We start from the raw sequence: 220,961 nt of genomic DNA, 5'->3' as shown, positions 1-220,961 counted from the left end.
TATTATTAATAATGACAATATATGGACTAAACCAAAACTGTGTATATTTAACAAAAAAATCATTTTTTTAAAGAATTATGTCTTTGATTTGTCTAAAGAACAAAAATCTCACACCGAGCAGACCTGCGGCTCTGTCTGTGAGCTGAAGTGTTACCTGGTAAGAGCTGCAGCTGGTTCCCCATGATGTCGTTGATGTTGTCTTCACCTCCTCCCCTCTCGTCAGCCATATCCTTGTGTTTACTATACTAACTCTTCTTCTACTGTGTCTTCAATGTACTGCAGCCACACGGCTCCTGAGCGCCTCCTGCCGACCGGCTGAAAGAAACTTGGTTTAATCACCTAAATGTGGAATAAAATGATCAATTTCATTAAAGGGGAGTATATAACAAGCATTTATGTTACCTGAGCATCTTAAGCTTCGGCTATTAATAACCTTTGTATGAAGTATTATTATTAATAATGACAATATATGGACTAAACCAAAACTGTGTATATTTAACAAAAAAATCATTTTTTTAAAGAATTATGTCTTTGATTTGTCTAAAGAACAAAAATCTCACACACTTACACATATTTTTCTGTTTTTATTTTGTTACTCTTATTATATATATATATATATTAATTATTTGGTTTGTTGGTTTGTTCTCACTTTTATGTGGTCATATTATTTTCTGTAATATTGTGAAATTTGAACATGTTTTAGAGGGTGCTTTAAATAAGCTCATTTGGGTTTTCTGCCTCTCCCTGCATTGTATATTGCATTATGCATTATCATTGTTTCATTTTTTGGTGTAAATTTTAATTTGCGCAAAATAAACTAAAAGTAAACTAAACTAATGTCTATGTGCCCGGCTGAGATCTGGTATGTTAGCACTGACTGCTGAAACTGCTGTCCTTACTGTTTAATCCCAGGAACATTTCACACATGTATTTAGTATAAGACTTTATGTATATTGTAGATTTATATAATTAGTTTATTTTAGAGATTGTTTATTGTATATAGTATTTTATTTTATCTTATTTTTTCTTTTAATTTAATTTTTTTTAGCACTTCACTATTACAAGGTTATTGTTTGTCAATTTTGAATTTCCCCCTAGGGTGATCAATAAAGTGTACCTTACTTTACCTTGAAGTAAATGAGTTACAATGCTCTTTTATCTGATATTAGCGACCCTGTTTGCAGCGTAAATTGTATCTAAAAATGTCGTTCATTTGAGATATTTTTATCTCAAGTGGGTCTTATCATTCTTGACATTTTCCGCACACACATGAAGCTGTTTTTGTTGAGGAATTTGGTTTTAAATGGCATGTTTGTGCCTGTGCATGAGTTGAATCTGTTTTCAACTTCAGTGTGAGGGGAGGTTGAAGAATGTTTTGCATCCAGAATTACCTGTTGAGGCTGACTGATTGTAGGGTGTGTGTGCGTGTGCGACCATAGACCGCAAAATCAAGTGTTGTGTTTGTGCAGAGCAACAGATTACTGATGCGATAGTGTCTGCCTCAAAAAAGGGTATTTGTCAAATTTGATAATTTCTCTAGTTGCAGGATGATCGTAAGGAGGTTGGTAAACTTGAACCCATCACCTCTTCTAATTACTCAAGTACAGACAGTTGGTTCTGAACTAAAAATTGTCATTTTGCAAAGTTTAATTTACAAACTGGCAAAATAATGTTTTCTTTAACGGTCACATTTTAGGTTACTCTGAGTCACTGTAAAAGTGAAGGTCAAGTTTTAATATTCATTAGTGAATCCTTAGTCTTCAACCCATAAGCAGACTTCAGCATCTATATATAGATGCAGTCATCCTCATTTCTTTACTTGTTTGGGTATCTTTCACCCACATTTTTTGTAGTTTGAACCTCTTCACTAAGATTAAGGGTTGATAAGCTTGCAACTAAATTCCCATTTTCAACAAGTGGGTGTCACCACCCATATCAAGGTGGAGCATCCAACATGCTGAGTAGAGAAAGTCAGTTCCAATTCTCTGTGCATTATATTTCATGTTCTGCACAGTAAAGTGGCCGTTCCTGATGCATCAATGCACACTTTCATAGTGTCTCATGACTATCCTCCATTTATGTAAAATAGGTTACAAAAACTTTATGAAATGACTAATCAAGAGGCTGAAACTTGTGGCAAACTTTTAAACATTTATTGTTCAAAACACCACAACAGTTGATAACAAGATGTTCTGTATGGTCCATGAACTAAACAGCTGTAGTTGTGATGTTGACAGATCTGTCCAGCATCGTTGCTTCCTTCGTCAGACTTTCACAGCTGGCGCCGTGAGAAAGGTGGTCGTCTTAAGTCACGGTGTCATCTTCGTTTTGCTGATGCAGGCTCCACGTGATCCACTTCAGCTACATGTGTCAGTCATCTGAAGAAGCTCTGACGGGATCACAGCTGGCGGGGATGAGGGCTTACTTTGACCTCTGCCTCATCTTTCTCCTTTTACGCTTCAGCCTGTTAAAAATAAACAGCAGCTGTCAGGAAAACACACTTTGCTGCTCAATGTTCATTCAGTAGTGCACACTATACATAAGTCATAAATAGAATAACTTCCACTGGCAGCTCTGATCCCTGAGCTCACCAATTTGGGTAACAAAAGGTATCAATATACACTAAATCTAAAATATATTGAATGTTCTTTGTACAGTATAATCTTTCAGTAGAAATGCAATGATTCAGAAGCCACCTACTGAGAACTGCTGACGTTCAGCCTATTGGCCCTGACGACTATGAGTCCCTCATCTGTTTTTTTTTTTAACTGTCAAATTTCATGTCTGTCCTGCAATGTTCATGTTGTGCACACAGAACCCAGTAATATCACAGTAGGGCATGGGCACAATGATTTATACAGTTAACAATTGACATTACAATATTTTAACACTATTCATCTAAATATTTTGAAATCTCTACTAAATTAACTGTTAGAATACAAATAAAATATTGTTAGTTTAGGTTCGTTTCATAACATGCAATTAAGTCAGAAACGTCAAAAATGCTTGTGTGATGTCAATTATCGTTAAAAAAAAATTAGTGGAACAGGTCAGATATTGGCCAAGAAAGTTACAGTAAGTTCTGTCTATATAAGTTCTATCAACTTATTTGCCCCATTTCCTTGGAAAATTGAAAAGTTTAAAACCCTTTCTCCTCAAAAGTCACAAGTGGTTTAAGTTCAAAGCCATGTCAGGGAAACCAGTTGCAATAAAATTTAAGTCGTGCAGTGTTAACCACACATTGCTCCTATAAAGTTGCCAGTGTGCCATTCATTTGGACTCAGACATGGAGCCATTATTATTCATGCCATGTGCACACTTCAGTGACAGGCTCCTGTTCTGTACTGCCTTAACTAGACAAGACTTTAATAGAGCGGATCAGGGTAATGTGGGACACTTTATACAATTCTGATTTGTTCACCATATTTACATATGAATCAAATACATTATATCAACTAGCATTATGAAATCCCTGAGATGTTTTGTTAAAATCAGAAGAGTTTTTAGATATTGTTCTGAAAAGGAAAATGTTCCGTGTCAAATCATCAGAATTAGTATTTTATAACCAGGGACACTATTTTAGTCTTAAATACTTTATTTATACAAAGCAGACTTATCTGCAAAAACATTTGACCTATGTTTTTTTTTTTTGCTTTCAGGAAAGTTACTAGTAGCCTATAATAATAATCACTTGAATTACCAAATGTCCAACATAATGGTTTATCACATCTGTCCTGCCTTTTCACATCAAAATTATAAACACTTCACCGTGGATACAGTGTATAAGACACTGCTGATATAAGACTTGATCAATATGAAAACAATGTATGTCGGGTTGGACTGGTCCTCATTGATTTAGCTAATGTGGCATTCCAAACTGATCCAAGTGCTGCAGTATAATGAGTCGTTTGTGCACTTATACATAAAGACAGATTAGATATCTGGCTGGCATTTCTGTCATACGTCACTTCTTTCAATTAAACACTAAATAAAAATAAATAAATTGAACCAGTAGTTTGAACTGAAAGTGTATCATTGATGCTCACCTGCGCATACGCTTCTTCCTCCACTGAAAGACAAAAGGGAGATTTATTAGAGAAACATCAGGTGCAGATAAATCTGCTGTGTGCATCTCTGCTTATTGACATGTGACAGCATGCTGCTTGTTGGGATGCAACAGACACAGTAAGGCGTTACTGCAGACTACACTGATGTTCAGAATATTAAAAAAAAGGTGTACCATCTGATTTAAGTAACCCTTTCCCAATTAACAGCCGCAGGTTTAGAAGTTTCCTACTGCTAACATCCCAGCATGCACCACTGCAGGCCTTGCATTAGCATCAGCTCTACTTTGAACAAATATTCAAACAGTTATTGTACTCTAGGGTACAGACATTAGCAATGTCAGCATGAGTGAATAATAAATATACAGGTGATAGAGAAATGATAATTAACTACCAGACAGGGTTAACAGAAAATAGAGTGGAGGTGTTATACAGATGCTAGCTAGCAGCATTGACTTGACAGGAAGACGATACAAAACAGTAAAATAAAGACTTCTTACCTTGGCTCTCATCGTGTGGAGAAGTTTCTGTTAAAATGAAACAAACACAGATGTCAGTGGCTGCAGATGATAAATAAAAAGTAATGATTTAGTTTGGATTGTGTCAGCAGCGGTGTAGCTTTTTTTCTTACCTCGAAGCGAGAGGAGCAATGGAAAGAGGATGTGACGGAGGAGGAGGGATGTATTTATACACTACGTGACGTCATGATGCAGCGCCAAACGCCCTCTGACTGCGCATGCTCAAAGGTAAATTTATATTGGGCATAATAAGGCATACGTTTAATATAATATTCACCCTTTCAAGACGATATAGTTACAGGTTTGATATTTTGTAAAGAAAGACAAGATTTTTCAATCAAATCTAAAAAAAAATAGTCCACAAAAAACATACAACAATACACAATTCACACAACAGACAATAAATAAGTATTGTGTTTATTTGAACTTTTATTTTTCAAATAGAAAACATTCAGTCTACTGTATAAAATGAAAGCTTCAAATCTGATGTCACGTTGAAAAATGATGCATGTATAATTTGTCTTAGTAACAGAAAGAAGAAGGTGCTGGCTTCACACCCATGTAGGGGAGACTGGGGTAAGATGAGCCATTTTTCATATTTAGGATCACTACATCAAGGCAATAATAGTTCTGTTGCTAACTTATATATCTGCATATATTTCAGGATGTTGTGCATCCCTTCAAACAAACAGAATGCGTGTAAACATAACTGTTTCGATAATATAGCATGTCCAAAAAAAGTGGTCTCATGGCACAAGGAGCGGGGTAAATTGAGCCGTATCCCTACTCCCCCCCACCCTCCTCCCCACCTTCTCCCTCCTTAAATAACAGTCACTTCTTCACATTCATGTGTATTTTTATTTATTATACACAATTCAACAGGTACCATAACCTTTTTTTAAATTATTAGTGCATATGACTGCTCAACAGCTGTTTTGTAAAAAAAACAAAAAAAACATTTAAACATGATAATGCCTTAAAGTGCGCTTAGGAATAGAACACGTGAGAATGCCTTAAAGTGCGCTTGGGAAGAGAACATTAACAGCTGTGGTCAGTTATGGACACATTTGAACAATCTGAACTGAAACTCTCATCCTCCCATCATCCTTCCCTTCTTCCTTTATCTATCCTCTCTTCTATCCATCTTTGTTAAACTCCTCCCTCCATCTTCCTCTCGCTAGGTTTATGACCTCATGTTGTAGCTCATAGATACCACCATTGATTTATAAAACAAATTTAAAATGATCTATTTTGGTCTAAACACAATTCTCATGAAACTTATGATAGATTAATTTCACTTTCAACAGTGAAAAATGTTTTTTTGGAAATAAAGATCTAACCACTTTACCCATGTGGTTCTTACCTTCACAGACTCCATGAAATGATGCCTTCCTCCTAAATATTTGGTCACATGAACAATGTTTTTTACCCTTTCCTAGCAACAAGGGGTGGCTCAACTTACCCTTTGGATCAACTTACCCCAGTCTCCCTACCATTAATGCATGTTACTAACTTCACTTCTTCCCTGGAGTTTTTCTGCTCTCTCTTCTCACAGGTTGATGTCGACTCTGTCCTGCTTGACATCCATCTACTTCCTCCTGTTTGACATCCATATACGATGCTGTTATTATTATCTTTAGTCATTCTATTATTATTATTGTTGTTGTTACTGTGCACTTTTAGAAAGGGAAGATGAGCATTGGGTTGACTTTGAAGCTTTGAAGACAGTATAAAGGGATCTGCAAAATACAGCTACTCAGTATAACAGTATATGAAGTAATTTAGAAGAACTCCCCCTATACCAGCAAAGACATTAAAATGTTGCTTAAAGATGAATGCATAAGTATAACAAGTCAGTCATATAATATATTAAATACTGTCTGCATAATTAATACTGCGCTTTGGACTTTACTTTTCTATATCTCAGGACATGCAACCAAAAATATAAGAACATATCTACATAACTTGTCTGTGGTTCATTGGAAACTGGTTTGACCACCAGCGACATGTTGACACAGTTAGACTGTAGCTACATCCAGTGTCAGACTGAAGTACACACACAGGTTATTCAGACCCTCAGTTTCTCTACAAGATATCTTCAAATTTCTTATTTTGTCCAACTAATTAAATTTACAGTAATGTAGACCAAGAAGAGCAACACATTCTCTGAGAGCCTTAAACAGGCAAATATTTGGCACTTTTGCTTGAAAAATTACCTAAAGGGTAATTCAATTATCAAAATAGTTGCTGATTAATTCTCCATCAGTCAATCAAGTAATCGATTAATTGACTCATCAATTCACCAACTAATCAATTAAATAATCTACTGACCTACAAAAGATAAAGTTTCATGGAAACTGAGCAAACTCAACCTGCTCATGAGAACCACAAGATTCAGTTAAAAGCTCAGGAAGAGTTACTAAATGGTACTTGAAGCACGACAGTTTTTTGTTTATCAAAAGTTCGTTTTGTTTCTACTTAATCACCAAATTATAATATTTGGTTAGTGGCAATTCTTCAGCGGGGTGATACAGATAAAATTCTTATAAAAATATATATATGTAATTGAATGCAGTGATATTTATATCAATCTTGATCATGTTTAACATATTAGAAAATCAATCAAATAAACAGACAGGAATGTCTGTTTGTGTCAGTGCATCTGATTAAAGTTACTTCATCACATTCATTCAAAAGTCAGTAATATTTAATATTGCCATAAAACATTTCTGCACATTGATTTGTAACATAGCCCACAACAGTTGAATACACCCAGAAATATTAAAGGGAAAGCTAAACGGTGTAGTAAAATCTCTGATGGCTGACAAAGTGTTGCCCAACAGCTGCTGATGCTGCTTTACTCCTTTACATCAAAAACTCCCCACATACAATATAACTGTGTGGATATTAATGAGCAGTCTTCAAATGTATGTAAATACCGAACTTTGACAAGGTCCTTTCAAGAAAACAGAAACGTACAAAAGTGTTTTTATTTCATTAGATGTAAAGATCCTTAGCCCACCGACTGAGCTACAAAGCATGATTTTACTTCTACTCTACTCTCACTGAAATGAAACTCAGACCTGAGGTGAGCTCTGACTGGTCTGGCTCCACTTAAGACAACCATAAAACTTGCTCAGCTTCAGCTTTCATGCTTCACAAAACTAATGATGTAGTAAAGCAAGTTAACAGGTGTCACTAATAGAAAAAAGTTATTCAAAATTGGAACGTATAGACTTCCTTGTTTTAATACAATTTAAGGGGAATGGCAGTAAATTTAGCAGTTTGTTCCCCAAAGACAAGTGGACTACAGCAGTGTTTTTTTTCTTCTGTTCAGGTTACTGTGTTAAAAAAAACCCTGGTGTGGATAAAAAGTTGAAGCTTCGGAAGCACCCCGGTAGCCGAATAGTTACTGCACATACCACATAACTGCAACATCCCTAGTTCAATTATGACCTTTGTTGCATATCGTACCCATATCTCTCCCTTTGTTGCCTGTCAGTCTCTACCCAATTCAAAAAACACAGTTTCAGCCAAAGAGTGGTCAGGATGGAAAAGTAACTTCTGCTTTCCTCACTACTTTAACTAACAAAAAAAAGCCATCTATTATATTACAAACCTTTAAATTACTCTCATCCACTGTCGTTTTTTTTTCTACATTTACGCAATTATTGAAACAGTTTATAGTTATTATTTCATGGATGACAATTTGACAATTTAACCCTTTACTGCATGGTGAGGTTCAGAAAATATGTTTGGTGAAATATTTTAAATGCTAAAAGGTCTGTTGTTTAATAGTGGACAACTAAAATCATCATTCCTAAAGATTTACACACTTGCAGAATGACAGAGTAATCCTAGACCAATAATACATCTGGATATTGTTCTAACCATACATTTGGTTACATAAACAGGTTTGGATTTATTATAACTTTGTTGCCAAAGGGAACAACATGTGACAATTAAATACAAACAGTGGCCTAAAAAATGACGCCTTTCTGATGAGATCAACGTTTCCGTCATTATCTACTCAATGACCCTTTTACTGATATTTAGATGTCGATACAACCTGGTTCACTTGTATTAATGCTGAAAGTGAACTTCACATTTACTTTAAAAAGGACATTTTCAGCCGCAAAGAATATAAGCATGAAAGGAATAGTGCTTTTTTTCCCCCAGACAGCAGTTGCACACACATTTGGCAACAAATCTTTTCAAAAATTTAAAACTATTTGCAAATATTCTTTATTTCCTGCTAAAGTTCAGGAAGAGCAGCATTCAATCCATATTCCTGTCAATTAATGCAGTAAAGGGTTAAGCATCCATGTCAAGTTCAACAATTACCAAAAAATCTTTAAATATTCAGTTGATTCCAGTGTTTTTATGAATTTGCCAGTTTAATTTGTGAAATCAGCTCTGCTGAATGACGGGCTGAGAGTGGGGGGAAACTTGTCGTGTTTTCTCTTGGTTCTCTTTGGGGTCTTGCGTGTGTGGAAAGGCAGTATTTATTCTGCTGCTTCTGTTTCTTCAGTTGGCTGTCCAGTCGCATTTTCTGCTGTCTTTGAGGCCTGTAGGATGTGAAAAAGGGAGGTAAAGATCAGTAAACGATGGCTACAATAAACATTTATTTAACAACAATTAAAGGTGAAATGAAAAACAGGGTCAATAGTAGGACAGTGTGAGGAGTCAAACTTTGAGGAGTTACCTTCTTTTTCTTTTTCTTCTGTGTTTTACGGCTTGCGGAGCTCTGTAGTAAAGTCTGTAGAAGAGAAGAGACATTTTGGTATAATTACATGGTTGTGGTTTGGGCCTGAGATGATCAATGTGAGTCCAGTGATATCACAATCTTACCCTTAGCTCTGGGTCCTGGACTTCATGCTCTGACTTGTAGAGCTCTGGATCAAAGGGTCCGTTGGTGATTCTGTGAGGCCCGTTGGCCATCAGCAGCACTGTGAATTTAAACTGAGCTACAAACTCTCCTGAGAACAAAGAGACAGAGAGGGGGAGTAATGAGTGAAAAGTAGAAATGTGACGAGATCTGGTGCTGCGAGATCTTGCGAGATTAAAACGTGATGATATTTCTCGTCAGGGTGAATGCTGTCTCGCGAAGCTGCAACCAGCTTAAGTGGCGGATTTAGGTATGTGCGATATGGGCATCATGCCGGATGTGGGACGGGGCGCGAATACTAAACTTTTTTTTTTTTTTTAAAGACCGGTTTTCTATCACTCATTTGCACTTCATCTATTCTTTTTATAATGTCAGCATGTGGATCATTGACCTGCTGCAGCTTCTACCTGGTGAGAAGATCTCACAGTCAGCAAGAGGCGATGGCGATGAAACCTTACTTATTGCTTACATATTGCATACTGCATGATAATTCATACTTAGAAAGTAGAACTGAAGTCACATTTATTAAAAGATGATTAGTTAAAGCATTTCAAAATGCATTGTTTTACATTTTGTGAGTTTCAGTGAAATAAAAACTATTTTCCTGTCATATATTTCATCACTGAAGTTTTCTTAAAAAAAAAAAAAAAATGTTAAAATCTTATATATCTTATCGTCTCATCTCGTGAGCTGAGTGTTTTGTCACACCCCTAATGAAAAGTGAAAGCAACTGTTGAAAATAACATGCATGTTTAAAAGGAGAGGTAAATTGCTCACCCTCTTTCTCCTGTAGCACGCTGAAGGGCTGTAGCAACTCGTGTTTGGCACACTCCACCACACCCAGACGGGCTTTGGCCTCATCCTCAAACGCCCTAATGAAAAATGGAAGGTGGTATTAAGTAAGCGTTAAAGCCAAATGCATCACTATTCAGTTTGGTGTTAAAGTTGATACAATTTCTGCAGGTGACGGACTCAATTACCTAAGAGTGAAAGGCATGGCATCAAAGCGTCGCTCAACCTCGCTGAAGAAAGTACGAGATGTCTTCATCTTCAAGCCATACTGCTTACTGGGGTCCCTCTTATAAATGGTGGTCCTCAGACCTCCATCTCTGGCCTGAAAGTAGATCAGAGAAGATGAATTCCTCTGACTTTATTCTTCAGTGCTGATTAGCTGCAGAATCATACTATTTGACAGCTTCAGTGATGAATAAATGAAGATGACAGGGCACTGACCTTCCCTTCTCCGGTGCTAATCAAGACGTCCACGGCATAAACTTCATGTACCTCAAATTCAGCCTTCTCGTGGTCTTTCCTATAAAAGAGTGTCAACAGAAGCCAGTCAAAACAGAGGAGCAAAATCTTTCATGCTGTACTCATTCTCAAGGTGCATACAGTCACTGAAAATATGACCCAGTTACTCAGGATAATCCACAGATCTCACTGTAAATACTTTGGAATAAAATAGTTCTCAATTACTATTGTTCATAGTCACTTTGGTCGATTATCCCAAGTTACCCGAACAGCACTTCTGGTTTTGATAACTTTCTCAAATGTTATATTTGGTTGTTAACATTACAAACTATTTTCATTCATCTCCATTTCATCAGGGTAGTGGCAGAATTTCCAAAACCCATCAAGTTAAACTGAAACTTACAGTGCGATAACTGTGAAAATGTGTTTTTTGTCTTCTTTCTAGGAGTAAAAAAGACAAATGTGTACCTTTGCTGGTCTGTAGGGTTCTGAATGATGGTCTTCTCTCCATCTATGATATGTTGCTTTAGCTGATGGGACAGCATACCTTCAAACCACAGAAACAGACATGAGAACTAAGTTTATTCAACAAGGAAAAATGCATCATCCATGAAAACATGAATTACAGTTATTATCTTCCTATTACAAGAACAAAACTGAAGAGAGTTAAAGAGGGAATTTAAGGACATATCTTTTCTACAACACACTAAGACCACAAACTTTCAAACACTCACCCTCAATAGGTGAGCATTTGAACGACTGGGCGATCTTGTTCCAGGCCTCCGTCACCTGAGTGTTCTGATGACAGAAAGAAAAAATACATCATTTTCTGGAGCCCAACCGATAAATCAGACAGACTGATATTTGCTCTGTGCAAATAAATCAGTACTTGCATAAATATCAGCTGATAAACGACGACAAATTTAAGCACAGAACAGTCCAAATATATTTCGAAACTTTGTCACTATTCTTCAGTTTTAATTCAGTCATTTTTCTACAGTACAACAAAGTAGTGACAAGGTTATTTTTTCAACTGTAAAATGTCCTGACCTGGAGATTTCCAGGCCACAATTGTTAAAAAATTAACTAAAGGGAACCTTCTAAAAATGTATTTGTGTGATGGGGTATGTAAACATTATACATCAGCCAATATATCATTATCAGATTTTTTAATCTCTCAAATATCAATTTCAAAAATCCTGTCAGGTAATATTATTTCCACATGCAAAATACAATTTTGCAGTAACAGCTGAAATGACATAATTTTGGATTGTATTTCAAACCACTGCTGATAACATCATCTCTTTTTTAATCTGGAGTAAAAGAGGGAGGGAAGAGGAGGAATAAAAAGTCTAGCAAAAAAAATGTAAGACTATTAGGGGATTTGCAGTGAATATATCCTACGAGAAAAGACAGCCCCAAAAAGAGGAATTTCATACAGTCACACATACAACCAGAAGAATTGTAAGACCCCTCTAAACCTTTTCATGATGAGAAAGTAATTTATGACAACAAAGGCTGTGAGGATGAGGTTAAATGTACCTGGTTACCAGGTTTAACAAGGCGAAGTGCTGCTTCTGCACACAGATGAGCTGCTTTGACTACATCAGCTTTCCGGCCTGTGATGGGGTTCTCCTGCAGAAATAAAACGCAGTGACAAAGAGGACTTCAAGGTGCGCTCTAGAGAGGACATGAAACTGTGGCATTTAAAAAAAAAAGGCTCTTACCTTAGAGGCTCCCACCACAAAGCTGTGAGCGACATTTGCAATGAAGCCGTCAACATGAACCCCTAGATCTCTACAGAAGAAAAGAAGAGAAGAGAAGAAGGTTTTATTAACAAGAAATGAAATTGATGTGTGTAATTCCCTGCAAGTTTTAACTGCAACCCAACTCTCAAGATCACTAATGTTGATGCAGTAAGCAATCAATCAAATTTACTCTGGAGGGACAGAATGTCAACTATGTTGCACTTTGGGAAATGAGACTCATAAAGACTAAACAATAAGGTCAGATAGAAATAAAAAAATGTAATTCGTTATGGCCGTTAAACAAAAGATATATTCCAAGGTGAATTTTCTTTTTGGCTGTACATCAGCTCAGCTACTGTGAAGGACTTATTGTGAATGCAAAGGAGTGGCACTATGGTATAAATTGGACAGTCATGCCAAGCCAGAAGGTCAGGCTGTGAGTGTATGTGTGTGTGTGTGTGTGTGTGTGTGTGTGTGTGTGTGTGTGTGTGTGTGTGTGTGTGTGTGTGTGTGTGTGTGTGTGTGTGTGTGAAAATTGAGAAACATACAAACCTAAGGTGTATAACACATCACCATGAGCTATTACAAACATCTTTAAAGCACTGAAAATGTAACACGCAGCACAGAAGACGTTACAGAGGACAAAGACAGAAGTGGCAACACAACAAATAAGATGAGCTTTCTTCCTTTTTCAAAGCACAACATTGCATTAGAAAAGAATGATAAATGGGATTTAGCAGATGGGTGGCCATCAAGGCTAAAGTCCATTATATCTTTTTTTTTTTTTAAAAGACACTTCCTGCTCTAAAAATGTTCGACCTTACTTGTCGTTTGCCACACAGGACAGACACGAAGACAAGACCTGAAGCAGACAGCAAAGAGAAAACCCTTACATACAAGCTGAGATATCACAAACAAAGAGGGGAGGACAACACACTGGGAGACTCAAGACACACGGGGGAAGGAGGGGTGACATTGTTGCAGAGCGTGGTGCCTACATTTTGACCAGATCCCCATCTTTAAGTGTGTGGTCAGGGTCACTCTTCAGGGGAGAGAAGTGGCAAACACAGTTATTGACTGAGACGCTGGTGGGAAAGGCAATGCCTAGAAGAGGGAAAAGAGAACCACCAAGTCTTCATTTGGAAATCATCCACAACTTTAGCAAAATAAAAAACAAAACAAGGATGGAGGGAGTGACACTTGGATGACATAATGAAAATATACTGTCATCCTCAGCCACCATACTAGAAGATTTAAAAACCCCTGCAGACTCGCACACTAACAACAGCTTGTATGATTTGTCTTGGCTCCTTTTGATCGGTCCAACCTCAAATATATACCATCCTGGCCTCACCTTTCTTCATGTCCTTCTCCTTTTTGAAGACCTTTCCGGTTTCAGCCATGATGTAGAGGTCCCCTTTCTCACAGAGGCTGAGCACAGACGCCCCGGGCTTGGCAGCCTCCACAACCAAACGAAGAGCCTCTGGATGACAGAGTAAAACAAACAGTAAAGGATTAAGAGGAGGGCAGAAGGAAAGTAGAGCAGATAGATCAAAGATTATATTGACATCACATTATTGGATACTGCGATATGAGACCAAATATGATCTATGACTACCTGAAAGCAATGTATTCAAGTTATTTGACACCATCCACGTAACTTCTGATATTGATCACCCACCTCCAATCTAAGTCCATCAGGTGTCTGGGTACTGACTCAAAAATATTGTGAATATCTGTTTCTAAAATTACACTCACTAAGCACTTTATTGAGAACACTTTTGTGATCTAATACAATCCAACACAACAACTCAGCCATTAATTCTAATTTTCAAAGCTTACACATTTTCAGTTTTCATTGAGATTGTCAGAAAGGTGATAATGCTGATTTATATTTATTATGGAGGTCGTATCGGGTGATGGAGGTGGTGTACTGGAATGCATTATACTGAAAAGTGTTCCTACTATTTAGCCACACTCGTGTGTTTGCACGTGTGTGAAAGAGGATCTTATCCACATCTCCCACTTGTAATTTCATATAATGTATTAACATTATTTATATGTATTAACATTAGTATTTCAAGTATACTACTAATTTCAGTTCACCTATGCGATATATATAAATATATATAATTTGACTTCAAATCTGTGCAATAATAATAACGATAATATCAAGCTCAGGTGCATTATCACTAAACACCAATATTACTCTTACATAATGTTATGATTATTTTGTTATATATTTACTGCTATTGTTTTTGTACTTATTTATTGTTCTTTATTCATTTTTTATTGACGCTCTTCTATTTTTACTGTCCACTTTGCTGCTGCAATAATGTAAATTCGTCGTGGGACTAATAAAAGCAATATCTTATCTTAATGCAGTCATCCTTAATTTCCATCGATTGACTGTTTTTTCATCATGCTGTATCCTTAATAAATAAGCCAGAAATGTCAAAATACTGGGTCTACATATGCAATCAAGTTTGAGAAGCGTACAAGTCGATGCTCTTAAATTACGCCTCTCCAACAGCAGAAATATCAACATGTTAGTTAATTATATGTAAATAACTATAATAAAAAATACAGATATCATGAACATTTGTGGAGAAGCTAAAACAAAGAGTTCATCTTGGTAATTTAAGCAAGGAAAACCTGTTGCTAAGTACGATCAAAGTGGCTTCATATCTGTGGTTTATCTTCCAGCCTGTTAACCGACTGCACCATGCAACAGGCGGAGCTAGCTTTGTTAGCATCCCCCGGTACTTTAACGGACACCGGGGAAAGCGTAACGTAACGTCAACGTTGAGCAGCTGAGCTAACATTAGCTGACCCAACTGCACCTGCTGGTTATTTATCCAGCCTGTTAAAGTAGCATTTGTGTGGATGGCATGTAAACCACATGGCTGCTGCTGCTGCTGCTGCTGCTGCTGTGGAGGAGCTGACGGTAGCTCCACAGGCCGAGCGGAGCCGATCACCCGTTAACGGCTACTTACGGTTGGCGATGTCACCCCCCATCTTGTATTTGGTGACTACCAAATCCTCGGCGATGGTCTGTTCTTGCTCATCGTCGGACATGTTGGCAGTGAAGTTTCAGTCGCTAGTTGGTCCTAAGAAAAGCAGCCGCAGTAGTTCCTCACAGCTCGGCTCAACCGCTACAGTTACAACAGCCTCCCGCTGCCCTCAGAAGCCCCGCCCCCTCTACACGCGTCACAGCCACGCCAACCCGCCAAACTACTGGGAGTGTGTAGGTGTCTGTTACCCCGTCGATATGTTTTACCCTTACCTTTAACTACACCCAGTCTTACCCCCAACTGGTCGCCTTATGATGTGCCGCTTAACCTAACCCCAAATTTACCTCAAACCCAACCAGTAACCATAACGTCCTAAACCCAACCGATGTGTATTTTTTTTCCTAGAATGGAGAGATCATGACCCGCCCTACTCTGCCTCTGATTGGCAAATACTCGTGGGCTTCGTCGGTTGGGTTAGGGCATGAGGAGTGGCATTGGTTAGAGTCACCAGGGTAAACCAATCAGAGGCAGAGTAGAGCGGGTCATGACTTCGCCGTCTTAGGGGAAAAATTGAAGTGGGAACTGGGTACAGACCTTTTATATGCAGTCTATGGAACAGACTTAAACACAACACCTCCTATAATACAAGCATGGCTGTCTTAAGTATGGAGGACCACAAGGGTCACGGACAGAGGAATAAAGCATTTCATTAATTAATAACTAATTGTAGAATTAAAAAGAGGAATTAGAAAAAGGGACTTACAAAAACAATTTTAAAAACATCATTTAGAAAATACATTAATCAATTCCTAAATAAATAATTTCAAAATCAATTTCAAAATGCAGTTTTAAAAAACATAAACAAATAACTGAATGTGCAAACCGAACTAAGAATACAACTTTTAATCAGGCATTTAAAAGGGTCTCTGATCTGACTCTGAGATGATCAACTGGCCACCTGAAGGAGAAAATGACCCAATAAACTGATCTGTGCCGCTTTTTGGTGATTTGCGCTATAGCTCTAATGTGTAGCATTGTGATATATGATATTATTCCCTTTGGTCTCACAGATTAACTCTAAAAGTTGTAGCTGCCTGCCACATATGTTTGTCTGAATGTAAAGTGAAGCTTCACGTTTTTACTGGAAAGAACAACAGCGGCCTCCAGGCTCTATATGTACAGATATCACCAGCTTTTTCAAATGTATTAATTTATTAAGCATCCTCGTGCTCTCTGGCCTAATTTTCTGGACTCAATATATACAATAATCACCACATTTCAATAAATATGAATGTAATGGGAGACCTGTTTCTCTGGGGGGAACTTGTTCTCGCGCCGTAGTCAGTGTGTGCAAAATAACATAAATTCCTCTGAGCCACTAATTTAGCGGTTTCGGGACCTGGGCAGTAGGTTTACTTCACAAATTTGATATGAGCTGAGTGAGGTTGGTGTACAAGTTTTCACAAGAGTATGCTGCAGGTTTTGTGAGTGAAGTTTTACTCAGGTAAGCAAAATTAATTTTACTTTGTGTAGCCGGACATTGGAGTCTGCTTTTCAGAGTAAAGATTCCTATCTGTAGAGTCCCCAACAGATGAAAGGGACTTTCTCACCACAGGACTGAATCAACATCTGGTAAGCGTCTGCAGGCCCAACTCAGAAGATTAAAAATGTCACACCCCCATAAAAGACGAAGATTGATTGATTGAGATATTAATTTGTTTATTAACTTTGTTTTGTCCATTATTCACAATTTGCTTTTATTGTATGTTTATCACTGTTAGTTAATAAAACCCTTATAATCATAGTCAATCGTGTGTGTATTGTTTTGGAGTGAACATCAAGACGGTCCCTGACGCCGAAGAATTCATAACTTTAGATATTTGACTGAAATTTATGATTACATATTTCCTTCGGACGAAGGTGGTGCCCCTGATTACGAGAGCTATTTTTTTGAATATCTTTAACGTCTTATTATAATCCATATTTTCGCTACATATGTTTTGCTTTTCATGTTTGTGGTGATATACATCTATTGCTGCTTGTACTGTGTGGATGGATAATCTTAGTTTAGTACTAGTCTGCTACCTACCACCTTCCTTAACACGTGTGATAAAAGAACACTGCGCTGCCTACTTGTGGTTCCTAGTATCTCTAAAAGCAGAATTGGAGGCAGAGCCTTCAGTTATCAGGCTCCCCTCCTGTAGAACCATCTTCCAGATTTGGTCCAGGGGGGCAGACACCCTGTCTATGTTCAAGAGTAGGCTTCAAACTTTCCTTTTTGACAAAGCTTATAGTAAGGGTCGGTCAGGCTTGCCTCGGACCAGCTCCTAGTGTATGATGCTATAGGCTTAGACTGGTTGGGGACTTCCCATGATTCACTGAGCTGCTCTCTCCTCCTCCCTCTCTCTATCCATTTACATTCATGTAATATTAATGCTTTCACTAACTTCAACTTCTTCCCCGGAGTTCTCTGTGCTCTCTCGTCTCACTGGTAGCCTGGAGTTGTAGATGTCGGGATGACCCCTTCCTGTCCTGGACCTACTATTTTCAATATTGATTTTGAATGTGCTTTTCTCTCTCTCTCTCTCTCTCTCTCTCTCTCTCTCTCTCTCTCTCTCTCTCTCTCTCTCTCTCTCTCTCTCTCCTCTTCATTAACGTTGAAGGCTTTATGGTGAGTATAATGGCATTTCCTAGGGTTAGGGTTAGGCAGTGTACATCACAGCTGGCCCTGATCCCTGCGGTAGCCGGGAAGGCAGGCTTCCAGGGTGGGTTATCCGGGTTATGCCTGGCATAGGGTCTTTCCAAATGGCAAGAAGGAGCAGTGAATCAGAATCATCTTCTATGAGGGATAGCCTCACATCAACAGCCCATGGTGCACTACACATGAACAACATGACAATCAAATCTGAAATCTGTGCTTTCAACTATAAATATAATACTTACCCAATACTTATATTAATATTTAGGCTACAACAAATCCATAATACTTACTTTCAGACCCTAATACTTAATTTTTTTACTTACTTCAACACTAGTCTTATAACTTACCTAATACCTTTTATACTTAACGTTTACTGATCAGAAAATACTTAATGTGTACTTGCCTTGATGCCTTGAACACTTTAATCTACCTTTAGATCCACCTTAATACTTACTTCAGAACAGATTCTTATACTCCTCCCTATTTAACATGTAATACCTACCATATACTTCAAAACCTAATAATGCTTGATACAGGACATATTCTAAATAATGCCTATTTGTCCATCAATCAATCAAATTTTATCTTTATAGCACCTTTCATACAGGTTAGTGCAATTCAAAGTGCTTTCCAATTAGTTGATTGACAAGCTGATAATAAGACAGAACAAGTGACAACATAAAGAAAAGGAATAAATTAAATTAAAAGACAAAAATTGAGACCAATGCACGCAAGACAAAATAAGAATGATTACAAAAAAAAGTTTAGATTTAAATAATTAAATAAGTAAAATAAGAGAAAAGAAAATGGGTTTATTAAAAGTTAGAATAAAAATTAGGTTAAAATAGATTAAAAAAAGACAAAAGAAAAGTAATATAAGAGATTAAGTTTAATAAACGCTGGCCTAAAACCAGGTTAAAAAAGATATTAAAAGACAGAAGTAACAGACAAATCAAATAAGATAAGAAGATAAAACTATAGAATGATAATAATAATAAAACAATGTAAGGTAAAGGAGAAGAAATACAAAGATTTTTCTTAAATAAATAAAACAGCAAAAAAAATACAATAAAATAGAATAAAAAGACAATAAATCAATTCAGTTCTTAATCAAAAGCCAGGCTGTACAGGTAGGTTTGAGTTTCCTTTTAAAAATTTTGACACTTCCAGCTGTTCTCAGGTCCTCAGGTAGTCTGTTTCAATGACTCACATAATAACTAAACGCCTTCTCACCGTACATTTTTGTTTTGAACTTTGGAACAGATACCAGTTTATATCTTTTAATTACTAATTCCAGGTTTCTTTGTGTAACTTTTAGAGGTGACTTTATTAGGGTCAGTCTAAGTTCCTATTCAACAACAACAACAGACTGTGCAGCCTGTAGCAACGCGAAAGTAGAAAAAACAAAGTTCTGATACACAAATCTGTTATTGGTATTTATACTTTTTCTCTATTTTGATTTCTGCTGAAATATTGGGTCATTTGAACATTTATTGCAAATAACATTTATATATAAATACTTGGAGAATTTGTCTAACCATTTCACAGTATATGACCTTCTGTTTTAATGTTTGTTTAGCTTTGTTATGGCAATGACAACAGAGGAGATCATAAAAATAGAATCATTTTAAATCTTCAACTACAACAATAAATTGACTTGATGTCATTTTTTTAGTTACTATGGTCAGTATATTGTAAAGTTTTTTGGGAAATCACAAGCTTTTTCTGGACCTTTCAACCATATCTCAGGGTCTCTCTCAGTGGATGAAGTATGCTCAGCTTCCACTCCATTTTATTTTATTTTTATGTTGCCTTTTTAAAATCGGGCCGGGGGTAACAGATGATAAGTAGCATTTTAGGCTCAGAGTGAAAACCACTGATTTATACAGTAAGTGGTACTAGTGTTTAAGATTAAATGAAGAACAGTTACCAAGGTCAAGAATAAGTTTTCAAGCTCATTAATAGATCTAAAAAATAAAAGGAGAATATAGCATTCATTTCACAGATTGCACACACTAACATTTCACTCACAAGTTAGGACCTGCACGCCCACACAGGAGTTTTAACTTATTACTGCTAAACTTCTGCTGAGATCGAAGCTGGGTGCAGCTATAATTATGTAAGGTCACCAAATGTCATGCACCAATAAGAATGGGAGGCTTACTTGGGAGGTATACTTACTGTAATACAGTCGTCAGAGGAGGTTCAATCAAGCATGACAAGTCCACAGGTGTGTGTGGCTGCACGACCTCTAAAGGTCATGTCTATCTTGAAATAAAAGTCAGGTACCAAAATAAACACTGAAATGTTTTTTTCCCCCCATAATCATTCTTCCAGTACATACAGACCATTAGCAGATCCCCTTCATAATGAATTTACAAGAAAGTGATGGGAGACAAAATCCTCAATCCTCCTGTACAAAATGTATTTATTTAAGTTAATCTGAGGCAAATACGGAACTTCAGGCACCCAATTAGTCAAATCAAGTAGATATCTTTCAATGTTAGTCTTTTCTTTAGTAGTTTAGTAGTCCCTCTTTTTGTTACCATACTTCCACCACAGCTCAACAGGGAAACACTGTCCGAGGAAAGACAAAGAGGGAATTTGATGTTAAAAAGACTGTAAAGATGGCAGATATCCACTTGATATCACTAACACAGACTGCTGAAGCCTCATATAAGCTTCAGGTGAACTTTTAAATACGTTTTGAACAAAATGACTGTGTGGGCACACTGTGGATTTTGACCCCGATCACTTACATTGAAAACATTGATTTGAAGGGAATCTTTTAATGGTCACTATGAACAGAAGGAATGATTATAGCGAGGAAAACCTCTTTCATTGATCATATACCTGACTGTTATTTTAAAACAGACTGGACCTATCCTTTAAATAAAAAAAAAATGCTGCTTCAAAATAGATATTAAAAATAGTTTTATTTTTTGAGTAGAACATTTACATATTTTATATATTGTCATGAAAAGAGGTCTCAAAACATAAATGCCCAAACTCATAACATATGCATTTGTTCTCAAAGACATGGTTTGTTCATTTTGAAATGTAAACAGAAAAATAGCTTGTAATCTGTTTGTTTCAGTTAGTGTTTTCAACCTATAAAAGACAAAAGCTGTGGAAAAAGTTTTTTTTTTTTTTTTAGTTTTTTTTTTTACCTGTGTCATAGGCTACATTTTTACCATGGCTTTTTGATTGCATTTCCTGTTTCAGGTCCTTCATGAATACAAGTCAGAGTTTGTGAAATTTAAAGTGTTCTTCATGTGGGAACCGCATTGGGCTTCAGGAACATCCTGCTGTGCCAGTAGTCTGGATTGTCAAAGGATCTGTCAACAGCTGCAGGTTCCCCGACCCCAACTCCGGCTCGCACTTTTACATAGGGCTCAAACGCAGATGTGTGTGCCTTTGAGCCCCCCACTGCGCCTTCCACTTGCCTTCGCATGTTCTGATACACCACTTCATCTCCAGGCCGCACGGAAGCAAAGCAGTCCATGTCCTCGTACTCATAGGCCTCGCCCTCGTCCCTTCCCTGCATCTTCAGCTCCTTCTTGTCTTGAAGAGCCTGTCGTAGCTTTGGTTGTCTGTTTGTGTAATGATAGTTACTGTCCTCTGCCTCCACATACTCATCCTCTTCCTCATGCTCCACCTCCCCTCCCATCCCTGTTTGTGTAGGAGGAGGAGGAGGAGGAGGGGGGAGAAGAGGTTCATGTTCTGGAGAGCTTTCCTCTTTATCACTCACCCTGATGTCCATGTATTCATATTCCACTTCTTGAGATCCCTGCTGCTCTGAATCTGAGCTGTGATTGTTCCTTGTATGTCCTCCCATGACCTCCACAGATGGTGTGACTTCACCGGAGCACACTGTCACTTGTGACGATATGGAGGAGGTTTGTTTCTTGTTCATCTTCATCCGGTGGGTGTTATCTTTGGGATGGCGGCTGTACCTCAGTGAGACAGGTGTTACACACGTCTGCTTGTTCATGTACTCATAATTTTCATCATCTGGGTCATCCAAGAGGCCTGACGAATGAGACTTGCTCATCCTGCCATGAGTGACTCGAGATGAGGAAAGTATGGTTTCTGAAATGTAAAAAAAAGTAAGGTAGAGTCAGTTTTTCTATTCCGTTTTATCTTTTCCAATGGCTGATGAGGATGTATTCTCAAAATGTTGCTATAATGTTGCTGTAAAATGTGACTACATTCAATAACACTAAAACTATTTCAGTGTTCTGGCTTTGTTTTTGCCAATACACGTGATATAATATTAGGATGTGCATACACTAGCTTCTCTTTTTTTTTTAAATAACATCTTACTTAGCATTCTTAGTTTAGCTTTTTTTTTATTATGTAGGTGATAATAAGCCTTTTCAACATGTTTGTATACTTTCTTCTTTCTTTTCAAATAAAATTACAACATTTTAACTTAAAGAAATGTATCTATACTGAACTTACATTTGTTACATTTGCATCTAAATGTAACATGGGTAGGGCTATTATGTATATATGACAAAGAAAATCATCAATTCCACACATTTGCATTGCTAGAATAATTAAACAATGATCAAAATTGATCCACTAATGAATTCATTGAGTAATTTCTCTTTCTAACCCTCTTTCTGGTTATCACCTCTCTCTGGGCTGTCTCCAGGAAGCACATATCCATTTTGGTCTTCCTCCTCTATCTCTGGGGACGGTGTCTCTGGTGGCCCGCAAGACATGCTATCTCTCTGTGACACATAGGCGCTGTCCTCGCGATGGCGTCTTCGTTTCAGGCTCCCTGCCAGAGACAAGTCCTCGATCATCTCCAGTTCAACTGCTGTCCCGCATCCCTCCGAGCTCTCAGACATAGTGCGGGCAGAGTTAAGTCGAGAGCGTGACTGCCACATGGTCTAAGAGAATATGAACAGCACTATATTAGAAAAATGTCCACAGTAGGATTGTCCAAGACAATAATATTGATGTCGATATCTTAATCTAATCAGTCACCAAAATAAACCAACAAATTTTAGCTACCTGTCCTGGGTTGTCAAAACCTGGCGTCATAGGCAGGTATTCAGCCCCGCTAGGTACACTCAGGACCACCTTAACAAGTAAAGACAGAAGTGAGATTTTTAGATACAAGACAGAAAATGACTTGCTCTCTGAATGACTAAACCATCCACAAAGTTGACAGTTAGTGGTGTCTCCTACTCTGTGAGTGTCCAGCCTGGAGAGGCGACTGAGGCTCCTGGACTGAGTCTGGTAGTGGGGGGCTGGAAGCATGCCATCCACCACCCCTTCCTCCCCCCTGTCCCCCAGTTCATTGTTTAGGTCATCCAGGTCATCCAGGTCATCCAGGTCTGCACTCCGCTGGGCAACTTCATCTGCAGCGTCTTGTTGGCTGCAGTCCTCCTGGTGGATAAAGAATAATTAAATTGTATGTGAGCTTATACTGAAGCTCCAAAATACTATACATATTGAGTGGCTACTGATATAGTATGTGTCTTACTTTTATCACCAAGTAGCGAGGCGGATCTCTGGCCATTCTGGTGAACTCATTGGCGAGCTCTTTGAATGTTGGGCGAACATTCTCATCAATCATCCAACCTGGAAATGAAGGACAAGAGTCACAGTTTGCTACTCATTTCTATGCTGTTCTGATGCAAAATATTGTGCTACATGTTTATTACTGCTGTTATTTTGTAGGGCAGAATAAGAAGAAGAGACTTACACTTGACCATAACCATGTAAACATCAATGGTGCAAATTTGAGGCTGGGACAAACGCTCCCCCTTTTCCAGCAGATCAGGAACTTCCTGTGGACGCATCGTTGTGTATGGCTCGGCCCCATAAGACATCATCTCCCATATTGTCACGCCTACATGAATGTGAAGGATTTAGTGTGGTGTGAAACAGCACTGATAGTGATAGTAGCTCAAACATCTACAACTACAACTGTTTACATTAACACTCAATATTAGCATAATTGGTACTTGTAAGGTGGTTTAAATCTCACCATAGCTCCAGACATCGCTCTGGTGTGTGTATCTGCGAAACAAAATGCTCTCCAAGGCCATCCACTTGATTGATGTCTGAACGGGTAAACAGAAAAGGACAAGTATTTATTTTAAATGCTTAAAAGGAAAAGGCAGGATGAGGCCCTTTTCTGACAATGTACAGATAAAAGTGAAGGCTTCTGTTAATGAACTTTGATCATGTGTCTGAAAATCTGTTGTCTACCATATCTTTTCTTCTAGGCTATACACACCTTGACCTCATTGTAAAAGTATTTCTTGTCATCAGGGTAAAGTAGGTCTGCAATGCCGTAGTCTGAGATATGGACAGTGTAATTATCCTTCAGGAGCACATTTCTGGCGGCCAGGTTCCTGTGGACCATCCTGTTCTCCTCCAGGTAATACATACCCTGTCAGGAAATAAACAAAAAAGGATTTAAAGACTTAACCTGTCAGTGAAATCCACCAATGTGCATATATGAAAAAAAAAAAAAAAAAAAAAAGATTACACAGACGAAAAACATTGAACCTGTTTGTTTTTTACCTTTGCAATTTGAACACACCAGTTGAGCAGCCTCTGTGGATTGAGCTTGTTCTTGTGGTTCCTGACGTGTTCTAGCAGGGAGCCCTGGCTGCTGAGCTGGGTGACAAGTTGCAGGCTGGCACCGGGACAGATACCCAGGATCCTGACAACATTAATGTGGTCCAAGCTTCCCATTGTCATCATGTGCTGCAGTGAGATAAAGCAATGCTCAGTGATTATTAAAGGAAAATGTCATTGGAAATTAATTTGGAGTATTGAATACTCACTGCCTGTAAGTCTGAAGAGTTTACGGTTTGCTTCTTTGTGGATGAAGGCAACTAAATTCAGAAGCAGGGACAATGGACTCACTACTCCACTGTTTGTGTGTTCAGTATGTTCCAAACCATCATTACTTTGTCAATAAATCATCAAACATGCTACTTTTGGTAGATTATCGGAAGCAATACTTTCACAGGAAAGTATTGCATGTTTTGCAGGAAGCATGAGTGGTTGAAAAACACTGAGTTTCATTTTGACACGTGTGACTCTGGTTTGCCAGAGGAATCCATTGCACTTGCTGCGAATCCAAGTTGACTCCACAAAGAAGAAAGCGACAAATCTTTCAGAGCCACCTTTCAATCATTTAGTGTATTTCACACAGAAAAGATGAGATCTCATTTAAATAATGTTTTCTCACATCTGTCAGCTCGTGGAAGGCCTGCCGGCCAGTGCGATCGTTAATCGTCTTTATGGCAACAGGAAGCTTTACTGTATCACCTTCAGGAATCCAAATGCCCTGAAATACAGAAAGCAGAGAAACACAGAGAGCCTTTATTTTTAAGTAAGCAACAAACATGCAAAAGGTGGATTGTAAAGGTTACTGTGACAATCAGCTTTACCTTATGGACTGATCCAAACACTCCGTTACCCAGCAGCTTGATCTTACGCAGGTCTGTGGGCTTTAGGATCCGAGCATGGACTTTGGGCCCTTTCTCTCCAGGATCTAGAGGCTCAAAACTCTGTGGGCACATGAAGTATATGTTAGCACAAACCCAAATGAAGAAATCAACATTGTGACACCCAATCTACAGACTCTGACTCACCTCCCCACTCTCCATATATCTTCTCATAGCTCGCTTGCGCCGGATGGCAAGACCTCGGCGGTAGAGAACACTCAGCACGAAAATAGAGAAACAAGCAAATAGAAGGGCAATCACTCCCAGTACGATGGCCGTGGTTGCTTGTCTAGTGACACAGAGAAAAAAGGATATAGAGATGTCACGTTGCTGGCACTTGACAGAGAAGCCAAATGTCAAAAGTTATAGGGTTAGGGTTAGGGTTAGTAAGAGGAGAAACTTACCCAGACATGTATCGGGCAGCCCCCACACAGTCCCTGATTCCTGGGCCCAAGCACCTACACAGAAGAGGGGTGAATTAAAAACAGAAAAACGTGCATATTTGTACATTCACACAGACCTGTACTCATCACTCACCCTTGGGTACAATTAAGGTGGCACGATTCACAGCGGCCTTGTTTGTTGGCATATTTAAAGATGATCTCCTCCCCTCCCATCACGCCCTCTGGACACATGGACACGCAGTGCGGACCATCCTGCAGACTGGCACATGCTACACACTCATCTGCCCCCTGGAGAAAAAGAGGGACAGACGAAAGCAAAGCAGACAAAAATGAGCAAAGTGAAGAAATGATTAAAAGTCAGCAGTGATATGGAGTATGCCACTAGGTGGCAGCAACACACCCACAGTAATTCTGACACAATTGTTGAGCTTGAGGAACTTTATTGTTGTGTTCATATTACTGATATAACTGAAAAGGGAAAAAGCATACTGGGCCTTTGCAGGTCTCCTTCCCCTCCTGGACCTTACACTCAGAGTCACAGGGCATACACTCGTCTGACTCAGTAGCAAACTCCCGCCTCACCCTGCATTAGGGGCAAAAAGTCATTCTCTTTCAAAATCTTTCAAAAGATTGCAGATAACATTGAAAGACTAGGGGCAGCTACGCCATAGCAAATATTACTCATATAATGCAAACAGGTTGGATATTATTATTCATTGTTATTATCTATTTTATGAACACTTACCCAGTTAAGAACATGCAGTCTGGCACGCAAGTTCCTCCTCTGCTGTATTGCTTGCAGGACACACACTGGTCTGGCCCTGGACCCCAGCAGCCATCAGAGGAGCACAGGGGGTCACACACATGACCCTCAGAAACTGCACACATACACACAGAACAAAAAGGACTGAGTCATCATCTACACTGTGACACAGACAAGGGAGCTGGTTCAAACTGACCCAACCTCACTCACCACACTGAGTTTCCTGTCGGTTCTCTTTGACATCAATGTGCTTCTGGCGTTTTGGGCGCTGCGGGCGGGAGCTGCTGGTTAAGATGGATGCCCACTTGACAGTGTTGTAGTAGCAGAGCTTCTTGTTTCCTGTGATGTAGACACCGCCGTCGTTTATCCGTCGCAGAGAGCGTAACCCCAGTGAGGTCAAAGAAGAGATCTTCATCACCAGCAGGGAGTAGCCCCTGAAATTGGAGATAAGGAATGAATAAATGCTGTGTTAGAAATGATAGTTGCCAGTATTGTGATTGTGTTTAAAATTCAGCGAGACTCCCTGATTTTGCAGCCAAGTTCTGTGTCCATTTTCATCAGAAAGAGCATACAAGAAAACCATGTGAACTCATGAAAGGGTTGAACCCACCACCAAATCAATTACAACGTCCCAGTACTGAATAAGCCCTTAAGGAGAAACACCACCAACCTATAATAATAACCAAGAAAAATATGTTGTGAAATGAAAAATCATAAAAGATCGAAGAGCGACGGTCATTTAAAATATGTACTGTACCTTCTCGAGCTCACTCCTCTAAATGTGGTAAAAAGGATTTATACCAAGGGGATACAAAAATACAAGACACAAATCAGATCTTTGTCAAGTGAATCTCAAATGCAGTTAAAGATACAGAAACATGATAACATCATGACCTCAGTCAGAGGGAAACAAAAACAATCTCAACACAAAGGGAAAAACAACAGCAGCTGTTCACCTGTAAAGTGTTCTGCCTTGTATTGTTTGGAGGTTGGAGAAGACTGACAGGTCGGACATGTTTTCAGGCCACGACTGGATACTGAGGATATCTAAAAAGGAAGACATTGCATTTCAGTGGCTTTAACCAGACTGCAAACACTGTGAAGTGTCTGAAAGTTTAAAAATCAACACACACATATGCAAACACACACCTGTAATCTCCCGCACAGTGTTGAAGATTTTCAGTTTCTCTGGATTGAGGGCTGGTACGCCATTGTATGGGTCACTTTGAACAGAAAAAAGGAGACAAAAACTAAACTAAAAGCACAAAAGGAAATGCGTATTAACCTGCTGAAAACAGCAGATATCTCTGGTGATTATAAAAACTAATGACAACTATTATAACCGAAAGTCTCATTACCCTTTGATCCCAGTCACCAGGAAGTGAAGACTGCCCTGGATCTTAGTGCAGTTTATAAAACTGTCGATGTTAAGAGCATCGACAGTCTGTCGGTTTTGACTTCCTGTGCCAAGACAAGCTGAGAGGAAAATAAAGGAGGTTGTTAGAAGAGATTAAATGAAAGTACAATTAATTAAACATCAATTAGATATGAGCAGTAGTTTAACCTAATACACATCATTGCAAGGAAATACTGCTGACCAGAGTGGGAGAGTTAGTTAGTTTGCTGTTTTTGCGCACCTTTTGGGCAGAGGCCTCCACAGGGCTTGCATATTTTTGTTCCATTTTTCTCCACCTCCATTTTATTAGGAGGACAATTGCTCACGCATGAGCTGCCATCCACCACAAAATTTGCTAAAAAAAACACAGAGAATTGCAGGAATAAGGGACTCAAGCAGTATCAAAACATGATCACATTAAGAGAGAAAAAGTGCAGAAGGAGCTTTTGGAGAAACTCTGAATGAGCGTCACAATGTTAAACACAATAACTGCATTGATAATATGGGGATAACAACAACTCTATGTCAACTGTAAGTCTGTGTGAATTATTTCTGAGTAATGCAGGCTGTATATGTGGACTTACTGGGACACTGGGCAACACAGATGGAGCCAAACTGGTACTTTGCATTAGGGTTACGCTCAAGTTTGAATGTGAGCTTATTGTAGATCAGAGTCTGGGGACACTGAGGCAAGCAAGCGCCTGAGTTGTTGAAGTTCCTGCAAGCCTGCAAAACAAGATAAACAGCCCGATGAGTAAGCATTAAGATTTGTTTTGTGTTTGTGTTTATCTTTCATGGCAGACATTTTTGCTTCTCATTGTAGGCAAAGCACAGGTGTTTGTAATAACATTAACGTGTCCCAAGCCATGACAGTGTGACAGTGATCCTGACACTGAAGCAGCTAAATGGAATCCAGCCATGATTAGTTTCATTATTTGCACCTGTTTTTCCTACAGTGATGTGTCTGTGACTGTGACTGTGTGCTCATTAAAAAAAAGGCCTTGGACTCACAAAGCAGTTTGTATTCAGATTTCCAGTGCAGCCTCCAGCACACTCAATGTGACAACATTCGCCCGGTGTTCTACCAAAGCATCGGCCGTTACACTGAGGGGCGCATACGCTCTTTGTCACTGAAAGAAAGTTGAGTAGTATGTTAATTTGTCAAAAGATAGATTCACATTTTTTCAAGTCAGCTACCTAACCCTAAGCCTTTCGATGTAAGTGATGGGTAGTTGATATGAGGCTTCAGCAGTCTGAGTTAGTCAAATAAAGTAGATATCTTCAACAGTCTTCAAGAGTCTTTTTAGGATCAAATTCTCTTTTTATGTTTCCTTGGAAAGTGTTTCCCTGTTGAGGTGTGATGGAAGTAACAAAAATAGGAATTGGGCACTAAAAACACTCAAACTCTGCAGAATATCCACACAATATGGCTAATTTGGACAGCTGTAGCTTCATATTAGCTTCAGATAAACTCAAATACATTTTTGCACAGGACTGTGGATTTTGTCCCCCATCACATACACTGTAAGTGCATTATGAAGGGATCTTCTAATGGCCAGTATGAACAGTAAGTTACATCAAGAAAAAAAGCAATCTCAATGTTTATTTGGGTATCAAATTATTGTTTTAAGACAGACTAGAAAAATTGTGAACCTGTCCATAATCCATTTAAGGATTGACGTGACACATGAGAAATAAAGAGATGTTGATGTCACTTACAGCTCTGGCATGTGTCATTTCCAGGACTCCAACATGGCACCTCTCCACATGCTTCGTTACAAGGCTCTGAGATATAATTTTATCATCAGTGGATACATTTTTACATTTTAAAGCAAAGATAGGAGATTATTGGTGCTTACATGTGTAATTATAATCACTTTTCACTCACTTTTAGGCCCATTGTCCTCTATCATGATAGGTGCTGTTCCATCCTTCACTATGTCCATCCAGTTCACCTGCGGGGCGTAGCTCAGGTACTTATTCTGGATGATCTTGACTCCTCCCTCCAGTATCTCTGTGGGCGGCACACATGCATGTAAATGTGAAGGACAATTAGCAAAGCAAGCCCAAACAGGCCCATGACTCATCCCATTGAACTCTGGGATTTTCTGTTTACTACTGCATATACAAACTCAGGATAATGTGCGAGGGCTCATGTTACACTGGCAGTTGAGCATATGAGACATTCCTGGGGCTTCACATCACTGCAGCTACACACACCACTGCTCTCCAACTACCGGTACTCCGAAGGTGTGGCTGCACTGAGTGGGTGTGTGAGCTCCAACAGTTAACCGAGTGTCACCTCCAACCTGTCGCTTATCTGCTCCAGGCAGCCCAGCCACCCACAGTTAAACACACTAATTCACGCTAATTAATGTGACTGCCTGAGTACCTGTGAGGTTTTTCAGGCCCAGCTCTTGGAGGCCATGCTGCCCATCCTTCTGATAGTTGACCATCACAGCCAAGGCGTACTGATCTTCATACAGTGTGGTGCCTCTGATGACGCGCAGGTGGTCCAGAGGCAGGCGGCTGAACTCGTTGACGGCAAACAGGATGTAACCTGTCACCTCCCTGATAGACTGCAGGGGTTAAAAATACACAAATTATAAGAAGGAGTATTTTTTAGAAGTACAGGTGTTTAGAAAAAGCTCTGCTGCCTTTTTATTTTTTGCCTCTGTTCATTTTATTCGTTATCAGAGTCACAATCTGCCAGCACAGGTGTGTTTTGCTTGTACTGTTAGTCACCATGACATGTAGTGCAGTGATTGATTCATAAAATCTCTTGGAAGGAGACATAAAAATGAGCTCATTGTACAACAGAGACACTGACATCAGCGAATCTGCTTTGATTGTCAGTAAAGCCTGTTTCTGGGATCGCAGACTGAAATCAGTTGATCCATCTCCTTGCCTAGACTGGTTAACAGTGGTTCTTCTCAGGGATTCATGCAGTGACACATACTGTATATTGTAGTTCAGTGAAAGGAATAATCTGCTCTCTGTGATGCCACTATTTATTTAACACCTCACCTTCAGGAAGGAGAAGTCTCTTGTGTGCTCCATCATGGTAATCTCAAGGTTGCCCATAACAATCTCACAGCCGGTGTACATCTCTTTCATCATGTTGTACTGGATCTCTGAATTTCCCGTTGTGCTCAGAACATTCTGGGTGCCGAAACAAACTATAAATGTAAAGAAAGAACAAGTTCCTGTTAATGTATTTACTGACAGTATGTTAGATAAGAAATGTACATTTATTTTATTGTTTATTGTTTATTGTTGAGTTTTATCTCGAACAATAATAAATCCATCGAAAACCCTCAAAATAAAATATCCGAACACAAAATAATAATGTTCGAGAGGGAACAGGAGGAAGCAAAAAGCTTATCTAGTCCTGTCCCCTCTTCAAATCATCATAAAATAAAATACAACAAAAAATAAAATAAAATACAAAACAATGAAAAAATAAAAATAAACATAAATAAACACAACAAAACAATCAACAAAAATCAAGGCATACTCAAACTAGCCTCTTAGAACATCCAAAACTAAAAAAAAACTAACTCCCCAGTCACTCCCCATATACCACCAAAGCAACGCACTCAATGATCCACAAATACAATAGAAGAAATACATACATACAGAAAATACATCTAGATTTGTCTAGAGTTCCCTATTCCTTATACATGTCAAGAAGTGTTTTCTTATATCTGTTTTTAAACTGTGTAGAGTTAGTGATTTGTTTGATTTCTTCGTCAAAACTATTCCACAATGTTACCCCACAGACTGATATGCACATGCTTTTAAGAGCAGTACGTACACAAGTTTGTTTAAAATTTAGTTTTCCTCTTAGTTGATATTTACCTTCTCTATCTTGAAACATTTTTTGTATTTTTTCAGGCAGTGCATTATTTCTTGCTTTAAACATTATTATTGCTGTTCTAATTTTCACTAAGTCCATAAACTTCAAAGTGTGTAATTTAACAAATAGAGGATTCGTATGATCAAGATACCCCGCATGAGTTATTATCCTTACTGCTCTTTTTTGCAATGTGCATATCCTTTGTAAGGTACTCTTGTAAGTATTACCCCAGATTTCAACACAATAGATTAGGTATGGTAATATGAGTGCACAGTACAGAGAGTGTAGTGTTGCTTGATTCAAAATGTGTCTACATTTACTCAGCACTCCAATGCTCTTTGCCATCTTAGAACACAGATACTTAATGTGGGCCTTCCAGAAGAACTTGTAGTCTATTAAAACACCCAAAAATTTGTTTTCATAAACTCTTTCAACTCTATTATTAATTTCTACGTGAACATCCTCATTCATTTTACGCTGTCCAAATAACATTAATTTAGTTTTGTTCAGGTTCAATGATAATTTATTTGTATCAAACCAACTTTTTAATTTATACATTTCTTCAGTGACCACTTCCAAGAGCTGCTGCAAGTCTTCCCCAGGACAAAAAAATATTCGTGTCATCCGCAAAGACAACAAACTTAAGTACATTTGAAACTCTACAAATATCATTAATGTACAAAATAAATAGCTTCGGGCCCAAGACTGACCCCTGTGGGACCCCACAGGTAATGTTAAGACTCTTTGACTTGTAATGACCCATCTGCACAAATTTGCAGCCTGTTTTTAATGTAGCTCTTAATCCAATCCAATGCAACCCCTCTGATGCCATACCTCTCCAGTTTTTTAAGTAGTATCTCATGAACAATTGTGTCGAATGCTATAAAGATAAGTCTGGTGATACTGTCATTTTCTTTTGGTCAACCATATCTGATTTTATTCCTCTGTGCCACACACCTCCAGTGCTGTACAAAAACTATTAAACACACATAAATGAGCCACATTGTCGCTGAAGGACGTGTTTCTTTATTATGATGAACGTGGGCATTGTAATTTATTTTGAATCAATTCCATGTACAGTCCTGCTGCCAGTAATACTCAATAGAGCGCAAATTGTATAATCATTTGCAGCTGAAAATAGCCTCCAACACTGTTTACTCCTGTTTGAGTGAGATTTACTAAAAACTACAGTGACCAACTGTTTCATAAAAATGAAACTAGGGGTCCCATATTTTTGACCCATTTTTAAAGATTTGTGTGTCAGTAGGAACCAGTGGTCTTGTGGCGTAACTGTTGGTTTTCATGGGATTTTGAAATTGGGAAAAACATTGAATAACACCATCTTTATCCTTTAAGTAACACAATTCCACTTGTTATAACAATTTTGCAAATTTCACAGGCTTATGTATTATGTGAATTATCATACTAGTCTCAGCATCTTTGTACAGTGGGAAGAAAGGAGTAAAGTCTGGCAAAAGTTAAATTCGCTTATGTTGAATACATTTATGTGATATCACAATACAAGTAAAATCATGGATCTTTCTATTAAATCATTAAACAGCACAAGTTTTGTAAAGAGTGTTTTATGCCTTTTACTACAAGCCTCTGTGTTCAATATCAATGGATGTACTGTGAGTGTGAAACAAGCTGAGGATTGTACACAGGGCTTGTCCTTTTTATGAAACAAATATACAAGGCCTTGTTTATGGTCTGTGGGAGTTCAGCCATTCAGCGTCACTCGGGGGCTGCTTTGCTATTCAAATGTCAGAAAGGACAAAAGCAACAGAGAGAAAATGGAAGAACTGAGGAAGAGAGAAATTAAACATGATAGTGAAACTGGATGTCATTTAGATACAAGGCCGTAGCCAGGATTTGTCAAATACCGAGGTCAAAAATAAGACCAAGAAATGTATTTTAATTGGCTTTAATCCATGATGTATTTATACCACTTTCTTGCTGTGTATTTCTCAGTCATGGTCACTCTTGTGGTCCGGTTCTTTCTTATCATTTCCAATTTTGCAACTTAAATCAACTCCTATTTCAGTATTCTACAACTTCCATGGTTGTATATTTAAAAATTATAACTGTAATATATTATTTTCTTTGTTTGTTCTTAAAATGTGGAATGGAGCACGGCCTGTTGGGAAAGGGAGAAAAGGGCTCATCCAATGAATGAACAGTTTGCAAAATCGGGTCATGTCCAATTCACAAATGTAGACAACATATTTCTGGCGATTTCAAGGCTTCACTCCACCGCTGGCTATAGCCGGATACTTTAGTTTTGACATGGCAGCGGAATCTTCAAGTACGTGTCACATGACGGTCCGTTGATGCAAGGATAATTGTCTCGTCGGCTATTTTCACTTCACAATTAAACAAAACTTCAAGAAAAAAATACCGAGGACATGACCTCGGTGTCCTCAATGGTAGCTACGGCCATGTTTAGATATCAATACTTTGAACAAACATACACACACAAACTTGTGTACTGCAAAAGAATGTCCCATCCCTGTCCATGTATATTTTCCAGGCGCTTGTTTTTCATAGAAGGAAATCACCAATGAAGGGAAATCTTAAAGGAAATTTCAGATAATAACGACCTTCCAACTTTGTGGCAACAGCACAGTTCATTAAGCAAGACCCATAAAAATGGTTTGGTGTGTAAGAACTCCTCTGACCTGCACAGAGGCCTGATCTGATTCTATTCTATTGTATTCTATTGTATTCTATTCTATTCTATTCTATTCTATTCTAAACTGCAGGATCAACAAAGGCATAAAAAAGCTAATGATTATTAACCTCCAAGCACTTACAGCACAGTGTGTGTGTGTGTGTGTGTGTGTGTGTGTGTGTGTGTGTGTGTGTGTGTGTGTGTGTGTGTGTGTGTGTGTGTGTGTGTGTGTGTGTGTGTGTGTGTGTGTGTGCCTATGTGTGTGTGCCTATGTGTGCCTGTCCTATCTGTCCATAAAGTTCTGATAAGAGTCACTTTATTGTTATGTTTCTGAGAACATTGGGTTCACAGGAACTGGCTCAGTACCAAGTATTATTAAAGGCTCAGTTCAATCAAATCACAAAAACACAATTATCCCCAATTGGCAAATGGCCATGCAGAAAGTTTTGTTTTCAATTTGACATCTCTAGCTCTAAAAGTCCCACTGCCACCGCAATACAGCAGAGGTGAATGGAATTTTGTTTATCTTACTCGAGGCTTTCTTACCAGAAATAACTTCTCACTCAGGGTTGCAAGGTCTGTATATTATCATGACTAACCAGGTCTTTGTTTCTGGGAAGGGATTTATTTTTTCAAATGTTATTTTTAATGTGTTGAGCAACTCAGACACAATTCACCTCCATTTTCATTGAAGTGGAGACATCTTAATACCTAAACAGGTAAAACCAAAACTGTCAGCATGGCTACACCACACCACCAATGGGCAGTGGACAATATGAGTTTGTTTTTTTAAAATTTGGGTCAGCTGACAACACTGATTTTTACACATGAAGATCAGTTTTCTTTGGGAGTGGGGCTAATGATATCATCAGGGTTATCATATCTGTTAACAAATTAAACCAGATACAAAGAAAAAAAATTCTAACTAGTTGCATGATTGTATCAGTAATATAAAATTGTATTCACATGCAACTGCAACTATTTTCTCTACCTCTAGTGAGGGATCATAGCTGTACAACTACAAGGCGGACATGAATGTTCTTCCATTTGACTCCTCATTATAATTGTATAGAATTAAATACATATAATTACAGTCATTAATTATATAATATTAATAATGCTGAAATTAATGCAGCATAACAAAAGACGGATCAGTTGCATTAAGAGATGTGTAGGATCCAAAGCTGCAACAATTAGTCAATGAACTGATAGTAAGATCAAGAGTTAATGGTTTTTGGCCCATCTAAGGACTAAATGTTGCGATATCTCGGTCTCTATTGGATCAGTTTTGACACACAATCTATTTCCTGCAAGTCTATCAACTTTATGTAAGTTCAATTCTATGGAAATCACCAGAGTTCCCTTCAATGAACACAAGGCATGAACTGTTTAACATTTACTGCTGTCACAGTGATTTGACATTGAGATTGAGATTTGAGATTTAAGCCTCCAGAAACTTTTGCTCACAAGAAGCCACCTAATTGAAATACTGTCAGTTTATGAGCTGCTCAAGGGTGAAGAATCTTATCTAACTCCACCTTAGTTAAGCCCTGAAATCAGCTCAGTGCTATCAGTGGATGACTCTAACTGTTGACTCTACACTGTTTGAATTGCCTGTTGGGAAATACTCACAGATACCTGCGCGCGGACGTTTCAGAAACTTCCACAAAGCACAGTATGTAGAGAATGCATACAGAACAAGCACAACCCACTCTATGGGAGGGGGTGGGTGACAAACCAGTGTGTACACATACAGTACAGTATGTGAGAAAACGGTATGTCCGCCATACAGACAATGCACAAGCTGCAGCTGTGGAAGCCAAAAATCTCAACAGGCTGAGTGGGTTTTCTCTGTCAAAGGAGGACTTTCAGTGTTGGCAGATGGATCGTGGAGAAAACAAGGAATGGGGTGGAGGGTTTAGAGTCAACACACTCATGTCGAACACACATGCATATACACAATGGACCAATTTTAAAAGACTGCAAAACAAGTGTTGTAGTTCATAAAGATGCGAAGCCAAGCCTCTGTGACACTTTACTCTGTGTGTGTCTCCTCACTCTTTACAAACACTGCAGTATGTCTTCCTTCCTACTTACTCCATCACTGACTATCATGTACAGTACATGAACTCACTGTAAAAAGGTGTCATTGTCCTCGGGACTAAAGTGTAACCTAACACATGACGAAAACATTACACAGCCCAAGTGAGCGAAGATCAGGTTTAGCTGTTATTTTCATTCGGCTGTTACCAAGGTTTCAATACTCATAAAGAAGAGAGGCAGAGAAAGAAAAGAATAGAGGGAGGAGGAGATAAACAAGCTCAATAAAGCAGTTGAGACGATGACTGAAAACAGAAAACAGAAACTTGGCACAGGATGGCAAGAGATTAATGCATACCTCACACAAGTGAGCGCACACACACACATGCACAAAAACACAAAGACGGACACCAGAGTGCAAGAACTACTTCATGGTGCGTTCACTGGTTCTCAGCCAGAAAGTTGTGTACAAATGACCTGAAGTAATTTATCTGTTCCCCACAGTGTGTGCAGGCCAGCTCCCTTAAATGCCTGAGCAAACTGAGGCAGACGCACAGAGTTGCTCAACATCATGTTACATGTTTTGGCAACAGGAGCAACAACATATTTGCTTTTTAACGCATCACTGATTTGGTTAAGTGACTCTTGTAAGAGTTCAGAAGCTTTTTAAAATGGTTCCACCTACTGTTGTTTACCTGAAAGAGATTAAATCTTAATTTAATTAAATCTTACACTACGGCAACATTTGTGATATCACATGACATCATCTGAGAAATGAAACTGACATGCACGGCTTATTTTATACTGTACTATTTTATCATGTTGACTATTTTTTAAATAAAAATCATGCCTGCAGCAGAAAATGCAACCAGATTGGCCACATCTGTGTTGTTTACTGACAATGTTACATGTTTGTGTGATTTCTGTGACTCTGGTGCTTATGAATATACACATACAGTATGTGTGTATGCACATTTTCACTTTCATGTGTTTTCATGTAGAGAAGTGCAGCACATATTTTTAAAAAATCATATTTAAGTGTTACAGAGGAAAACAGAAGTGAACTTGAATGATCATATATTGAACTTATTGAACTCGTACAAAAGTACATTAGTGGCTCTATTATGACTGGCCAGGTATGCATAAAAATTGCTGTTGATATGTTCATAAGGTCAGTGCAAAGATCCACTTGCGTCAAAACAACAGCAACCTCTTTTACAATTGCACAACAAAATCCTGTTGACAACTGTGTCTCCATTTGTAAATTTAGTTGAATTTTTTTAAATTTTGCAGCACTTAACCAATAGAAGTAACAAACAGGTGCTTCAATGTGAACAACTTCTGTATCGTTTATGAAACATAAAGTCCAGGGTAAGATTCATTATTGATCAATCAAGTGGTCCTCCTCATTGGATGAAGGGTTTTATATTTGTTTTTTGTTGTGCTTGTAGTTTTTGTTCAGATGCCTGAGGATTCGTCACGTGAGCATCAACGGCCTCAGATTGATGATCTCATGCTCACATTGTGCTGCTCATCTACAGAGCGCCGTTTGAAAGCAGGGTCGGAGTCTCACTGAGATTCAAATCACAACACCTAACTCAGTATTTCCTCAAGTACTGTACCGGAGTAACTTTACTTGTACTGAGTATTTCTATGCTATACTACCCTCTATTTGTACTCCACAATATTTTAAAGTGAAATATTACACTTTTTACTCAAATTTGAGTCATAGTTAGCCTTTAGCTGCTTTTAGAGCTGAAACAATTGGTTGATTAATCGATTAGTCTATTGACAGAAAATTAATTGGCTAAAATTTAAAATTTATCAATTTCAATCAAAGTTATGAAACATTCCCTGGCTACAGCTTCTCAGGTGTGACAATGTGTTGCTTTTCTTTGTCTAAGGTCATAACAAATTGAATATTGTTTTGGATTTTGAGTTTTAGACTGTGATGGACATTTACTACTATTTTCTTTCTAATTTTAGACCACTTGATTAGATTTTTAGATACATTTTCCAACTCAATAATAAAAAACTGTGAAAATAAGCTTGATCTCACCAGCTTCAAAAGAATGCTGCTCACATTGTAACACATCAATAATTTGATCATAACTATTAATATCCTGTTAGGAGCCATTCTGCTCTCTAATAAGTAGCCTACTCTTTAATAATTTTGTATCGGTACTGACTATATACTGAATTTATGTAAACATATCAGAGGTAAGTTTTTCCATTTAAAGGAGCTTTTGGGCTGACTGGTTTTGAACTTGCGGTGAAAGGTTGGGCCACTCTGTCACAAAACCCTGAAACAGTCAGACAATTGAGACAAACACGTAAAGCACACATAGTCCTGGGAGAGGTGCAGATGACTCACAGCAAACAAGTTTTACGTGTCCGGAACAGGTTCTGTGTCTGGGGTTTGTGAGGTAGAAGGGTTTTTTTTCCTACATCAAAGCTCCTATTGGAGTAATCTGCTCAAATCCATGTGTTCATATGGATATATCAAAGTAAATGTAAGTGAATATGGATAGGTGATTCTGGCCAGTGTGTGTGTGTGTGTGTGTGTGTGTGTGTGTGTGTGTGTGTGTGTGTGTGTGTGTGTGTGTGTGTGTGTGTGTGTGTGTGTGCGTGTGTGCGTGCGTGTGTGTGAGCCCACCTCTTTCTGTCTGAGCGCTGCAGAGTTGGAGAGCGCAAGGCAGCAGGACGCACAGCACCTGTTGCACCTTCCACATGAGCGCGGTCATCCTCATTCAAATTTTCAGGCTGGTGACGTTTTCAATAAATATTACCATCCTAAAAAGAAGAAGAAATTCGTCCTTTTCACGTCCAAAAACGTTCTTAGTCGTTTCAATCCGAGAGAGTCCATTTAGACCTGAAAACTGAACCAATCCAGATTGACTTTTCGTATTCCTCTATTTCCTTGAACACCCAAATGAAAGAGTAAATCCGCTCTGAGGTGAAAACCTGTTTGTGTTTTCTCAGTTTGACATTAAACTGAGCCTGTCGCTCCGGTCAGTGTGTGAGGAATCACTACAGCTCAGTGATTGGAGCGTAGCGGGGAGCCAATCAGCGGACGGAGCGTCTTTTTCTTTGGCACTGATTTAACTGCGGGGGCCCCGCCTACAGCCATACACCTTACTACTTCCAACACCTGGAAAACCTTTAAAACGCATTGAAACGTGCTTAGATTTAGATAAACAATATAAGACGCATGTTTCTCGATGACTATGACGACGATGAAAAACATGGATGCGTTCACGGACACAAGTCACAGTGTTTCCAGTGATCACTACCATCATAATCATCATTAAAATGCTTTCCCTATGCTTGATTTAGATTTTTTTTAATGGATATGATAAGAGGGATTCATTTATTAATTAAAACGTGAATAATGCTTACATGCAAGGCCAACTGGTTTTTAATTAATTGTCAAACAGGCAGGAAGTCAACAAACTCCAAATCAATAAATTAGCTTTTATGCAACTGAAATAACATTTAAAAACCTGACAAGACACAAAAACAACAAGAGAAATGAATACTTTTTAAAATTCCAGTTGAACTGAATGATATGCCAGAACAGTAGGAGGTGAATTATTCAAAGGTTTAGTGGCAAATAATTTCAAGTCAAGCTCAGGGGGGGGAAAAAGGAGAATAAAAAATAAATCATACATTTGTGCTATAATTTAAAATTCATTAAAAATCTATTTTAAGATGTACAGGAATGAAAGGAAAATGTTTCCAGAGCCCAGCAAAACAAAAATACAAGTTGCTCTGATTGTGTGTGTGTGTGCGTGTGTGTGTGTGTGTGTTTATTCAGCTCTTACAAAATCTTGCTTAACACAGCTATTCACATAACAGCCATTAATCATTCTGTCTATTTAACAGAGCTTTAACAACAGTATTCTCAAAAACCTTCAAACATGGAGATGACATTGTAGTTAGACGTTATGTACCATAAGCCACAGGACTGACCTTTAAGCCACTTTGTCTCCTGTGCTTATGAAACTATTGTTTTCAGTATTAAAAGGCTTTATATTTGCTGCACAGCAATCTGGGTAGAGCCATGCAAGGATGAATTTATTTCACTGTTATTTGTCACATATTTCATGAATATTTCACAAGTCACTCTAAATGTTCACATTTTTGTGCTCAACCACCATGAAAATACAAATACAGAGTGGACCTGCTTCACTCATGACTTATATTGCATACAATAGTAACTTATTAATAATTAAGTTGAATTAATAAAGTTACATTTTCCACAGCTCAGTACACTTAAGAGCCATTTGGACAATTTGCATGGACTGTTCATTTTGATAATGCCAGCCTAGACTTGTCTCCCCTGTGGTTGCTTCATGTTAAAGTTACTTTATCATTGCAGTCCAGACAAGTGAGTCACTTCCTCTTTCCCTTCATAAACTGAAAAGATGTCTCCTCAACAAAGAGCAGAATACCTTAAAAAGTCACAATCCATCTAATACTGTCTACTACTAGCACTAAAACAACAATAAGAGACAAACAAACAAACAAACAAAAAAAGCTGAGAAAAACTCCTGTTTTCTCACTTCATCTCTGTACGTGTCACTCTGTTCCCTCGTGAACTTCAGGAACATTTCTTACATCTGATTTCTTAACAATGGGACTTTGGACTCTCCACTCCTTTATATTGATGGCTTGAATTGTAAGATTATTTTATTGCTGCGTGATTATAGTGCTGTACTCTGCACCATTCTCTCTGTGTTAATTGGCCTGTAATAGTCGAAGAGAAATGCAGATCTTTCGCTTACGTTAAAATACTCGGATAAAAAAAGAGCCCTTCATTTAAAATCACACTTAAGTAAAAGTATTAAAGTATAATTACTTGCAAAGTGCAGCAAAATGTCTTCCAATTATCAAAAGTTATTGGATTCATTCTGCAGAAAAATTAAACTTTAAAGATATATCATTATATTTGACATTTGACTGTTAACACAGCAGCATATGGCTGTTGAAGCTGCTGAAGGTGGAGCTCACGACTTCACATACAATTAGTAGGTTAGTCCATATGTTCCCAACCTAACCTCTTTCCTGAGGGTCACCAGGTAAATCTGGGCTGTCATGAGAAGAGATGATAAGATTAATAGGAGAGGAAAGAAGTATAAAGGAACGTTATGTGACACAAATCTGTAGAAAATGATTTGACCTTTTTCTTTTTTGTTAAATGAATAAATAATTGTTTTTTTGGGCCTCAAACAATTATTCAGGCGAAACCAGTTAGTAGAGGAACATTAAGAGGGAAATGTCAGAAACATCTGAATCGTGACACGGGGCCCCAACTGAACACTGCTTTTTATATAAAGGGTCACAAGCCACTGATTTAATCTTTAACACTGCATGTCTTTTCATACACTTATCATGTGTTTAATGTCAAATATGAATCAGATATAATATAAATATCAATCAGTTAATGAGTAACTATAGCCGCAGTGCAGTGAAAAGGAAAAGATTTTGAAATATACAGTTGCATGAAATTAAATTAAATAACAACATTGTACTTCAGTATACATGTTTTTTCCACCAGTTTTCATCTTGAACTCAGACTAATATCTGGTTTGACTAGAAAATGTCATATCTTGTCATCATGTTAGTTTGTCACTTAAGCTTCAGGCACACGTGAAGCCTGTAATAGTGGGCGAGCCAGTTGCGGTGGAAACTGGCTCAGCCTGCAGCTCCAGTCTGTCGCATTTTGTAAGACACACAAACACAGACACACAAAAACAACTCTCCTTTGTTTCTATATCTGGAAAAGTCTAATTATGCAACAGACAGAAAGCTGTCTCCAGTTCAGCATCATCATCTTCCTCCTTTCTCGAAAGAGTCACCTGAAATGTAAGAGAGTTGTTCAAAACAAATGGTTAATATTTCACTACTACCAGGAAGTTATTTTCAAAAAGTCTTTCTTTCCTGTCATCCCTCACAGGAACAACTTGCTGCATAGAACAAGTTCAGGGAAACTCAACTGAAAAATACAACAGAGCACAACTGACCTGCTTGCAACTGGCTCAAAACAAAACTGCAACGGAACAATAACTATAGTGTATGAAAAGAAATTTAAAAAAAACATATTTTTAATAAAGTGTACTTATGGTTGCCATTTTTCAAAACTCTTTACATAGAAGTCAGCATGGACTAACTGTGGAAGACTTTACATTACTTCGATTAAAAATGTGTTGAATATTTTCATCATCTTATTTAAAAAATCATAAACTGCCTAATCACTCACCAAAACTCTGTATATTCACTGTTCATTGTGCACCTGCTTACATACTGTTGTCATAGCTGTAACGTAACACAAGATTGCTATAAATTAGACAGCAAATAACTACATTCTGCTACATCTAAAAAAGAAACAGAAAAATAAAAAATACACAAAGTCCAAAATGAGACATATGACACCAAGTGCCTCATTTCATTCCTTGATTATTGCAATGAAAGACTTGTGGACAAATATGGATTTCCCCCCATGTTTAGAAAGTTTAATCTAATTAATTTTAAAATGTTATTTATTAATTTATATATTTCTTGATGTTTCTCTACCCGAAAATGATCACATTTAAGCACAGTAAGTCAAATGATATTGGTATTTCTCTTTGAAAAACCCACAATGTGGAAATTTAAATTATAAAATGTAAACTGTACTTCTGGTCCAGATGACATGACCTCTGTGTCTTCCTCAGCAGCCCTGCAGAAACAACTTTTTACACTTTGAATGACATGGATTCAACACTGAGCTGCTACTGTTGCCAAATACTGTCCTCTTCTGGTTGAAGTTTATGACTGCAAGACCTCCTGTGCTGTGTGTCAGTCATCTATCACTTAAACATGAATATAGAATATGAATATTTGCAAATATGTAAATATAAATTCCATTAGTAACATCACTCACAGCTGACGAGACAGGTCATACAGAAAATGGGTTTATTTGTAATACAGCAGGATTTTGTTGTCTTACATCACATACAGATGTCTCCGTGCATTCAGCATTGAAACATGGTCTTCACTGTTTCCAGATCTACTTGTGTAACTATAACGGTACAGAATGACTCATCAGAACTATTTTTTTGGTTTTGTTTCCGCACTGATTATCATTGTTTCACAGACACAGTCTACATCAAAGTTTTTACACCCCCCTCCCCCCAATAAACCAAATACATGTATCACCAAATATGTATCAAGTATACTGGCAAAACAAAAGATACTAAAGGACAAAACTTTTGCCTAATCATCTCGAACTGTGGTGCAAAAACCTGCATTTTGAGGGCAAAGAGAAATAAATCTGTAAATAATTCTTTATAGATAAATATATGTCACTCAAAATCAGAAGCAAACGAGCCGAGAGTAAATCACATCACTGAATATAAGGCCACAAAACCCAACTGATCAAACTCATGGTTTAATAATACAATAGATGCTGAATATGAAGAATACACTGATAAGTAGGTGGATTGGATAAACACACGGTTGTACTGTTACTGGTGTTGTACTATGTGAGTAATAGTACCAATGTATGGCACAAAGAAAGAGTTTCATTGACAGTAGTCTGTGGGCTCTGCTGGTATCGGTGGCGATGCGGTAACTACTCTGCTGTTCAGAGGTGAGTTGTGGATGCGCTGATGAACTTCTGCTAATTACAACACGGACATATTGATCTGCTTACCCTGCTTTCATTCAAACACTACACTGAAATAAAGGATCGTGTGTGTCAAATAAATATAATTACAGCCATTTGTAGATTCATCAACAATATTCACATTCAGAAACACAAAGTTATCAGGCTGGAGCAACATAATCATCCCCTGAAATGCAAGTAGAGACAAAAAACACACAAGCGAGAGCAACCTAATACAGTTTGAGAACTCATACGGACACACAGGAAGGCAGATGAGCAGCAGCTGTGCGGATTCTGTGTGTGTGTGTGTGTGTTGTGTTAACCTATATGCTGCTTTAACATCGAAGACCATGTAACACAAAGCTGATTATATTGCACTGTAATTAGCACATGTTGACGTCGACAGAAGTTGGTGGTTTGGTTAAGTTTCTGCATTCTACAGTTAAAAGCACCAGAGCACGATCAGGGCAGTTAGTGTAAAATCGACAAACAGCATCCATGCAGCTCGGAGGATGGAGAAGAATGCGAGAACAGTCAGCAAGATCTACCAGGATGCATGCAGTTCAGGCGGTTAAGTATGTGTTGTGGGCTTTAAAATATTTTAAAAAGGGCAGCTCGGGCACTTCAGGGTGCCGTGGGAGGAGTGGAAACACACGACAGATATCAAAAGATTTCCTAAATGCGGCAGTAAGAGGATGTGCAATGGGGGAAATTCCAGTCCTGATTTCTACTTCTGGTTCACAGAGTTATTGATTAATACTGTCTCGGCCGCTCGCACAAACACATACAGCATGCACGCACACACGTATACACACTTTATCTGAGTATCAAATTGCCTCAGCATTGCTCACAAATTAAAAAAGGGAGACTGAATCAAGTCTATGGTGACATGAATCTGCCGGCTGTGATTGTTCTCAAACATGGCTCTGTTACCCCCGCAGGGAACAGAAAAAACAGGAAGTGCGACTGACACAGAAAAGTTATTTTGCATGGACGACAGTTAAAAAACAAACATCAATAAAAAGTCAAGTTGGACTCTTTGCTGACACGGTGGAGTCACACACGATCCGGTACAGCACCTACAGACTAACGTACAGTACAATGCACCTTAGGACAAGAGGTGGACACAGGAAAAGCAAGAGTCTGCTGTGATTGCTTACAGTTAGTGTGCATTTGTGTGTGTTAGTGTGGTTAAATGTGGACATGAGAATCTGTTTTCAATAAGCACTGAAAACGAACAGGAGACCTTAAACAGACTGAAACGGAAAAGCTTAAAATCTCCCCCAAACCCTGAATCTTGCTTTGTACCGTTCAACCAAATCCCATGTTCCTATCCCACACCCCCCATTCCCAAAAAAAAATAAAAAGCTGGGCGGTTGTGGCTGCTGGTTTTTTACCGATTCTCTTCTTATTTCTTGTTCTTGAGTTGATTTGCCAGCCAATCAAGGCCCTCATAGAGGCCGTCGCCGCTGGTGGCGCAGGTGGCCTGGATGTACCAGTTGCGGTGGCGCAGGGAGTGTAAGCCCAACTTGTCTGTGATCTCGGCGGCGTTCATGGCGTTCGGTAAGTCCTGTCAAAGAGGCGAGAGTTCAATAGTAAAAGATACTGTCCTGCAGTATATAAAAGTCAAAGATTAGTGATGAAGCATATGTGTGTCCCTGTAGACAGGACAGTTGATGGTTTGTTTTATGGTTTGGATTTAAGTGTGTATGTATGCATTTACTTTGGATGTGTGTGCTTACTTACCATATATACAGCATACTGTATGTGAAGCTAATTCATCGATCGACTGGCACCACCCTATTTATCTGAGTTGTTGCACATGTTCCAGTCAGAGCACTGAGGTCAACCGAATAGATGCTTCTGCATGCTCCTAGGTCAAGGCTCAAAACCAGAGGTGGCAGAGCCTTTGCGGTGGCGGCCCCAAACTAGTGGAGTGCATTGGCTTTTAAACCTAATGGAGCTTGACATCCTGAATTTTATTGTGTAACTATCTTTGCTTTTATCCATTGTGTTTTTATAGTTTTATTTATTGTGTTTTTATAGTTTATTTTACTCATAATTGTTCTTTTATTTTATCTAGTGTCTTCATCTTGTAAAGCACTTTGGTCAACTGAGGTTGTTTTAAATGTGCTTTATAAATAAACTTTGACTTGACTTGATTGATGGAATTGTTTTATATTAATATTCAGTTAATGGTTTCACCTTCCAAGGAAAAACACCAAATCAGTCTCAGGGTGCACTTTTTTAAATGTAAAGCCAACTTTTCTTTGACATATTTGACAGTATATTAAATTCTAATTTTGGGGTTTTCAATTATTGGTCTAAAAAAGCAATTTCAAGACATGACCTTCAAATTGTTGGGCTCTGGGAAACTGTGAATGCTATTTTGAACTATTTTTGACATTTCATAGACCAACAGTTAATCTATTAAGATTAATCCTGAAAATAATTGGCATATTAAATAACAGTGAAGGTAATCATTGGTTACAATCCTAGTAAATTAAAAAACATAAACATTAGAGGAGCAGATTATTTTGGGCAAATGTGCTTATTGGCTTTCTTACCGAGATTTATCACATCTCACATCAGCTTGTTTTCATCATTTACCGTAACAGTTAATATAATTACTACACTTAGATTACAAATAATTACATCAGTTTGAAGTAGAGGTTGAGTTTTTAGATACAATGGGAGTGTGGGTTATGTAGGTTTCTGTGATTTCATGTATGTGTACTGTGTATTCACTGGGTATGCACAGGTGTGCAGAACAGTGATGGTTTCTTGCCTGCTTATTGGCGAACACGAGGAGCACTGCATCCCTCAGTTCATCCTCAGCCAGCATCCTCATCAGCTCTTCTCGTGCTTCGTTCACACGCTCTCTGTCATTACTGTCCACCACGAAGATTAGACCTGAAACAGTGAGAAGAGCACAAGGTGAAGGAATAATTACGCCAATTGTTTTTTGAACAAGAGGAGGGAAGTATTCCTCCATTAGTGTTGATGTTACCCTCTGATTAGCTCAGCTCACCCTGTGTGTTTTGAAAGTAGTGTCTCCAGAGGGGGCGAATCTTGTCCTGTCCACCCACGTCCCACACAGTGAAGCTGATGTTCTTGTACTCCACCGTCTCAACATTAAACCCTGACAACAAGAGCGAAGGTCATCCAACATGTGAAATAAACACGATGGTACATCATAGGTGTACACAGCGACATAACTCATGTTTCTTTGACAATGTACGTACCAATGGTTGGGATTGTGGTGACTATTTCCCCCAGTTTAAGCTTGTAGAGGATTGTAGTTTTTCCTGCAGCATCAAGGCCAACCATCAAGATCCTCATCTCCTTCTTTCCTATAAGGCTCTTCAGCAAATTACCGAAGATGTTCCCCATGATTCAGATAAGCCTTCTCAAGCTTTGGTGTGCAGTTACAGTTACGGTTTTAGGCGCCTTTCTGAGAAGTTTCAGTATTTCAGCAGGGATAGATTCTGACGGAGGGCTGAAAAGAAGCAGAACAAATAACCATTTAGTGATGATTTTATATGGTTTGACATATACAGTATGAGGTAAACAGCCAATGAATGATGCCGGTCTAAATAATTAACATGTGTGAATAATGAGAGAATTACTAATGAGCCAAACTGTCCCACTGGTCTTTGTTAAATTACAATGAAGGGAAATGTTCCAGCTCACCTTCTCTCACCTTTCTAAAAAAATACACGACACCACCATGCCAGAATATCTCACTTCAACATGCACACCTTGTGACAGGTGCAAGCTATGCTAATCGCCCACAGTCATCATCACAGAGAGAGGGTGAAAGAGATGCATGTCAGAGCCATGTCTCCAGGCTGCAGCACAAGCTGTTCAGACCTTCTTGCTGTCTTTTTCTCCTTCAAACGTTAGCCTGCAACAATGCCAAGGCCTCAGAGCAACATGCAAAATGTCCTACATTACCAGGCCTGGCCTGAAGCCCACCACTAAGCCACCTGATTTAAAACAAAGACAGAGACATAAGGAGGGACCATGTCTCCTATAGGTCGGATCATACCGAGAGTTACCTCTGTAGATGACAATTATTCTAAACATAGATCTTCAGATAAGTAAAAAAGCTGTTTTTTTAAAGGGAGAAACCTCGGGAAGATTGGGGACAGATCGCTCTTCCATGATCAGGATGGATACACAACATATAGTATATATGTGTAATAACAGTAAATATACAATGCAGAGAAACAGACTGACAATATTAAGTAAATTAACTGCAAATATAATTAATATGGATTAGAGAGAACGTCAAGAAACGTCCAGGTCTTGCATTTCAATGGTCGGACAGACAAATGGCCAAAAAAGTTTTTAAAAAAAGAACACAGGGTTGGAGTAAAATATATTTCCAATATCCAAATTTCGCTCTTAGAATAAGAACTGCAAATGTTCCCACTTTTTCAACACAATCAGTACAATCCACTGTGTATAAAGTGAGATGCTATGTTATTTTAATGCAACTTGTGTCTTCTAGATGTACAACCACATTTGTAACATACTGGTGCACCCTGGTGAAGATCCCACAGTGATCACACATACACAGTCTGAATCTGAATGAGGTTTTTTCCCCCCCAGTTTGAAGAAGAGAGAAAAGGGTGGTTCGGTTAATATCTTTCACATACCTCAAAGCATCTTCATCATTTGAGTAGCACTGAGTTAACCATTCTACATGAATTGTGAGGGATGCAGAGGAGAAACGGTGAAATGATAATAAGGAATAAAAACAAATAAAGTAGATGTGAGGCTCACTGCAGCCCTGTCCATGGTGCTGAAGAGGACCACCACACTGTCCCTGCCTTGCACCAGCCCCTTTCTCCACCCAGCTGTGTGTAATGATTACACAATATCATACACTCATGTAGAAATACACGATGGTTTAAGGCTGTCTGGGAGCAGGGCCGGTGTGATAATGTTAATTCATCTGCGGGTGACTCAGGTTAGCTGCGTTAGCCAGGGGATGCTAGGTAGGTGATAGGTGACGTTACAGCTGTCGGCCCCGCACATTTCTCCGCTTTAGTCAGCACAATACACTTCATTTTACCACCCAAGCTCACCAATTTCCTCATTATCGCATCTATCAGGAACCAATTTATCAATGTAGTTCAGCTTTGATGGCGGAATCGATGAGACAGTCATCCATCCATCCATCCATCCGCTCCTCACCTCAGCGGGCATCCTGCTGTCAGCGAGCCGCCCGGACAACACTGAGGCCACACACCCGCCCCAAGAACAGTCAGCACAACAACGCTAGTAATTCATCCACTGCCGAGACCTTCACATTTATGTTATATAGTTGATGGTGGTGTCAGTATCCTCACTTACCTTCAGCTGAGGAGTCGTCAGGCTCACTACACGTTTCACGAGATTTTCCGGGGGACAACTCAGCAGTACACGAAGTACCGCGAGAGTAGGATGTCAAACCCAGACCTAAATGTTGCACAGCCTGTTTTATGTGAGTTTTTTTTTAAGGATTTGGCACATTTCTGTTAATTTTTTTTGGAATATTGTCACTTCAGTCTTGCTTTTGTTTTAGAAAATGCACAGCAGTATTTTATGAACAGTGATGAACTGGGGCTGCAAAATGAATGGAAAGTGACTCTCTTACTATTATTTTATTACTCATTATTTCATGTGATATCTGTCTACCCCAATTCAAATACCCCTTCAGACATCAGTTTTTACTGATTAGCTATGGACACATGTACACAAACATTACACGTTTTATGCATCTGATTGTGATTATTATTATTTTATTTTTTTGTCCATCCACACAGGTGATTCAACTTATTTTGGCTGCTCAGCGTTCTTCTACAGACTTTGACTGACGTCTACCTCAAACTTTAATACACCTCCCAAGGTGGGACAAATTTCCTTTATAATTCTTATTTATAATGGAATCCAGTGGCCTCTTATAATTTCCAGCATAGCTCTGCCCACCTACAACCACATGAACAGAGGTCGAATCTGCCAGAAGCACTGTGTTGCTTGTGTGGGGGCTTAAAGTCTCTATAGGAAAACTTGGCAGCAGTACTTGGCAGCTTGATATCATTTTTAAAAAAAATAAAAGCCAACCAGTACTCTTGTACTGGAAAACAGTTTTTCTCCAGGCCTGCTGTGAGTCAGTTAGTTTGTGTGATTTGATTAAAAATAAATGTGTTCAGGAAAAAGCAACAAATGAAATAATACTGTTTTAAAACTCAATGTTCACACCTGAGCCCCTCTACAAGACAGGATGCCAAGGTTAGGTGAAAATGTAGCATCTGCGTATATTATATTGTGCTTGCACTGGATCAAATGAAAACAGACTCATTCCCACACAGTCAATCTGGGGTCACTGTGGCCCCTGAGGGTCTATGGCCTTAGGGCAGCTGCCCTCTTTGCTCTGTTGCCCTGACCAGTCTGAAGTGTTTCTATATAGTCTGCAGATTAACTAACATATGTACTGTGTTCAAATGGCTGGGGTTAGTGCATATTAAATTGCCTATGTTGGTGTCACATGTATTTCTGTACAAAAATCTGAGTTTAGCCACATTTGAATCTGAATCACTGAATGTGATGGTCGTTAAACAGCACCTACACAGTCCTGATGATGAAGCGGATCAGCTTCAGAGTCTTTGCTTGTTAAACACATAAAATATGTTTTTTTGTCTAAGCTTCAACTTGAATTGTTGCATTTTAGCAATGAATGTTAATTGTTCAAGAGAAATCATTTTTTTTGAAAATGTGCTTTTATGGGATTTATTTTTGTTAAAGGACCAGTGTAGAATTGTGTGGCCTCTAGTGGTGAGGTGGTGAGGAACCAAGTGAATACCGGGCATCTGGGCAGCACTGTGTGTGCCGCTTCCACTCAGCGGAGCACCGGGGCTGAGGAGAGGCTGCACAACAGCGCCCTCCAGCGCCTGAAGAGCACCATTTCCGCTTTCCCAACCCGGCAGCCTTGATGTGATGCTGGCGGAATGTTTGAGGCGGGCTCTTTACAAAGACCCAGGTGTTGGGACAACGTCCACTGGCAGCTAGTCCTTATCGCTTCAGTATTATAACACATCAGCATTACCTGGTCCTGAGCCATTTTGGACACAGGAGTCGACTGACAGACTGTGCAGCTCGTCTCTCTCTCTCTTTCTCCCTCTTCCTCTCTCCTTCTCTCTCTCTCTCTCTCTCTCTCGCCGCTGCAGTGTGGAAGGAGCCCACACGGTAGAAGCGGGATGGCAGCTCTCTTCCAGAAGTTCACAATGAAGACCAGCGTCTGTCTGCTGCTGCTTGCCGCTTTTCTCTGCGGAGTCGTGCAGGGCGAAGAAAAGGCAGCCGAGGAGGTGCAGGTGGAGGTGTTGGTGAGTGTGACAGATGTGTTACAATGTCATTCAAACACACAACACAGTAACAGCAGCTGTAACACACTGACAAAATACGCGCAACAGTGTTAACACTTTCACTCTTCTGACCCAAGGTGAAACCCGAAACTTGCTCCACACTTTCCAGTATGGGAGACACGCTGCAAATCCACTACACGGTAAGACAAAGAGACGGGACTTTAGTGTCTGCTGAAACATAGACAGACAGTTATGCGTGCATTGTTACTAGGGATTGTAGTGAAACCGGCCCAGCTGATGACGAACGCAGTTGTTGTCTATGTGGCACCGTCTGCATGAACCATATGGGCACCGCTGTGTTTGTACGTTTTTTGACCCTGGACACGGATAACAATCAGCTCAGCAGGCCAGCAGCTGATTCAAAATGCCCCTCTGATTGAACATGGGACAGACTGTGGTTTTCAGCCTGCCAGTGTGATTTCTTTGGCTTTATCTCGTGTATCGCTTCTGCTTTTACTATGGAGTGATGGGGCGGTGCAACACGTCAGCAATAACAGCTCTGTCACTGGGGCAGAAGCACAACCAGTTCACCCAGGCACACTGTTTTATCAGCCCTCACACGTGTTAATCTGCAGGATCTGAAAAACTCCGTTTTATGATTTGAATTTCAGCTGTAAGGTGCAACAAACATGTGAGACACAGTGGACAAGTATGAACAATAGAAGATAAATAGTGAAATAGGCTTAAATATACACTGTAATGAAGTTAAGGTTCGCATAGAGACTACATAAAGTGGAGTACACAGTTACAATATCACTATTATAACCAACATAATAAAATAGTGAACTCGGAAAAGTTTGTTACATCTTATTTTATTAGAAATCATTTAAATCCAGATGGAAATGTCCTCGATCTTGATACCTTCTGATAGGCACATGTAGCTGAAAACATACCATACATTGTACTGGCATGGACACTGGAATTTTTTGATTCTTTGGTTTAGTTTTTATTTTTATTTTCAACATATTTGACAACTGTGTGTCCTTTCAAAGCATCAATTAAGAGTCTAGTTTTGACTCTTTGAATTTTGATTAATTAACCCTTAATGATTAAGGCCTTTGGTTAAACAAAGGACACATGTAAGATTATTGCTGCTTTGTTTATTCTCTGTTCATTTATTGCTTTACTTAACAGGGATAGTGCACATTCATGAATATTGCTGTAAATACGCCTGATTTAGCCAAGAGGTTATTTTTCAACTGTAGTCTCAGAACAGATGTAACAAAGTCAACCTGAAAAAGATTTAAAATAATAAGTCATTGAGATGATTTATAAGCCTGCAGAGTAATAGAGAAAAGAGAATGTTAATGTTAGGACATTATTATTCATTGTCAGGTACTAATTGAAAGATAAGCAATAATACAAAGCATGCAAAGCAATGAACATTGAGCTGCATTTTTGGACACTAATAATGCAGCTCAATGAAATATGGTGTTATAGAAGTTGCCAATCTTTGAGCACTGTGACTTACAGAAACAAAAAGCAACTATAAAGTGAGAACAGTTTTTATTTAAAACAGATCTGGAAGACACAAATAATGTGTTGTCTACTATAAGTGCTTAATTCCTCAAGATCTTGGCCATTCATATTATGTACATTACATGGTGTAACTCCAAGGCTATGTCAAAAACACTATATTCTCATCCTTACTTTAAAAAAAGAAGAAGCATGCAGCAAGTTACTGGAAACACATTGAGTTCATGTCTTCATTTCTCGCCTTTTGTTGATTTTTTTTTTTACTGACCAGGGTAAACTGATGGATGGAAAAGTGATCGACTCATCACTATCGCGGGACCCTCTTGTTGTTGAGCTGGGAAAGAGGACAGTTATTGCCGGTAAATGGGTTAGACAAATGGGTTTGCGGTGCAGGCTGTGCTACTCAATCAGTGACACTCTGATTTGGTTACATTGAGGAGATGACTGCAGCTTGTTTTGTGGTGGGGAATGTGCTTGCTTTGCTGATTAACTCTCTCTCTCTTTGTTACTTTCTTATCAGGTCTGGAGCAAAGCTTGATTGGCGTGTGTGAAGGGTAAGTGAAAAGTAAAGGTCCATTATGAGTAAAAGGGCTTAAAGATTCTTTGAATGGCTGCATGCACTCATGAATTGACTTCAAAACATACCACGGTTAATGGTTTTATGATGGGATGTGAGAAACACTTTCTTAGTAAATGTGTTTTGTATTTCTCATTCTCATTCAGGCAAAAAATCAAAGCCACTATTCCATCTCACCTCGCATATGGAAAGAAAGGTTACCCCCCTACGATTCCAGGTACTGAACACATGCACACAGAGTTGGATCAAGGATTTCTCCTGTTCAAACCACATTAACTGTAAACCACAGCCAAAGAAAGGGTGATATGCTTTAAACCAACATCACAGTATTAATAAGAATTGTTTTATATCCATACATATATATAATATTAATGAATAAAAGGACATAAAATAGTCAAATTGGTGTTGAATGCAGTGACCTCTGTTCTACTACAGTATACATTTACAGAAGCTCTGCAGATAATGAAAGTTAATGTTTGCACAAGTCTGCACATTGCAGCTCTACACTACTACACCAGTATGATCACATGCATTTAACATCTGCACAGTCACAGGTCGACGTGGTAGCCTGGGTAAGACACATATCACGTAGCCACAGAGTCTAGGGTTTGGTTCCAGGCGTGAAGCAAGTCAAACCTCTATCTCTGCCTCATCATGTTTCCTGTCCCTCGCTGCACTTTCACCTGGCAAAGAAAGGCAAATATGCCAAACAAGCAACAGCAACAACATTAACGCAGTCACACTGAGCATTTGTTTAAGGATGAGGCTGGTGTTATTTTACATTTTTCTAACTATCCACAAACTACATGAACAAAACGAAACAAGACCAACAAATACATTACGCAACCTCTCTGTACTTTCTAACTTTCGTCCCCTGTCTGTGGCTCTCTGCTCCATTTTTCTCCTGTTGATCTTGAATAATGCAGAAATACTGAACAGTTAAAACAACAAAAAATAAACCCCAGGCTCAGTATTTTATAAAAACCACCTGCACCACAGTTTAGTCTGTGTCGCTACAGGCGTAGCGACACAGACTAAACTTCTTAACACGATCACTTTATAGTTTTTTATTCATATAGAATATCATCAGTCTTGTCCTTCAAAAATATGCCAGTGACTGTTTTTTCTCTTTTTTTAGATGTTAAGTTATATTTTCTATCCATATTTATTCACAAAGAATACAACAGATATACAGACAAGTGGCAAATTAAAGGAAAAAAACTAATGAATACCTGATGTGACAAATGCTGAATGTGTTCTTGATCTGTCTCAGGTGATGCAGTTCTTGAGTTTGAGGTGGAGGTGATCTCACTGACGCAGCAGACGCCCTGGCAGAAAGTCATCAATGATGTGTTGCCCCTCGTATGTTTGGCCCTGGTGCCCACTCTGCTTGGCTTGGTGGGACTTTACCTCTACAACAAGGCCAACGCCCAAAAGTCTAACAAAAAGAAAGCAAAGGACAAGAAGAGCAAGAAGAAATAAGGACAAGGCAAATAACTATTTAAATAAAAAAATGTTTAAATGTATTTTGTTTTCCCTCATGTTTATTTATTACAAAATGTGCTTTTGACAAGCATAGTAAGACCTGGAATTTAGGTCACTTGAAAATCTAGCAGCTGTCTTTAAAGTTCAGTGTGTGTTGTAACAGCCTCGGTAAGAGTGATGTTTGTACTGTCTGTACGGTAGTGTGAGAAATCATGCACAGGTGTTTGCCAAGAGTTTCAACACTGACAGAAAAGACAGAAACAGAGAAGTTGCTGCTTCATGAACAGACAGATCTACAGTGTAGAAACAGCAGCTGCAGCAGAGCCTTATAATAGTGCTGTACAGTTCATCACTGAAAGAGATTAGACAAGCACAATTGAAGCAACAGTTATGCAGCATAATACAGGATTGCAGTATTATAAATTGCACAAGTACAAGTAAGAAGATGTTACTTAATCTCAACAAGACATTATGTCGAAGTGCAAGGACGTTTTACTGCTTCACAGAGAGCTCACAGCAGCTCATATTAGCCTTTGTCAGAGTCTTTTCTTTGGATGTTTTGTAACTGTATTGAATAGCTTCTTGTGTAAAAGCCTGCTTCATCATAACCAGGTAAAGGGCAGACCATTTAGAAAACGCACAACTGACGAACAGCATGACCAATCAGGAAGAAAGTGAAGTGTTACTAAGAGATCTCCTTGGAGATGATAGGAGTATCATCTCTGCTTGATATTTTTAATTGGACCAGCAGGAGACAATAACAAAAATGATCAGAGTAATGCTAAGTGTTAACAGATTTGTCTGAAATAAAACATCAGCGTATCTGTAGCTTTCCCCCCCCAATATGTTTTAGTCTCTTGAACACAACATTATCATGGGAGGAAAGGGACCACTCAGCAATCTGATTACCTCCTGTGGCTGTTTAGAACTGTACAAGAGGAAGTTGCATCTACTTGAAGGTCTAGCCAAAGATGAGAGGGAAATATCTGAATTGTGTAAGAAGGGATGGAAAACTGTTTTAACCATGTCGTGAAGATCTTGTCAAATTGAATGAAATGAAATCTTTATTCTTAAGAGATCCTCTGCTTTGATATCATCATGAGTACCAGTATCTCTACCGAGCTCTTAATAAATAAACTCTCTACTGCACTGTCATCTGACGGCCTCTCATTGGATTTAGATTTGCAGTTGCAGGTTGAGGAAACTGCACACACATCAACTTTAGACAAACTATTGATCAATACTATACAGGAAATGTTAGATGCAAAAGATATAATACTATACTGGTGGGGTTGTTTAGTTTTTTTTTACTTGTTTCATCCTGTTGCTTGGTTTCCACTTGGCTATCTACAGATCTTATGTTTTTTGGGTTGTTTTTTTTTGCACCATGTCATCCACATCACCAACAGTGTATATTATGGACAGCAAGTCTTAATGCAGCTCTATATAATATGTATGTAATTATCCATGACAAATCAAGTAAATTATATTTTTAAGTGAGATTATTGAGTGATATAATGAGAGGGGAAAACCACCTGTCATGTTCTTTATTTCCAACAAATACACAATCCATGTTGTCCATCTTGCAGTGCATAAATAATTTCTCAATCTTAGAATGAAAGTCAGTCTGTCCATCTAATTAATCTATTAATTTGGTTTCAAGCCAGTTATCTACTGTTGGTAGCTCCACCATGTGTGTTTTATCCTGTTAACTATAAAATCACTTACATTACTGCCAATATTCTCCCATGCATACCACTGAATTTTAGATTTACAGCTTTTCTCTGCCTTTGGTTTCATTTCCACAAGTTATGAAAATTAACTTGCAGGCCCAAGACTTGCTTGAGTTATTTTATCCATGGCAGTGAAGACTGTGTTATTATCTTTTCCGTTCAGAGTTACATCAATGTTGTGTGGTAATGCAGTGCAGATTTTTGCAATCTGCCCTCACATTACCACCAAGACCAACCAACTTTCAATAATAGCAGACATGATGTTCCTTGAAGCAGGTCATCAACTCAGTTTCAAGTTGCAAGTTGTTTGTTATTACTGTAACTACTTTACACATTTAAAGTAATGTGTATGACATTGTACCCATTGACTGTATATAGTTATCTCCACCGCAACTAATGACAAGCCAAGTATAAATAAATAAATAAATAAATAAAGCAGTTTCTGAGCGAAAAAGTGTAGGCTGAAATTCTATTCAATAAATACCAATGTACACAATGAACACAAAACCTCCACAACAATTGGCTACATACATAATGCACACACACAACAATACAGTGTAACTACACACATGCATACACACACACTCTTCCTTATATAGGCCTATGCACGGTTATCACCAAAAGTACCAGGGCTCCCATGAACAATACAATCCACCACAAAGTTCATATACAATAATATTTGTGCCTCAGTTTTATATTAGTTAATTATCTTAATTTTTTTTTGTAGAGAGTTACGTATTTTCAATTATTTTTCAAGCATGTTCCACAATTTGACTTCCTCGACTGATACACATATTTGCTTTGAATTTGTTCAAATCTTTGTTTTTGTAAAGCAAAAAAAATGCAAATTCCTCAAAATTCATAATGACCGATATTAATATCTTGTATACAGTCAATGAGTGTCACAAAAATACAAAACAGGTAGGTTTGCTTCAATACACGGCGTCGCACAAAGGCACTATATTCTCTCGGGCTCGGGTGACGCCTGCCTGCTCGAGTGTCTACCTAAGCACACTAGTATCCTTCCGCGATTAAAAAATATAATAAATGTATTGTACAAAAAACATGTACATTATTTACATTTTATATTCTTTCAAATAAAAGTATTAAAAATAAATAAATCTAAAACCTTTTTATTATTATTATAAAAATAAATTAAAAAGTCAAAGGGCGGAGCGGAGTTGCACTACTTCTCGCGGTGCAACCTCTTCCGGTCCTCTTTCCAGCTTCCCGTGCAACATGGTGAGTTCGTGACTGTGATGGCCGCTCGGCAAAAACAGAAAAAACTGTAATTTTATTCGAATAATCTCACATAATCGGGCCTTCTCCTGTATTTTAATCACATAGGTCAACCACAATGTAGGAATCTGCTCTCAGATATCGCTCTAAATGATTAAATAATGAGTCGGGGCCTAATGCTAGCTGTTAGCAGGCTAACCGTTCTGTGCATGTGTTCATGTGGTAACGCTTCTGTTAATGTGCAGACAAGTGAGCGGAGAAATATAGGTTAATATAAGCAGATTATTAGTCTCAAGATGTTAACTAACACGCCATTTAAAATAAACCAGCGGAAAACATGATATTATATTTTCTATAATGGCTGTTGTAATGTCATCCTGTGCTGTTGATACTCCTCTACGGTCTAAATATAATACATTAGACACAAATGAATGGATTATAATTATTCTACAACATTGTGATTGCAGAGCCTCTTTGAAATGAAAGCATGGTTATTTTTTTAGTGATATGCTGAATTGGACCTCCAAATGTTTTGAGTTCTTTTCCTGCAAATGTTTGAAAGGCTTACATGAAAATGTACTGATACAAATTATTAAAAGTAACTGAATGTGTTAAGTTTTGAACGTTGAATTGACAAGCAAAGAAAAGAAAATAATAAAAATAGAAGACATTTTAGTCTTTTAAATAATCTGCTATGTGGCAATTAATAATTTGTCATTGGGCTGTGGGTATTGTTGGATAAATATGAAAAGTTGAAAGCAATACATGTTTTGTTTTTTTAAATACAATATAAGGTTTTTCTTCAACCAGCCATAACTAGATAATTTAAATCAAACTTTAAAGGATTCTAGCTTATATGGCAGTTTTTGATGAAAAAGACACCTTAAATGATAGTTCAAAAAGAAAGTGTGGTTCATTACTGTAGTCATTTGTAGCTCTTTCTAAGTGTGGCCTTTGTTTTACAGACCAAGAAGAGGAGGAATAACGGTCGCGCAAAGAAGGGCCGTGGGCATGTGCAGCCCATCCGCTGCACCAACTGTGCCCGTTGTGTCCCTAAGGACAAGGCCATCAAGAAGTTTGTCATCAGGAACATTGTGGAGGCTGCAGCCGTGAGAGACATCACAGAGGCCAGCGTCTTTGACTGTGAGTGTTATTTGATTTTTTTTTTCACATCAATAACGGTCTGTTGTGCATTTTCGTCTCTTGTTGCTTGTACTCATCTGTACCTTTCTCCCCCGTGTCCCCTCTGCAGCATACGTTCTGCCCAAGCTTTACGTGAAACTGCACTACTGTGTCAGCTGTGCCATCCACAGTAAGGTGGTGAGGAACCGTTCCTGTGAGGCCAGAAAAGACCGCACCCCACCACCCAGATTCAGGCCAGCTGTGAGTTACATCCACTTTGCTATCCTCTGTTAACTGTCACATCTGCTCAGACAAGATCACCATTTAGTTTATAATATACTTATTTCACAGTAGATGATTAGTTACAGCTTTGCTTAATGAGTTGTTGACAAGCAGTGAGACCTGACATCAATCTTCTGTTTTTGTGTTTTTCAGGCTGGTGCACCAAGAGCTCCTCCAAAGCCCATGTAAAGCAGTATTTGAACATGCTGTACTCCTGGCAAATAAATTGAAAAGTCTTTACAAAAACTTTGAAAGTGTAAGGCTCATTGTTCTTTGCTATCGTGTGTTTGTAGTTGTAGGAAAAACAGGCCTGTCAAATATTTTATTTGGAATAGATTTTCTTACAGTACAAAACTTACAGTAGTTTTAAGATCGAATTACGCAAATGCATAATTACATGATACACTTAAAAAGGCTCTGCAGTTACTTAAAGCGATAGACCATTTACAGTCGGGAGGTGAACGAAGAGTGAAACTGAAGGAAACAGTGCAACAAGGGAAACTTCAGAAGTTAAACATTTGAACACAAGATTTCACAAAGGTTTTTTTTTTTTTTTTAAGGTAAAGTCAAGACCAAGTCTTCATTTGGTTATCCTTAAGATTAAAATGGAAAGATGGGTTGAGGAGCAAACGGCATTGGTACCACATGCATCAGGTTTAGAAGCACATTACTGTCAGTAGCACAATAAAAGAAAAACACCTACACCCACATTCTCAACGTGTGAAGGGGACAGAAGGCGAAACCTTTTCAGATGAGTTTTCCTCCAAAATTTGCAACTTAAATACAACTTCAGCAGAGGATTACCTACAACATGAACTGTCCTAGCTGTTACTGTTTTTGTACAATTTTGGTGACAAAAGGTCTGAGGGATCAGGTCAATAGAAGTTTTCTTTGGCTTTAGCGGTCAGCATCAAAGTCCTTTCCTCTTGATGGATCTATAGTCAACTGATTGCAAAAATGATAAATTAATTCTGCCTACTAGTAGGTTTTAGGTCCACAGCTGTAAAGATTTATAAAATATGGCCGTAATGTGCAGCATTTGCACCACAGGATTAACAGTTATGGGGAAAAGCTTAACACTTAAAAATGTAAAAATTTCAACTGTAGGGGAAAACAATGTAGAGAAGACCTCAGGCCAAAGGCACAATAGCAAAGTACTACACAGAAATCACACCAACTGATGAAGTATCACACCCGGGTGTCTGTAGTTGCTAATTGTTGCTTAAATAAAGAATATACAGTGAATATTAGTGTAAGAAATCAGTTGGGGTTATTTTGGCAAACTTATATGACAATTTCAGTGATGTGCAACAACTACGATGTCAAATGATAATTTATGTCAGATTTTAAAGAGCAGGGAACAGAATTTTTGGAGTCTTTGCTGGATGTTAAGCACTCAATTTACAAGCAGTTCTTTCTCAACATGACCACAGAATTAATTGTTGGTATTAAGGCAAAATAATTGGACTATTAAATGAAACAATTACTTTGGAAGAGAAACTTTTAGCATTGCCTACTTAGGTTTGTGTTTCTGTACTTGTGAAAAAAATCACCATAGTGCATTGTGCCTTTTTAAGAATCACAACAATGTGCACTAAAGCCAACTTTCTGATCAGGTAATTGTGGTTTCACTTAAGAAAAAATCTAAAAACATAAGTAAATTTAGGTAAACATTTACATTTATTTAAAAAATGAAACCCCAAATGATATTTTCTAAGAGTCTCCTTCAAAACGGAATGGAGATAACTGAATAATAGACATTTTTACCATCTACAAGGTTCAACGGACAGCAATTAAAAGAGGAATTTAACCTTTTGCGGTTTTCTTCCTAAGTCACACTGTATATACAAATCTCGTCATATACTTTGACTAACTTTCCATTTTTACAACTGTAATAGCAAAAAGTGCTAAAGAGCAGGAATTGGTGGTTCTTTGGCTCAGTCATGGAGAAACTGTATTTGGTGCCATAGAGAACCACACTCATGATGAGCTAAATTTAACTGAAAAACCAAATGCTTTCTAAATTCCTCTTCATAAAAACATCATAAATGTTTCTGCACATTTAGTTCAATTTAATAATGATGGAACGGAGGAATTGTTCAATCACTAAAATGATAATTTAGAGTATGGACTGGTTCTGTGGCTTCCGTGTAGCCTGCAAAAGACCCCTGAAAAGCAGCATTTCTTGAAGCCATGGGGATATAAACTTTGAGACTTTATGAAATTAAATCAAAATATTACTTTTGATAAACATATGGGGAAGATCTTGCTAATCTACACATTTTTCAAGTCAAGTTGGAGGATCTACGAAAATTCAGTTATTCAGTCTGTCAGTGTCTTTCCCAAAGTTAATTTCTGACCACTTTTAGAAGATGTTTATTCACACAAGTTCTGTGATTATTTTTTAGCCCAATTCTGTTGTCTAGATTCAATAGGTTTGCTTATTGGACAGCACCAACAGGAAAAATATCAGGTTTAAGACATTGATCTTTCTTTTACACGTGTAAAGTATGATTATTAATTGGTTGTCATCAATCTACTGCAGAGCTTTTTTTTTAAGCAGTGCTATCAAGCATAAAGTAAAGCTGATAGTTCATGAAACTCCTTATTGTGCTCAATGTGTGCAAAATCAAATTGTAGCCTGACACATTTCAGATGCCTCTGCACTGTGTTAACAAGACAGGACAATTTATTGTAGAAAACCACTGATTCTGAGAAACACCCGATCCACTCTCCATGACCAGAGACTTTCTAAAACTAACGTGTTTTCCAGGAAAAATTAAACATTTTTTGGATTAAACCCGTGAGGACGGTAGTAAACTGCCACTCAACACTGCACTCATTCAGTCATAGCAGCATGTGTCAAATGCCAAGCACATTAGTCTTTGATACATTAGCAGAATCGGTTCTTTGCTAACAATTCAATGAAAAATCAACACTATGTTTCTGTTGAGCAGGATGAAGTAAATATTTTGCAAACCTTTAAGCCAGTGTATTGGATACAACTTCAGTACTTAAATTATTGATCTCAAAAGATGATTAAAATCAACCACAAAGATCCATTGTTTGAAGACATGTCAGCTGGTAGTTCATGTCTTCAAGTCTGGTCAATAAGGTTTGATCAGGGTGAAGAAAGGCACAATACAATGAGATAATAACAACAAAATCATTTAAAAATAACTTAAATGAAAAAAAAAAGTTTGTTTGCAGTTTTATGTAGTTATGAAGAGGAATCTCAGAGATACTAAACTCTTCACTAATCTCTAAAATTGTGGCAGTGATGCTCCGTTACCAGTGAGAAAAACGCATTGTGATGTTTTCTCACCTTGAGAGAAATGTGCAGGTCATTAATGTATTCTATAAAATAGTTTAATATAATCATAGTATTCTGGCAGGTATCAGTGCAACAAAAGCAGTCATAGAAAAGAAAAACAAACATATCATACTGGCATTCACACAAATAAAAAGGCCTTCATTTTTCACTTTACTTCCAAAAACGCAGGGTCTGTCATGTTCACACACACACACACACACACACACACACACACACACACACACACACACACACACACAAATTCCCCCCCCCCCAACTTACAAACAAAAAGTGCGTTTCTAATTCACGGACAACCCCTCAAACACATCTATTCGACTACGACCTGGTTCTTGAGTTTGGTCTGCACTTCATGTAGCGTTAAAAAAAACCACACTGTACGCAATCTACTCTTAGTTGGAAAAAACTTGAACATAATGTTTGTTAGGGAATCAATTAGTTGAAAAAAGTGCTTTTTAGAAGGAGGCATTACAATCTCTATAGATGCTATCGACTTCACAGTTGACTTTTTAATGTTATATCTGTTAAAGAGCACAAGGGGAATGTTTTCAGGTTATGGGCTGCAGTCAGATTTGTCTACCGTAATTTGTGCGTCAGGTTTGAATCCTGAATTTTGGAGCAAGGCACGTCTGCAGATGAAAAAGTGCATTGGCTCTTCATCTGCATTAGAAAACATTTGATTAATAGTGCATTTAAAATTGATTCATCGTTCAAAGTGCATTAAAATTTTCAGGAACACATCTGTAAGCCTTCCATTCATAGTACATGTCATATACATAAATACAAATATCAGTGCCTGTTTGAGATACTTCCAAGCCTTCACTGCCCGTTTAATCCCCCTGTGCAGACCAAACCCAACCAGGTCCTTGTCTCAGTGTAAAAATAGCTCTAGGTGAAGCAGGTTGTCCACCCTTTATCCTCAGTCAAGGATGTGCTCTCCGCGAACGATGTGTGAAGAAAATTCATAGCGGTCCTGGCTCCGGTGGCCACAGATGTTGCACTCAAAAGGCTGGCGAAAACCGTGGCAGCCCATGTGGATGGTAAACATGACGTGGTCCAGGAAAAGCACACGACAGTGCTCGCATCGAAAAGTGCGCACGGCTCGGCCATCCCCATCTACAACCCGATAAGCCTCCCTGCAGGTGGAGGAGGGTGCTGTAGGTGAGCTGGGAGTTGGAGCAAGAGCAGGAGGTGGGGGTACCGAGTGACCTCCATCTTCTCTTTCCACCTCCCTTTCTTTGGCATGGATGGGGCCGTGTCTGTCCCTACTCCTGTGGTGTACAATCAGAGGAGGCGCTGGGTTATGGTTGTGGGAGTGGAGGAGATGATGGCCGTTGTTGCTGTTCAGAGTCGGAGTCAGAGCAGTATTGTTGCACGGCTCATCTGGCATGCTTTCTGTGTCCGTAGAGTCCTGGCAACCGTTGCTTGGTGAGGACGCGTGACTTCGACCCACAGGAAGGTCCTCGTGACCTTCTGCTGCCTCCCTTCCCCCGACACCTGCACCTCCCAGCCCAGCTCCCGTCCCTGTACAATCCAGGCGCGGGCCGAGAGCAACAGGAGTGTGAGCGGAGCTGTGCATCGGCCCAAGTTCTGATAAACATGAAGGGTGAGTAGTGGGATGGTGTAGAAGCCTCAGTGTGTCTGATACCCCTCCTCCTCCGTTACCTGCTAGACCTGCATACTCTCCTCCCAGGCCAGTAAAGTGTGGAGCTTCGAGGTCCCCTGGGTGCATCTCCCCATCTTTATCCAGACCAGCACTGAGCTCATAAGGTGCATCTCCAAGGTTGAGACGTATGTGCTTCTGTCCTGCAATAAAGAACCACAATCTTTTGATATCGTACTGTGGAAACCTCTCACAGAAGCATTTCCCTAAAAATATTTGGGCTCGGCCAAATTTTTGATTCATTGTGGATCTGGTAGTTAGCATCTCTTAGTTATGTTGATTGATTTTTAATTCAAAATCATTTTCTTATTAAATTTAGCCCCTAAAAACATTTTAGTTAAGATGACTAGTATGGATTCTGTTATTAGGTGGTCAAACCTGTTATCCCAGAGGGGTTACACAGTGCAGGACAAACAAAGATCCTACAGTCAAGGGAGAGACTCTGAGAGGCTGTACTAGGCACAACAGGGCTGAGGCTCATGGGAATGAAAGATTGGAGTTTTGCAGGTACTTGGTTATTAACTGAAGTTTCTTTTCAGAGGTTCATCAAAGTCATTGCAATTCATCCTGAGCAGGGGCGTGAATAGCTGTAAAAAATCTCATGGCAATCCATCCCAAGTGGTGGACCAACAGACCAACCATGTAAAAATAAAACTTTGAATTATGGTGTATAATAAAGTTTATGAATGGTCACTATTCACTTGTCAGCTATTTAATTGAAATGCCTGTCTTAAGTCAGTATTCACAACTCCCTGGGACAGCCACGTGCAACAATAAATGTCAAAGCAAAGCACAGAATAAACTGATCTGATTCACATCGATATTTGGTTTGAAGTTATGGTGAATCATACAGCTTGTGATATAGCTACATAAAATCCAGAAACCTGGATCTCATACCACTAAGACCAAAAGATAAATCCTAATACACATGGTGCCCAATTCGAGCAGTGATTGTGGCTTTCTCAGTTTCCTCAACCTGTCCGCTCTGAGACCAAATGCTCACCTACAAATTTTTGTGGTGTGGATCTCTTGCGTTTGGTGATGCTGTTAGCGAGCCGATCGATAAATGCCATCTTGTCTGAGGAGGGTTGCAGTAGAGAGTCTGGTATAAACTCTAGCTCCCTCATCTCCTCTCCTGCACAAGATACAAACAAACTGTTGTATTTTTTAGGTTTTCAGAAATCCTAAAAGTTGTAAGCTGGTTTTCATTAGACTCTAAACCAACACTGGATATAAAAGTTACTGAAACTGAGGGATTGTGTGCATTATCCTGTTATGGGGGTAGATTACATTTCTACATTAGATGCTGTTACAATCCCTTTAGAAACACAACATATTGTGATTTACCTGAGAAAATGTTTTGTCCCTCTGACATGTTATCTCCATTAATGTCACACAACACACACCTGGATTCTGAGCGCTGGTTGGCTGCTTTGACTCCAGGCTCTGTAAGTAGCTGTGGCAACGCTCACGGTGCTCCTCCAAGGTGCTCTGCTGCTTGTAACTACGGCCGCAGTAACTGCACTTATAGGGCTTCCCTACAGTTGGAGAGGACACTGACGACAAAGTAGGAAGATTATCATTATTATTGTTTTTGTTCACTATTACACAAAAAAGTCACATATCAGGGTTGAATCTTCCCTACCTGCATGGGTACGAAGGTGGCCAGTAAGCGCATCTCGTCTTCGACAAGCATAGCTGCAGAAGGGACATTTAAAGGGCTTCTCCCCTGAGTGAAGCTTGATGTGACGGAGCAGGTTACCCTTTTGAGTGAAGGAGGCACCACACTGATTACACTGGAATGGTCGCTCACCTGTGGAAAGATCAAACCTGTTAACACAACTTCTCTAACTTCATCTATGGTGTCTGGCACACTGCCTCACATACAGATCCATCTATTAAACTGCAAGAACACACAGCTTTTAAAATGTCATCCATCATCCGATTAGTTTCCCCCCCTGCCAAGTAGGTTAAAATAAGGTGTCAGCTCTCCACATTTAACTTTAAAAAAAAAACGTATGAAGAAAGGGTTAGTCTGTCAAGCTCTTTAAATGTTCATGTGCATTGATATTTCTTATTCAGCAAATCAATGCAGAGTATTTTCAACAAATATTCCACCCCATTACATGTTAAAGCTCAAAATCTTTTGTTCTTCTTTTCTTAATCCATTTTACAAAAATGAAACTAATTTTATGCTTTCTCACAGAGAAGGCTTATCTGAACTAAATGGATCAGTTACCTGTGTGACTGCGTTTGTGCACCATGAGAACATTCGGCCCAATGCAGATCATTCCACAAATGTCACACTTGAGCTTCCCATTTGGCAGTCTAATGGCTCCAGTTGGCATGGTTTCAGGATTGGTGAGCTCCCTGTAGCCTCCAACTGCCTCAGTTCCTTGTTCTGCACCTCCTTCCTCTACCCGCTCCCCTCTTTCATCCTCAGTACTGCGACCTGGGTCTTCATCACTGTACAACTCCACTTTTATGGAGTTGGCTACGGAGGCACAAGGCAAAAATAAAAAAGGGGCTTGAGAGAGATAAACTGTTGACCAATATGTTTAAGGACAAATTAAGTGGCACAGAAGGGTTAAAACAGGTTTACAGCACGTGAATTACGTGATTAGAGTAAGGCTGGCCCAGAAGTGGCAATTTATTTTCATTATTTATCAAGTTGATGCTAATATGCTTTACGATATTATCGTTTGTGTTTGTACCTTTGTATTTCTTCATGAACCAGTAAATCTTTTAGAAGTTTGCATACATTCAGAAAACAATGTTTTACAATATTTACTGTGGACAAACCAATTTCAGCCTTTATTCTGGGTATTTGAAGCTACTGATAGCTGTCTTATATGTCTTATATTCTTTAGGCAATAAACAGATATTGCTATTAGTCTAATTTTTATTCAGTCATGACAGCTCTAGTTTGAGGAATGTTGTCATGTAATTAAACAAGAAAAACAATCGACTGATTGATAGATAACAATGATTTGACATAATACAACCTCCATATTTTCTGCACCAGCCGTGATACTTTTGCAAGAAAGTCTTTTAACCTTTACACAAAACTGTGGGATTCACACAAAGTTTCTCACTGACCACTGAGGGAGCGACTAGGAGAGGTCTCCTTGCTGTTGGGAGTGCTCACTGTTGGACCTCCAAGGGCCCCAGAAAACTCCCTCTCCATTGAAGAGTCTCCACTAGCTGCAACCAAAAATAAAACAAAAGAAAAACTTGTCATTTAAATATGGTGAGAGCTGTGGTTAATAATGCAGTATGTGTGGTAAAATAAGGAAACCTACCTGATATGTAAGACCGGCCATTGCAGTCATCACCATCCATACTAGTTCAAACTTATTACTGAAATGACAGTTATGTCAGAGGTAAATTATCTCTCTCACGCACTGATTCACTCCTTCATACTTAAACACATTCATAACTTAACATAACATAACACCTCAGCAATCCCCATTAATATCCAGGAAATCAGAGAGTAGTTATCAGTAGAGGTCCAATGTGATTGAGTTAAATTGGTACTGCAAGGACATTCACGAGTTAGACGTTTTCAAAAATTTCCATTGACAAATAATAATAAAATATTGAAAGCTAGCATAAATATCAGCTGTCTACCATTAATTGTTTAAATATATGGGTATATTTTGACTGCAACATGTATTTGTAAAATTAGCTCCTAACAATAAATACGCTGAAGATGACGCTAGCTGGTGTAGCTAGGTTAAGTAATCGCTACAGAAAATAGTTTACAAGCTGCTAACTTAGCCTCAACTTTAACCTTAGCGGCCACACATCAGCTGATTGACTCTTATAATCTGTTTGACTCATGACAACACTGATAAACTAACTCAATATTAAAACTATCTATAATTACGGAGACAGATTGGTCTCAAGTCCAGATTATAAAAGAGAAAGATAGCGTTTACGTTGCCGACGCTTAAATATCGGTAAATTTACGAGTCGGCCTCGGTGGCTAACACGTTAGCTTACTGCATGTGATGGACATTACCGTTAGCCGAGTTAGCTAAAGTCAACACTACAGCGTTACAACAGTTTGCCATCCTCGACAGCTTCCTAAACAGCATGAAACAAACTAACAGCTATCTCATATGGGCGATCACGCAATGCAGATAACGTTGAGTAATGCTACTAGTTGACTGTCTGTCGCTATATTGGACATTCAAGTCTATGCGGCGCTTTGTTTAACGCTAGCATAACAAACCAGCGTTAGCCTGAGCTAGCTTAGCAACCACAGCCAATGTTTCCTAAACGGTTGCTATGGCAGCCACCGCCTCCCTAAATGCTACAGCTAGCTGCTGGTTAGCTCCACCTCACTCTCCCCGGCCTCAAAACCGTGAAGCTTAACGGAGGCAGTCGACTTTTAAGATGCTTTTTTAGAAGATGTCCAGTCCTTTTGTCACTTGTGCATTACCTGTCCCTGTCAGGGCCGTTTCAGTGAGGTTATTCTGTTGTTGCATCTGCCTGTTTATAACGGCAGCATCTCCGGCAGCGTTTTACCCAGGCTCCAAACAACTTCCGGTTACATCCCAACTGTTACTGCCAAATAAAATAACAAATAAAAATAACAACATGAATAGATGTTTTATTATTATTATCTTTTTTTTAAATTTTTTTTTATTTTTTTAAAAAAACTTTTTACTAATTTCTTATGTTGTAAGATTCATATCAATCATTCAACATTGTGTACATAATGCAAACTATTGCGACAATTCACATGAATATTTTACAAAACATGCGTCTTCCAGTAATACATGTATAAATCATATACAGAGGCAAGTGGAAAAAGAAAAGAAACAGAAGCAAAACAAAAAATAAAACAATACAAAAGTCCCAAATGAGAGTATAAATAACTTTCTGTAACTTTTCTTTCTCTTCAGAATAACTGTATTGTGTTCAGATAAACATAGCTCGGGGTATTACTTGAATTTTTTGATGCTGGTGTCAAATAATGCATGCCAAACTAATATATTTTTGACACCATAAAGTGAGGAATATAAAAGTATTTCCTATTCAACTTTTTTTCAGATACATAAACCAGGAATAAATCAGGGAATAAGGAAATAAGTCAGGAAATATCTGATCAAAGACTTGGTAGCATAGTTGCTGACATTAGAGTGAATGTCCAAGCATAATGATGGTGCCTCAAAATGCAGCCTCACAAATCTCTGAACGATACAAAAGCTGATAAAACAAGTGTGATGCAGACATCAAAGCATTTAGTGTTTTAAGCAGTACACCCTTATTTTCACAAGTACAAGAATGTATTTACTGTTCGCATGTGTACTCTTAGTTTAACCAAAACACACTCAAGTCGCCATATATGTGTCTGATGTCTTTACCATCTGAATATTTTTGCTATAGTCATTAACCCCCTTAGGAAAACCTTAAGATTTGTAACAAAAAGGCCCAGACGGTCTCCATTGCTTTATTTGATATTTTTCATTCACTGACACATTTCCTTTACATTTATCTTATAATGCGATAGCAAAAACAAATAAACAAATAAAAAACATAAAAAACATTCCACAATTAATAGTCAAGACTCATATTGAGTAAACGTGTGATTATCTAGTGAGACAGGACAGACAGACAGTGAGAGAGAGTGGCAAAAAAGTGAGAGAGAGTGGCAAAAAAGGATTGAGAAAACTAAAAAGACAGATTTTTTGTGAGAGGATAATTATTCCCCCACCCAACAAAATATGACAGGTGAACTGACAGCACTGCCTTATTCAATCAGGATTCAGACATTAGAAAAACCTGTAAAGGTAGTAAGATAAGTCATTTTTGTGCCCATGGCCCATTAGCTTTAATGAAAAAACTGTATTTTGTGGATAGATAAGCATGCAATTTTCGATTTCATTATCATAGAGGGTAAGATACATTCTGTTACTAAACCTCATATATAGGGGTTATTATAGTTAACGAAAACTAAGACTAAAACTAACAGTGAAAAAATAATTTCATTAACTGAAATAAGAATAAAAATGATAGTTAAAAAAAAAAAAAAACTAAACAAAAACTACAATGAACATTGCAAAATGAACTAAAACTAAACAGAATTGCAGATAAAATCAGATTAGTTTTCGTTGTCACCGACCATATAACATTTTGCTTTTGATTTAGCTCCAGATTACTGAGCACTGCTGTGGGTTGAGCATCATTAATGGTTAAAGAATAAAATAATAAAATGGCTTTCCACAATATAAATTGTTTAATAAACAATGACTTGGTAAACCATATTTGGTGTCATGCATTCTTTCATCCTTTTCAGCTTCTACAAATCAAAGCTTTCCTCCTAATATCCACTAAGACACTAAGACTAAAACTGAACTAAAAACAAACTGAAAAACTAAATAAAAATAAAAACTAATGAAAATTTAAAAACTATAATAACCCTCCTCTGTACAAGCTCTTAAAATGTTATAGAGGTCAGTGACAAAAAAAGATTGGCAAAAAAAACATCTTAAAAATTGTCTTAAAAGCAGCATCAGGTTTGTTAAAATGTGCATTTTGTATTTTTTATTTTAATGATATTTGCAACATTTTCTTTTACCAAACGCAAGACTGAATGTTCCAGAAAATGCCAAATGATGTAAACACAAAAGAATGATTATTATATTATATAAATAAAAAAATATATAATGTATTTTATCCACCTACAGTGCATTTAAGTGTACTTAAACAAGTAATTACTTAATTAAAAAAGAAATGGTTCCTGATTTTGAATTGAATTTAATATTTAGAACAATTGTACTCCATTACCTTTATTTAATATGAAAAAAGTTATAATCTAAAATTGTGTCATACTAGGTGTTGTGTTTTTTTATTGAAAATGTAGCGTTTATAAGCAAGTTTAATTTTTGGTAAAAAAAAGTTTTTATGGTTACACCACTTAAACATTTTTGCCATAATCCTGTAAGTGTATTAAAAGCACACATTTTATGCTGGGTCCACAAAAAAAGAATGTGTACAACATATTCATACCCCTTTAAATTTGACTAAAACCACACGGACACAAAAACACGTCATTGACCCATAGGTGAGGATCCCATGTTGTTGGGTCAGGGTTAAACTTTCAGTGATCATTGTGGCCTGAACCTCAGTCTGGAAAAGTCCACAGGATGGCTGTCAGAAACATGCTGGGACGCACAAAGAGTGACCTCTACTGTACAAATTGGACAGAAAACACGTCCATGTCAGCCCTGACGTATGAGCTGGTTTTACGACGGTGTGCTTACACAATGACAGTTTCCGTCACTTTGACTGGCGAATCGTAACCGCGTTGAACGAGCGTTTTTCCGTTGCCAAAATCAGCTGCGACGACAATTTCGTCCTTTCAAACTATTGATCGACACAGATTCACACAGCAGATAAAGAGAACAGTCCAGCTTTGGGATAAGTACACGCTGTACTTGCTGCAGTGAAACTCTGAAGTTGAGCTCGAGGCCCAGCGGAGAGCTCGAGCAGCGGCTCCCAAAAAGTTTGTTGTTGTCACGTGACGCGAGACGAATGTGGCGATAAAAGTTTGTTTAGATAGTAAAACTAGGTGGCGTACTTCATTATTAAACCCCGTTCAACATCGTTGCACCACAATGCCTCAACCAAAATACCGAAAGATCGCAGTGATAGGTTACAGGTCTGTAGGTGAGTAAAGTGTGCTAACAGGCTAACAGGCTAACGTCCTGGCTTTGTTTTCCGTGTATCGGGTTGACTCCACTCACGATAGCTTACCCATGTTAATGTTGATTTTGTTACACGTGGTTGCGCAGACGCTGGTTATTAAGCCACACGGGACGCAAATCAGCCATATGTTGTTGTGTAGTCGTAGCCATATGTTAGTTGTTGCAACCTGGTCTGCGACAACAAAGTTTCCTCAGCCGGTGAGGTCCTGACATGGTGCCAAGTGTTTGGGTCTTTTCAGTCTAGCGTGACAAACATAAGTAGTAGGTTATATAATGTTCAAAAATGAGAGAAAATTAGCTTTTAACGACATGTGCCAAAGTTAACACGAGTCTAATATAGTCCAAAACCTACAAAGTATGCGACCCATGAGGATTTAGGTAATATCACAGTCATATATTTGGTCATATTTCCATTGTAAACGTATTTATTATACTTTATCGCATACTGTACTCAGTTAGCAGCTGTAATTGTAAAATGGTGATTCCATAGTATCTAGATACGGTCACAGAATTTGAGAGAGACAGATACAGAGGGGGTCAAAACTGTGTTAAATGTTATTGTTAAATTGTTAAATGAAATTTTCGACCTATGTACACACTGCAGAGGCACCATTTTTGGCAGCCATCAAATAAAGTACTCAGCAAAGTCATCAGGTCTGAATGGGTCACAGAATTTAGTGTGATAATTTTAACTGATAATATAATGTGTTTAAATGTTTTGTCCTGTGTAGGTTTTCATATGACGGCATAAACTGTTTGTGTTGCACTTATGTATTGTAATGACGAGGCCTATTGCTAAAAAAATGTTGTGTTAAAATGGTAGTATGTCATAACAGTCATGTTATGTTAATTTACTTCGCACAGGAAAGTCATCTCTTACAATACAGTTTGTGGAAGGACAGTTTGTTGACTCCTATGATCCCACCATTGAAAACAGTAAGTGTCATTATAAGAAGTTTGTAAGGCAATGCAGATCAAAAATGTTGCTGAATGTTAAGAAATGTTCTTTAAAACTTGTTCATTCCCCTCCCCAGCCTTTAATAAAATGGTCAGCGTTAATGGTCAAGACTTCAATCTTCAGCTGGTTGATACAGCTGGACAGGTGAGTTGTTTATCCGATCCAGATTGACAAATTGCCCACTTAAAGTGTCTATTTTTCTAGAAGTTATGTTCTTCTTTGTCTGACTCTGTTTGATGATGTGTTACATTTGGTAAATGTCATACCCAATGCGATAATAATAAACCTCCCCTGTCTGTAGGACGAGTACTCAATTTTTCCACAATCCCACTCATTTGACATCCATGGCTATGTCCTTGTCTATTCAGTGACTTCCATGAAAAGGTGAGTAGATGGTTATGTTTTCACATCTGTATGAATAATGTTGCATGCACAGTCAAAAGTCTCAGGTATCACAATGTTTGTGTTTTCTGTACTCATGAAGTTACTTTCAAGTCAATTTCACTTAATTTGGTAATTTCCAATGGAATATAGTTGTTTTTTTTATAGTAGTGGAATAATTAGTTGATAAATTAGTGAATTGGCAGAAAAATGGATACATTTAATGTATTGATATTTTAAGTTATTTGTCAAGTGATGTTTCAATTATTCTCGGGTTCAAGGTTATTGAAGGATTTTTTTTCTGCGTTTATTTGTTTTATTTTTGGTCAGAAATTTAAAAATGTCATCAAGAGATTAATCAAAATAATATTTAGATTTAGTCATTAATCAAATATACTAAAGTATAGGTTATTTGGACTGTATATGTATTATTCAAAGTTTCCAACATACAAACGTGATGTACTGATGTACTGCCTTCTCTCAGATAAATATTTAAAAGTACTTTAATGTCCGTCTCTGTTCAGTTTTGAAGTTGTTCAGGTTCTACACGACAAGCTGCTAGACATGGTTGGAAAGATTCAGTAAGTTTACTCGGATCCTTTAATTTTTTGTATGTCCACAATTATATTATTTGTTTTTCCAAATTATTTTCTTTATTTCAACCATAATATATTCTTTTTAGGGTTCCAACTGTTCTCGTTGGGAACAAAAAAGATCTCCACATGGAAAGGTAATAAAACTAACACTGATAATGTCAGACTTTTTGCTTTTAAAATATACATTAACGCTCAATATTAAACATTCAACATTTTCATGGAAAGTGCAGACCTCTGTTGTTATCGTAGTTAAAGGAGACGACTGGTAATATTTTCTATGTTCTGTAGTGTCAACAAATGAAATTGTAACCATGAAATTAAAAATGTATTAATATTATCAAGAAGTACTGCCTGTACAGCCATGTCTTATTCCTCTGTGCCATAAAGCTCCAAACACATCAGCGGAACACATTGTTGTGCTATGTTTTTTTTCTCTTTTTGAGTCAGTCCTTCATACTCTGTCCTGCTGCCATAAATACTCATGAGCACACCAAATCTGCAGCTAAACATAGACCCCAAATATACACTTTAGACCTGTTTGAGTAATGTTTGGTAGAAACGAAAGAAACGCATTGTAGGTTTTGGTCTTTTCATGTATCAAAAAAAAAATTGAATAACACCAGCCCTCTGCTTTAAAAGGAAAATATTACTTACTTGCCTTTAATATTTCTGTCACCATCCACCTAAACAAAAAGAATGCTCTAAGTCACTCTGTGAGTGTCGTGAAGTTTTATTAAGTGATAGTTAAGTGATATTTCCATTTCATTTTTCTCAGGGTTATCAAGCCAGAGGAAGGAAAGAAACTTGCTGATTCGTGGGGTGCTGCTTTCATGGAGTCCTCAGCCAAGGAGAATGAGGTAATGATATATATTTCTTTGCATACCTCGTCGATGCAGTCAACATTATTATGTCCTGACACACACTCACACACTGCTGACAATATTCTTGTAATACAGACTGCTGTGGAGGTTTTCAAGCGAATCATATTGGAGATGGAGAAAGCCGACGGAAACGCGCCGTCAGAGGAGAAGAAGTGTGCTGTGATGTAGAAGTGTACCCAGGACATCAGTAAGCTCGTTTGCTGAAGACAGGAGGCACAACTTCACCAGCTTTCCAGTCGTGACCTCACAGACACCAAGATGCTGCAGCGGAAATCTGCTGCTGCTCCATTGTGATACCAGATTGATTTAGACAGCATGGCACCTGCCCAGACAGTGATAAACTATTACACTAATTATAACCATATGGAGAAGTTTGAAAGAGCAAGGATTGGTCTTTGTTTAAGACAGAGAAGCACATTCATTGAACACTTGCCTTAAAATATTGAGATGTAATTTCTCACTGGGCATAATCTTGATTTTTGAGTTTAAAACAAATGCTCAGAAAACAAAATAATATTGCCAAACATTTTAGTCCTAGGTAATTATATTAAATGTTTCATGAATATATAATAACTAGATGTAAATCTTATATTGAGACATCATTGGCTTATGTCTCATAACTTTGAGTAGTTGAATTCATATCCAGTGAGGGCTGGTTAATAACCTTTTGGAAGACTGGTGTATTATTTCATCAGGTAATTTTTGACAATGATGGAGAGTCACAGTTCATTGCTTTAAATGTGGTGTTAATATGTCACTATTTCTCACAAAAGGTGGATTTCCTCAAACACCCCAGAATGAGATTTCGCACAAGAAATTTCACTGTAGTTTCTCAGTTCTTTTCACTGTAATTTTGATGAACTCATCTTCAGGTACCTCTCACCAACGAACTCTCGAGCTGTGTCTTCATGATGGATGAATCTATTTGTGCATTCAATGACTCACATTTTGGGCTCTTCTGCTAAGCGGATTAGTCTACTTCCATCGCTTCTACAGTTTTAATTTCTCTGTTTTGCCTGTAATAAAGCCGTTATCTTATGGAAGCCTCAGAGAAATTTAGTATAGATTAGAAAAGATCTTTGATATTATGTTATGGCCCTTTTATACATTATAAATAGTCTTAGAAATGGGTTTGGTACTATTGGTTAAATTTTGAGTGATGCAAGTTTGCGCTCCCCTTCAACACAGAGTATGTGCTCACAAGTGCATTATTATTATTATGAACATAGTTGACTTGCAATTTTTTTTTAAAAATTGCATTTTAACTGTGTTTAAGAAAATGGCTGAGGGCCACTGGGTTAGCTCAGTAATTTTTGAACTCATGGTTTTGATGTGATGGTTCATGCAGGCTTGAGAAAGACAAGCCAGGATGTCACGCAATGCATTTAATTCATATTGTGGACCTATGATCACTGTCAGACACTTGAGATCCTTAATGACTTGTTGTTCTTAGCTCCTGTAGCCTTAAAAAGACATGATAGACTGTGGATTATTTCACCTTAATTCTCATGTTATTCCTCTAGTAGGTTATTGTAACATTTTAGTGCTTTGCTGAGTAAGTAGTTGATTGATGGATGATTGATGATGGTTGAACAGAAGCTGGTGATGCTGTGTCTTGTGCCTTACAGATCTTCAAACTCCCTCATCTGCTTCCCGTCATGACTAAAGGTGCTCTTAAAGGGTTTTTTTTTTCCTTCTGTTGACTTGATCCCATGGTTGCAGGTGCACCTAAACACCAATATTTCCATGTTGGTCAATGTTAATTCAGAAATCTTGCTGTAAACAGTTTTGTATATAAATAAATCTGTTACTCATTTGATATGTGGATGTTTGGCTGCATTATTATTTAGGTAGCTAAAAAAAAAAAGTCCCCCATTCAAAAATGTATTTTGTAGTTTAGTTTAGTAGCTTTATTGTCATTATATTGAGGGTCAGACAACAATATAAAGAAAATTTAGATAGCACTCCCTGAGCCATAACAACATTTAAGACAATTAAAAACAACTTAAGACATAAATACAACATTAACAATCTATAAGAGCAACAAAGTGCAATATGCAATATAAAAAGGTGCAAAAAGTAGCAATTCTCATTGTAACAGTAGGCCACAATCAATGAGTGTGAGTGGGATGAGGGGATCAGGCCGTGTTCATTAGTTTAACAGCTTGGGGGAAGAAGCTGTTTTTCAGTCTTGTAGTGTGCGACTGAATTGTCCTGTATCGCCTGCCAGAGGGAAGTAGTTGGAAGTGGTGGTGGCCAGGATGTGTTGGGTCACGAATGATTTTTAAGGCCCTGCCCTGACAGCGGGCCTGGTAAATGTCCCAATTGTCCCTGCTAAATGGAAGCTGGGTCCCAGTGATGTATTGTGCCGTCTTGATGAGTCGTTGCGGAGCCCTCTGGTCCTTCTTGGTGCAGCTGGTAAACCACGCTGTGATGCGGATGATACTTTCCACAGTGCACCGGTAGAAGTTAACCAGCAGGTTCTGTGGCAGACTGGCTCGGTCTCCTCAGCTTCCGCAGGAAGAAGAGACGCTGTTGTGCCTTCCCAATGATGGTGAATGTATGTGCAGCCCAGGAGAGGTCCTAAGTGATGGTTACCCCCAGAAATTTAAAACTGGAGACACTCTCCACTGCTTCACCATCAATGAACAATTTACCTTGTCACAACTAGTTTGAAACCAATCGTAGTCCAACATACACCTTACAGTAGTGTGATGTGGAAACTTGAAGCCTCCAGTGCACAAACCCTGAATAAACTTAGTGAAGTGTTATTGAAACCTGTTCTCTTTTTACGTTGTATTTTTAAAAAAAAATACACTTTTTTAAAAAATAGCACCACAACACCAAGGCAAATACCTTTTATGTGCAATCCTACTCAGCAATAATCCTGTTTCTGATTCTGGAGGGGACCTCTTAAAAAAAAATAGAAAGAAGCAAGGTCGCATATACTGTGTGCCACTGCATAGCTCACAGTGGACGTGCGTAGGTTAATGTACTGCAGCAACAGGTCATTTTTTTATAAATGAACATGCACGTTAAATAGGCAGCATCACATATAACAATGTACTGCATGTCATCCAGTACTATAAATCCAAGAGAAGCAGCAGCAGATTTGGGTTAACCTTTTCAGACCGGACAGCGTGCTGCGGTGAAAGTGTTATTTCTTTTCCTAGGATGGAAGAAATCATGACCCGCCCCCACTGTACGTCTTGATTGGCTTACCCTGATAATCTTACTTTACCCTAACCAATCTTACTCCTCATGTCTTTAACCTAACCAACCCAATTAACGAAAGCAATAACACACACTAGCCAATCGGAGGTAGAGTAGGCCGGGTCATGACCTCGCTGTCCTAGGGGAAAAATTAGTTACTGTATCGACTGCTCGCTGCTCAGACACAAGTTGTGGCGGAAGTATTTGGTCGGATAGTTTGTAAGATCCTGCTCACTGTAAACGAGCCCGGCTACAGGAAGGCAACACAGCGAATGGGATATGGAGTGTGTAAGTTATCTAACTCACATAAGCTTTTATGGCTCTGTAACTTTCTAGTAAAAAGAGTACATTTGCATCTAAAGTTACCTGACGTGACTTTCGGAAGCATGCTAATGGTAGAAGCTACGCTAACCTTATATGTTGTATTCGCTGTTATACAACAGAAGTGAGACTGTGATTGTGTCCGGTAGCAAAAACGGACACACTGTCATCGCCACTGTTAATGTGTAATCTGAAAAAACTAATTTACTGCATACGACAACCACAACAGTAGCGTTAGCGAAGCGTTAGCATTAGCAAGCGTCCCAGTCTGTTGACATTAAGGAGCCAGTCTAGGTGACTCTTTCATTTCAGCTTCAGCTTTTCCGTCTGAGACATTATGTGGTTTACTGACTTGTTTCTGAGGTTAATTCACACTGGAAATGGGCTGAAACCATAGTCACATTAACGCCTGACTATCATCGATACAGGTTGAAGCATTAGCCATGTTTATGTTTAACTAGCGGACTGCAGTAATTTATTATGGGTGTAACGACAACCCTTAACTAAAGTCACCAACAATGAAGCAATACTTAACCTTATATGTGTCATACATGCCTGTCCTGGGTTATAACACAATGGACCTGTTGTTAATGAGACTTGATTGAATAACACCTTAATAAAACAACATTAAGCCCGACTTCAGCATGAACAGATAATTCTTACAGTTAACTTTCCGTAATCCCAACTATCATAATCTTTATCTGTGCATGACTGTTTACAACCATAGACTGGAGTGTAACCTCTAGTATTATACCTTATCGTACAGTTATTATAAACATATCAGCTTCATTTGTCGGGACAAACCTGTTGAGATCAAACATAAGATAAAATACATTTTACAGTGTGCTGTGGAGATATTTGGTTTTTTGTGTAATAACAATGGGTGTAACACTTAATTTGTTCTGCAAGTTGGTAGGAAGTTGCATAAACAAATTATGATCTTTATCTTTAAGCTTCCTGTAAGTCTTGATGATCTTGAGTGCAAGAAGGAGCCAGTCATAGAGGGTAAGGGACTAGTAGAAATCACATTGAAACCAAATTGAGAATCTGTAACATTTAAAAAAACTGAACAGCTGTCCTCAATAGTCTCTGTCTCATCCTGTCAGACCCAGAGCACAATGTGTACACCAGGTTTATGAAGTCCCATCGGTGTTATGACCTCGTACCTACCAGCTCCAAATTGGTTGTGTTTGATACATCGCTTCAGGTAAAACAAAAGTTTAAAATCTAAAAAAAATGGAGTCTCTTCTCATACGCCTATTAAGATTGGAACTTTTCACGTCATTAATTTTACAGGTCAAGAAGGCATTTTTTGCACTCGTTTCCAATGGGGTGAGAGCAGCGCCGCTGTGGGACAGTAAGAAGCAGTGCTTTGTTGGTAAGCACAATTATGAGATGGCTCCATTTCACTCTGCATAAAACAAAATTAAATAAAGGTCTGACATAATGTTTCTCATGCATCTCCACAGGTATGCTAACCATCACAGATTTTATTAACATCCTTCATCGCTACTACAAATCTCCATTGGTAAGATGGTGGACGTCTAAGAGTATATATGTAACTTATTTAATGTCAAACTTGAACAGCAAGGTTGTTTTTTAGGTTTATAACTATTATGATGCTGCTATGTGCTATTGCTGTCTTTTCCCTTTCTATTAAGAACTTGCCTTGATTTCTTTGAAAGCCCCACCTAAAGAAGACAACATTTTCTCTTGTAATATTTCAGGTTCAGATATACGAGTTGGAAGAGCACAAAATTGAAACATGGAGAGGTGAGAATGTTTGCTGAGTTTGTCATGTATTTCTTATCATTTACTCTGATAATCTAGAAGGTTAACTACAGTGTTTGTTCTTGTTTTCTAACAGAGTTGTACCTTCAAGACTCTTTCAAGCCGTTGGTTAGCATATCACCCAATGCAAGGTGAGTTTTTATAATTAATGATTAGTCGTACTTTTAAGAACCTACATTTTGTTGGTGTCAAACATCACTTTTGATCCCTGCATGCTGGGGTATACAGCAAGGAGGCATCTGATGGTTAATCCTGTAGCAGTAGCTTTTTAAAGCGGGTGTTGTTCCTCTATAGTGTATTTTGTGGGTCTCTGTAAATATAGCGAGGCATACACAAAACACCTCATGAAAATGAGCTATGGCTACAACTAGTATTTCTCTAATGTTGTCATTGATAAAGACTAATTATTAACTCAATGAATTTATCAATATTTCATCAAACCTTTTGTTGTCTAGTTAAAAATAAAGTGTCTAAAAATCACGCTTTAGGTTATTACATATTATAAAAAACAATAATTGACAAACTAACATTCGTACTAAGCTTGTTTTCCTTTTAACTGTCTTATATCAAAACATACTACGTCCAAGTAACATGACTGATTTAATCCTCTTTTTACTTCTGTTAGTTTGTATGATGCAGTGTCATCTCTGCTGAAGAACAAGATCCACAGACTGCCTGTGATTGACCCCCTGACAGGAAACACACTCTATATTCTCACGCACAAAAGGATTCTCAAGTTCCTGAAGCTTTTTGTATGTCTCCTTGAGTTCTCTCTCACATTAAATACTGTAAATTATTGGCTACATCTTTATTATGATAGTAAAATTTCCAGCTACAGTTAACAAAACAGAGTATCCCACTATTGGTGTGCAAGTACATTCAGTCCCCTGCAAGTTCATCTAAGTATTCTCTTGTTATTGTTTTCAGATATCAGAGATGCCCAAACCCTCGTTCTTGGGTCAAACTTTAGAGGAACTGAACATAGGAACATTCCGGAACATCGCAGTGGTGCGTGCAGATACACCGCTGTACACGGCACTGGGTATTTTTGTTGAGCAGCGAGTGTCAGCGCTCCCTGTTGTGGACGACAAAGGTGGGTGGGCTGGTTGTAATGACATCCTTGTTTTGCACGAATGTGTGCTTATGTATTGATGTTCTCTCTCTTTCTCTCTCTCTCATGCAGGTCGAGTGGTGGACATTTACTCAAAATTTGATGTCATAGTAAGTTGCAAGCAGTCCATCTGTACTGACTTTTTTTTTTGCTGCTGTTGTTATTTTTATACAACTTTTTTGCTGATAAGCTATATTGGAGAGCAAGTAGAGATCTTACCCGTACTCGTTAAGATGAGAGTATGTTCAGCTTATATACAAATGGTAGAAATTTTGATATACTGATTCAAACTAGATTAAAAATCTTTCTCTATTTTGGCCTGTTGTCTGGATAAATTCAGTATAATATTCACTGCACAAACTCCATCAGTGCAACAAGAGTTATGTCAGACGTTCCACTTTGACTTTTTCCCTCCAAACAATTTTAAGCTACTATGAAAGAAACTTTCACAGTCGTGCATCCTGCCCTTTTCATTGGTAAGCTGAGGAGGGCTCAAAGAAGAAACATCTGTTATTAATTAGAATTTGAAAAGAAAATGCCCCTTAGCGCAGCAGTGAGTATAACACAGCTCTGTAATTGTTGTACTGATGGAATTAGTGTTTGTACTGGAAATAGACATTGTACTCTATTATTTGAGACTTGGCCATCATTTGAATATAATTTTTATATGAGAGTTTACAGCATCCCTTTAATATCTGATTTGTATTGGGTAAATGTGGAAAGCTTTTCAAATCATGAGCAGGGCTAGTTAATGACAGTATTGAATTTACAGGACTTTTGCTTCGATGTGATGAATGACCTCAAGTTGTGAAATATTTAATTTAGTAGATTACCCAGGAACAGACAGTCCAGTGTGGTTTTTTAAATCTATATGTTAATGTATAGAAATTGAAATTATAAAATGATTTCTTTGGTGATTTCCCACATGAATCTCTGGGTTATAACTTTAACTTATTTGCTTTGAACAGTGCAAGTGAAGACGGAGAAACATATTTGACCTCAGGCTCTGTGTTTATGTAGAACCTGGCAGCAGAGAAGACGTACAACAACCTGGATGTGACTGTGACCAAAGCCTTGCAGCACCGCTCTCAGTACTTTGAAGGAGTACTGACCTGCAATAGGCACGAGACCTTGGAAGCCATCATCAACAGACTGGTGGAGGCCGAGGTGAGAGTCTGATCAAGTCACGCTAACAATCTTGTCATTATGTGTCACAGAACAGCTGTTTGTTGTAGCCAGTGTGATACAGACAGCAGCATGAAGATGCTGCCTTCATGCTGCTGTCTGCCGCTCAAAATAAAACATTCTTACTGCTTATGTCACGTTGCCACTGTTGATATAAACATACACTTACATTAGATTGGGATGCATGAGTTTCTTTACATATTCTTTTGGTTGTAGTAGAAATTAGGATTAATTTGCACACATACTAATGGTCCTCCTGTATGTTCCTCAGGTGCACAGGCTGGTGGTGGTGGATGAACAGGAAGTGGTGAAGGGAATCGTCTCACTTTCAGATATCCTCCTGGCACTAGTGCTTACAGATGGGGACGAGGGTAAGTGGAGTGAACATAGTAGGAATATAGTAGTATAGTATTAAAAGTAGTGCAATTCATATATTTTCCTAAATATATTAATAGTAAACCAAGTGACAGTTTGACGTTTCTGTCTACAGGCACTGCTTGAGGAAGTATTCAAACAAGGAAAAGCTATGAAGTGTTAAGTGGAGACCAGAGCAAAGGGAGAAAGAACAGGCGTGTGAGAGGGAAATTATGACATTACACTGATCATCATCATCCATCTCACTGTAAACATTGCTAACATATATTCACAATTCTCCCTCTCTGCAAAAATATGAAGTTCACTAAGTTTCAGCAACTCAGCAATAAATATTGTAGTACAGGACATATCAGACTTCAAATTCCACAACATCCGAGTGAGCCAATAAAGACATAAAAGCACAAGAAACTTCTGAAGAGGAGCTGCAGCCGCTCAGGATGACCAGCATCATTCCTCATCTGTGGCTGCTGTACTGATCAGCAAAGAGGACCATCACGTATGACTTATGAAGGTATTCCATATAATATAAATGAATTGCTAGAAAAAACAAGTGGTCAGTTACTAGCTAAAGGAAAACTGATTGTAAAACCTGTATTGCCTTTTGTTGGCAGCATTTCTTCTATTTGGATCAAGGCAGATCTGGATGCAAATTATTCTAAGTGTAATTTTAAACACTGCATAACTTTCTCAGATCAACATTTTGTGTTTGTTGTTGTTCTGGCATGTTAAGACATTTGCCTCAGCCCTGTTCTTTATTAACGTTATACAAGTAGTGAGATGTTATCCAGCTCAAACGATCTTATTCCCCTTCCAGATCGCTTGATTCTTTAAATTCAGGTGCAGTTTTTTTGTTTTGTTTTGTTTTGTTTTGTTTTGTTTTGTTTTGTTTGACATTAAACAACTACAATTTGCACAACCTTTGTGTGAAACTTGTACAAATGATATAGTTTATCATTCAAACACTAGGCACACCTTGAAGACTGTCAATAATCTGCACCTCAGTTTGATTTGAAAATTATGTAATCAATGTTAAAATAATCAGTCATCAGTTAACATGATTTAACTCATTTAGTCTAAGTCCAGACTTTTCATGCTCATTTTTTGTTTCAAATCCTCCTTCAACATTAGGACTGGATCAATTTAAGGCCACCTCCAATTAACCGTAAAAATAGGATTTTATGTTCAGTTAACACAGTTAGCAGTGTGGAAATAATTCAGTGGCTCAGGTTGTAATCTGTTGTGTAGCCAGACAGCAAAGTAGCAAACCTGGAACCTAGCACTTCAGGCTCCCAAGGCCACCTCACTGGTTTAAGTCCAGAGCAGTATCAGCAAATCTGCTGTTAGATGACTGTTAATTGTGCTGTGTTCTGTTTGAATGCATAACGCCAACATATTTATTGGTTTTCTGTTATGCCATTTTGTTTGTTATGTATAACGAAGTATATAGGATTATACAACTTACTTTAGAGAGACATTCTTCTGCTTGTTTTGTTACCCACACTTTGGGGTTTTGGCATTATTAGCAGTAAAGGGATTTGCTTATTGCTTCAGTGCTACTCACATTTTATTTGGAAAAGTGATCCTTCACTTGAGTACTAATGGTCAAATTACCAATCTTTGATATTACTCATTTGCAGCAAACCTGGTTTGTGATTATTGTTATGCTATGTTGATGTCAGTAACAACATGTTGTGCGTTCATCAGTTTTCTTCTCATTGTCTTTATCAAAAATCTCTAAATGCCAGCATTTCCCTTCCATTTCCTTCAGAGGATAAGCAAAGGAACATTTCACACTTCCTGTTTTGGTATACATGAAATGGAATATGTACAACTGTATGTAATTGCACAGTTTTTGTACTAATCTGCATCGAGATTTAATTTAAAGGATGGGGAATAAAGGTTCTTTGACAGTTTGTGTAGTGAAGTGGAGTTAATTGTTAGATGCCTGTATATCATATGAAACTGTCTAAACATGTTTAGTGGTAAACCGTGCCACCTATAACTCATTTACACTTTATCATCGACAAACGTATTTAAAAAGGTGAAATGAAGAAAAACAAATAGACACCATATAGGAAAACAATTGTATTTCTTAATCTATGTATATTAGAAGTTACATGATTGAAGTCCTGAAGGGGTTTTTACATGGATGTGGTTGTGTCTTTGCCACGACTGGACAGAGACCTCAGATCTGTTACAACCTGATGTATAATACCTAATTTCTTTGACACAGAGAGATACTTGAAGCAGGGTACTTAACACCTTAAATATGCTATACATCTTTAACATTGTAAGGCAAATACTATTTGACAAAATTCCCCCTTTAGTATACAAATGTGGTTGCCATCCAACCACCTATCAAACTGCCCTCATCTGCAGCCAAAAGCAAACATCAACAAAGTGCAGTCAAGCTCTTATTACGAACACACCATGAGACTTAAAACAATTCAGTGCATGTGAGCAAGTGATTTGAAAATAAAAGTATTGGTCAACGACAGCGTGGAGACATTTCAGTAGTATTTAGTGTCAACATTTCTTTTAAAAAAAAAAGTCAGATTATCAGTTTCCAGTCATAGTGTACTGAAGTGGATTGGCATGATTTGTCAAAACACGCTCGTTTTTTGTGGTGTGATCTTAAATAAACACCGGAGGCCATGAGCGGAGATGTTTCTGAGAACAATTTGGTTGTAGTGCTGTGAGGTCAGTAGTCATGCACACGTGGCCTTTCAGGCTTTCATATAGGGACTCACAGCGAACAAATATAAATAACACGGGAGAAGCTATTCACAAACAGTACCTGTTGTATTTGCATACAACAAAAGACAAAAGTGCACCAATTTCCTGAAACATAAAAATGTAGACAGTGATTTGTGACAATGTTAGCTTAAGGGGAACAATCCACATACATTTGCACATTGAGGAGGTTTGGTGAACAAAAGAAACTGAGGGGAAACACTTCTTATAAATCAAATACTGCTCAGCAGTAATAGAGGGCTGTAAGAGAAAGTCTGACACATACAGTTATGTTACTTCAGAAGTCAGGAGAGATTATTCTGTTTACCAACAGCGAGACAAAAGTCCTTAATTTTTTCCCACCAGCATAAAATCAGATATAAAAGAGCATCACCTAAATATGAAAAGAAAAATCACATGAAACTTCCATACTGACACAAAATGAACATAAAAACAAACAATCATTTAGTCTCCTGGATTTAGTGTATTTAAAAAGGATTAAAAATAGAACTTTTTTGCCCCGTATTTAAGGTACAGTGTAAATAGTGGTGGCTGAATGTCTTGAAGGACTGGAGCAACATTCACTCGTGGCAGCTTACGCTCAATCAACAGACAGCAGCTGCATTAAGAACAGGACACTACAGTATAAATATACTACATGTGCCATGGTGCTAAATGCTGCATGTAGTATTTTGTGAGAGTAATGTTCCTATTTGAGGCCGACGAGTGTGTCCCTGGCACCTGCAACACTCTACATCTAACCCTCCATCCTAATGATATACATTTATCTTAAATTATTGAGAAGTGATTATTTTGCTAAAGCTGGTTTTAACAGACAGACAAAAAAAGCTTGTTTATTGGTAAGCACACTGAGGACCTGAGGTTTACATCAGCTTATGGGAAGCGCTCCAGGCAAGCGGTCCAAAGGCTAAATCATGTTTGGCAACGTGCCCTAAAGCTCCAGCGACTCTGAATTCTCAATACACCTTATTGAAAGTCAATAGGCTGCGTTTATGCCAACTGTCTCAACTACTACATGCTTACATGGTAATCGGCACACAGCTAAACAACACTGTTTTGGCAGAACTAGATGGGTTACTTGCCTTAAAGTATTTCTAAGCAGTTTTAGATGTGCCTGTTTGGTGTCGGTGTGGCACGGAGAAACCTACACAATAACCTCACAAAAACGCATACTATAAGCAACATCTGGTCATTTCAGAATAAGTAGAAATAAGTAAAATACACCCCTAACCCTCCCGGGTTGCCCCATTACAAAGACGGTAAGAGCGAATGCTGTTTGTTCACTATTAAACAACTTTGATCAAAGAGACTTAAAGGAAATATCAGCAACTGAGTTTTTAAAATGTTAACTGGTAACTGGTTAATTACATGTCCTGCTATTGATTGCATACAAGTACAGAAAATCCAAGGATCCTTGTTAGTACGTATAGAGTATAGAGAGGAGAAAACGGTTCAGGTAGGGCAGCAGTAGCTGAGGACAAGACAGGAAAGGTGTTCTTGGTAGTTTGGCTGGGTAAGCGAGGTAGGGTTTGTCGGAAATCAAGTGGCTTCACAAACTGGCAGGAGTGTTGATGGAATAATATTTTACAAAGTGCCACTCTCCATCATATCCTCTTTCTTTGTGCGTTCTTGAAAGAAGGCCTGGTGCCTTCCTCTCTGTGTGCTACAGTCTTGAACCGGGTCCTCCCAAGTACCTTTACTCAGTGCTCTTCGGACTTGGCTCAGACTTTAATGTCCTCCTGGATGCTGAGCTGGGACAGGGTCTTTTTGATCCGCAGGGCCGTCAAGCGGGCAGCTCCATTAGCATACCAACACTCCCTCATAATCTTGCCCATAACCCGCAAAGCCTGGAACAACAGGAAGACAAAAGCAAGTAAGGATCAAGAGCTTACAATACCATATAAATTCAGCTGAGGATACCAATGTAGTTCAGGTAACTCGATGTATTGCATTTGAAGGCTTTTGTGGAATGTCTTGTAAATGTCAATAAAGAGAAAGTTGTAAACAAAAAAAGAGACAAGAAGCAGCTTTAAAAGGACATCTCTGGTCTTATTTACATGGCTGTGGCCAGTGTTTCTAGCAGTTGGGATCACATCAGAGATTTGGGAACAAATCAACATCACAACAATAAAAATCCAATGGGACAAAAACACACTCAAGAACAATCAGATCAACTACAGCTTGAACAATACAGGATTTAAAAAAATCAAATTATGCACTGGACAAGACTTTTTCAAGTTAAAAAATTAATTTATAAGTGCTCTCTGGTGGAGAAACTCTGTAACAGAAACACTGTTACCAAATGGCCTTAAACATACTTTTGCCATTTCTGTACAGCAATTTATAGTTGCACGTTAGCCAACATATTCAATGAAACCATATTTCTGCTTTAAGATAATACCAAATTGACTTTACTACATCAAAACCACTTATTTGAGGTAAAATCAAGAGTGAGCACACTTGAAATATGCATCTCTCATGGAACACGGAAGGTATGGAGGGTGGTCTTTAAACTGCATGATGCATGTTTGGATGATCAGTTTAACCTGGGGGTCCTATTTGGTAATGCCACAGCATTCCTAGACTTCCTTGTACTCTGGTGAGTAAAATGTTATTATGCCAGATATGAATGATGGCACAAAAAATGTAATTAAGATCCTGGACTTTGATTCAAGCATAAAACAGTGCAGACCTTGAAAAATGTACATAGACAAGAATGTAGTTTCAATTCAGTTAACTGCATTTCATTACCTCGTAGCTCTGCCACCAATTTGGGATGTTGGGTCTAAGCTTTTGGTCACAAACCACCTTCCTCATCTCCTCTATGGAAGGGTCAGAAGGTACCAGGTCATAGTAGGGCAACTGGTACTCTTCATGGATACCTGATAGCACAAGACAACGTCATGGTCAGATCAGTGCTGTGATCTCAGTTGTTACTATTGAGCAAAAAACCAAACAAACACAGGTTGAGTAACCAGAGTGAAACATAAGAGTCTGACCTCCACTGTTACAGCGGCGTGCAATCTCCCAGTAGACCAGACCAAGGGCGTAGATATCAGCACATTTGAATGAGTCAAAGTGACTCATGTTGATAGTCTCATCCAGCACCTCTGGAGCCATGTACCTGTGAGATGTACAAAACAATCCCAGTTGGTAATCATGTACAGAATGAAAAGGACATGCTGGAAAAGATATGGGTGGGAAAAGACTGTCAGTGTTAGGTAAGGAAATGTAGGCGGGTGTGTTGACACAGACCTCTTGGTGCCCACCCTTTGATTAGGGGCGATGTCGATGGTGTCTGTGGCAGAATCGTGACGGACAGCCAAACCCAGGTCGGCGATTGCACAGCTGCAGTTCTTCTTCACAAGGATGTTCTTGGACTTCAGGTCTCGGTGGGCGATGCCTGGCTTTCCTACCAAGATATAAATGAATATGACAATCACTTGTGGATTTTTATTTCCACAAAACAGTACAAAAACCCACACAGAAACACTACCTTGTGTTCCAAGAATTTCCATGTGCAGATGTGCCAGGCCACTGGCAGCTGACAAGGCCAGTTTGATCATTCCTTCAGTAGTGACAGAGTAGCGGTTCAGGTAGTCAAACAGAGAGCCGTGTTCATGGTAGTCTGACACCAACCACAGCTGGGTCCATGTGCCGTTGTCTGAGCATGAGGTATAGAGTTAAAAAAGAAATTCTATTTTTACTTGAAGTGATGAACTGATTTAGATGAGATATACACAAGAAATAAAACACAAGCATCAAAAACCCTAAGCTATACATTTTTCATCCATTCTTTGCACCTTTGTTGTCAGCAGCTATAAAACCCAGGATGTTCTCATGGCGGAGCATGATGGTCTGATAGATTTCAGCCTCACGGAACCAAGAGCGCTCTTCTCTGGATGAGAAGATCTTCACTGCCACGTCACCGCCCCTCCAACGTCCTCGCCACACCTCCCCGAAACGCCCCTTACCAATGATCTCTTGGAGGACGATTGTCCTGGCCACAGTCCGCTGGACAAACAGAGGCAGACCTGTTCAGAACAGAAGAGAATGAAGACCAGTTATCAGCAGTCAGTCCAGTGATACAAACGTCATCTAAACATAACAAAACCATTGTGAACTACAACATGAATGTTGCCCCGCAGCTACATTATAACGATGTGTACTGACCTGAGCCTGAACCAGATGTGGACAGGTCATAAATGAGGTCCTGCAGGGTCCTGTCTTTGGACAGGTAGAGGTGGTCACAGGAGGGGTCTTCAACCTCCAGCCTCTGCCTGTGGCTGTAGGCCCTCTGGTGGTACTGATACATGATCACGCCTACCAGCAGCAGCAGACACAGCAGAAAGAGTGGCCCTGCAATCACAGCAACTAGTTCCACCAGCCCCCATGTCCCACCTGGACCGTAGCCTCCCCCCACGCCTGACTGGGTTGTCACTAAAAAGGAAAGACAAGTGAATTAATATGTGACTGCCATCCAATACAAATATGAAACTGACTTTTTTCCATGGTATGAACTGCTTTGTGTTCTTGAAGGATGACAGTGAAAAGCTTTCAGTTGGGCAGACAGTTAGAAAACTGAGTCAACAGACTGTTGCATTCATTTAAATTGATTATTTTCAGTTATTTCATAAAGAAATACTCAAATCTGCACACTGAAAGTGAAAAGATGTTGTAACTAGGTATAATTATACTGTAAAAAGTCAGCTTATTCCCATATTAATCAGCAATGCTTTTCAACTCTGCCCTTGATTTAGACCAATTAATTATTTTCTGGATTCTTCAAGTTTGCAATATTCTGGTGGGATTTGATGAGAACATATTAATTCAATGAATATGAGAGCCAGTGAACCAGGCAGACCTGCTTTGGGTTCAAATATCAGTCACTTTGTTTATACCAGATGCTGCTTTTTGTTAACAAACCTCACATAAAACTGTTTTTTATGTTCATACTGCCTATCCTTCCTGTCACAATATTCTACCCTGACACTCTTATTCACATACACTATGCCAAACATCTAACCACACTGCACAAACCACCAAGGGAAATTGTCATATTCTAACAAAAAGAGTGTATGACACTCACAGGAACTGAGATGCTTTAGATAACATCTCAATGTTAGCTGTGACTGAATGCGTGCTATAACTAGGCCACAGAGTCATTTTCAGGGCTAAAGTTGAAGACTGGGAGTTGACTCGCTCTGAATTAGGAGCAGGGGTGATAAATGAAAAACTGATCATCTGTCTTGTGCAATGCTTCACATTTCTTACCGGAGGGCACTTTGAGGTCAATGCTGTTGCAGTAGTCAGTGTAGCAGCAGTGGATGTTGAGTAAGCCTTCTGCTCCAAGGCAGTAGAACGGCTGTCCAGGTGGCACAAGTTTGTCCCGTGTGATGCAAATCCGAATGTGCTGCTCTTGGCCATCGATGAAGGAGGTGGAGGCCATGCAGGCCCCATCGGTCTCGCACTGGGAGCCAGTCTTGTCGCACTGGGCTGTTGTGCAGTTACACCAAAGAGCTGCAGAGATTTAGAAGAGAAAAAGAAGCAACACAGTGAGAAATATGATAATTTATATGATTTAGAATAAGACTGGACAATATATAGGTATTATATCAATATTGAGATATAATACTAGATATCGTCTTAGATTTTGGATATCTTAATATGGCATAAGTCTTCACTCTTTCTGGTTTTAAAGGCTGCATTAGAGTAAAATGATGTAGTTTTCTGGACTTACCAGACTGTTCTAGCTGTTCTATTATTTGCTTTTACGCACTTAGTCATTATATCAACATTTTTATTGATTATTTATCAAACATCTCATTGTGTAAATATTTTGTGAAAGCACCCCAATATTGTCGAAATATCGATATTGAGGTAATTGGTCAAAAAATTTGGTATTTGGTTTTGTCAATATCACCCAGCCTAAATTCATAGTGTTAGAGTTTGGTCTGCAAGCACTGCAGATTAATACTGTGTCTACAGGCTGTGAAATAACTGCTGACACACGTTGGCAGTCAGTCCAAACTATTAGCAAAGTATTTTATTCCAAGCTGTGCAGTAATGGACATTACGCATTAAGAGGACAGTGACAGCCAGTCGTGACTGTTGGCTAAACACCAAGAGGAACTTCGACTCTGGTTTCTTTAGCTTGTAAAACTTCAGTATTCAGTCATCAAAGATAATAGCAAAAGAATCAATATGCTTTGTAAAAGGTGCCAGTGATGTTGAAGAATAAATCAGTACAACCCCTTTAATATTTTAGGGATTCAAGGCAAGATTTTCAGATGTTTTCAGTGTTGCAAAGATGACAGAGAAGGAGGATGCTACTGGCATGGTCAGGAAGCAGAGGAAGTGCTGGGGGTGCGGTGTGTTCGAGTGGCATGGACTTTAGGACAATGGGTGGAGGGTTTATGTGAGGGCATGTAGGAGCAGAGAGTAAATGACCAGCTGTGACTGTCATTAGACTAACAAGAGAACGAGACTTCCTCTGTGAATGTCATGTTATTAAGACACAGACATGATGTGACATTCCAGTAAGTCTGAAAAAGCTCTCAGTGGATTTTCAGCAGAATATCGTCACGCTAGAGCCCGTCCTGGATGTGTCTGTCAGACAAACCCACACCCACGTCCATGTCAAATATGGGAAATATGCTGTTAATGTGTTTCAACATCTTTTGACTCACACAAAAACAACACCTACGTGGCAGATGCTGGTGGTTAAAAAACGAGAAACAAAGTATGTGTGAGGGGAGAGGAAATAAGGAAGATTAATGCTGACTAAACATGAATCAAGATTTTCCATGGCTATAGATGTCACAATTTTAATCTATATTGGGCTAATTGTTTTCAGCCACAAAGAAGAACTTGAAGAAGAAATAATGACGTATTTCAGAACATGCCGAGACCACTGTGGTTAAAACGCAACAGACAAAAGACAAAAATATTTTAGGTGGTTAAAACAAACCACAATGTATATAATGTTTCCTTGTGAAATATAACAATATCACCACTGCAACTCAGCTGCATTAGAGCGAGATCATTTTTGCTACATCTTTTCAGATTTCAGCCAGAACAGAGCAGGACAGAGATGTCATACTTACAACATCATGTCTTACAGCCTGTTCCCCGCTATTACAGACAACAATGGGAACGAGAAATAAGACATCTCAATGTGCACAATACAAGACACAGAGTGGGGATTCAATGACATGTGCAATATAATTACAATTTTTTCCTGACACTATTTAACAGATAGTTAAGACAGAGGGACGGAGAAGGAACTTTTCTTTGTTGTAGGGGGTAGGTGATTGGGTGATATGTACCCGAAAATGAAAGAAATATGTCAACCATTTATATTGTGGCAACTGTTGCTGTAATATGTCATTGTGGACAATATTGTAAATCATTATGAGGACTGCTTTATGCAAAACGAAAGGTAACGGACAAAACAGCATGGAACAGGATACAACATTTGGGTAAACGCAGGGCTAGGATAGCCTTATAGTAATGTTGAATTTACAGGATTTCTGCAGGATTTTTCAGATATGAAATTCACCAGGTAAACTCAAGACAGACATCTCCCAATTTCCCATCTGGCTATTTTATCTAAATGATTTCTCAGTTCTAGGGTAATCGACAGTATCACATTATTACAACATAAACACTGATTCATGTTATGGGTTGAATAGGGAAAATGAATATCAGCTGAAATATCATTATCAGATTTATAGAAAACTTTCAATCAATCGATATCAGTATCGGCCTCCAAACTCTTGTATAGGTCAGGCTGTATAATACTCCTGCTGCTAAACACATCTTAATTATCTATACATTAAAGCAAGAGCAGACTACTGATGAAAACTACTGAAGATTAACTAATAACCAGACCTCTTACCAAGTGAGACATATACAGAGATTAGTCTCAGCAATAGTGAGTATTATCACCTTTATCATCCGTCTCTGTAGCTGCACAGTCACAAGAGTTTGTACTTGTTTGATCCTGGATGCTGCACACTTGAGATTATTATCATCTGACCACATGCCATCATTACTTCACTGCCTGCCAATATAATATTAGTCATGTTTTAAAAGGCAGAGAAACGCAAAGAAAAGACAAGACAAGACAAGAAAAGGAAGGTTTGTAATTTGAATGCACATCCTCACTCACGCATTTATTAGGACTACAAATAAAAGCAGCCTGGCATCAAATCTGAGCAGGACTGTTTGTGTTTACAGCAGAGCTCACATTATAAACGCTGCTTCAGACTAGCATCAGTAACCAACAGCGGAAGACATACCATAAGACAAGTTTTAGTTGCATTTATACGACAGCCATTCATAATACCCGTGCAATTAAATAACAGGCAGCTGTCCTGTTTTCCTTTCGACGGGTCAATACAGTGTGTTGTCTGGCTCAGCGAGCTAACCTAGCTAACATTAGCTGGCAGCTAACTCCACATTCGTCCGCCGTGATGATGATGAGGATGATGATGATGATGGTGACAGCGGTCCTGAGCTTATGAACGAAACAAAACAAGTTACTCACCCTCGCTGGTACCGCACAAGACAGCCTGAACGACCACCACTAACGACACCCGTAAATTAGCCATGATCACCGGACTCCCGGTGCATGGTCGCATCACCGCGCATTAAGCTAACTTGTTAGCTCCGATAGATGTGGAGAGAGGCGTGATGATGATGACAGCTAACCTGTCAGTGCTGCTCACTAACATGATCCACCAGCAGGCAGCAGTACACATTCACAGTACACAGGTCAGTATCTATCTATCTATCTATCTATCTATCTATCTATCTATCTATCTATCTATCTATCTATCTATCTATCTATCTATCTATCTATCTATCTATCCATCCGTCTATCTATCTAAAATAACCATGGCCATGTCGTTGACAATTTCTTGAAGTGGTGTGAGGACACCTTCAGCTCAACCTATCCAAGACCAAAGATATGGCCATCAACTTAAGGAAAAATGCCAATACGCCTGAACCCACCATTATCAACTGACAAACTATAAGTGCAATCTTACAAATACCTTGGGACTATTATTGATTCTAAATTGAATCTTAAAGAAAATTGTAAAGTTATGAGCAGGAAGGGACACCAAAGGTTTTTTTTTGTTTGAGGAAGCTGTCCCGTTTCCACATTGATAAAACCATGATGACACTTTTTTATTACTTTTTTTTTCTTTTATTGAGTCGGTTTTATCTTTTTATCTTGTGTCATGGTTTGGAAACCTGCCCCTGAAAGAAAGGAACTCACTGAATCACATTATTAAATGGTCAGGTCGGCTGATCGGGGAGCCACAGCTGTGACTAGAATCACTGTACACCAGACAGTTACAGCGGATAGCCAGCTCCATTTCAAGTGATAAATCCCATCCCCTATCTTGTTTGTTCCAGCCTCTGCCGTCTGGACGGAGATTCAAAGTCCCAAGGTCTAAGACTACACGTCATAGGAACAGCTTCGTTCCTGCTGCTGTCTCCATTTCAAACATGTCTTAGTGCACTTTTCTACTTTTAAGGTCTACCTTATTTATTTCTATTTATTGGAAATTGGACCTAACTTTAATGAATTAATTAATTCATCATCCATGTCCTTTGAATAATGCTCTTAACAGGTTTTTTCATTTGCATTTTAGTGGTCTTTTTTAAAAATCTTGTTTTCCTTTTCTAATCCTGATCAGTTAGCCTTGCGAGCACTTGCCCAGGTCTGTTTTCGTGTATGTATGTACGTATCTGTTTGTATGTTGAGATGCCCTCTCCTGAAACTGTAACCAAATCTACCTTGACCTTGATTTAACTATCCATCTATCCATCTATCCATCTATCCATCTATCCGTCTGTCTGTCTGTCTGTCTGTCTGTCTGTCTGTCTGTCTGTCTGTCTGTCTGTCTGTCTGTCTGTCTGTCTGTCTGTCTATTTATCTACACTATATTACCAAAAGTATTCACTCACCCATCCAAATAATTGAAATCAAATGTTCCAATCACTTCCATGGCCACAGGTGTATAATCAAGCATCAAGGCATGCAGACTGTTTCTACAAACATTTGTGAAAGAATGGGTCACTCTCAGGAGCTCAGTGAATTCCAGCATGGTACTGTGATAGGATGCCATCTGTGCAACAAGTCCAGTCGTGAAATTTCCTCGCTCCTAAATATTCCACAGTCAACTGTCAGTGGTATTATAACAAAGTGGAAGTGATTGGGAACAACAGAAACTCAGCCACGAAGTGGTAGGCCACATGAAATGACGGTGCGGGGTCAGTGGATGCTGAGGCGCATAGTGCGCAGAGGTCGCCAACTTTCTGCAGAGTCAATCGCTACAGACCTCCAAACTTGATGTGGCCTTCAGACTAGCTCAAGAACAGTGCGTAGAGAGCTTCATGGAATGGGTTTCCATGGCTGAGCAGCTGCATCCAAGCCATACATCACCAAGTGCAATGCAAAGTGCTGGATGCAGTGGTGTAAAGCATGCCGTCACTGGACTCTAGAGCAGTGGAGACGAGTTCTCTGGAGTGACGAATCGCGCTTCACCATCTGGCGATCTGATGGACGAGTCTGGGTTTGGCGGTTGCCAAGAGAACAGTACTTGTCTGACTGCATTGTGCCAAGTGTAAAGTTTGGTGGAGGGGGGATTATGGTGTGGGGTTGTTTTTCAGGAGCTGGGCTTGGCCCCTTAGTTCCAGTGAAAGGAACTCTGAATGCTTCAGCATACAAAGAGATTTTGGACAATTCCATGCTCCCAACTTTGTGGGAACAGTTTGGGGATGGCCTCTTCCTGTTCCAACATGACTGTGCACCAGTGCACAAAGCAAGGTCCATAAAGACATGGATGAGAGAGTTTGGTGTGGATGAACTTGACTGGCCTGCACAGAGTCCTGACCTCAACCCGATAAAACACCTTTGGGATGAATTAGAGCGGAGACTGAGAGCCAAGCCTTCTCGTCCAACATCAGTGTGTGACCTCACAAATGTGCTTCTGGAAGAATGGTCAAAAATTCCCATAAATACACTCCTAAACCTTGTGGAAAGCCTTCCCAGAAGAGTTGAAGCTGTAATAGAGTTTAAAATTTCAATTTAATTTTATTATTACTTTGTTTTACGCCAAGACATATTCTTTGTATGCTTGCTTGGCCAATAAATACATTCAGATTCTGATACATACACATAGCATAAATATTGAAATTTGAGGTCACTCGTAGATTTGGGGACTCTTGTCAACAGGTTCTTCCTGCAGAGCTACATTTCCTTTTCAATGGCAGAATTAGCCTCCAATTGCTGTGAGATTGTTCCCCAAATGATTAGAGAGATTAGGAAAGGCTTCATTTACCATGTTGTCAGCGTGTGCTGTTACAGAGAATCGGCGTCTTAAATTGTTGTCTTTGAGTAGTCTTGCCTCCCATCAGCCTTCAGAGATTAAAGTTATATTGACTGATTTTATCTCATTTTATTTGTCACTTATGGGCACCAGAACAATATGAAAACACTACATTGACATACAAGTTTGTCACCTGATAAAGCTGCAGCCTATTTTTCCATCCTGCAGATACGAAGGAACATTAGCATTCACTGGAGAAGTCCATTATTCACTCCTATCTCCTTCAACTCCTGAGGGAAATATCTGGCTATTTAGCAACTAAATGGTCTTGTTCACCAGCTAGTTACTAAATTTGTCAGTCTACATGTTGGTAGTGTAGAGTTGGTTTCTGAGCATTTCTGCTGAAAACTGCTGATGAGAGGGGAGTTTTGGGCAGAAAACCAAAACAATGAGCTGAAACACAGCGCACAGTTGATGGTAACTCCTTGTTGGTTCATCACTACAAACATCGTCTTTTACATTACACATAGTCATTTGATCCATTAGCTAGTGCAGCTTTAACACCAATAATGAATGAATGAAGTAATACTCCTTTACTGTCTTATATTTATTTACAATTTCAAGCAAAGTGAATCCATGCTCTCAAAGAGTTCATAAAAGCAGGAAATAAAATGTTATTGGCAAGATCAGAAAATGGCAATCAAACTTAAAAGTTGAACTAGAGGATTTCACAGATCCTCCATTTTAATGTATGTTAGGGCTACATATTGTACAATATTTACATGTGGTTACATCATTAAATACATACATTAGCTTTTTTTAAGCTAGCTATTTACAGAAAAAAAATCTCATTTAGTTTTTTTTGTTTCTCTAAATCATAAATAAGTTCATAGAAAATAAACTAACCCTAACCCTAACCCTAACTCAAAATATTTACATATATATATATATGACTATTTTTTAGGCATTAGAAGCTGGATGCTTTAAACAGCTGCTGAAGAGTCTCTGCAGGGAAAAAAGAATCCTATGGGTTTTAGGTTGTTAAATATTTCCAAGATATTTGATAGCTTGAAGCCCTGAGTTGAACACATTTTTAAAAACACATTATTCTGAGAAGTTACAGAGGAGCAGCCCTTTTTTGAAACTTTATTTTTTGCTCTTCTTGTTTTCTTTTTCTTTTTTCTTCTCCTTTTTCTCTTTCTCTGCCTTTTCCTTCTCAGCTTTCTCCCTCTTTCTCTCCTCCTTGGCCTCCTTATACTTCCAAATGGGTGGTTCCAGGTAGCCCTTTTCCTTCTTCTTCTTCTTCTTCTTCTTTTCTTTCTTTGGCGTTACCTCTGAAGACCTGTTGATGTTGATCTGGGGAATGCAGCCAGAAGGGAACACGCTGTTCCTCCTCGCCATACTGCGAGGAATAAACGCTGTAGCTTTGGCGGAGGCCAATGAGAGGATGCTCTCTCTCCGCTCAGTCTGAGCACAGCACGCTGTAGTGACAGTCTCTGCAGAGTGGATTGAGGGGATGATGTGTGATACCGAGCCATTGCTGTGACACACTGAATTTTCTTCTAAATCCTTCTCCGGGTGTTTCTTCACCAGCTCCGGCACAGCCAGGCGTCTTTTCCCAACCTCAGGAGGACTGGTAGGGCAGAGTGGACGACATCCAGTTGTAATGAGTGGACTGTGGACACTGGTGGTGATGCGCACCATATGGTCCAAGACCCCATTGTCCTGGGGGTCACGAGGTAATCTGAATCCGAATGTGGATTTGATCCGTTGGGTAACTTTTTCCCTGGCATTTTTCTCAGCTGTGGCCTTGGCTACCAGCTCCTTGAGCTCAGGCCACTCAGGGAGGTAACTTTCACAGAACTGCTCAGCTTTGGGACGCAATTTAAGGCGGCGGAGACGCTGCAAGGTGTCATAGCGACCTGTTTTCAGAGCCCAGTCCTGAGCACATTTTCCTTTGGTGGAGTCTACTGCGTTGAGGTCAGCCCCTGGAAAGAAAGACAGAAGAGCAGAGGAATGAGAAGAGCAAGGGTTAATTTTATTCTAAAATTTATTTGAATATTTTTATGTTTTTAACAGAAGGGCTTAGGCCTTTTTTCATGCCTGACATTTAGACTTGTCACAGCAGGAAAAGCACAGGTGCCATTAACAATACTAATGATGGCTCCAGTTTAGAAGTAAATGCCCCACTAAACCATACCAGTGAGTAAAGCATACAGAATTCAGGACCCAGAAAATGGAAGAACTAAACTTAATGTGACTATCAGTAATGATTTATTACACTTGTGCATTTTCTGCTATAACACCTCTGCTGATAAAAATGTTGACAGTTGAGACAAACATTTGACAATATATAGTCCAATTTGGAGAGATTGCAGCAATTCTGGTCAATCAAATTCATATTATATCATAAAGCGTAGGCCAAATATTTAATAACATAAAACCAGAAGACCAAATCCGAAAGTAAGAAAATTGCAACCTCTGTGGGAATTTTGTTATATCAGATTATCTTTAACTTTGTTTTAGTCAAAAAAAAATGTTTCCATGAAATTGAATAAAGTTTACATATTAACACGATTCTACGGGGGGTTAATGTCAATTATTACCTTTCTTTTCAACTTAAATTTACTGATATGAAATTTAAATGTGATATAACTAAGAATATCCACAAAACCACACTGGCACATTGTGAACATGTCTTACTGTGATTATTATCAGGACAAACATATCAACGGTGGATTAAAAAGGTAAAAAGAAATCACAGATATATGCAGTATATAAAAAACTGACACACATATCATCAGCAGGTAAATGTGACAGTTAACTGTGGTATACATCAACTTATGGAGCCCAGCTGTAACTTTAAACAATACATTTTCACTAGCAGAGATTTTAAGAAACGCATGCCACCTTAAAAATAGCAGTGCAAGCAGCTAATCTACAACCATCGTGCAAGACTAGTAAATCACAGATTACTGGAGGGTGTGTTTAGGAGTAATAATGTCTAAGAATGATCTCTTAAACCGGTCTGGCGTCACTGGCTCATTCACTCACAAATAGAGTTAGTGGGCTTCAAATATAGACAGATAAACCGTGGGGTGAGCTATTCTGACCACTAGTGCTATAAGTATTCATTTGTAAGAGTCTTGGATAATGACATAATGTCAAGGTTTCAAAAAACATCTATTAATATCAGAAGCTCCTGTATGAGTTCAGCAGTACCGCAGGTGGATGAATATGCCAGAATAGTGTTTGTCAGATCTTTGAATGTCTGCAAACAGTAGTTTAAATTTAGACACAAACATCACTCTATATGTGCATGTAAATGTGCTTTATATGCATTTTGTTACTCATGAAAAGGTTAGAGAGGAGACTGTGCTGTTTAACCTAAGACTCTGAGGACCATAAATGAGAGATGATACACTGTGCTATTTAATAATCAATGCATCCAAATAAAAAAGTAATCAATCATTCAAATCATTTGTGCCAGAAAGTTCATAGCTGTGTCCTGCTTGTACGTACCGGCCATAATAAGGGAAGACATCACATCAGTGCGTCCGGTCATAGCAGCTTTGATGAGGGCAGTGAAACCACGACAGTCCCTTACTTCAGTGTCTATTCCAGGATAGTAGTTCAGGAGATACATGACTGTGTTGACATGACCTGCGGAGAAATACACAAAATTCAGAGGTCGGATCAGCATTATTTCACTAAACATTTGAAAGGGGATTTTGTTGCAAACCCAAACAAAACTTTGAATTTAATTGCCTCAGGTGAAGGCGATTGTTGGGGTTAGTTAGATATATATCAAATGAAAATGTTACAGTCTCCCTGTTTCTAGTTTATAAGGGTTATATTTATATTTGCTGCTGTGAAATGACAATCTCATTGCTGGTTTTGTACCTTACTGGTTTATTTACTGAACTTGATATTTACTGTATCAAGAAATTAACATTTATATTACACTTTGCTTGTCAGTGTTAATAACTAACTTTTCTGTTAATGTTCGGTGTGTAGGTGTGACTTACCTGCTTGGGATGCAATCATCAGTGCAGTGTTTCCTTCATTGTCCTGGTGATTTACATCTATAAAGGGACAGCTGTAAAGCCCGTATACAATGTCCACGAAACCTTTGCAGCAAGCCAACATCAGGCCATTCTGTTGGAAACAGTCAACAACAAATAAGGATCAATGATACAGTTTAACTTTAGGAGTCTTTGGGAAATCTCAGAAGGCCAAACCTATGATTTAAAAGTTTGTTTATTATTGCCATTATGAACAAGACTCACCCAGCCATTGATGTCCACCTCCATAACCTCCTCTTTTGTGACCCCTCTCTCCAGGACCTTTCGTAGAGAGACAATATCATTACGGGCACACGCTTGATACAGTGTTGATGCTGAGCCTTCATTTGCTTTGTCCTGTGTGTAGTCAGGAAGCACGGAGTCATCAGACAAGATGCTGTCTGAATCAGACTCACTCCCTGACAGAGATACGTCTTCTTCATCAGGGCCTGAGCCCAGGTGGGGGTCCTCTGCTGCAGTGGCCATCTTCCAACAGCAGAACAGGTGGGATGGTACTGTATCCTTTGGCTACATCTACAAGAAAATCAAAAATAGAAACTGGTTGGGCAGAAACTGCTGGATGTTGTCTATAGCAACAAAGGTGCAATCAGGTGCGCTCTAGAGATGAAAACTCGTAGAGGATGAATTTTTCTTCCTTGGAAAGCTCTCCATAATTTCACATGATGCCAGGTTAAAATCATCTCCTTGTTGCAGGCACAACGTTGTTAGCGAATCACAACATTGCTGTATGAAAGGCCTCAGAGAACTGGAGATCAACACCATGACAGATCAAAAGTTTTCCTATTGACAGACTGACAAAGCACAACATGAGACTGTCAGTCAGGGATTATGAGTGTGTCAACTGTGTGTCATGGTGTGGGTGTGGCTGTGTGAGCTCAGTGTGCCTTTACGGTTGAGTAACTGGATCAGCATCTAAAACCCCTGCTGAACGTACAAGATGGCTAAAAGAGGAACAACCCACCTCAGAATAACCTCAGTCACATGTGGCCCTCACCAACTCATGTTTTGGCTCTGCCACTGCTTCTTGAAGCCAACATGGTCATCAAAACTAAAGACTACCGGCTTTTTGTTTTCAAACTTCAATGTTATATGTACATGCAAATTTCTATACTCTCAAGTGTTCCTAATATTGTGAAAACAAAGAGATATTCCATGTCTATAAAAAGGAACAATTGACTGTTTTTCAACTTATTTCAATGTTAATTACTATAATCTATAACAAGGATCAAATTAACTGACACAGAAACATGTGAAGATAAAGGAAATACACTTACCGTAAAGGGTAGTCAATAGCAAATGTATCCAGGTGTCAGTCACACTTGTACGACTTCTTCTTGTGAACGACTCCTGACTTCCTCCAATTTTTCAACTGTGTTGTCAGAGCAGAGGAACGGTAACAGTTTCCTGCGAGGCCTGTAAATAGAGGTACTCTACTCATTTCCACCCTACATGTTGTCTTGATGACATAAAACTGAGAGGAGGAGTCTTCACAGACTCTTCTGAGTTCAGCTTTTGCGCTTAGCTCATCCCACTTACAACAGCTTTATGGAGAGGATTATTTACTGCTTTGGCCATTTTCATCTTTCAACACAACACATATGACCAAGTGGTTTTATACACCTGGTCGTTAATTATGCCTGCTGTTAACTAGACTAAACTAAAAGTTTCTTGAAGTTCAAAGCCATTTTCTTCTGTCATGTCTTTATTTTTTGGGACATTTACTCCCCATGTTTACACTTTCTGATATACGCTCACAGGCTTATTTAACCCTCAAAAAATGTCACTTATCTAATGGGATACTTACTACTACTATCTGAAATATAAAAAAAGGGAAAATAAGACAAGGCAAGACAAACATTGTGGAAGGTAAACAATCACACTTCAACAATATCATCTTCTGTCAAATATGAATACATGTAAGTTTATTAAAAAACCTCACAGAAACCACATAAAGCCATTGCCTCTGTCCTCAAACAAGTCATTAATCTAATTGTAAATGTATGACAACTTACAACTGTAAGCTGCTTAAACTAGAGGAATCTCATTAATTGTTAAGACAGACTATCAGGTGGCTATCAAATCCCATCAGAGATGACCAACATGCTCTGAACTGATGGGCCAGACTCCAAATTCAGAAGAACATATACTCATTTGATTGAGCAGCAGTGGCAAGAGGCAGAGGAAAGATGTTTCTCACATTTACCACAGGATGGTGATCTCTCACACAGTTGACCAGCACCAATCTCAGCCTGCAGCCTTTGGTCATAACAGAGTGAAACTGATGAAAACTCATATTTGTGCCCTAAATATCAGAAATGTATAAACTGTATTAACACGATTAAGTCTGAAAAGCCTCTGTGTTCTATAAAATGAAGTCTCAAAGGATTTAGATATATTTGGTACCACTACAGGACTTACAAACTAGTATAAAAGTTATACGCTAGGTGCAAAAATATATAATGAAATTGGGTAATTAAAATCATATATGCAGTGCAGTTTAACTCTATGATAACTACAAATACAAATACAAATACAACTATGATGATAATAAAGCACATTAAGTTTCTATGAGTCTGTTTTGAATTAGTTGAAACTCCTGCTCTAGGAACAGTCGCTTGACTGAAATGAGCGTGTGGGACGTGGCTGGACCTGCCTGGACCTGCTTGGACAGAATGACCCCGTCTTGACCACAGATCCCACTGCAATTGACCAGCTGTCCTCATCTGCCTAGAGGAGAAAACTATCTGGTACAAAGCAAATACTCCCAGGCAGGATGGTAGAAATATTTGTCTGAAGCCTTTTAACTTTTTGTCTCTCTGTCAATTGAACAAAACACAGGATTGGGCATGGATTCTTAAAAGTATGAGACTGAGTTTAAGGTGAAGAAAAAGGACGCCACACTGGGATCATTTAAAGAGGAATGCAAAATGAAGACTTTGGCAAAAGTTCAAGGGAAGACTGGACAACTTCTGGGACACAGGGTTGATAAAGTAAGTGTCTTTGGTCTACGTAGCCAAAACTTAAGGTGGTGGTCAGGTGATGAAAATAATGATATTCAATGCTATAAATCTTACACATGTACTGATACTGTGTGAATGTAATCAAGTACAATCACACATTTTGACTAACATGAAACAAGGAGACCACACCTGAAAGTAAGAATATGCCTGCTACAATCATCTTTACCATGTTTTAGTTCAATTTTGTCCCCGTGAAATATAAAAAATCATCAGAACTCTTTGAGAGCTCCATACGAAACAGGAATGGATGATTTTCATTTTGTAAACACCAAGACATTGATGCTGCTTATCAAACTCGTTTGTCTTAAAAATTAGGGTGGTTTTAAGTTCATTTTTTCACATATTAAGATATCTTAACATATGATTTATATTCATGTAGCCTATGTGCTAAATAGTTTAGCTTCTCTACATGTGGCATTACTTCCTAATATGATAACAGACACACAACAAAGAGGAAAGTGTGAGACTGTGTGACCCTTCTCCAATATACAATGCGTCATGCCTTAATCAAGGTGATAAATCTTATATCCTTAAAAATTAAATTAGCCTGATTTATTCTTTAGCATCTAACTTCTTGGATTTGATGTGCTTTGCTGATCAGTTTAGTCCTCTCAGAGAATTCCACAGATAAGATAAGAAACCACTTAAGCTGAAGCAAAAATAGGAGTGGGGGAAGGGTGGAGAGAGGTGAAACAGAGTGGAAAAGTGTTATAATTAGCTCAATCTCTCAATCACGTTTTCATTTTTTGCCAGGGCCTCCTTTACCCTAAATCTATCACACATATTCATTAAAATAATTTAAAATAGAGGAAAGGTATTTTTTCATTTTTATTTTCTCTTGGACACCCTCTCGCTCACATGTCTGTCCTGTGTGTAAGATTTCAGACACCAGCAAGGACAAACTGTTGGCGAATGAGAACAATCAGGACATCAAGATGGGCTTCAAATGGGCCAGGAAGTCCAGTGTGGCCACAGGGTGCAAAGGTAACACTTATGTGCTTTAGTTCATTTAGAGGGACATTATGGTTTACTGCTGTGTGCACTTCTCATGTCACCCATAATGGGGAGCCATCTGACAGAAAGAAAGTGCTGCAGACAGAATGGCAGCATTCACATCAGAGATTTTAGTATAAAGGTGTTCAATTTGGACTCAAACTGTGGTTACATTTAAGATTTGAATGACCGAAAGCAACACTGAATGCAAAAGGCACACATGACTAATCCTAATGATTAAATATTGTCTTATTAGGTTTGAACACACACACACACACACACACACACACACACACACACACACACACACACACACACACACACACACACACACACACACACACACACACACACACACAATAATCCTACAGTGGGGAAAGATCAGTGCTTTTCAGCTCACAAGGATCATCATTTCAGTGGAGTTTTTAAAAGCTTAACTCGATGGCAAAGAGAGCAAGAGTATTTTGATATTTTTATAGCCGTAATCTCTCCCCAGTGGATTGAGATTCCTGCATGTGTGTCTGTGCGTGTGTTTGTGTGTGTGTGTCATACATGTGTGTTACATAGAAGCAGCAGCTGTATCAGAGACAAATTTTGCTCTATTTGGTTTTTTTTTTCTTCTTCTTTTTCACTGACTTTGTCCATGTTTGGGTTCGTATGAGTTTATGCATAAATCTCCTTGAATCACACTGCCGGCTGCCGTGAGCCTGGACAGCTGTGCTCAGAAGGTCATGTAGTCATGAATACTTAATCTTGGTTTTGAGATTAAATCTGCCTGCCTTCGTCCTGCCAGCTCAGTTCACCGTGTGTGGGATATTTCCACATGAGGAAATGCGTTTGTACCTGTGGTGATAAAGGAGAGTGGGAAGCTGCTTTATTGATTAGAGAAGGGGGAGGTCAGTTAGCAGCTTTATAGATCATGTTTGTTGGATTAGTTTTGATTTACATTCAATCTGCAAATGCCAGTAAGTCTGGGAAACTGGGGCTGCTTTTACTGAGTTTTAGTGCAATTGTGACACATTCAGTGACCACAGTGGGATTGTCATGGTATTTTTTCTTATACTTCAGATTTCTGGTGACTATAGAATCAACAGGTCAAGTAGATTTTCCAGATTTAAAAAAAATTCTCAATAGAGCAAGAGGAAGAAGACCACAATGGAATAGGTTTTTTTTTTTAAACTGTATTTTGTTATGCACAACATTCCAACAAAATATGAATTTATCACAGTGTATGACATTTTTATATATATTTGTTTTAATGTGTCAATTAAATAAAATCAAAGCAAAACAAAACCAATGGAAATACATGAATTTCAGTGTGTGCATGTTCGATGTGTCCTGTGTTTGCACATCTGCAGCCAGTTGTGATACTGAGTCTCTTGATTTATACACAGTGCATAAATCTATGCTATTACATTTCCTTCAAGTGTGACATATTTTGTTAACTTAATTTGCTGTGTGGTTGGACAACAGTACACAGATGTACGATGGCCCTGAGGTGCAAAAAACACATTTCACAATCCATGTTTTCCGAAATTTGTTTTTTGTTTTGTTGTTGTGTTTCCTCTAATGTTGTTTGGAGTCATTTAACATATTTAATGGAAAAAATCATGACAGTGCCGAAGGTGCCACAACCACAGAGCAAAAACTGAGAGGGGAAGCTGAGGAGGGAGGTATGATGAGGGAAGGAGGAGGAAACAGAAGGGGAGGGGAGAGAACGAGAGGAGGTGGGACTGGGAAGCAGATGCTGACACGGCCGTGCAGCATGTTAGCTACCATCCCCTCCCTCACCGCAGCCACTCCCCTTCCCTGCCTCTGTGTTGCTCCCTCACTTACTTTTGGTCCCTCTCATAATCTCTACCCACTATCTGGCCACACAGAGTGAAGGGAGGAGAGTATCCTACTGTCTCGCTGCTTGTCTTCAAATCATGGGATAGTTGCAGCATTTTTGCTTACGTCTCAGGGGCTTCTACTCAAATTTGGAGGATGACCGTGGAGCTCGTTGTACACGTTTCCTCCCACAACCTCTTGGGATTACCACAGGAATAGCGTGTGTGTATGTGTGCACTTGTGTGTGTGTATCTGTGTCTGTACAGCGCTATGCCTACATCTGATATTCTTGAGTCTAGCAGCAGTAGTGGATCATCATGAGAGGGGGTCACCACCAGCGAGGGTGTGGGTGTCAGCACCTGTTCAGAAAACTGCTCAGCAAATGTGGCTGCTGCTTTGTCCGAGTCAGAGGTACGTGGATGCTCTGCTCATCAGGAGGACGTTAACTGTCGCTGTTGTATTACTGTTGAGTAAACACACCAACTTTATCTTTATTTATGATATACCTCTATTAGGTTGTTTCTCCAACCTCCCATAGTTGTTGCAATACATTAATATTTTTTCTTGTGCACAATGATTTGCAAAGTTTGGAGATGCACCCCGGTGCCACTTTCTCATTTAACCTTTTGTTAAATTCACTTTACCTTTCTTTACAAATACGTTTTTGACTATTTTATTATTTTAAATATTTTTTTATCCATTCACATCCCAGTCGTATTGCATGTCACTGTAATACTGAAAGGGCAGCCACATTATATATATACCCCAAAAACAAATGATGGGGCTGTTTAGACAAAATCTTCTGTGTATCCTTCATATTCACTGCAGAATTCAAGAAAAACTGAGAGAAAAAAAGCAATTATGTTTCTCTTGTTTCATTTCACTTTTACAGGATTCATAAACAAAATACTGCAAAGGTGGAGATCAGACTATTTGAAAGAACACTGAAAATAGAATTATTTTGTGGATATTACAACAATTTCTAATTTTACCTGCATTTATAGATGCAAAAAAATATAAATTGATTGCTGAAAAGAACATTACTTTTGGCTAATATGTATCAACTTTTATTGTACTAGATAGCCCCTTTCTCACACCATCTACACTAGCTTTCAGAAAGTAGTCACTAGTCGTCCTCACATCCAAACTAATATTAGCATTCTTATGCTAGCCATAATACTATAATGTTGCTTGTACCGTAAAGCACAAGAGCTACTTCTTTGAAACTGAATAATTAGCTAAAATTGTGAACTGCCCCATATTCATTTTGCTAACTAGCTACCTGACCAAAGTTTTAGTTTTGCTAAAATGTTAATGGTAATTCCTTGGGGTTACAGGTCAGATGACAATTGCCCCTGGATTGAAGACAGAAAAAGTGTTGGTGAATTTTGCACTGTATGATGATAATATTCTATTACTTAAGAGATAGGACTGAAAACGGTGTAATATACCTTTAAATATATACTTTGGCTTTGAGAAACTTACATCTGCTCCAAAATGACACAGTGGCAGTGTTGTTTGTGGATTTGTACACCTTCAAAAGAGACTGTTCCATTCTTTCGATTACATTAACAGTAAATTTGTGGTCTGTGTTTGGAAATAACACGATACAGATATAGCAAGAGCAGCCAGTGATTCATGTTCCACACGGACAAAAAGTCAGTGATAGAGACACATCTGGATCTCTGCAGTCAGGGTAGCCGCAGATCACTGAATCACGGAAGCACGAGACTTAATGAGTCACTGTCCTAAAATTCCTTTCCACAAAAATCTTGGCTTCAGATTTAGGCACAAAATGGTAACGTCATTGTACCATTATTGTCTCTGCATCACTGACATTAATACTATAAATGATGAAAGCATTACATAGTTTAAGATTCTAACTCTTGCAGTTTCTATGCTGTTGGTTTAGATGCATTTTTGACTCCTTGGCTGTTCTGTAGATATATATACTATGTGTGTGGCAGTGTAAGTTTGTGGCTATGTATACCACAACGTTGGAGGCTATGTGATGAGAGCATTACCTTTGTCTTTACATCAGTGCATTTTTGACTGATTTTTAACTGCTGTTCTGTTTAGACACAGTATACACTGTGTGTGTGGCAGTGGACAAAAACAGAATTTCTTAATCCAAATCGCTGCAATATTGTGACACTGCTTCAGAGCAAAGGCAGCTGTATGCACACAAACACAAACACACACATAGACACACAAATATGTCCCATTACTGCCCCGATCCTTAAATCCTCTGTTGTTCCAGTTCCTCGGGGAGTGATTACAGAGCAGCTCTTCTCTTCTCTGCACCGCACTGATGGACGCTGCAAATAGATGTGTGAAATGTGAAAATTAAAAAGAGCCTTGTGTCGAGATGCCTTGCTTTCTCACCTTTGTTTGCAAAGCTTAATAGACCATCTCGGACAGTTTTCTTTGGGATACACATCGCCTATGTGATGTGAGTATTGTTATACAAGGTTTTTTTCCTCCCTGACTCTAAAAATACACTTTTTGTGACTGTTTTTAGTAGTCGCAGTCAAGACAGCATCAGCTCTCTTTTTCAAACTGTTAAAAAAAGGTCTGTTTATCTCTTCTTTTGTACCTCTGTGGTCGCAAAAAAATACTTTTCTTCATTTTCAAAGGTCATCCCCCTGTGGTTTGGGGCCTTCTCTTCTGTTTTTAGAGCTTTCTGATCTCCCTCTACCTCCCCTGAAGACTTCCTTCTTATCCTTCATTTCTTTTCATTTAGCATTATGTCCAACAGCTATTTATAAAGACAGAGAAACACCTCCAGATAAAGCATGTTTGGGTAACTTGCTTGGAAATCTACTTAAAAGTCCTGCCAGCAGTCTCAATGTCTCATTACACATACGTCAGTCTGGCTTAGAAACTGCCTTGACTAATAGTCCATTAGCCTACCAGTGTGTGTGAGGTCATTGCTGCCAGTATGTGAAGAAGTAAACATGATGACTAACAAGCACAAAACTGTTTTTTTCCACAGTGCAACTACATGTGCAGCAGCCTTCATAAAAACTCTGCCATTTTTGCACTTTCGTTTTTGGTGGTTGTGTGATGATCTGGTCTCCATTTTAACTTGCACTTTCAATCGCTCCTTTCCCCCCAAAAGTTCTGGGTCCGTAGGAACCAGAGGAACTAATCTCAGGAACTAAACTTGGAACTAAAAGTCCCTGTTATGCAATCCTGTTTGTGTTTCCACTGTCTGAGGATCTGGTACATCATGCAAATTAGACCCATGATGACTTAAAAAAATGACAGTGTTTCAAATGCAGTATTCACACAGGAGGAAAAACAACACAGATTGGTCCTGTTTTTGTTTGTATTTACTGTTGTGGCTGATGTTTGAGATGGATCACGCTCTCTTTTGAAATTAGTTGATGATCTGACAACGTCGTCTTACTTTACTTGCTTACTTCCTTTACAATGAGACATGTCCACCCCTCTTCCTAAAATCGATACCGTACACTTTGTTTTCTGAATGAAGTGGTACACAACATCTAGAAGCCATAGTTTCTACTCCTACACACCACGTCTTCAAAGTTACTGTACTTTTGAAATGTTCTACCCTCTGAGCAGGGACTTTTGGGGGTTAAAACAACCTCCCTGAAACCTCATTTAGACCCTGGACAGGTTCTTTCTTCCTTTGGAAAGTTGCTGCAGCTAATCAGACATGGTCCTATGTCCCTATAGGAGCAGGGTCCAACAGACACAGAAAACTCAGCCTCGTATTTGCAGAGCAAAGGCAATTCAAAGTACTTTACATAATGCATTAAAAAAAATCAAGCTATAAATACATCTTAAAATATTACATAATTTAAAAAGATGATAATTAAAACAAGATAGTATTAAATACAAGATGGAAATAAGGTTCAGTTAAAGGTTAAATTTAGTCAGAGTCGGGGGAAGTCTTATCTTCTAGAAGTTTAATCCAACTCTGTGGTGCACAGTTAATAAATGGTGCTTCCATGTGTTTATCTTGGACTGCTACCTGATGAGGGAGGGAGATTTTGGTACTAAACCACTGAGAGATAGGCCGTAATTTAAATTATATTCTACAACACAGTGGAAGCCAGTGCAGAGAGCTCTTACTCCACCATCACTGAGAGGACATGTTGTAGATAAGGACATTTTTGGGCGGCAGACAAAAACTATGACATGTGACCACAGTATACGAGTGAGAGCATACACAAGCAGCTTGCAGCGTCATGGGAAAAAGGAAATGGTGGCGTGAGGAATTGGAGGAGATGGCCAGCTACACTGTAAAAAAAAAAACTGTAACTGGGTCAGTTGTCAGCGCACAGGATGTAATAGCATGTGATGATGACGGGATATTGATCAGAATCATTCTTGTCATAGTTACTTGAAAATACAATTGACCCACTGTAACTAAAAAATAAAAAAAAAGGTCTTTTGAAAGCAGCTTTCTTGCCTGATCAGAAAGAACCACCATAGGGATACAACTGTTTAGACATACTTTCTCATTCAAGGGAATGTGAACTGGTCCAAACTCCAAACTTTTGACTGTACTATATCTAGTGAAATGTACATTCACGTCTGTTAATGCTTATTGAATTAGTGCCTGTAACTGCCACATCCTACCCATGGATAAAAGCAGAGTTTTACCTTTTTAAAATTGCTTAATGAATCACCTTGCAATGTAGCAGTGCCCACTGATCAGTGGATAACAGATAGCATTAGCAGCAGTTAGCAATGTCAGTAGCAATGTCTCAAAATGAATTAGACCAGTGAAGGCTGGACTGGTTCGAGGTGTTTAATTGCAAGTCAAAGCCAAGTAAAAGGTGTAAGCAGCAGCACTGTTTAAATTTAGGATAGATAGTGAGATCAGCTAGTCCTGGTTTTACCTTAAGCTCCATTCTGCACTGAAGCTTTTCAACGTGACAGCAACTGTAGTGTAACTCAATTAACATTTCATAGCTACATTTCGAAAGTCTTCAATTTAATGTGGCGCAATGAAGATGACACGTTTATGTGTGTGTGTTTTTAATTCTTTAATTCTGTGAATCTCTCATTCTCGCAAATTATGTCTCAACTCTGCTCAGAAGTGACTGGATGCAGATCACTTGAGAGTCACAAATTTGTATTTTTGGTGATGACAGCGGTGTGGACTGGGAGGTATTTTGCCTCGGCAGTATTTCAACAGGAAGGGAAGCGGGCTGTTTGGGCCCAAAAAGGCTGGGTTTGATTGCAATAATGATGATTGCATCCATCAGCATGAACAAAATATGAAGCAGCAGCAGCAGCAATCAGCTCCAGCACACGTGACACGCAATTGAAGGCTTGGCACGTAACATGTGCAAAGCTTTAGTCATGCTTAGACTTGGTAAAGTGTCATGCTGTTTAAAGCAGCGCTCCAGCAGCATCTCAATAATTCCTGCTGTTGCTAACCATGACCATTTATGGGGTGGGGGATAACATACCCGACGTAGTTAACTGTCTCCCACCCATCTGCTTTAAGAGAGAGCGAGGGATCACATCATCAACACTTCCATGATGTTAAGTGGATCATTGGAGCAGATAAACTTATCTCTCTAAAATCAAAGCCAGATAAGCACAAATTAACGCTACTTCTCACAGTCAAAAGTCCAGTATCAGTATGATAATTTTTACACCTAAAATTATAAAATCTTTATAATTTAGTTATATGGAGGGATTTTATAATTGAACTATAACTCTAGTAGTCTATCTAAACCAGTATTACTAAACTGTTTCATAATACTGAAATATTTACATTTAAAAGAAGCATTTATGTGGTTGATGTTGATTCATTACATCTACCCATTGTGATTCAGAGATGGCTACTAATTACCCATTAAGTCATAGCACACCATGCAGCTGATGATAGACTACTACAAAGTCTCACTCAAATATACCAACTGATAAAGTACTTTAAAGGATGAGGCTGGCGATTCTCTATATTTTTCTCATAGCCAGCAAATCTCATGCACAGAGCTAAACACAATGAACTGAGCCTACTCTCTGTAGAAGTGTTTGTGTATCCAAAGCCTGATATATCGTATTCCTCTATGCCGTAGACCTCCACTGTTGTCCCAAAACTATTAAAATCATGTCAATGAGCCACACTTCTGCACTGGGTGACATATTCCTTCACCGCAAAGATTATGGGCATGTTAGTTAGTTAACAAACGGCTCCAAAGACCAATAACAGTTATCATGTTTTCAGTCTCTTGAGAGTAGTCCGTTTACAGAGCTTCACAAGCTTTTTGTACAACCTCTTGACTTTGTACTGAAGTTCTTTGAGAAATATAATGTGCAGTACAAAATCAAGAGGTTTTTATATGAAGCACAACAAGCTAGCCAAGCTCTGTGTTCCCACAGCTGCTTAGATGGAAACACTCTCCGGAGACTAAAAATGCAATAATAATGTACCGCAGTGAGAGTTAAAATTATCTACCCCAACAGAGAAGAATTTACAAAGTTACATTTTGTTGGATTTGGTTTTGACAGCTTTAGAAAAGTTGAGGACCAAGGTTTAACAGGATTGTTTTAACAGAAAAGGTTAAAATATACTCTTTGCACACCTGCATTTATAGGACAGGTGTGTCAGAAGAGCTACTTTTTGGTAGAAGTAAACTATGGCACATAGCCTTTATATTCACAGCCTTTTTTTGGTCAGTAGTAACTGCAGAAGTAAAGTCATTGTGAGGAACATGACCAAAGAAAATACAACCCAACCTGGGGGTCAGGACACTCACAAGAGGTCACTAGATCATAGGACAGGGTAGGACAACAGTAAAAACAAGGTTTTTGACAACATATTTTTTTAAGTTTCCTCTATTTAAAAAAAAAAAAAAAAAATCTCCACAAGCCTTTAAAAGCTATTCAAATAAAACAAAATTAGGCCTCTTTCATTTAACTGGTAGACAATGCAATGTGTGATGAGAGGTCCCAGGTGGACTTTGCTTTATTTTAAGGGGTCACAAGCCAAAAATGTTGTGAACCACTCTCACAGCAATGAGGGTGATGAGTAATTATTACTGTATTGAAGAATACTGCTTCAGTAAAAATTACATACAGCATTAGAGACATGATTGCTGCCAGCGTTCGAGCTGCCAGTGTCCTGTCTGCAATAGACAGGATTACTATCATAGAGACTGACCTCTGACCAATGTTTTGGTCCCGTTTGCTGCCATCTCTCTGGGTGTGTTGTTTCAACCAATGGGGTTGCAGGAAGAATACATCCTCATCCAGCCTTAATCCATCTGTCAATCTGAATGCAAGAGAGAATTTGTGTTGCACATTAAACCATGTCCTTAACTGACATGTCACAAAAATCAGCATCAGTAGTGTGTAAAAATGCACTTAAGATTAGTGTTTTAACATTATTCATCAAAAATCTGACAATTTTCGATTTTGTGTAGAATTGTTTAGTATTATTCAGTTGTCTGTAATGTCTGCTTGCAAGGACGCATTCACAGCATACATGCTTGCACGCTCTGCTGACACTCCCTGCTGTGCGGAAGGTGGCCCAGCTGTTGCTCTGTGGGAAAGTGATTCATTACATAAGCGTCTCAAACAAACATGACGAGCTGAGTCGCTCAGTTCAGCCGTGATTTGGATGTCACTGTGACCATCACACACCATTAAGGGTCAGTTCAGAGAAAATGTTGATGAGTTTGTAGAAAAACCTGTATCTCAGCTGCAGTAAGGTGTGCTTATTGTTTCAACAGATGGTCAGATGTGAGAGGTCCTGTGTGACCAGACCTTGAAAGCACTATCACAGATAAAAAACAAGGAGACCAGATGGCTGTCAACGCTCCCGGTGATAATATACAGTGTGTGTGTGCAGGGGCATTTGTGTGTTTGCACCAACTGATTTTGGTAATTTCGTTCTTTTTTTCCAATTTGGGTCCCATATTTAGAAGAAAGACATTTTTGTGAAATGTGAGGAGAGAAAAAATGCGTTAGAATTAAAGTATCAGTTTGTGCTGGTGCTTTTTCTTTTTTTTCTTTCTTTTTTGTTGGCATGCTAGCAGCGTGGCTGTAAGGTTAACATGTCTAGCGTCCAGTTGGTCCATGACTCTGGTCCAGACTGAATCTCTCATCACCTTTTTGATGGATCAGGTTAGAAATTTCAGAGAGGATGAATCCTCTGATCTGAAATAACTAAATATAACTGATTCCCTGATGTGAATTTTAAACCTTTAAAACCTTTAAATGACATTCCCATCAGCCCTGTGCTTTGTGCTAATTAGCACGTTAGCATGGTAACACCCGCACTAAGACAGCGTATATGATAATCATTATACCTGCTAAGCATCAGCATGTTAATTGTTGTTGTTGTGAGCACTTTAGCGTTTAGCATAAATCAGAATCATGTTTGTCACTTTGATGGTAAACACTCAGCATACATGGGAGCAAAATACCATTCTCCACAATTCAATATGTACAACAAACAAAACACAACTAAAAGTCATTAATAATCATTAAGAAGACAAATGTACACTCCATTAAAAACAGATAACAGACAATAATAATCGCTAGTGTTGCTGTAGACTTAAAGCCTTGTTTTGCAACAAATTACTTGCAGCTGTGTTACTTTCACCTCTTTCTCCTTCTCTATCAATTATTTTTCGTTTATCATTTAAATTCCACATTTTTCAAATTATTTTTCTGTCCTAAACTAGTTTGTTATTTTTGGTCAGCATGACTTTTGATAAGATTCATTTGGAAAATAAGCAAACTGTCTTAACTGTCCACTGGTTCAACTCTCCCTCCCCCAAAGAACCGCCAGACACACAATAACACACTCTTTGTCTCCATCACTCACTCACACACACACACACACACACACACACACACACACACACACACACACACACACACACACACACACACACACACACACACACACACACACACACACACACACACACACACACACACTTCTCTCTAAATCATCCCATTACAGAAATTAGTTTTTTGTCATTCAGTGTATGACACTGAAGCAGCAGATGATGAATTTGTTTTATCACAGCCTTTTTTGATTGTTTTGCAAGAGAGTGACTGTTTGCCTCACGGTCACATCAAGGTATCAGCACAGTGACATGATGAGTATGCATGTATTGAGTATGCATGTGTGGACTGGATATATGTGTATTATACTGCTTTTAGGGATTTTGCTGGACACCACTTTTGCACCGTGGGATAAAATAAAAGGTCTGGAGTGGAGCAAGAAGAAAAACACATTATTTAGTATTTTACTGTCAGTATGGTGTCTTTTTTAATGGCTGTATCAGACAATGTTGGCAAATGCCTGACCCAGATTCTCACTGGCTTCTTGAAAGCTTGTTATTATGATTACAGCTTACATAAATGTGCTGACAGGGAATAGTGGCTTCTGGGAAGAGTCCAAAACGACAAAATGGGGCTCCTAAAAGATTCCACTTTGCTACGATCAGCAGAACAGAGTGAAATGTTAATGTTAGGGTGCTTGATTGAAACAGTGTGGTTGAAGATTAGGTACCAGTTTCCACAGTCAAGAGACTTCAAGCTGGAAACAAAATCCAGCTGTGGCATGAAAGGGTGTCAGCTTCAGTGTTGGTTCAGCCTGAGAATGAGGGCAGTTCAGTACAGACACGATGAGCTCAGTCATCATCACTGACTTTAGGTCACACAGAGGACTGGAAAAATCAATCCAGTTTTTATCCGTTAAATATATCATTCAGTAATCAAATTATATGTGAAAATTCAGTCAGTGCTTACAAAATTGACTGCTTTTACTGAAGTAATACTTCCTTATTCACTGTAGATAACAAAATTAAATTAAATGATTGAAAAAAGAGTTTTATTAAATTCTTACGGAAAGTTATTTTTCACAAGAAAGCACCAGTTTTCACTCCGTGAGTCCGCTCTGGTCACTGGCACAACCTCCCTCTTAACAAATATGTCAGTATGGCAATATGTCAAATCAGTTTGTGCTGTTATTTAAATGTTCCATATTTTATCTCCCTTTAGATGCCAGGATTAAACAATCAAAATACCTGAGCACTAATGTCTTACTCTGTTGTGTTTGTGCACTCAACTGACCTACACAGCAAATGCAATTAATGCAATTGATGTGTCAGTACCTCCAAAAGGAGACTTTCCATACTCAGTTGTGCTTGATTTGAACTGCCTTAAAAAAACGCAAAAAAAATGTTACTCATACATTTTGAACTGGACAGTTATGTAAATTGTGTGACCTGTTGTTTTCTTTGTACAGTGTAACACATGCATGAAGTCAAAATAAAGTAATTTCCACCTATATTCTTAAGAACTTTTTCGTGAGAGCTGATCTGTTTTTGTGTTTATAGTAATTTAGGGGCGGCGGATACAGTAGCTGCAGCTACTAAAGTTACAGTTAGGGCTTAACGCAGGAAATTGAACATTTTTGTGTAGAAATCTGTCTGCAGTATCTGACCTGAGAGGATATACCCCACAATTAGCTGCTGTACTTTAACCCAATCCTCCTCTCCCCCCACCTCCCACCTCTCTCTCTGTAGCAGAGTCGTACTCCGTGGCGTGCAGTGACGGCAGTATTACCCCATCAGTGGGCCCTGTACCCCACCAGGCCTCAGGCAGCTCCAGCCCTTGCTCACACACCTCGTCTGGAGGATCACGGCACCCGGTCAGTGCCCTGAAGAAATGGCTCACCAATCCTGTCCGCAAGCTGAGCTCTGATGCCAGAGGAGGAGCGGGGAAAGTGGAGAAGCAGATGTACAGGTCAGACAGGAGGCAGCCACCATCGCTCTGTTCCCACGGTGAAGCTCAGCCAAGGCCCCTGGAACAGCACGACAACTATACCATCCTCCCCTCTGTAGACCAAGACATGGTGAGACCCCGAGATTTCAATTTAATGTATACATTTAATCTTTTCTGAGGAAACATTTTTTATGCTTGTTTGTGACACCCTTTTTAAAAAAATTGCACAGGTGTGGAAAGACAGTTTGCCGAGTCCAGCATCTCCTTCTCCTGCACAGCCCTCCGGTCAGAGCTACTTATCCGACCTCCTGCAAGGCAGAGACACACAGAGTCTAGTAATGTCTTGATTCTGTATTATTTCTTTACTAGTTTTCTCTGATTTTAAAGTGATTGTGGTTGCTGTTCATTAATATGAGTTAAAAACAAAACCAATAGAGTATTTCTTTGGAGGTTGTGGGGGAGATAAAAGGCACAATTTGTGTTATAAAATCCATATTTAGACAGTTACTTAGTTCATCTAGCTGACAAGAATATTTTCAATATTAAAATAATCTGCAGTGCAGAAACAGTTGGGGAACGATGTGTAATATATTAAAATTATTGTTGCAATAATATGAAATGATGCATTGTTTGAAACTGTACTTTTTACTGATGAGAACATATAATTAGATTAGATAACCAATCAAAGTAGGTAAGAAAAACACAAAAGAACTGTTTGAATTATGCAAAGTCAAATGTGCTCTCAACACTAAATCATTTGCTCCCCTCACAGTTATTTTAACTCTTTCAGCAAAGCCTCTCTTATCAACAAACACTTGGGTAACACAGCTCTCATGAGCTAATGATCTCTAAATGATTGAAAAAAGGGGACTCACACTCAAACTATGACTCACAAACATGCACATGTTCCTCTACATCCTGTTCAGTTGTATCAGCACGTCATATATGCACACACATCATTTGACTTCCACCAATTGTGTCGGATAAATAGAGAATATTCTCACATTTTGCTGCATGTTTGGTGAGCGTGCTAACACACAAACACACACTTCTCTCTGGTAACCCTACACTGTACTGAAAGGCTTTGTAGAGTGGAATCAATCCTGTGGGCTTTTCTAGACGGCATCTGGAAGTAATCAACTAGCCAAGCAGCCTGTAACAGGCTGAAATGGGGTCAGGGTTGGGGGTGAGCCAAAATTAGAGAGGCCTACAGGCAAGGTGAGAAGCCTGTGGATGTTGGACAGTGCTTCTCCAAAGATGACAGGGTCGGGTTTCATAAGCTTTACATAAGAGATCAATGAGGCCCTCTAAAAGTTTACCCTGACGCAGTGCAGGACAAGCAATAAATGAGCCTAAGTAAGCATAAAGCTGCAGGTTTCTTTGAATAATATTATCTTTTGGGACAATATTATTCAAAAGACACCTGCAGCTTTATGATTACTTTGGCTCTTTATTGTTGTCCTGCCTGCGTCAGGGTAAATTAGAGGGCCTCATTGTCTCTTGAAATCAATCATTCGACATTTTGGAAAACATACTTACTTGCTCTCTTATCTGTAGGATCAATTTGAAGCAGCTACTTAGGATAGATCAGCAGAAAGACTAGAAACAAATTGTTTCACGGTAACACACAATTGTAAATCTCCACCTACCAAAGTCTGGGGATTTCTGAATGCAAGGTAGCTGCTTGAATGGTGTTGACAATGGCCGCTAACAAACCTACACCTCTTACATTTTGTCAAGGACACACCTTACCAGAAATGATTCCCCCAGTGAGCTTTTGAGATTTTTTTTTACCTTTGAAAGAGCCAGTCCAGCTGTTTTCCCCTGTTTCCAGGCTTTGTGCTAAGGGAAGCTTATCGGCTGCTGGCTACAGCTGCATATTTGCCAGAAAGACGTTAGATCAGTTTCTTAAAGCAAATAAGCAAATTTCCTAATGTATTCCTTTCACTTCCTTGTAATTTTGGAGGAGCTAATGGACCTTTATTTGTTATAAGGGGGACATTTAGGGCAAAAACCAAGCTAAACTGTGCAGTTTTAATTGCTCCTGACGAGCAGATCAGAGCCAGAGTGGAGATGGAGTTTGAATCAACCTCAGATGGCTTTCATAGTCAGGATGTCTGCTCATTGGGGATGTCAACAGTTGAGAGAGAGAGAGAGAGAGAGAGAGAGAGAGAGAGAGAGAGAGAGAGAGAGAGAGAGAGAGAGAGAGAGAGAGAGAGAGAGAGAGAGAGAGAGAGAGAGAGAGAGAGAGAGAGAGAGAGAGAGAGAGAGAGAGAGAGAGAGAGAGAGAGAGAAAAAGTCAAATAACTGACCCTGAAAAAAAGATAAAATCAACAGAAAGTGCATATTTGACCTACAAACTGACTCATACTGAAGGATTATCATCCAGAGCACTGAGACTGAGAACAAAATGTGGTGAGACTACAGTATGTCAAGAGGATTACAGTCAAATTCACATTAGATTATACTGCTTTTAGGTGAGGAGTGATATTAGTTATATAACAGCACACCATTTAGTTACCCCAATCTCTGTTATATGACCTAAATTTTACACATTTTGCTCTTAATTCATCTTCATCCGTGGGGCTCAATTCTACTTTTCTAATGTCTTTGCTCCACAAATCTCCTCAGCAGCAGCAGCAGCAGTAAGGAGAGACATTAAAAAGTGCTTATTACTATCAGGTTACTACTCAGGGATTTGGGGTGGCACGACTTTCCAAAAGAGGATCAGCAAAATTGCCTTACTGATGAGTTCCCCAGGATAAGACACAAGTCTGCATCCAAGCTCGTCTTGTAATTTTTCCACGGATGTGTGCTGGCAGGTCAGAGGACGCTCTAGAGAGCGTTTAACGATTTAAATGTGTGTGTCTGATGTCCAGTGGTCAGACTTCATGACATCATAGTGTTTCACCAGTGGTACAAGAAGTACTCAGATCCCTTATTTAAGCAAAAGTAAAACAATGTATGTAAAATACTCCATTATAAGTAAAAGTACTGTATCAAGTAAAGGCGTAAAAGTATTGTCAGCAAAATGTGCTTGTGGTATCAAAAGTAAAAGTGTTATTATTCTGCATAAAAATGGCTTCTGTGACTTAAATATTACTTTATACTACCTCATTAGATATCATGTTAATATTGATGCATCGATGCTTAAGTAGCATTTGGTTCCTAAAAAAAGGAAAAATAGTTCTGCCACAAAAAATGCTATTCGTTTTTTGACTTTTGTCAAATATTTTCTTTTTATGAAATACTGGATAGTTTTACCTATTTAAATGAATTCTGCTCATTGTAAGAAGCCAAAAAGTTTGTAAATGTCCAAAAATAACTACATTATAGCTGTAAAATAAATATGGCGGAGTAAAAAAGTGCTGTATGTCTCTGAACTGTATTATAGTTGAAAGTAGCAGAAAATGGAAATATTCAAATGAAGTATAACCTGAGTAAATGTACTTGGATGACTCACTGACTGTCTCCTCTTACATAATATGTTTTGATGATTCTTAACAAAAGCTGTACTTTCTTTTTTTCAATGTAATCTTAGAGCCACAAATCCAGCATCAACACTCTCCAAGGGGACGACATCTGCACTGTGACTGATGATTCAGGGAGCCAGTGGTCCGCTGTAGTGGACAGCGAGGAGGAGAGAAACATTGCCTTAGAGAAGAGCATGTAGGTGTTGACCTCTGCATTAAAATCCTTTACCACACATGTACTTTTCTGATTTTATTAAAATGATCATTTCTTTTTCTGATTATGCTTTATCTGCTGTCTTAATCTCTCTCTCGCTCAGATATGTGCTGACAGAGCTAATAGAGACTGAAAGGTTGTATGTGGAAGATCTTGGACTCATAGTGCAGGTGTGTGTCTGACTTCAAAGCTTTAAAAAATCTGCTCATACAAGAAATAATTCATTCTGCAACACTCATCTCTTAAACAGAGAGAGAAGTTGTCTTTTTTCATTCAGAAACGAGCATCCTTTGATATGATAGACGTGTGTGTGTGTGTGTGTGTGTGTGTGTGTGTGTGTGTGTGTGTGTGTGCAGGGCTACATGGCGTCCATGGTCAGTCAGGGAGTCCCAGAGGATATGAAGGGGAAGGACAGGATTGTGTTTGGAAACATCCACCAGATCTACGACTGGCATAAGGAGTGAGTCAGAAATGTCTCTTTTGTCTTTTTTTCCCTCTTGAATTTGAACAATTTTTAACAGTTTATTTTTTCTGAGCTTCTTATGTTTCATGATGGTCCAGCGTGTGTCATGTCCCCTGTGGCTGTGTGTTTCCTGCGCCTGTGTGTGTGTGTGTGTGTGTGTGTGTGTGTGTGTGTGTGTGTGTGTGTGTGTGTGTGTGTGTGTGTGTGTGTGTGTGTGTGTGTGTGTGTGTTTATTTGGCTGGATGACTGTTCTTGCCTGACCTTTTCTGCTTCGTGTCAAACAGCTATTTCCTGGGTGAGCTGGAGAAATGTGTGGGGGATCCAGACAGCTTGGCTCAGCTCTTCATCAAACATGTGAGTCTATAGATCAGTGAGTAACAAGTGCTAATGAGAAGTTCCTTTTTTAGTCCCTCTGCGTGTTTTGAGTTTGTCTGAAGGTTGCGGCTGTCTCACAGAGAGCTCCAGCTTTGCGTAAAAGTCTTTGGTCCCCTGCCATCCAGATGTTTCTCCATCTTGCAGATCAGTTGTCTGCAGGTGCAGCTGCACAATAAAAGCTCTTGTAATCACTCTGGTTTGACTAAAGAACTCTCAAAGCCAACAATCAGTGTTAAAGATGCTCCGTAGAGACCACGCTGTGTGTGGAAATGAGCTGGAATGACATTAAAAGTATTCACCGTCACGCTTTTATCGTTTTACACAGAGCACTGAAAAAGCAGATTATGTAACGTCAAAGTGAAAACAGATCTCTATAAATAAAGAAAGTACAAACATAAAACACAGAATAACAGATGAGTTAGCAGGAGGATAAACAATTGCTGTTTTGATTGGTTGCAACTTTTTTCTGCTTGGTTCCTCTATCCTACTTCAGTCAGAGTGGTGCAGCAAACATAATTAAGAAATAACAAATTAAACTGTTCTCTGTCAGGCACAGGAACTATTTAATGAGGGAACATTTCTGCACTGATTTAACAAAACTTCCCAAAATCGTTTGAAGGGAATGTGAACACAACAAAATTTGATATGGGACAGCTCAGAAGTTTAATTGCTTCTCTTTCCATCTCTGTCATCACACATATGCATCATTTGCAGTTACAGTCATATGATCTCTCTCTCTCTCTCTCTCTCTCTCTCTCTCTCTCTCTCTCTCTCTCTCTCTCTCTCTCTCTCTCTCTCTCTCTCTCTCTCTCTCTCTCTCTCTCTCTCTCTCTTTTCAGGAGCGACGACTTCACATGTATGTTGTTTACTGTCAGAACAAACCCAAGTCAGAACACATTGTCTCTGAGTACATTGAGACCTACTTTGAGGTGAGAACTTAAAACTTTTTTACTACAGTATAACATTCATCTTTCTCCTATCACATGTGTTGCTTTGAATTTGTTACAGCATTTTCTCTCTTTTCTGTCACCTGACAGGATCTCAGGCAGCAGCTGGGTCACCGGTTGCAGCTCAACGACCTGCTCATCAAACCTGTTCAGCGGATCATGAAGTATCAGCTGCTGCTGAAGGTTTGCTTTTTAACACGACTACACATGCATGACACTGTTACATGTTACTATTCATTCTACATTAGTTGTTTTGTTTCCTAAAACTTCATTCATTGAGTTTCAAAACAAATAACAGATATCAAGTTCAGTTCAGATTTTAATTATAAAACAAAACAATTAAAAGAGAAGTTAAATAAATACACCAAAAAAGAGCTATAAAAGTAGTATTATATAGTGCATTAGTGTGTTTAACAAAGTAGGAAATGTCTTAAAAAAAAGTTTTGTTGATGTAACAGAATTTAACATTATTTGTTACACAATTTTGATGTCATGCAATCCAAAAACTGCATAATATCAAATAACAAAACTCAGATTATGCATCAAATTTATTATTTATTTTAGCTCTAAAATAATGCTAATTTTTTAATGCTTCTTCTTTGTTTAAAATCACAACGACTTTACATAAACTTGTGTTTGGCATCCTCAGGACTTCCTGAAGTACTACAGCAAAGCAGGAAGGGATGTTGAGGAGCTGCAGGTATGAGCTCATTACAGAATGTATAAAAAAATGTAAAAAAATATTCTGAATCTGTCTGAATCTGTAAACATTTATTTGTGCAACTTGTTACGACTTTCTGAGCTTTATCCATTCATTTTGCTCTATCAGAGGGCGGTGGAGGTGATGTGTTTTGTGCCAAAACGCTGCAATGATATGATGAATGTGGGCAGGCTCCAAGGTTTTGAGGTGAGATTCCTTATTATCTGTCATAGCAGAAGAAACACATACATGTGACTTGGACACTATCACAATGATTGTGACGAACATACTGTTTCAGGGGAAAATTACAGCTCAGGGGAAGCTGCTCCAGCAGGATACCTTCTCTGTCAGCGAGCAGGAAGGTGGCTTCCTGTCCAGAGCCAAGGAGAGGCGGGTCTTCCTGTTTGAGCAGCTGGTTATCTTCAGTGAGCCAATTGATAAGAAAAAAGGCTTCTCTTTGCCAGGGTACACCTTTAAAAACAGCATAAAGGTAAGAGTATCTCTGTGTTTGAAGTGTTTTTCAGGTCTGGTTTTGTGGCTTTTTCTCAATGTCCAACATGACGGCTGCGTGCTCTGCAGGTCAGCTGCTTGGGTGTCGAGGAACATGCTGAGGAAGATCCATGCTGTCTGGTCCTGACCTCCCGTGGGACTGACAGCAGTGTGACGCGCTTCATCATGCAGGCATCATCTCCGGAAAAACAGCAGGCTTGGATCGATGATGTGGTCCAAATCTTAGAGACACAGAGGAACTTCCTTAATGGTACCACAGCTTAATGTTTCCTCAATAAATCTACAGATTTAAGAGTTTCGTGTGGTGCTTCTGAGTAATTTGGCATTTCTTCCTGTGCACTGCAGCCCTTCAGTCTCCAATAGAGTACCAACGCAGGGAAAGCAAGTCAAACAGCCTGGGCAGGAACATAAAGTCTCCAACTGGCCTGCGACCTCACTCCTCTGCATCCATGGACCGACGTCAGCAGCCCTGCCTGCTGACTTACAACACCTCCCTGCCCTCGTTGCATCCGCCCCAACACAGCCTGGCCTCGAAAGTGGTGAGTTTATATCAATGCTCCCTTCCATCATCCATACTTTTCTCTGACATCATAAACACTCCATCCTTGATTTCTTTTTTAAATCTTAAGGTTTCCAGCCCTTGTGCGGCGTCACATCAAAACACTCAACTTCCACTCTCCTCCAACCAGCAGCCCAGTTTGTCCCCCAAGGTAAAACATGGACATGGGACGTCCAATGGCCTGCCGCCCCGCAGCCAGCACAGCATGCAGGTACGTCAGTCCCGCCTCACACAACTGTAAAACAAAATATCCAATTCTTTCTTTAAGTAGAAGAAACAACATATTATTATAAAAGGTTGGTTCACTCAAATTACAAAAAAAAAAAAAAAAAAAAATCCATGCAGACAGTTTTTATTTGTATGTGTGCTGGTTTAGAGCTGTCCATGTCTGAGGTGAATTAATCTTAAATTCAACAGCAAGATGTTTTAACAGAAGTCGAAAATCTTTCTTTCTGCTGATTAAATTCTCACCTGCAGTGACAGTGTACTGCAGGGTGTGTTTCAGTCCCTTTGGTCAGTACACTGTGACATCACTTTCGGCTGTGGTCGATGGTGCAACTGATTTAAACTTTCACCCTGAGAGGAGCAGGGAAATGCTGCTTTTCAGTCTGATACCTAATTATTCTCTTAAAGGTCAAAGTTGTGTGGTTTAATGGAGCTTTGTTGCATGTAGGACTTGGATGGTGTGGATTTTTTCTTACTGTGGTGAAAAAGCAACATATCGCTGGAGTTTGTCAGTTTACGTAACCCACCCCCCAGCCAACTCATCCACTTTTACCATCCCCCTTTAATTCTCATGGGGCAATGCTAATGTCTTGCGGCCGTGTATTACCAAGGTATGTCAGAGTATATGGGCAAGCACATTAGACTACTGTACATTACAGTTGTGGTTAACATTTTTTTTTTAATACGGTGAAGACGGAATGAGCTTAACCATGCATTAGGCATCATATGACCAAAGTATTGCAGTAATATAGTTATCATCACAGCTCCTCTCTCCGCATGTTTCTCATCCATATCTCAACTGCTGCTGTCCAATAAAGGCGAGATACACACATTTATTACGTAAGGTGGTCTGTGATCATTATTGGTAAACACCCCATTAGGCCTTTATTGTGAGTACAGATAAATATACCGAGTTTTAAATGGTGTAGATGATATCGGTGGAGCTGCTATCTCTTGTAGCAGCTTGATGTTGTCATGATCACCGATGATGAGAGGAAATGACTCTCTAGTCACCTTTGTCAAATATCCTGTTGTTGTTTCTGCATGGATTTACAAACCTGGTCGACCTTATCTGTTGCCAGAGTCATTCAACCATCCAGTTTATGGAAAGCTGGCTGACCTGCTGTTTTATCTTATTCACTCAGACTTCCACCGAGAGGAGGAAGTAGCTTGATCACAGTGCTCTTATTAGACGTGCATATCTGGCCTGATTCCACCATGGCTCTCGTCCTCTTATTCTCTCTTTGTGTTTTTGGATCCGCACTGTTTCCATCCTGCTCTACGTGCCCAGTAGTACATACAGGTTTCCTATGCGAACGTGACATTTTATGCAACAACTCCATAATCACGTTTATGTGAAAGTAAAATCCAATGTTTAAAGCTGGACTAATCAAAGTTTACCAGTGACTCAAATGCCTATGTGTAATGTGACTGGGGTCAGTACCAAATACTTGAGGGACAAAGTTTTTGTAATCAGTAATCCCAACGCTGAGAAATCTTTGACAGTCATCAGGTGATGTGCACCCAAAGGTCTTTCTGTAACTGTTTGACCAAACTGAATTTTTGTGCAACAATAGAAATATTAAAGGTGCAATTTGTAGTGGCATCTAGTATTAATAAGTATGTTTTCATTAGTGTATAATTACCTGAAAATAAGAATGGTTTTGTTTTCATTACCTGGGAATGAGCCCTTCATATCTACATAGGGAGCAGGTCCTCTTCACTAGAATAGAACAGAATGCCACTAAATCCTACACACTAATCTTTTAAGTAGTGGTTCTTTATACCATTTTGAGATGTACAGTTAATCCATACATTTTTGTCCTCTTAGGATGTGACTGGCAGTGTCCAGGAGAGCGAGCAGTAATGACCTCCGATGACACATGAACTCACTTTCCCCCTCTGGAGTTGGAGTGCCTCGAGTGAGTCTGCGAGCTCTGTCAGCATGTTTGCTTCACTCCTGTACAGAAGTGATCAAAGACTCACTGTCTCTGTCTTCACATTGTCCTAGATTTCCTTTTGAATTTCCTTCAAATACCACTATGGTGCAGGCTAATCTGGATTTCATCTTATATAATCATATTGGTTTGATTGTGCCCATTTCACAAGATAGTGATAACAGAGAGGAGAGAAATGTATGAAAATATGGATTTTAAGTACTACAGAGACTGTACTTCATATTGTATATGTATAGATTTCTTACTTTTTCCACTGAAAATTCCTTGATGGATATTTTTGTAATGCATACTATTTTCATAAGGGACCAATTCCACATTATTCCCCCAGAGAACTGGGAACTCAAATCCCTTTACACAGTCATACTCTTGTCCTTAAAAGACATAAATGTACTGTTGAGTTCACTGGATGACTGCAGAGTCCAGCTTCACTGTGGGATCTGAATCTATATGAGCTGTGTATATCTGTGCATACCCTACAGATTTGCAAATAGCTGTGTTTTCCCTTTGGTGGGCTATTTTAACCCTGCCATTGTTAGAGTGTTATCTGAATGAAACACATTAGCAAACCCACACAAAGCCCACGTCATTATCAAGCAGAAAGAGGAAAAAGGGAACAAAGATAAAACAGAGGTGCTCATCTGTAACTGTCATCTTGAATGTAAATAATCTCATGTGGGATCATATCAGTGTAACTCTGTACTGTGATGTGCTGATACACACACAGAATTAAAGAGAAATGCTGTTCAAATGCTGGTTATCATTTTTCTGACAAATACATTTCAGCACTACAAATGCAGCATAAAACGTCATGACCATGTTTGTGTATTGTAAATATAAATAGACTCATGAGAACACACTGAAGGAAATGAAGGACTGATCATGCAGTTTTTGCAGCTTATGACCACAAAACAATTTCACAACTCCCTAATCGCAGGAAACATTTTACATTTTACTTAAAATCCCTTAAACTATCAATCCATAATGCCTTAGTGAAAAGATTCAGGTCTGAACTTGCAGATAAGTTTATGTTATAATATGCAGTGTGTACTCATGGCTTTCTTTGCCTCCACTGTGTTAATGAAGCAGAAGCTTTTTACACTGAAAATCTGATTTTTGTACTAAATCTACTGTATGTCAGAACAGAGAAGCTGTTGGTATCTAGTTGAGCGGTTAAAGAAGATCATGCTCATAATTATGAATTTGTGAATCACATTATCAATTTGAAATTCCCTAATTGAACAATATAAATATCTATAACAATATAACGATATATATATATCTCTATATCTATCTTTATATTGTAATTGTAAATAATGTATTTGTATTTGCCGACAAATTTAGTGAAATTAAAGGTGAGCTGAGGAAATAACAGGAGCACAAAAAGAACATTTTTAAACAGGAAGCCCTGCTGATGTTTCCTCACACCAGACTAACTTATATTAAAATCTGTTTTGCTGCTCACATCACAGGAAACAAAAACAAAACTCTTGTCAGTATCTTCATATTGTGTGTGCCACTGTGCTCCCACATGGATTTCCAAAAGGCCTGCAGCACCTTACCACTCCAGCTGAAAGACTTCCTGGATCTCATTCAAATTCCCTTTAACACAGCAAACATCTTAACTGCTTGTTTTGGCTCGAAGCGATCTGTTTCTATGACACATCAGGTCCCAGAGGCCTTTTGTTCATTTGCACTGTTCCAGTAGTGCAAGTGAGATCGGAGACGTACACGATGTATTCACACTGCTGCTATTGACAACTACGCCTGCATCTTTTACAACATTTCTGCTCTCCTTAACACTTTATATGTGTTTCCCTCTGAGTTGCACGCAACATGGATACCAAGCAAACCTTTACAGATCTTGTAAATATGCTGCGTTTGAACTTTGATCCTGGTCTTTATTCATTTTTAAAGATCCCTTCCAGTCATGTTTTAAGACATTTAAAATCCTCTGCTTGGAATAATAAATTGTTTGGCTGTTTTCCCCCCACAAAAACATTCAATTGCTGTGTAAAAAATCTTTAAAATTACATCGTCTTTCTCTTCCATTGAAAAATCCAGAATCTGTGAATATGTTATGTGTTATGTGTTATAAAAAGGTTTTAGCCTACTGCTAGATGCAAGATGTCTCCCATTTCTTCTCTGGAAGTTGCAGACAGGGCCACAATTGGCTCCAAATGACTAACTGAGCACAGAGAAACTTTCCACTTTCAGCAGATGAATGTCAAAACAGCCTTCCAGTGTAAAACTCTGAATCTACATCTTTCTGCTCAGTGAAGCTCAAACATCCAGCTGAAAGGACCAGAAGAAAAACACATTTCTGGCTAGAGGGAAATGTACTATAATTAGTTTGCAACTAAAATACAAACAGAATTCAGTGCGGGGAATGACTTGCAACAGAAGTTCTTCACTGGAATGAAAGTGGGGACGTTGTGGTTTTAAAGTACGCATTTTAAACCACTGAGTCAGCTGGATGCCTCTTGGCCATGATCCTTTGTTTGCATGTTTCCTCCCAAGACAGAGTGATCTGGAGTGATCTGGAGACTCTAAATTGACCATATATGTGAGTATGAATGTGTCTGTCTGGCTGACTGATGACCAGTTTAAGGTGTGTTTCATTTTGAGTCTGGTACACAGTGGCAGTGTGTGTGTGTGTGTGTGTGTGTGTGAGAATACAGTGTCGTATTAAATGTCTAACCAGGTTCAGAGGGAATGTTTTTGTTTTTTAATTTTGTATCTGTCCCAGTAACATCTCACCCTTCACCTCCCTGATGAGCTGAGAGGTTTTCTCCTCACAGTTTGCACATTCATTTCTAGTTAGCAGATGTTTCTCATGTGAAGACAAGCTTTTGTTTTCCATAGTGTACTTTTCATCCTATCAGTGTCAACCCGCAAAATAAACATTATACTGTAGCTCAGCCTTTATTTTCCTTTTCTTTTTTTCCCATTTCACATCTTAAGATTTTTTTTTTTGCTTTAATTTGCTTAATCTTCGTCATCCTTTGAAAATGACTTAATCTTGGACTTCGTTTGGCAAGTGTTTGACTGTAATGAGGTGAACTGATATGAAAAAAAGATCACATGAAGACTTCAAGACACAGGTGCAAACTATTGTTTGACTCTTTTAAAGACAACAACAAAAAAACAGACATCAAATGATATTCACATCACACAGTAAACATGAAGTATGAGTATGAAATATGAGTCCTGTGGTTGAAGATGTAACAGTCCAACGTTTAGTCGAGCACTGATGGAAACTGCTGAAGGAAACAGCAACAACAATGCAAACATTAGTGCTTGATTACATATTAAATATAACCTTTAAATACATTTAGTTTTATAATGAGTGTCTGGACAGCGATGTCTTAGAGGACACTTGATGATAATGTAGACTGAACCTGTGGCTGTTTTCACAATGCCATTTCCCTTATTTTTTCTGTTTCGCACTCCAAGTAATTCAAAGTAATTAATTGTTTCCACAGACATTTTAATATGTCAACATTATAAACTAAAAAAAATTCTCATAATGCATCAAACTGAAACAAATCTGCTGTGAACAGCAGGCTCACGCTAGTGGTTTTTGGGTGAAGCAAAGCAAGATAAATGTCAGTGCCAACACAATTAATACAGTATGACTGTTAAAAATAGTTTTCAGCTCAGCGATAGATCTGTCAACAGTTACAAATCCTGACGTGAGACAAGTTTTTGAACACCTACTACACAACAGCCTTTTTATGATAGTTTCACTGATGTAGTCATAAATTCTGATCCCTGTCCACGTTTGGTGACGAAAAAGAAAAAGCAGGCAGAAACATGACACAAAATAAGAACAAAAGGCTCTGTAAATCTGCTGTGAGCTTAAATAAGCAGGTGAATGTTAATATTTTGTCCTCCTTTTGGGTTTAGCACTCCACTGACAATCGCATTGTTTAAGTGCGACCTCCTTTCCCAGTTTTGCCATCACACGAAATAGTTCTAAATATTCCTCTGGAAATAAATAAATAACTAAAAAAATAAAAATAACTGCTGGTAAAATTTCCGGCACCTCTTTTCTAATAACAAATGACACTTAAAAACAAAGTAGTAATTTGACTTTTCAGAAACAATGGAGTGAAAGGCGCCATCTAAAGGCCATGGTATAAAAGAACATCATCATCACTTCAGGCAGTGTGTATCACAGTCTTTGACATACAGTTACTCTTTGAAAAAGGAGCCATCAGTATAAAAAGAGGATTTTCGAGCCTTGGTGCTTCATCCTTACACCTTGTTTCATTGACATTGTCTCACAAGGCGTCACTGAGAGTTTTCCTCTCATGCTCTGACTACTCATTTCATACCAAGATGTCAACTAAGCTCATCAATTCTGTCTCATCGTGCTTGTTTTTTCCTTCTCTTTTCTTCTTTTATAATGAGACAAATTAAACACGCATTTTGGTTAATCCGACTTTTCTTTTAGGCAGCAGTTAAAGATGCAATCACTTTTATTCTAATTCACCAGCGTGCTCACCTCGTCTTAAAATGCTTGCTGAAGAAACCAGAGTGGCAGGCAAAAGACAAGGACAAAATGAAACAAAACAAGGCTGCTCCCAGATCAAGTAACACCAGCTATGACTCCAGGTGGATGGGACCAAAAGTTTCTCCTCCTCACTCACAAATGACACAAAGAATTCTGGGTGACGGGGTAGCAAAATCATAACACATCATGTTAAAAACACCCCAAAGCCATCAGCTGAACCTTTGGCTCGGCCAGTCACAGAGCGCAGGTACCACAGGTGAAAAGTTTTCAATGTGTTCTTCATGTGGCATTGGTAAGGGCACCTATGCTCTGTGCCTACAGGATTGTCACTCTCTAGGAAGTGTCCCTTTGTCCTCGTTAACGGTGAGTCCTCGTCATGCTCTCAGACGTCACTATTGCTTTTCCGTCTTTTTGAATAGTGCAAATTGAAGGAGGACACACATACCTCTATTCATATTAGAATAAAATAACAATGAATCTAGTTGCTACCTGTTGGTTTTAAACTTTTCCCAAAGCTCTCAAGGATGTAAAGCCAGATAAGATTTGACAAACACATAACGTAATCCCTTCGTAACCTTGAATCAATCACAATGATGCTGTCATTTGCAATTAACTAGGTAAACAAGACGACATACTACAGCTTACTTTTCTATATTTCCATTCCTGAACTGTTTCCACTCCAGAAGGGAGCCTGAACTTTCATATCAGGCTTCTGGATATTGACTTTTTAGCTCACCATGGAGCTGTGCACTGACAGAATAAACATGCTAAATGTGCCCTAATGGCAAAATTACTTTTTACTACAGTGAAGCCTGAAAACCGCTGTCAAGGTGTTCAAGGGAAGGCAAACATAAGAGTTTGTCTAAAATCTTATCTGACGGGGCGCAGCGGAGGAGAACTTCTTTGGCAACTCAGGAAGAGCAGAGTAACCTTCAGGGTAACGAGGTGAGTGGGGGCTAATTACGAGTCAAACACTGAAATCTGTTCTTGAAGAACAGGAGGCCATTTTTCGTGTGTGTGGCATCAGAGGAGGCCGGCGGGTAACGAAATTTGGCGTAAATCTTGTCGCTCTCTGATTCGCTGACCCAGGGAAGTTTGATTTTTGTTGCGTGGTTGACAATGACATCATCACAAGAGCCCACATGGAGAGATCCCAGGCCGTCGATGAAGAACTCTGAAAAACAAACAAAAACAAAATATTTCAAACACATACTTGCAAAACCTGGTAAAAGTCTTTGTGAAATTTAGTTCAAACTCACAGATCTTTATTTTAAATTCTGGTGGAGATCTCAAAGTTTCCTAAGATATGAAATATGTCAAGCTGATTATTGGGGGAAATAAAATGAAATAATTATGCACATACCTAAATGAAGACAATGTGCAATGACTCGATTTTTATCAACTATAAAGCCGAGAGGGAAAATGTGAAAATTGGACATTAGGGGATTGGAGTGATACAATCTCCTAATTGAATTTAATTCATTTTGATGCACGCATTTAGTTAAATTATTTCAGTATAGTGACTCTGTGATGTAGGCATGTGCTGATAAGAAAATTTCATAACACAATTCTCCTCGCAAGAGCGATTTTATTTTTGGATACCATCTCAATTTTTGCTGCAATTCTTTAGCGTTTAAACACAATTTCAAATTCAAATTTAAATTCAAAATTACTTTATTAATCCCCGAGGGGAAATTCAATTAGTCGGTTAGCTCTTTTCTCTTAAATTATTAAAGAATTAGACAGCCTGATGGCTGTAGGAGCGAAAGATCTTTTAAATCTCTCCGTCCTGCAACGAAGAGAGAGGAGCCGTCCACTGCTGTTTTTTTGGTCCATAAAGGTGTTGTGTAGCGGATGATCCGGGTATTTCAAGATGGCCTCGAACATCTTCACAGTGCATCGCTCCACCACATCCTCCAGTGTGTCCAACCTGGCTCCAATCACAGAGCCAGCTCTTTTGACTAGTTTGTCCAACCGCCTTGCATGTCTGTGTCTGATGCTGCCTCCCCAGCAGACTGCAGCATAAAACAACACACTTGCGACCACAGACTGATAAAACATCTGCAGCATCTTACTACAGATGTCAAAAGATCTGAGCTTCCTTAAGAAAAAGAGGCGGCTCTGCCCCTTTTTGTAGAGAGCGTCTGTGTTTAGGGACCAGTCCAACTTATTATCCAGGTATACACCTAGATACTTATAACTTGGCACCACCTCGATGTCCACCCCACAGGTATTCCCTGGCTGAAGAGGGGGCTTGAACCTGCGGAAATCTATGATCGTTTCCTTAGTCTTTGAGGTGTTCAGTAGGAGATAGTTCTTGTGACTCCCGTCACTGAAGGCTTTTATCAGATCCCTATATTCAGATCCCTGTCCATTCCTGATACGCCACAATAGCAGTGTTGTGATATATTTAACTAAACAGTGCGACCTGGTGGTCAAACAGTGTTAAGTGTGCTGTTTTGCTGCCTTTAGAGCCCACATGTTTAGCCTTGCCAGGGTCAAGGTTGACATTTTAGCTTTTTTTGTGAAATATCTCAACAGATATTTGATTGATTGCCATAGAAACTGCTTCATGCTTCCCTCAGGATGAATTGTAAAAAATGTGGTGATCCTTAAACTTTCCCTCTAGCACCATCATCATGTCAACATTTTAACGTGTTTAATACTTTTTTTGGTTCATGACCAAATTCCGGTAAAACTAATGATATTCCCAACATCCTGAGCTGTTTGTGTTAAATGCTAATGAGCATTGCCATCATGCTAACACAACAAGATAAGATGGTGAACATGGTGAACATTATACCTGTATACCATGTTAGCATGTTAACGTTAGTTTCCTTCAGCTCACTCTACGATAAGGGCAAAAGTTTCTGCGTCTCTGTCTCATTCTATGCTTGTTGCCGGGCCCCGACTGCATACTACACACACATAAGTAGTGGTCATACTGGGATAAGAACAGATAAGCAATTATGCACACCAAATTGAACTGAGATGTTTATCCCATGAGTTGTGTCCACACCACTGTGACAAAAACGCAGGCTGCAAATTTTGCTATTTTCTCAGGCTTATGACTTGTTACTATGTGTGTGTGTGTGTGGGTGCGCGCGCATTTTTTTGTAAAGCACATTGAGTTCACTTGTAACTAAATGTGTTACGCATGCAGTTTGTGGCAATACACAGAGAATACAAAATAAGTGAATAAATCTCTTGTTATGTTCAACAAGCAGAAACTTTCCTTCATGGGCATCTTTCACATATTTTCTATATTTTCCTGTTGGTATATAAAGTAAACACAGTTCTAACAGCTAAATTGTACTAAGTTGGAGATTATTGTCTGTTGTGTTATAGTGTATAAAACGAGCACACAGTTTAGAATAGGGATATTTTCTTTACACACTAAATGTGTATTTACCAGCATGTTGCCATGTAGCATATATAAAGAGCTACCTTTAGTATTTATTGAGTATTGACAATATTGTAATAATGATAGTAAAAGCAGTTAAAACTATACAGGGAAGATTTGTATATTTTATTGGAAAAAAATCTGATCGATCTTACAAAGATAGAACTTTTATGGTTGCGTTTTTTTCGAATCTTTGATATATTTTTTATATTTTCTTTGTGTTTCTTTCTTGACACTTTCAATTATAATCTATTATCTATATTTGGCTCGTTTGATCAATATGATTTTAAATCACTGTTTGTTTTATTGCTGGTCATGTAGTGTGGAACCGAGGAAGACAAGCAATCACTTGGTGGAAGCTAACTAAAGGATAAAGAATATTGCGCAATACAGTAATATCAGATGTCCAATCTTCTCTGTGTTTTTAATATGAAAGTAATTCTGCTGAAGTGTTTGTACTGTACTCACCCAGGTGAGCGACTCTGGCGAGGCGTGGGTCAAAGCCGACCTGCTGGACTTTGTCGGTGCGAGCCAGGAAGAAATTAATGACCCCATCAGTCACAACACAGTTGGGGAAGCCTTGGATGACATGATGAAACCCTCTCCTCATGTGTAAGCAGTCACCATCCTCTTCCCCAGGCTCAATGGATATAGTCTGTCTGTAGGTGGCAGTATAGCCTGTGGCCTCCCGCACTGCACCACCCACCTGGACACACACACACACACACACACACACACACACACACACACACACACACACACACACACACACACACACACACACACACACACACACACACACACTCTGACGTCAGTGCCTGGCATCTCAGTGAAAAACAGCAGTTATTTCGCCTGTCACTCACCAGATCCAGAGTGGTCCTCTCCAAAACATCCACAAGCTTCTCCAGCTTGGTGTTGGCTGTGAAGATGAAGTCATCATCCACCCACAGCACGTACTTTGTGGTCACCTGGGAAACTGCCAGGTTTCGTCCAGCAAACCAGCCCTACAGTACGACACACAGCACTTAGCTTGAGATCCAGACAGCACCAACAGCAACAACAGGAACGTGTATTTTGTGAATCTTCTAACATATTTGCCATCCACACTTCCCTACCTTTCCAAAAGGCATGATGTAATGCTCGATGTAAGGCCCAGAGATGGTTTTGGGATTTTCACTGTCATCAGCTATTACTATGGTGACAGTGGGATAGTATCTTCTCACGCTGTCGATAAGATCTTGAAGCTTATCATAACGCAGGAAAGTCTTGGTAGCTATGGTAACGAGGGCGCTGACATTGTAGTCTGCAGAGAAGAAGGATCAGACAGGAGTTACGGAAAATTCACCTGCAAATACATCAGTTCAGTTTTTACATAATGGAATATTTGACTGTGGTTATGGATGCAGTTTACATGCAGTAGGTGTGTTTGTACCTCCTTTGGATCCTGTGTTGTACAGTTTCGGTGTTACACCATGACGGATCTTTATACTGAAGGCGGCTTGATGCCCCTCTGTCTCAAACTGCACTGAAATATACAACAAAAATGACTTCTAATTGACTGAATTAGCGTAATAGGATCAAACCTGTGTCGTACTACTGTTGTCATATTGAATCTCAATAGTTGTTTCTGTTGAGCTGTTATTTTTGCACACAGAGAAAAAAAATCCCATTGAAACTAACACGCTCCATAGCTGGTAAATGATTGGCAGTCAACCAGAAGAGTAAATCTGATCTTTGGTTTCAGGCTTTTTTCCTGCTTTTGTTCATTCTTTCATTGAACTATTATAGCAAAACAAACAGTCTGTATTTAGCAATAAGGCTGCTTCCTGATTGGCTGCCCACCTTTACACAAAAAGATGGAGTCTAAACTTCTGCAAATATATCCTCCCACCAACCTAGAAGGTTGATCAGTACTGCTTAAAAGATAATTCATCTGAATTATTCCTATGTGGTGACACACAGCAGGTGTGATGCCACTACAATGAAAAAATGAAGACCAGGACAATAAAATATGTGTTTGATATTAGACTAAACCACACAGCACCTTGAAAATGTAGTATGATGCCTCAATTACATTAATGACATACATGTTTTATCCAAAATTTTCTTCCATATATTTTTTAGAAGTAAACACGACATGTTTCGAGGTCTCACCTGTGTCCACTGTGCTGGGGTGGAACAGCGTGTTTGTGTAGGTGACAAACTGCAGCTGTCGGTTCAGGTTCAGCAGGACGCTGCTGGACAGCGACATGTGCATCTCACCGTCACCTTTGACTTTCACCCCGTCTACCTCTGCCGCCACATTCAGCGTTCCCAGCGTGGCAGTGATGTTTACCTGCAGCAAGATGTACAGAGAGTAGGTGAGATGGTGGAAGGACAACAGATATGTAAAATATGTTAAAGAACATACTGGAATACTCACTGAATAATGGTCTCTGGGAAGGTCTTGTAAGGCCAAGCCTGAAAATGTGATTATAATATTAAGGATGATTTGCATCAGCCATAAGACTTTATTTAGTCCACATCCTGAACGGAAATTGAATAAATGTGTGCTCTCTAAGGGGATAGCATACTGCAAATTGTTTTCAGTGCAGACTGTGTGTCAACATGTGTTTATCTGCAGTTTTTTTAATATAATCATATTATACAAGCATTCACCGCATCGCAGCCTATTTTTGATATTATTTGATAGGTGCTTGGTATTTGGGCCTCACATATATATGCATAAATGAAAGACAATGCTCAGTCACACAAACATGAATCAGCTATAGGCTGGTGTTAAAAATTGGTGATAACTTTAGAGTGCATCATTGTATATTATAAGAACAAATTGGGAGGCAATCGATGGCAGTGAGAAGGGAACAACACTATATTCATTTTATTTGCAAAGCACTGTGCAAACCTCTAACACAGGGGTGTCAAACATATGAGCCGCAGCCCAGAACCGGCCCCCCAAGGTTTCGAATCCGGCACACTGGATAACTTTGCACAGTGTGAAAATTGCAAGAAACTAATTCCAATTTTTCCAACTTGATATAATTGTTCTTTAAATCTGAATCAAATTACAAGTAGATTTTTTCCTCAGTGGGCTCGGACACATTTTATCAGTATCTCTTATCAGGATACCCCTAGATGGTTTATTATAGTAAAGTTATTAATAGGTGATTATACAATGGTTATACTGGTCTGGCCCTCTTAAGATGAAATTGGGCTCTATGTGGCCCATGAACTACACCGCGTTCCAAATTATTATGCAAATGATATTTTTCTCTGATTTTCCTAAATAGTCAATGCAAATGACAGTCAGTATAATTATCAAGTCATCAACCGTTAGTGTATAATTCGAATTTCATTGAACAAACCTCCCAATGATAACAGTATTTTTTTCAAAAATAAAAAACTCAAAATCCACTGTTCCAAATTATTATGCACAACACAGTTTCAAAACATTTTAATGGTTGTAAAGAACTGAAAATGGTCATTTGTTGAATTTGGAGCATTAGGAGGTCATATTTACTGAAATCACAATCTATTTCAATAAAAAAAACATCTTAACAGGCCAAGTCACATGTTAACATAGGACCCCTTCTGTGATATCACCTTCACAATTCTTGCATCCATTGAACTTGTGAGTTTCTGGACAGTTTTTGCTTGAATGTCTTTGCAGGATGTCAGAATAGCCTCCCAGAGCTGCTGTTTTGATGTGAACTGCCTCCCACCCTCATAGATCTTTTGCTTGAGGATGCTCCAAAGGTTCTCAATAGGGTTGAGGTCTGGGGAGGATGGGGGCCAGACCATGAGTTTCTCTCCTACTATGCCCATAGCAGCCAATGACACAGAGGTATTCTTTGCAGCATGAGATGGTGCATTGTCATGCATGAAGATGATTTTGCTACGGAAGGCACGGTTCTTATTTTTGTACCATGGAAGAAAGTGGTCAGTCAGAAACTCTATATACTTTTCCAAGGTCATTTTCACACCTTCAGGGACCCTAAAGTGGCCTACCAGCTCTCTCCCCATGATTCCGGCCCAAAACATGACTCCCCCATCTCCTTGTTGACGTCGCAGCCTTGTTGGGACATGGTGGCCATTCACCAATCCACTACTCCATCCATCTGGACCATCCAGGGTTGCACGGCACTCATCAGTAAACAAGACTGTTTGAAAATTAGTCTTCATGTATTTCTGGGCCCACTGCAACCATTTCTGCTTGTGAGCATTGGTTAAGGGTAGCCGAATAGTAGGTTTATGCACAACTGCAGGCCTCTGGAGGATCCTACACCTTGAGGTTCGCGGGACTCCAGAGGCACCAGCAGCTTCAAATACCTGTTTGCTGCTTTGTAATGGCATTTTAGCAGCTGCTCTTTTGATCCGATGACTTTGTCTGGCAGAAATCTTCCTCATTATGCTTTTACCTGCACAAACCCGTCTGTGCTCTGAATCAGCCACAAATCTCTTCACAGTACGATGATCACGCTTAAGTTTTCGTGAAATATCTAATGTTTTCATACCTTGTCCAATGCATTGCACTATTTGATGCTTTTCGGCAGCAGAGAGATCCTTTTTCTTTCCTATATTGCTTGAAACCTGTAGTCTGCTTAATAATGTGGAACGTCCTTCTTAAGTAGTTTTCCTTTAATTGGGCTCACGTGGCAAACTAATTATTACAGGTGTCTGATATTGATTTCAGTGATCCAAAGAGCCCTGAGACACAATACCATCCATGAGTTTAATTGAAAAACGAAAAATTAAATGTTTATGACACTTAAATCCAATTTGCATAATAATTTGGAACGCGGTGTAAAATGAGTCCGACACCCCTGCTCTAACATATATATCTCATGTCTTCACTTCACACTACACTAAATCCTAGGATTATCAGGTTCTTAAAGAATGTCAGGTTAGTATTGAGGTTGGAAAAATGGCTTTTAGATATTTTTTCAATTTGCAAATACTTTCTAAAATAAAAGAGCTGATCCCTTACATTAATTTCAAACAGCAGATTTAGTGAAGTGTGAATGTGTGTGTTTTGATGTCTTGGGTTGAATGTCTCTGTTTTTGTATATTTACTGTAAATCTTGTTTGTTACTTTGGATTTGTACACTGTAAATTTTGTTTTTATTTTCTGTATGTTCTGTATTCAGGGCAGCTGTGGAAAAGACAGCAAACTCTCAATGAACCCGCCCTACAGAAATAAAAGTTAATAATAAATTATAATTTTTAAAAAGTAGCTTTGTTGAACTGTGATCAAGGAATACCACAACATCTGGTTTTAACAGTTGCACAAAAGTCTAATTTAACAAATGAGTCCTGTGTAAATGTGTGTCCTGCTTTATCTGCAGTCATACCTGGGATGATGATTGTTTTCAGGGGTCGTACCTCCACCCCCTGTGTCGGATACTGTAAGGGATTGTTTGCCTCTGCAATAATGAGAACATCTGCCGGTGACTGTGACCTGAGGGGGTGGGGATGGGAGGGTGGGGTGGTGGGGGGGAAATCAACAGCAGCTATTAATAAAAGACTGTATCATTCTTGACTGAAAAAAACTTAAAGGTATTGATGAGCCATTATAGTGAACTGCTTAAAAGTATTGCTGTTGTATTTTGGATCAGTTAGCGGTGGAATAATGAATCCTGAGTGGTTCAGACTAAAAGGCAAACAGGTGCTGTTTATGAGGGTTAGTGTTAATTTCTCCAGGCCAGAGAGAGTGAGTAAATAAGAGAGAGAGAGAGAGAGAGAGAGAGAGAGAGAGAGAGAGAGAGAGAGAGAGAGAGAGAGAGAGAGAGAGAGAGAGAGAGAGAGAGAGAGAGAGAGAGAGAGAGAGAGAGAGAGAGAGAGAGAGAGACAGAGCACCTTTAATTATGACATCTCTATTTTACAGTTTAGTTTACCTCTTCTGGAAACTCTTGTACTCCTTGGCACGTCTCCTCTTCATCTCTTCCAGCTCAGAGGCCTCAAAGGCAGTGTGCAGTGGGTAAGCTGACACCCGTGGGAATAAGAGTTGGGCGAAGGGCAGGTTCACTCCTCCACCCTCACCCTCACATAAGCATCCGTTACGTGCCAACAAGCTGGGGAGCGAATCATCAGAGACACGTATGTGTGTTAGGTAATCAGATTTACGCTGATGTCTGCTGTGCTGAAGCGTTGATAGATGAAAGAAATTAAGTTTTTTTTTTTTTTTTTAAATGCTTCTTACCTCGCCACATTGTCCCTCACATGAAAGGGGATGTTGCTTAATTGGTGGTCTGGTTCTGGGAGCCTCTCCTCCAGATGCCTCTCTACTATAGGCCCTGGTCGCTGCCATACATCCACTGTGGTGTAGCCCCGGGTGGGCCATGAATGGAGGAGGGCCAGTACCAGCACCACTGACACCAGGATGGCGAGCAACAACGTCTTCCTCAGGGAGCGCATCCTAAAACCTGACAAAGGCCGATGAGAATTTTCAGAATAATCATCACATGCTGATATGTGCATTGAAAGAGTTAGTGGTCAATTCATCCATTCATCTCCAGAATAACAGACAGTGGACAAAATCCACAGTCCACAGTTAAAGCAAAAATGCAAATTTCAGTCAGACCTGTTATGTGATTCAGCAGCCTGAGAAAGACAGATTGTGGGAATCTCCCAAATGTATATTTTAAGTACAAGAGTCTCTGAGGTACTGCACCATCTTTCACCCACAGCTTGGCGAGGACACACTGTGCGGAAAATACAAAAAGGGTACTTTGTGCTAAAACGTCTTTGGAAATATGATTTGACAAACTCAGACTTTGAAACCTCATATTAGCTTTACCTAAATGTTTGTCTTCAGTCTCTTAAAAACATCAAGGAGCGACCAGTAAACTATTCAAAACACACACAAGCATGTGAAGTATTGTTTCAAGATGGACTTGTGTAAAACTCATCCTCCAATCATCTTCCTGGCTCCAGATGCCCTGTGGTTACATTTACAGTGGAGCCACAGAAAGAAACAACCCATTCATTTGAATCAGGTGTTGAGAAGCAGGGAAACATATAAAACATGCAGGGTAGGGGTGCCCCAGGACCAGGACTGAAAAACACTGCTCTCAATGGTATCCATGTTGCTGTACAGGGCATCAGAAAAATGCTCTGGCATCAAAATCGTCACATCAACAACAAACAAGTAGCAACATGGACTCTGAAACACATGAAACATGTCACAAAACACCAGACACAGTAACATTCATTCAGCCATGGATCAAACACTGACCTGCTGGATTAGTAGAATGAAGTTCAGATAGCTCAGTATCATCATCAGCTCTAAAGTCAGCATTTCAATAGTTAATCACACACAGAAAACTCACATCTGGGAGTTGTTTTCTCCCTCCTTACCTCTCTTCTCCTTTTGTTAACGTCTATCATATATCCCCTCCTCACTTTGTCTCTGCTATGTCTACCAACAGCAGATGTCTTGCTTTCCAGTAACATGCCAGTTACACAATGAGCCTTTTTGTCCTATCGCCCAGCTGAACAAAACCTCTGTTTCCGCTCAGAGTGTTTATGAGATATTACTGGTATGCTGAACTCCCTCTCTGTGGCTGAAGCCATTTCTCCAGCTAGCAGAACCAGTGGTTCTCAAAGTAGGGTACAGGGGACCCCTAGGGGGCCTTAAGGGTGTTCCAGAGGAATCTTAGTCTACAGACAGAGTGACAGCAGATCTAACAGCTTTGTTTCATGCTAACTGAGAAACAGCAATCCTAATAATTTACAAAATGAACAATATTCATCTTTCACAATCACAATACTATGCTGAGGTCTTATGACTTATGTTGTGGTTATAACTATCCACTTAACAAAGCAAAAGAGAAACATAACTCTGTAGATCAAAACTGTATTTTTCACTCTGCGTCACTAGGTGGCATTATTACACTGAAGAATATGAAATAGATTAATTAAAATTTATTTTTAGGACATGGCAAACGGAGGCCATGACAACTAGTGTGGTCTGATATCCGTATGTATGTGTGTGTGCATGTGTGTTTTGATGTAGGCATAGAAAAGCTGGATGTCCTGCTGCAGCTATTGTACAATAATCTATACTGACTGAGCACAGAATGTCCGTCCAGTGATTTCTCTCTGAACAACCTGCTTTCATCTCATGTTTGCAAATCTGTCAAATACAGTATGTGTCAGTTTCAGCCAATTCATTTGACAACCATTTTGAATTTGATCAGAAAGCCCCCCCGCCCCACCTTTCAATGCTGTTTGTGGAACTGAAATCTCACATATGTACTTTGCAAAACTTAATTTTGTTTCCAGCCCTGCGTGCATGTTTAAAGAGTATTTCTTAAGATAAATATACCCAACTGCCTCTATCCAGTCAGTGAAAGGAGATCCTCTGTAGGCACCTGCATCTCCGGAAACCATGTAGACAGTCACAGAAATGAGTGAGCACCTTCTCCATCTACAGACAAGAAGAAATAAGGGGGGTTTGAGGGGGGGAATCACACAGCACACATACTATTTAACTGCACAAAAAATTACATCATCACATAAAAAACATTTGTGCTATCTGTGCTATATGTTGCTTCATCAGCTGCTTGCATGCTCTCACAGGACCCAGGGGAAATCATGTAGGCTTTGGGTGAGGGGGGGGGGTGACCAATTTACCCTTATTATGGTAAGCTGGAGGAAAATCAATACTATCTTTAATGGGAACTGGTCTGACAAAGTGCTCCCACTAAAAGCTTCTTCTTCCTCCTTCTACTCTTAGCAATAGGCTGCAGTGAGTGTACATTATTTCATTATATCAAACTCACTGGTGGATTCACAGAAAGACCACAGTCACTTCTCTTACAGGTGTAGCAGACTCAAAATAGAGTGACATTTGTATATTTTGTTCTAAAGGCAGCACTTGGCACGTGGTCTCTGAACATAAAATAAGATAAGAAAACAGCATTTTCAGGATGCATTTTAAGTACTCTATTTCCTACAAGAAACCATCAGCTCTCACAACTGCATAGTGGATCCAATAAAGGAGGACTCTACTGTGTTTACTTAACAGCGTTACTGCATATTAGCTGATCCACTAAATGCAGATCTTTACTTTGGTTGATCAAGCTAGGTGTGATAGAGATTTTAATTATGCAGCCCATACATCAATGGAGAGAGTAGACAGGAGTCCAGGATGTCTTGTATTGAAAAGGTTTATTTTCTTGGTCAAGGAGAAGTGAATGTTATGTTCTGATGCTCTCTCCTCCGGGGAAGGACTTTAAACCACACAGATAATGCCACAGGTTGAGCCATGCCCAAATATGGGCAGATCCAACACATCTAGAATATACAGAATTTAGTCTACTGGTCTATAGACAAAACATTGCTTAGACCTCACTCAGGACCTTTGTCCTACATCTAACACTATATCAAACCTCTGACTCCAGTTACCTTTACCCCATTCAGGGAAATCAGTCAAAGACATATCTGACCTCGGCTGCTATAGCAACACTATCAGAATGCCTCCTGTTTTCCCCAAAAGAGGCAGACTCACTGCTTACCACTATCTCAAGGGGAGACAGTGTCTAAACCCAATATTTGGTGTGGGCTTGCTATGACCGCAAGGCCTAGTTTGACCCAGTGCATATTAGTTATGGAAAATTCCCTAACAAGGTGCATATCTTTTTCTCTTCTTTTCCTTCGACGCTCTGCTGGCGCCAACTCAGCACAACCCTCATTCACACCGACACTACAGCTTACATCTCTCTTACCCTCTTTTTATTTTTTGTATGGTCTAAAGGGTAACTGTGTAATCTGAATTAATGCATGCAACTATGTCCTGTTTGACAATTTAGTTCAATTCCACAAGTCTCAAAGACCAATTTACAATTTGAGATTCTCAGGACTTGGGGCCAGGTCACACATTTATTAGATAAAAAAAGATCCCTACCTTTTTGCAGCCACCGTATGAATTTGCCCAATCTCTGCAGTCTTCTCTTCTCGGGCCTGCTTGACAACGCCAATATATGTAGTAGAATTCCACAGGTATATCTATACCATGTCGCGTTCCTGCCAAAGACAACAATTCACAGCTTTGTGATTTCTGGGAAAGGAGTTGTTCAGTTGCATGCCAACACACATTACATTGTTTGCTGTTCACGTGCTTTCTCACTTCTGCAGTGGTAGGCTATAGTAACTGACCTGAGTAGTAGTTTTTAAAAAAGTAGTGCCAATTTTCAGTTCCCAAATACATAACAAATACATCTATAGCAAAAACAGGCATAATCACACAATTCCTCTGTTGTGCATTAAATGTGTAGTTTTGAACAACATTTTACTTTAATCAACACAATTGTAAGAAGATATGATCATATTTCAGACATGTGTCCAGTGAAAGATATATATAGTAAACAAACCAAAGCAGTGTATGAGGAACATGAGGAAATATAGCAGGTATAATTCAAATAATTACCATGAAACACATACAATCACACGTTTAAACAGCGTGATATTAATGAAGCTTGCTAATTAAACCCTACACACAGTCATTGTAATGGCATCACTCGGTCCTGTCTCTGCATATTTTGCATTTTGAATGATAATGAGCTGTTTTGATGTAACCATCGTCAGACATAATTACAAAGAGGTGAGAAACCATCTGTTAGTCACGAGGAAATGTCTGTATCAGAATACGTTTCTGTATCAGAGATTGCTGTAACAGACATACATGCAGCTCTCTGTCCCTCCCAAAGTGCACGTTACACATTTGTTGCCTCAGTTGAATCCATTTATTTCCTCTAATATTAAATCACCGCAGTTTGTATCGTACACCAGCTTCTTCTTAATGCCCGGCATCCTTCAACATATGAAAATGTCAAAGTAATGCAATCATCAGCTCTGCAATCCGAATCAGCGATCATAAAAATCCTGCCTGCAGATATAGCACGCTGTTCAGACGGGCCTATTAGCCTACCTTGTAGGTGAACAATCATGCACACAAAGCTTGATGTGTCTTTACATACCTTACACGCTGGAACACATTTTCCCCTATAGATAGCCTATGGCATCTAGGGCGTATATTTTCTTTCCAAGCAATCTGAACGTCTTTCTCATATTTTTGCCTTGCCCAGCAGACAAATCGTCAAATCTTCGCGCAGAGTTGGAAATACCGTCAAAAATAACGCGCTTCAGACAGAGCTATAGGCCTGTTATTACAGCCAAATCATAAGAAAAGGGAGCTCACCTCAGTCAAAAGATGCGCAGTCTAAGCTGTTTCACCTCCCTTCTGCGCGGAGGGCGCCCCTCTTCATGGGTGTATTCCTCAGTAGTCGTTCAAATGGATTTAGATTAGATATGGAAACAGCAGGGGCCGCATATCGCAGCACTGCAGGCTGTGAACTGACGGACGCTCCCCTGCAGCAGCAGCAGCAGCAGCAGCACAGCGGAGAGCGCACCGCACCTCTACACGGTGCTCAGCGGTCAGCAGACGGGGGAGAGGCATTGTGATGGCAACACATTTCATGAACTGATAGTGGACTGGAAATCAACATATGCAATTTTTTTTTTTGGAAAATGAATGCATCATATTTACTAATACAAACACTTAATCATAATCACAGCAATTAGCCTATGTGCGTGTGTGTATGCATGGGTGGGTGGTTGGGTGGGTGTGGGCGTATGTTCTTGTTGTGTGTGTGTGTGTGTGTGTGTGTGTGTGTGTGTGTGTGTGTGTGTGTGTGTGTGTGTGTGTGTGTGTGTGTGTGTCGTATGTCTGGTATCATGTGTTGGCATATTTGAGTCGCTTTAGGAGATGATGAGTCTCATTTCTACATGAGCATTTATCACTATTTAAATGATTCAGTTTTAACATAAAGAAATACCTCTATTGTATCGCTGTGTGCTCACTGGGCACATAATGAATATGCCTGAACATGTGAGCCTTTAAAATCTTAGAAGACAGAAATCTTGTTTTGCCACATAAGAAAATAATCCACATGATCGTTAAATTGGCCAAACTAGCTTGTGACATGCCTCACTCATCAGGCCAATGGAAGTCTAGCTCCTGTCCCAAAGTGTGAGTTTATTTTATATCAAGAGCAACGGTAACAGCTGACATGTGCGGCGGAGGTACCGCCCACTGCCTGTATGCCGGTGCCGTAAACTAACATACCCTAGAATGAGGAACCCGTTGACGAGCACATATATTAACCAATGAGAGAAGAGCGCCTCTCACATCGACCAATCAGCTGCCACCATGTCAGGCTCTCTATGTTTGTTGGTTTGTTGCTGTCACTATCTGGACTACGGGGAGAGAGTCAATCATGGCTGCTTCCTTGGTACGATGGCTGAAGAGATTGTGCGTTTTCTTGTTTATATGTCCGCCCTGTGTCCTGGCCTTCTTGAATTTGGAAGAGCTGAACGAGATGAAATATGGGATTCAGATTCTTCCCGATCCGGTCATCCTGGGACAGGTGAGCGAAGGTGTTTGTGGAAGCTAACGGGTTAGCATGCTAATGAGAAAGTACCTACTGTTAGCAAGGGATGAATATCTGACTTTAACTCAAAGCAGGTGAAGAGTAACCTGCCTGTTCAGGTAATAGGCAATAAGACTGTTTCTTTGAGGTTTACTTTTTAACTTGCATAGCTACACGAAGACGCGTTAATGCCAGGTTATTCCAGGTGACCTACGCAGCAGCCACAGTTGACAGCTGTCACAACATCCCAAGCTCTCTGACTTTCACTTCACTTTTAAAACTGTACTTTAATACAAGTTATTCAGTATCAAAGCCAGATAGTTAATTAGCTCTCAAAACTCGCTGAGTCGTGCAAATGTGTGCACGGTCACACTTTAAAGACGGGCTCTCAATGTTTCAAGTGTGTCTTAAAACAACAGTCAGGTGCCCAAATGAACATTAAAATAGGTTTTTATTGCTGCAAAATTCCTCTTGTTCATACTGACCATCAGAAAATCCCTTCCTAACGCACTTACAATATAAATGATGGGAGGCAAAATCCATAAGCCTCCTTTTGTGCAAAATATTTAAAAGTATATCTGTGTCAAATCAAGGAGATAGCTTTCAATGCTACAGTCTTTTAGTGCCAAAGTCCCTCTTTTGTTACTACTTCCATCGCAGCTCAGCAGGGAAACACTGTCAGGGTAAACACAAAGAGGGAATTTGTTGCTAAAAAGACTGTAAATGTGGCAGATATCCATTGGATACGATAACTCAGATTGCTGAAGTCTCATATAAGCTTGATAGATATTTGGATGCATTTTTGCTCATAGGGGCTGCAGACACACTGTAGATTTTGTCCTCCATCAGTTACATTAATAACACATTTGAATTGGATCTTTTAATATATACTATGAACTGATTACAACAAGGACAATCTCTTTCAGTGTTCATATTGGCACCTGACTTGAACAATTGTGAACTTATCCTTTAAGAATACTGCAGTTTTCACGACAGTGTTTATTTTACTTTCAGACCAAGACAGAGGAGGTTATGATGGTATCAAGCAAGTACAAGCAGCTGTATGAATGTCGACTTCCAGCACAGGCTGTCCGATTTCACCAGGATCCTGCTTCTGAGCCTGACTCAAAAGGTTACACTGGTCCTGACATCCCAGACCTACTTAGTCCACTGCACACTGCCCCGTGTCTTGTGAAGGTTGGTTCCCAACTGCATATCTACTGCATATACATCTAGCATCTGTCCAGTTTTGAGATGCTTAAAATGTTTAGAAACTGATTTAACATTTGTATTAATATTAATGAGAACAGTTTTTGATGAACATCCAGTGGAAGAAGTACTCAGATATTTCACCTAAGTAAAAGTACCCTTACAACAATGTAAAAACACTATATTACAAGTAAAAGTCCTGCTTGAAAAATCCTACTTCAGTAAAAGTTCATAAATATTATCAGCTTGATGAAGTTAAAGTAATAATGTAAAAGTTGTGGTTTGGTCTGTCTGACTAATTTATTATTATATATGACATCATTCGATTATTAAACACACAATATGTATTTCTGCCGCTGGGGGGTCTTGCCTTGAAAACAATAACAAAAGATGGAGTTTGATGACATGAAGTAGCGTTGGATCATGGGAGTTGTTGTCTTCATGGTTGAACAGCTTCTCCTGGTTAAAACGGGAGCAGCACTAAAGCAGTTTCATGTAAAGAAATCTGTGTTTCTTTGTCACTGTTTGGTAGACACAGGATAAAAAGTGGGGCTGCGAGCCAAGCGGCTGCTAATGTTTTCTCAGCTTGTTTCTCTGACAACTTAAGATCCAGATGTTCAACAGGTTTTAGCAGGAGCTGAATTATCCGCAGAGGTCTCCTCCTCTCCAAAAAATCTGTGTTTATTCGTGGCTGTTTGGCAGACGCAAGAGATCTGGGAGGGGCTGCCAGCCAAGCTGCTGCTAACCTTTGCTCAGCTCGTTTCTCTGATAACTTAAGTACAGACGTCTGATGACTAAAATCCTTCATCTGGTTAAAAGATACACTTAAAAATTACCAAGATCTAAAAAAGTTTATCGAAAAATGTGACTTAAAACTAAATTAATGACCATTTATGACAGAGTCTCTGGTGGACAGCTACAACGCATGCACACAAGATGATCACCGTCTTGTTACATATTGCAGCTGAAGCATCAGTGTTAGAGCAGCATGTTACTGTTGGTACTTTTTATACACTTAGCTAGTTTAGTCCAGTGGTTCCCAGTTTAGGAGGTGGGTCCCTCCAAAGGGTCACCAGATAAATGTGAGGGGCCCTGAGATGATTCATGGGAGCGGAAAGAAGAAAAAAGACAAAAAGGTTGTATACCACTGGTTTCAACTTTAACAATGTGTTGTATTTTAAAAGCACAATATGTAATTTCTGCCACTAGAGGTCTCTCAATCAAAACAGTAACAAAATATGGAGTTTGGTGATGTTTTGAAGTACTGTGGGATCATGGGAATTGTTGTTTTCATTGCTTCTCCTGGTTAGGATTCCTTCAGAGTTCATTGTTGAGGAGTTTTTTACAGGGAACTGAGTCAAAACAAATGTACACAGGGATTAAAACTGGTAAAAACACTGAATAAAGCAGTCACATACAAACTCTTTAGTGGACAAAGGATGTATGGGAGGGGCTACGTGTGAGCCAAGTTGCTACTTACTTTTGCTCAGATTGTTTCTCTAATAACTTATGATCCAGACGTTTGATGACTAAAAACCCTCATCTGGTTAAAAGATATTCTTAAAAACGACCAAGTTATTGTAAAAATGTGGCCTAAAACTGGACAAGAGTCACCTTCAAGCAATTTACTATGTCTACATAAAAACACAAACTCTAAAAAACTATTATATTATAATAGGTTGAACCACAGTCCTGTAATTCAAGACAGTCAGCAGTTTCACTTAAAATGAAGCAGGAAATGGCTGCATTCCTCACACAGATTATTATAACATATATTCACAATATAAAAAAATACATTTTCAACTAACTTGGTCCAAACTCCTGTCAGTTTATAAATGATAAAAAAGACACATTTCTTGTATTGCTGCTTTATATTTTTTACTGGTTTAGCTTGAAGTTAAGTTACAACAAAGAGCTCCCAGCAAAAGAAGAGAAATAGATTGTGTAATATCACAGCGGACTTGGGGAGAGCGTTACTTATTCTTTTCCTCATGGGCATTTTATCACTGTTTTGGAATTCAAACATCTGTCTCTCCTCTGCTTACAAACTTCTCTCTAATGTGGCTGTAGGGAAAATGACCTCTGCTCCAAATTGCCTTGACGTCACACAAACATTTTCCCCCTCTCAACTTTTTCTAACCCTATTGCGTTGTCAAAGAAAAGTTAGGAGAGTGACAGAGGATGTTGACATTATTCCTGTGCCAGATGACACAATTCTCCCTGACCCCCCCCCCAAAATATTTTTGTCTAGTTCCTAAAAACAAGACACGCCCTTTGCTCCACCAGGAAATGATGAACACTGTATAAATCCCTCTTATTTATTAATACTGTAAATACTCATATATCTTGTAGTGATAGATAGATGAACATTTAAGTCAAGTATTGTTTAAGAATCAGGAGATTGCATAGCAGCTCGTTAAGAGTTGGTTTATACTCAGTCAGAACTAGTTAATTTGACATCTTGCCTGATCACATCAGGAAGTGTTTAAAGTTGGCTACGATTGAAAGCAGAGTGAAAAGTCAGTCGTCACAGAGACAGTGGAGATATGCTATAATCTAAAACAGTTACATATTTTCAGTCTCTCTCATTCATGGTGTTGCACAACTATTTCTGTCGCAGTGACAGATCCCTGACCCTGACTCCTTTTTAACACTGCACAGCTGGCCAGGGAGAAGTGGGTGTGAATGCTGAACTTTTGGTTTTAAAAAAGTTACGGAAATAATCCTACATAGACCTCCATAATCTGAAGTCATGAAGGTGTAGAGGTAGGAGGTTTCCAAAGCTATTTGACCATCTGACAAGCAGTTGTGACAGAGTATAATGGCCCCTCAATAGGACAGCTTATTACATTCTTAATGAACAATAATAATTACATCATACAGTATACACCGGCACACGGTCTTCTCTCTCTCGATGCTGGTCTCCTTATTGACATGTTTGCTCTCTGTGCATCCTGCAGACAAAAGACTGGTGGACATATGAGTTCTGTCACGGTCAGCACATCAGACAGTACCACCTTGAAGGTAAGAGCAATCCTGTGTGTTTTAAATCTGTGTTTCATCACGCTTTGATAGCAGTCTCTGACAGATGTTGTTTTTCTCTCCTCAGACACAGAAATCAAAGGAGACATTCTCTTCCTGGGTTATTATGAGTCTGAATTTGATTGGAGCAATGAAACGGCAAAGGTAACATTGCCTCCATTTTTGTTCTTTGGATTGTCTCAGCTTTGTATGATTGTATATATCAACTGAAGCCTTGGGTTGTAAGCATAGATTGTATATAAGATAGTGGCGGAGTGTACTTGACAGTTGAAAGCCTCTGATGTTCTTCCTATTATGAATGAATACATCCCAGGTTAATTTTGTATATACGACAGAAATTGGGTAAATATCTCAACTTGAGTGAAGAGCAGTAACAGAATAAGTTGTAATTGCTACCAGCCCACTTATAACATTTGAGATCCAGCTGCCAGTCTCGAGTGTTATTGTCTTAGCTTTAGATCAGGGGTGTCGGACTCATTTTAGTTCATGCCCAATTTCATCTTAAAAGGGCCAGACCAGTATAACCATTGTATAATCACCTATTAATAACTTTACTATAATAAACCATCTAGGGGTATCCTGATAAGAGATACTGATAAAATGTGTCCGAGCCCACTGAAGACTATTGACTTGTAATTTGATTCAGATTTAAAGAACAATTATATCAAGTTGGAAAAATTGGTATTACTTTTTTTGCAATTTTCACACTGTGCAAAGTTATCCAGTGGGCCGGATTCGAAACCTTGGGGGGCCGGTTCTTGTCCGCGGGGTCATATGTTTGACACCCCTGCTTTAGATGATCAAAGCTCATATAATCGCTGTGGAATAAAATGTGCAGTATGTGTGAGTCCCCAAGACTATTTCATCATAGTGTGATGATCTTGAGTCGTTGCTGTGTCAGCTTCTTGTCTTTCATCTGCTGCTGGTGATGAAGAGCTCATAAATCCTTCAGATAGTGTCTGATTTATTTCAACACACCCAGGGTGATTTGTTATTTTGAGTGTTTGAAAGAACAAATAAAACAGTTTGTTTGATATTCATTTGTTGATATTAGTAAAAACAACAAGAGTGCCACTGGAGCTGGTTCTCCAGTTCAAACATATTTATAATGTAAGTGTTTACTGAGTGGAGATTTACGCACTTGATATGCTGTTAAATGATAATGTTGATTGGGACCGATTTAAATAGCATTTTACAAAAGTAACACAATAGACTTCAAATTATAAAATATTAACATTACACCAAATGACTCAATGGCAACGGTTCAATTAGCAGTCGGACTCTCACTCATTACTACATAAATGATCTGAAACATATTACTCATATATACACTGTGTGTGTGTGTGTGTGTGTGTGTGTGTGTGTGTGTGCGTGTGCGTGTGCGTGTGTGCGTGTGCGTGCGTGTGTGAGACAAACAATTCATCCCTACATCTACATGGTACTGACTAGTGATTTTAATATACTGTTTGGCCTCATTATATTATAGTGCTATGGTTTATATGATTGGTTTTGGCAAGTTTGATAACTTAGAAAAGACATCACACATAAGTTTAGTGTATTTATGAAAGGTTGATGCAACCCAATCTTGCTCTGCTCTGCAAAGCATGTCTGTATTTAGCAGCTGTCATGATGACATCAGACATCAAAACCATCAGATTTGCATTCCAGAAGATGGACTAAAGCAGAGTTGCATTACAATATTGGTTGAATTGAATCTTGTGTAGTAAATCAGTTGAATTAAAACATCTTTTGTGTTGATCTTTCAGGCCTCCAAACAGCACCGACTGAAGCGCTACCACAGTCAGACATATGTAAATGGCTCTAAGTGTGACCTAAATGGAAATCCCAGAGAGACTGAAGTCCGGGTGAGTCATTTGAATAAATTTGTATTCTGCACTGTCTGTGTAGATTTTTCTGTCTTTCTTGATTCATTTAAGTTTTACTACTCTTAACACAGTCATAAAGTCATTGGAAATTTGCATTTGTACCAAAACGATGCTCATTGACACACTTTAATGATTTCCCTCAAAATTTTCCAGTTTGTGTGTGAAGAAGGTTCAGGTGACTACATTGCCCGAGTGGATGAACCCCAGTCTTGCCGCTATGTGCTCACAGTTCACACGAGTCGCACCTGCCAGCATCCATTCCTGCGCCCACCATCCACTGCCAAACCCCAGGGTATCGTGTGCCAGCCAGCACTCAGTGCCCAACAGTACATGGACTACGTCAAAGCTCAAGTCTGTGAGTTAACAAAAATCAAAGTCACAGTGACGCAGCATTTAGAGAGCATCTTGCTTCTATCATAGTCATTTTCTGTTGAAGCAGGGCACTGGAGCATGGCTTAATGTGGGAAATTCTAATTTTAGAAATATGCTCTTTCTGTCTCTCTTTTGTCCTTCCCCCTCCTCCTTCCTTTGTCTGTTCCCAGCGGACACAAAGCGTAAAGTAGAGCAGATCTCAGAGGAGCTTCGGAGTCTTGATGAGATGTTGGCTGGTAATGAAGGAGCAGATGGAGCAGTGGAAGTAACACCAGAAGAGACAACTCCTGCATCTAGTGATGACCAAGACCAGTCAGACAGAAAAGGTGCATTTCTATACGTTAAAGAGCACCATATTTCTCAATACACCACATCATCTAGTCAGTTTGGGGATTTTTTTTTGTTCTTCATATTTCCATCAGCTTAACATTTCTTGTAAACATGAGTGCTTGCCTATTTTGAAACAGAGACTGCTGATGTATCTGAGAATGCTGCATCAGAAGAAGCAGAGGACTCTCACTTCTGGGAGGGAGCTACAAAACCAGAGAGTTCAAAAACATCTGCTTCTCAGCAGGAGAGTGAGGTACTGAAATATATTTAAGAAGAAATGTTCCCTTTTAGTGAGTGGTGCCTCCTCGGAGTCGGTGCAGCCTTTCAGTCAGTTAAATTACTCTGTGAATGTCCACAGTGTTAAAACACATAATTTTTGGCGGAGGAGCTTTATAATGTTTTAAATTTTAGGTTATATTTCCATGTATTCCAGACTAAATAGATATATATTTCATTATTCATTGCTCTTTATCATGGACTCACCAAACTGTCATTCCAATATCTGTGCAACTGTCTATATGTATTTTTTTATATATGTGAAGTTGAAGTGAAGATTCTTTGCTGGTCAGGACCAAACCACTAGAGGGCGTAATCTGATTTTTTCTTTTTCTCCTCACTTAGGCAGACGATGATGGCTATAATTCACTTACAGACAATGAAGTCATAGATGATGGTGATGAAGGTATTGTATTTTGCCACTCTCCCTTTGCATAACACACACACACACACACACACACACACACACACACACACACACACACACACACACACACACACACACTAGGGAGACCAATGCAATTTATGATCATTGTGGTCACCATGTTACAGCACAGCTGATTTAATGTCTGCTGGTTGCAGCTTCAGAGAGCCTCAAACAAGATTAATAATGCCACAGTCTTTTGTTTCTGTGCATTTCTGTTGCCTGGTTTGCAAATTGAACAAGTGTTGTTCCATGGTGAATTTGTAACAAGTTCTCTCTTCAAATTAATCTCTTTTAGTTGGAAAATTCAACTTTAAAATCATCACAGACCCGGCAGACCTGATGAAATTTGTCCAGCACCTCAAGGAGAGTAACAGGAAGGTAAGTGCTTTCCAAGATCATTACAATTCATGTCTGTGCACCTGTCACAGTATATTTTTTTCTTTGCAATGCCTATATATTCCAATTCAGTGTAGTATTTGTTTGTCTTTAGAAAGCACAAAAGCAAGCCACAAGTCAAGCAGAGAAACAAACAGGCGACAGGTTAACGGAGAAGCACGGTGAGGAAGAGAAAAATGAAGATGAACGGCTGCTACAGGAGTTTGAGGATGAGATGGCTGACCTCTCAGTGCCATCTGATCAGATTGAAGAGATAAAGGAGGAAATGCAGAAGGAATTTGACAACATCATAAATGAGGTAACAGCTTTTACATGAATCAAATCATACATATTAAAAGACAGAGACATACGACTGTGCAGTAATGCTTTGACATGTTTGGCTTTTCTCTGTGCTGTAGGCTCAGCAAGAACTGGAGACAGAGGGGCTGAAAGGGGAGTTTGATCGCACTCAGGCGACACAGACACTGGAGACAACACTAGATAAGCTACTTGACCATTTGGAGGAGAAAGATGTCGAGGATGCGGAGCAGCAAACAGCAGGAGTTCAAAGAGCCAGCGACCCAACCAGGGGCAGCCCCAGCCTGGCTCCAAGGCAGCCAGGTAACTGAACAGACTGCCGCTCTGCAGTCATGTGCACTGTTTGTTCACCTCATCTTCTTCATATTTCATCATCATGTACAGTAGATGTTTGTTGTGACATCTTCCATCGCAGTATAGATGCACACATGGGATCTGATGCAGAAAGAAAATGAATCCACAGAGAGCTGGTGTTAGATTGATATGTTCTGTGGTTAGTTAGTCTTCTTTCCTCTGCTGCCATTAATGTGTCTGTGGGTTAATTTATTTTCAGTAATTGAAATCAAAATCAAAGGTTACTGAAATCAGTCACAGTAATTGAACTCTATGACAGCATGTAATGTATACAGAGAGTGTTTTGGATTCTTGCCTCTCACTTCCTCCATCCTGTGGCTGTGCTGATTGGTTTGAGGTCAACTGTGTTGTTTGTCCCTCTTTTGTCTCGTCACCCCAGACCAAGCAGCTGACGACCATGTTAAGATCAAAATTACTAAGTATAAGACGGGCAGCAGCCCTGATGGGGAGGTCAAAGTTCAGGAGATGGGCGAAGGCGACCCCCAGTGGCAGCACATAAAGGACGTGGTTAAAGAACAGCTAGAGAAAGCAGGACTGAAGGCCGAAGGTATGAAGGGAGTGCCCGAAACACTCACGGCCTTTTTTCTCTTCCATCTATTATCTTGAGCATACAGTACTGTACTTCTCTTATAATCTTTGTCAACAAGCATACAATTTCTAGATGTAGGGTATACAGTGCAGAAAGGATTTGGAAAAGCAGTGATGGGACAAAGGGTGCAAACTAGGCAAAATAATTTAGAAATCCACACAGGAACCGAGCAGTCAATTAACATAGTTTAAAATTTTAAAAAACAACTCAATCCATACTATTAGTATTCCTTTATTCACAGGTCTAGTCATTCGAAACAGACTAAATATCAGGATGATTATTAATACTGAAGACCAAAAAGCAGTTTTGCCATTAACTCAAAATTAGAGCTGGGCATTAGGCTAGGAAGCCCGTACTATATTTGATTTTAGAATTGAAACTTTACAGATCACAAAAGCGATCAAGAAATGTCTGACAGCAGTTAGCTGATGCTTATCTCAAAGACAAAAAGAAATAAAAGGTGTGCTTTCCATGTGTGTTCAGTCTCTTTCGTCCACTGTTGTGCATGCACCATTCTTCATTCAAACCATTTGTTGCTTTGACATGTGTTACAGTTTTCTTAATTTGAACCACTCTGAAGTGCATGTATTTAATTGGAAACCCCCCCCCTGTTTTTGCTTCCTTTTTTTAGGTAAAATTGAGGTGAAAATCCTGACGCGAAAGAATGCAGAGGAGGCAGGTGATCAGTGGCTGACTGAAGAAGATACAAAGTCCTTCAGGGAGCTTCTCATAAATCTCCTGGTAATTTAAGTGTTGACAATGCATTTTTATTGGGTTCATTTGGATCCTTCTGGATGTGAGTTTATGCACCATTATTCTGTGTTTGCCAGCAGCTGTGTGCTGTAGAGTTTTCTTAGAAAATAATTTTAGCTTGTATGAAGTTGAATAGAAACAGCTGTTCATATCTATGCAGCTGCTCTTCTTGTATAGCAGATTATTGTCACACCATTAAGCTGTAGTCATGAAACATTTACAGTACGTTTAAAGCTTTAAGGAGTCACTTGAGCTGTTTCTAAGCACAAATTAAGACATTTTGTGGACTTCTCAATATATACATATAAAATATTCAGATACAGAAAGTGTTTTAACATTCATCATTTTCTTTTTGAAATGGTTTGTTCTAGTATGATATAAATAAATGTGCTTGATATTAGATGGCATGAAAATAAGTCACCACTTTTTAAAAATCGTCTACTACTAATCAGTGAAATATGGGTGCAGAGAATAACTAATGAGTTTAGCAGGTCTAATTGTCTTGCCGCCCCTCACGAACGTCATAAAAATGTCTACACTATTTGTGTTTTGTCATTGGTGTTAAACATTATTCCCATGTAGACTGCCACAAGTTGTTATAATCAGTTTTATTTAAATTTTCCAGAAAGTCAAATAAACTTGATCAGAAAGGTCACTGTTGTTTCAAAAATATGTTTTTTTTTTTATCCCAGACTGGAGGCACAGAAGAAGTCTACAAGGAGCAAAAGAGGCAGCAGGAGTTGGAGAACAACTATAGGTTTGTGTGGGGAGAGTCCCAGGAGGAGTCACAGTCATCCAGCACCTCTGACTCTGACGATGTAGACATCTGAGCTCATTCAGTACATCCAGTACACCTTTTGTGATGGTGAACTCCTGTGGAGGCCAGCAGGGAGGAGGGCTCTGAAATGCAGCCGCAAATTTGAAAAAGAGCCCATATGATCCAATTTTTGCTATTAAACCTGGCAGATAATGTCAACTCACCTGTTTGCGCATTCAGAAAATGTGTCTCTGTGTCTTAAATAGGCAATATGTGTCTTTAGTGGGCACCATGTATGTTGCACGATAAAACCGCAGTGTCAGCTGTAATTGTGCAGTTGAATGAAGTTATGCATTTTCCCCTTTTTGATGGGATTCAGTTTTCATAGATGGCTGGAAAATCCAGGTGATGTACAAAATGTACCTTTTTAGAAATATTTCAGTGAGTTTTCCTGAATATGTGCATCCTGTTCTTAAGTTGTTGGCAGCACACTGTGTGTCCACAGTTAACTTACTTTTTACTTTTACCTCTACGTGACACAGCTGGAGGAAATGTGCATGTCTCAGACTGGATGAGTGTTTACACAGGTTGTGTCGTTTATTGTTTCCTGAACAGTATGATTGTCTGGAAATCAAAGGACAAACAGTCAAGGGTTCATTTTAGTTCTTACCTGTCTTTGAAGCCTTCCGATACGCTGCGTTTGTTGATTAAATTACTGGTAAACACAAATGTAGATTACAGACACATGCTGTCGCACTTTATATTTTTAGGAAAAGGTTCTGTAAACGCTGAATTATACATTATTTCTTTTTGGGTTTCCCTTGGTCTGTCATTTGTACTGTTCAAAAGAAAAACACTGAAAGAATGTCAGAAAATGAAACTTTTTAAATGTGTATTTTGTTTTTGTTTCTAATAAGAATTTACCTCGCTTAATTTAGTAAAGGAAAACAAAGAAAGCTATAATGTCAATCAGATTACCAAAATAATGAATCCACACAAAGTGTTTGTAATGATCCTTCAGAGGTGTACTTTAAAGGGCTGAATTTGTATAGTTTGTGAATAATTGTGGCTCTGTGGATCTCAATATGTACATAATTTCTGTGTGAAACTGTTTTTGAATTGAATTGTTGTATGTTAGCACAAATCTAGTGGGGCTTGCGTTACCTGAGTGAATACGTTTGTGACCGTGCAATCTTGTATGTGAAACTTAATTTCAGACTTTTTCAGACACATGATTGGGGCATTTGTTCTTTAAGAAGTCAGCACCAAGAAAATATTAATGTGTTGTTGGTGTTTTCCTATTTGGCCAAATGAATTAATGTTGTTATCTGATCTGGGGTCTGTATCAAAAAGTCAGTTCTGTGGAGCTGTGTTTTGGCTTAATATAGTATTTGCTGTATTGTAAAGCTGGCTCATGGCTACATAGGAAAACCTAGAGGTAGCATTTGAGCCTATTGATAACCAGCTTTACCGGTTATCTACTAACATCAATGTTAGTCTGGCCATCTGAATTTACTGTTAAGCCTGCTTCATGATACAGGCCCCATGTCCATTACGTGGCTTGAATGGAGGAAAAGTCCCCTCCCTTGATCACAGGTGTGCCATCAACCTGTCCTGTGATTAAAAGTGTGCCATAACACTCATTTTTCTCTGCATCACATGTCAAGCCTCACCCCTCAGCTGCACACATTATTTGTAAATGATGACAACTTAATATAGAGGGAAAAAAACAAGATGAGTTTATTACTATGTCCTTTAATACAATGAGTAACAAACACCTCATGACTTCAAGGTCTGAAAAAATCTTAGGTCCATCTGAGCTGCCTTGTAAATAAAAGTCTTTGAGCACTCTTTGCTTGTTCTTTTGAAATAAAACAAACTACCATAAAAGTCTTGTGGATGTGATTCAGCTATTTGTTTATGTTAGATAAGGATGAGTTTATATATTTGTGTTCATCATAGTGCATGCCCTCAGGCCTTTATAAAGGCATTTCATAATTCATATCCTCAGCCCTGGGCTAAGAGGTTGCCCTGGGATAATTTAGCCCCTTTTCACAAACACATTAACCCAGGGTTAACCTAAATCCAGGGCTACAGGATTCAGCTCTGAGCTAAAAGCCCTGTGAAAGACACTACTAATATTTACATCCTACAATAACACGTGACTACTCCCAATGTTTACTTTAGCCCCGTTACACATTGGCACCTTTTAGCCCCTGTGTAGTTAATTTTCAGGGGATAACCCCCAAAACTCTGGTGCAGGGCCAGCAAGCCCGGAGCTAAAGTCGGGGTTAGCCCACTTAGGAATGTGCCATGATTGTGACAGGGTGGAAGCTTTATTGCCCTGAGCTAGGTGTAGTGACAGGAGCCCCTGAGATTGGGTGTGACTGCTTTAAGGTTACTATTCATAGAGCAAATTTGCTCAGCAGTTGGCAAACAGCGTGAGTGTTGTTAAAGCAAACAGCTACTTCAAATCTCATATATCAGCGGAAAAACTGTCACGATGAAACACGACTTTACGCAATGTGATTTCTAATGTGACGTAGGTGTAGATGGTCGCCATGGTGATTTACAGGCAGGGTTCATTTGTTTTTCCTTATTCATGAAATTCATGAAAAAGACCAAAATGTCGACCAAATGTTGTCAGGTGAGATATCTGTGCTCGGACACACCTGTCAGAAGCTGGTATTTCTTTGCAACACGTATCTGTTCCTGCACATTTCTTGTTGAAACACTTGACCGGAATCACATTTTTTTTGGACGGAAGTCAGTCAGCAGTCAGACAACTTAAATGTAGTTTATGCGGCGTTGTGGGACTTTTTTTATTGGCATTTTTCGGTCTTTAGCGTTACTTTTCGTGGCTTGTCATTGTCAGTGTTTGCTTGGTCGGTCAGATAATTAACTCTGTAAGGTTTCCTTCAGCCAGCCTCATGTTGAGGCGACAGGAAGTATCGCTAACTTAACATTAGCACTGAAGTTAGCAGCAGATATCGGCCCAGACAGTTAGCACCTAGGCCAGGAGCCAGGGATCAAACGCTGTCATTTTTTAAATTAGTTTTTACATTCAGAAGGTTATATCCTTGGTGGCGTTTGCTTATCTTTCTCGCTGTTTTGTCAGGGTAGCTGTTTGCTACCTTTGAACTGTTCGTGTAGCTAGCTAGTAGAAAATAACGCGACGTCGCGGTCAAAACTGGCTCAGTTTACGCTTTTCAGAGTTGTCGATGTGTTTCGTTACGATGAAGTAGCTGTCGGATAAACCAGCTGCTATGGTGCCTGTGCCACGGCTGGTGAGTATAACCACACCTTAAAATGGGAGTGACATTACTTCACAGGTGTCACTTCACCCATTTCTTCACACACTCGTCACCGCACCGATGACCTGAACGTTTACGGCTGGATACAGTGGAGTCCATGTAGTGAAACTTGTGTCCATGTTGTCTCTCTTTTTCTCTTATCCAGCACCTGCCACATTGAAAGACTGACAGCGAGACACCTGGTCCAGCATGAAGGCCCTGGGATCTAGATTCTCATTTTATGCTGGTTTTGTGGTGGGGACCTTTACACTGTACGTGTTTTTGCGGCAGGTGTGGTTTGAGAGGACTTTATCAGAGCAACAAACCAGCGGCTTTGAAAAACTTCATGACCACCAGCAACAGCTTGAGGAAGAGAGGAAGATATGGAAGAAGGAGAGGTCTGCTCTTTTCAACCTGAAACACCCTCATCATACAGGTACAGGTGTCTCAGTAGCACACCTCACTCAAAAAGATGTCCACATACAGTAACTTAAAGAAGTATATCAATACCACGTTATTATCCAGACTATTGTATTATTTAAGGAATGGACTTCCTCCATTTTTCACCAGACATCATTGAACAACAGGATCAAGTTTTCGTTTCCTTGTAAATTTATTTATTTCCTACAAGGAAGTCACTGCATTTAGTTTATGGCTGCAACTAACAAGTATTCTTACTATCAATCGTTTGTGGATCTGTTGAGTATTTTTTGATTAATCAATTAATCCAGAAAATAGTGAAACATGTCCATCGCTGTTTCCCAGAGCCCTGTTCAAATATCTTGTGATGACTCAAAACGATATTTAAATTGAATAGTCAGCAACTGAACATTTAATTAACTAATCATTGCTGCTCTCATTTAGTTAGGGTGTGATTGACAGATTTAATTTATGTTTTGTGTGATTTTGCGTGATTTGATAGTCTGTATTGCACTTTACACTTGCATTAGTTGTGAGTTGTTTGGTCTAAGAGTTTTGACAGGAAATATTCAATGTAACACTTTTTATTTTAAATATTAAGACCAAAGTGCTCCAAAACAGGTGATCACCAACTGCAGTAATTAAAAAACAAGTTAACTATTTTTGGCCTTGAACCATGAATGCTGCACACGAAGTGATTAAACGCAGTCAAATTTGACAGGTGTCTGTACTTTCTGGAAGCTGCAAGAAGGCAGATTGGGAGGTGTAGTGCTGTTTAGTAGAACATTCGTTCAGTCATTGCATGATTACAGCTTTAATATTTCAGTGCATTAATATGGTTGATGTGGCGTCCTGTGCATCACATACACATATGGAAACAGGGACACACAGGGAGATGGAAAGAAAAAATTCTGCTTACAAGATAAACACTTATCTGTTTATTGAGTGACAATTAGACACAATTAGAAAATATATCTGGAGACGTAATCTAAAGGGTGTGTATTTGTATATATAATTGAAAAAATTCTCACTTTATCACTAACTTGTTTTTCTATAACAGGTTCTATGATTTTACAATTTTCAAATATTAATAATAATACTTAAGTTTGTTTAGAAATGGAGACACGGTACTCTTTACAGTAAACAATCACCATATTTTCACAAGAACAAGAAGTTTAGCACCCAGCAGAGGAAAACAATGTATCAGGCTTTGGATGGATGCACAATACTTGTTAGTAGGATCAGTTCATTGTTGTTGTAGCTCAGCACATGAGATTTGTTAACAATAAGAAAAACTCCCAAGCCATATCCTTTAAAATCCATTCTACATATTTAGTATTTGTATATGTAAATAGATGTTTTAACAGTCTTCGAAACAAACATGTTGAACAGTTTACACTGAATACTCTCCAGTAATTCAAAATGCGTATCAGCAGTTTATTATGGAGTGTTGTGATTCTAACATTAATGTCCTGTTTCCAGGTGAGGACAGCCGTATGGCTGATGAACTTTACAAAAAGGTGCGTATTCTCTGTTGGGTGATGACGGGACCCAACAACTTGGAGAAGAAGGCTCGGCATGTTAAGTCCACATGGAGTCGCCACTGCAATGTTGTGGTCTTCATGAGCTCTGTGGACGACCCCGACTTCCCAACAGTGGGCCTGGGCACCAAGGAGGGCCGAGACCAACTGTACTGGAAAACCATACGGGCCTTCCATTACGCTTACGAGCATCATATTAACGAAGCCGACTGGTTCTTGAAGGCAGATGACGACACCTACGTAATAGTAGACAACTTGCGTTGGGTTCTTGCAAACCACACCCCAGATGAGCCTATTTATTTTGGCCGCAGGTTCAAGCCCTACACCAAGCAAGGCTACATGAGTGGTGGTGCGGGCTATGTGCTGAGCAAAGAGGCTCTGCGGCGATTTGTAGAAGGATTTAAAAACAAACAGTGCACTCACACTACCTCTGTAGAGGACCTGGCGATGGGGCAGTGCATGGAAAAAGTTGGGGTGCTGGCAGGGGACTCCAGAGACACTGTGCACCGGGAGACATTTCACCCCTTTGTCCCTGAGCAGCATCTCACTTCCAAGTTTCCCAAGAGCTTTTGGTACTGGAGCTACTGCTACTACCCCATCTCAGAGGCAAGTGAAGAAAGCTTTCTTGAATTTCTCCATGTGTCATTTTTGTTGACATAAACCTGACATCTCTATGTGCTGGTCAAACTGGTAGAGCCACAGTAACCATGAATATGGATAGTGGTGACTGATCTATCACATTGATACACTGTTAAATTTAGTGAGAGGTATTTCCTGAATCTATTATCTCACAATAGGCATACAAATGTGTCCACACCTATGCCACCGACCCGTTTTCGATGAGGGTTTCTGCATGTGCAAACTGTGATTCTTTGATCATGTATCTCAACCATTTTCTCTGTTTTCCTTCAGGGTCCAAACTGCTGCTCAGATGTGTCAGTGTCCTTCCACTACGTAGATGCTTCACACATGTATTTATTGGAGTACTACACTTATCACCTGCGTGCCTTTGGCTACAGATACCGTTACCAGCCTACCACCCCACTTGGCTACAATTTTGAGCAGTTGAGCTCCTTGGATGACGCTGAAGGGAAAAAAGAGCGGGCTTCTCAGGAAAAAGGGCAAGTAGAGGGGGACAATCTGTCCAGGACTGACAAGAGAAAGGGTGCAGATCCCCCTCCTGCAGCTGGTGAAGGCCCCCCTGCTGCACCAGCAGGAAAATAAGTTGGACTTATTGGGAGTATTGAGAGAAATGGATCATTAATGAGGGGAGAATGTGTGTTTTGAGTGTTTGCTTATTCATTCTGATAATCCTGGCAAATTGTTCTACACGAGTAGAAGAATGGTCCTCTTTGAGCTTAAGTGTCCCCACAATAGGTGCACTGCTTGAAGATTCTCCAGCTGAAGTACTGCTACTAATTTACTGTGACTGCAAGACTGACCTTGTTTTTTCAGGTTGGTTAGGTGGTTATTACAACAGACTCTTTAAAAGAGTAACCTTACAAGCCAACCTTACCTTTTAAACAGACTTTCTTTTTAAGTGGGGAATACCTTTCTGTACTCCTTTTTTTTTTAAGGTGTACCAAAGTATTCCAGAGCCAGTTAAATTTGGTTTAACTTTTTTTTTGTTTTAATCCTTTTTATGGAGAAAGTAGCCCCACCAAAACTGGATCAACAACTACGCAGTGAAGTGGTGCTTGACTTGATGGAGTTGTTTGACTTGATTCACACGTAGGTAGCTATGTGCCTTGGAGGCCAGGGAGACACAGTAACGCGCCTTGAGCTAATCAGATCATGTGTGAAGTCAACCAAAATGTGCTGCAGCTGATCACAGTCATAGCAAGAGGAGCACAGACATTATTAATAACTAACTTAACCTGTTTTGCATCCAAGTTTGCTTTCTACTACACTTGACTAGAGCTGCGGACAAAGAACCTGGCACAGAGAAAGGTAGTTCTGTGTTTTAATTCAGTCATTATGATGAGAGTCCTGTTTTTACTGTAATAGTAGCTTTAGGTTTATCAAGGATATTGTAACGTGAAAGTGAAGGCAGTTTTCTGGGGTGAAATGCAATTAAATAATTTTGGATAGAATAATCATGACATTAACATTCATTAAAAATAATTGCGATACCATTTCAACCATAAATTTGCAGCTCTAATCAAGTGTCATGGAACAGAAGAATCTTAGTATATAATACACCTTCCAAACATTTCATCTTCAAATGCAGGTCTTAAGTTTCATAGGAAAACTTTGTTTGGGTGCATTCATATTTCTCTGGCTGACAGATGCATTGATGTGACTGTGTCTATCTGAATGATCACACAAGTCAGTACATATGTCAGTATTTGTGTCCATGCGGTCCTTTTAACAAATAGTTGGAGAAAATCGAAGCAGAGCTGTCCTCCTTTCACATTTATACTTGGAGCTGGTTTTTCTAGGTGCTGAATCTTCAGTTGACAAACTCTAAGGATATTGATCTGTCTTTAGTGGTTAGACACCTACAGTCATTGTATTTTTTCTGTAGAGCAAAACGATGTGTACTCTACAGCATGTGTGGCACACTGTTGTGTGTCTACTTCCAGATAGCAGCACTGAATACACACAGTTCAGTTACCCTTGCCCTGCCCCAGTGGACTCGTTAGCTTGTGCCTTTTGTAAATTGAGATTGTATGAGCCATCAGCTGCACACATGACTTTGCACTGTGACATTACCATGATGAGAGTGATGCTTTCAGATGGACTATTATTTAATTGAATCCTTCCAATGTAATGAGTATGGCCTTCGTTCAAGCCAGCAGATGACTTGTTCGTGACAGTGTTTTTCTGAATAAGCAAGATTTTGTTTTGTTTTATACAATTTTAGTTTTTGCAATATTGTGTGATCTTTAAATTCTGGGTGGCTCAGATAGAATTGGACCTTTTTCTTTTGTTGTTAGTAAATATTTGTATATTCAAATTAAAGTATTCATAACAGTTCCTTTACTACTTTGTAACCAAACAAGGATTATTGTTCGCGCTTAATTTTGTTGGAGATACAGTAATGACCAAATACAGAAAACGGCTCCAGGATTTAGTGATGATTTAAATCTGAACAACATTTGTTTTACTTAATTTGTGAAAAGTAAATGTTGAATGCACTTTTGAGTGTTTCAAATTGTTTTGTTTTTTTTCTATTTTAACCACTTAAACCTTTTTAATTCTCGTTGAAGTTTAAACGTATGAGGTAACTAATGCCTGTCAAAATGCCTTTTGTAAGTGTTTACACTCCGTTTCCTTTGGTACGAGCACAGAGCATGTCAAGGTTTTGTTTTGTTTTGTTTGTATTAAAAAATGGGAAAGTCTAGTTTAAACCAAATTAGCATGTTTTACATAATGGTTTCTTTTCAAATATTTGCTTTCAAGTGAATTAACAGTCGTGTGTTATTTCAGTGGGGAAGGGCTGATTACCATTAGTGGGTCAAATTTCTGCTGGACTCAAACACAGTAGTGATACAACACACCCAGTCCTCGACAATCGACGTCATACAACTTTGACATTTTATCAAAGGGAAAGGTGTACAGTACTGTATATTTGAAACGTATTTATGTTGGTATTGACGTCTTAATTGAGTCAATACACTTTAGCGTGTAAATGAGTCTGAGCGCACGTCATTGGTGTGCAAGATTGTTTTCAGTGAATGACTTGAATCACTATAAATAAATGCATATTTTATGTATATCTTGTTTGTTTAACTTTTTTTTTTACATATTTCATTTCAGAACATTTTCCAGAGACAGTAGAAAAGCATTCATGCATTGTTAATATGGCTTTTTCACCTCTGTGGTTAAATAACAAAAACAATGTCCTCTGTTGATACAATAGCTGTGAAGCTTTTTCAGCACTGTGAGAAACTGAAGGACTGGTAGTCTGCGTTGGAGATGAGACGAGGTGTGACATCCCCTCTACAGAAAGCACTAAACCCTGAACAGAGAGAACAAGGTTTGGTCAAAAGATTGCACAACAAAGAACCTTTTTTTTTGACACAGGGTGTCGGTCAAAGTTTCTTACCTCTGCTTGTCGTGATTGATGATGAATCTGCCTCTCCTTGTCTGTAAATACTCCTGCGCACACGGACAAGTCATTCCTGTTTCACGTGAAAAGAAGAGCAGCTCTAAATAACCTGCGCCCTGTTATCATGAAACCAGCTGTTGGTTTTACACCTGGCACTGCTGCTGCCAGTGAGTGTTAACATTAAAAGCACTTCATGTTTAAAATCTTTGACCAAGTTTAATTCAGGTTATTTTTTAACAGAAAGGATCAATAGTTGCCCCATAACTCTGTCCATTCTGATCTTCAGCATTTTCAGCACATAAATCGGCATGTTTATATAAATGTAGTGTAGAGCCCAATCAATAAATCGGCAGAGCTGATACACAGGCTGATATTATCTTTTTACAGATATGCCCTCTACATTAGAAATATTAACAAAATGCAGTACAGAAATGCTTAAAGTATATTCAATTAGGAAATGTGTCCATTATAGTTTGTCAACCCCCAAATTTCAGCTTAACTTATCAAAAATGATCTATATACACTGAAACTACTAACATAATGAGATTTTCTTAAAGTCAGCACATCATTAACTTGAAACTGTTTGAGGACTGTGGGACAACTGGGAGCTTTTTATCTCTGGTGTTGATGAAAACACAGTATGCACTAATGTTTCATTATCTGTCCAAACCAAATATGCGGTGACTTAAAGGAATCAAGAGAAAATTGCACTACTTTTATATTATTTGCTTTCAGTGTCAGTAAGGTGACTCACTCATTTTTCGCCCCATCAAATCAGCAAAGATATGATCCAGGTCTCCTGTTCAAGATAAGCAGCAAGTTTTCAACTGATGCCATAAAAGATAAAATGAGGTCATTACAGAAAAGAGTGATCTTACATAGAATTTAACTTCAAGCTCTTACTTTTTCTTGACCATCGGGTGTTTTTGTTGCCTGTGAAAAGAGTCACAAGTAAGCTGAGCTGACAGGCTTACAGTGCTGCTGGATAAGGCTTTTCTGCAAAAGAGAACTCACTGATTGGTTGAGGAGCATTTCTGCGTCCCATTAGACCCACAAAGTTGTCATAATCATCATCAAATCTTTTCAGCTCTGCATCTTCTCTAACGGCACACTCTGGCTTAGCCTGGAGGAGAAAACAGAGCAAATTCTGTTGAAAGGCTTCAGGATTTGATATGTGAATTCAACTCACATGACTTTGTAATAATCACATAAATTCTGGTCAATCGTACCTCTGTCTGCGGTTTGAAGACGCCCTCCTCACACCATGACCTCACAGGAAATGAGACGAGGATGACTAAAGCAACCAGCGAGGCAAAGCTGCAGCAGTTTGGAATTCTCTCCATCACTCTGAAACGGGAATCACTGGATTTAATGCAGTAAACACCATAACAAGGCTGAGAGAGACATGTGGTGGGTCTGTTTCTGTTGGGTAAAGGAGGTTTTGTTGTTTATGGTTTCAGACACTTAGGTGCTGACTTCTTCTTGCTCATTGAGTCTCAAATTATGACCACTGAAGTACTTTCTATGTCACATAATAATAATAATAATATATGTCGAAAGTTTGAGTAATTATGCCTGTATAAAGGTTGTGTATTGTGTTAGTTGGCTCTTTATGTTTAAAAATGAAAACTATTATTAACTATAAACTATTTTGGCTGACAGATGTTTCCTCTCTCACATAATGTCAATATCATTAACATCAATGTTGACTGAGACCTTCAACAATCATTTAACATACGTTTACATATCAGTGTCTTCATGTTGCATCAGGTCACAAGTTGAAGTCTTTCAGCTGCGCTCATTCATTTGATGGGTGCTGTTACCAAGTCTACCATAAGAAAAGACACAGCTATTTTATTGATTACATTTCTTTTCTTGTCATCTTTATGAGGATCCACCAAGTTTAGTCCCAACTTCCTGTTAAATATTTACCCTCTTATCTTCGTTCACAGCTTTCTCTTCTGTGTGAAGATGTAAAGTATTCCTGGTTAACTTCAGAGTTTAAAGTACAACACATTTGACATCTGTCACTTTTATGGATTAAATAATGCATTAAAGCAAACTAAAACATGCCTTCTTGTTGACTGTGGAGCACTACATCTTTTCATTTTTTGTTAACGTGTAATTTGTAGGCTGCTGTTGTGGTCTTTCACACTGTGACAGACCCTCAGCGCTCATTCTTTCAGCACTTGATGATCACTCCTCTTTTTTAATGTTGTATCCTGCGGCAGTAATATTAACACAGAGTAAAATCTGTATCTGTAGAATCACAATCAGACCCAACATCAGGTTATTTACTGACAAAGACAAGTAACCACAGTTTGGGCTGTAAAGAAAGGTAACACTATCATAAGGGTTATAATAATACAACACACATAACTAATGTATGCAGCAACATGTTTGCATCCGACTATGAGTTTTATGAAAAACAGCTTCATATTTCTCTGAGAGGAGTCACCGATCAGACTTGTGGCTCTCAGATGAGTTTTACTGTATAACTGGATTTCAACTAATTTGGTGGTTTATAGATTAATGTTAAAGTACTCTTCATTGTCCTGATATCTTCATTATTTTCTATTTATATTTTTGTTCTTCACTTTTTGTGTTATTTTTTTAAATTTGAATTTTTTAAATATTCTTTAAAATGTTAATGGTTTATGTTGTTGTACTTTTTTAATGCTCATATATATATATATAAAGCACTTTGAATTTCCCTTGTGTATGACATGCTATAAACATAACTAAAGTAATAACTATTAATAGATGATCCATTAAGTATTAACTGATCACGTAAAGTCACAAGAATTCCTTATACATTCTGCATTGATCAGATTCGTGTTTTGTCCTCATATTATGAAGTCTTACTAATCTTCTAGAAAGGCTCATGGAAAGAATAAAGTTATTTAGCGCTTATTAGAGTTGTAAGTAAAATAGAGACAGTAATTGGAAACCTTCCAGTTAATTAATTCACATTAGGTCAGCTGAACATGAAAACATTTGTAATTAATCTGTGGGCATGCATCAAATATAAAATATATGATCAATAAAGGTTAATAAATTGATGATCAATGTTTACATAGGTTTAAAAAAAAAACATTTAAAACTATCTTAATGAGTTATAAGGCATCAAATTATCATATAATGGACCAATAAAATATAACGTCATTAAAATCACAACCATAATGTTGTAACCTTAAATATTATATTCTAAAGAAAATGTACCCCCTATTCAAGAACAAAGTAACCTATAATACATTCAAAGTGTTGCAAATTACTGTAAATAACTTTCTTAGAGTCTTACCTGTTAAAAGCTGCAAGAAGTCTGATCCCACAGAATAAACCACTGAAATGTTAAACCACTGAAAGCTGTCTCTCCGCTCAGCAGCTTTTCGACCTCAATTATTATAGTCTTCGAGCTCATTTGCAATCCAATTAGAGCTCCACCCGCCACCCAAAACACACACACACACACACACACACACACACACACACACACACATAGAAGTAATGCAGCAGACATAATCTGAATAGGTTGTCTATAGTTGAAAATAATTTGCTTTCAGGTTAAATCAAACAGATTTAGGATTTTTTTTAAAACAGAACAAATAAGACGGACTACACATGAGAATATGAATAAATCTACTGTATGTGTTTATGACTGTATACACTGACATATAGGAACGTGAGTTTGTGTGTGTATATGTAGTTTAAAATGTTTTTAAGTCTGACAATAAATTGTTTCATGATTACAAGCCTTTGACCCTCTGCAGATATGACTCACTCTGGTTTGTGGCTCCTTAGTTATTTTATTTCTTATTAATTGACAGATTATATATGAAAATATTTATTTTGTACTTAAATATGGTTTTGATGAAAGAGAACGTTATGACTGTCTGTAACTTGGTAAACTGTATGTTTGGTCTTGTTTAAATAATGGTATTATAGCCTTCATTGAATAGTTAGAAGGCCTGGCCCCAGATAAACAGGATGATACATGTGATAAAATCATTTGAACTGCCTTGAGAGATGTACATGATCTTATATTCTTAGCAGAGTTTGTGTGTCCCAGCAGATATTGAATTTATTTATAATGTCTACGCCCTGCAGGCGGATATTGCTGTCCTGTCTACACTGTCATTGGTTGGTGCTTCTGAGCCAAATAACTCCCACACTCTCTGAATCGATGAGCAGTTCATTGTGTCTCTTTCCTCCTCAACGCCTTCCGACACCGCTTCCTTCCGCAGACAAAACGCTGGGTGGATTTATTACACCCGCCTGGGGTTCATAATGTCAGATGCGACATTCTGTCTCTCAAAAAAAATTTGACCAGCAAATGATTTCGGGCCTCTCAGACAAACCCATCATGTGTTCATGAAAGCAGTGAACGTGTTTTTTTAAATTGGATGTTATTTTAGAACCAAACTCTTATATGGCCTATTATTAACTATACTAGTCTATAATTGTATATACTTAGATTTAGATCACTTAGAATGTGTAATGTTAAAAATATATAATGAGTTTGTGACTTTTGATGCTGTGTTAAATTTTAAACTAGCCATTTAGTAGCCATAACATTAAACTTACAGGTTAAGGCTGGACATGGCATACATGAATTACTTAAATCCATTATGACTAGAGTGCTGCAGACATCACGAGCCAACCCACAGCCTTGGATCCTCCTGTGAGGCCCCCTCTGGCTGTTCCTAAGTCGAGGCTGAAATCTAAAGGTGGCCCCTTCTTTTAAATCGCTTCTGAAGACTCATGTCTGCAGAATTGCTTTCATGTGTCGTCTGTTTATCATCTCTTTATCATCTTTTAATCTTTCGTCAAGTCTTTGATTATTACTGTCTTCTACTGTCATCTTCTTAATATCAGCCTTGTTATTGCTTTCATGGGTCTTGTGTCTTTGCTTTTTATTGTCCTGCCTTTTCGTTGTCAGTCAAAACACATTGTACTCTATTATAATTATTATTGAATGTTATATGCCGAGCCGACTGATATTAAAGTGAAAATTACTTAATAAATCGGGGGGGGGGGGGGGGGGGGGTGATGTCATTGGGTTTTCTGCTGTGAAGAGCAGATCAGATCAAAACTGCAGCCACTTAAATTATCACTGAATGATGTTTAATAAAGTCAGTATTCATATCACACGCTGCTTGATGATAATGGAATAAAGTGTTGTCTTCTCTGTCCTGACAGAGATTTATGCTGAGTGGAGAAGCTGAAACTCTCCAACATATACATGACTGTGTGGTTTGATTAAAAGCTTTTGAAAAGCTACTAGATGGATTTTGTAGTGAGATTGTTTTACCAACTGCAGTATCCAGGTTGTCTAATATCTAATTATGAATAAATCTGAAAAATGTGACCTATCTAAACTCTTTTCCACATTTCACCCTCTTACAGTTTATGTAAAGTTCTACAATTACAGGTAGATGTTGTGTTTTTTCTGCTCTAAAGTTATTTCTATTTTTATTTGTTGTTTGTTTGTTCAGTTACTTTATTTTCACTGCATTATCACTACACATGGGTGTATTGTTTATTTTTAGATTCCCTATTTTCCATTTGTTAAATCTCATCACTTCTTTAGCTATAATGATTACAGTAAGTTTCATCTTGTCATCTCACTGATTATTATAATTTAGTGGTTGCAGGTTTGCAGTCTAACAGGACTAAAGCGCAAAGCCATACCCATTGAAATGCTGATTACACCCCACAATAAGAAAGTGTTAGACAGGACAAACAACATACTAGCCCCACCTGTTTTAAAGTTCATGGCTGGGAGTGAGTGGTGGAAACCCCTGTTACTGTATGAACATGAATGCTTTCACCAAATTCCACAGCAAATTAGATTATGAAATGTCTTGAGTGCAATGTTTGCAGGGTAAAGACTGGTGAAAGAGAAAATACGTTGATCCAACATGCTTTTGAGGTGTTGATTAAGTGTGATAGATACAGTCTCCTGAGAATAAGGACACTAAACACACACACACTCACACACAGTCGCAGTCACACACAACATTTAGTTATTGATTTTAGTTTTGTGTTACATGTTAGCCCAACTCCAATCCTACTAGACATTCATCCCCCTCAACCAATCAGCTGAGCTGCTGGACCTTCAGGACACTGATTAAAAACCTCCTCTAACTCTTTGTCTCTGCCTTGAGTATTTTATCAAATTTTTAAGGAAAATAATTGTTGTTGTTTTTTCTTTGACTGATGCTGCAATGCAGAGCCATGATGTCTGATGAAAATAAAAGGTAATTGGTACATTGCAGAGTTTTCTTGAGGCATGTGTGAAATTATCCTTCTGCCTCCCAAACAACAAAGATAAGTCACTGTTCCAATAATTTCTGACACACTTAGTAGTACACTAACTTTCATTTATGATAAATGGACTGTACTCATATATTTTATATTATTTTCTAGTTGTTATGACCACTCAAAGTGCCTTTACACTACATGTCTCATTCACCCATTCATACACTGATGGCAGGGGTGACCACGCATGGTGCCAACCTGCTCATCAGGAGGACACTAACCACTCATACACATTCACACACCATTGGCGCAGCAACACGAGCAATTTGGGGTTAAGTACCTTGTCCAATGACACATCGACATTTAGACTGGAGGAGCCAGGAATCGAACTGCCAATCTTCCAATCGGTGGACAACCGTTCTATCCCCTGACACCGCCCATTTAGAGGTTGGACATGTTGCAGTATTTGGTGACGTGTCTAATTTCACATATCCAAGTTCTGAAGTCTAAAATTTAATGTCATGTTTTGTGATATTATTGATCTGATCTATTATTGTAACACCATTATTAAACATAGACTCTAGGACTTTAACCTGAATCCTACTGACCGGGGGACCCACAGACCCCAGAGGTATACTTCTTGTCATATTGGTATGATGAGGGTTAAAGTCAGACATGGTAATTGTACTGGGACGATCAGTGTGATCATGAATCAGAACAGTGATTCATATCCGAAGTTAATACTCTGAAGACACAAGTTGTAATAGCTAATCAAAGTGCAGCTGTGTGTGAAACAGTCAGCTTGCATCGACACGTTGTGATGATTTTTGATTGGACTCTGGGGGGTTTATTTCTCTGCATTAACTAGTATCAAGTATTTTGAATTCCCAGCAGATAAGACAGCATGAACAGCGATCCAATTAATTATCACATTTCACAAGTTGTCAAGTTTCTTAAATTGTTAAGTTGGTGAAACCCAGTGGGCTGCCTCCTTATATCCAGACTCCCTGAATGACTCAAAGGGGAATACGGAGCAAGTTGAGGGCTATATCACCTATTAACTCCACATTTATACAGTATGTCACCATTGCTTCAATCTGTAAATGATTTTAACTTTGTAGCTTTGTTGTTGTAAATAAACAGAAGACTTAACAGTCAGTGAAAGCAATACATTTCCTCCTTTATTTCCTTCTTCATTCAACTGTATGAAACAGGGAAAGTAAAAGAGAAAAGTGATGGGACAATAAGGAGACAAAAGTGAACAGAACTGGAGAACACTAAACACTACAAACAAACAATCAAAGACATTAATCCAATAGCAAATCACAAAAGTTTATAATTTTTTTTTAAATTAGGTGCTACTGAAATAGCACCGAACAAAAAAGACTATTGTTCATTTTTCATTTTAATAAAATAATAGAATAGCATGATATGTTGTTTTCTATTCAGTTTCTGTTTTCCCTCCATTTTTCCTCTTTGCTCATCTGTGTTTAGCATTGAATACTTCATTTATAATTACTGCACTATTCCATCTATTTTATTTCATTTTAAAATAGGTATTTGTGTTTGTGTGGGTGCATCCACACACGTTTGTGCTCAAGTTGGTGCAAAAATGGCAATTTCTCTTCTGATTAAATGGGCAAAAAATAAGCAACTTTTATGGCCCAAAACATCCCTTTCTGACAGAGTCCATCATCATCATCATCATCATCATCATCATCATCATCATCATCATCAAGAGCCATTAAGACATCCACATTTTTTTTCGTGTCTACTTGTGAGGAACTTTCCATGTCCAGGCTGCCCCCGACCACCACCACCACACCCTCTAACAGGCAATCAAGCTTCTGTCTTGCTGTTTTTTTCTCTTGTTGGAGTATTAACTGGAGGACAAACTATCTCTGAGGAATACTGCAGAATTTTCCAGAGCTGGCAAGGAATGACTTCAGTATAAGAGTGTCCTTAGTGGTTATACATCACCATCTAGTGCTGTTGAATCAGCTGAACACACACAGAGACACACACACACGTGCGCGCAGTGACAAACTCAATGACAGCAAGATGATCCCTTGATCAAACATTTATCTTTTCTTCTTCAATTCTGGCAGAGATTATGACAAATGAGTGATTTAAATCCCTGCTATGTAGATCACTAAATGTTAATTACTTAACAGAAGTAGCCCAACAGCAGTGTGCAGGGCACTTACTGTTGAACTTTGTTCTCATGACAATATAAATATAAAATGATAATACTGTATAATGTAACACTACGTTCAAAATGTAGTGCAATGTTGGTCACTTTTACAGTTCACAAAGCTCTCCGGATGTGAGAATAGTTAATAGAATTTTTTTTTTAAAAACGTAACTCTTGGATAAAGTTGAATCCAACACAGAGTTTCATGGTGAAACCTTGATTCTTGTTTTTGTCAGCTGTTCTTTAATGAGCCATGTCCTCTAACTTTAGAAAGAGGGGAAGAGAAAAAAGCCCTGGAGAACTCTCACAGAATTAAGCCATTATTTTCAGAATAAAAGTAAGAGAGAGAGAGAGAGAGAGAGAGAGAGAGAGAGGGAGAGAGAGAGAGAGAGAGAGAGAGAGAGAGAGAGCAAGAAAGAGTAAAGAGTAAAGAGGAAGTAAAAGTGAGTGAGGTATAGTGGAAGTGTGTAGACGAGGGAGGGGAACTAGGCTAAATTCTTTGAATCTCTGTGAAACGAGAGTGGTCTTTTGTACTGAATACTGGTCACGGCACAAATACAACTAGAAAAAGAAAGAAGCATACACACTGCTTGAGGTTCAGTATAAAAATCTTTGGTTCTTCTTTTTTATGACACAATTGCTGTATTTTCTACATTGGTTGCTTCAACTTCAAATTAATTGTGTAATCTTTACCTCAGATAGCCCCTGTGTTCCTCACTTCCATTCTTTGCTGTAAGAGATAAATTTGCTCACGGCATGAGGGAGGATTTCTTTCAAGTATTTGGGTCAAAAACAAAACATACAGACTGGGAGATAGAGCAAGGGTTGAGGGGGGCGGATGAGAGGATAGCAGGGTAGACAAACAAAACTGCTTTAGTACACATGGACTTTCCCCACGTGAATCAATATTCAAGCCCTGGTCTCTCCGTTGAGCAATGAGGCCAAAGAGAACGGAGAGCTGAAAGACAGATGAGACAGAGGGAGGGCTGTGGGATGTCATGTGTAAAGAAGGAGATTCTCATTGGAGGCAAAGAGAAAGAAGATCGCTATGCACGTTCTGTGGAGAAAAAAAAGGGGGAAAAGGACAAACAAAAGCATCCTACAGTACATGGTGAAAACGTATCAGTCGCACTGTTACGCTGTGGACTTGACATCTGATTATTAAGGTAGGTGAATAACTGCCACTGGATCAAAAAAAAAAAGCAACAAAATTATGTCGTGGGTGGAAAAAACATTTCTATTTTTAGTTGTAGTGAGTGGATAAAAAAATAGGGCATGCATTCATTTCGTGAAGGCTCCATAGTAGGATGCAAAAAATCTGAAACATAGTTAAAAATATTTAAAAATATTGATTATTTGTTTGTTTGCAGTGTGGATCATTGTTTAACTTCTATATAAATCTAATATATTGACACTGCTGTTGTCTTTAATAGTTGCTTTTAAAACACATATTCATGTAGCTTGTTTTATTACATTGGGATTTAATTGTGAGACAAAAAACTTTACCAAATACAAATTCTGCCACAAAACTGGCTGGAAACTAGATCATGTGACTGAGTACAGGATAAACACAACAGACTGCAGGATTACAATTGCGTTTTGAATGACATTAAGAAGACACTCTTGTTTAAGAAACTGTTTATTAACTATTTACAATGATGACTAATTTGTTATGTTGCTGGCTTGTATTTCTTTATCCTCCTCTGTTTAGTGTTGTGGTTTCAGAAAAGAGCTCTAACAAGTGGTCGAATGATGTTCTCCAAGTTCAATTGGCTGATTGTGATCCAGCTCCTGCTGAATGAACATGCTCTTTGCAGAGTGCCACCTCCTTTGGCTCGGAGGAAGACTTTGCTCCCAGAAACTGACATCCATGAAGTTGAAGAAAAGACAACCAAACAGGATGATCAGGCTCTCTGGAGTTCCCGACTTCAGCTTGGTCTCTCATCTGCAAAAAAGCCTGGTCCTGTGTCAGTGCTAGCACAACAAGAGGAGAGAGTCCAGTCTGCCAAACATGTCCTATCAGTTCTCAGGGCAAAGCTTCAGGGACAGATTCAAGATCATCTCCACATTCAAAGGAATGTCAGCTGTGGGGAGCTACTGTCTGCCAGCACAATGGACGACCCATTATCTTCTGCGTTCCCACAGGAGCTTCTGGGTCTCTCTTTAGTGCCCGTGTTGGTGGTGGCAGGCTGCCCACAGGAGGCTCAGAGCCTGGTGCTCAAGCTGTATGACCTGATGGGAGTGACTGATACAGAGGAGCTCCTGATGGAGGTGGAGGATCTGATAAAGAGGAGGATGAGCAAGTCAACATCCACGCCAGCACCTGTATCAGCAGCATTCACCTCAGAGAGGGATCAAGCAGGGCGCCACATAGAGGCTTTGATGTTCAACATTCAGCAGCTGGCTGTGGTGGGAGAAGGTATGATGGGACAAGACACCTCTAAGCAGGAGGAGCGTTGTGAGGGTTGGACCAGTGTGAATGGAACCACACTGGTTGGAACAGCTGTGGACGGAGCCACAGGTGGACTGGAGGAGGCTATGAACACCTGTGAGAGACTGGATGTCCTGTGTGCTGGTGTGACCAGCAGTGGACTAAAACCTGGCAAGTATGAGGCAGTGTTGAAGAAAGGCAGTCGCATCCTGCCCTCTGAATCCTCTGAGTCTGAGTGTTGGATCCATCAGTGCAGTACGGAGGATGATGTTTTGATCCCTGCTGCTTCAGGTGGACGAATGAGGCGCAGCACCCAAAGGAACTGTATCAACAAAAGTGAGGAGCGTGTGTACAATGTAATAGAGTGGATCCCTGCAGTCAGTACCCTCTACAACCTCGGCACAGCTGTGTATTACGCTTCAGTCAACTGCTCAGAAACTGCCAAGGAGAGAGCCATACTCACTGCTGTTGACCTCGGCACAGATGCTCTCATGGTTGCCACAGGGGGGACTGCTGGGGTGGCAGGCTATGCCCTGGGTGCAGGGATGAAAAGTGGAGTGAAAGCTGGAGTCAAGTATCTGCTCAACTCCATGAAGGGGGAAGACGATGTGCTGGTGAACCAGTTCAGCTGGGAGGAGGGTGTCATCACTGTACAGTAGACTGATGCTTTGGCAATAAGTATATTTTATGTTTTAAAATAACGAGAGAGGATCAATGTTTGTTCACTGACATGGTTTCAGAGTAACAAAATATTTGACCAGACTTTAAATAATCTAGATAATTTGGAAAATTTTACACAATTTGCACAATAATTATTCTTTCTCAAATGTGACTGTTTAAGACTTTCAGAGAAAAAGAGAGACAATTTAATCTAAAGGCTATTAAAATATAATTTAAGTATAAAGTGATTTACATGACACATTAATTGTAAACAGTCACAATAATCTAACAATAAGTAACCTCAGAAAATAAGCTTTGAATCTTCTGGATACAATAGTTGGACAATTTATCATGTTAAGCAGCAACATTTAAAGAACAGGTCTCAGGAAACTCAGCCCTTAAAACCCTCAATACTTTGATTTTTACCCTCCCTTTTTTCCCCCCTGTGTTCATGTCGTCCACCAGTTTTCTTCCTTCCTATCAAAACCTTCTGTCGGGTCAGAGTCACATTCCCACCTCTGGTGTAATTGCAGGGACAATAGATTGTGAACTGAATTTTGTTGTTTTATATGTTCTCCTTTAAATGTTAATTAAAGTGTTTATTAAATCTGTGTGCGTGCAGTGGCTGTCGGTGTGCAGTTTATATCCTAAAGAGTATTATGCTCTGTAGCTCCCTTCTACAGGTGTAAAGATGAATGAAGGTGCACACGAAACAAATAACACCTTCTTCTCCACCTCTGCCCCAGCACTCAACATCATAGTATAGTGTATGCTCAGCAATTAATCATGACCATGTTCAAGTACAAACACTACAAATTACAAACAACTTCAAGTTAACCACACTGATAAGTGGGTTACACTCCATGATATTTTGATTATTACTATTAAGGCTAATTTATTTTACTATGGGGCAGCAAGGTGTATCAGTGGATAAACGCTGTAATCTTACATAAAGAGAAAGAATAAACCTTTTCAACAGAGGTGTAAATGGCTATGGTTGATTTCTATTTAGCTGCCTCTTTTTCAGGGTCTTGGTATTTTTCATGCTGGCTCACTGTCGCACTGTGCTGGATTAATGGGGCATCTAAATATAATGGTGCCATCGTGAAGGTTATTAGTAACACTGGTGCTCTTCCAAATGTCTTCCGGCAGTCTAACCACATGCATCAGAGGTAAAGTGAAATGTGTTTGTATGCCTGTCCCTGTGATAGACTGGAAACCTGCCCAGAGTGTTTTCTGCTTCTTGCTCAGTGCATGGCTGGAAAGACTCTAGCACCCTGAATAGGACAACCTACAAAGATGGATGCATTGATTTTTTTTAATATAAATTGAAACAGAGCATGTTCAGTAATTATTGATACACATTAGCAAAATATTGTCAAAAACCTGAGTGATTATCCTAAACAGAGCAAAGTTATTTATGATAACTAATGGACAACTAGAAATCTCTCTTCTGATTCTGAGCATTGTCCTGTCAGCTTACCAAAATCTGGTAGTCTCAGTGGCTAACTATAAAACATATGTTTTATAGGCTATATCAGTTTAGCCCTGAATGTACGTGGTGGAAAAAGATAAAGCAGGTTTGGTCAGATAAGTAATAAAGGAAAAATGCAACTGCTTCCTGGTAATGGCAGAAAAGGATTTGATTTAAGTTAAAGAATCACACTAGTATCCCTAAATATGGATCTGATAATGTTATGATAATGTTAGATAACAGGTCTGCTTGGCAAGGAGAAAAATAACTCCTCAGCGCCTCACTTTTGAATATCTCTCTCAGGTTTCACATCTTTCTACAGATTTAACATTATGTATTTCTGATGTCATCAAAGGCAGGTCTGACATCAGGGAGCTGGCTGAGCAGGTTATAACATAAAGTGTGCTGAACCGTAGGCTTACATGTACTCAGATGATTGCAGGTGGTTGAGATCAGAGGTAAAGGTGTTTGTCGGGTGTGTTTGAGAAGGAGTGATTGACTTCCAGCTCCAGCAGAAGTGTGGCTCTGTGGCATAGACTATATAAAAAGACGCGTTTGTACATAGTATATGCTCTGTAGCTGATACTGTGCTGTGACTTCACTGTCAGTTTCTCTAAACCTAGACCAGTCATCTGCAGCAGTGTGCTAAATACTGTTTACACAGTCAGGTTTATAGGGGCATAACTATGGCTAATGTGGAGATCTTTAACTAACCTGACAAGGCATTTACATTCCATAAATAGGCTACACACAAATTACCGACTGGAGTACCTGCAATCCTCAGAGGTATTTTTTCTAATATCTTACAGCTGCTTTATTCTGTCATTCAAACTTTTCATGACTTGTTAATCAATTTGTTCCTAATGACTTCATATCATTGTTTTCTGTTTCTGTTTTAATTATTCCTTTTTAAAAATACCGATGTGGTGGGAACCTTGGGGACACCAGTCAAAAACACCCAATTCTACCTGTGCGAGTTTAAATTTCACTAAGACTGTTACTATTAGAGATGATAAGAACACAGAGGATTTAATTGCATAGTCAATGAATAAAGGTGAATTAAACAACCTGGAAACTGCACAAAATGTACAACTAGTCAATTTAATTCAATCATTTCTACAATCCCATTATGATGAGATTCAGCATGGAACGTTTTTCATTGCCTATCAGTTAATTGACATCTTAACTGGCATCATGGAATGTGTGTCAAGTGTGACATCTGCTGGAGACTGTGGGAATTGTATGGACGAATAGAAGCACTGCTATAGTTATTGTTACAGTGGTAATAGCCAGGAATGACACAAACAGGCTTATTATTTCGAAGATACTCCATACTCTCTGTGTGTACAGAATAAATTATACACATTTAAACAGTAAATAACGAGTTAGCTGATATAAATTGTGAGGACACAAATGGGTACCTTTAACAAAATGTTGATTTTGTGCACAGATCTATAAAGTAAACGAACTTGAGGTACAAGCAGTGGTGTAAACCAGCTAATAATTATATTTACAGGTCTTGGTACTTGTACTTTAGTTGAGTCTCAATATATAATATATATGCTTCATACATATAACTTCACTGCATTCAGAGGGATATAATTATTGCCCCACTACATTTATATATCTTCCAGAATGATTTATTACATATGAACTTAAACCTTTAAAAGACGCATTCTTATAGATCAAATTAATTTCACCTCAAACAAAGCCAAATTCAATCCATCAGTAATAACGATTCAATGGAATTTTTCCTGCATAGCTAATCGGTACTTTCCATCCCATACTGTGAACACTATTTCCTGAACAAACAATTTAAACAATTTGGATGCAATACTACGTGTTTTTTTATTGCGGTATACAGCACTTGCTGTATTGAATAGGCTTATTTCTGATGTCAACAATTTTAAAGGGAAAAGACAAACATTTTGTGGTGAAAGCGTATCAAAGAGACACAACTTGTACTGTGGTTAATACGTTAAAAGACATTCAAATTGTTGCGTCACACGTTCCTATTCTCGATAAATCCGTCTCAAAACGTCATTTCTGGGAAATAACAAAACAAGGCCATAAGTTTCTATTCTGCTCTCTGTTCCTCGTCGGTGAGTGACGTGAGCGTGAACCAATAGCGCGTTCTGCTCTTTGTCCGACTCGACCAATCAACTGTTAGTTCTGAGCTCATCAGGAAACTGCGCGGATGGATTCAGACATTTCGGCTCCTGATGCCGCTTTAACTGCACTACGTCAGAGCCAAAATGGTGCCTTGGGTTAGTAGCTGATGAGGCAGCTGGGAGGAACGAGTAGATATCCAATGAAACAGAGAACTGAGTAAAAAGACAGGAAATAACATGCAGACGCCTGCAACTGGAAGTTGTTTGGCTTTATAAACACCGAACAGCATTTACAGAGACCAAGTAAAGAAGAAAAACAAGCGCTCACTATGCGCCTGTCTTAAATGATCATCTAACGCTCCTAGCTACAACATTTTTTGAGAGAAATCGGACTGACTGCAGCGTATGAAGTAAGGTGAGTAAATGTGTCATTACCGATGCGTCTGTCTGTTTTGAGAAGAGCTAACCTTCACATTAGCATACATAACATACAAATAAATTGCGCTCGGTCGCAGCTTTCAGTAGACTACCAGAAACACAATCACATAATTTGCCTCTATTACAAACCATAAATCATAACAACAGTTTGCACTTTGCTCCCTCGGCTGTCGATTACAAACGTGTATGAAACAGTCATTGTTTGGATTTTGATTGGACTCACAGCACAGTGCAACAGTTTTAGGCACAAAATGTTGTAAATGATTTCGGAAATAATGCCATGAATAGTCTTATTAACTGGTTGACATCAAATTAAGTGCAATAAACAGAAAATAACTTTATATTTGGTGTGACCACACTGTGCCTTTAGAACAGCTCCAGCTCTCCTCGGTATACTTGCACACAGTTTTCGATGCTCTTGGCAGGCAGGTTGTTGAATAGCTTCTTGGAGAACTTTCCAAACTTTCTCTGTAATGTTTCTGATCTTCATGAAACCCCAGACTCACTCCATGATGTTAAGATCAGGTCCATGTGGTTCAAACCATCTATTACAGGACTTATTGTTCTTATTGTTGCTTAAAAATAGTTCTTTATAACCCTGGCTGTATGTTTGGGGTTATTGTCATTCTGCAGAATACATTTAGAGCTGATTAGCCGACTCCTAGGTGGTACTGTATATGATTGTTGATCACTGAATTTAGTCATTAATATGTCATTTGGCTGTTTGTGTGCATATTGGTGTGTTCTCTGTAGAAATCAGCATGACTCAGTGGGAAAGACTGAGGAAACTGCCCGCTGTTTACGCACAGCAGTTACATGAGCTCTATGACAGGGATGCTTTGCCCATGGATGTTCGGCACTACCTGTCTGGTTGGATAGAGAAGCAGGAGTGGTAAGGCAGTATTATCTCTTAAACCGTTAGTATTATCAGAGTCATAAATGTTTGATCCTATGGGTCATGCATTGTGTTTGTATGTTGTATTCTTGTTCTCTAGGCAACGAGCAGCGCGGGACCAAGACTTGGCCATAGTCCTGTTCCAGGTCCTGTTGGAGAACCTGGATATCCAGCACAGTCGCTTTGTACAAGAGGAGTCTTTCTTAATGCAGCACAACATTAGACGCTATAAACATAACTTTCAGGTTTGTCTGTTATTAGAGAGTGCTTAGTCAACAGCCCAGGTAGTTTTCTCTCATTATCCTGCCTGTGCCAATCATTTTACATAATTAACTTGGACTCTGATGACCTTCCTCCATATGACCTCTCTCCTCTCACAGAAGTACCAGGATGACCCGATGACCTTGGCAAGCACAATCTCATGGTTTTTGGAGAAAGAGAAGGAGATCTTGCAGACTGCTGATCTGGATCAACAGGTTGAGCAACACTACATCAAACTATTGACACGTACAATACACCAGAAACATTCCTCTATCCAGGCAGCATACCAAAGAAAATAATACATGCATGCAGCACATTTAAGAAACAGCACTTGTCGAATGATGATACTTTTTCAAGGCAACTTCATACATATGTTTTAGGATTGAAAACCAAGTCTACAAAGACTATTTGTAAGGTGTGAATTCAAATTTGTTCTTTTGTTTTAGTTCATGCACTCCACATATAAACATATAAACTGCAGGACTCAGCATATGGGCTGAAAAGCGAATATTTTCAGCCTAGTAGTGATATTGTTCTAACTTCCAATTTCATCCAAAGATGAGGAGTCTCTCAACAGTCTCTCGTCATCTCTACAGTTTCATCAGTTTGGTTAAAGAATATTTTAGTCTATTTTAATAATGTTCCCTTTAATTACGTACGTTTAGCATCCGTTTTTTTCTCTCTATCTCTATCTCTATCTCTATCTGAATGTTTCCTTATCTGCATGCCTGTTCCTGATTAATCTCAGGTCCAGTTTTTGCATGTGGAAGAGGAAGCCATGGAAACAACCAGCCAGCAGGACCTTGAACGTAAAATGGCCGGCCTCAGGAATGACGTGCAGGTGCAGTTTATTTATTTTTGTTGCTTAATGTTATTATATTGTACTTTGTAAATGAACTATATTACAGTTAATTGATTTTCATTTCTCTGTACTTTTTGGAATATAGTGTATGGAACATACAATGATATGTCTGGAGGAGCAGCAAGATGAGTTTGATTTTAAATACCAAACCCACACGATGGAAGGTAAGTGCATTTAAATGTTCTGATTAATATTTGCATGCTCTGATGATGCTTTCTGAGGATGAGTAATAAGTGGTCTGAATCTCAGATACATGTTGTCTTTTACTTTCCTGTTTGGAAACTGTGATCTCACTCCGGAAACTTTTATTCAGCTAGGGGAGACGAGGCTGATAGGAACCAACAAATGAAAGTTCTTCAATCACTTGTCAACAGACTCAATGACTGTAGAAAGGTAAGAAGTTATTGATATTCTTTAAGAATGCCTTAATCTCACCAGTCCAACTATACTCCTAATTATTTTCATTTTTTTTCCCCAAACCATATAATCACTTCCCTAGAGCACATTGACAGACCTAAACAAGCTCTTGGACAGGATTGAAGACCTGATCAACACTTTGGTGAAGAAAGAGCTGGTGGAGTGGCAGAGGAGGCAACAGAAATCCTGCATTGGAGCTCCAGACAATGTTTGCCTGGATCAGCTAGAGAAATGGTATCTTCATCTCCACAAGCTCCACACTAGTTTTAATCTTGGACATTTACTTAAATAACATAAATAATAAATGTTACATCACAGACTGTTTAAATGAAGTTCTAGGCTGGAGCAAAACCTGCAGTTATCATTTTAATTGTATGAAGCCAATAAGTTAGGGCTGGAATTTAAGACAGCCAATATCATGAGTTCTTTTTTCCATTATCTACATGTAATGCCTGTGTGGACATAATCTATTTAGCTTTTTTCTTCTTGTTTTGCAGGTTCACTTGTGTGGCAGTGTGTCTGTTCCAAGTGCGCGAGTTTATTGGTAAACTGGAGGAGCTGGTAGGAAAAGTGTCTTATGACAACGACCCTGTGAAGGTCCACAGACCAGCTCTGCAGGAGAGAGCAGATACTCTTCTGAAAGACTTAATTAAGAGGTCTATGTCTCTAAGACACTATTCGTCATGCTCTCTCACTCTCTTATGATTTCCTTTTAAAATTTCCTAACACAGGTTTTTTATTGTTTCTTGAAGTGCCTTTGTGGTTGAGACTCAGCCATCCATGCCTCAGGGGAAAGGTCCATTGGTTCTCCGCACAAATGTCCAGTTCTCTGTTAAGACCAGGTCAGTGTGCCACTTCAGGTAATCCCTTTGTTGCCATGTATTTATCTAAATTTACTCTTGGACATGTTTGTAATGTAATCCACATGTATATACATTTGCATACATAAAGTTTGACCATTGCATTGATAGTAATATGGCACTCAGTTTTCATAATTAAATATGTAATAATTAGCATGATGGTTGCTCACATTAGGCCTTTGACTGTTGTTCTAAAGAAGAGGATGCATAGAAGACATTTGAAAGATTGCAAACAAAACCATCTACTGGCTTATAGTGGAGCTTAACCCACTTAATCTCACTTGGACTGCAGTTGATTGCAGTTCACCACAAAAACATTAGCTATTTTGAACTGATGTGAGGATAATAGGGGAAAAAAAAGATAATGTAATGCTATTTTCTAAAGCTGTTACTGTTACTTGCTGTTGTTTTCCCAAATGTGATTTAAGTCTATCAAACTTTAAAAAATCCTTGAGAGTGGTGCTATTTTCCTGTTTCTCCACATTCTGTTATCTTCCTGTATCTTATGCTTGTCATAATGTTTTCAGATTCCTTGTGAAGTTTCTTGAGCTGAACCACTCCATGAAAGTAGATGTATCCATGGACAGGTGAGATTCCCCCTCTTAGTTTGAGTTACTTCCACTTTACTCAGAGCAGCCCTGCTGCCTTTAGTTCTTGGCTTCAAACAATACAGGACAGATGTTGTGTCTCCCCCCTGTGGTCACTTTTGTGTTGTTCTTCCCCCTGAAATTAGGGAGGCACCTCAGCTCAAAGGGTGAGTTTTCTTTTTTTAAAGGTTTATTTAACTTTAGCTTTTATATCAACTGGTATTTCCACAGACATTGTATCAAGCTTGTATTTGTATGTACATTTGTTTGACCAAACCTGTCATGCCTGCAGGTATCGACGTTTTAATGTCCTGGGGACCAAAAGCAAAGCCTTGAACATGGCAGAGAGCCAGAGCGGAGGCATGGTGGCAGACTTCAGACATCTAGTGAGTGAAACTGATTTGGAAGAGGAATTTTCTGTGACAATGACCAAAGAAAAACACAATTACTGTTTACTTGTCTACTTCACTAATTGTGTAACAGATCTGACACCAATATAAACTGTTGATAACACTGAGTTATACAATAAGATCTCTCATAGTGTTCCATATAGTTTATTTGTACCTTACAGCCTGGGCTTGGTAATCCCAGTATTTTTGTATTATATGATTGTTGATGCTATTCTCAAATGCACACGTAAAGGCCTCGAGCCTCATCCAACAGCTAGTTACCATGCAACTCCAGTATTTAAAAGACTTAAAAGCTGAATTTGTTTTGCTCATAGACTTTGAAGGAGCAGAAGTGTGGAGGTGGCGGCAAAGGAGTCAGTGATGTGAGTTGACATTGACAACACTGAAGATGCCATCACTCATTCATGTTATCTCAACCATTAATAATTGAGGAAGAGTGTAAATAACTGTATAATGATCTGTGTGTGTGTGTGTGTGTGGTGTGTTGAAAGATTTCTCTGAGTGTTACAGAGGAGCTGCACATCATCTACTTCAACACTGTGTTTGAGCTGAAAGGCGTGTCAGTTCATCTGCAGGTGGAGTTCTTCTGCATCCTTATATGAAAATGTCATGAAGTATCACCCATAATAACCCATGTTTATTGTTCTGATGTTGCATCTGGGACTTAATAAAAGTTGTTTTCCCCTGGCATCCAACATAGGCATCCTCCCTCCCAGTGGTCATCATCTCCAACTCCAGCCAGCAGCAGAGCGCCTGGGCCTCTGTCCTGTGGTTCAACATGATCAGTCAGGACACCAAAGTGAGAAATCACAAATTATTAACACACACTTTGCAGCATTTCGCAATTTAGTTGTGCTGTTATGCTGTTGTAAGCCATCAGAAATGAATGTTAGTTGCTAATGTGTCTGTGTCTCCAGGACGTCATGTTCTTTGCCAACTCTCCTGCTGCCACTTGGCCACAATTCAGAGAGATGCTGAGCTGGCAGTTTCTCTTTGCCACCAAACGTGGTCTGAATGATGATCAGCTGGAAATGATTGCAGTTAAACTCTTTGGTAAGTCCTGCTTCAGCTGCTTGTCTTTGCTTATTTTAGTGGTTGTTTAGTCTTTAAATTAGGATGAAGCTCAAACATGTTATAAGTAAACATCTAAGACATCTTCATTTGATTTTGATACACATTTCTATAGTGGATCTGGTATTTTCAGACTGATTGGCTTTACAATAATAATAAATAAAATAAAACCCCCTTGGCAGCACTTCTGATCACCAGGAACATGTTGACAAAACTTGAAGCTGCATCCTTTCTATCACTGATTGGAGGGCGAAAAATGTTAATTCAGTTACGTCGCACAACTCTTCTCCAGTACACTGTGCTTTATTCACGAAATGCTTTTGTCAGTCTTTCCAAAAGATAGCTGAAAGCATGGTTTACTGGAGAGATTTGCACGTCATGTTGTAATTTTAATGAACTTGTGCTGAAACTCACACTGGTCTGCACTTCACTCCGTGTGCATTCGTGAAGTAAGAAATTATTCATACAATTTCTCACAAGAATAGAGCTGACCATACAAACCATGCTCTACTCTAACCACTGGGGGAAGTGGTAAATTGGCAGTATTTTACCATCTTTTCTCCAAATCAAAAGATTCAGTTTCACTTTTATCTGTATTCCCTCGCATCATTGAGAGGAAACACTGGATGTGAGGGAAGATAAATTAAGCTAAATAGTGTGTTTGCACCATCATTTTTCACAACTTCTTCAGATTACTATTTATGATAGCTGTTTAATTTATGCCTATTATATTCACATCCACTATTACTAGTCTCAAGTGTTTTATGTGTGTTAATTAGATTGGAATTATGAAGATACCTGCAAAGATTTGTGCAGTTTGTGTAGATTATGATTCTCATTGGACAATATAATCTGGCATCCTTCATGTCTCGTAAACATGATTGTGTCAGTATGTTGCATAATACGTAATTTATTCATTTTCACCCATCAGGAAGGCAGCAGAACTATGACACCTTCAAAGTAGCTTGGTCCAAATTTAGCAAGGTAAGAGTAATGATTTTTGGAAATGTGGCATGTTAGCAGCATGGCTTGTGGAATGGCACTGTCATTCTATCGATCACACAACTCGAAATATCTAGACTTCAGTGATTTGCTTCGCTCACGTTTTGGTTTTTAATGAGTAGTCTTGTCAACTATTACATGGATTTCCATTAAATTGGAGCACTCACTCATGTTCCCCTCAGGATGAATTGTAAAAAACCATGAATTGTGATCCACTAGTTTTTCATCAAGGGCCACCATCAGGTCAGATATGCAGTTTGGCCTGTACTTTGGTTTATGATCAAATACCAGCAAAAATGACATTCCTACCAGCCTCAATTGTGCTTTGTACTGAGGGCTAATACACATGTTTGCTATAATAACTAAGGCAGTGAACATGGTAAATATTAGCTGCTATATATCAGCATTGTAACTATCGTTTGTGTATGTACTCTATTTGTGTGTGTTGATGAGACTTTCTATCGATTCTGTTGCAGGAAAACAGTCCCGACACATTCTGGGTGTGGTTTGATGGCATCTTGGTGATGGTGAAGACGTATCTTGAAGACCTGTGGAGGGATGAGTATGTACAGAATGCTGAACATATTTAAGTCCTGGTTTAAGTCAGACTTACGCTCATGTCTTTAATTGTTGGGAAACTGAGGAGTTTTGTGTGATTGAATATTATTTTTCATTTGTACTTCAGCCTCATTATGGGTTTTGTGAGCAAAGGCAAAGAGAAGTCCCTCCTGAAGAAAAAACAGACAGGCACGTTCTTGTTGCGCTTCAGTGAAAGTGTCATTGGAGGTATCACCTTCTCCTGGGTGGATACCACCTCAACTGGTGAGATGCTTTTATTTCAATACAATGCTGCAAAATATTTTGGAGTTATGACAAGGATGGTTAAGAAATACAATATAAACAAGCAGCAAGTTTTATTATCCTTACTCACATTTCTTCTATGGGTGATCATCCTCTATCTATTCTAGGTGAGCCTGAAGTAAAGACAGTCCAGCCCTTCACCAAAGTTGACCTTTGCCAGATTCCCTTCCATGAAATCATCAGGAATTTCCAGATCTTAGAAGCTGAAAATGTCCCAGAAAATCCGCTACTTTATTTATATCCCAACACCCCGAAAGGCGAGGCTTTTGGAAAATACTACACTGACAAAACTGGATGTGAGTGCAGCATCAGTCTTTTCCTTATACTTTTTGCTTGTCACATAAAAAACCCTACTAAAAAACACAACTCACATATTCACAGTTGTGATTGGTAAAATTAGAGTTTTGGAGATGAATCTGACACATTAAATCACATTTAAACTTCGTCTTCTTTTTCAGCTGAAAATCCTTATATAAAGTACATCAAAACCAAGCTGATGTTTGTGTCAAAGGAGTAAGTATATTATTTTATTTTTTCCAGGCTGATTTAAAGTGTGTTGCCTGTTTGAATAAAAAAAAAAGTCCCCTATATTTTAAATATACTGTTTTACACAAAATATCTTAAAAACAAAACAAAAAGTACTTACTTAATCTAAGAAGTAGTGTACCCACACCCTTTTATGTAATGACTGTTTATCATTGGTCATGTAGGAACACACTGGAGGCTAAGTCACCCATGTCCTCTGACATGGCACAGGGTGAAGGCCTGGAGCCAAACAATGGCCCGTGTGGAGAGGCAGCTGGTGAGTCATGGCTCTCCTTGCTGTCCCATCCGATTAAAAACCTCGTCAAACAAATTGCTCTACCTCCCTTCATCACAAAGCTCTGCCTTGCTATCTCTATTTCGGCCTTGCGGTGTATGAGGAATGCTGGATCTAGATAGATGTCAGGTGACAGCTATGAAATAGAGTTAAACTTCTTACTTGCCACCTGTGGGGCCGCTTCTACTGCATGCGCGTGTAGTCTGAACATACTATGTTAAAGGTATGGAGGTGGTGTGGTTGAGCTTTACTGTTTTTGACTAACCCTTTGATTTTGCATTTAACAACCAACACTTTGCTTGATGTATCTATTAAAATCAACTGAAGAAAAAAAAAAACCCCACCAGTAATCAATCACCAGTGATCAATCATGAAAAGCTATATTTGGCTACATTATTGCTATTTTGATTATTACTATGAGTAATAGTGCTAGTCAGGCCCGCCATGCATCATCACCAGGGTCCAGGTTAAGACGATCTTGCATGTCTGCCATCATTTTCTCTTTTTCATTTTCTCACAAATGTATACATTTTTCACAAATATGTATTTTTGACAAATTATTCCAGCAGATAATTGAAAGGCCAGGATAGCTGATCCGCTGTTCCTCCGGTGTTGGCAGCCCTGGTGCTAGTAACAGCATTTAGCATTTTGGAAGTGATGTACTTGAGCTCACAGCTGTTGCACAAATTAAACAAACAAAAGAAAATACAAGCATAAAACATAAATTAAGTGCAATTAGTAAAATGTAGTCAGGAATAATTTAGTTATGATAAATCACCCAATCATCAAAGTACATTTGATGAGTATGTTATAAACTAAATCAAATCTTGGTTGTACACACGTTCCTGCACCAATGGTCTTTAGTAGTTTTTGGCTGCGTAGCACATTACATCCTCTGTTGCTCTCATTTTCCCAGTGAAAGCAGTACCAGAAATAAACAACATGGCCACAGCAGCAGAAATAGTTTCTCTCTCTTGTCCCTCTCTCTGTCCCAGAACAAAACAACGATCTTCATCCTCTGGAGTCTTCTCTGGAAACATATCCTCCTGATCCCATGCTGTCTGGCCCGGTTGGAAACCCAGAGGACGATTTACTTTTGTATCTTAACAACCCCAACCTCTTTGATGATACTGACATCTTACAAGATGAACAAATGCTACCTGATTTCAGTCTTCAAGCATTTCATTGTCTGCCTCAACAATCCTGTGGAAGCATGTTCAGATAAGCATCTGTTGATGTTTAATTTAGCCAAATCACTATATCTCTCTCATCATCAGCTTTACTTTTAGCTTCTTACATACATGTCACAAACTTGTAGCATACATAGCAAATCCAGCACTGACATAATAGTTTGCTTTGAATATTTTTTTACTATGAAATACTTCACAGCCACTCTGCTAATCCTGACTGGGAATATTTATGAAAAACTTTTGTTATCTGCATTTGACTGCTCACGTTTACTTGGAAATCATCAGAATATAGCCATTACAATTCCAAATTGTTATGCTGTCATATTGTTAAATGTGGTTCAGTGAGAATATTTGAAGACATTAAAGAGAGATAATTGAATGAGCTGGACTCATAGCCACTCCACTAGTGTCCCAGATACCTCTATTAGACCCCTTAAATATTAAACTCTAAAAGATATGAAACAATTAGCATTTCGGGACACTGGATTTTTCAGTATCAGTTTCAGTTTCAGTTTTTTAATTTTTTCATACATCCAAAGAATGTCATAAATCTGACATTTTAAACTGAGGGAAAAGGATCACTTGAGGTATTGTACATAATTGAGACTGCACATTATTTGTTTTATACCTGTTGTTTCTCTCTGACATGTTCTGGTTGTGATTCACTATCCTTAAACATGGCAGTTCCTCCCTTTATATACTTTAACATTCATCTGTTCCATTTATAAATCAAAATGAATTGTTAATACCAATAAATGTGAAATGACTGTTTGTTTGTTCTGTTTACTAATAACTGAATGTTGTTGATATTAACATCAATTAAGAAAAATAAACAGATATGAACTTATATTAAATTACAGTTAGATATTTGCAACAGAGATGCAGAGATAATCAGCATTAATGAGAATTGTAGGTTAAAATAAACAAAATGAATTAAAATTAAAACTGCAAGCAGTGTCGAAGGGCCCTCGCACCCCCCCGGTTTCCCCCCAACTGTAACGCCGTACGTGCACGTCGTTGCGTGCGGCAGTCGAAGGGCTGTCAAAACTGGCATGTAGATGTCTTTGCTCCTATACCTTTAAGTGAACATTGTGTGCAGCGGTTAATGTCTCCACTAGATGGCAAACTAAGACCACAAATTTGTCTGGGTGACTTCTCAGCACAAAGGAATGTGGGTGAAGGGCCAAAAAATCATCAACATTGAGTATGTTTGCCTGGATGGCCGACTTCCTGTTGGACTTAGGGTATGGGTCCAAGAGGCTTTTTAGTGCGTCTTTACACGATACATGTGTTTCCCGAATTTTGTTTGTCTACGTCAATCTGAGTCGAGGGGCTTGATTTTTAAAATTTTCTAGGGGGCGCTATTAATACATTTTTGCGTCAGCCATTTCCGCGATATTTAAAATAGCAAATTTGGGCCGGATCAGACATGATTGCAAGTTTTGGTGAGTTTTGGGGCATGTTTAGGCTGTCAAAAAGGCGTAAAACTATAATAATAATAAAAATCATCCATATTGAACATTTTAGTCTGGATGGCCGACTTCCTGTTGGACTTAGGCTATGGGTCCAAGAGGCTTTTTTGTGCGTCTGGACATAATACATAGGCCTTGTCGATTTCATTTCTCTATGTCAATGTGGAAGGCGGGGCTTAAACTTTGAAATCTTCCAGGGGGCGCTGTGGAGTCATCTTCTCACTTAAAAATCCCAAACTTTGTCAGTAGTCAATATGTGTGACTGTTGACGTATGTGTACAATTTGGTGAGTGTAGGAGTTTGTGAAAATGTACAAAATGGATAAAGGCATTAGGGGGCGCTATTGAGCTGTTGTTCCACGCCCAGGGGCAGTTATGGTCTCAAATTAAAGTGCTCCTGAGTGTGAACCTATGTGGTCAGTTTGGTGATTCTGTGAAGACGGGAAAGGGAGGAGTTATAAGGAGTTGTTTGTTTATACAAACAAACGACTGCCACGCCCACCTGGTATAACGTAGGCAAAATCTGTCATCAAGTTTACATAATCAAGGTCTGAGGATGATACAGTTCCAATCTGAAGTCTGCAGTCAAAACTGCAGGAGGAGTTTGTTAAAGAACGAGGCCTGGAAATGGGGATAATGGCGGAAAAAATGCACCTGTGATCCAAAATGGCCGACTTCCTGTTGGACTTAAGGTATGGGTCCAAGAGGCTTTTTTGTGCGTCTGGTCATGATATATATGAATCCTAAATTTCGTTCATGTACGTGCATGTAGAAGGCGGGGCTGCAACTTTTAATGTTCTAGGGGGCGCTGTAGAGTCATTTTTTGCACTTAAAAGGTTGCGGTTATACCAAAAAATAATATTTGTGAGTCTTGACGAGTGTGTCCAATTTGGTGAGTTTTAGAGTTTGTCAGTACATCCTAGGTGGGAAAAGGCATTAGGGGGCGCTACTGAGCTGTTGGGGCAAAATGTTGGGCAAATGTGGTATCAGATGAAAGAGCTCATGATTTGAAACCTACGTGGCAGGTTTCATGATTCTGTGAACATCATAAAGTCCTCAAAGCGGTGTTCGAAAAATGAAAATCGGTGCACGCCACGCCGCGTGGTCAACTTCCTGTTTGGTAAAAAAATTCCACAAAATTAATTTCCCAATGATCCGATGAGAGCTGTAACATATTTAAATTTCATGCCGATCCGAGAGGATTTGTGGTCACATGACCCGACGTTAGGGGGCGCTAGCGAGTCCCCTTACCACGCTTGCGTCCAATCACGTTGAATTAAATAAATTTTCACCAGCTGTGACGTGTGTGCAGAATTTCATGAGTTTTCATGTATGTTCAAGCCGCCAAAAATGCGATTCATTTGGCGGCATAAGAGCGAAAATAATAATAAAAGAGAAAAATCCTGGCAAAAGCAATAGGTCCCTCACTGACTTGTCAGTGCTCGGGCCCTAATAAGAAACAAATCTGCATCTTTATGGGGTGCATGGTTGAGTTTCCGCCCATTAAACAGGCAGATGGTAACCCATCTGCCGCCCAGCATAGTGAGTTTCATGTGGACAGCTAACATGCTGAAGACAGATGTTCCTCCGGAGTTGGAAGAGACAAAACCAGAGCTAAAAGGACAGTGAATACTTGACCACAATGTGGTTGTCAGATAACCAGAAACACAAGCCAGTTGCTCTTTGAAGTCAGGTGAGCACATATAAACTCTTGTTTGTTAGCAGATAAGTTAGCGGTTAGCTCTAGAGGCGTTTTGATGAAGTAACTAGGTACATTTACAAGTACTGTATCTAAGTACAAGTTTGAGGTACTTGTACTTTACTTGAGTAACGTTACTTCCATGCTACTTCATACTTCCACTCCTATATTTCAGAGGGAGATATTGTACTCTGTTCAAGTCCCTGGGTGTATGGGAACTGTGGGCACTGCGTCTAATGTTTGGCGCCCTATCCCCCAGGTGTGAGGACACTCAACAATGTCTTAAAATAGCCACAGTACAAGGGACATACTCTTTCAATTTAGGTAATGAAGTGGCCATGCTTTGAGTCATTTACATTCTTTTCTCCAAGACTTGAAGGGCCTGTAAGAAAGGGATTCAGTACAAGTACAAACAAATCTATGCCTGTCTATGCAATACAGCTAAATATAGGGTATATGACTGTATTAAATCACCATTGTCGCTGACCAGATCAGTGGCTTTTAGCAGTGGAGGTCCACTGGAGCTAACTCCCCTCTAAAGCATATTAAAAGACAGAAACAACCATAATCTCACAACTCTGTCATAAGTAACAGAATGCAGAGCTATTAAACTTATGATTTTTGTACTGAACTGAAAGTAACAGCTCGGGATAACAACAGAATGAACAAGGACTGGCCTGAGGACAGCGGGTCAGTAAATATTGCGCCAAATAAACAAGGATGCACTCACTTACAATGCTGTTGTACATAATAAGGTTCATTTGAATGTTAATGTGACGACTAAGCATTGGAAGGAGGTCCAAGAAGAGGAAGATGAGAATCATCACAGACTAGAAAGAAATTGCACTAAGTACATAATTACTACAAATCTTTTCAACTGAAGTGAGTGAAATTATTTGAAACAGCAGTGATTTGTGTGTAATGCCCTCTTTTCTTGAACTTTTCTCACAGCATGATGAGACTGGGAGCACTGTACAGAGCCAAGGTGTAGAGGATGTTTCCATCAGTAACATGTGCCAGGTAGGAGGAATATGTATTCACAAATCTGGTTGGCCTGTCAGACTGGTAACATATTTTGTTGTTTGGTCCCATAAAATCAGAAAATGGTGAAAAATGTTGGTCACTGTTTCCCAAAGTCCAAGATGACAGTCCATAACCCAAATACATATATATGATAAATACATATTATATGATACTATCCTAAAAGACTAAAGAAACCAAAAAATACATTCTCATTTGAGAAGCTGGAATTGGATAATTAGGACTTTTTTCTTAAAAAGTTATTTAAAACAATTAATCAATTATCAAAATAGTTGATCATCTTGTTGGTTGCACATTGAAAGGTCACCAACGAGGTCAAAGTTGAAAACGACTAAACTTTAAGGACAGGCAAGCAAGGTGTTAATATTTTAGTGGCACCCAGATAATGCTGCCGTTAGGTTCAGTGTCTTTGTTCTTTCCAAAGTAAAACAATAGCTTGTGTAGAAGGCCTAAGAATAGACGTGTTATTTTTCTTCCAATCAGCAGCTTTGTTGTTGATCAGCAGCTTTGTTGTTGATGGCATTACAGCCTCACACGGTCGCTAACGTGGCTCTAGACTTTTAGTCTTCTTGTAAGATAAATCACACGTTGTATCAGTTGGTAAAAGATGGACTTATGAGTATGAATTTTCTTTGCCTCTGTTAGTTTTCTCAATAAACAAATTCCTTGACAACCAAACAAGCATACACATGCTCAATCCACCTACATGTCAAACCAAAGCTCAGATCACGTGAACTATTTTTATCATTAGTCATTTACCGTCAGCATGTAAGAGGCTACACAGTGTTGAGAAACTGAGTCACGAGTTCCTGAATTACCGAAATAGTCATGTTGTCTTAGCGAAGAATACACTGATTTGGTAACAATGGGGGATTTTTATATGATGTAACATACATGTGGAAAAGTGATGACGTAAAGGTGCATGGTTGCAAATAGCTGTTTGATGAACTGTTGCGAACACTATAGAAAATGTATTACAAAATAGAATTTATTCTATTCATAAAATAAACACATATTTTAATCATACATAATACACACTGTAAAAGCAAACAGCAACAACAACACTGTAAAACATGTTTTAAATATAATAATGGACAATTGTGAATCACATGGAGCAGTCTGACAATTTTGTAATGCAACATAAATAAAATATAACACATTTTCTGAGTGACGCTGGTTTACTTTTCCCCCTTCGCCTACTGAATAGAAAGAAGGGAATATCATACAGGATTTATATCAGCATAAACATTAGACAAGTATAAAGTTTCAGGAGTCTAGGACCTCAGAGCTGAACACCAGGTCCAGAGGCAGGTGAAGGGTGCAGCAGCCCTGGTGAGCAGCACATGGTAGGCCTGTCTAAACTGTCGATTCATGACAGCATAGAGCACGGGATTGATACAGCTGTTGAGCCAGGTAAGGTTTGCACAGAACATGTGCAGTACCCGTGGGGCGCGATTATGTTTATCGGCTATGTTGAGCAACAGGAAGGGGACAAAGCAGAACACAAAACACAGGAAAACAGTAAAACACATGCGCGTCACATGCTTAATTTCAGCATCATCTCCTGAGGTTGCTGAGTGGGATGTAGACGCTGCAGTGGTGGGAACAGGTGTGGTTGAAGGTGGTGTAGGGGCAATATCAGGGGAAGGCTTGTTGGTTGCAGATGGATATCTGGCCTCGGTAGAACCCTGGGTTTTTTGGGGAGATTTATCACAGGTGATCGCATCCTTATTTTGGGCTCGATCCTCATGGCTGCTCATCTCACAGCTACACGTGTTGGCCATGCTACTCTCTACACCACTGTCATTGGTCATTTGTACAGAAAAAGCTGGTTTCTTCTGGGATGATCGTCGGCTGAGCCTGTAGCGGAGTAGAGCCTGTGAGGCAATGAGGACACGTCTGTAGATGAGGAGATAGAATGCACCAACGAAGCCAAGGCCTACAAAGAAGTAGAAGAAGAGCAAGATGGTGGAATAGGGGCGACCCCTGGTCCGGTGGAAGCTGCATGTGCACACCTGCGGTACAAATACAAAAACAGGCCACAATGGGCCAAAGCTGGTCAGGCCCAGCGCCCATGCTGAGATGAGGAGGAGAGTAAGACCACGGTCAGAGAAGACACGGTCAAACACGTTTTTGCAACCAAGAGATATCGGCTCACCGCTACAAGGCAGAGTGTGATAATGGAGACAGAGTTGGAGAGGAAGAGGAGCAAGCCAAAGGTGCTGCACCAGAGCTCCCCGCTGCGCCATCTGAGGTGTAGATAGGAATCAACTGAGATGGGCTGCAGTACGGCGCAGTATAGGAGGTCAGCTACAGCCAGGTTGACGATGAGCACGTTGAAGTGAGTCCTCAGACGTGGGTCTAAGGCGAAGGCTAGAATGGTCATCAGGTTTCCCACCGTACCAGTGATGGTCACAGCACATCCCCACAGCACAGCAAAGTACCGGTAACCTACGACTGACGGACTGTAGCAGGAGAAAAGGTCATCCTCTGTTTGGTTTGTGTGGTTCATCAGCATTCTGTCAAGTAAGAAGAATCAGAATATAGGTTTACTCATCTCAAGAAAAGTTCCTTTTAAACAGAAACCCAACAGTACGCAATGTCAGCAATCACAGCAGGTGAAAAGGGAAGTTACAGACCGCTATACTTAGTTTCCACTTCCTCTTGAACAAAACTCTCTGTTGACAGAGACCTTTGTTTGCCTTCGGTATATTTTCTTGTCCATTCACTATATGTTTCTGAGCAAAGTTTTTATTAATGACAACATTTTTAAAAGAGCTTGTTGAAGAAAAATCACTCAAGTACTTGTTCAAAGTTTGCTGTGTAGTTGGATGTTTATTGATATCCCAGGATATCGGTGAGCACACTGACACATAGTGGGTCTGAGACAGTGGACTGACCCAGAGCAAATGAAATGGAGGCATTTCATACAGTAATACCAAGGCAGTGATCAGCAAAGAAACAAAAGGCAGGAAGGGAGAGCATTTGCATTCAGACCTTACAGTGTAACCCACAGGCGAGATCAAGGGATACCTTGGTGAGGGGAGGTGGTTCTTGAGTGGTCAGTTAACAATGTTAATTGCAGAACTTCACAACAGGAGGAGGGTCTACATTCAGACAAAAGCCATAGATGAAATCATCATGAGGCAGTAATGATCAAGGGCAGTGATGTCATTAGATCAAGGTGTTGTTCTCAGACATCATTTGATTACATCACATCTCTGGCCAAACGTGCATTTCTTCTTCAAGCTTAAGATAATTTCTTATATATTCTCATTTAGAACTGTGTGCAATTGCTTTGGTTCTAGTAATTTGAAATAAATTGTCCAGTAAGTTTAAATCAGTCCTCAACATTAGCTATTCTAAATGATTATAAATAAAGAATTACCAATAAATTTTATCTACAGTGTAATTTCTAAGGCAAATAAAATCCCTTATTTTAGCTGAAAATCACTCATGAATGTAAACAATGTTAAATTTCTCACCGCACCTCACCTGTCTGTCTAAAAGCTGATGTGTGGCTGTGTCATGCGCTGCGCTGATCTGGTGTGGTTGATTGTCTGACTTCCTGTCTGCGTTTCATTTTATAAGCGACCTCTGTGTTGCTCAAGTGCACTCACACTTGTATGAAGTCGGGTTTTCCGAATTGTGTATACATTAAGGAAGAAAGATCTTGCGTATGTCTTTCATAATAAACATATTTATGTATTTAGTATCATTTTAAAACTAAACATAAACGTAACTTGTTTTACAGCCTTAATATTGAAAGCATGTATTCTGTAAGTAAAATATGTTTTTTCATTTAATTAGGTAGTCTCGTTGAGATTAAGATATCTTTTAAGAGTACAGCACAACAAATACTACAGAGATATGACACACAACAAAGCTAATATAAACAACATCACAAACAATGTTTAAAATGGTCCAAAATGTTAATCTGTATTTAAATTGATCCAATAAGATGAGACTTCATTTTTTAGTTATTGCATTTATATGATGCAATGTACAGGAAGTCAAGTAAAGCATAAAGATGAACTGGCCCAGCTGATGTATGGGTATCAATATTAGCTCACTGGAGATATTTCGGTATTGGCGTGTATGTCAGTCTATAAATGACAAGAAACTGAAATACAGACATGTCAAAGATGTGTTTTCAAACAGGGTCAGTATTCTGTAGTTTGTCCACAACAGAGAAGTAAAACGGCAACAAACAGACATTGTAAGATACTATAAAGACTAGAACGGCAACTAATAATTACTTTATCAATTATTATTTTTATTTTTTTAATGAATGAATTAGTCACTGAGTCTTTAACATCTCATACTGTACATTGTGAATAATGACCATCACAAGTTCTGAGAGCCTAAAACAGCGTCTTTGAACTACTTGATTTGACCAACCTGCAGTTCAAAACTGCTCTGAGTATTGGGTTTCCTGTTGTCAGATGGTTTTATGTGCATCCTCTTTGTTCTCTTTGTTCTCCACAGACACTGTGACTTCCATTTTCTTAATGTTTGTTTGGTTAATGCACTGAAACTCAAATAAACTTCTGATCACAAATAGTTTGGAAGCCAAATGGATGTCTTATATACAGTATCTGTGATGTAACTGTCACTTATAACTAATTTATTGTAATGTGTGTCAAAACAGAAAATGTCTTGAAATATTATAAAAATATCTGAACATTACTCACATTGCGTACATTGTGTACTCACATTATCATATTACTAAACTACATGTACAACCAAATCCATGTGTGATTTATTGTTATTAATGCCACATCTCATTACATTTCAAAAGAAAAGAACAAAAAGGTAAAGAATTCACTGATCAACATTTCTAATGATTTCATTTATAATTTTGTTTTTATTTAACAATTAGGAAGCCCCAACATGTAATTTTCTCTTTTTTTTTTAATAATCTACATTTACAGTAAAGTTTCAATACACTTCTCCTAAATAACAATTAATACATTTGTAGACATTTTCTTTTTATTGCAGTTAACAAGAAAAGTTAGCAGGAGTGCTGAAAGTATTGCTACAGTTTCTGTTTCCTAAAGCTTCCCGCTAATGTTTCACGAGCCATCATGACAGTTTTCACTGGGATCGTTCAGGGTCATGTCGGGTTGGATTACACAAGGCGGAGCAGACAAACAACGCTTTTATCCCACTACAGGCCTACAATGCTATCAAAAATCACGTGTTGTTTTTGCATACAACTACTCATCCATGTATGTGGTCCTTTTCTCCTCCGTCTGTAACATAATGCTGGTGTCTTTTCATCCCACTGTTTCACACTCCTTGCGCGGGATTGTGGTGAAAATGTGGTCTGTGTAATTAGATGTGCACATATTGCAAATACCTGCTACTATATAAATCAACCATTGTCCTGCTGTGCTCACAGTGTTGAAACTATTCCTTTAAGACACTGAAACCGTGCTGTTTTGTGCAGTGAGGTGCAAATGGAAAAAACGATAAATCCTCATTTTAAGTGTGTATTTAAATCATCTACGCCACAGACTTTTGGTTACTGTATGTGCTAAGTAAGACGTTATGCACATGTTTGTTGTCGGTGACCATTTTGGGAGAATCTGGGGAATCATTACGGGAAACGTTTTATGATAATGTTTTATGGAAACGTGATAATTATATCTTGACCCTCACTAAAGAAACTAACTTCACTATCTCCAACTTTACTGCTTTCTAAAACAGACCTCAAAGACAAACACTAACAGCTGCATAGTTCTCCGCTAGCAATTACCCCTTCACCACAAATCCACCTTTGTCAAACCGTAAATGGGGTTGACGTGCATCATCAGTAAATCTTTGCTTTAAGCTTCCTTTTTGACTTCCTGTTTCTGTCCCACAGAGGTAAATATAGACCATATAGGCCAGCTGTGAAAGTCTAGACATACAGTACAGAGAAATGTTTGCCAGCAACTGCAGCAACGAAAAATAAACTGTTGGTACCTTATTCTCTTTATAGGCCACAAAAACAGAACAGTGGAGCGATCCACTACACACTGTGACAGCTACAGTATGATACCAGCTAACATCAGAGGCAACTACTATATCTAACCCAGCGGGCATTTTATTTATTTATTTTTTGATAACATTGACGCTTTGGATGCAGAGATGAACATTAAGAACATAAGAGAGGTAGGGTTTTGAGTCAGATACAGTGGATCATATGTTAGATGACGATATTTAGTCAGTTGCAGATTGGAGGATGCTCAAAGAAGTCCATGCTTGATAGAAATGCTTTTTTATTATTCCTCTTCAAACTATCTGCAGAGTCAGTCCAGTGATTTGCAGATAGTTAAGTGATGCAGGGAAAACTGGGACGGATGGAAACATATACAGTCTCTTTAAAATGTTTTATAATTGTTTGTTAATTCTGGTTCTCCCTGTTAACATAACAGCAGTGGTCTGCAACTACAGTATGCACCATAAAGAGTCGTATTTACGGGTACTGTTTTCATTAACATGAAACACCAGCTGAAGCCACACTAGCCGATTTGGCTCTTGATGGCACACAGTTGCAGGCCTCTACTTCACAGTGTGCTTCTTCCTGATTCTTCCTCGTTCTCTCACCATCAGTAAGGAGTGAAGAGGATTGGCCCATGGGTGGTGCGAATGGGACCCGGGGCGGGCCTCAGGAGACTGAGGGGTGTTCCTTGAAGGAAGTGGTGACTGGGGTGATGGTGGGAGGTCGGGCAGGGAGGACGCATTGCCAGCTGATTCGAGGACGCTGCAGCTGCCATGGCTGCAGCAACAGCCAGAGGATTTGGTAAAAGTCCAGCCCCCAGAGTTTTTGGAAGTTCCTTTGAGAAAGTCAAGAAAAATTATAAGTAATAAGAAACAGCTGCAAACTTAAACTGTTGCACAACGTAATGAGATAGTAAAGAGAATATTTTGAGACAAAGACAAAGAGTCTTTACCATAAAGTCTGTGCGCTTCTTGTGTCGACTGAGAAGAGGATTGGGTTTCCCTGCAACTCCATCCCGATGCCTCCGGCTTGATATATGCTGCAACACAAAATGAGACAGGACACATGTTAAATATTGAGATTACTTGGAAATGAATTCACTCAACGTCCTTCTTGGCCGTTTTCTTACCTGTTTAAGCTGCAGCTCTGAGTTGACTCTGACGTTACAGATCTCACAGTGGAAGGTGCGTTCCTGAGTGTTGGGGTCAGTGGACAGCTCCCCTCCCTGCTCAGGGCTGGGTTTAGGACCCAAACGTGGGTATGCTTTAATGGGGCCTAGTCCACTTCGAGCCTCCAGAATTGTTTTGTGTTTGGTACCTGGGAACAATAAAAAAAAAAAAGATAAGTATAGTGTATGTTTGTAATCAAGGCAATGTTAAAGTTTTGCTTAAAATGCAGAGAACAAAATAATTTGACACATCAAGTTAAGATTGGAGGGTAATTGCATGATTGCATTTTTAACTTGCCATTTTCACCACTAAGTGGCAGTAAAGCATCTTTCCTTTTCCCTCTGAGCAGCCATGCCTCATGCTTTCTGACATTGCCTCTAATAGTGCATAATGGTGTTGTTTGTATCACAAGTACAAGCTGTGTTGGACTTACCTTTGTTATGTGCCTCCAGCTGTGAGAGGGAATTAACAGCTACTTTGCACAGGGAGCAGTAGAGAAGCTTCTTTGCTTTCTCTTCCTCTGACTCTCCAGAAGAGGGGCTGGGTGCTGGGGACGGGGTGTCAGGAAGACCAGCCACTGCTGGGTCGGCAGAGGGGGTGCTGAGGGTCGCGGAGGGGACGGGAGAAGATGGTAAAGGTGTGCTGACAGAGGGCAAGAGTGAACACTCTGCGTCTGCTGAGCTAAATGTGGGTGTTGGGAGGCGGCTAGGGGTCAAAGGTGACTCATTAGAGTTGGGACATGATTGGGTGTCATCTGTAAACAGCACAAGGTTTTCAGGTTAGTAAATAATTTGTGAAAGTGAAACATACAAAACCTCCTTCAACCTGGATCACTATATAAGAGCGTGAAACCAATGAGGCTGATTTTCCAGTAATAGAGAACACAAGTGTGCTGGGTCCATCTGGACCCAACAGCAGGTCTGGTCACCCTGGTGACATGTTAGCCAGATGAGGCTTAGTGACTAATGAACTTTTAATTTATTACTTTTCATACAGTTTTTTTTTCTATTGCCATTGATCACCTTTGGAGCATGAGGGCAATTTATGCAGAGAATGAATGATCAGATTTGCAGGTTGATAAAATCATATTTGAACTTTCTTCCTTTTATACGCCAGGCTACCAACATGCCTCACTGGTTAGGTTCTGTCCTGTGACTTCACACAGCAGCTGTGTTGAGCATCTGTGCCATTTTTGCGACAGATTCCTGGGAGTGGGTATGTAACATCATATGTCACAGGTGATGCTCACCCTGCTTATTAGGATCAGGCTCCGGGCTGGATGGTGAGGGGCCTGGTGGGGAGGGTGAGGCAGTAAGGGGAGGGTGCTGCTTGTCGCCATCTTGGAGACGAGCTGTCTTGGATGTCTCGATCCCCTTTACCCTCCGAGCGTGGCGGTTCCCCTTATAGTGGGCCTCTGCCTGACTCTGGAAGAAGAGCAAGGCATTTCAGAGTTTACAAGAAATCATGGATTTGATGCAATTTCCATTTTTCAACAGAACATTTAATGTGTCCATGTGCCTTTTTTCCCAGCCAGTTAGTGTCATATTTACTTGTTTATGCAATCACACAGTAAGCATAATATTCACTCTGCTTTGCTGTCACTGACAAGAGAAGTGAAAAGATTTTAAACCCGTCCTTGTGACCAGAAAGGTGCTGTCTTAAATCCTCTCAAATTCCTTGGCAACTGTCAGTGAAAATGGGGGCTTGGAAATTGAGAAAGTATGCTCCTCATTCTCACTGATTAGATATATTTGAACAATGACGCTAACCCCAGGTGACAATGACTCATACTGTCACAGGACATAAATAACTGACTAAATGACTTTGCATTGTTTCAGATTTGTCTTGTTAATACATGTTAAACTAAACAATCGTTTAGATTTTTATCCCCCAAGATAATCCAATAATTACCCAAATTCTGAAATATATCCTGGCACCCTGTGTTTTTGGTGCATTACAGCAAATGGCTGCTCAGCTGATGGTTTGTGGGTCTGATGTGCTGATGAGGCTGTCAGAGAAGATTAGCCTCCAGAATATTCTCGTCTTCCTTCACTACCCGTGTAATCACCGTACTGGCCTGGTGAGCTGATGATGATTATTGAGTGGTGGGATTATCTGAAATGGGCTGGAGGGCTGTGGGAGACCACTGACAGTTGACAGTCAGCTGCTGAGGGTGTGTCTGGCCGCTTGTCCTTGTATAATCGTATTTAAGAGTCCTTGGAGTGGGTGTAGAGTTTGGGTTGCAGTTTATCAGAATTAAGGTTAAGGTAATGGGATAAAAGTTACATTTTATGATTAAGTAAGCATTTATGAGAACTTTTACTTTTTGACTTCTGCACTCAATATGCAACCTTATTGAAGAACTTTGTTATTATTATTAACAATGCTGGAAAAAAAAAACAAATTCTGTTTTCATGCTGATTTTTATTTCTATAGTATGATGTGTTATGGCACAATTTGACCACTTGTAGCGCTATGGAGCAATGATTTTAGGAATGGGTCCACATTTTGTTTGTATCGTGATACATATTTCTGCTTCTAGTTTCATACATTCTGCAAACCAACAGTAACATGGCAGCACAGAAAGAAGTGTAGCAATTTGCCAATGAAGGCAAAGAAAAAGAGGACTGCAAGCTATCAATCATGGATGCAAACAATGTATGATTTACAACATTTTTATTAATTGGCTTTTATTTGAAATGTGTTCATGTGTTAGATCTCAAAGATATCCACAATATGTTTGGTGAGTAACACTGAATCTACCCAGAACTTTGTTTGGCTTTAAAAGAAACTTCACAGGGCACCTTTAAGATTAGGAGTTAGTTTGAGCAAATAAACTATAAACGATATAGTTAGGATTAGGCAATTAAAACACTTAATTAAAAACTAGGGAAAGATAGTGGTTATGGTTAATAAAAACGTCTGTGACCGGACACAAACTGGTCTCTTGCATGAAAGTTTGTCGCTCCACATGCTATCCACCACCCTGACCTCCACGTGCTTGCTTCCACCTCGCTACACAAAGGGTACATGACCCCCTGCACCGGCATGTAAAGTTGAGGATTGAGATCAGGAGGTGCAGAATCATCAAATATGGAAACAATTTCTACAGATACTGAGCTTGGAAATCATTGTTATCCTGTTAGTCCAGATATGCTTGTCAGTATCAAATGAAATCAAAGAAAAGTATGAGGTGTTACGGCACAAATATAGTCCCTGTAAGCTCCTCGCTGACAGTAATGCAAGACTGTGTTTGTGACTGTATGTGCATGTGTACGTACAGGCATAGACCTGCTGGGATTAGGTGGGTTTCATTATGTCAATAACAAGGCTGAAGGAGCGCGTGACAGGTACATGGTGGGGGCTCAGCGGGGTGGGATACTTCAATGAGGCAAGGGGACCACTGGGACATGTCCGGGATGCCTTTGTAAGCCTCAAGAATTAACTGCCAATGATAGTTACCCATATAACCCTCCTCCTGATTGGTGATGACAGAAAGTCATATATAGCTCTGCCTCTGTAACCCAACACCTCTGGCTAGTGCTCCCCAAAGCCCTACAAGTCCTCAAAGACATGACAGCAGCAAGCTTGAGAGGGACAAATACTCAATGCTCCTTCTTCTCACTGCAGTCCACACTTTGTGTTGTCCACTTATTTTCCTCTCCCTTTCTGCGACCTGGTTTCTTCTCTTTCTGCTTGAGCTTTGATACTTTCACTCTCCTTGTGACCTTCAATGTCAGGTCTTAGGAAATCGATGAAGGCCTGCCATCAATACAGACATAGAAAGCTTGACAGCCTTGGAGGTTGGGGGTAGGATGCAGCAAAGACAATAGGATGTAAAACAGATTAAGACATCAGATCAGATCATTGGAGTTAAGAGGTGAAAAGTGAATAATGATGAAATATAAATGATGTTCGGAATAGGAGGTGGAAAGGACTGGAGAAGCAATGAAAGAGCCTATGGAAAGAAGGATTAAGATGACTGAGGAAGCATAGATGGGACTTAAGAGGGAGAAAATGAGAGCAAGTGAATGTCCCTGAAATCCTTTTCTCTCTAAGCAGGATGTACTTTGATGTTTTATCTATAAAGCGACAAAGGCACAGAAAGCGGAGAGAGCTGGTCTAGCAGCCAAATCTACTGTACGGGGTGCAGGCAGCAGCGACAGGAAGAGGGGGTAGGAAGAAGCTGGTGAGGTGGAGAGAAGGAGAAGGGACAGATGATACAGCATACCCCACAGAGGGGGAAGCACAGACATGAAAACTGTAGAGGCAAACGGCAAGAAAAATAACCTCACCAAGCAGATAAGAGTAATGAATGAAACGGTTTGGGGTGAGCCTCGAAAAGGACAAGAAGAGGGGTATTGAACAGAGAAAAAGAGAGAGAGGTGTCCAGTGTGGTACTGCAGTGGTGACGATGGCTAATGCAGCAGGGTGTGACGTCAGCCTTGCAGCAGAGCTGAGCTGAACACTGGCAGGCTAATATGTCCTCTGTGGCCTCAAATGAATTGCAACGTTATAATTACAACAATTATGTGGGGCTACGGTGCAGTAGCAGTGAGAAGCACCTGCTTCTGAATGGCCACTATCAATAAATCTGTCTCTTTCACTTTGTGTACACTTAAGCCGGAGAATTTCTATTTAACCTCGGCCTCCCTCTGACATTAACAAGAAAGAAAATGTTGGTATTATTAAAATACTTGAGTAGCTCATGACCTAAGGAGGACTTGATGAAAAATAATGAGTGTTTGTCTGCCTTTGAACTGCAGCTCAGCCCAGACAGCTTGAGTAAGCCAAATACTGTACTGTAAGCAGAGTATTCCTTCATTATTTAAGTATGTCCACCGTGCTTTAAGCTCCCACTCTCTCAGGTTACTGTGGAAAGTGCCGTAGAGCTGCAGCAGAGCAGATGCACACCGTGGCTCAAAAGGAAAACAGCAGGCAGGACAAAACAGGTGGCTCAGTATTAGACATCTCAGCATAATGTGGGCTTGACACAAGCCGTCCACAAATTTGTGCACACACATAGACATATTCTCATGTATGCATATGTGTAAATATGAACATACTGTTGTAAATAAAAGCGCCTCCGCCAGTCTTGTACATGATTCTCATGTAGACTGAGAACATGTAGGGGGAATTAAGCAGCCCCTCACAGAGAGAACAGGGCAGTGTTACACAAGTTTCAGATGACTCCTTGCCTATGTCCTTTACACATCACTGCATTTAGAGTACAAATGTTTAGCACTTTATCAAAGGAATGGATTTATATTAAAAGCCAGGCTTGTATTTCAGGCTTTTGTTTGATTTCTACTCATGTTTAAATTAGAGGTTACGACACTGGGCCTTTTCCATCCGTAAAAGTCATTATGTCGGTTCAGTTGATGATGATACACATGTGGCACTGCTGAAATGTTAAATCAAAATGTTTAGTTACACTTGTACTCGAGTCAACTGTAGAAGTTATTGTGAACTGTGGATCATAAGATGCTTGTTTTCTTTGGACCACCAACATGTGGAAATGGGCTATCTAAATCTGAAATGTTTCTTTTTGCAAAGAAACCAATTCTCAGACTGGGGAAATATTTCTGCTCCATGCATGTGGTCATACACATACACAATTACACAGACACACACACACACACAGACACACACACACACACACACACACACACACACACACACACACACACACACACACTCACAAAAACACACTCACAAAAACACACACACACACACACACACACACACACACACACATACACACACATACACACACATACACATTACACTCATTTCCAGGACACTTACTGTAACCCTAACCCTAACTTAACCTTAAATCAAGTCCTCACCCTATAATTTAATGATTTACGATAAGGGGGACTTGAATTTTGTCCCTTAAAGAGAAGCGAGTCCCCACATATGACAGCAAATTGATTTATGTTCACACCATGAATAATACCTGGTACACACACACGTTTGCCTAAGTCACTTTTGGTGTATTTACATAGACTTGGATTAATTACTTACTGTAACCATAACCACTACTTGCCTAAAACTAAAACTTGCCTTGTCCCCAGTTGCACAAGTAGTCCCCAATCAACTGGTTTTAAGTCTGGTTTGTGTCCCTGAAATTGACTTAAGTCATACGTACACCCACACACACACACAGGCCCAGTGCTGGACTCATAACACATCAATCATGTCATCCGGTAGCCGGGTTTAGGATGTCCAGATTATGAGCTATTTGTTTTTCAACTTCAGTTTACAGTTATGCCTCTTTAATGAGGACACTCAAATCATTCCTCTAAAGTTTCATCACTTCTGGCGTCTCTAATTTGAGCCCCTCTGCGTCATATTGGCACAGTGCTGTCTGTCAAAACTGAAATCCAGAAAATGTGCTTGATAAGCGTTAATATAGCTTTGAGGAAAAGTTCATGTCCGCCGTGTCTCCATTAAAACCTCATAGTGAACTAAAAGATCTTTCTTGTTGTTGACAGAGGTTTGCAACCAGAAACTGAAATATGTTATCTAGTCACACAGTTCAACCTGATGACATGTCTGTACACATACCTGTGTCTGGTCTGGACAAACTAAAAAGGAAGCTTCCTGCAAATACTCTGAAATTTGCCAGCTGTCTTTCTTTACTGTTTGTTCAGCTTTTTTAACGCAGCATTCTTTCAGACTTGGATACAACAGTGCAGAAGGACATCAAAAATTGGACTGTCAGTGTATATTAAGCAAGCAGGGTTTTCTCAATCTTCCTCCCCCCACTCTCCTCTCTGGAGTGGCTAAAATTGGAGCTGAGAAACTGTGAACCAAGTTCTCACCTGCTCCAGCTGTACAGACAATCATCAACTAACTTTGAGTCCAGCCATCTAACTTTCCAGGTCATGAATTAATGTGTTTAGAGAGCAGATGCAGGGTTCTCGGCCTCCAGGAAATATCATCTAAAGGTACAGGAATTTGTAAACATGCCCTCTTAAACCAGTTGACCTTTTGCAAAGCCCAGCCCAGCCAAGCCCGGCCCACCAGCCCCCCTCCCCCCACCGGTGTTACTGTTGGTGTGGCTTTCAAGATTTCAGCTCTCACTGGGCATACAACACAGTTTACAATGATAACAGTTGCAGATTTATTACTCAAATTATTAGTAATTTTTTGAAATAGTGGGCCCTTGATTTAATGCAGAGGCAGATAAAACTAGGCAACTGTTGACAGATATAATAATAATATAAATTATATTAATATTAATAATAACCATAACTTTACTTATATGGACTTTACTTATAACTACTTTATTTTAAGGACGTGAGCTTTAAAAAGTGATTTAAAAGATGTTACAGATCCTGCAGGCCTCAGATCTTCAGACAGAGTTACAGAGCCAACAGGCCTTAAATCAAGCCCAGTTACATTTAGTCTTGAGCCAGGACTTAGGAAAAGCCAGAGGAGTCTTGCCTGAACTTCTGAGGCTGCACTTTGGTTCATGGCTTTGCAGCAATTCAGTTATGTAACTACAGTAGGAACCAGCCAATGCAGTGCTTCACATGTAATCAGTAAAATCCTAAAATCAACTCTAAAACTGTCTCGGAACCAGTGATGAGAGGCCAGAGCAGCGGTGATCTTGTTAAAAGCTGAGCAGCTGTGTTTTATCTTAACAGAAGGAATGAGATTGTTTTTTGGTGTATAAACTCTGAACTCTGAGATGTGACGATATAAAATCATGCATGACCTTCTAAAGATCAGCACAAGAGAGGAAACACCTGATTTTTGAGATGCTCCTCCTCATAATTCGGTGAGTCTTGTGACTTGTTTTTCAAATATAAGATCACTATTAACATTACACCCAAGCTACTGGCTGCAAGTTTGATATTTGGGAGCCAAGACGGGGGACAATAAAATCTGTATTTCTATCATGAGAAGTTTATTTTTCTAATAAAAAACAAATGTTTGGATAGCCTTGACAGTCCCTAGAATAAAGATGTGTAAAGTTGATTTGTCCTTGTTTTATTAGCTTTTTAAGGAAAAATGTCTACAAACTGTCATTTCATGCTAACATAACCCTGTTTGGTTGCTTAGCAACTTGTTTTTAAGTTGTTTCCTCTAATATTTAGCATTACAAGAAAAAAGGCTTTCAGGATGAGCATATGAGAAGTGTACAAATATTTTTGGTTTATTATGGCACTGTGGCAGGACAAATTAGACCGTGGAGGGCTGCCACAGTCGAGGTAATTAATGGGGAAACACGGAGGACTACCTGATGAGTTTGGCTAATGTAATGCTGTCTGGGGTAACCAACGAGTTTGGTGGGGGGTTATTGGAGCTTAACTTCCCCAAATAAAATCAAGTGCAGGACAGAGCAACTAACATTAGCCTAAACTCTGATATAGCATCCAGGAATGAACTCATAGCAGGGAAATAGTACAGTGTGTGCTTGTCACGAACAAGGTTCTTTTAATGTAACATTTAACCCCACAAACTTAGAACTAGTTTAATGAAATGCTCAGTTACTACTATGCAGTAGCAAGTTAGTTAGTCAGACATGCTAACATTTGCAGATCAAGTTTGAGCAGATAAATACACAGTTTAGTCTGTTCTTGGTTTTTGGAAAGGCTATAAAAAAAATACACTAAATGCACCCTTCATGCACTCTTTATCTGCCCGAATCATTCTTACAACTGCCCCATGTACATCACTTGGGCACGTGGAAATACCCAAAGCTTGACAGGCCTGCTGTGACAGAGCTATGATTGGACAATTGGTGATTCGGTGAGGAGTTTAGCAAGCAGTCAATTAGTAGGGTATTGGCTGTGTCTGAAATAACTCCCTTGAATTTGGACACTAAATAGTAAATATCATCTTTATCATTCTCATTTTTATCTCTATAATCATTATCCGTATTGGCCAAGTATGTTTACTTTATGCATATAAGGAATGTGACTCTGGTTTAGTGGCTCTAAATATACTTACACAATAGCAACACAACGACAATCTTCAGAAAGATTCACAAGAAGTGTCTATAATAGGAATGTCTATAGCGCATTATATAGTAAAAACAGAGTGATCTCAGACCCAGCCATCATCTATAAAAGCGAATGATGCATTTGAACAATTCGAGCTTTCATACCTCTGAGTTGAAGCGTATTTGACAGACGTTGCAGGAGATGATCGGTCTTTTTGTCTTCACCATGGGGGGCCCAAAGGTGTGTGTCATCACAGCCTTCTGGACCGGGTCCATCTGAAGAGAGAGGGCCCAAAGGTCACATCAAAGATTCAACAACACAGGAGGAACTCAGAGGGCATTTTTTATCTTAACCGCAGTCCATCGAAAGGTTTCACCAAGTGAATGTGGATGAGAGAGAAGAGAGAAACGTGTTAAAGAAAAAGTGCAGGTGAATGACAGGGGGAGTTGCTGAAGGGGGAGAAAGCTGGGAGATAAAAAAGAGTGGGGAAGAGTGAATTGAAGTGAGAGTAGTGATTGATGTGGACAGGAGGGTGTGTGTTTTCTCAGTAGCAGCTGGTGCTGCTGTCTGTGCCTCAGTTCTTGGGTGCCGTTCAAACGCTTTAATTCATGCTGGCATTAGAAGGGCCTAATTACAGACTCCCTATCTCCTAAAATGTGTACTTTGTGTGTTACAAAACTACATTTTGAAACAAGGTATGAATACAACAGTGTTACGTGAGACAATAGATTTTCTGTGTAATACCTTTAAAGATGAAATTTATTTTTTAAAAGATGCAACATCACTGACTGGTTATTTCAGCAGGAAAAACAACTGAATTCAGTGGCAGGGAAAATTCAATTTCACATTTAACTGACTAACTAAAAAAATATATATAAAATTTTAAAACAACTAGCCAAAATGAATATAGACAGCCTGGGGTATATATATACATTTACTGTATATAATTTTGATTAGATGCAGTATGTAAAATTAAGATTAGGTATATACGTTTAGGAATAATGGGAAAGCGCATGGAATTGATGGATTTACATATATATGAATACATATAAAACACTATTTTGATTATTGATTTATTGTTTTGAGTCTTTTTTTAGGAACAAATGCTCAAATTTACAGGCAAATTGCCCAGTGGGAAGTATGCCAAATAAATAAATGTATTAATAGCATATTAAATAGCCTAATATTGTGTGACCTATAGTGTGTTGCTAAGACAACACTTATATGGTGCAAAAGCTTGTTTTGCCTTCACTGTTAAGACATTTGAGGATTTGGAGTGTTTGGTCAAATGTGACTAAGCATGGCATGAGATTCAAAAGCCAGCGCACTCGACAGTAGCATGACTCCAAAAAGTAATTTCTTTCATGTAACGTTACGTCTAACACTGTCACAGTGAAACATACGGATCAGCCTGGAGCTCCACAGTTGACGTGTAATTGATCAGTAGGAGGTTTCGTTTTCCCCGGCTCTGGTGACAGGTGGGCTCAGAGAGACCACTGCAGGTGGAGACAGTGGTGGAGCCTGGTCAGATTAGGCTAACGCAGTGTCGGTAACTCCGGGGCTGACCCCCTTCAGTAGACCAGTCTTTTCTTGGTCATGAGAAGCTGCAGCGTTTATAACTGACACACTGTACATTTACTGCCAGACTGATAACTTGCTACTAACCTTTTCCTCTACTCAACACTTACACATTATGCCCTATTCCTTAATGGAGCTATGCTACTCTTATAACAGTAGCCCTCAGGTGGATGCAGGACAAGGAGGAAGATTCAAAACCCTTCCATGGTAACGTAGGGTGTTATCGTACTTTCACAGTGTGCAAGCAAAAATCATCAAAAGTCCATTGATATTAATGATAATGTTAAATTTTAGCAACAGCACTCATCATTTTGCAGCTGTGGTGTGCTGCTACAGGATGATTATAGGGGAAACACTGCTATCATGGCTATTTAAAGCATTTTTTCCTATATGGCCAGTGTTGCAGAAAAAACCTTGTTTGGCCAATTGAAATGTAGAGTTCTTCCCAAAATGTATTTTCAAGTAAAAACAAATGAACTTCAGGAGTCAAAAAGACACTGAGGCAGGCAGAGTTCGAAGTGATAATAGATTTAATGCATTATTTAAAGTGTGATACAAGCAAACCATGGCTGTCCATCGAACAGACACTAATTCTGCCAAATGCATCCTTCGCTTTATAAACCAGTTTCCCTCGTCCCTCCTTTTCTTTCACATGTTTGGGGATTTTACACAGTCATGACATGACTTTGTCCATGAGTTTTGGTACTTTCCATGGGACTCCTGAGATTTAGACTCCATTATATCCAAACCTTTCTCAAATTACCATTACACTGTATTGACTAAGCTTCAATAACTGGTTGCTTTAATTTACCAATATTTCGGGTTCCTGAGCTAGATTTAAAAATAAAGACTACTGTAAGGCCTTTATTAACTTTGATTGACAATACTGCTTATATTTTGTTAACACGCTTCTAACAGGTATCCTTCTCTTCATTACAGGGTGTACAAGGCTTTTATTGAATGTCTGTATGACACCACTATTGCATATTATGGTTATATTCATATAATGCTATAATACTTGCATACTTTTTTTTTGTTTTTTTTTACCAGACTGATATAAGAATCAGAGTCAAAAAAGTCTAGCCTGAGCTTTTAAATTTGAATATTTTCTGGAGTTTGTTTTAGTCCTTGATGATAATAAACTAAATATTTTTGGTTGTGGACTGCTGGTTGGGACAAAACATGACATTTTATAGACCATCATCTAATCAAGAAAACAATTAATCAGCAGATTAATCAATAATTAAAAATAAGCTAATGTAATGCTAGCTTTAGCCCTAGTCATTTTTCATGATTAGAGATATAATTTTGTCATAACAGTAGCATAATTACTGTCCTTAGCCATTATTGAAATTGATTCTATTAGGTGAATTAAAACGACTAATTAATATAAATTAGATAGAAAAAGTAAATAAGAAAAGAGTAATTAACTGTTTAGTAAATAATACATTTAGACATACTCTTAAAAAAAAAGCAACGGGATGAAAGACTATATTTTTTCTTAACCAAGTTTGTGATTCTCAGATCAATCTCAGACATATGCCACGTCACCTCTCTTATGAAATGTTTACTACCTCATTTTTAGACGAGTCAAATGGACTCGTGTGAGCTCTCTGACCCATTGGCAGGGTTCAACAACCGCAGTGCTGGGTGTTGCCCTCATTAAGGCGCCAAAAGTACATTGTGGTTTTACTCAGCCTCTCATCTCCTGCTTGTCTGTGAACGTACACTGCCAAATGAGAGACTGTTTACACTCTCAAGCTCCAAGCACCAGGGGAAATGGTATAATTGGTCTGAAAACTTCAACCCTGTTTGAATTCATTGTTGGAAATATTTATAGGCTTCAGCCTGATTTTCTTTTTTTTTCTCCTTTTTTTTTAGCTCATGTCTCTTGCCTCTCCACTTTGCCTCTCTCCTTATTTGTGTTTTTCACGTGGAGACCTGAAACACCTCCACATTTGTTTTTGTTTACATTTGTACGTTTGCCTCAGTGCGTGTGGCATGGCGGCTTGTGTCTTGTGAATGTGTGTATAAATCTGAGTGCGTTAGTCAACGAGGTAAATTAAAAAACAAGAACCCCTCCTTCTTTTATGTGTGGCTTTCTGTCTCACATCATGTGTCTTTCTCTGCGTCTTCGACCACCTGTTCTCATCAGGCTCTCTTGCTGTACATCTGTCCCTTCAGTTATAACCTCATTAACCTATTAGTCTACTTTATGTCTCATCTTTCACTTTCTCCTGCCTCAGCTGTGTTTCTCTTTCACCAGAAATGTATACCATAGATAAATTATGGATATTTATTTGTTGCTCCATTCTTACATATCCAGTTTCTAATACACTGTAACACCGTTACTACACTGACTAAAGTTATGCGTGCATGACATGCGAGCCAACATGTGGGCTCTGTAGACAGCTGTAATAACACTGAAAAATGCAGCTGAAATACTTTCAGTGTAGACACAGTGTAAAGCCTCTGTGGATCTAGGTTATCCCACATTTTTCATTAATTTCACATTTCTGAAATTCTGCAAAAGCAGAAGTACGTACTCATTCCTGCTCCAACAGCGTCATATGAAAGTGCGAAACAACAAGAATAAACCAGGCAACAATGGGCAAAATGGATTGTCATGGATGGAGTACACACGAAACACACTGTCTGATTTCCATTTGGGCTGCCGAGTTTGGATTTTGTCCGCACGCCAATGTCTTAGCAAACTTCTTTTTCTTTTAATTTCCGGCAGATTAGGCACAGGAAGTGCATTTCAGCCTAAAAGCAACACATTGCCTTTTGTGAATGGAAGATTTAGAATGGAGAAGTGAGATCTGAAAACAAGTGATTACTTAAGAGGCACGTGGAGATGCATGTTAATGGCAGGTGTGAACAGGGCCTTGGACAGACAGCCTTTTTCCAAACCTTTAGATTCTGTGTTTTGGTCTTTCACGGCTGTTTTAACATCCATGCCCATCTGATCTTTGTAGGAGAGATTAAGAATGGAGTCACGGTGACAAAAATTGTGTAATAGAGACCAGAGTAAAGTAATACATTGTTGTTAGTTATTTAAAGTAACTTAAATTAAATAACTAAAATTGTCTTTTAACCAATCTGTGTTGACAGAAAATAATTTTGACGGAGAGATTCGTTACTCGCTGACTGATTGGTTTGACGGCCCCATCCGCAAAGAAACATGAACATGATGTCAGACTGGATAACACGGTTATTCAATCTGGTTATCACGCCAGATAACAACAATCAACAGTGTCGTCCGACACGATGATCTAATGTCTTCAACATCACGTCCAGTGCAAGCATTGTTTCCTGTGAATCCTTTGTATTAAGTCATGTGAAGCGTGGACAGTAACAATGAAAATGACTTTATAGAAATGGAATTACAAATATACACTGAATGGCTCTGACTGAAACAATATTATAAATAGTATCAAAAATGTGATGTAATGTAATGAAAATTAATTCTAACTTTAAAGTAATTTTTTCTCTCCTGAACTGAGAACCTGACGCAGAGGTTAATGATATGGACATTAAACTTTAGCCTAACAGAATAAATTATTTTCCTCTGGAGTGTTAGAAATAAACAGAGTCAAAGTCTCTCGCTCTGCCCACATAATGCCTCACTGCACAACTTATGTTTCATTGCAAGAAGGTGAGACCTACAGTATGCACCTGAGAATATAAAGTGGAAATTACCTGTTAACCTGGTGAGGCAGATGTAATATGAGGACATTCCCCTGAAAAATTTCTACCTAAACTGGAGCATAACTGTGATTGAATCACAGTGATCGAGTGTTTTTGTCAGTCTGCCCTTCTCTGTGTCCTCTCAGTTGCTGCCTCTGAAGATGATAAGCTGAATTTGTCCATCCGGCTTTGTGCAGCTTCTCTCGGCGAGCTGCAGCCTTCCAGATTTCAGCAGTGTTGTAGACTTGCTTATATTTTACTGTGCACAGACACAGAGTGATTTGGATTGACATGGTCTGGCATTAGCAGCCACACTCAATGTCCTCAGTAAAGTAGGATGAATCATGAACTTGCAGAAGGATAATTTTGCCTGAGTGCATGCAGATGAGCTGGATGATAATGTGTGTGTGTGTGTGTGTGTGTGTGTGTGTGTGTGTGTGTGTGTGTGTGTGTGTGTGTGTGCGTGCGCTGCACGTGCATCTGTGTTTGTCACCATGCTGACCTTCACATGAAACCCAATCTGGAAATGAGAAGGAGCCACAGAAAATGCTGACTGTAGAGAACACAGCCTGTGCCTCTCATACAATTGATTAACTGTAACTCATTTTATTGCAGTAAAACACTCGCCTGGGCATTTTCTCAATTATGCTGAAACTCACTCTGCTGAATAAAAAGTAAACAGCTGTCACCTTATCATTTAGGATTATTATGTATAAATCCTCACTGCTTTATCATTTGTCGTCACTCAGGAGGTAAAACACCAAAACCACAACTGAATACCAACTCTGTCTTCTGTTAAGCGAAACACGAAGATAACAAATGCCAGACACTGTTTTTGTGCACACTCGTGCCTGTGTGCAGGTTTGCCTGTGAGCACTCACCGTATTGAAGTTGTGAAAGAGGCCGATGGTAGCTGGGTGAGGCGACTCCAGGGGGAATTGGAGGAAGTGCTTCATGTCCAGTGGGGGTGCTGGGATGACAGACGGGCTCCTGAGGAAGGCAGGGACCGGCCCCGGTCGGTTTACACTTCCTGTGATAGATACAAACAGGGAAATTTGAGATTAAAAATTGTGAGAAAAAAATGCATGAAAGCCCATAAATAAAACACCTGATCAACTTTTGCTCTTTCAGAGGAAAATGTTGAGACCGAAAGTCACGAACTGAAATCATTGCACAGGGTGTGTTAGTGACAAGATACAAATCATTTCCACAGTCATGTCATTACTGAAAATAGCTAAAGTCATTACACTAATATAGATGCTCTGGATAATAACAACTCAACACGGTCAGGCTTGGTGTCCTGAAGAAAATGTTACCAGTGAAGTACATTAAAGTGTCTTTTCTTAAGAAGACACGTAGATAGACTAATACACATTTAAAAAACTGGCTACAGTCATACACTTAATTTTATGACTTGAAGCCCCCCAACTTGTTCTCTTTGTGTGTTTTTTTGTATGTGTATGTTGGTTATTGTTTGTTTGTCTGCTAGTCTTTATAAGATATGACTTATAAACTTATAAATACAATAAAATGGAAAAAAAGAAGTAAAAACCCTTCTACAATTAATGAAATATTTGTTAAATGAAGATTGATACCACCTCACATCAGTACAGTCCAGTCTTTATGTTAAGCTAACTAGCATATTAATCTTTTCGTTTAACTATTGGCGAGAGAGAGAAAAGGCGAATTTCCCAATACACTGAACTGTCTTTAAATCAAAGCATCACATCTGAACAGGCACAGAAACAGATTTTAAAATGTGTTTTTTGCTTTACTGTTTAAATAAATGTTATTTTCTCCTTCTTCTAAATCAAAACCATGATCTTCTGCGTCATGTTCCCATGTCGAGCCCCACTACCCACCCACACCTCCACCCTCTTTGCTCCTCTTGCTCACTTTTTCTCTCACTAGCAGCTCAGCAGCGGTGGATGCCTGCACTTGAGGGGCAGGAGGGCTAAGCTCCTTAAGCCTCGCAGCTGGGGTGCTGCAGATATCCGCCTTTTTCTCAATTTCTCCCTCTGTCTCTCTCTCACCAAGCGTCATTCTCTATCCCCATTTCACGGTCCCTTATTCTGTCTGCCTGCCTGCCTGTGTTTTCCTCATCTGTACTTCTCCTCATTCCAGCACCAGTCCCTCTGCTTGTTTTGTTCCTCCTTCTCCTCATCCCCATCCTCTCTCTCTGTTTCTCTTTATTCCACTTCTGCTTCCGGTAGTTTTTCTTCTCTTTAGCGTAAAACCAGCAGGATCCTTTAGGCCCAATCTGGCTATGCAGATAGAATTTGTATAATCTTTTCTCCTGAGATTATGTGCAACCGTCATCCTTTAATGCCGCCGCTTTGTGATGACTTCTTAACAATTTTGTTACATATGAAAAGAAAAACTGGTCACTTGTCAAAACAAGGGGAAGAAAATAGCTATTTTGGTAACAGCAGAGGAGGCTCCTTTCACTGACGGTGGGGGAGACGTAAAGAATGTGCTGTCAGGATCAGAAATAGATGGAGGGGAAAGTCTTTCCTTCTGGCATTCCTCTTCAGACCGTTTGAGTCCTTGGGAGGCTTTGGCAGCTGAAGCTCAGCTGTAGCTATTGTCATTTGTGTGTGGCTGCTCTCGCATATGCTGAACAAGAAGGAGGGAGTGAAGAAGGTAGGAGGGTAATAAGATACAGAAATGGAGGTCACGGTTTCAATGTCCTTCAGTCATATCAAGAATCCCATAGCTCACATGGCAGTCATTAT

The 220,961-nt window shown here is 39.1% G+C and overlaps 18 protein-coding genes and 1 long non-coding RNA gene across 23 annotated transcripts; 9 read left to right on the top strand and 10 right to left on the bottom strand.

Annotated features, from left to right (window-relative positions):
* Window positions 1–2,138: 2,138 nt before the first annotated feature.
* LOC133977846 (uncharacterized) lies at window positions 2,139–4,742 on the bottom strand. The gene is made up of 4 exons (XR_009924979.1): window positions 4,696–4,742; window positions 4,565–4,591; window positions 4,047–4,069; window positions 2,139–2,464 (listed from the first exon to the last, which is right to left on the bottom strand). It is a non-coding gene; the product is annotated as an uncharacterized LOC133977846 (long non-coding RNA).
* A 2,816-nt stretch (window positions 4,743–7,558) lies between these two features.
* On the bottom strand, window positions 7,559–15,863 carry pa2g4a (proliferation-associated 2G4, a). Its single transcript, XM_062416133.1, has 13 exons — window positions 15,466–15,863; window positions 13,824–13,952; window positions 13,468–13,573; window positions 12,449–12,518; window positions 12,264–12,356; window positions 11,456–11,519; window positions 11,190–11,268; window positions 10,704–10,782; window positions 10,451–10,584; window positions 10,248–10,342; window positions 9,434–9,561; window positions 9,288–9,341; window positions 7,559–9,150 (listed from the first exon to the last, which is right to left on the bottom strand). The coding sequence occupies exons 1-13, from the start codon at window positions 15,545–15,547 to the stop codon at window positions 9,088–9,090; spliced, it is 1,176 nt and encodes a 391-aa protein (XP_062272117.1). The 5' UTR covers window positions 15,548–15,863; the 3' UTR covers window positions 7,559–9,087.
* A 5,513-nt stretch (window positions 15,864–21,376) lies between these two features.
* Window positions 21,377–39,551, bottom strand: erbb3a (erb-b2 receptor tyrosine kinase 3a). Its single transcript, XM_062416131.1, has 30 exons — window positions 39,458–39,551; window positions 37,483–37,485; window positions 31,259–31,410; window positions 30,624–30,810; window positions 30,120–30,245; window positions 29,951–30,016; window positions 29,243–29,361; window positions 28,816–28,957; window positions 28,473–28,586; window positions 28,194–28,311; window positions 27,985–28,058; window positions 27,792–27,882; window positions 27,593–27,610; window positions 27,046–27,269; window positions 26,818–26,950; window positions 26,562–26,655; window positions 26,206–26,360; window positions 26,073–26,126; window positions 25,816–25,957; window positions 25,612–25,731; window positions 25,410–25,508; window positions 24,734–24,919; window positions 24,444–24,599; window positions 24,192–24,267; window positions 23,907–24,053; window positions 23,685–23,782; window positions 23,387–23,587; window positions 23,207–23,278; window positions 22,824–23,085; window positions 21,377–22,276 (listed from the first exon to the last, which is right to left on the bottom strand). Exons 1-30 carry the CDS (start codon window positions 39,549–39,551, stop codon window positions 21,456–21,458), a joined length of 4,344 nt encoding a protein of 1,447 aa, XP_062272115.1. The 3' UTR covers window positions 21,377–21,455.
* A 6,306-nt stretch (window positions 39,552–45,857) lies between these two features.
* arf3b (ADP-ribosylation factor 3b) lies at window positions 45,858–49,830 on the bottom strand. Its single transcript, XM_062416135.1, has 5 exons — window positions 49,814–49,830; window positions 47,695–47,948; window positions 47,481–47,591; window positions 47,238–47,362; window positions 45,858–46,019 (listed from the first exon to the last, which is right to left on the bottom strand). Exons 2-5 carry the CDS (start codon window positions 47,840–47,842, stop codon window positions 45,858–45,860), a joined length of 546 nt encoding a protein of 181 aa, XP_062272119.1. The 5' UTR covers window positions 47,843–47,948; window positions 49,814–49,830.
* Window positions 49,831–51,402: 1,572 nt separating this feature from the next.
* Window positions 51,403–55,440, top strand: fkbp11 (FKBP prolyl isomerase 11). The gene is made up of 6 exons (XM_062416459.1): window positions 51,403–51,822; window positions 51,939–52,001; window positions 53,609–53,696; window positions 53,858–53,891; window positions 54,061–54,131; window positions 55,188–55,440. The coding sequence occupies exons 1-6, from the start codon at window positions 51,697–51,699 to the stop codon at window positions 55,394–55,396; spliced, it is 591 nt and encodes a 196-aa protein (XP_062272443.1). The 5' UTR covers window positions 51,403–51,696; the 3' UTR covers window positions 55,397–55,440.
* A 2,892-nt stretch (window positions 55,441–58,332) lies between these two features.
* On the top strand, window positions 58,333–60,022 carry LOC133977521 (small ribosomal subunit protein eS26). The gene is made up of 4 exons (XM_062415704.1): window positions 58,333–58,374; window positions 59,337–59,514; window positions 59,624–59,754; window positions 59,929–60,022. The coding sequence occupies exons 1-4, from the start codon at window positions 58,372–58,374 to the stop codon at window positions 59,962–59,964; spliced, it is 348 nt and encodes a 115-aa protein (XP_062271688.1). The 5' UTR covers window positions 58,333–58,371; the 3' UTR covers window positions 59,965–60,022.
* Window positions 60,023–63,369: 3,347 nt separating this feature from the next.
* Window positions 63,370–69,303, bottom strand: LOC133977780 (zinc finger protein Eos-like). Of its 3 annotated transcripts, none has more exons than XM_062416057.1 (8): window positions 69,217–69,303; window positions 68,072–68,129; window positions 67,869–67,973; window positions 67,009–67,263; window positions 66,415–66,582; window positions 66,176–66,325; window positions 65,773–65,904; window positions 63,370–64,912 (listed from the first exon to the last, which is right to left on the bottom strand). In XM_062416057.1, exons 2-8 carry the CDS (start codon window positions 68,109–68,111, stop codon window positions 64,026–64,028), a joined length of 1,737 nt encoding a protein of 578 aa, XP_062272041.1. In that variant the 5' UTR covers window positions 68,112–68,129; window positions 69,217–69,303; the 3' UTR covers window positions 63,370–64,025. The 3 variants fall into 3 exon arrangements, with proteins under 3 accessions (XP_062272041.1, XP_062272042.1, XP_062272043.1); XM_062416058.1 differs by lacking the exon at window positions 69,217–69,303 and adding an exon at window positions 68,794–68,812; XM_062416059.1 differs by lacking the exon at window positions 69,217–69,303 and adding an exon at window positions 68,227–68,248.
* Window positions 69,304–72,058: 2,755 nt separating this feature from the next.
* On the top strand, window positions 72,059–77,122 carry rhebl1 (Ras homolog, mTORC1 binding like 1). Its single transcript, XM_062416219.1, has 8 exons — window positions 72,059–72,449; window positions 73,352–73,423; window positions 73,522–73,589; window positions 73,747–73,829; window positions 74,351–74,407; window positions 74,509–74,556; window positions 75,198–75,279; window positions 75,379–77,122. Exons 1-8 carry the CDS (start codon window positions 72,398–72,400, stop codon window positions 75,469–75,471), a joined length of 555 nt encoding a protein of 184 aa, XP_062272203.1. The 5' UTR covers window positions 72,059–72,397; the 3' UTR covers window positions 75,472–77,122.
* A 1,571-nt stretch (window positions 77,123–78,693) lies between these two features.
* LOC134003004 (5'-AMP-activated protein kinase subunit gamma-1-like) lies at window positions 78,694–85,212 on the top strand. Its single transcript, XM_062442088.1, has 13 exons — window positions 78,694–78,804; window positions 79,791–79,842; window positions 79,944–80,044; window positions 80,134–80,215; window positions 80,307–80,365; window positions 80,565–80,610; window positions 80,705–80,759; window positions 81,254–81,380; window positions 81,556–81,721; window positions 81,812–81,849; window positions 82,760–82,906; window positions 83,196–83,295; window positions 83,415–85,212. Exons 1-13 carry the CDS (start codon window positions 78,796–78,798, stop codon window positions 83,423–83,425), a joined length of 993 nt encoding a protein of 330 aa, XP_062298072.1. The 5' UTR covers window positions 78,694–78,795; the 3' UTR covers window positions 83,426–85,212.
* A 195-nt stretch (window positions 85,213–85,407) lies between these two features.
* LOC134002994 (activin receptor type-1B-like) lies at window positions 85,408–94,739 on the bottom strand. The gene is made up of 9 exons (XM_062442077.1): window positions 94,605–94,739; window positions 91,328–91,573; window positions 90,227–90,493; window positions 89,857–90,087; window positions 89,550–89,717; window positions 89,309–89,465; window positions 89,053–89,177; window positions 88,805–88,935; window positions 85,408–87,900 (listed from the first exon to the last, which is right to left on the bottom strand). Exons 1-9 carry the CDS (start codon window positions 94,696–94,698, stop codon window positions 87,775–87,777), a joined length of 1,545 nt encoding a protein of 514 aa, XP_062298061.1. The 5' UTR covers window positions 94,699–94,739; the 3' UTR covers window positions 85,408–87,774.
* Window positions 94,740–98,544: 3,805 nt separating this feature from the next.
* ankrd33ab (ankyrin repeat domain 33Ab) lies at window positions 98,545–101,948 on the bottom strand. Its single transcript, XM_062416283.1, has 4 exons — window positions 101,688–101,948; window positions 101,427–101,556; window positions 100,921–101,061; window positions 98,545–99,386 (listed from the first exon to the last, which is right to left on the bottom strand). The coding sequence occupies exons 1-4, from the start codon at window positions 101,946–101,948 to the stop codon at window positions 98,545–98,547; spliced, it is 1,374 nt and encodes a 457-aa protein (XP_062272267.1).
* Window positions 101,949–107,382: 5,434 nt separating this feature from the next.
* On the top strand, window positions 107,383–128,183 carry arhgef25b (Rho guanine nucleotide exchange factor (GEF) 25b). Its single transcript, XM_062415646.1, has 16 exons — window positions 107,383–107,737; window positions 117,862–118,190; window positions 118,291–118,395; window positions 121,602–121,729; window positions 121,851–121,917; window positions 122,104–122,207; window positions 122,495–122,564; window positions 123,425–123,514; window positions 123,623–123,715; window positions 124,182–124,232; window positions 124,362–124,439; window positions 124,531–124,722; window positions 124,812–124,992; window positions 125,088–125,281; window positions 125,372–125,512; window positions 127,358–128,183. The coding sequence occupies exons 1-16, from the start codon at window positions 107,644–107,646 to the stop codon at window positions 127,391–127,393; spliced, it is 1,953 nt and encodes a 650-aa protein (XP_062271630.1). The 5' UTR covers window positions 107,383–107,643; the 3' UTR covers window positions 127,394–128,183.
* A 2,393-nt stretch (window positions 128,184–130,576) lies between these two features.
* Window positions 130,577–142,184, bottom strand: b4galnt1b (beta-1,4-N-acetyl-galactosaminyl transferase 1b). The gene is made up of 10 exons (XM_062416304.1): window positions 141,600–142,184; window positions 141,295–141,471; window positions 140,752–140,858; window positions 137,826–137,863; window positions 137,558–137,738; window positions 136,836–136,928; window positions 136,519–136,706; window positions 136,267–136,407; window positions 135,872–136,109; window positions 130,577–133,174 (listed from the first exon to the last, which is right to left on the bottom strand). The coding sequence occupies exons 1-10, from the start codon at window positions 141,875–141,877 to the stop codon at window positions 132,957–132,959; spliced, it is 1,659 nt and encodes a 552-aa protein (XP_062272288.1). The 5' UTR covers window positions 141,878–142,184; the 3' UTR covers window positions 130,577–132,956.
* Window positions 142,185–147,667: 5,483 nt separating this feature from the next.
* On the top strand, window positions 147,668–160,401 carry os9 (OS9 endoplasmic reticulum lectin). Its single transcript, XM_062415984.1, has 15 exons — window positions 147,668–147,828; window positions 148,846–149,028; window positions 152,001–152,064; window positions 152,150–152,226; window positions 153,849–153,947; window positions 154,122–154,323; window positions 154,511–154,666; window positions 154,808–154,923; window positions 155,292–155,352; window positions 155,669–155,751; window positions 155,864–156,067; window positions 156,168–156,369; window positions 156,800–156,967; window positions 157,641–157,750; window positions 158,455–160,401. Exons 1-15 carry the CDS (start codon window positions 147,679–147,681, stop codon window positions 158,590–158,592), a joined length of 2,013 nt encoding a protein of 670 aa, XP_062271968.1. The 5' UTR covers window positions 147,668–147,678; the 3' UTR covers window positions 158,593–160,401.
* Window positions 160,402–161,264: 863 nt separating this feature from the next.
* On the top strand, window positions 161,265–167,475 carry c1galt1lb (core 1 synthase, glycoprotein-N-acetylgalactosamine 3-beta-galactosyltransferase 1, like b). Its single transcript, XM_062444392.1, has 4 exons — window positions 161,265–161,806; window positions 161,979–162,248; window positions 163,715–164,379; window positions 164,686–167,475. Exons 2-4 carry the CDS (start codon window positions 162,023–162,025, stop codon window positions 164,995–164,997), a joined length of 1,203 nt encoding a protein of 400 aa, XP_062300376.1. The 5' UTR covers window positions 161,265–161,806; window positions 161,979–162,022; the 3' UTR covers window positions 164,998–167,475.
* A 9,823-nt stretch (window positions 167,476–177,298) lies between these two features.
* On the top strand, window positions 177,299–179,984 carry apof (apolipoprotein F). 2 transcript variants are annotated; one of them, XM_062444378.1, is made up of 3 exons: window positions 177,301–177,448; window positions 177,994–178,218; window positions 178,261–179,984. In XM_062444378.1, exons 2-3 carry the CDS (start codon window positions 178,032–178,034, stop codon window positions 179,370–179,372), a joined length of 1,299 nt encoding a protein of 432 aa, XP_062300362.1. In that variant the 5' UTR covers window positions 177,301–177,448; window positions 177,994–178,031; the 3' UTR covers window positions 179,373–179,984. The 2 variants fall into 2 exon arrangements, with proteins under 2 accessions (XP_062300353.1, XP_062300362.1); XM_062444369.1 differs by having other exon boundaries at window positions 177,299–177,448; window positions 177,994–179,984.
* A 3,198-nt stretch (window positions 179,985–183,182) lies between these two features.
* Window positions 183,183–193,479, top strand: stat2 (signal transducer and activator of transcription 2). 2 transcript variants are annotated; one of them, XM_062442621.1, is made up of 24 exons: window positions 183,183–183,368; window positions 184,150–184,288; window positions 184,392–184,536; window positions 184,672–184,767; window positions 185,301–185,393; window positions 185,500–185,578; window positions 185,728–185,807; window positions 185,914–186,065; window positions 186,329–186,487; window positions 186,584–186,673; window positions 187,219–187,278; window positions 187,425–187,445; window positions 187,571–187,664; window positions 188,003–188,050; window positions 188,180–188,263; window positions 188,389–188,487; window positions 188,606–188,741; window positions 189,691–189,743; window positions 190,238–190,323; window positions 190,447–190,583; window positions 190,730–190,918; window positions 191,081–191,135; window positions 191,333–191,424; window positions 192,438–193,479. In XM_062442621.1, exons 2-24 carry the CDS (start codon window positions 184,158–184,160, stop codon window positions 192,665–192,667), a joined length of 2,409 nt encoding a protein of 802 aa, XP_062298605.1. In that variant the 5' UTR covers window positions 183,183–183,368; window positions 184,150–184,157; the 3' UTR covers window positions 192,668–193,479. The 2 variants fall into 2 exon arrangements, with proteins under 2 accessions (XP_062298605.1, XP_062298597.1); XM_062442613.1 differs by having other exon boundaries at window positions 183,183–183,373.
* Window positions 193,480–198,063: 4,584 nt separating this feature from the next.
* On the bottom strand, window positions 198,064–199,361 carry gpr84 (G protein-coupled receptor 84). The gene is given in 2 exon segments (XM_062416422.1): window positions 198,064–198,974; window positions 198,977–199,361. Coding segments are annotated over 2 exon segments (1,242 nt in total). The 3' UTR covers window positions 198,064–198,117.
* Window positions 199,362–203,383: 4,022 nt separating this feature from the next.
* LOC134003794 (zinc finger protein 385A-like) lies at window positions 203,384–220,269 on the bottom strand. The gene is made up of 8 exons (XM_062443141.1): window positions 220,089–220,269; window positions 219,108–219,280; window positions 213,123–213,233; window positions 205,251–205,425; window positions 204,435–204,755; window positions 203,962–204,149; window positions 203,785–203,871; window positions 203,384–203,667 (listed from the first exon to the last, which is right to left on the bottom strand). The coding sequence occupies exons 1-8, from the start codon at window positions 220,267–220,269 to the stop codon at window positions 203,440–203,442; spliced, it is 1,464 nt and encodes a 487-aa protein (XP_062299125.1). The 3' UTR covers window positions 203,384–203,439.
* Between the last annotated feature and the right edge of the window lie 692 nt (window positions 220,270–220,961).

Source organism: Scomber scombrus, chromosome 3 (assembly GCF_963691925.1).
Source record: "Scomber scombrus chromosome 3, fScoSco1.1, whole genome shotgun sequence".
Lineage (NCBI taxonomy): Eukaryota > Metazoa > Chordata > Actinopteri > Scombriformes > Scombridae > Scomber > Scomber scombrus.
This window is presented reverse-complemented; position numbering and strand designations above follow the sequence as displayed.

What these genes read in the sequence shown, in the direction of transcription:
- pa2g4a (XM_062416133.1), bottom strand. Translation starts at nt 15,547, where the DNA reads ATGTCCGACGATGAGCAAGAACAGACCATCGCCGAGGATTTGGTAGTC. An exon ending in GGAGAAGGACATGAAGAAAG is followed by an intron (nt 13,574 to 13,823) that starts GTGAGGCCAGGA and finishes TCCCTCTTCTAG; the next exon opens with GCATTGCCTTTCCCACCAGC. An exon ending in GCCATGCCTTTCACTCTTAG is followed by an intron (nt 10,343 to 10,450) that starts GTAATTGAGTCC and finishes ATTTTTCATTAG; the next exon opens with GGCGTTTGAGGATGAGGCCA.
- erbb3a (XM_062416131.1), bottom strand. Translation starts at nt 39,551, where the DNA reads ATGAGGATGACCGCGCTCATGTGGAAGGTGCAACAGGTGCTGTGCGTC. An exon ending in GACTGCATGTTCTTAACTGG is followed by an intron (nt 26,656 to 26,817) that starts GTAAGTGTTCAT and finishes CCCCTAATGCAG; the next exon opens with GGTGAGGCGGGAGTTTGCTA. An exon ending in CTCGCTACTTGGTGATAAAA is followed by an intron (nt 23,588 to 23,684) that starts GTAAGACACATA and finishes TTTATCCACCAG; the next exon opens with GAGGACTGCAGCCAACAAGA.
- arf3b (XM_062416135.1), bottom strand. Translation starts at nt 47,842, where the DNA reads ATGGGGAACATCTTCGGTAATTTGCTGAAGAGCCTTATAGGAAAGAAG. An exon ending in CACCACAATCCCAACCATTG is followed by an intron (nt 47,592 to 47,694) that starts GTACGTACATTG and finishes TCTTGTTGTCAG; the next exon opens with GGTTTAATGTTGAGACGGTG. An exon ending in TCGTGTTCGCCAATAAGCAG is followed by an intron (nt 46,020 to 47,237) that starts GCAAGAAACCAT and finishes CCTCTTTGACAG; the next exon opens with GACTTACCGAACGCCATGAA.
- fkbp11 (XM_062416459.1), top strand. Translation starts at nt 51,697, where the DNA reads ATGGCAGCTCTCTTCCAGAAGTTCACAATGAAGACCAGCGTCTGTCTG. An exon ending in CGCTGCAAATCCACTACACG is followed by an intron (nt 52,002 to 53,608) that starts GTAAGACAAAGA and finishes TTTACTGACCAG; the next exon opens with GGTAAACTGATGGATGGAAA. An exon ending in AAAGAGGACAGTTATTGCCG is followed by an intron (nt 53,697 to 53,857) that starts GTAAATGGGTTA and finishes CTTTCTTATCAG; the next exon opens with GTCTGGAGCAAAGCTTGATT.
- LOC133977521 (XM_062415704.1), top strand. An exon ending in AGAGGCCAGCGTCTTTGACT is followed by an intron (nt 59,515 to 59,623) that starts GTGAGTGTTATT and finishes TCCCCTCTGCAG; the next exon opens with CATACGTTCTGCCCAAGCTT. An exon ending in CACCCAGATTCAGGCCAGCT is followed by an intron (nt 59,755 to 59,928) that starts GTGAGTTACATC and finishes TGTGTTTTTCAG; the next exon opens with GCTGGTGCACCAAGAGCTCC.
- LOC133977780 (XM_062416057.1), bottom strand. Translation starts at nt 68,111, where the DNA reads ATGGATGGTGATGACTGCAATGGCCGGTCTTACATATCAG. An exon ending in AACCAGCGCTCAGAATCCAG is followed by an intron (nt 65,905 to 66,175) that starts GTGTGTGTTGTG and finishes TATCTTGTGCAG; the next exon opens with GAGAGGAGATGAGGGAGCTA. An exon ending in CACACCACAAAAATTTGTAG is followed by an intron (nt 64,913 to 65,772) that starts GTGAGCATTTGG and finishes TCTTTATTGCAG; the next exon opens with GACAGAAGCACATACGTCTC.
- rhebl1 (XM_062416219.1), top strand. Translation starts at nt 72,398, where the DNA reads ATGCCTCAACCAAAATACCGAAAGATCGCAGTGATAGGTTACAGGTCT. An exon ending in TCAGTGACTTCCATGAAAAG is followed by an intron (nt 73,830 to 74,350) that starts GTGAGTAGATGG and finishes GTCTCTGTTCAG; the next exon opens with TTTTGAAGTTGTTCAGGTTC. An exon ending in GACATGGTTGGAAAGATTCA is followed by an intron (nt 74,408 to 74,508) that starts GTAAGTTTACTC and finishes TATTCTTTTTAG; the next exon opens with GGTTCCAACTGTTCTCGTTG.
- LOC134003004 (XM_062442088.1), top strand. An exon ending in TGTTTGATACATCGCTTCAG is followed by an intron (nt 80,045 to 80,133) that starts GTAAAACAAAAG and finishes TTAATTTTACAG; the next exon opens with GTCAAGAAGGCATTTTTTGC. An exon ending in TAAGAAGCAGTGCTTTGTTG is followed by an intron (nt 80,216 to 80,306) that starts GTAAGCACAATT and finishes GCATCTCCACAG; the next exon opens with GTATGCTAACCATCACAGAT.
- LOC134002994 (XM_062442077.1), bottom strand. Translation starts at nt 94,698, where the DNA reads ATGCGACCATGCACCGGGAGTCCGGTGATCATGGCTAATTTACGGGTG. An exon ending in CACATCTGGTTCAGGCTCAG is followed by an intron (nt 90,088 to 90,226) that starts GTCAGTACACAT and finishes TGTTCTGAACAG; the next exon opens with GTCTGCCTCTGTTTGTCCAG. An exon ending in ACGCCGCTGTAACAGTGGAG is followed by an intron (nt 88,936 to 89,052) that starts GTCAGACTCTTA and finishes TTGTGCTATCAG; the next exon opens with GTATCCATGAAGAGTACCAG.
- ankrd33ab (XM_062416283.1), bottom strand. Translation starts at nt 101,948, where the DNA reads ATGGCCACTGCAGCAGAGGACCCCCACCTGGGCTCAGGCCCTGATGAA. An exon ending in GATGATTGCATCCCAAGCAG is followed by an intron (nt 101,062 to 101,426) that starts GTAAGTCACACC and finishes ATTTCTCCGCAG; the next exon opens with GTCATGTCAACACAGTCATG. An exon ending in GTCTTCCCTTATTATGGCCG is followed by an intron (nt 99,387 to 100,920) that starts GTACGTACAAGC and finishes CTTTCTTTCCAG; the next exon opens with GGGCTGACCTCAACGCAGTA.
- arhgef25b (XM_062415646.1), top strand. Translation starts at nt 107,644, where the DNA reads ATGAGAGGGGGTCACCACCAGCGAGGGTGTGGGTGTCAGCACCTGTTC. An exon ending in GCAGAGACACACAGAGTCTA is followed by an intron (nt 118,396 to 121,601) that starts GTAATGTCTTGA and finishes ATGTAATCTTAG; the next exon opens with AGCCACAAATCCAGCATCAA. An exon ending in ACAGCCTGGCCTCGAAAGTG is followed by an intron (nt 125,282 to 125,371) that starts GTGAGTTTATAT and finishes TTAAATCTTAAG; the next exon opens with GTTTCCAGCCCTTGTGCGGC.
- b4galnt1b (XM_062416304.1), bottom strand. Translation starts at nt 141,877, where the DNA reads ATGCACATATCAGCATGTGATGATTATTCTGAAAATTCTCATCGGCCT. An exon ending in GTGAGGGACAATGTGGCGAG is followed by an intron (nt 141,472 to 141,599) that starts GTAAGAAGCATT and finishes TTCGCTCCCCAG; the next exon opens with CTTGTTGGCACGTAACGGAT. An exon ending in ACATCATGCCTTTTGGAAAG is followed by an intron (nt 136,408 to 136,518) that starts GTAGGGAAGTGT and finishes GTCGTACTGTAG; the next exon opens with GGCTGGTTTGCTGGACGAAA.
- os9 (XM_062415984.1), top strand. Translation starts at nt 147,679, where the DNA reads ATGGCTGCTTCCTTGGTACGATGGCTGAAGAGATTGTGCGTTTTCTTG. An exon ending in ATCCGGTCATCCTGGGACAG is followed by an intron (nt 147,829 to 148,845) that starts GTGAGCGAAGGT and finishes TTTTACTTTCAG; the next exon opens with ACCAAGACAGAGGAGGTTAT. An exon ending in GGAGCAATGAAACGGCAAAG is followed by an intron (nt 152,227 to 153,848) that starts GTAACATTGCCT and finishes TTGATCTTTCAG; the next exon opens with GCCTCCAAACAGCACCGACT.
- c1galt1lb (XM_062444392.1), top strand. Translation starts at nt 162,023, where the DNA reads ATGAAGGCCCTGGGATCTAGATTCTCATTTTATGCTGGTTTTGTGGTG. An exon ending in GAAACACCCTCATCATACAG is followed by an intron (nt 162,249 to 163,714) that starts GTACAGGTGTCT and finishes TCCTGTTTCCAG; the next exon opens with GTGAGGACAGCCGTATGGCT. An exon ending in GCTACTACCCCATCTCAGAG is followed by an intron (nt 164,380 to 164,685) that starts GCAAGTGAAGAA and finishes GTTTTCCTTCAG; the next exon opens with GGTCCAAACTGCTGCTCAGA.
- apof (XM_062444369.1), top strand. Translation starts at nt 178,032, where the DNA reads ATGATGTTCTCCAAGTTCAATTGGCTGATTGTGATCCAGCTCCTGCTG.
- stat2 (XM_062442621.1), top strand. Translation starts at nt 184,158, where the DNA reads ATGACTCAGTGGGAAAGACTGAGGAAACTGCCCGCTGTTTACGCACAG. An exon ending in TGGATAGAGAAGCAGGAGTG is followed by an intron (nt 184,289 to 184,391) that starts GTAAGGCAGTAT and finishes CTTGTTCTCTAG; the next exon opens with GCAACGAGCAGCGCGGGACC. An exon ending in GTAGATGTATCCATGGACAG is followed by an intron (nt 187,279 to 187,424) that starts GTGAGATTCCCC and finishes CCCTGAAATTAG; the next exon opens with GGAGGCACCTCAGCTCAAAG.
- LOC134003794 (XM_062443141.1), bottom strand. Translation starts at nt 220,269, where the DNA reads ATGACGCTTGGTGAGAGAGAGACAGAGGGAGAAATTGAGAAAAAGGCG. An exon ending in AAATACGCTTCAACTCAGAG is followed by an intron (nt 205,426 to 213,122) that starts GTATGAAAGCTC and finishes CTCTTCTTCCAG; the next exon opens with AGTCAGGCAGAGGCCCACTA. An exon ending in GCTGGAGGCACATAACAAAG is followed by an intron (nt 204,150 to 204,434) that starts GTAAGTCCAACA and finishes TATTGTTCCCAG; the next exon opens with GTACCAAACACAAAACAATT.